Source organism: Ylistrum balloti, unplaced genomic scaffold (assembly GCF_031769215.1).
Source record: "Ylistrum balloti isolate Yb309-2 unplaced genomic scaffold, AGI_CSIRO_Ybal_v1 Utg369606, whole genome shotgun sequence".
NCBI lineage: Eukaryota > Metazoa > Mollusca > Bivalvia > Pectinida > Pectinidae > Ylistrum > Ylistrum balloti.
The window spans coordinates 393,256-673,550 of NW_026781884.1; the positions used below are offsets into that span (position 1 = coordinate 393,256).

Sequence of the window (280,295 nt, forward strand, 5' to 3'; positions counted from 1 at the left end):
ACCTCCTCCCCTTGGGGATATGTGAGACTCTGTGGCCATGAAATTCACAATTTTGGTAAAGTACCTTAAGATGCTTCCGTTTATGAAGAGTATTTGATTCTTCCAAATCTAGGTTTTGATAAGAAGATTTTTGAATTTTTAAGTCAATCAGGCCACCATCCTTCACTCATAATTCTAAACTATAGTAAAGTTTACCCCCTCCCCACAGGGAAATGTGAGACCCTGGGGACATGAAATTCACAATTTTAGTAAAGCACCTTAAGATTGGTATATAGGTGTATTCTGGTTATATTAAATACATATCTTTTGATGTCATTAGCTTTATGGAGTATGTTAAAAGATATTTTCAGATGACCCTTTACGACGCTTCTTGTCACTAGCTGACACTTTTTAGATAGACTGTTACCATGGCTTTGTTTCTTTGCTTACATAGCTGTCATAATGAGCTTGGTGTTATCTTTTTAACTGTTTCTCTAAAATCGTGACAGTGACATTTCAAACGTTGAATACCACTTACTTTTTTTAGACTAATTAATATCTTCCATGTCTTTCATTAATTGTTTCCCTTTAAGCCACGTCCACCAGAGACAATGTTACTTACTAGCTGGTAATGTAGCCATCATACCATGTTGATACCATTACCAATAATAGAACAGGTTAATCCTGTCTTCGTTAACTGATAGTATTAACTATTACATAGATGGAAAATATTACTCATCTGTCTTCAAAACATATAAGACCCTTGCAATTAAACATTGTCCTTGTTTCTAAGGAAAAAATTGATATGCTTATTCTGTCTTGACAGCATCGCGAAAAAATTCTAGTCATTTCGGTACTAAGTTGTTTTAGTACTTACAATAGTCATTTCAGTACTTACAAAATTGATTTCATCAGTCTTTCAATAACGGATTGGGCAATATCTAATAATGACAAAACACATGAAAAACCTGATTAAATACACAAATCAAAACATTTTAATCTGGTACCGAAACCCTTGAAAAAATGAGTTATATGAATTGGATAACAGTGAGAATGTTGGTGGTTTTCTTTGAAAATTGGACTTGGGGGATACAGATACAAATTCCAAGGAAATGGTAATATCAATTTTAATACTAGGCAAAATCCAAGATGGCTGCTAGTTGGCCATTTTGTTTTTCTGATCAGTCCCAAGATTAGATAGGCACAACTAGGGACCTAAAGGAACCTATATATGAAATTTCATCCAGTACTTTTTCAAGAAATAGGGATATTAAACTTTCAGAATCAACATCCAAGATGGCCACCTGTCAGTCATTTTGTTTTTCTGGTCAGTCCCAAAATTTGATGGGCATAACTAGAGACCAAAAGGAACCTATGTATTAAATTTGAGGAAGATAAATACCATAGTTCTCAAGAAATAGCAATAACAAACTTGCAGGGTTAAAATACAAGATGCCTTCTATCAGCCATTTTATCAAACCCAAAATCAAATGGGCACAAGGGACCAAGGGGAATCTACATATGAAATTTAAGAAAAGATCCTTTCAGTACTTCTCAAGAAATAGTGATAACAAAGATTATTTGTGGACTCGACAGTCTGCGGATGCAGAGCAATTTGAACAGCCCACCATCTAATTGTGGGCTGAAAATGCTTGAGTTGTAGGGTTTTGAAGCATTTGTTCCCTTCCTCTATTGGACCCCACCCCAAGAGCTTAAGAGTCTCTGTTTATACAAAATTTGCTCTGCTTCCCCCAAGAATGCTTCAGACCAAATCAGGACATTCCAGACATTCATAAAGAATACAAATAATTTTCTGTTATTTCCCTAAATTGAACTGGCCCATCTTGCCCCAAAAGGTCTATACCCATTGTTTATCAAAAATTAATTCCCCTCCACCCAAAAATACTTCAAACCAAATTTGGTCAAAATCCTACAGGAAGAGTGGGAATGTGAAAAATTGTCTCTAATTCACCTATTGAGCCAATCCTTCCCATCCCAGGGGTCAAGACACACAATTTATGCAAAATTCATTTCCCTTCATACAGCAAGGATTCAGATTAAATTTGGGAAAAACCGCATCATTCCTACAGGAGTAGGAATTTTAGGTCACTTGAGAGCAAGTGTCAAGTGACCTATTGCGATCACCATTGTCCTGCGTCGTGCGGTGTAAAACAATTTACAAATTTGACTCCTTCTCAATAACCAAAAGGCCAAAAGTACTGATATTGGGGCTGTAGCATGCTGAGATGAAGGGCTACCACGTTTGTTAATATGAATAACCTTGACCGACTTTCAACATCACAAACATTCACACTGATAACATCCAACTTCATAAATGATACACAGAGATAACACCCAACTTCATCAACCATACACAGTTATAACACTTCACTTCATGAACCAACCACAATGATGACATGCAACCTCATCATCAACTTTGACCCCGATGCATTTTTACATTTTATGCTTATTTATATAAGTTTTATCCCAGAAACCTATCAGTGAGGTATTCCGATTCTAGGACATTTGATTAACCTCAGTGACTTTAAACCTCTTTTCACAAACTTTGTTCAGCTTCATCACAGAAGCCTACCAGCAACATGATTTGAAGTCTTTTGATGATTGAGAATATATTTAAAGGGGGAAGAGGGGCATAAACTACTATAGAGTGAAGTGAGCTAAAGATCAAATGGCCCATCAAGTAAAGAGAGCTAAGAAGAAATATAAGGAAGAAAAAAATTCACAACACAATGCCTTGTCATCTTGACATCAAATTTTATTGTACAATTTATACTAATATATTAATTATTCATATTAATTTTGATGAGGTTCAAATTATGGAGCAAATTATAAAGTTGGACTTCAAATTTGACCTAGACTTTGGGCATACCGACACGTGTAACAAGCAAGTTCGGACAATCAAGGATACTGGTCTAGGCCGTGTCAGTGAACAGTATATTTCTAATAAGTGATTTTTTTCAATAAAAACAATAATTTTCTGTCTAGTGATAGTTTGAACCCTAGTTTGTTTAACATACATTTTGAATTGTTTGAAAATATCACAAGATTACACATCTTGCTATTGATAAAGGTGTGCAATACTTGCTCCATGTGGTCACTTTTCACATCATTGTTAAACACCGACACTGTCGGTAGCAGGCTGTTAATGATCATCGTAAGCAATTAATAGCATCAGATTATACACATACATGTCACTTAATTAGCAACAATGTGTAGTGTGATTAATTTCACATCTTGTCACATTATCATGCAGACGCCAGCTGACACAACTCGAGGCCCAATTCTGTATTACAAGCTAACTTAAGCAATCAGTAAATATATATGGACCATGGGATCTCTGCATGTGTTAACATTAATCCATAGTCATATTAACTTATGCCAATACACAAACAGAAACATGCTTTTTACGGGCTAGTTTCTTCATCACAGTATCCAAAGTTGTGATTTCTTAACAGTCGATTAACATTAATACGTCACATGAATTGTTTACAAAGATGAAATTTTATAAGAGACATACCCCACCCCACACACTGCTCAGACGCTTAATCATGATTTTGGGCAATGTCAACCCTGATGGTTCGAGCTCTACTTTATTTAATAATTTGGTATACTTCAAACTGGTTCAATAACATTTAATCAATTTTGTTTGAACTGGCTGAAAATTTACTGTACATCTCAAAAACAACCTATTTTATTTTGGACCAAATAGATCTAACTACATGACGCAACAAGCATGCTGATTATTGTTAAAGCAATGAATATTCTCTACCTGCCCCTAAAAAGCATTATACTTTAATCATTATAACAAAAAGTGCTGTTTGGTATTAATTTTGAAAAAAAAGAAAAGTATAAATTAGTTTGTAACTTATTTAAAATGAACAATACAATAAATGAGTTTGACAATCTGATTAATTTAATAACAGTTTGATCATTAATGTTTATAAATGTGTTGTGTCCACTTGTTCTATTTATGAGGTTTGATCAAAATCTGTAGGTGACCTTGACCTGACCCAACAACCCTGACACTCAAACTTGTTGAAGACATTTTATCACTTGTGTGAATAGTTTGATCAGAAGCCCTTCAAGGAATGAAGCAGAGACAATAAATTCCTAAAAATAGAACTTGACCTTGACCCAACAACCCTGAAACTGGAACTTACCCAAAATATAAAGTCACTCATAGTATATAATGCTTTTTTTCTCTATTCAGTTGGGCATGTGCAGTGCTGATGCTGAAAGTGAACGACATAGTAAATGTAATGTACAAAATGGAATTGGTTCAATTATACAGAGTCCCAACTGGTCAACTTGCTTCACTTCTAGAAACTGAACCCTCTCTAAACGGCCAAATATAAATATCTCATGCATGGTCAGTTTAGAGAAGTTCCACTGTAATTATATAATCTCAATATGGCAAAAAGTTACAATTAAAAAACTTTTAAAAACCTTGCCCAAAAAACTTTTAAAAAGTTGGGTTAGAAATCTGAGGTAAATGCTGGGAAATTGCATTAGGTCATGGCTACATGTAACAGCTGAGCTAAAGCAGATTTCAAAAGACTGTCCAGTTTAGGAAGTATGTATTCTGACAGGAAATGTTCTAAAGCATGTTAAATGTGAAGTTTTAATCAGATTTATTTTTCCACACAATTCTGAACTTAAAATCTCAATTCCAAATTGATATTAGACTATAGACCTACAAATCTGCACGGCCTATTTCAGTGATAAAGAACTAAAATATATATAATACTCTTATGTTTTATTTTTCAAGCTGGTAACGATAAAGCAAATATTGCATAAAAAGGCGGAATATATGTTGGTTTCAATACCTTCAGGTTCTGTATATCATCTGGGTGACTTAACATAACCTTTCTGACATTGTTTAGATGGCAGTATATGTAGTTCATTACAAAACAAAAAAATGACTGTAGTACTGTGAGTTATGTGAAAAAATTTAAACTAACATAGACAAATCAGTTGCACTACATGATCGCATTGAAAATATCATAATTGACATATAAATAAAAGCAACATGTTTAATAGCGGCATAAACTAGTATCTTTTTAATATTTTGTATTCTTGTAACCCCTGTCTATTTCCCATGTGAGGAAGACCTAGCTTGTACTTTTAATGAATCTTCTAGATCAAAGATGGCCATCTGTCAGCCATTTTGTTTTGCTGATCACTCCCAAAATCAAAATAGCACAACAAGGGACCATAGGGAAGCTACATTTGAAAAAAGATCCATCCAGTATTTTACAATGGCGACAAAAATTGTTTACAGATGGACGGACAAAAGATCACAGACATGGCAGTTTAAATAGTTCATGCCACCATTTGATGATGGTGGCTAAAAATAAGCAGAAATCTTTTATCTTCTTACTTTTTAAAAAGTCTTTTCCTCCAGAAGCATTGGATTGTCTTATAATGATGTACGCCCAACGTTAACAAGTGATGCATATTTAACATACTAAGGTCGCCCAATGTAAGTATGGTTGTATAATACTTATGTACATTGATAAATGATAAATTAAGAGTGATTCAACACTCCTAATGTAGAACTTTGCAGTAGTGTTTCCTGTTGGATCCATGTGGGATTCAATAGTGTTCCTTACTTTGATAACATAATTAATAAAAAAGGAAAACTCGAACAACGCGAAGACTTTTTGTGAAAATTGTCTACATGTTTCAGCCACTACCTGATGACGGCCGCATATATTATTACATATGTACATTGTATTTAGACATTTGACACTGATATAATTATGTCCTCCTATGCAGCTCAGTCAACATATATAGTTAGGTTCTCACATAAATGTACAGTAAAACTTTCACATACAGTCCAGTCCAAACATGAAGTCTTTGATACAGTGAAGTCCATACTTAAAGTTCAAACATACAGTGAAGTCTTCACATTCAGTGAATTCCACACGTTCAGGAAAATCCACACATACAGTTACCACATAAAGACCCTTTCTCACATAAAGTCCTTACTTACAGCAAAGTCTTTAAATAGAGTAAAATCCACTTAAACAGTTAAGTCAACACATACTGTAAAAAATCCACACATACAGAAAAGTCCTTACATACAGTCCAGTCTATACAAATATTTATCTGCTTATCATATGCAAATCCTCACACTTTAATTCTGAAACATTTTAAAGAAATTGACGATGCATAAATGTTCTGATATACACAAAATATCACTGTATAGTTATAAAATTTTGCAGGAAAATGTTTCACAGCTGTCACAGTTTAGGCTAGTGTTCATGAGTATTTAATTTCATGCTGTGTTCGGTATCAATTTATACAAGCCTAACAGACATTTGATTTTGTACACATTAATATATGTTGCTATATTTGAATAAATAAGGGATTTCAAACAAAACTGCATTAAAATAATCTCATTAGCATATAACATTATATATATTCTATTTTTTGATACATAATACTATTTTCATTGTATTTCATCTATTTGCAGTTGTAATCTCTTCAAAGAACTCATAATGTGGTTTCATAATTGTCAGGGGAGACAACTCCAAAGTATGGATCAACTATCTGACTTACTTCCCCTTCATCTAAATTACCGTCAAAGACTCTATTATCACATGATCCCCTCACTGTCAACTGACTGGGTTGTGTGGACTGCAGAACACGGTTCACAATATCTTGTCTCATCACTTTGACACTGGAGACATGTTTCTTTCTGTCTAAGGAACCTCCATCATCCACTGGTACAGAAGGCGGCAGAATTTTTGTGTCTGACATTATGGATGAATGGTCTTGTAATTGCCCATTTTCCAGTGCGTCTGGATGGTCTTTTTGTTTGCTGTCAAGAGTTTTCATCATTTCATCATTATAATCTTTCTCCCACACCAAAGGTAATTTCTTGCCAAAAATTCTAACAAAGCATCCTTGAGTTGTGGAGTTGTCATCACCCAAATCTTCCCCCTTTTCCAGGCTCTGATTTTGCTGCTTTTTGATGGCACTACCATCTGATGCTTCACCCTTAATGTCACTAAGTCCGTTTCTTGAATCATTTTTTATTTGTGTGTTCATGAGTGACTCTTCTGCTTTCTGATTTTCACTAACATCATGTGTTTCAGGAATCTCTTTTTTGTATGTAGATTTGCTATGGTCAGCATTGACATACGCTGTTTTCACGTAGAGGGTGTCACCCTGATCTTGATCTTTTGAAAGTTTAGCAGTTGTTTGTGTGATATTGCTCCTGTTTTCAAGGTGATCTTCATTCTCAAGCATTTCTTGTCGGAGATCTGTTTGAATATTCTGGTGGTGGCAATGTACCCATACTTCTACTTCATGTGATGGGTCATATTCTGCTGCCCTCTCTTGCAATTCATCATATGTATCAATGTTGTCCGATTCATCAAAAATAGTGCCAAAAATTGAGCTGTCTGCACTCCCGGCACCCTCTAATATGAAAACAAAACAACAACAAAAATAATGAAAACTTCATATTTGACATTTATGATTGTATTTTGCAAATTACAATCCAGGACCCAGCAAAACAATTCCTAGCTGATATATATGATGGAGACTATGGATCCAACCAAAAGAACAAACCAGAAAAATCTGACAAAAAAAACAATAAATAAAAAGATCAGAACAATTAGAAGCAAAAAATATATCCACCCATCCCTGCTGTTAATATGAATAACTAAGCATGCATATATATGTCAAATAGAATAGTTAATAGTTGAATGTAGATTGTCTCTGTTTTCATCACTGTAGATGTTTAAAACATGTAGGTATCAGTTGTATAGTTTTCTTTAGCAGCACAGAAAAGCTTACAAACATTAAATTTCATATTTCTGACCATTTATTTCCATAATTACAGAGAAAAATATCAATAAAGAAATGTATTCAATAACAACAGTACAACTAGGATACCAGAAATAGCAATAACCTTAGATATAGGCTGATTTGAACAGTCAATAAAAAAACTGATGGTGAGATTGTATGCATTTTTAAACTCAATTGATCAGATCTAGGAAGGTTTGAAGTTTTAGAATGTTGTATCTTTTTAACAAACCAATACTTTGAAACAAGAAATTGTAATTGCTCTTTCTTATAACTTCATTTTCATGTTATTAACAATTTTGAAAACCTGATGATTGTCTTCATGACGAATAGAAAATGAGGTTTGTAAGTTGGTACAATGTATGATTCTAAACTGGGATACTAACGATGTGTCTGTCTACAATTCTACTCACCTGTCTGAGTGTTGGTGAACATCAGTTGAGGTAGCTCTGGTGTCTGGAGTCTAATATTCCTGAAATTCCTGATCCGCTTGCGATACTTCCTCTGTTTGTGATATTGGAAGCCCTTATAAGCAGGAAACACTATGAAACTGGTTCCCACAAGAATGACTCCAGCAGCTACAAGTAAGCCACCCAAAAGGATGCCACCCAATACTTTAGCACCTGGAGAGCAAAATTCATATATATTTTGAAAATTAATATATCATACCAGATTTAATTGTTAAAATCAAACTTGAATTAAAACCATTTCAAACTGATCTAACATCAACTGAAGACTTTTCAAAGTTTTTATATAGCAGTTATTGCTGTACACAATTAGATTTAAAACATATTTATTGAATTACTTCCCCCAACAATACACTGCCTAGCCATGAACCAATACCAAAAGTATGAGACTCTAGTGACAAGTGTAACAGACAGATCTTGCACAAACTGTTTCTTTGATGTAGGTCAAAGGTTGAAATTTAGGTCAGAGTGGCCTACTTTTGATACAATGACACACTACTTAAACCCATACCCCAAAGATAAAGTTGCAGTGAGAAGTAGTGTAAGAAATACAGGCCAGAAAAGGTAATGGAAAGATGGATAGAAGGACAGACACAAGGCAAAACTACTGTTTCCCTGGTTCCTGGTTAGGGTATGATATAGGTAACAGGATCTTAGTGACATCATTGATGAGTAAACACACTACAATGCAAGACACAAACTGAAAATTTTCAAAAATCTATCCCTAATTTAAAGGTAGATTTTAAGGATGTCTCCCACTCTGCCTATAAGGATATGTTTCTCTGAGTCTGCTTAAGAGGATATGTATCTTTGAGTCTACCAATGAAGAAGTGTCTCTGACTCTGCCTTTCAGAATGTGTCTCTGTCTGCCTATAAGGATGTGTCTCTGAATCTGCCTATAAGGATGTATGTCCCAAAGTCTACCTATAAGGAAGTGTCTCTAAGTCTACCTATAAGAATGTAGGTTTCTAAATCTACCTATAAGAATGTATGTCTCTAAGTCTACCTATAAGAATGTATGTCTCTAAGTCTACCTATAAGAATGTATGTCTCTAAATCTACCTATAAGGATATGTCTCTAAATCTACCTATAAGGGTGTGTCTCTAAATCTACCTATAAGGATGTGTCTCTAAATCTACCTATAAGAAAGTGTCTCTAAGTTTACCTATAAGAATGTATGTCTCTAAGTCTACCTATAAGGATGTGTCTCTAGGTCTACCTATAAGGAAGTGTCTCTAAGGCTACCTATAAGGAAGTGTCTCTAAGTCTACCTATAAGGAAGTGTATCTAAGGCTACCTATAAGGAAGTGTCTCTAAGGCTACCTATAAGGAAGTGTCTCTAAATCTACCTATAAGAATGTGTCTCTAAGTCTACCTATAAGAATGTATGTCTCTAAATCTACCTATAAGGATGTGTCTCTAGGTCTACCTATAAGGAAGTGTCTCTAAGTCTACCTATAAGAATGTAGGTTTCTAAATCTACCTATAAGAATGTATGTCTCTAAGTCTACCTATAAGAATGTATGTCTCTAAATCTACCTATAAGGATATGTCTCTAAATCTACCTATAAGGATGTGTCTCTAAATCTACCTATAAGGATGTGTCTCTAAATCTACCTATAAGAAAGTGTCTCTAAGTTTACCTATAAGAATGTATGTCTCTAAGTCTACCTATAAGGATGTGTCTCTAGGTCTACCTATAAGGAAGTGTCTCTAAGGCTACCTATAAGGAAGTGTCTCTAAGTCTACCTATAAGGAAGTGTATCTAAGGCTACCTATAAGGAAGTGTCTCTAAGTTTACCTATAAGGAAGTGTCTCTAAATCTACCTATAAGAATGTGTCTCTAAGTCTACCTATAAGAATGTATGTCTCTAAATCTACCTATAAGGATGTGTCTCTAGGTCTACCTATAAGGAAGTGTCTCTAAGGCTACCTATAAGGAAGTGTCTTTGAGTCTACCTATAAGGAAGTGTCTCTAAGTTTACCTATAAGGAAGTGTCTCTAAATCTACCTATAAGGATGTGTCTCTAAGTCTACCTATAAGGATGTATGTCTCTAAATCTACCTATAAGGATGTGTCTCTAAGTTTACCTATAAGGATGTATGTCTCTAAATCTACCTATAAGGATGTGTCTATAGGTCTACCTATAAGGAAGTGTCTCTAAGGCTACCTATAAGGAAGTGTCTCTAAGTCTACCTATAAGGAAGTGTCTCTAAGTTTACCTATAAGGAAGTGTCTCTAAATCTACCTATAAGGATGTGTCTCTAAGTTTACCTATAAGGATGTATGTCTCTAAGTCTACCTATAAGGAAATGTCTCTAAGTCTACCTATAAGGATGTATGTCTCTAAGTCTACCTATAAGGATGTATGTCTCTAGGTCTACCTATAAGGAAGTGTCTCTAAGGCTACCTATAAGGAAGTGTCTCTAAGTCTACCTATAAGAATGTATGTCTCTAAACCTACCTATAAGGAAGTGTCTGTAAGTCTACCTATAAGGAAGTGTCTCTAAGTCTACCTATAAGGATGTATGTCTCTAAACCTACCTATAAGGAAGTGTCTGTAAGTCTACCTATAAGGATGTGTCACAGAGTCTACATAAAAGAACTCTTATGTTACAACCTACCAAGGACAGAGCCACGAATTAGCTTCCTGGCACATGGCCTATTAGGCATCAAATTATATTTGCATCCTAAAGGGCTGAACTTGCTGTGATGGTTCCCAATCAACCTGGTCACATCATTAGTTATAATGTATCGCTCTCCACACCTGTAGCAGAAGCTCGTTCCACACTGTTTACAAGTCATGTGATCACAGCCTCCATTACGCTGGATAAACACCTGTATAAAATGAAATATGATACAACACTGAATCATTCATACCTCTGCATGTGGTTGGCTATATTATCTAACTGCATGCCTTAAATAGAATTTGTTGACTTTCTACTGATCTGCATCAAGAGACCCAGCAGGTTTGAATTACTCATCTGGATATTTCAGCTTTCACTTCAAAAAAATTTGTTTGTAATTGTATTGAACATTGAGGCCCTATAGGTTCTATAAATGCTGTCGTTCCTGTAACATATGTCAAATAATCTTGATAACACAGTAAGAACACTTGAATTACAAACATAAATGGAAAAGTACACTGTGCATAGCATCAACTGTCATCCCTTGTCAAGTACATAACCACAATTAAAGTAAAAGAAATTACACTCAAAATTTTAATTTCCTATTTATAAATTACGTATAACAAACTTATTCCATTCCCAGGAGAAATGTGAGATCCTGAGGCCATCAAATTCATAATTTTGGCAAAGCAGCTTAAGATCCTTAAATCCATGAAAATAATTTGATTATACCATGTCTGGATCTTGAGAAGAAGAATTTTGAAATCGGAGTTAAATTGATTCCTTCTGACCCTTGTCATCATGATCAGCCCCGGAGTGTCAGCTGGGTTCAATATGTGTGTACCATCAAACCATCATCATATACTAATAATTACAACAAAGATTGAATTATTTATCAAGGAAATTAACCAAACAATGCTCAAGAAGATGGCAGCAATGAAATAGACATCAGACTGACAAAAAAAGAACAACACTGGAACAGGACAATGAAACATTATTTCATATAAGTTTCTTCTGAAACTTGAGAAGAACTCCAAAATATGTGTTGTTTGGGAAACCGTAATTGTGCAATCATTATACAAGTGGTTGTCTTGGCTGTATGTTGTACTTTTGAAAAAAGACTAAAAAAAATAATAACACACCGTTGGCTTCCCTTTTCTGAAAATCTCCATCAAATTTGAGCTCAATGACAAGCTCATTTACATATGATCAGGCATTAGAGTGGACCTTGAAATGACTGTCTAGGCCTGTCAACTATTTTCCTTTTCTTATCCAACAATCAAACAGGCATAGCTATGGACCAATTGCAAATGGAACCTACATATAACATTTGAGAAAGATCCGTCCCAATATTTCTCAAGAAATAGTGATAACAAAATTTCATGGTCAAAATCAACTAGGAACCAAGGAAAACCTAACTATAAGGAATTTGAAAAGATCCATCCAGTAATCAAGAAATTAAGCAACAACAAATAAACTTTCAATGTAAATATCCAAGTCAGCAGCCTGTCATCCACTTTCTTTTCTTTCCTTTTTATCAATCAGTCCCTTAAGACCAAGGGGAATCTACAGACATGTATGACATCTGAGAAATATCTATGTAGTACTTCTTGAGGAATAGTGATTGATAGACTTCCATAAACCACTTTATTGTTTTTATTCTGATCTCAAAATCATAAGAGGCAACTACAGACCATAAGAAAATTTGAAGTTTGAGAAAGATCCATCAAGCTCTTCTGGAAAAATACAGATAACAAGTTAAGAATAGTTTACAGACGACAGACGATGGGAGGCGGGCTCAAAAACATTTCTCCATAGTAAATTTTAATTTCAAATTGACCATGCACTATCATCACAAATTATGTTTTACATTGATCTATATATATGCACCTACCTTACATCGTGGACATTTTTGAGCATTCAGATCCTGTCCTCTTGTTTTTATCTTTGCCCATGATTTTAGAAGTTTGTCCCCTTTTAAGTACTCTTTACAAGTGATACCCTGATGTTCAGGAGCGTGGCAAGGGAAACACCACACAAGATCACATTTAAGGCAGGTCACATTTGTGCGAAGACTTTTAGCCCTCTTTTTTGCAGCCCTTTGCTCTTCTTTTGTCATATTGTAAATTGTGGAGCATTGAGGACAGGTTTTCACCATCGGATCCTGATTAGCATCTACAAGAAATTTGTAATATTTTTCCTTCATCTCTACAGATAATAGGGACAGGATTTCATTGCGATGGACCAGTGACTCACATTGCCCAATACACTGAATACTGACAGCACCGTTTTTCACTTTTTCTTCCACATAATTCTCCATGCATGTCTCACAGATAGGAATATCACAACATAACCGCTTTCTGACATTTGTTTTGTCAAAACAAACTTCACATTCTGTTGTAGGTAATAGACTTCCTCTTGGATATGGTGAAGATCGCAATCTTTCATCTCTCTCTGACTCCATGTGATTCAATTGTAAATCAAGATCTCGTACATATAGCCAGTCCTCGTCTGGCCAATATTCATCCTCGTTAAATTCCGTCAGATAATCCAGCTCTAGAGCTAAATGCACGTCCGGGATATTGACTTCGTTATCAAGGAATGCATTATCATCGAAAGGTCCGTCCATCAAATCTTCCATGTATACATCCCCATAGTCATTAAAGGAAGTACTTTCTGCACTCACATCCAAATCAATCGCTGAATCTACTGGTGATTTCCCCTCAGGCACCATTTCAGATTGATCTGAAATAGTGAACACAGTTGGTCTTACTGTGTATGGATGCATATGTTGCTTTTCAGCATTTGTGTCTTTCGGAATACTTCTCCCCACTTTATCAGACATCTCTGAAGAATTTGATACATGCAGTTCTAACTTAGAATCAACTTTGCTTATTCTGTCTCTCAATGATGATGTCTCCCTTCCAAAGAAACCACTGTTTCCATTCTTAAATCCAGTGGGGGGTCTCTCAGTGGGGGGTCTCTTGCTTACTTTGTAGTTTCTGTGATGTCTAGTCAATGGATTCTCTATTTCTGTAATTTCTCTGGGTTTATGTGCTGTTTGATCATACTGCTGCTTAAAAAATAAAAGATTCTCACTAGTACTGACATCAGCGATTTCTTTTTCCACATTTTTTATATCAGCAAGTGGAAGTTCTGTCACATTTGTGGCAGAAAGTCTAGACTGAGCGAGTAACTCTTTATACTGTAGCTCTTCACCATTGTGTAATTCATTCTGCAAATTTTCAGTGGATTTCTTTCTTTCAGGTTCACACTTGGTTAAAAGATCAGAATTCTTAATCACTGTCTTATCAGTCATTTTTCCTGTAAATGAAAAAGAAAACAAAAAACATTACATGTACAACATACACATAATTTCTGAAAAGCAGACATTTTATTGCTGGAAACAATATTGTTGTAATGTCCAATGGAAAGAAAAGTTTCATTTTGGATATTCAAAGCATGTTTGAACAATTTTCTTGAAGACAAATATGATATACATGTAATAGGACATTGAACTTATTTCAAGTCTTTTTCCATTCTTTTGTCTTTGTTCCTCTATATTCTCTCTTAATCATAATATGATATTTGAAAATTCCTTTTAAGGCATTGCAATAACAATCTTAAATTGCTTTATCCAAAATGGCCACATGTCATGAATTTTGTTTTTCTGATCAGTCCCAAAATCAAACGGCACCTGCATATGATATTTAAGAAACATCCAGCTCATACTTCTCTCAAGAAATGGCAATACAAAGAATTGTTAATTGCTAGACATTGGACAGTCAGATGATGTACCATGAAGGATTTGAATAACTTGAATAATAGCAGTAGTAGTAGTGTGAACAGTTATCAAATAATCAAAGCAGTTTGGAAGAACATATCAGATTCATTATTTATTCAAATCAGCCTCATTAGTCTTCATTGCAATTAAATGATAAAGTACACTTACCTACATGTTGTTCTCCACATACTGATCACTTGCAATACAGATTTGGGGCATCAGTTTGTGTCAGCTGGCATGCATATGAGGTGACAGCAGGACATGAAAGAAAAATTCATTCACAGATGTTGTAATTACCTGGTCTGTACATAATATTATGCGACAAGGAAGTTAAAACTGAAAACACTGCTCTCAAATGTAATCCTCATACACACATGTACTGTTGGTGAGGGAGGAAAATTCTCCGCAACTCAACCAATTTTAAAAATATCAACATGAAACTTGGTACAAGTGTTATAACCATGTCAACAATAATACATCTTTTGACATTGCTTACTAATAGTGTTTGAAGATGCAACATGATTACCCCTTGTAACTTGTATGAAATGATTGTCATTATTCATTCATTTTTCATGTATGAAATTGAAACTTTGTATATCAATGTATTACATTCATATTAAGTAAATATTTATTAATGTTACTAACTCCATTTAGTATCTAAAAATACAACTGAAAAAACGACATTATTTTTTTCTTTCGAGTATCAACATGAAATTGGGTAAATAGGTGTAGTGTGGTCATATTAAATACATATCTTTTGACGCCATTAACTTAACTGCGTATTTTAAAAGATATTTCCAGATGACCCTTTACGACGCTTGTTGTCACTTACTGGCGCTTTTTATATATAGACCGTTACCGTGATTTCCTTTCTTTGCTTAAACTACGTAGTACGAAGCTATCATACTGAGCTCGGTGTTATCTTTTTAACTGTTCCTCTAAAATCGTGACAGTGACATTTCAAATGTTGAATACCACTTACTTTTTTTAGGCTAATTAATGTCTTCCATGTCTTTCATTAATTGTTTCCCTTTAAGCCACGTCCACCAGAGACAATGTTACTTACTACTAGCTGGTAATGTAGCCATCATACCATGTTGATACCATTACCAAAAATAGAACAGGTTAATCCTTTCTTCGTAAACTGATAATATTAACTATTACACAGACGGAAAATATTACTCACCTGTCCTCTGAACATATAAGACCAGTGCTGTTGAGCATTGTACTTGTTTCTGAGGAAAACATCGACATGTTTATTCTCTCTCGACAACATTCGCGAAAAAATTCCCTCGGAATTCTTTAATACAATATCTATGGTAAATCTAGAGAAGCTCCGATGATACTTCAGTCACCAAGACGTTTTTTCTTGTACGAATCGATTCATCTCGTTAAAGGTTTAATAAAGAGAAAGACCATCCAAAGAGACCGCTGGAACGTGTGCTGCGGTTCACCCCAAAACACCCAAAAATATCTCAAAACACACAGTAAGAGCGAGATATATGCAAGAACAAAACAAATATGGCTCTTTATTAATATTTACTGAACTTGTAATCGTACATTGGGTGTTTGCCTATTGGCTTTTGGAAGGGAAATAACTCTAATAGGCATGTTGACATATTAACGTAATTACCATCAATTCTTCCGTAGATGTGTATTGTGTACATATGTTTATATAGAAACGAATAAGAAATAATTCAGTTGGTTGTATTTATCATCTATTTGGTACAGGGTAATCAAATTGCAATTCTAATGCAGGTATAATATGACTTTGTATTACAAGTTTACTTACTTTGTTTTTATAAACTAAAAAAATGGCGAATAAAATGTTCTCGCATGTATATATTCCAGTCAAAATAACCAATCCTGCATGGCTCCTACATGCAGAAATTGAGAGTGAAAATTATTTGGTGAAAAGTATACAATAAATTTACATCGTGTTGAGAAAAAAAACAAACATAAGTTATCAGTCTAGATTATCACGTGGAAACCGACTGCAAATAAAGAGTGATAAAAAATACATAATGACAATAATAAACTTTATTTATTGGGAATAGATAACCTGATAAAGTCAAAGGTTAATCTCCCCCCGGGCCCTCAAGGTTAGTAAAGTTTGTTAGGTATATAATCTACAGACATTGTAAAGTTAAATATGCCGCATAGTAAAGGGGTATACTGTACTTAAAACGTGAAATATGACCAAAAAAGCAAATTACATGCAATAATAATTAAAACTCAGAAAACACTAATTTCATGCTTATGACTGCTCATTAAGTTAAATGGCCAAAGCCTCGTGTATATAAATGCTAGCATAGCAAAGGTACAAAACTTGCCAGAATACATACTGATATAACATATTTTTAAAAGTACTCATGCATTAATACTCTTTGCTCTCTTTCTAAAAATACTTAATGATGGTGATGACCATACATCAATAGGAAGATGGTCCAGATTTCACAGTCGGACACAATAAGATTACTGGAATAAAATTTAGTTCTGTGCTTTGGGATGTACGAAAAATGCTGTTCTGTCTGGCACGTGACTCTAGAATGGACATTGTTAACAGGTTTAAAACGAGGGCATAAATAATCAGAAACAAGTCCATTTACACATTTTAAAGTCATTATTGATTTTCTTTACTGTATATATAGAAGGCAATAGGCATCCATTTAAACCGAGGAAACATGTCGTTTGATGAGATGTCAAATAGAGCATCTAAGTCGAGGTGTGCAGCACGTTTTGGGGATTTATATAGCTTTTTCATTATACTGCCCTCACAGCCACTCCAAACAGTACACCAATAAACAAAATGTGGAAGTACACAAGAATTAAAATATTTCTGTTTTTTCTGTCGGAGCAGCCCTAGACCATGGTTTATCTAATAAAGAATCAAGATGTTTAGAAAAAGACTGGTGGTGGTCTAGTGTTACACCAAGGATTTTCTCAGTATTATTCCCTTTACAATTTCCTCGTCATTAAACTTACACTCATTTCATCATTATCAAGATTACAAACTTCTGTTTTGTTGTTAGACTATACATGTTGTTTTGTATGCATTAACTACCATTATATTTTCAGTATTCCGCTCTTCTAAATTTTTCAATCACACTGAAGATTTTCTGTGACAATACTTACTGTCGTTCTAGATACAAACAACGTAGAATCATCTACATACATATCAGTTCTGGAAGCAGCTTTCAACGGCAAATCGTTAATGAAAGCAAGAAACATCAGAGATCCCAGTATAGAGCCCTGGGGTTCCCCAAGGGTAATTTTTCTGACCTCTGGTAGATTACCCGTTATACCTTTTTTATATCATCTAACACGTAAATAAGATGAAAACCAAATTTTCAGCATTGTTTGCGAGGTCGAATTTATTACCGTGATCAATTTCCTCTGCCCACGAATCAACAATCTTCAACAGAGCAATTTCACATGAATGATTTTCACGGAAACCGGGATGAAATGATTATTTAAATACTCATAGAGAAAAAACCCTGTATACAATAGGTTTTTGAAATGGTCTTACAATATTTATGATATGCGTGTTTCAGTCTAGATGACCATAGTGTATGGCTCCGACACGCGGAAACTGAAACTGACAATATCTATTTATCACTTTATTGGTTCAGAACTTGCCGTATTAAGTGATTAATTGGTGCAGCATGTAAACATATATACTGAGGCTCAGTTTACAGAATATGTAGTGTATTCTTTCGTGGTATATGGCGATGTGGGCGGACCCACGAACGCCAGCCGCCCCACGTTATGGTATAAGTGTCATGCGAGGGCTGGTAGAAGTGACCAATAAGGCTTATTTAAAATATATCCATGTAATTAAGAATATTGTAGAAAAGAATATAAAAGAAGTAATGTTATACTTGTGTTATTGTGTATATTATTGCTCAAATAGGGGATATATTGGCGGTTATGTTTTGTATCCCGGGTCTAACACAGTCAGTTACACTCGGCAGTTGAGAGCTTTTCTACTTCCGTTATACAGTACTTAAAAAGTCCTTTTGTCTATGGCTGCATATATGGTCCGGGGTGTCCCTATGATGTATGTAGGGTTTTTTTAATCATACATGCAAGTTTACTGTTATAAAAATGGAATTTTTCAAATAATATTGTGATAATTTGCGAAAACAAAAAAAGGAGGGAGGAATGAAACAGAAGTAAATTGACTGAGTAGCACGATTATACTTAATAATAAGTAAGAAATAATACAGGTACACTACCAGCGAGAGAGGTGAAGACTGAGAAAGAGTGGGGTTAATCAGAGAAGTAGAGATGACTTAATTTTTTTGATCGGTTTTAGAGAATACGAGTAACGGTTCTGGAAAGTGAGAAATAGAAATAAATTTGTCTCCAGCCACGAGAATAGTTTTCGAAAATGAAAATTCAAATAATCTTTCTTGATCCCCATATGTAAAAACGGTATAAGGTATTGGTGCCAGACAGTAATTTCCCTTTCAGTGTCCTGGCCGGTACTGGAAAAGTTGTCTCCCCTGGCCACCACATACTATACATTTATCAAACATGTGAAAAATGTTAAAACTAAATACAGTAATAAGTATTTGGTTTGTGAAACAAACAAAAAAAGTTAAAAACTGATCCATGACGTGTTAGTAGTTATTTTATGTATATCTTGAATAAAAATATTCATCAATTATTCTCTTCAGGAGAATCACTGACTTACAGATCTTATTAGTAAGATCACTGCCTCGAATGAAAAAAGAAATCCTTTAGCATGAATGTAGAACACAAGTCATTATTGTAACTCATTCTGTGAATTTTTTTATGTTCAGAAAAAAAGTCATTCAGAAATTATCAATTTCACTTGTAAGTATAATAGCTTTTTTTTAAACAATGAAGTTTATATAATTGAATCTAGTGTCTACCGCCGTTCACACGAGCGATGCACGAGATCTTGTCCGACCCACCATCTTACTCACTAACCCAGTGGTGTCAGGCCTGTTTTATACACTGTGGAAACCATCCTTGGACACCGGTCAGGAAGAGTGGTGGGGCCAATCTTGACCAAATATTTTCCGATCGTATAGTCCCAGTTGAGTCGCCTTTTTTTTTATTATAACAAGTCGATCCATATTTGATTTTCTGTTGGTGATACATTCCTGTCTGGCTTATTTTGACTTCGCTATCCATCAACAGTGATATTTGGTGTGTTATAATAAAAATCATTTAGGACCTTTATATATTCATAATCCCACTGAATTGTTTTCGTAATTAACCCTCAGAAAATTCCTATTAAAAAAATCTATAATTATCCTCCCTAGTTATCTGGGCTTTACAGAGACAATTCATAACGGTGTACATGTAAACCGGCACAGCAGAAACTCGATTATTTATAAGAAAAGAAAGAGGACGGGACTTGAGAAGGGGACACACATTTGTACCGTGCAATATGTCACGTCACTAAGTATCCGCTCCTCCTATACCTATGTAAGTGTAAATCTATCTGATCTACAATAAATGATAAATACGGTGTTGTCTACTACTTCACATGATAGAAGAGAGGATGAAGAATGAATAGTTTCGGCGACATTTGATAAAATGAAAATTTAAATAAAACTTATGAAGTAGGGGCGGGGACTGTGCACTGAGATTTCCTTGTCGTGTCAACACCTAGACTACATTTTAGTTTAAAAAGTGACCATCTATCAGGTCACAATTAGTTGTCACGACATGTCCCTTAGTTTCCCCTGTACCGGTTGGGTTCTGCTATAATAATCAAATATTGTATATACTTATATAGTTAATTACTGCAGAAGTTATATTTGGAGAATATTTGGAAAAATTGCCATCACTGTGTATGGAAATTATCACGTTTTAATAGATGGTGCTCGACGGTCTCTAGGATTTAAATGTCTCACAATAGCCATCATCATGTAGGTTCCTCTGAAATTCAGCCGGAGTTTATCTTAATCGCCTTAGGGTATAAGATGTTACAAGTTGTTTACAGTCTATGTTATTTTGTTACAGTTTCTTTTCAATTCAGATACACGTGTTTTCATTGATTTACCTATGTCAGGTTCGCTCCAAGGATTTTGCGAATAAACTGTAAGTTCAAATGTTTAAAGTATGTTAATAGTGTTTGAGGGGAAGTTTTGCCTCTCTCTGCTTTGTTGTTTCTCTGGTACGACATGGTTCGGCACCCAGGGCATCTTAACTTTATTATTGAGTATAAGCAATAAGTTTAAATTCTCGGAAACAAGCGGGTTCATAATAGGAAAGTGGGGGTTAACGGGGATAGCAGCGCGCTAAATGATGAAAAATGGCGATAGTTATCTGCCGCTGAAATACTTAAATCTGTAGTGTAAACATTATTGCCACAATTTCTACTGTCATAATTGATATAGGCCAATTAATGACGGTCCGAAACTGTTTCTTATATTCATACCTAAAATGACAAAAGCACAGCTACATGACTGAGTATTTGGATCTTTAGATCAATCAGTATATATATATGTGTGCGTGCTTTCTTGCGTGTGTGCGTGTGTGCTCGTGTGTCATTGTACAAAAGACACGCAAATGAATAGCACATTTAAATAATCCGGAGTATTATACTGCATCATACATCCTTCTATTTGTACGCCTGTAAAGGAATTTATAAACAAACTTGCAGGACCAATAATTTCGGACGCCGACACCTTTTTATTTATTTCTTAAAAGTATCATCAGTGAAATGACGGGAGAGTTCATTTGCTACAAGATAATACAACACGCGAAGGTGAATGATTTACTAGTATACAGCAGGAAACAGTTCTGATTGCTTGAAAATGTACTGCTCTCCAGATGTTAGTTCGCTTATAAACCATCAATAAAAAGCAATGGACATGGGAGAGGTGGTAGTTATTATTTAATTCTTAGAAAAATATATAGAAAAAAATCCTTAGAAACAGGCACAAAAGATCATGTAAGTGGGTATCCTCCAAATATCATAGTGTACTTAGGATATTCCTGAGCAATACAATATCACCACATCTCCGCGTCACAGCTTACACAACACTTCAAAGCAATTTCACAAAGCAAGAAGGTACAGACATCCTACATGTACAATAAGATCTAGATAAACTCCAGAAATGGTGAGATGTCTGGTTGCATAAATTTTATCTTACCAAATGTCAGGTCATTATATATAAGGAAAGCAAGAGCAGAAGGTATATGGCAGAGAAACAATTATTGAAAATATCGAAATTAGAAAAGACGTGTCGCATGATGAACAGTTGGATTTTATTACCCTTTGTTTAAATTCCACCAACAAAACAGACTCGATTCTTGGTGTCATTAGAAGATAGATCAGTAGAGGAATCGATATTGAAACAACTTTTGAGTGCTGTAGTCATAATGTTAACTTGAAAGCTGCAACATGCGCATGGAACCCGTAAAAGCTAAAAAAAATAAAATGAATGAAAACGTTTAAAGAAGAACATCCGAAAAACAAGAAAATACCAAAATATGAACATGATTATAATCCAAACTCAAATTCAATAAAATCCAGGGCAAAATCACGAAATATTTACACGGAGACGCCTAGGAGAATAAGACCAGGCGTATCGAAAGAGTAAACGTTCATCAACCACACCCACCGTGTAATTTTTTATCAATCCAAATAAGTAATGTCAGGTTTTCAAATGAGAACAAGGTATACAAACAACAAATCCATCAGGCAAAAACTAACGAGCCTCAGATTTATATCCCAAAATCTGAAGAATCTTCAGCGCATTAGCAACGTCGCGATGAAATAAAACTCCGGCACTTACTAGATGAGCACTATTTTAGTGAGTAATCGAAAGTCCATTTGCAAAAGTCATTTGCATTTTTTACTTCAAAGTGCTACCTGTCCGACATAAACTGACCAAATGATACCAATCTTCGGGTACATCGCCTTAAATAGGCAGGGAATAGTAGAGCTGAAAAAGGACACCCCTGCTGATTTTTTTCAATACAAGACTCACAACTTATCAATCAGTCCTCGTAACTTGTTTTTCTTTTGGGACTGGGTCATTGTGGGGCAGATCGAGACTCCTTTAGGTAGCTGGTGGAGATACCATTATTATATAGTATGAAAGAGAGTGGGAATGATATTGTTTATGTTTTTTTATACTTAGGTCCTCGTAGGGCCACGGTGACGAAGAGGGTTAAATGTCTGACCGTCTTTATCACTAGCCCTCTACTGAAAGGTCACACGTTCGATGGGAAGTCGCCAGGTACTGGCCGCAGGTCGGTGGTTTTTCTCCGGGAACTCATTGACTATCCTCTACAACCCTGGCATGTCCTTATTTGACACAAGCTGTGGATACTGAACGTAAAATAAATAAATAAAAAAAAAACAGAGGGTAGTCAATTGATTTCATTGTGATGATCGATATACGAAGAATTCTAAAAGAATTCAATGATCAGCGTGTCCTGCTAGTTTGAAGAATCATACATGCTAAACACCTTGGCATATTAGCCGTAGCTATTCTGGTCAAAACGGACAGTAGCCATTTTGTTGATGTAATGATAAGGTGCAAGAAGTACTATAAAAGTTTTTGAAAAAAATGATCTCGTGTAAAACAACTATGAAATACCAACATGTCAACATAGTCATAATCCAAACTCAAAGTCAATAAAACTAGGGCCAATTATTAACAAAACAAAGATTTACAGGAGACTTCTGAACAAGTACAAGGAGAATAAAAAAACGTCTTTTGCTTCTTTGATGACACCCGCCATGTAAACGGCGGGTGTCATCCAGGAATGCAATGTCACGTTCTCAAATGAGAACAAGGTATACAACAACGGAACCAACAGGCAAACTAACGAGCGTCAAATACGTCCATTTTCAAGTCACACAAAGAAATCGAATATTTCTCAATGAGATCACTATGGCGACCATAAAAAATTCCCCATAATTTTAATAACCCGTATCTTTTGAAACCCTTTGTTACGAGTTTGTCAGTCAGTTGAAGACTTCTTTCACGAAAATCGTGAAAATGGGAACAAGTCTTTTAATATCGAATCAGCTTCTACATGTGAACATGATAAAGGTTTGGGATACCAGGATGTTGCTATTCAGAAATGAAACATTCACAAATTGGATATTGAAATAATCATGCTGCCGTGTTGGTATATCACTTATAAAAGTTTCGAATTTTTCTATGAGTGTTTCATACTTTTGTAGAAACTGGAATTTTTCGAAAGAAAAGCCATTGGAAAACAACAGTATATAATGCTGTAATGAAATATGAAGAGTACAATCTAAAGGAACGTATGAAGTTTGATGATGATTTTACAAGGTTTAGAGAAATACATAACCAACCCAAACCTAGTATTTTATGGAAGTTAGCACTTCGATTTCCTCAATACAGAAAATATATACATTACATAATGAAAATAGTGGTAACCATTCGTAGCTTGACTACCATGGAATTATGTCACAAATGTGGGTTTCTATATCAAGACCCTATGACACATCTAGTGCTACAGTGTATTTATACTTCCGAGTTGAGGGACCAACTATGGTGCTGTATAATTAATACCACAGCACAGATATACTGTTTAGTGTTTATTTACACTCTCTCCCAGACCTTCAGTTATTACATATATTGATTGGAGGAAATGTAAACTATCAAATTAGTGCAGAAGAGCTGATTGAATTCAGGATAAAATCCTGTATTTGTGTGTTCAAGATGTGTAAACTATATTATAATTAATATATATAATGATAAGGATAACAAATAGTCCATGTACATTTTGTAGGAGTCATGTGACTTAACAATTCATTATAATTTACCTGATTTGTGTCAGAAAATTGTATTTTGAAACTCTTTGGGTATACCTTAAAATACCCCCTTTCGGTTAATTTGCACTTGATATGCCTACTCCTAAAGCATAAAGTGTGTATCTATGTTATTCATATTCTGTAATCATTTATATATGTATCGTACGCTTTGTATATATGTTCAACATTCTTCTGTAATCTTCATCTCTGGAGGCAATAAAGAGAATAATAAGTGTTTCATATCATTTATGAAAAAAAATCAAAGTAAAAAACGTCAAAGTAACAGTTGATAACAAGAAATAAAAAGAATTTGATATATATATTGGGTGCAAAACCTTCGAAGTGATTGCATAGAGAAAACGAAAAAAAAACGGTAACAAGGTTTTGTAAGAGTTCTTTCCCTTCCCTCACCTTCACTAACCTTGGAATCTTAACCATTGGTGGAGGAAAACGCTAGTAAGTTCCGAAAGAACGTTCCGGAATTTTCGACAACATAGATGTCGCTTCAGTCGATGGTTCTAGATCGTTAGCGAAGTGACTGGAAAGGCAAGGAAGGATTATAAGCGTATAAATATGGCAAGCCGTCAGATGTTTCCCAATCCTTACACGCCTCAACATCCAAGTAATAACGAGTTACCACCAGGTTGGGAAATGATTTTGGATAAGATGACAGGATGGCCATATTTTATTGACCACAACACGAGACAGACAACTTGGGAAGATCCCCGTATCCGAATGGTGAGTTCTGTCAAAAGTTTACTAACGTTTTCGTTTTAATTTGTTTCTTATGTTATATCAATCTGACTTATTGTTTTGGAGTTACTGGTTTATAATGATCTGTTATGCTTCTATACAAACTTCTATAGGATGTAAGCGAGTAATTGTTGTTTCAAAATCATTAAATCGGCAAGCATAAAAAAGTGACAACAGTTATCCAAAGTCGAAACCGGTTTAACACCTAAAAGCTCTATTTATAATCATAAGCGAGTACAAATATTATATGTGAACTTCTTGAAGCACAAATTACCATATATGGCCAGAATAAGGTATTTCTGACGGAATTGATCGTCTTCAGATAGCTGGTGTGAACCTATTCACCATTGAAATGAAAAAGTAATAGTAAATATATCTAAAGACAAAAACGCTAGACATAACACCGTTAAATGTCAAACGTCTGGAACATTAAGATGATGGTCAAGGCGGAGTAGACTGGATGTTAATGTTCGGACGATAAGGTCTGCACTTCATTCTGGTTCTTATATATTGATCATGCTAAATGCAGTTCTCAGATATTTATCATGCTAAATGGTTATGCTATTCTCAAATAGGTAACTTAGAACTTTGACATACTGTATTGATACCGAGAGGAGCTTGATTTTGAATATTTCTTAACTAAACTGTGATGGTATGGATCATAAAGTATCACCTTAACTCTGTGATGGTATATAGCACCTCCTGGTGATTGGTAAATTTAAAATAGATTTATTAAGATGAGAATACAATCATATTGTTTAGTTTCATGACTGGTAACATGGTAATAAATCTGTAAAGGTACAAGAATTGAAAGAACCCCAACTCCTTCAGCCAGGTATTTTACTAAATATTGTTTAAATTCGAATATGATCAGGATATTAATTAGGACCAATTCTGGACTGATGGAAATATATTAGATCAATAACAGATAATTCCTTTAAGCTTTCTTACTGAAATCTTTGCTTATTTGCTTGATTTTGTGTGATAAAGGCACTTGTTTGTGCTTCTCCCTAACAATATTATGTTTGTTGGTTTTTCCTTTTAATAAATTGCTCATTATCTCAAAGTGTTTTTGAAAATGAAAATTAAATTTAGTTGAATGTACTAGCAAAATGTAATTATTTACAATATTCCAGGGTCAAAGACAACAGCCACCATCGTTTGGAAGTAATTTACGTGAACTTCCAGTCAAGCATGAAAATAGTGGCATGCCACAGCAGTATCCACAAATGCCTCAACCCTATTCTCAGCAGCAGTATCCACAGCAACAGTATCCCCAGCAACCCTATTCACCACAGCAGCAACAGCCTTGGCAGAATCCTACTTCCTCTGTCAGTGATACCCACATGGTCAGTCCACCAAGGACAGCAACTCCTCCTAGAATAGGAACACCACCACGACATGGTGTGAACTTTCCCCAACAACAGGGAAGATCTTCCCCTGTTGTCAGAGAGATTCCTATCCATCATATTTCATCAACAGGGAACAGAGGACAGCAGCCTGAGGCCTCCACTCAAGGTCCAAACTCAGATTTAGGGGGCTATACAATATACACAGGAGTATCTGGGGGACCTCAACAGACCCCGGCTAGTACACAGGGCTACCAACAGGGGCCCAATAGCCAAGCGACTGGTCAGTATTCTCAACCTCACCAGCAACAACAGCCTTCAGTTGCTGCACAAACTGTCTTCCCGCCAAATCCACCTCAGAACTATCGACAAGAGCCTCAAAACTTTAGTACACCAAGGCCTCAACAGCCGTACCATCAACAACCTCAGCCAGGATATCAACCACCACAACAACCAGGATATCAACCACCACCACAACCATCATACCAGCAACCACCACAGCAGAGCTTCCCTCCACCACCTCAGAGTCAACCAGCACCCCCTCAGGGCTTTCCGCAACCCTCAGCTATGTCACATGGTATGCATGGTGACAGCCGGGGACCAGCAGAAAGGGTCATCCCTATACATCATCAAACTTCAAGTCAAGGTCAAGGCAACAATCAGGGTCAGGGTCAACAGCCACCTCATTATGAGGGCACACCTCACCCACGACAGCAGGTTCCCCATCCAGATTATCCGAACACTGTTCCATCTGCTCCTCCGTCCCAGTACCACTCGGAACCTTCAGTCAACCAGCAAAGCAGTGAGAGGAAAGGCACCCCAGATGAAGTCAATGGACAGGCAAATGGTCATAATAAACAAGAAAAACCAAAACCAAAGACTCCTATGGACACCATATCAGGTATTCTGTCAGAAGTTAGAGAGTATGAAGCAAAAGTGGCTAACTTTCAGGGTTTAAAAACTGATAAAGAATATAAATACCTTGAAGAGATGCTGACTCGTAATTTACTGAAGTTAGATAGCATTGAGTCAGGATCAAACAATGACATTCGCCAAGCACGAAAAAATGCTGTACGTGAAATCCAAGCCAGTTTGGATCAACTAGAACTGAAGGCTTTCTCTGCAGAACAAAGTGTGGACTCTAGTCAAGATAGTGCCTCAGAACAGTCAGGCAGTACCTCGGACAATAACAAGCAACAGAATATATCTCATATTTCTGTGTCAGGAGAGGATAAACCTGATCCCACCAAAGTCAAAGAAATGGTTTTAGACAGTGAAGTAAACTGCTAGCTGTGATAACTACTAGATTATTGGTATTTTGGTATTTAATAATGTTTCTAAAAGTTCTGTAGAATTGTTTGAATATATATAATATGTACTTGTTTCTTCAACTCATGTGAGCTTTAGGTAATTAAAAGAAAAATTAACAATTACCCTTTAGAAGCAATATTTACAAATTGTCAATTAAATTATGTGAAAAATTGAATTTGGGTACCGTGATGACCAACATTTTTTTATGTATATCTATTTGTCAGGTGTAACTTGTTATACAAAACATGTAACACAGTGAACACAATTTTCTGTGTTTTAACAAAATTTAGTTTAGAGAAAACATTTATTGATGTCATTGAAATAACAACCATTGAAGTTGATAGCGTGGAAAACATTTATTTACATTCTTGATTTCTGTCAAATCTTGTTTCATTCCTACTTAGTTTACCATATACATACTTTGTCTTCGAGTCTGTAGCGAAGATTGTGCATGTTTGTAATAATTAGCTACTTCGTTATATATCGGCATGATTAAATATGCGTCAATGGATTTGCAGTTTTGCAAATTGGGTGATGATAACATTTTAAAGAAGTTCAGAATATAAACACAAAATTTATTTATTGAAGAATTTCCATTTATGTTGCATTGTATGGCAGTTAAGATGTTTGGATAATAAAATTCATATTCATTTTGAGCTATTGTTGCTAAATTCCTGTAAGTCGATTTGTAAACAAACAATGAAGTATTTTAACTTATACATTTCCCAGTTAAATTTCAGTTACTTTAAAATCCCTTTTGGATGATTGTAGAAAAAATCTTGATGAGTGTAACATTATGTATGATATGATCTAATTTGTCTGTATGAAATTTCACTGGGTCAAACATATTTTTACAACATGTCTTTGGACTTATTTTGAGTGGTTTTTTTGGGGGGGGCCAAAAATGGGTAAGATTTTCAATTGAAATTATTTCATATTGAGGCCAAATTCCCAAAATTTGCAATATATTAATTAAGCAATTTCCTCACAATTCACTAATTTTCCTCCTATTGAGGCAGAGAAATGACAGGCATGATCTAGATCTGTTTAGTCTAAATTTTGTTTACATAATCGGTGTATGATACAACTATTGTCTTTGCTATGTTATACAGGAGAAGGATTGAGGAATGATCTAGAACAGTACTAAACAGTAATTTTGTAAGAATTTTCTGGTGAGTCTACATCACCGTTTGAAAAATTTTGGCAAGTCCAGACAAAAGGGATATTGTGGGTTCCTCAAATTTGAGCTAGTCTCACAGGCATGAACTTGGAATTCCAAAAATAACTGAATAAATTTCTGTTTGTGATAAGTGAAAAGATAAAAGTTGAATTTGAAACTTTATCAAAGTTTTACTCTTTAATTGGTGTAGCGTGCATTTGGGGAACATATCAGTTGGTTTTGCTGTAGATGAAAGTATAACTTCATCAACAGCCTGGCATACATGTTGGGGTTTGGCCATGAATATCTTCCTTATTTGTGACAGTTGTCACAAGAAGCAATGATCTAGTCACAATCTGACTCACTAAATAATATCTTGCTTCAAATATAGGTAAGGTACATTTTATAGATGAAATATAACACTTTATACATAGAAACATTTGTCTCCAAGTTTAATACAAATCTAGACCATGACAGGGTATGTGTTCATATTTGTGATCCTTATGAATGGAAAAACCAGTATTATTGTTTTTTTCATTTTATAAAATTGTTATCATTTCTGTTGGTTGTAAATATTTTTACCAAATAAAAGTTGTTTGCAGATGCTTTCATTATTAGGTTCAGTCTTTTATATTGTATTTGAAGTTTATTTTGAAGTGTGTTCAGTGATTTGTTAAACAAAGAAAAAGTGTTTTATGTGTTGGTGTGCTATATCAATTTTTTTGTCTTCATTTGAATGTGTAAAGCATAAATACAGCCAAACGAAGTGCAGTAATATAGGTACCTATATATAACTGATTTTTCCCTCCTGAAAATTGTTTAATCCTACCTGGTTTTAAACAAACATGGTTGATTCCTGTTTAAAAACTCATCATATACTTGTAATTACGACAGTCAATCTTTACAGTTTATTTTGATATATTTCTCATTGCCATCTTTCTGGATTTCTTGTCTATTTGAAATCTGAATCTGACCCAAGGAGGCAAGTCAGCAAAGATCAGAAGCAGTTTTCAAGCTATTTTTATTATTGTTTACCAACTTCGAGTGAAAGTAAAGAGTCATACATAGTGTTGTGTGTGATACTTTTCATGTTAATTGTTAAGAAGTCATTTAACTGAAAATAAGAAAAGCTTGAAGTTGGGAACAGCTATTAATTTAACATCTATAGATGGCTAGTTGGTTTGTGATATTGTTTGAGTCCAGAGGTTGATCTGAAGTGTTTTCCATTGACTGTCCCTCTCTTCTATCTTATACATGTACCTGCGGTCATGTCCTGTTACCATTATATTCTGTCCAAGTAAGATCATATAAGATTAGATCCTGTGCACAATAAATTTGATTTCCACATGGGTTAATTTCAATATATGTACTCAAGATAGGTCCCCTGATTGCTTTTTCTTAGCCATTCCTTCATGTATGTCCCTCCATATATTGCCTTGTTCTCTTACAAATAAAGTGTTTTGCAGGACAAATTAGTGTCAGTGTAACAAGGTGTTATTGTTTAATAACTGTAAATATATCTTTTATATTATATCCAAGATATGAAAAAAAACATGAAAGGCAGTGGATATTGTCCTGAAAAATGTTTGTAGTCAGAAAAGTTTAATCACTAGAAATCTGATGTAAAAAGAAAGTGCAGGACTTTAACCCACTGCCAGCCCCACCCCCAACATACAAAAAAATAGATAAATCTTGTGTCATGTGATAAATGATATTTCAGGGTTTAAGATTAGGAAGGTGAAAACTTTCTTTTGTAGAACTGATTATTCTGGTATGGTAACATTGTTTTATATTGTTACCAACACATGCTGTTTAGAAGAATTCTGTAATTTTGTAATTGTGCTTAGATTCATAACTACAACTCGGTTAGTGAAAAATTCTCTTGGTTAGTGGAAACTCATTTTAGTACAACTGGGTCAGTGAAAACCCCGTTTTGGTTGTGAAAAACTCATTTTACTACATCGTAAGATATACTACGAAACTTGTTTTTTCTCTTTGCACCTTGGATATTGGAAAACCTAAGGGCCAAATTTTATGTACACATGCATCAGCAGTACTACAAATATTGTCATTTTATCTGTAAATATTTATACCATCATGTGAGTTCTGGAATCAATCAAAGAAGATATCAAATTTGATGGATTAAAGGAGATAACAAATTGGATTTGATTAAAACCCAACCTCTGAATTAATTTCACATATTAGCAAAGTGTATTTTTTTAAACTTTATTAGTGTATGATGTTGTTTATGGGTGTTTTTGACAACACAGGTTCTATTTTCAGTAAAATTTTGTTACTAAAAGAAAAATACAAGTATAGGGCACAAATTGAAGGAGGGAGAGTATGTTAAGTAGAAGTATATAAATTATATGTGGCTACTGTTAAATACAATGTTTTAGAATTTTTTTAATATCAAATTTTGTCCTAGAACGAATCAATTTTTCATTGGTACATGAAAATTGTTTTACAAAGAAATTTTTGTTATCAGACGTTAAAGATTTCACTAAATGTCAAAAAAATATCAAAATCAGTGTTAATATATCTGAACCAATTGCATTTGAAAGAATATGTGTTATTGTATTGTTACAATTTATTGCAAATAAGTGTATTTAAAAGATGGAGAAGTACAAATTTTACTTTTTGAAATTCTAACTTTCTATCTTTATCACAAAATTCAAAGCATTTTTTTACAGAAAAGGCACCTGAAATGATAATGATGTACGTAGTAGATTGTTCTTAACATGTGAACATAGACAAGATAATATTTTGTACAGGACCAAACATTTCTGTTATTTCTATGTGTATGTTCATATTTTGCCTCTATAGCAACATAGGTGTTATTGTTATCATGGTATAAAGCTTTACTGTTAAGAAATTCTTGTCAGAATTTTTTTGTTTTGTCATACTTATAGACATATTGTAGATTCTACTGTTGATATGACAAAGGTGACGTTTTGACAATATCAGATACCCACTTGTTCCCTTTGGTTCATTTTTACACGCAATACTCCATTACTCCCTTGCAGCAATATGGCATGAGGGGAGATAACTATGTTAGGGATACAAAACAAAGGGAGGTAATTTCAGAATGATATAATGATGTGCATGTGGCATTGTGATTGATTAATGAGTGCAGATATTTGTCAAATGTGCTGTGGTTTTCTTCTGGAATGTGAAGATATTGTTTTTGAAAAGTAGTCTTAATGCATTGTTACAAAAAATCCAGATTGTTTTGGTAGACGTAGATTTAATTTGCTCTACTTTATAATGCTATGTATTAAACTTATTTATTAAAATGCTCTAACTTTTCATAATGAATCCGTCTTGTGTCTTTCCATCTTTGTCTATCAAATTATTTGAATCGACAGATACACATGATGAGATTTGTGTTATCAAATGCGTAGGATATGCCCCTCGACTTTAATTAATTGTCTTCGCCAAATTGTTCACTTAGGTTGGTCTTATTCTGGACTGTCATTATCTCTTTGCTCTTCACAGCCATAAATTCTAGGAATTCTTTACTAAAGACATCGAAATGAATATTTAGACAAAAGCTAAAGCTATAGTGACAGCATAAGATGATATATTTTTAACATCGGAACGGCAATCTTACTATCTATTAAACAGAAGTTTGATTTTACAGAGCGATGCTGCGTATTAAGACGTCGGTACCTCGAAACGCCGATGCATTTATGGTAGCTTTAAATGACAGGCTAGTAAGCAAACATACCAGTGTGCGAAATATGTTTGCCTGCAACATAACGTCATTGAAAGTATCATCAGTATCACGGAAAGAAAATTAAATGTACATGTTTTTACAAATTTGGCCATAGCACGTAATTTTGAAATGATAGTAGACTTATAATATTCTGTGCTGTCACGATAACATTTGTGCAGATATGAGCGTTATCTCGAACAAGTGCTGCTACTCCCGTACATTCCCATACAACCTCTCCCACTGTGTGTCAGCCTATTAGGTATACTTAACCACAGTGGCTTGTCGACGGCGCACATCGTATATTGTTGTGAATACTTCAAAGGCACCGACAGCTGATACAGTCTACCTGTACAAAGGTAAATAACACCAGCGGCTGTACAGGTCACTCCGGAAATACTACTTGTCATCAATTTTCTACATTCTGCATACATAAATGACAGGTACCTATAACCTGCAGGTAAAGATATTTAATAAAGGGACAATGTACCCATAATGCGGTAAAGATGTTTAATAAATGGACAATGTACCCATACCTCCGTAAAGATGTTTAATAAAGGGACAATGTACCCATAACTCCGTAAAGATGTTTGATAAATGGACAATGTACCCATAACTCCGTAAAGATGTTTGATAAAGGGACAATGTACCCATAACTCCGTAAAGATGTTTGATAAAGTTGCAATGTATCCATAACTCCGTAAAGATGTTTGATAAATGGACAATGTACCCATAACTCCGTAAAGATGTTTAATAAAGGGACAATGTACCCATAACTCCGTAAAGATGTTTAATAAAGGGACAATGTACCCATAACTCTGTAAAGATGTTTAATAAATGGACAATGTACCCATAACTCCGTAAAGATGTTTAATAAAGGGACAATGTACCCATAACTCCGTAAAGATGTGTAATAAAGGGACAATGTACCCATAACTCCGTAAAGATGTTTGATAAAGGGACAATGTACCCATAACTCCGTAAAGATGTTTGATAAAGGGACAATGTACCCATAACTCCGTAAAGATGTTTGATAAAGGGACAATGTACCCATAACTCTGTAAAGATGTTTGATAAAGGGACAATGTACCCATAACTCCGTAAAGATGTTTAATAAAGGGACAATGTACCCATAACTCTGTAAAGATGTTTAATAAATGGACAATGTACCCATAACTCCGTAAAGATGTTTAATAAAGGGACAATGTACCCATAACTCCGTAAAGATGTGTGATAAAGGGACAATGTACCCATAACTCCGTAAAGATGTTTGATAAAGGGACAATGTACCCATAACCCGGTAAAGACGTTATTTATGTAATTTATGTATGATGCTTTAGTATTCCTACTGTACATACCTCTCCCTTAAATACTCTAGGACTTATATATATGTGGAAAGTGATAAAGACCACCTTTGTGAAACATTAATATCTAATACTAAGCGATCGCGACCCGTGGAAGTTCGATATGGGACCATACCTGTATACGAAGTGAATGTCATTCGGGAAATTAAGGCGCTGTTTGCATGTAGAGAGAACATTGAAGCCTGTCTCATATATTCTATATATAATGAATACCTGTACATAAAACCTACTATGTATTACAATAACCTGTATATAACAAGTACCTGTATACAACGGTCAATGGTGTAGGTTAAAGTGTAATGCAATTCATAGCAAATTGCAGCTACCTGTATACAAGTATATATTTACAAATACCGTCCTTAGCGGTCACCTGTATATCACAAATACCGTCCATAGAGATCACTGTATATCACAAATAACGTCCATAGAGATCACCTGTATATCACAAATACCGTCCATAGCGGTCACTGTATATCACAAATACCGTCCATAGAGATCACAAATACCGTCCATAGAGATCACTGTATACCACAAATACCGTCCATAGAGATCACAAATACCGTCCATAGAGATCACTGTATATCACAAATACCGTCCACAGAGATCACTGTATATCACAAATACCGTCCATAGAGATCACTGTGTATCACAAATACCGTCCATACAGATCACTGTATATCACAAATACCGTCCATAGAGATCACCTGTACATCACAAATACCGTCCATAGAGATCACAAACACCGTCCATATAGATCACTGTATACCACAAATACCGTCCATAGCGACCACTGTATATCACAAATATCGTCCATAGAGATCACTGTATACCACAAATACCGTCCATAGCGATCACTATATATCACAAATACCGTCCATAGAGATCACTCGATATTACAAATACCTGTATACAAAGACCACAACAGAGGGATCCTATGTTAGGTTGTTTTTCCTTTTTTTCTTTGAGCTGGCATTTATAACAACGTTTTTATTACATGTAAAATAAAAGTCACGCGTTTTATAGGGATCGGTGGTATTGCTGAATATTGATGTACACGCATCATCAGAGACTAACCACGATACTGTAGAGTTGGTATGTAGCCAGTTTGGTCGCGGATCTGAAGTGTATGAAACCATACATTGGCCGTTTGTGGGATATTTTGATCGTAAAGTTGGCAAAGTAATGAGAGTTGAGGTTTTTACAGTACTCGGAGGATGTTTTACACGGAGGTCGATGTTGTAATCGGTACAATCCAGCACACAGAGCTAGCCCGTCACAACCTAGTCTTGTATGATTGATGTTTGAAATCCAGAATACAGACAATCGGTAAGAACTTGGCCAGCCCTCGTGGGTTTGTCTTTACTTTTAAACGAGGATTTGTTATCATAATATTAACTAACTCAGCTGTAGACAAGCCATTGTGGTCGGTCTGATCAACTGGAGAATCGCCGTCAAGTACCTTGATATAATTATGGGTCTGAGTAGTGCTTCATCCTTCTGAGCAAGATGTTTACGAATCTTTCTTTTCCTTTATGGAGAAGAAAACAAACGAAAACACTGTTGATAAATCTTGTACTGTAAAACTTATCTTTTTGCTTGCTTGTATTGCAGGGTGAAGGTGTGGTTAGATAATCACGCGTTCAACATGCCTCCATGAACTATTGATCCCACTTCCGATACAGACACAACACATAATATTAGCCAGACGTTTGACGCTCTGCACAAACAGGAACTGTTTGAGTTGAGAAGAACTTTGTTGTCTTTATATATATACGTTCTCTCTCTACTGAATACTGACACATCATCCAAATAGCTCTAGATGTTTTTTTCGAAAGACCTCCCGTATGTTGTTCAGTGATATAGCCACCACCAAGGTTACTACAAGGAGTCACCGTCTAAAATAACGCCAACAAACAATCTAATGACCGTGGAACTCGGACAGTTTAGAATACAATTACTATCAGCTACCTTTTCACAAAACAAGCTGAACTGGTTTCCAACTGAAAACTTGACGTATTGTTAATTTACCAATACATTTGAAAGAGACTGGACTTAAATTTTAGTGCAAAAGACACGACTTTATCTATCTCTACCCAACAGTGGGTAACAAGAGTCAAATTGGGCATGACGTTCGTTTCATAACATTAATTTTTCTAAGAACATATATATTGCTGCGTTTTTATCATAATTGCATATAAGACTAATTTGTTCGGTCAAAGAAGCATGACCAAGCTAAATCCTGGGATTTCAGCAAATGTTTAGTTAGCTTAACATCAATGGCTTAAACAAACTTGACAAGTTATTTTTATTGTAAACTTAAAAAATACCCCTAAAAACTTCTTTTTTTAACAATAAATGTTGAGGAATTTTTCAAATGTGAATCGATAACACTTAAAAATAAGTCCCGATGAGAGATCGATTTCCATTTGTCACCAAGTTCATAAGGCAATGCAAGTTCTTTTCGACATTGGCTGGTTAGTTTAATTCAAACATACTTCGAGAACATTATAAAGCACATTTACGATATGTTTAAATTGTAGCTAAATGCAATCTTGATAAATAAGACCAATACATGATGAGGTTGAGAGATATAAATCATTTACACGTGGGGCAGAACAGTGCACATATATCGTAAGATTATTGGGTGGGTCCGGAGTTACAGAGTAAACACGTTTGTCACAATTTATTTGAAGCTGGGAGTAGAAAGATTGCATTCCATTTACAAATTATTGTGACCTGACCAACAACATCGTATGTGACATCACAGAGGTCATAACGTGGCCCAATTCTCTGTTAATTGATAATAATCTCGAGTTTCGCTTAAGACGTATGACAGGTATTTATAAATAGAAACATCTAGTAATATCCATGTATACATGAATGAATGCGCGGTTATTATTCGTTGCAAAGGCGTGAAAATTTTCGACATAGGTCATTTCCTATTTTGATATGTTCTCCACAAAGTTTCTTTCTTTCTTTTACTACTCTCAGTGGTAATCATGGTATTAGTAGGGTATTTGACCAATTTTTAATTATTTGAGTGGGTTCATCGTCCCGTGAACAGCCAATGTCATTTCGAGTCGAGGTCTCTTTATAGAAGCTGCATTGACTCATCGAACACCATGCGGGAGGACCGTCACACTATACAAAACAATTGGGTATAATTTAGGTTGATCCTTGAGCTTGGCTTCCTTGGAAACACGCCACCGTGACTAGGGACCGAAATACGTGACTAGGGACCGAAATACGTGACTAGGGACCGAACTACGTGACTAGGGACCGAAATACGTGACTAGAGACCGAACTACGTGACTAGAGACCGAAATACGTGACTAGTGACCGAACTACGTGACCAGGGACCGAACTACGTGACCAGGGACCGAACCGTAGTTCATAATGTCCTAGTCTAATAACAAATGAGGATTAGGAGCTTAATTGGACAACCCAATTAAAATATACTGAGACCATTGGAAATAAAATACCTTTTCCTTCTTTCAATATTATCGCAATAATGCCCAAAGTCGGTGTGACGACAAATAAAAAAAATGTACAGATATATACTATTACAGGTTGACAACAGGTCGACGGTGTGATTACCGGAGTTTGCAGGTACCTTTAACGGGAACAGATCCAGGGAGGTACTACCATGGCTCTCTGAGACATCTTTCCCATAACATTATACTCTTTGGAACGTTGCATCGGGTAAAAGTATACAACGCATATTGGGTGTAGTTCTGATAGTTGAACGAAGACAAGTTGTTTGTCCATTTTATTTCATCAATATGCCAATAATTGGACATGAATTGATATGAATATTTACATTATGAAAATGTAAATTATGGTATGTTACCGCGCCACATTTTTTATCAGTCATGGAATGTAAACAAAATTACTCTTTACCCGTAAGCTATTTTCGTAACATAGTTGTAGAAAGTCAGCATAAAGTAAACACAGGTGTGTATATAAGGAAACTCGAAATTGGCCGCTCGCTATATTTATCTGGGATTTTCAGTTAATATCAGACAGTTTTGATTTACCTTTCACTAGCACCGAATTATGACAATCACATTTATCTTAAAATCTTTGTGTGACAAGTGTGACCTCTTTCGCTATAGAATATTCTAGAATGGATTCAGGGCGGGTCATTAACTTGACCAATTAATTATAATCGCTATGTGTAAGTGATCTAGAAAATTCTCTAGCCATCGTGACACGTGTAAGTAATGTGGTAAATGATCCACTATCGTGAAGGTATTTTTCTTGTGAAATAAGTTTTTTTTTACATCAATTATGAACTATAAATATTATTTTACTAATTAATCAAATAATTGATTAATTTTCACAACATTTATCATGAGAATATGAACTCAAACTCAAATTAGATGGAAGTAGGGCAAGACACGAACAGAATATCGTACACTTGTATTTAAACGTTCATACTGTAAACGAAATATTTGCACACCTTCCTGGAGAAGTACTGGAAGAATAAAGTTGACGATGAGAACATTGACGAAATTGACCTATTTATGACTTCTGTTATCGAACTATGTCAGTTCTGCATCTTCTCAGATATTTGACAGTGTTTTTCCTCCAAGATTTTTCACTGGGTTGTTTCAACTCGGCTTCTTCTTCATTTCGAAAAAGAAACAATAGACCTCAACATCCCTCCAAAACTCAGCATGGGGTTTGTATCTCTGAGTTTGATTTCAAACAGGATAACTTAGGAGCTTAAAGATGGCACATTTTTGGGATTTCATAAACACTGAATCAATATGCTATGGAAGTCTCTGAGGGACGACTGCCTGGACTTCCAGACAAAACATTAATGATAGCACAAGAAATAGACATCACTTACAGGTCAGCGGCGATACGATTTAACATTGAAAGATGATAAACTCCGAATTTCGTAAACAAACAAATGTCTGATATTTTGTTGGCTCACTAGATTTTTATTTCACTTTTTGATCATTTGATCTAAGGTTCGTCTTGGTTGTTCTTTTTCGTCCGTAAAATGAATAGAATCATATTCAACTAAAAAGAGACAGGTATTGGTGCCCACCATCGTTATTTCTTTTCCTGTGCCTTTTTACCTTGATAATGATGTTTAACCGTCAAATCCAAGATGGTCCCCTGTCGGCCATTTTATTTTTCAAATCAGTCCACAAATCGAAAGAGCACAAATAGGGACCAAAGGGAACCGCTATATGAAATTTCTGAAAAATCCATGCAGTACTTCTGAAGAAAACGAGATAATACACTGTAAGAGTTGTTAACGGATGGACGGACGGACGGATGGACGACGGACCACTGACGTACAGGATCTAAATAGCTCATCAACTGATGACGGTGGGCTAAAATAGAATCGTTTTATCAGAAATTCATTTCCCAGTTTTAGATTCCTCATTACTGGCGAAGTTGTCAAATATTGACCAATGTATTATGATGATAGATAACACCAAATAAAAAATCACGTTCTAGTTTTTTTATTTGTTTTTTTTTCGTCAATAGCGATGGGGTACAACTACTTAAATATAATATTGAAAATCAACACAATATTAAGAAGTTTATGTGAACAAATTTGCAATATAAACATGTACACTATAGTACGCATACTTAATACTTAATTCACAAAAGCAGTAAACAAGAATCAACATTTTAAAGTAACAGTGATAAAAAACATTTTTAAAGACTATTACTATAAAAACAGCTACCCTTCTTTACACTCAAATAACAATCATATACTCTCCTTACTATAGAGAACATGTTCTGCATGTAAAGGGACGTAACTCTACAGAAATGGTGTCTAAATATTTAGTTACCCATCCCCTTCCTCAATTTTAATGTCAGAGAAGGAGGAAGGGATTTATAAAGTGCAGTGAAAAAAAGAAATCATCAATATTACACATTTAGTTAAAAAATATCAACAATATACATTTTCCAGGCAGGATTTTACCCATTTTGATAAAAACAAATATTGTTGGATGTGGAAGAGTATTGAAGTAACATGTCCTTTATATCTCTGTTGAAAATAAACACAATTAATGTCTGTAAAAAATTCAAAGATTCTAAGGTGTATTGTTTTATCATTAAAAGTAATATATATCAATTAAAATATAAAACCAGAGCATTGAGTATTTTTTTATAATCCAAAATGCTTTTCTTGTCTCTAATAACACATATAGGTAGATAATATGTTAATTTCTTTTAACACTGCAGTGGCTGGAATGGTTGGGTACCTTTCAACAAAGAATGTCACCAAAAACTTCTCTCCTGATATCTATATGAAGGTATTTTTATGTCTGCTCGTGTCTTCCACAGAACAGTTTGGCAAGTTATTTACAAAAAATGTTCTAGACACATAATGCTGTTTTACAAATGTACAACACAAGACTATCCTTCATCACTGTCCTAGGATGTGCTACAGATCAATAAATAAATAACAGGTTTAATAAGTGAAAAAATTCCATTTGTTACTAAAGCTCTTCCATACAAAAAAAATCCATGTAGTGTTAAATGTATACTGAATTAGAACAAAATCCACACACAGGTAAAGTTGGGTTGTTTATACAAAAGGAATTGTAAAATTCAGATACAATGCTGAAATACAAACATAAGTCAATATCTGGTAATGACAAGAATGATACAAATTATAAAGCTATAGCCTCCACCATTCAAACTATTCCCTCACTTTTTCTCTCACAATAAACAATTTAAAAAAATAGTACTTAACTGAACACAGTTATGAGGGTTATTCCAAGAAGAAATATAGTGAATGTCCAACATCTGAACTTTGCTTTGATTTCTCACCATAACATTTTAAAATTGGTTTGTGATGACTATTACTGATAAAGCATATCTTTTTACCAACTTAATCAGGACAATGTTTTTATTTCAGCATGTACCTGTACAAAGGGATGGAATGTACACATTCAAACAATCCTAAAAGTCTAACTATTTTTGATAATTAAATTTTTTTTAAATAATCTTAAAACTAGATTCACACAAGACTTAGAAACTAGAAAAACAAACTATACTTCATATAGATACAATATATCATCTACTTGTAACAAAATTGAAATGACATATGACATATAGGAATTCTTTTCTTTATAATTCTTGGGATTATACCCTACAAAGCTTGTCTAATCAGTATTCTATATGGGACGTACTTAACTGGTCTTTTATCTAAGGTGGTCTCTGTGCAATAAAATGGTTAAAAAATAGGAAAATAAAGGCAATTGACTGTTCAAAGTTGCTGCAACAAATATGACCTTGAAATGGATGTTTTTACAGAGTTTATTGCCGACCAGTAGCTGGTAGTTACTCCACTGAACATCATGTAAGAGGCCTGCCATCTAAATTCACGGGGGTAAAGCATCTCGCTCAAGGAGACAACTAAGATAGCTCTGGCCATTCCTAATCTCTGCATACTGAGAACACAAACTGTCCTGCGAAGGAATTCAACCACAAAAAATCTTCAGCTGAGGATGCAAAGACCAATGCAGTACTGACTGAGAAATTGTGTCTCTATATGAAAGCAGTCTGGCAAACAGGTCAGAATTATCTTAACTACAGCTATTATCAGGCATGTACTTCCCAGTCTGCCTGTGGTTATAGTGTACTGCAGGTTTAATTATATTCATCTGATATTAAAACATATTTAACAGATAATGCTATATATATGTCCAATATTGAACCACACAAAGTACAATATCAAGTCACCAAACAGAAAAAAGAGTGAAAGACAAACTTACTGTACAAAAAGTCAGAGACAACCTTATTCAGTCAGAATATATGTACTTATATATATCCACACTTACAATAAATATATACAAACAATAAACAACTGCAGTATATATCATATTCCTGGAAATCCAAACATACATATCACATGACCACAGGAACATATTCAGTCTGCTATCAATATACAGTATATGTAACAGATGTTAAGTTCTCCACCAACCCATGAGTCAGGTAAATAAATCCGGTAAGCCAGTAAATTTATCTTTTTTACTGTAGAAATATCTATGTGATCAGGTATTATTCATTACAGATGTGAAATTAAAATCAAAATTTCATTGAAAAATCTACTGCACAAGCAAAATAATCTATCAAAAATGTGAAATTTCAAAAATTTTTGTAAGAGTGATTAAAATTTTAGAAGTAATTGAAAAAATATATACATATATGCATCTCAATCCCATCATATTCACATGTTATTTTGTCAGCCAGGAGTCTGTAGTGTAATTATTGGAGAAGTGTGTAGAAGTAAATTTGTGACCGTTAAGATCATTCGAAAGAATTTAACAGTTTCTGTGTATATGCAAGAGTCAGTCAGATTTTAAAACACAATGTGTTTTTGTGTTCATGTAATTAGACGTAAACACAGAATGCTGTAGCACAGTGATGTAAGGAGAGACAAATAATTCAATTAATGTTCAATGTCAACAAAACAATAAAAACATGTACACAAACACTGTTTGTCAAAACAAAGTCACAACACAAAAGCAAAGCGTGAGAGCAAAGAGTAGAACTTAAACATCAAATTAAACATTAAAATAAAGCACCATTAGGATTTTAGACATACTACAACAAAAAAAAAAAAAAAAAGAAAAAAGAATAATCAGGAAGAAAAATGCCTTCTACAGTAACAAGAATAAAAGACATTTATAGGATTTTTTTTTTCATTTCTCCCTAATTTTCCAGTCTGGATCCCTAAAATATTTGAATGAACAAAGAATTCAACACATTGTCTTGTCATTGAAAACAATCAGCTATTTATGTCAAGACTATCTTCAATTTCTTCAGATATTTCAGAAATTCAATCTTAAGTAAGTCATATTCAAGGTCTCTGCAAGATCCAACACAGATTTATAGGAATTCGAAGTTGTATGTTTTACATATTATTTCAAATTTGTTTCAGTTATAAGGATCATGACTGACTTATCAAAATATGTTCCAATCTTTATATACACATAGCTGTATCACAGTTTTAATTTCTCTTAAACAAAACACATCTAAGGACTATACAAGATGGCAACAGGAACTCTCATAAGATATAGTCATTGGATAGAACTAGACACAATCTACATTCACACTGCAATTAAAAAGTTTCCCTCTGAGCAACAAGAAGTGGAAAAGTAGTTTTTCATTATCACCGTCTCACAATATATAAGGTGGATCAACGCTTGTATTTTTTTAAGTGTAGCTATGTATAAAAATTACCAATAACAACTTAATTTATATCAATAAAATTTCTAGAGATGAAAATTATGTTAAAGTATAACATATTCTAACAAAAATTTATCTACCTAAGAAAATACTGTAATCAAAATTTACATATTTCAACAATTTGAATTCCATGGATTTCAAATCCTTGTTCATTATTGTAATCATATCAACATTACAATAACATAAGCTACATTATGCAGAATTTGTATTGCATTTCTAGATCACATTGAACAAACAGCAATTAACACTATATCACATGCCCACCAATTAAGCTTGCATATCTCTGTTATTGCAAGCAATAAATTTATCAATCTTCGTTAAAAACTTTAAAAAGCGCTGGATTATCAAATATTACTGTCATCTTGTATAAAATGCCCTTATTAATACAATTTGTTTCAAAAATAAACACTATTCCTGGTGTATGTTGTCTTGAAATGAAATATTCTCAGATTTGTTTCAGATATTGAAGAAATTTCATTCTGTGAACTTAATTAGAATATTATATAGTTCCCTATGTTGTTATCATTTACAGTCTCTGTATTATAACACTTACTACACAATCATTTATACACGTCATTCAGAGATAAACAGTACTATCGTCGACTCGTTTTCATCTTCACTATACAACATACAGCACTTAATAAATTAATAGGCTCACTGTATTTTTATATCCAAAGAAAAATCTGGTTCAAAAACTGTGTTTAAAGGTGATTATTTTGGTGGTTTTTCTGACTGAAATTTCGAACACAAATTAATTTCAATTTTTTTTCATGAAAAAATCATGACAATAAGCAAAAACAGTGACCAAATATATATATATGATTACACAATTCCTGTCATCCACATCTATTTTATGATATAAAAAGCATTAATGTTTTTTGACATTTGAAAAAAAAAAAAATGCTAGAAACTCGGCAAAGTCATCAAAATCATACAACAATATTTAGTTATATGTTAGAGACAAATGGTTTTGTAAATACTGAACAGGGACATGCACCTTATAAAGCAGCAATTCAGATCTTTGGTTAGGACCAATAGGTCACATGACATATCATCAAAACTTCAAGCTCTCTCACCACTTTCCTTTGTTTATCTATTCTCAATTTTTTTCTGATGTTCTCCCAGAAATATTCAATCAAGGAACTCAATATTGATTTTTTTTCTGATGTTCTCCCAGAAATATTCAATCAAGGAACTCAATATTGATTTTTTTTGTGATTTTGTCTTTCGTATATTTTCAGTTTTTCCATGATAACGTGTATCACAAATCCACCGAGAAGGATAATTTCATGTTTTGTTTATGCGTTGTCCTCGTCTTCCACCTCATCCACACCACAGGCCACGCCTTCTGTTACATAAGCCACCTCACGATGTTTGGCGAGAATCCTAAGCAATGGACGTAGTTTCAGCCACCATTGGTTCTTTGGAAGTCTTTGTCTAGAATATAAAAGGCAAAACAATTGAAAAAAAAGCAAGTGCCCATCATTGTATAATATTGGTTTCTTTATCAGTTCCATCCCTCCAAAATAAATTTTTTAAAAACTACCGACCATAGGGAACCTGTATGTCAAATTTGAAAATTAACGACTAAAAGTGTCCCAATCCAAGGTGGCTGCCTGTTCTGACCCCAAAGTATTCAACACACTGTCTTACCCAAACTTTAAGTATTCACTACTCCGTCTAAGCTGATACCCCAGTATCCAACATTCTGTTTTATCTAAACCCAGAGTATTCTATACTGTCTTTTTATCTGACACCAGAGTATCCATCATTCTGTTTTATCTGACCCTGGAGTATTCAGCATACTGTATAACTGAACCCACAGTATTGAACACACTGTCACACAAAAGTATTCAACATCCTGTCTTATCTGACTTATGAGTATTCAAACCCCTACCCTAGAGCATTCAATATCTTGTCTTATCTGATATTCATGTATGCTATACCTTAGCCAATCTGACCCCAGTATTCAACACCCTGTCTGACCTGACCTGTGAGCAATTTTGTAAAGACATTAAATGACAAAATTCTAGAATTCAATATATTGGTGTAAAAGATTTTTATGATTAAGAATTTGATTTCACGCACTCAAAGTTAGTTTCTGCCCGCAGTTCCTGAACAGGTGTAAATGTTAGATGGCGCTTAGTCATGCCAAGCAACACCGCAGAGTCTGGACTATTGCTCAACATTGTCCCTGTAACACAACAAAGTAAGAAATCAGTTTTAAAGATACTTCTCTCCTACTATTATGGGAAATGAAACTATTAACAAACAATATGTATCAAAAGGCAGTGAGGAAAAAATAAATAAAATTTCCAAAGTATTTCCAATTCAGATGAATAATTACATGGACAGGTAATGGGATACAAGATAGAACTTTAATTTTTGCCTCTGCTCTTAAAGTCAAATCAAAATTTTTCTTTCCACAAAATATCTAATCAGTCATTATAATACAAATCATGGCTCCAAGTCAAGCTTTTACAGACATGTTCACCACATCATTCACACAGTATTCTATGTGAAGTATGACACTATTTTATACCGAAATCTGGACCAGAGAATTTTGTGAATGCCACGGAACCTCAGATATTATATCCTGCTGACCATAATATATTTCCACTAACTGAATATTCCTTATATCAAGTAAGCAAGTTAAAACAAATACATTTATTATAAATGATACTATCTGACATGAAGTATCTGTTTTATAATAATACTATCTGACATAAAATATCTGTTATCATTTTCTGCTCACAATTGATTTCGTAAGCTCCAACCCCAGTCAAGTGTCTATATCTGATTGTGATGAAATGAAGGTTTATGAAGATAGCTCCAAACACTTACACAATATTAAACAATTTTCCTCTTCTTCATTCAGTTGAAGAGGAACTTTTATGGTCAAAACAGCTAAAAGAATAACTAATGTAGCACCAACATATTAAGCTGGAATTTGTCATGCTAAATCAAGAAGTCTCCAAATGGGAAAAAGTTGAGTCTTCAAAACACAATTCCGATTTAGATATTAAGTATTTCAGTACAATACAGGGATTATGCCATATTTCAATAAAACCGCCTTTATTTGCAAGTAAATGTACAACCTAGTATCTAGTATTGTTTATAATTACATACCATCTTCTTTAGTATTTTCTTCTATTTTTCCGATGATGTAGTCAAGAGCTTTGCTAGCCATCTTTGTTCCGTAGTTCCTGTCAAACGGTGTAGGTACTCCACCCTGCTGCATGTGACCTAACACATTCTTACGACAGGTAAAGGTGCCCTTACCCTCCTCAGAGAACAAATTATATACAAAGTCTGTCGAATAGTTGGCATTAGCGTTTTCATTCCTAAAAAAAATAAAATGAAGACAAAATAAAGTCAGGATGAGAGATCTCATTGAATTTATACATTGATAAGCAGTGTCTTATTTCAACAAAATCAGGAATAATCACTTTAAAAACATCTACTTTACCCAAAGACTCCTTAGGTCTTTCCAACCATGGTCTGTTTCCGCCTATTACTAATTTACTACTAATCAATTCTAAGGCTGGACCTGGAGTTCTAGGGTGGAATGGATGCTTTAATAGAATAGCCCTAAGCAAAACCTTGGACCAAGAGGTGGGATTGATGTTTTAATGGTCTTTGTGTGGGATAGATGTTTTACTGGAATAACCCTAAACAAAACCTTTGACCTTGAGGTGGAATGGATGTTTTACTGGAATAGCCCTAAGCAAAACCTGGAGGTGGGATAGATGTTTTACTGGAATAGCCCTAAGCAAAACCTTGGACCTTGAGGTGGGATAGATGTTTTACTGGAATAGCCCTAAACAAAACCTTGGACCTTGAGGTGGGATAGATGTTTTACTGGTATAGCCCTAAACAAAACCTGAGACCTTGAGGTGGGGCAGAGGTTTTACTGGTATAGCCCTAAATAAAACCTGGGACCTTGAGGTGGGGCAGAGGTTTTACTGGAATAGCCCTAAACAAAACCTGGGACCTTGAGGTGGGGCAGAGGTTTTACTGGTATAGCCCTAAACAAAACCTGGGACCTTGAGGTGGGGCAGAGGTTTTACTGGTATAGCCCTAAACAAAACCTGGGACCTAGAGGTGGGATAGATGTTTTACTGGAATAGCCCTAAACAAAACCTGGGACCTTGAGGTGGGATAGATGTTTTACTGGAATAGCCCTAAACAAAACCTGGGACCTTGAGGTGGGGCAGAGGTTTTACTGGTATAGCCCTAAACAAAACCTGGGACCTTGAGGTGGGGCAGAGGTTTTACTGGTATAGCCCTAAATAAAACCTGGGACCTTGAGGTGGGGCAGAGGTTTTACTGGAATAGCCCTAAACAAAACCTGGGACCTTGAGGTGGGATAGATGTTTTACTGGAATAGCCCTAAACAAAACCTGGGACCTTGAGGTGGGGCAGAGGTTTTACTGGTATAGCCCTAAACAAAACCTGGGACCTAGAGGTGGGATAGATGTTTTACTGGAATAGCCCTAAACAAAACCTGGGACCTTGAGGTGGGATAGATGTTTTACTGGAATAACCCTAAACAAAACCTTGGACCTTGAGGTGGGATAGATGTTTTACTGGAATAGCCCTAAACAAAACCTTGGACCTTGAGGTGGGATAGATGTTTTACTGGAATAGCCCTAAATAAAACCTGGGACCTTGAGGTGGGGCAGAGGTTTTACTGGTATAGCCCTAAACAAAACCTGAGACCTTGAGGTGGGGCAGAGGTTTTACTGGTATAGCCCTAAACAAAACCTGGGACCTTGAGGTGGGGCAGAGGTTTTACTGGTATAGTCCTAAACAAAACCTGGGACCTAGAGGTGGGATAGATGTTTTACTGGAATAGCCCTAAACAAAACCTGGGACCTTGAGGTGGGATAGATGTTTTACTGGAATAGCCCTAAACAAAACCTGGGACCTTGAGGTGGGGCAGAGGTTTTACTGGTATAGCCCTAAACAAAACCTGGGACCTAGAGGTGGGATAGATGTTTTACTGGAATAGCCCTAAACAAAACCCGTAGTCCTGTGTTGATATAGATGTTTTACTGGAATAGTCTTAAACAAAACCCGTAGTCCTGTGGGGATATAGAAGTTTTACTGGAATAGCCCTAAACAAAACCTGGGACCTAGAGGTGGGATAGATGTTTTACTGGTATAGCCCTAAACAAAACCTGGGACCTTGAGGTGGGGCAGAGGTTTTACTGGTATAGCCCTAAATAAAACCTGGGACCTTGAGGTGGGATAGATGTTTTAATGGAATAGCCCTAAGGTAAGATGTGAAAGGCTGATATCAGGATCATACCATCCTCACTTCATGTGTAGCTTAGTACACTGATCAAAACTGTACAAAAAATAATGGGTACAACATGGACTTAAATCTGGCCAAATCTGTGGTAGAGTGAGAGAAAAGTGTTTCTGAAGGAGTTTGATTTGAGCGGGTTGTTTCTATACTGTTGACTGGCTTCATCCAAACAACATTGGTGTTTTTGTTTAAATTACCTTAGAACGAGACCTCGTTGAACACCAGCATTGATTATCTTATCCTTCAAATGGTTTACATCATTCTGCAACAAAAGATAAATCACACTCTGAAATTGTACCGTGGAAAATGATATTCTTTACTATTACTTAAATTATTCAGTAAATATTTTGTTTTGCATCAGATTCTATTCTTTGTATATATTTAAACATTTAATAATGTTAATCATGGATTATACATTTCCTGTCTAGTAACCAATTGAAAACTACATGTCCTCTACCCTAAGAATTAAGATGTGAAGTCCTTCTATACTCTCTATCAGATCTGTCATGGTGAGGATACTCTTGACCTACCCTCAGATCTGTGGTGTGGAACCCATCTAGATTTACCATCCTAACTGTTTCCCTGACCTTAGATCTGTGATGTTGAGAGCCTCTCTAGACTTACTAATCAATCTGTTAGATCTAGCCTCAGATCTGTGGTGTGGAACCCATCTAGATTTACCATCAGGTCTGTCATAGTACTGCTTCCCTTGACCTAACCTTAGATCTGTGATGTTGAGAGCCTCTCTAGACTTACTATTCGATCTGTTAGATCTACCCTCAGATCTGTGGTGTGGAACCCCTCTAGATTTACCACCAGATCTGCCTTGGTGGAGTTCCCCTTGACCTACCCTCAGATCTGTGGTGTGGAGCCCCTCTAGATTTACCATCAGGTCTGTGGTGTGGAGCCCCTCTAGATATACCCTCAGATCTGTCCATTTGTGGAGCTTCACTTTACTAGACAGTAATGGAGCCCCTACAGACTTACCCTTAGGTCTGTTATATTAAATTTTTCCTCATAAATGTATGCAGCATCGGCACCTCCAGCCATGCCACTCATGGTTGCTAGGTAACCACAGTAGCCACCCATAGTTTCAACGACGAACAGACGTCTCTTCGTTCCAGTGGCGGACTGCTTAATTCTATCACATATCTGGAAAAGATTAAAACAAGGGTTCCATTTATAAGACATACAGCCTGACCTCTCTGATGGCTTTTGAAAACACCACAGGACAAACAAAGAAATCTTTTTAAATGAGACAAAGCTAACTTACATCAGCAATTTCATTTAAAGCTGTGTCTGCACCAAGACTGAAGTCTGTCCCTGGGACATTGTTACTGATCGTACAGGGGATTACTACAATAGGTATACAATACGCATCAAACTTGTCACGAGCCTCGGCCATCTGTAGAGCACTGTGGTAAGCCTGAAAAAGGAGCAGAAGGTTAGAAGTCATCGACCTTCATTGCTTGAAGGAAGGATATTTTGGGTCGAAATAAAGTCACCCAAAACATTGTATTGATGGTTATCATTTTCCATGTAATTATCAAGTTAGGATCAAATTATTTATCTCAACTAGGAAACTTGTCACAGGAGTAGTGTGTGAAAGGCAACAAATACATGTGGTAATTCATTACCATGAATCCAATGAAACTGTCGGGTATGTTTACTGCAGTACTGTAATCATTGTTTATCATCCTTGTGCTAATTCATGCAAATTAGCTTTTGCAAATATGTATCAGAGGATAAATTGCAGAAATAATTACATACAAAAGAAAGTTGGTTTACAAACTGCTTATAATGGTTTAGCCAATACATCTGTAGAGCCAAATGGTTCAATGTACATAGTTGAATTAACAGGGCTCTCGATCTGCCAGATTTGGTGCCAATATTCGGCCCCATTCCCAATGCAAAATAGTATCTTTTTTTCCCAATTTAGACCCGACATTTTCCCAATTCTAAGGAAAACACCATTATTTTTCCCAATTCTAAGGGCCCTGGGCCCCAATCCCAAAATGGGGTGTGAGAGCCCTGATTAATAACCTACCTCAAAGCCGCCGACAATCAGCAGTCCACTGATGTCATATTCCTTCAGTTTGGCTGCTATCTTATCCATCCCATACTTGCTAGCTACAATCCTGTAGTGGAAAAGCAACTTTATTTATACACTCAGTAATAAACCCATTCAATTTTAGTCTGGTGTCAATCCAAGAACTTAGTTTAAGGGGTGTAAAAGGAATACCATATCTACAAGACACTGATAAAAATAAAATCATTTCAAGTGAGGTGATATGATGCATGTACTTTCATAGCTTTCATGAAGAATGTGGAAGAAAAATGTCAGTCAAAACTCATACTGAATGGCCACATCGGTCTTACAATATACAGGAACTTATAACAAACTTTAAAATATTTCTGCCTTTTTTTTTACATTACACGATAGAATAATTAATTTTGTGTGGTTTTAATTTCCACTGATTTCACATGAACTTTTAATTCACGAATTAATATTTCTTCATACTTCTGGGTTTAGTGAATATTTAATTGATGAAATTAAGTGTAAACAAGATACATGTAGGATCTTGTTTTGAAAAAGCCACTATATTTGATTCCTATGACATTGTAGGGTTTTACAGTACAATTCATTGGAACCTTTAGACCATGCACTGACCACTTTAATGCATTTGATCCTCATATCTGTTCGGAGTTTTCATCATATATCTCAAAAAATGTCAATGGCACAGCAACATGTAACCGTAATAGAAAAAAAATCTCACTTCTTAGTACCCAGCAGTGAACCACCCCGGCCTGTCCAGCTCTGAACATCTGTCCAGGACAATGATTTCACCTGTAATAGGAAAAGTAGGAAAATATCATTTGTAAGAAAAGACTTTAAAATGACAAAATCATATTATTCAGTTTCATTTTTTCTTCATTTATGATCAAAAAGTTACAATATATGGACCGGAACAAAAATTTACCCTCATTTTACAAACTTTATGAAATGATTAAAAAAAATTATGGTTTTTAAAACACTGGATAATGACTTGTTTTGACAAGAACATTCTCATTTTTACTGTATTTACACCGTGATTATTGTAAAGAAATAAGTACCATGCAATACAATTGTTTCGTGATTAATATTTCTGTGTCCCTTCAGCATTAGTAACATGTTTTTATTGAAGTGTTCCCTCACCATACATATATATAGATTATAATAAAAAATATTTTATTAAATGATACAATTAATTTATATCTGTGTAAACCCCATTCAAAATAGACAGGTGTTGGCTTTTGACATTCAAGTTTTCCTATAAATCAAAGCTAATGTTTTTGGGGTTTTTTTTTTCATTATCAGGATGTTGTTACACACATTGTATAAATTTAAACTTCAACCTTTGGCAGTGTTTTTGTGGTATCTGATGGGGAAACCTCGGGTGACTTTTCAAAGAAGGTTTTCAGATGTATGCATATCTCTTCTTGTTAATAATTTTTTTTTATTATTGCAGGGTTTTCCATAAGAGTTGATCGCCGGCCAATTTGACCGGCTACTTTGATCATTTGGCTGCCTACACCAATCCAGTTCCGTAATAATGTTCCGTACACGACTACACGTACACGGCAGGCTAACCTCCTACTTTCACTACACAGCCTACTACTAACAAAATTATGGAAAACCCTGTATTGAATATAGAATATCTAGTTTTTCTTTATCAAGAGGGAAAATGCTTGGATAGAAAGAATGATTGAAATTCTCAACATGTAGTTTGTACCACTGGGCAAAACATTAGAAAAAGTCTCAAAAGATTACAATGTATCAAAAATTAAATCAAATTGCTTCGAGAAAACAAAATTTCCTGTCATTATTGAGTGGATCTCAGAACAAGAATGAAACACCGGGAAATAATCAAAGGGCAATAAATCTTCCAAAATACAAGCATAATTACAAATCATGGAAACATCTAAAGAGTTAAAAAATATTGAGATTATGACATTTTTGAAGGCCTAAAGGTCGGAGTACAAGCACTGACTTATAAGACTCTTCCGTGTATTTTCTCGAAAGAAATCAACGCATATAAATATGGTTCATCACAAAATTAAAGAATCGGTCAGGAAGACTGTAATGAAGCAGGGAGGAAGCTTTGTGTATATAATATGCCTGCAGAACCAGATTTGCAGCACCAGATCATCCACTGTTAAACTTATCTCCCGACATACCATAGCATAGTACTTGTTACTGCTGGCTCCTATTACCCTTGCTCTGACCATAGAGTTAGCCATCATATTTTCATCTGGTGTATTACTTAAAGCTTTATTTTTTTATTTTTCTTGAAAAGAACAATGCTAAACCAATATTCTTCATAGAGAACAAGCATGCAGCGGGACCTGAGAGAAACTGGTCACAATAAAAAACTGTAACAAGGTTTGGGGCATGTGGAAAAACAAAAGGCAACTGCAAAGGCACATCAGCAAAATCTTATCTTAACCATAGTATCATTTTCTGTGACAACTTCATGATGAAAATTTTGAATACTGAATATATATTTTATATCATCAATATTAATTATGTCTATAACCATATGAAATTACCAATTGTAGATTATTTCATACTGGAATTATAACCATAAAAATAAAAAATACTTAGCACTGCAAAAAAAATATTTTCAATGCAATTATCACAAATATCCATGTTGTCATTTCAAACTAGATTTTTTGAAAGCTTTTCATTCGCTCCTTCATGCTGAAATACTGGATTTACAATGGGAAAAGGGCCAGACTGTTCTGCAAGTAGTCTTTCCACAAAACACCACAGCAACAAATCTTTGGACAAGAACTCAGGAACCAGTTTAACGAATCAACACAACTCTGAACCAGGTTGTCTTTATTAGACATCACAGCTTACCCTTCTTTGCTTCTGATCATCCTTTTGAACAGAAAAAAATCCCCAACACAATTTAGTATTAATGATCAATTCAAAAAAATACGTTAACAGCTAAAATTATCAAAATCTTCAACAGATAACCTACAAAAATATATCATTCTATTACTGGTATCAATTACATAATTTCATGCCCTCATTTTCAATTCTTTCTTGGTGAGAATTAGATTGATACTGGTGATGTATAACATTTAGTTTTCAGTATGTTGAACAATAGCATGGAATGATGGAGGGGAAAAAGAGGAATGGAGGAGGGAATTGTGTCTATGTGTACAGGTATGACATATATGTCAGGGTGTGTATGAATGTTTATAAATCAATAAGCTATAATTCTATAATTTTTCTAAGAATCGGACAAATTTAACAAATAGTGTTCTTAATCACAGATTCTTTAAGATAAGAGTAAGTGAACAGAACATCAAACCTCTTTGTTGCAAAAAAAAAATAGAATTAAAACTGGATAATGTAAAGACTGATACACAATAACAGGCATGCTTACTATACTGGTATCTTTTATAATCTTCTACAGGAGAATTGCATGCTGGTAATATACATATGTACCAACTAGCCAAAGATAGAACAAAACTACCTGGTACTCCAAATTAATTTTCTTTCATCCCACTGATGAAACATTGCCACAGATATGTGAAGGGTTTTGTATCCAAACATGAAGAGTACTAACATATAATTTAGAATATTACCAGGCACACACAATTTTATCAACAAGAGCTTCTGCTGCTTCTGAATTTTTGGATAACCTTGGCCCAGTGTTCTGATTCAACAAATCTCTTTTTTAAAACAATGCCCAAAAATAAAACATATCAAAATCTGTTTGCATGTTTACTAAATGATGCTTCCCAGCTTTGAGTTTCAACAATCCATTCACGAACACCATATTAACCAGCAATTCAGAATTTGTCATTTAAATATATAATAATAAATAAAAACATAATCAATATATAAATATATCTAAATATAGAAGACATATTTAACACTCACTGGTAATATTACTTCACTATTACTCCTCCAGACCAGTAATAAGACTGTTTATGTCAAATAAACAGATTACATAATACCTCCTACTATAATTCAGAGGAAGGAATGGTAACTGATATATTGCTTTTAGCAGAAATTTATCTAAGGACAAATCTAAATACCAGAAGGAAGCAGACATTTGGTTGAAGCTCAAAGCATTCTCAATGCCTCAGAAAAAACTGATATAAAATGTTCATAAGAGATTGGACTCCATGTAATGAATATAATTTTTATGTTAATATGTGTACATATTTATTGTAGCTATTTTCTTGTTAATGATCTGTGTAACCTTCCATATTTAAATAAAGCAACATAATAAATTATTTTTTAAAATTATCATCATATCCTGGGTATGTGGTGACATAAAAATGAATCATGTGAATTACAAATGTAAGCAATATTTTGTGATTTAATTAAACCAGTGTGTTGACCAGATATACTTGAAAATGAACCCACAGAAATAACGTCAGTAAATTTTATATACAGAACACTGTGGAACCTTGTCAATCCAGAAACAGGTGGACTTTCAGAACTTTTGATATTCTTGAAAATAGCTTTAGCATTTTTAACATAAGAAATCTAATGCTGTAAGGCTTTTTATTTGCATTTTAAAATGATGAACTATTTGCTATAATTTGTTCTTTACAATGTCATCATCCAACTTCCTTCAAAGTTTGTTTGAGTATTGAGCAATTTTTCATTTATGGATATTTTTCAAAACTAATGCAGTTTATGCTGGCATGAGTACCCTTTCATGCAAAATTGATTTTGATAAAAATTCAGATTCACATTACCGGTATTTGCACAGTAACAGGTTCTGCACAAACAAGTTTCCACAGTAACTGTAATGGTCATGCTTCCCATCAGAACAACTACATAGTATACAGTAAGCTGTAATCTAAAGGAAGGGTCACTATTGTAGTAAAGTCACAACAAACATATCCTTTTATCATCCACAAACAGCATTTCTTGTAAACTTTAACAAGACTACACTAACAGTGTTCAAATTTAACTTTTTCCATCAAAAACAAAGAAAGAAAATGAAAGTATAAAACTGACACGATATAAGCAATCTTAGTTTGACTGTCATGGCTAACATATAATTTCTTTTATAAATAAATAATGTTTGAATGGAAATCCTGATAAACAATAAAGCAAAGGGAAATGGGATTTATTTCATTTTTTTTTTTTTTTTTTTTACTTTTGAATAATTTTCTATGAATCCAACAGCTTCAGACATAGATATGACATCAATATTCCATTTCTTTTTATGGTTTATATCCTGAAAAAATGGATTTCTAAAGTTTGTGAATACAAATGTACCACAGTACAATTTGCTACGATTTATCAATCCATGCTAATATTCACTTACAGAATAATTAGGTCACATTTGTTTGACTTTTTTTAATTGATATTTTTTGCTACAAATATCTGAGATCTCTATACAATTTACTGCGCCTGTTCATAAATAGACTAGATATGAAAATTGAAAATTTCTTCTTTTGTTTAAAAGTTTGACTTCAATGAGAATTTCTACCCAATGACAATATGTATCAGCTCCATGGGAAGTTTTTACCAAATGACAGTATGATTCACAGCTATTTGTGACAGAGGCAAAAGCCATGCCAAAATTCAGTTGAACTCAATTAAGTTATTGTACAGTTCTAAGCTTTCAGAATTCAAGAGAAATAACACTCAATGCTGGTATGGGAATGATAAAATGTTATCACCTACCGGCTCCACCACATGGGTCAACTGTAAAAAGTAAAAGTTTTACTACAAAATACCATCCCAATATTCTGTTGTATAGTAAATTATATCCACAGGGATTAAATTTCACTATATTCATGGTCATTAAATGTAGCACAAAATTCATTATCCAACAAACATTTCTGTATCAAATGAAATCCTAGGAAATATCTGTTATGTCTGTATACCTTGACTCCAGTTCAAACATATTTAATACATATTTAATACCCATGGACTAGCCAAAACGAAGACAACAGTGAAATATAAACCCCGTGAAGTTAAAAAACTATACAATATCTACAAGAAATCTCTGATATTGTGACTAAGTAAGATAGTTCTTTAAGTGTGCTGTCTAAGAAACACAATGTTCTGATTATATTATAGAGATTATATAAAAATGACTCTGACAGAATCTGAAGTTACAATAGGAAGAGTAGATCCTTGTTCTGTAAATTAACAATTTTGTTAATTGGCAATGTAGTTTAAATTATAACAATTTTAAAATCTACATTGTATAAAAAAGATCTAGTATTTGTAATAACTATGTTAATGCGATACAGCAAATTACAATCATTGTAAACAGTTTTTTAATGCTATTACATACACTGTAGTTAAATTATACAAGGGAGATCAAAGCCTTGTCGGAAGTTGTGCTGGGCTATTTCAAACCCTATTGCACAATAGAGGTCATGGGTGAAATATACATGCTTTAAATATAATGTTTAATATTGAATCATGCTGAAAAAGAAATACATTGAGGAAAAGCCTGTCACCATGGTTTACTAGAGGACTACTTGTATAAAAATGTTCCTTTTTGCACAAGGAAAAGCAAAATTGGATTGAGCGAAAAAAGTTCATGTATCATTGTTGTTCAGTTGTGTATATATAACCTTGTGAAAAACTTAACTTTTCCAGTACATCACCAAAATATGTACCTTGCATTTGTATCAGCATATTTGATATTTTGTTTTTAAATTCTGAGTTTAAAAGCTTTCTTTCTTTTTATATAGGAAAGTAAAAAATGGAATTATGGGAAGAACAAAAAAATTATGGTTAAAAAAAAAAAAAAAAAAAAGAAAAGAAAAAAAAATCTATATAAATTATTAAGTACTTTGAGCAATTCTTAATAAACAAAATATCAAAACCAGGATTATCCCACCTAAAAAATAAGAATTAGAAATTATGACTTGTCTTTCTATTTTGATTCCACCAGAAGAAGTGACTTTTATTAAATAGTTTATAAAAGAGATGATATGGATGGAACAAAAATATGTGTGTCTATTTTTGATATAATTTACATGACTGTCATTTTGATGTAGGGCAGTTGCAGAATTCTATTTCAAATGTATTTCTTCTTCTTCAGGACATTCAGGTTGAAAATTCAAAGTCATGTGATACTGATACAATGTAGAAAATTTTCACACTAACTCATAAATATCATTTTTATATTCACTTTTGGACAGGTACATAAAATATGGCTAATAAACTGAAGCAACAGCAGGGGTTTAAAAAGCATTGCATAAAAGTGTGGTACACATTTAAATTATCTTTGAGATCTGAAGCTGTTATAATAAATTGTTTGATTATTTTAGAAATTTATTAATTCAATTTTTTAAATATCTACAATGTTGGTTCAGGTTTTATGATATATCGACATTCTATTATTCATACTAGAAACACATATTTTTGTAGTACAGAACTTCATATTAATATAATAGAGATGTCTGTTTAAATATTATGTAATTTTCTTTAATTGAAAAGAATGAAGAAGTGATAGGTATAATAATGCCAGTTGATGCTGCTAGTAATGTTTAACTTACTCCTTCAGAGAAATCAAAGAAAACCTCATGTGGGTTTTTCTGAAATGATGAAATGACATTGCGGAAACAAGGTACATCTACATAGTGACGACAAAACATAATTGTTAATATCACTTTGTTATATAAAGTTCCTTCATTTATACTAGCATAAATGTCACAATCTCCTCCTGATTATCTCTTCCTCATGGCAAGTCAGTTAAATACCTATAAACTGGAATTTTTCTCCAAACTCTCCACAACAATTTTTCCCGCAGCAGATAATTATTTTAACATATATTGATACTAGACATTGTGTTTGATTCCTCCTACACAACATACCAGAATTTGTTGTTTACTCCTTTTAGGCAGCATATACTAGCATAGCCTTTGATAATGAAGTTTTACTGCATCAGATAAATAAGATACAATTTTTTTATAACATTGTCTAATTTTCACTATAAGAATGCATAGCAGATAAACTTACCAATGTAAAGTGAGAAAGAGTAAGATTGTGTCTTTTTAGCTTGTCTGTTCAGTAGTGAGAATTTAACTACAATGGCTAAAGTCAGATATTCTGGCTTGACACCTAATGACACAATTTGCACTAGGGCAAGAAACCTGACATACAGTATATCTATACATACTAGGACTCCACCCGACCCCACTCCTCCAACACACATACTGTTACACATAACACTGTCACCATGTCAGTATCATTTTTCTCTTGAATTACTTTGTAATCAATTCATGGCTTAAGGTCAATCATTCATTATGTACACATAAATTCTGTCTTGTTAATACAAGCCAATGTAAAAAAAGAAATCAAATTACACAAACACATGAGAAGTATCGAACACTTGTAGGATATTCTAATAGCAGAAATTAAAACTTTCACTAAACCACATAAAGTAACTGTTTATAGGCAATTAATTAAATTAAAAGCAATGCTTATAGGCAATTAATTAAATTAAAAGCAATTTACATGAAATTAACAACATGATTTTCACAGATTTTACCTTCAAAGCAAAACTTAAAGATCAAAATTGGAAATTTTTGCAGTAGCTCAAATTGTTTAGATTAGCAAGTTCTTTTTTCCTTTTTATTCCCTCTTTCATGATTTACCGGAAATGCTTTTTTTTCTGCCTATGAAGTTATGAAGTTTTCTCCTTTCTTTCTTTTTTCTCTCGAATTTTTTACCAATGTAGAGCAATGAACAGATGTTAAAAACAAACCCAAAATAAATATCTAAACTACAACATTTTCAAGTAGCAACACACGACAAACAATAAAGTTGTAGGAAACAAAAAGAAATTAACATGTTTATGGTGACTTACATCTCCATAGAGCAGTCCATCAAATGAGTCATGGATTCCCAGGACCTCGTAACCTTGGGTCAAAGCAAGACGCACAAAAGACCTCACCGCTGCATTAGCACCACATGCTGGAGCACCAATGTTCATTACAGCCAGTTTTTTTCCACTCTGTGATGAAAAATAAAGACTTATAGTTTGTAATTCTTAACTAAATGATATAGAAAAATGGTTAAAAAGGCCTCCTTAAAGGTTAAAAGTATTATGTAACTGAAAAGTACACAGGGTTTGAAATCTGGTATTTCTCAAAAAGTTGCTATGGAAAAGAAAATAGTCGAAACTTGTAAAAAGCTTTTGAAGCAATGTAATTGATTAGCTGCACAGTAGTACATTCATAAGGCATGGATATGTTAACGATAATTTCTACAGTAGTTCTGGAGTATTCAATTAAACTAAAGATATGTTACTGATCTACTAATACTTACAACACAATGTTTACCAGTGCTGTCACATGTACCCTTAGGTGGTCGCAGCTTACTTAGTTTCCTGTATGTTGCTAGATTATTTTGGAAACTCCTTAAATTTCAAGAAAAGTGATCATAGCACACCAGATAAAATTTCCAAATTCTTATAACTAAAACTAAAATACATTGTAAGTAATAATACATCAGTCAAAAAAAAACTATTTAAAATTCTTTATGTTTGTAATAATGTGTGTCAGACAGAGTTAAAAGGGAAAATCATGCAAGCATTTCAAAATATTGTTTTAATAGTAAACAATTATGGCTCATCCCAATTTAAAATCAAAATTTATATGAAATAAGTGGAAAATTTGAAATACAGACTAGCTTCAGAGTGGAACACTTTTGACAGTTATTACACTATTTCAGAGATATAAACTAATGAACGTTTGGACTTACTTTCCTCTTAGACGGACAGCTTCTTCAAAGTTTTTGGCATCCATAGCATTCTGTACTGCCTTGGTCTGAATGGAGAAATACAGTTATTGTTCCTTGTTGTAAATGTTTGGAACAGTATTATTTTAAAATAATAGTTATTCAGGTAAAACGCAAACATAAAATCATGCATATCATTAACTTGCTCAGTTGATGCATTATATTGAAACCTACCCTCTCTACACATTCCATTAGAGGAACTCGAACAGTCTGGTTACCATCCAGTGATACAACACAAGCTGGAGTGTCTGGGGTAGCGTCCATCAAGGCTAACACTGCCTCTGCTCCCATACGTGCACCCTACCAATAAATCATTAATTGTGTCAGTTATACTTACAACAGCAGCAATGTAATTTACGCAACAATGTTAGTACATAGAAATCATAGCCCTTTCACTCCAATTCAAGTGGACAATTTCCCTTTAATAGTGAAAATGACCGAGGTAAGTGTACAATTTTTTATTTCTAATTCCATTCCTCAAATTGTTTTTGCTTTTATTTACTACCCAGTCATGCACCCTTTTTCCTTTTTGTTCATCGAATTGCAACATGTTCCAAGTGCCTTACAAATTGATGAGTTCACATGTTTCAAGTAGAAATGCTACTTACCAGAATCCTGTCAAATGCAGTTGGTTTTCCACCTCTCTGGACATGTCCCAGTACTGTAATCCTTGTGTCATATTTCAGACGCTCTGTGATCAGCTGTAAACGTCAAAGACAATAATCACTTTAGCATTAGCTTAGAACCATTGTGACAGATTGACAATTAATGTACAATGTAACAGTATTTATTTAATTGTCAAAACTGTTGACACATTTTTTTTCCCCTCTCCAAACAAGTACATATATATAAGTATATTTTACTGTTAGCAGAGTCTCTTCCCCCTTCAGTCCAAACTGATGAAAATTACTTACATTTTTTTCCTCTTGTACATATATATAAGTATATTTTACTATACATAAACTTGACCTTGTTAGCAGAGTCTCTTCCCTCTTCAGTCCAAACTGATGAAAATTACTTACATTTTTCACCATGTCTGCTGTGATACTCTTTCCTTCCCGGTCTATGGCTCCTTCTGCCACCAATATGATGTTCAACCTTTGACCTAAAGCTCTCTCCTTTAAGACATAAACAGATTTAACTTTGCTGGTTATTCTATGAATCTAATAATCTTAACACAACATCTGGTAAATCAATATACAAAAGAATGCTACAATCAACAAATTATCCCTTTTTCAGATTGAAAATGTGATTTTCCAAGGAAATGTTGTCCATGCTATGGCTATGGCTGTAATACTTTAACATTGTGTAAGATAACAATATTAAGTAAAATTACAATAAATGAACTTACTGCAGACAGTTTATTACAAAGAGTATCCTCCCAGCCTCCCTCTGGTGGCCACTCCGGGATAAATACCCAGTCAGCTTCCGTGGCAAGGGCAGCCACTAAACCAAGGTATCTGTAATAAAGTCAATTCTTGTACATCTGTGGATCTATAGATAATCAAGGCTTAGAGTTCTATAGGACTGAAATGCTTATTATTATATTTGATTAATTAATCTCATACAAAACAAGCTTTCGACAGACAAGGCATTTCTAGCAATACTAATCCCCTTGTGATTCAACAGTGAGTGATGTGCTTGTGAAAATGGGCAAGTTTGAGAAGATTGGTCACAATCGCTCAAGGAATAATGCTATTATATTCAAGTGCTGACAATATATATTTTTTGTTCCAAAACATTTTTTCAAATTAGTAATAATGGCCTTGATTTAATCCTAGAACCATGAATTCCGAAGCCAACCGAGATAAAATTGTCCTTTATGAATATGTGAAGTTTGATCAGAATCTCTCAAGGAATGTGGCTGCTAGAGTGCCAACAAGGATTTTCTAAAAAAAAAAAAAATAACCATGCTCAAGAAGCCTGCAGTTCGAGGTAAATTGGTCCTCTATATATTTTTGAAGTTTGAATAAAATCATTTAAAGAATGAAGCTACCATAGAGCTAGGCAATGAGAAGTTTTACATAACCTACACACATTACGTACATGTTCATTACTATGATTAATACATTCAATATTAGATAACCATCAGTGTTAGATACTATACTTACCATCATCGTAGTCTACGTAAGATATTCTATCTGACACAATTACCCTTTGCAACATTCCACAACTTCTGATGCAAATATCCTACAATGGCTATAACTTCCCAAAATAAAAAAATCCTGCGATCTAAAACAGACATCCTCTGATGCCTGCACCAATAACATGGTAATGTTCAATGACCTCAGACCCAAACACACACCACTGGCTACACTTACCCACAGTCATTTCATAATCTAAGACCCAAATATATGCAAATGACTTCACTTACCCACAGTGACGTCCCATGACCTCTAATACAAATGCTCTCTGGTGACTGTGACAGAGAAAAAAATCATTTACATATAGTTTGCTTTGAAAAATTATGTAATTTCAAATGTAAGGAGAATTTTTTCTTAATGTAACTAAGGTTAGATATAGGAAATATTTAGTCATCTTTTTCATACAGTTTGGGAAAACATACTGACATTTTTACATCAATTTCTTTGGAAAACTAAAGCAACATGTATTTGACTGTGAAAAACGGCAACAGAATAAAAATTTTAGGGTGTTGTGTTAACACAGAAAATATAATTCTGTAAGGGTTGCTTGATATAACAGATTTAATTGTGTGGGTTTTAGGATCTGACAAAAACTCTATTGTATATATGCTTTGGTATTGAATATATTCTATTATATGGAATTTACTAACAGTTGACAGCTTAAGGTCATAAGCCCTAGCAGTTATATATTTGTACCTGGATGCTGTTGTTGCTATAGCATCTACTGCCTCTATAATCCGGTGGAGAGCAGAGTCTGTGCCGATGGTCATGTCAGTACCACAGAAGTCATTGTCTATAGAACCCACCATCCCTACGATGTTGAGATGGCTGCACTGCCTGTGGTGTTCAGGTGTTATCCTCTCTAAAAACAATGATTTACATCAAACTTATGATACTTGTGTTTCGTCTGAATAAACATAGCTGGCTTTTTATCATTACTAAGATCAAAACAAGAAGTACATGATCATGCACAAAGTATCAGACAGGAACTCAAAGTAAAACAGGAGTACAGGAATACTTAGAATAGACTAAGATAAAAAAGCTTCAGAGGAGATGAACTCTATATAAAATCACAAAAAATGAAAATTATTTGAAAGTACAGAGCGAGCTAAAGGCATGGTAACTGTGATTCAAGTTTCAAAATGTTTGGGTAAAGATATCAAAGTTGTAGAATTTTGAAATTCTTCAATTATATATAACAGTCATTGATCACATTTCACACTGTATTCACCCTATAATAAGTCCCAGAGCCAATACATTACCATATTTCAAACCCATGATCAGTACCTTAATATATCAATGATACTTGGTATTTAAATATCAATCTGATGTTAAAATTTTAGGTGAAATTAACGTATTGACATTATAAATCTCATCAATTTACATTATTTGAGTATGGATTTGAAATGCATAATTCTTTTCAGTCTGAACAACTAATGCATTAAAAATTGAAATAAAAAATAATACCAGCTTTCAACAGTTCATCCAAAAGACTTGACCACTCGATCCTGAAAAGGTTTGCACCAGTAAGGCTTCCATCTCCACCAATCACCACCAAGTTGGTAATGTTACACTTGACAAGATTTTCAGCAGCTTTCAGACGACCATCTCTTGAACGGAAATCTGCACAGCGGGCACTGCCAATCACAGTACCTCCCTGTGATAAGAAGAAAAATGGCCATAGTTACATTTCTACAGGACAACAGTCAAGAATGCTTGCATAAAAATCTTGAAGGGATCACAAACAGAATGAGTCTCTAATCAATAACAGCTACTGTAATTAGAAGAGGAAATTGTCAGTCACAAAAGCATCACAATTAGATTACATGATTTTCTTCTAAATATAATGCCCTTGTAGATCCAATGGTAGATATTTGGTTCTTAGGCCCTTTGCCTGAATACCAAAAGATATGCAAGGCAGTCGAGGGTTTGTTAGTTATAGGTTTTTGTCTCTGTTATGTAGAGTTCAGTCAAAACATGTGAAGAGGCTGGGTTCATCAATTTATTTCTTGCCCCGAAGAAGTCAAGTTGAGGGTAAAATCTGATGACACAAAAGTTAACTGCAGAACCAAGTCTTTTCGCCAGTTACGACTCTTCAATACCCAATTCTCTTTTAGTTTCTGAGTCTTATCAATATTAAAAAAATTGTCTATTCATAAATTGGGCATTGAATCATATCATCTGTTTCCTGCTTTCTAACTTAATCACCATCAACCACTTCAACTTAGCCTATATATACATATATATATCCTACAGTGATTTTAATGTCAGATATGAAACCGGACATATTGTAACATGGTTCTCATCTTTTACTATTCAAAATCAATATGCAGTCATTATCATGCACAAATACTTTCAATTATTACATAAAGAAAGAATTATCCACATACCAATGTGGAAAATAGGGAAAACTATACTCTCAATAATCATAACAAACAATTATATCTTTTACTCAATGTTTCAAATAAGGATTAAAACAGCTTGGGTGGCAAAATAATAAAGTGCTGGATGAACTATCATCAGTCAACATTCCATACATACCAACTGCATTATCCCTGAAGAACTTGCCCAGGTTGCTTCCTGTATATGGTCGCCACCATCCACCATTCCTTGATAACCCTTGAAAAATAAAGTTTACACAACATTTTGACTGGACCAGTAATTATCTATGAAAGCTGGGAATTGACAGTACTGTTAAATTGAAATTGGTTCAAAAACAATTTCATTCATTGTTTTTACATGACATATATACAATTTGTCCTGATTTAATAGCTGCTTAATTACTTCCCTGTGAAAGATGACTTAATAATCTAAGCAACAGTTTCAGAGAAAATTTCAATCAGATTATAAATAACAGGTAATATCTGTCAGCTTTGCATAAACATTGGACTCATACTTTCCCTGTGAGACTCTGTCAAATTTTAAGAATCCACTATAACTCTTCATAACCGGGCTCATCATTTTGAAAATGCACTAACCACAAAAAAAATCCTACAAAAAAAACTTACTTATAAGATGTTTGTCAAAAGCAATTTGGAACATATTTTATCAGAGAAAATGAAATAACAGGTGTACTTTAATTCATGTACATATATCTAATAAAAATATCCATAGTAAAATAACAGGCAGAAATTAAACAGGCCATGGGAAACACTTTTCAACATACTGCAGGGCAATGTCATCTAAAATAAACATCCTGATATATAAATGCCAACATCAATACCAGTCATATAGACACCTGGCAATATCTGAAAATGTCACTTGAGTCATCTGATCCAAGTCTGCTTCATATAACTGCAGGGTTCCTTTTCTGTTTCAACTGACATATACATGATATATGTATTTCATCAAACATATTATCATTAAAAACACAATTTTCAATGTCACATACCTCTCTGATATAGTAGACTTTGCATCCCAGATAAAATCCCATTCGCACTACAGCCCGAACAGCAGAGTTCATACCTATCAATGGAAAAATATTTCATTTTCAAAAGTGACAATTAGATCCTTTGATGAATCTTGAATGTTTATCATGTATGTATGTATATATATAATTAAATTGGTGAATATTCTAACTTTGAAGTTTGTTATATCATGGGAATGTATTTTACGTTAATTTAAAAAAAAAGAAGAATGAATGCATTTAAAACACAGGAAATCAATCAAATACTACTCTAGTCTATTTCATGTCATCTGCAAAAAATACATCTTTTTAGCTTCAAATTTTTGCTAAAAGGGATTTTTCATCTCATTTCGGGAAGAAAATTGATCCAAGATAAATGAAATTTTAAGTTTGACATACACAGGAAAACAATGATTGCGCAATCATGTTACAAAATGGCCTATCTGGCTGTCGTATCGAAGTTTTGACAATGTTGAAAAATAACAACACTTTGTTGGCTACATTCCCTTCATATTCCGATCAATTTTAGCTCAATGGCACCAGTGGAACTAGAGGAGAAGTTTAAAATACGTTTTTTAAGATGGTGGCCATGACGGTCATCTTGGATTTCAATCATACGGGAAAATAACAACACTAGGTCAGGACCATCTCTGGATCATTTCATGGAAGTTTGAGCTCAATCCCACTGGTGGAACTTGAGAAGAAGTTTGAAAAGTCAAAAGTTTACAGATGGACGAAGCACAATGACTATTGGTCATCATGACCCTTCCAGTCAGTTGACCTAATAATTCCAAATGGGATGGGGCTTATTTTCAGTCTAATAGGCCAAATAATAAAATACCCAAAATAATGTTTGACATCATTAACCTTCATTCATGGCTACCGAAATGTAAAGCATAGAGACTGATATTGAAATATAATATAATGTAAATTGTACTTAATATTTATTTCTTTGTCCAGATTTACATAGATCTATTATTACTGTGTTTCAGCAAATGAGAAATGATAGGAAAGTGAAAAGACATCCAAGGTTCTATTATTCTTCAAGCTCCTATATATACATCCTTTCATGCACTTGATATAATCAACAGCACAAAGTCTGTATTAATTGCATGGAACAGTCCATCACCTTTCTCAAGCAAAGCAGCCTTCCTGTTGTTTTAGGGATTTTCCCATTTAGTGAGATGACAGAACGATAGCCAGTATTTATGGTGGGACAATGAATTCAAGCAATATCATGTACACAAGTTTTTTTACTTCAAAACTTGTTAAGTGTCATCTTTTTAACTCATTCAACTGGACAGATAAACCCAAACTCATATGTAGAACTTTGTCTCAAAATATTATCATAATCAATATGGTGTAACCAAATATAGATAATGGACCTCACCTGAGGCCAGTGTCCAGCCTTCAACAGATATTATGTGTTAACTTTGTGCAAATGAAGAGACAAATTGATTAATGAGTTACAGGTCAAATTATTACAAATACTCGTGCAGTATTACTTTCCAAAGGTCAGAAAAAATATATTACATAGAATCCCACATGCCATGGCCTTGCATTGTTAAGATTTATTCAAATTATTGGTTAATGACATTTATGCAACCTCATTACTCATATTGGAGTTATGATTTTATAATAATGACATTTGCAAACATTACATCAATCATACATTTCAATATTTATAAATTGTAGATCTCGTACGTGACACCCTACATGTAAAAAAACATCTTTATTACGTTATGTCCGTGACCTCTTGACCCTCAATGATCACAAGTGACGGGATGTCCTTGGTCTATATATAAATATATATAAGATGAAGGGTAAGAAGGTACCTACAGTACCTGAACGTCGTGCATTTGACCGTTTGTTATGATTTATGACACTTATCACACATGACACGTGCAAATTATAAATAAACAAACCCTGGGAGTCACCACCACTGGTGAAGACACCGATGGCTTTCCCTGCTCCACTTCCGCACGTTAACTCCTGCCCTTCTCTTCCCGGTAACGCCATGACGCTATCTTGTCTGCCTCTACCCTGCTGAAGCGGTGGGGGCTGCTTAGACTCGCTACTAGTTCTACTATCCATTTTTGGAAATTAAGCACCTCCCACAAATATATGCATCGGCTGCTTCGAAAGGTGACCTTCCAATCGACCTTGACAATGTCTCGGGAAATCCCGCTAAGTCTGAGATTTACGAAACCTTAGCGGAAATATGCGGAAATTAACGAAGTAAGCGGAAGCTTTAATGCGTAGGAAAATATTACAGTATTTCTTCTTTTATGTATTTGGAGTTTTATTTCTTCATTAATGTAATTAGACTAATTACAATAAGTATTTAGAGCTATCTGGTGTCAAATATATGATTTTAACTGTGTGTTGAAAAATAAAATTCGATGTTAATTGACAGACTATTTTTAAAGTTCGGAACATCACCCGGGTAAAACAGCCCTCTTCCTTTTTCCAACAACGTGAAACTGCAACCATGAGGTGCGAGATAGGTTCTTAAAATTTGCCCCTTTTATAAGTTTATTAATCACAGTTTTCAATGAAAAGTAGACGACTTAACAATAAATACACATGTTACCCTTCAACGAACGTTTTACTGTGATGTCGCAAGTGTAAATGTGAATAATTCGTTAATTTTGTCATTGATTGAACCAACATGGCTGACTACAACACATGGGAAAGTTCGTTGATAAAGATCCGTGTTCGTTATATTAATAGAAGGCGAACAGTAGCAGTTTTCTTGTTTAGTCGCAGAACTTAATGAAAATAAAAGTGGTGTGCAAGTTTCTAATCGGAATCTGCCAACGACATGCGTGTACCGGCATTGCTAGGGATAAACCAGTGTAGCCTGTAGGTCTATGGCTGTACTGTAGGTTATGCTACAGAAGTCGGACGTTCTGTCAATACGAATATAATCGCTTAAATAGTTCGATTATTGTATATATATATACTAAATATATTTCTGTGTGTGTTAATACTTGTGGATATGTCCACAGGAACGGACGATCTAGATGTGAAATGAAGTTATTATACCAGTAAAATAGCAGGAATCGTATTTAAAAAACATTATTCCTGCTATTTTAGTTGTATAGTAGGTATATTTCGCATATAGAAGGTCTCATTTGCTTGGTATGTCTAAAATGGGAATACAGGTTCAGGCAGCTAACACAGCAACGTCGTAGTATGAAGTACATATGTCCAATTTTATACCCACTCTCACTACTTTCAAAGTAGACCAAAAAATTCTATCTCCAAAAATGATAACTTCATTGTGCTTTTTACATATGTTTTGCTGTTATTACATATTCTCTGATTATGCTCATTTTAATGTTCAGAAAATTGGTAGAAAGTGCACCTAACATAGATGCAACAAATGAAATATTTCTACAACATACCCCATAAATCTCTGGTTTATTTCAAAGTAAAACAAGTTTGTTTGCTTCACTAACCATATCAGACCTTATGGCTTGTTGGACAGCTATTCCAGTGTATTTTTTTTCTCTTTCTGCATCAAGTTAAAAAAAATGCTAAGTTGAAATGGAGACAATGAAATGGCTATTTAACAAGCAATAAGGGCGGATAAAGCTAGCAACTCCGTGTTGCATCTTGCAGTACTTTAAAGCTAAGATTTATATCAAGATCATATTTTCTTTACAGTACCCTCAGGTTGCAGAAAAGGCTGGCCTCAGCCGTACTGAAATGCGGCAAAAATAAAGTTTGGCTCGATCCCAATGAAACTAATGAAATAGCCAACGCAAATTCACGTATGTATTAAAGTGCATCTGTTAAGTGCTTATTTATTTATTCTGACATTCTATTGAATTAATGATATATGTCTGAACTCTGTCCCTGTAAAAATTGAGGGAAATAAGTGACCCATGCTTGGGTCAGTATTTAAATACTAATTGTGGAAAGAAATCATGCATGCAAATTGCACATTATTTGAAATGTCTGGTCTTTATCTACAATATTTTGAAATAGGACCTGTTTTATAATGCCAATATGTTCATTAAACATACAATATCCCCACTGTACTCTGTTTAAGGTTTGTGTTTGTTGTTCAGACAATCATGTACAGTTTTGCTCTCTCTCTTCCACTTTTCTTTTGTACTATTTGTACAAATAATGGAGCCGTATATCGATATTATGACTAGGTGATAGGAAACAAGTCAAATATCCCCATTGCTTTAAAATTGAAATTGTGAAATGTAGATGATTGAAAAGTTGAAAAAATATATCATAAATATCTATTGGCCAATAAGATTCAGAGATATTTGAGTTTCAATGTTGTATACTTACCTCTTATCAGTTTACCAAAGTTATCAAGTGTTATATGTTTGCTAATGATTTTTGTTTGGACTTTATCAATAGGTCAAAACATCAGGAAGCTGATCAAGGATGGTCTAATCATTCGCAAACCTGTGGCTGTTCACTCGCGTGCACGCGTAAGGAAGAATGCCATTGCCCGCAGGAAGGGGCGTCACATGGGGCATGGAAAGAGGAAGGGTACATTGAATGCCCGTATGCCTACCAAAATCTTATGGATCAGGCGAATGAGGGTCCTCAGAAGGCTGTTGAAACGCTACAGAGAAGCTAAGAAAATTGACAAGCATTTGTAAGTTGAATATGAAATGGGTCTATGGTGTTATGCACATAGGAAGAAAAAAGGAATGGTAACGTTTACAATGATTTGAAATTTAAAGAAAGGAAAATGAAATAATTTCTGATATTTTGTACATTTGATACTCAGTTAGATGATGTCTGCTATGGTATTTGAGTTGGAAATAGCAAAACAAAACGCCAGAGTAGACTGCAACAGCATAGGTTTGATATTCAATTTATCACGACAAGCCTCCTGATCAGGAGAGGTCGAAGATATAGCCTTTGCGCAAACAATGGCATAAGTATATTGTAAACATTAAATGATTCTTCATACTTGTCAATGATTGAGACATCAAGAAATCTTAACTAATTTAATTGATCAATATCAGGAATGCATCTTACTTCAGCTTAAGAAATTCCTGAATTATACACAACTTAAATGTGGCATTCTATTATAAGTAATATAACATGTCAAGAAACAATGACTTTAGTAAGTGCTTTAGCATGAATCAAGAAAGATTTCATTTTCAAATTACAAATCAGACGTGCAGAATTGTTCTCTTACACAAATTTTATCGGGGCTTTTAACTAGATCAGATAATAAATCACAAATTTTAATTAGATTCAAGGAGTGGCTATGAAGAAATCAGTTTGAATGCTTTACATTATCTGTTAGGTGATCACAGAAGTAACTTTGCATTTCATTTTCAGGTATCATGAACTTTACATGAAATGCAAAGGAAATGGCTTCAAGAACAAGCGTGTGTTGATGGAGCACATCCACAAGAGGAAAGCAGAGAAGGCTAGGACTAAGTTACTCAGGTAAGGATGATAGAAAGTTGCAACAGTTGAAAAAATATCTATGTACTTGCCAGCAAACTAGTGTTTACAATTTTAAAAGGTGCCCATTTCAAACCAGGAATTTATTTTACCAATTTTCTGTCTCAAGTTACCTGGTGTTTATGCTGAATTCCCAGCATTTGCTTTCTGTGGTCGAAAATTTCATGGCAATTTGGTTAACTTTTGTCATCATTTTTCCTCCTATTCCTCCCATAGTAAAACTCCAAGCTTGTGTTAATATTTCAAAATGAAAAAATAATAAAGTAGAACAAATTTAATTCTCAATATTGTTCCCAAATATAGTATAAGATGAGTTTATTTTTTTCTAAATTTCACTTTTGATAGCCAGTTACAGGTTTTATCAGTACTTGAAACTAAAATATGTTTTGAGATAATTTCTTGCTCATTCAAATCTGTGTAGCAATCGTGAAAAATATAATTTCCTGTTTAACATCTATATTATTTCCAAAAGACTAGCAGTGAGTGAGTTCCTATTTTCATGAAATATTTGGTCATGTTAACATGCTTAAAATATTGCATTATTATTCCAGTGACCAAGCCGAGGCTAGAAGACAGAGAGTCAAGGAGGCCCGTAAACGCCGTGAAGAACGCATCAAGCAGAAGAAGGAAGAGATGCTTAAGTCTTACTCCACAGAGGATGAGACAAAACGATAGACATTTTATCTTTTCCATCTCGTGTCACATTCATTGTTGTTGCATTGATCACAATAAAGGTGGATGTGGAATTTTGTCCGTTGTTGTTTATGTGACTTAATGAAACAAGTTTTTGTAAGGAATTTTTGCACTAAATTTTGCATTAAAATTTGAGAGCAATTGGAATGGAGTTAGTGCTGGATGTTTTGTTGCCTATTAAGCTTGTTCAGCATTTTTGGCGTGTATGTATCAGAGGTCATTATTTATTTCATTGCCTCTGTTTAGATTTGAACCAGGGACCATTGTCTGTCTAGTGAAGTAGTACATCAAGCAGTATATTACGGCTAGTATTTACCATGGTTACATGAAGTTAGAGCAAATTTTTGTTTTCCATTAAATACATGTATACCACTGACAGCAGCAATTTATTTCCGAGTCCTGGAATGAGTAAAAGCTCGACTAGAATAGCCCTTAAAAGTTCATGGAATAGGGGTGCCATCTTCAAGCTCCGGCTACAGACTTGTAAACATCATTGGGAGAACGAAATTATTTTTGAGTTAAGGCGAACAGAAGGCTGGGCCCCGAAATGTTGCTCCTGAAATATTGGGGAAGACTCAGATTTAGGGTACTGTAAAAATATTGGTAACACTTTAATTACAGTTACCTTCTGCTCACCAAAACTATCAACTTCATGGAAAACAGCTTTTAAAACTAACCCTTTTCCCTGCTGAATTTTTTTGTAGTCGGATGACCGTTAAGACCTGTGGGCCTCTCGTTTAAAGAAAACATTTCACTGAAGTCACGTTCGCCCGGGGAGAATGTGATTTCTACTTGATCCGCCAACAGGACCAATTTGATGGTATGCAAACGGTTATCAACTACGTATACACAGGAATCTTGGTTAAGTCTAGACGTTTGTGTTGAGTGTTAGAGATCTACATTTGTAATAGGTCGGAATGTACAGCTAGCAAAATGACGAAAACGACAATGAATAGTTTCTGTTATTCGGCACGGCTCGAAATCTCAAATAGTTTCCACTACATATATTCAGGTACAACAAAATATCTGTGCACTGTATAAGAACATATGCTATCGATTTGTAAACAAACATTTGATGAGGTAACTACATATGATGGGGACACTAGTGCCAATCAAGCTGGAACTTCACTACCTTGACTACGGGAAAATACGTTTGCAATAGGCTGTAAGCACAATTGGATATATTCTTTAAAGAACGAAACACAAGTCTATTCCTTGATCATTATGCCAAATCCATATTTTATTATTTACATGATGGGTAGTTGTTGTACCTGCAGATAAAGCATCCAATCATTTTCTGCAAACATTACATTCCTTGTATCACTGAGGTGATCGTGCGATGGATAGGACTTTTCAAGATGGCGGACCAACGTAACACCGGAAGGTAAGCTCTGTGTACTACAAGATCAAGGCCTGCTTCGTCAGAAGGAAATCGTACCTACACATCCAAGCTTTTCAAATCAGAATCACTGACTATTCCTGCTTCAGTATTATAGTAATTTAGATTGTCGTTTAATGATAAGGATACGGACCTTCCTCGTTTATATTGTGCTTTGAAACATCACAAGAATCCACATAAACTGCGTTTGGTTGCTGGCTCGTCTAGCTGTTCAACCAAATCGATGTCGTCACTTCTTCCTTCCTTCCTTAATACGATCAAATAATGATTACAGTCATAATGTGACACTGGAATAAATCGTAAGTGGATTTTGAAGAATGAAAAAAAAAACTTTCGATCAGTCTCCAACACTCTCGTCCAATACGAAAATCTTCTATAACGTAAAACAAAAAAACTGTTTCTGGTTTCCCTACAGTCCTTTCATTTTGTGATTACCGGTACTATTTTCCCCCTACAATTTGGCAAAAAAGTGGCTCAATAACCTGCGAGATGACACTTAATGTTTTGTTTGCTGGCGATCCCATCCAAGGTTGTGTACATTTATGTATTAGACTAGTCTGACCAGTGATCGAACACTTCCATTTATTTCATATTCTGAAATAATCGAAGAAAAAATATCTTACTTAAAAGAACGATATTGTATTAAAAGTGGATTTGACATATTTTACAAAATTCAGGACAAAACAAATTATTGGTCCACGTTTCTTCTCATCGAAACGCATGCTGTTCCGCGATTTCGATGCAATAATAAATTAATTTTCTCGTTTTTTCACCACGATATCGACCATGAAATTAGTCTTTTGTGTTTTTTAGAAGAGGTCCGAATATCGTTTTATATATATATATAGAACGACACCTCAGCAACAAGGTACATATTTAATAATTCTAATGGGGTGTTTGGGCATAGGTTCGGCGACTTCCTTCGATATCCGCCATTACACCAGTGGCGTTTATCTCTCCTAAGATTATACAACACTAATTTAAGTAATTGACAAATGTTCACATCAAAGCAAGCTATGTTTTGTGACGGAGCACCGGTCACGTGAGCCTACTTGTACTGTATATTACCTCTATCTGTCTGTCTGTCTGTCTGTCTGTCTATCGGCACATGATAGTACAGGGGGAAACGATAATTGAACAGCTGTCATGACAATTTGTGACAGTCATCCTAATAAACATCTCATTATACATACATGTAATACTTCTACACACCTGACGTATGGGAACATGAGTTATTTATACACACCTGACGTATGGGTACCTGGATGCGAAATATACCGAATCATGTTTTATGAAATATGTAGGTTCAAACAAAAGATTACACGGAGAATGAAAAAATCAAAATGATCGAATTCTTGGTTGACAATGCCTTAGCCAAGTTTGTGAAGCGTTAAGGATCAATCCCTCTCATGACTGACTTATTTTTATTTTCACGGTTGACTAAATAGAGGAAGTTAAACCAGGTCACAAAGACCACACGAGATCCTTTTCACTGTCAGATATACTGATGATTATTGGCTATGTCTGTCGTATATACTCACCAGAATTGGATCACGAAAAAACCCTCACAAGACATGGTTTCAAGGGATGCAGGTTGATTAAAATTATTGAGAAGTTTTATTGTCATCATATTGATCTTATTGACAAATATTCTATTTCTTTGTGTGATAACAGGTTGGACGTGTTTGATGATCGGTAGTTTGACTTGGGTTCTGTTGGGATTACTAGGAATAACCAAGACTTACATGACGGGTGTCGCAGAATACGCTCACCCTTCCGGAACACATGGTCGTACTCTTGCACTTGGTTGGTATTCTAGTATTTGTTGGATTGGTATCAGAACTTGTAAACCTACATTGTTTTGGCCGACACTCAAACCAAAACGAGAGAGAGGGGGTGTTAAGAAAAGAAGAAGTTATATTATTAAGTTGTCAATTAAGGTACCATTTTCTTACCTGTTTTCGAGATCTTTCTTCTCTTCATCTTATATCACAGTCTATCCTATAAATAACTTCTATATATTTTACTATTTATTCGATCCATTTGACTAAATATTTGTGGAAATGAAAAAAACAAACAAACAAACAAACAACACAATTTTTCTGCCATTAATGGAAATTAGTGGTTTATATTACATAAATTGTTGGCCAATAACAAAATAAGTCACGAGTTTCTCCTAATTACAACTACAGAATCCACAACAATATTTACATAATTCATTCATGTTCACATATCTTCTTTCAAAGAAACCGTTATATATGATTTTTTACCGATAGGAACTTTTCCATGTTTTTAACTCCAGCAGAATGGCTTACGGTTTCCATTATGAAGTGCCAGACCAGGATGCAGGAGGCTGGATGCTAAGGCCAGTAACACTGTCGACTTCTTGTAAACCTCGAACCCGCGACCTAGAGATGGAGGGCCAATGACGGTCAACAGTCTTAACCTCTCAGCCGCCGCGATCCGCTTTGTTGAAGGTATATATTATGTTTTGTATTGAAAATATTGATAAACACCAGTTTGATATACATAAATTGACCTTTAAATCCAGATAGAACTAATATACATTATAAATCTAATTCCACTCTAATGCGAAGACCACATTTTTCTCTTTTTTGATAATGTTTATCCTCATCTGCAAAAGAAAACCACAACCATATTTTATATTATATAGATGCTATTAAGATATAATACATTCAATTGTGATGGATTTTTTGCTTTCAACATGCAACTGATACGTGAATTCAAGCAAGATTCTGTTGACATTTTGTACCATGTTTCGTATATATGGAAAAGGAAAAGACGGCCTTGACCCTAACAGTCATCTGAGAATAGAAGGACGAGCAGATCACAGAAAAAAAGGATTTATGCTGGATTTTAGTAAAAAATGAAAACAAGATTTGGTCAGGATAGTTTCATGCACGTTTGATATCATTGACACTCCTTAATAATGTTCCTCTATTGGGGATCCGCCCCGAAGTCACTATGGGTCAAATCCACTTTCTGGATGTTATGAATGGAGTCACAACTCCAATGTGTTCCAAACCAAGTTTGTTTGAAAGCTATCCAGGCGTTAAGAAGGAGTAGCGTTTTAAAGCAAAATATTGTCTAATTTCCCCTTTTGGGGCCTCGTCCCTAAGTCCTTAGGAATCAAATCAACTTTCTGAATTTACGAAATGATTCCCCACGCCCTATGTTGTTTCAGACCAAATTTGATTGAAATTCGCCGAGAGGTTAGGCAGAATTAGTGTTTTAAAGGAAAAGTTTACGGACGGCGGACGACGACCTACGAAGCACGATAACAATAGGTCATCTTGACCCATCGGGTTAGATGACATAAAAAAATAACGTATGAAAATGGAAGGTTCCGAATGAATCGGCACGGGATTCTAAATGTCTGATTTGCAGGTGCCATGAATGTTGAGGTAAACATGAAATGAAATTCAAACCATTTGCATAATAAAGAATCTGCTTGTAAAACAACCATGGTCCCGTATAAATGATGAAATTACCTTATTCGTCGTCAAACATTGCATCGCCAACTATTACGATGGTCTTGAACGCGTTGGTAACCACTCTTTGAATAAACTTTCCAGAAAGTCTAGCAAATCTCTTTACAACGTTATCTGATTTCTCGCATTCTCTTAATGAATCACTTATCGCTTGGTAAGGAGCTGCCGCCAGACCCCACATGGCCGCAACTGGTACCCATATTGGAGCCGTAATCAATGTAAACAATTTACGGATGCCACGTTTTACCTTCTTTTCAGACATCCTTGGGTTTCGTGGCGTCGGTATTGACATTCTACCAAGCTACTCCAAGCTAACTAGAAATGATCGCAATACTATACTATTTTTAGTAATACTTCCTGGTAAATCCGTAATGATTGTCAGAAATTCATTTAAATGATATGACGTAATTCCTTGTGTTTGTAATTCCACGGTGTCTATTCTCATGCAGTCTTGATAGAACAAATATAGTTTTATGTCTATTATTACTTAATAAGCGCTGTATATAGACGGACGGACTGACTGAAATATTTAGGATGTAAATTCGTCTTTTGCATTAGATTTAATGATATTATTATTGTGACTGTTCTGATTATTGTTGTCTTTAGAATCCTGCTCTCCTATATTTGTCAGCAGCGCGAAGGTCTTACGTTGGGAGGTGTATCCTTGAAGAACCGTGATCGGGCAGGTAACAAACCACATTGTAACATTTCACATTCATACCGGAAATTGAATCAGGGACGCTTACTTGAAAGGCGAGTGCATTACAACTGCGCCTCCCTACAGTCTCATCTGTGTGATTATAACGATCCCCACAGCCTCATCTGTGTTATTATAACGATCCCCACAGCCTCATCTGTGTGATTATAACGATCCCTACAGTCTCATCTGTGTGATTATAACGATCCCCACAGTCTCATCTGTGTGATTATAACGATCCCCACGGCCTCATCTGTGTGATTATAACGATCCCCACAGCCTCATCTGTGTGATTATAACAATCCCCACAGCCTCATCTGTGTGATTATAACGATCCCCACAGTCTCATCTGTGTGATTATAACGATCCCCACGGCCTCATCTGTGTGATTATATAAATCCCCACAGCCTCATCTGTGTTATTATAACGATCCCCACAGCCTCATCTGTGTGATTATATAAATCCCCACAGCCTCATCTGTGTGATTATAACAATCCCCACAGTCTCATCTGTGTGATTATAACGATCCCTACAGCCTCATCTGTGTGATTATAACGATCCCCACAGCCTCATCTGTGTGATTATAACGATCCCCACGGCCTCATCTGTGTGACTATAACGATCCCTACAGCCTCATCTGTGTGATTATAACGATCCCCACAGCCTCATCTGTGTGATTATAACGATCCCCACAGCCTCATCTGTGTGATTATAACGATCCCCACAGCCTCATCTGTGTGATTATAACGATCCCACAGCCTCATCTGTGTGATTATATAAATCCCCACAGCCTCGTCTGTGTGATTATAACAATCCCCACAGTCTCATCTGTGTGATTATATTAATCCCCACAGCCTCATCTGTGTGATTATAACGATCCCCACAGCCTCATCTGTGTGATTATATAAATCCCCACAGCCTCGTCTGTGTGATTATAACAATCCCCACGGCCTCATCTGTGTGATTATAACAATCCCCACAGCCTCATCTGTGTGATTATAACAATCCCCACAGCCTCATCTGTGTGATTATATAAATCCCCACAGCCTCATCTGTGTGATTATAACGATCCCCACAGTCTCATCTGTGTGATTATAACGATCCCCACAGTCTCATCTGTGTGATTATAACGATCCCCACGGCCTCATCTGTGTGATTATAACGATCCCCACGGCCTCATCTGTGTGATTATAACGATCCCCACGGCCTCATCTGTGTGATTATAACGATCCCCACGGCCTCATCTGTGTGATTATAACGATCCCCACGGCCTCAGCTGTGTGATTATAACGATCCCCACGGCCTCATCTGTGTGATTATAACGATCCCCACGGCCTCATCTGTGTGATTATAACGATCCCCACGGTCTCATCTGTGTGATTATAACGATCCCCACAGTCTCATCTGTGTGATTATAACGATCCCCACAGCCTCATATGTGTGATTATAACGATCCCCACAGCCTCATCTGTGTGATTATAACGATCCCCACAGCCTCATCTTTGTGATTATAACGATCCCCACAGCCTCATCTGTGTGATTATATTAATCCCCACAGCCTCATCTGTGTGATTATAACGATCCCCACAGCCTCATCTGTGTGATTATAACAATCCCCACAGCCTCGTCTGTGTGATTATAACGATCCCCACAGCCTCATCTGTGTGATTATATAAATCCCCACAGCCTCGTCTGTGTGATTATAACGATCCCCACAGCCTCATCTGTGTGATTATATAAATCCCCACAGCCTCATCTGTGTGATTATAACGATCCCCACAGCCTCATCTGTGTGATTATATAAATCCCCACGGCCTCATCTGTGTGATTATAACAATCCCCACAGCCTCATCTGTGTGATTATAACAATCCCCACGGCCTCATCTGTGTGATTATAACAATCCCCACAGCCTCATCTGTGTGATTATAACAATCCCCACAGCCTCATCTGTGTGATTAGAACAATCCCCACAGCCTCATCTGTGTGATTATAACAATCCCCACGGCCTCATCTGTGTGATTATAACGATCCCCACGGCCTCATCTGTGTGATTATAACAATCCCCACGGCCTCATCTGTGTGATTATAACGATCCCCACAGCCTCATCTGTGTGATTATAACAATCGATCTGGTGATCATTTTACGATGGTTTGGTGAAGTTGACATCATTATATGGCTAAACTATATCAGTTGTAAAATCACTAATTTTCGTGAGGGATTTGTTTTCGTTGATTTCGAGGGTACCGTTAATCCAAGAATCCACGAACTGTTAAAAGAAGTAGGTTTATAGAGTTATATTGATCCACGAAAAAGGAACTGAAAAAAGGAGAAAAAATGGGCCCGTGAAAATTTAGCAGTTTATAAAATGTATAGAAAGTTGCTATGCTATTTTGTGTACAATCCTTTGACATTGCATGTAGTAGGTACTTCTGATGGACGGTTTTCCATAAAGTGCATAACAATAATCCAATATTGAAAGTAATGAACTTTATTGAATTATGAAGTTTGTGAACTTGACCTTTATTCTGACGAATTCAATTTTTTTTCAATCATCTCTTAGATTTCAACATTGAAGTTCCCACCATCACTGTCGAGTCCTTTTAAGCAGTCACTATTAACTGACTTAACCAAAAGTGTTGTCTTGATAATCACATTGATGTTGGATAAGACATTAATTTATGTCATATATGAATCATGTTTTGTCCATTGTCTTGGAAGTATGTTCTCTTCGCATAATTGAAATATTCATATGACAGAATGAACATATGTTACATTCAGAATCATCTCAGTTTTCAAATAGACTGAAAACTCAACTGAAAACGTGATTAACAATGGCTGCTACGAGGGTTTATAAGTTTCAGCTGGGACGTATCCAAATTGGTTTCATTCATTGCACATATGATACAATAAAATGTCGCCTTGCTCCCAAACCTTTGTCCCCAGACTTCTAGCAGATACATTGCCAAAGCCTTCTCACTCTGACGTCGATGGAGTTCCATTGCTTTCTGAATGTCGAGATAATCAACCTCGAGATCCAGGAAAAACACGAGAAAACTGGATCCTACTATTCCAGCGATCACCGCCAGATCATCACTTGTAGGGGAGCTGGACAGATCGATACCAGGAACGACAGTTGTATCTGTAGATGGGAGAATGATATAAATGATAAATTTTTAATTCATTGAGTATTGATATCTTGATAAAGAAGTGATGATGCGGCTATCAGTTAGATTGTAATGAGTGATGTGTTTCTTATCTATATTTGTTTATTTTCGTTTTGTGGGTTTGTGATTTCAGAACAGAATAAAGATTGAAAAAGAAACCGTTCCTCTCAATCAGTGGCAGTGATCAAAAGAATATTTTGTTAATAATGGATTCCATGTGTGGTATGTTAGATCAATATGTTGCTGACGGGAATGATAAACTTGATACTAGCAATCCCATGTTCTTCGGTTCTTAAAAGGATTTTGCAACGAGATGCGTGCTAGACAAATTGTTTTTTCAAAACTCTAAAGCTTCATGAAGTTGCTTGTTTATAAAGACACTTAAGTGAAGTATGAGTTTCAAATTAGTCGTTGTATTGATAGTGCTCAATGTTCTAAGAAAAATGATAAATAAAATAAATATTTTCGTGAACACTTGATTTCGTTGTTAAAGCTCAATAAATATCATTTTAACATCTTAAACTGTAAATAAATATTTTACAGCTTTTTCGACATATGAATTCGTGGATTTTATCATATTGTAAAGGAAGTTTCAACGTCTTAATGGGTCCTTTTTAAATATGAAAACGTGAGGAAGCAAAAGGCCATATAAATACCGATATCTTTCACCGTTGTATCACCAGTCCAGACCGGATCTAGAAGCATCTCCTCGTATGGAATGCAATTCATTTTCATCGCTTCCACAATTTTCTTAAGGGAAGCAGCATCTTTCTGCATAGCTCTCCAACGTAGAAGTACTTTCGTTAGCTGTGAGCGGAGGTCAAGATTTTTGTGCTGGTATCGTTCCTGTGTTTAAAGTATAATTGATTAATAATCCTTATTAAGTCGAAATATTACTTTAGATTATAACAGTAATAATCTATCCTGTATTATTGCATAAATTAATTCCTTATAGTGTCAGGGGAGGAGAGATTGAGGACGGCGAGAGGAGGGGTTGGCAAACATACGTCAATAACAACCATGTTATAAATCAATATTGACTTAAAAGATTTAAGAAAAGAAATTAATAAAATTAAAAAAACCTGATCATTCTTTATCAGCTCCATTGTATTGTTATCACACTTCTTACACACAGATTCGCTAAAATGTTAAGTTTACCATATCATTTCGTTCCGATATATGCCTTTTAATTATTTCTTTAACTGTATTCCAAACATGATGAAAATTTTCTTTCTCCCAATCATTAATTAAATAGATAAGCAAACCCGGGGTCCTTACCTTCTCCACGACCGTGGCTTCTAATCCAAGGGAGGCAAACACAACAGCATAGCTATTTCCAATATGTTTCGCTACATGACTCAGCCGCCTTGGACTAAGTTCGAAATCTTGTCGCTGTTTCAACACTGCATGAAGTGTTTAACAAGATATATGCCTGAGTATAATGGTTATTTCCGTTTTTATTTGAATGATTTATGATCGTCATCAGTCCTTATAAGGACATTACATATTATTTGTGATCGTTTAGCGCACGATCCAGCATAATACCCGATCCAGATTGAAAATGTATGGCATGATTTGTATCAAAGCACAGTTGTCGAAATTAATGTAAAACCATAAATTTCCGTGTGCCGTGTGTTTTTGTTGGTTTCGTGGGTATAAGTCTATGAAGTCAATTGCCAGCGGTTTCAAGTTTGCAAATTGACATGAATTTTTAATTGTAGCGAATAATCCACGAAATCAAGTATCAAGAAACAACACGTTTTTGGGAAAAAAGCCATGAAATTTCACCGCTACGGAAAGATATATTTATACAATATGCATTTACATTTTATTTGTTCATGCTGGTTTTACATTTCCCCCCGCATAAGCGAGACATTGGAAATACACTATGCAGTAAAGATTGTTTTGTTACAACGGTTTGTCTACAAACCTTATTCAACTTACCATCCATGTTGACGTCCGACTTCTGAAAAGACATTAAGTTAACGCGAATTGAATATACAAACAAACCATTCTACAGATCTATGTACTAGAATGTATAGGATATTTTCAATTTAGATCAATTTTTCTTCTCCATTTCTTTTCGAAATCTTGTTAAACTTAATAGAATTAGATAGGAAGTATAGAAAGAAAATATTTATTAATACTAAACTCTTCCTCATGCTACGCCACTGTTTTTCCGCGTATTGATTACACTTGATTCAAATTGGGAAATAAAATGTTACAAATATATCCCCGAACGTTCTGATTACTGACAACTTTTCTCTATAATGTTTATCACTATCTTCGGATATGGAACTTTGAATTATATTCACGTGTAAACAAATAAGTGAACAATGATCATGAGGTAAAGTAAGCATCATAAATTTTATGTTTTTCTTCTTTAACATGAGTTTGACAATGGAACAAATACGTACTGAAAATACGAAACATTGTTGTATGTTATAGGATTATATTTGTCTTTCATCATTTACCTGTTGGATTTTCCCAAACCAAATGGCCACGTCCTGAGATGGATCTTGATGAGGAGAAACTGTCTTCGGATTCATTAATCCTTCATCACTGACTTGCAAGAAGATTTCCCGTGAACCATCCTCATAAAGAAGGTGACATTCATATTTCGATCGATCATCTAAAAGGTCTTCCAACGCTTCCCGAATGATGCCCCCGATCCCGGCATATATTACGGAATCTTGACATGAAAACAGAGCCACTTTGACTGTCGAATTGTTGGACTGCAAGGCAAATGTGACTCCAGGATTCACAATAAAACCGCCAATATATCTATACAGCAATCTCTTCTGAGAAACAGGGTCAGAAAGTACCTCAAACCTATTAATGCACATCGTCAAAAGTTTGTCACGAACCGCAGATGGGATGAAGTGTTCCTTTGAAATAAAGCACAAGGTTGAAATCTTATTCATCTCGTTCAGACCTGATACCATAAGCTGATCATTCACAGGTGGAAGCATGGAAGTCAGAACGTAGCAGCTTGTCTTGTTCTTCGTCTTTTCCGGAAGAGGTTCAGCTATCAAGAACAGGCGAGATATAGCTGTCATGAAACTCCTTTTCGTTTTTGTTGTTTCTCCTTTCGTTTCACATTCCATAAAGCTTTCTACAAACTCTGGAGATACGTATGGCTGTTGGACCTTTAAGAGTTCGACTACTCGATTCACCAGCCACTTTGTATCCACCACAATGGGATCGTGTGATGTGATGGACGACAGCTTATTGCATATCAGGATAGATTTCTTCTGACACATAAATCTTCAAGTGAATAAATATTCAATTATTAACAATAACTGAAGCCAATTTAAATAAATAAATAAATAACATCCAGAAGCAAACCACGTTTAAAGAACAGACCTAAAGGAGATTGCAAAATAATAGTAAATGAAATATATAATATATATTAGAGCCAAACCTGAGAAAGTCCTTCACTTGGTCATCATTATGTATGGGGACTGCCATTTCTTTTGCAACTGTACATAGGTCTCCAAATGTCATCACTCTGTGACCACTGGCATTATAGCGGAAGACCTCTCGCTCAAGAGCTAACCATCTAGCAAGGATATCCTGTTGGCATTTTTGTTCGCGCATGGCTGCATTCACAATTGTTTGCCATATCCTGTCTCTTACTCCTTGCAATAAATCAAGGTTGTTCACAAGGAACATCCCATGCACGTGTTCACGCACAAATTTCCCAAGTTCAGAATGTTCTCTGAGATGTTCCCAAATTTCTGTCTGCATTGATTTGTATTTCGTTGACTGGGACGGAAAAACAACAACAAAAGAAACTTAAACGAGGTTCATCTTTCAATACAAAGTTAGAATTCGAACTTTATTGTACAGCGGTTTTGCCCTTCTAGGACTCGTCAGTGAGGCAAAGGCCTAAATTTTACAACCTAGGAGGCGACTTAGAATAAAGATGGGGAGGTGCACTAATCCCATACTTCAGTCAATGTCATGATTTTCATATAAACATTATGACTGTCGTTGTCACCCATAAGTCTGCTATACAATGTCATACTTTTCCTTACATACATTTGACAATGTCATAAGAACTGTACGTCCGCCCTACAATGTCATACATTTAAATGTAGACACCCAACAATGTCATACTTACCTTGCTTCCGCCCGACAATGTCAACCTACGGCAATGTTGAAATTCGTAAACTCACCAAACAGTTTCATATCACCCAGCACGGCAATGTCATAACAATAAGTGAACTAACCAGGCAATGTTTGCCCCTCACATCATCCCAACAATATTCTTGTGCACCTGTCTAACCGTTCAACCTTTAAATCTCCCTAAACAAATAAATTTGTCCAGAAAAGTAGATTAACCTTTAACATACTCAACGATGGCTGAAAGTGATATCCTCTTACCGAATCCGGAACACGGTCAAGGTTAGTTCCCACTAATATAATAGCCGGTTGAGATTTGCTCTTGTCGTAAAGGGAAATGTACCGTAGTCGAGTGTAAACATCGTCTGAAATAAAGAAACTAAAATAAAAAATCTAAAATAAAGGATCGATTAGTTATAAAGACTTAGTGATACTGAAAACTGAAAGATGTATCGATAACTGAATCCATATGTATCTTTCTGTGATGATGATGATGATGGTGGTTGGATGGCACAATGGTAGGTTGCATCTAGCCGTCGGGGTTCGATTCCTAAACGAGCGCGCTTCCTTCCGTGCCAACAATCGTGATTAATATAAGACTGAAAAACTTGTTTCGCAATTGCTTTGGAAACAAATGAAATGTCATTTTTTGTTGTTGTTGTTTGTGTGAAATAATATAACGTTTAATATATCGTTGTAATAGTTGAAAATATATGCAATTGCACACGTGGAACAACCTTCATTTACTGTGTGGAGTTGTTTCGAATAAAATATTCCAACATTCAACAATAATTTAACAGGCAGGCAGGTAGATACATGTAAATGAAAAGATGGGAATATACCATAGAAACACTGAAGTGGTTTGTAGATCAATATTGCTATGGTGCTTACCCAGCATCTGGACCAGCTGTGGGTAGGATTGTAATGAAAACACTAGGATATAAACACCGTGACTTGTCATAAACAAGTGCTGAATATTCTCGTACACCTCATCGCCAGAAAAGTCCAATATTGACAAAATCGCTTTCTCGCTTGAGCTTGATCCTGAAGGAAAGAAAGTGTAGCATTTTTAGACGACTGTTTTCTTTAAAACAATTGCTAAAATTTTGCTCAAAGTGTTAAAAGGATCAATTATGCAGGAAGATTATGGAAACGCCGTGTTTTTTTTTCTATTGGTTTTATTTTCTATATATGTATACTTTTGCGATTTCATTCTTTATTCGAAAAAAGGTTAATTGGTCGAAATTGTGAATCGTTACTTTATATGAAGTGATTATAAATAAACTGCTTAGAATATTACAAATACCTCGTTTCGACATAACACCTTCCTTCCTAGTTCCAGCCGACGTAGACAGGTGTCGCTTTAGCCAGGTGCTCTCACTTCTTGAAGGTTCTGAAACTTTACATTACATGTTTAAGATGCAAACACGATATCAGGAAAACAATCTAATGTAATAAATATGAAAAGATAAGGTGATACAAATACATATGTAAGATGTTTTCAACACGACAATACCGGCATGTGAACAAAATCTTGATTAACTCAATAAATATTCTTTTGTTTTCTTGTGATTGAACCGCTTTGTTAATTGATGAATACAGTATAAGTATCTATTAGGTTCCTAGTGGTTGTATAAAATAATTAGGTTCATAAATAGGTTAAGTAAAACATAGTTTGTTCCATGTTTGCCAATAAAATTTATTGAAATTTAATTTTCGATGTGGATGGAAATCAACTGCGAGCTCGTAAAAGTTCCCAGGTAAACAACTATTTCATTTACTCTGTATGACTAAAATCTGGACTCTCAAACATTTTTGTTTTTATTACAGCTTACCTTGCATCTTCTTGAGTACACTGTCCACAAACTGCTGCAAGCCTATGGCATATTCTGATTCCTCTCCATTGTCAGTTTTACTGTCATCCATTAAGTCGATCGTGAATCTCCTGTGAAACATCTGAATGCCTTTAGTTGGAATTTGACCATTTTTCTTGACTTTCAATTCCATCATAGACTGTAACAGGGAGGTTTTCCCTACACCCTTGGTACCTGTTACGATTATCTGGATGTTGATGAGAGTGACTTGCCCTTCCTCTAGGATTCTGTCATACGTAACTGTGAAATCATCACCAAGGTGGCCAAATTTTCTCATGTAGTTAACAATGTATTCGTTTGGGAGGATCTTGATATCTCTCGGCAATCCTTCAAATGATAATAAAATGTAAGGCTAAACTAATCTTATTTGATCTAGTGTACAGTATCCGAGGAAACATTAACAGAAAGGTATCTTTTGCCCTCATGTTGAACCTCATTTTCACCCAATATTTAAACAGTATTACCCAAACTGAAAACGAATTGATTGATAATTACGTGAGAGTTTATAATTGAGCATGACTTCTATAACATGTACTTATCATGACATTCTAAATAGTTATGGTAGTGTATGTATTTAATGAATAAATTATGTTTAGTGGATTATGGCAGCAACGACCTGCACGGTAATGCACATGGAGGTTTGGTCCAAGTCTGTCAATATCTGTCTCTGATGGTATACATGTGTATATATGCTGTGTTTAATGTACTAGTACATGTTATTGTATGTGTGTAAATGTTAATGAGGTGTGTGATTATTTTCATCCTGAGTTGCTTCCCCTTAACCTTTTCTAATCTCACCTTTTTGTATCAATATTGTCTAAAACATGTCATACAATTGGTTATTGCTCTCTCATTGTTTATTTCACATTGATGGCGATCATTTATAAAGGCTTTGCCGATTATTTAAACAAAATTTGTCGATAAAAGTTCAAGAAATAAAAAAAAAACACTTTTAAATACAATAAATACATATTTCAGCTTAATAAATCTTCCAAATTTATTTTCACCCAATCGGCAGAAGTACAGAAAAATGGGTAAACAGCAATATTTCTTCGTATCTAACTAACTATTTAAAGTATGTATACAACGTCATATTAGTCTTACTACGTCATTAATACCGTTCTGATGACGTTTCCTCCAATGCAGAAATTCTTTGGCATCATTGTCCACGAGATCCTTACAGGTACCGCATTTATTTTCCATGTTAGGATTTCCGCCTATGGTCAGCAATGATTCAAGTGTTCGAAGTTCAACAGGATGTTGTATACAACACAGGTGAAGCGGTGACCATCCTTTATTGTCGACCTTGTTGACCAAATGATGCACTTCCGGTCGACTGATAAGTATTTGTTGTAACGTTGGAAACTTGCCCTGTTTGACAAGGAAGTGTAGAGCGTTCTGTCCTTTCTTGTCTGTACCCGCAATATCAGCTCCTCGACTAACCCATTTGTTATAGTCCTCTAAGTTCCCATCGTATGTCGCTTTCAGCATATGTCTTGTAGCTCTTGAAGATTCAGACATGTTGGCCTCCTGTGTAGATATAAGTTCAAGACGACATCTATGTGTTATTTTAAACTGCCATGTGTTCTTCAGCCAAACATTGTTGGTTGTGCAATGATTTCATCAAACACTTAAAAAAACTACCTGTAAAGACAGAATTACTGACGATAACACCTACAGGCTACTCATCATATAGTGAAGAGGTAGTAAACTAGTCAGGATAAAAATCAGTCTTATTCGAACAGAAACGTTATGGCATGACGTGTCCAAAATTGCTCCACCTGTGTTACTTATTCAGTTAAGAACTCGTTAGTGTTACTTAGTTGAAACCTTGGAGACGACTGCTGCAAGTCCAAATCAATCGAAAAATATTAAAAACCAGACAAGGAGATGCATTTGCTTCAAGTAATTTCTTAATATTTAATATTGATAGAATGAATGGTAGCAGCTATTTGCCGGGTCGTGCTGTACGTGGTTTACAGTACAGTAGACACATACATCAATAAAACACATACGGGTCTCCACAGAAAAGTTAGATATACATTGTAGTATTAAATCACACCTGTCTGTAGGTCTTGTAAGGGATAAATGGGTGGGACAAACCGGAAGTAGACTATTGATTTTCTTTAAGAATATCTTTACCTGTCAAAGGTTATCGATCGCACAACTTATCAAACTAAGGTACATTTTTTCACAATCCTGCTGATATTATTGCACCGTGACGATAACCAATTACTATCGATAAAATTGATTCTGCCTTTTTAATTCTGTTGCCAGAAATTACAACAATGTTTTTATTCAGAAAATTATCTTATTAAACATAACACTATGATAATAAAAAGCTACATTTTGAGACTGTAAACTCCAGACCTGTGAAACTTTTTAAGGTCGATGGATGTGACAAACTGTGTGGTATCATTTTTCCAGACTTTTTGTGAAGTGACATTTGTTTAGCAGATAACCAAGAAATATGTGTCTGTTACGTTCTATAAACTTCACTGACAATGAAATATTTTGAATCATTTGAGCGTTTTCCCTCTTATGCAGAAACAAATTCACTGAAAAAATGGAATATTTTCGTTTAACTAAATACCGAACAGTGCCTTAGAAAGTCAAGTAAATATATTTCTGTGATAATTTTATCTAGATATCTCAAATATCTACGGTTTTGTTTTTAGTTTATTATTTACATTGTTGGTTTCCCTTACCTTGTTTGTCTACTTCATTCTATACAGTATAGCTTTCCTGGTACCACCGACATGTACACATGAGTTCTCCATTGCTTGGTAGCTTGTTGTGTTACGTTTCTTTGTTACCTGAGAGTATGACCCTTCGCTAACATTGATTTATAGGTACATGTACCATATACAAATTTGTTATCTCGAGGAGCTCAACGTTTTATCGTTAAATCTAAACGACTGATTTACATACGGTGTTTTATTCTTTGTGTGTACATTAATATCTAGATGTTGATATTAGAGATGGATATATGTAAATTCTTTCCTTATCAGGAAATAAGGAAAGATGTTTTTAATGGCACGAAATAACTAGAAGGGATGAAAAGTACTTATTTAAGAGATGTCATTATAATAGTAAGAATATTTGTTCTATTTTTGTTGATCAATAGTCGACTTTATAGATTCTATGGTATTTTCTCAGACAACTGTCACTTCTGACACAAGATGGCATGATGCATAGGAGAAAAAATAAAAATGTGTTTATAAACATATAAAATATTTACACAAATAGAAAAGATCAGGAAGAATAAGACTAGTTGTTCTTGAAGGGTAAACGTATGCTGGTTCGCCGACGAAACACGCCACGTAAATGACAAATGGAAACAATGTCAGGTTCTCAAAATGCGAACAATTAAACCACGAGGAAAACTACATCACACAAATGTTTATAATTCAATGTCGTGAAAAGAAATAGAATATGTTCCAATAAGATCATGATCATCATAAAAAAATGTTGTCATTCACAAGACTAAAAAGCCTCAAAGAGATAGAGGTAGATAAAGAAAACCCACCCCCAAAACACACATACACACACACACACACGCACGCACGCACGCACGCACGCACACACACACACACACACACACACACGATACTCTCTGTACAATTCTATTTAGTTTTGGTTCCTTAAAATGACATTCTTCATGCAAACGGTAGCCATATGTTACACTGTTATTTGTAATTTGTTTCCTTAAAGAGTATCATAATTATTGATGTGCCTACCGGTTGTGAATTTATCATTGATAAATATATCATACATATTATGTGTAGAATTTACACATTTTGTAATTTCAAAAACTTCTTGGTACTTTGACAGTCATCATGCTTTTTTTTTCTTATATATTTTTTATTTTTTTTTATATATATCTTTATTTTCAACTGCTCTATTGGTTTGTTCAATAACATTTGATTTTTGCATTCTCAATGCCTGTCATTTCTTTTATTACACATTTCAAATTGCTACAAAAGATAGTTGTGCACAACATTTTCAACTTTATGTCAAACATTGTTGCGTTTCATCCATACTAAGCATGTGGAATAAGAAATATTGTCTCAGTCCCGAACACTGTCTAATTTTGTGAATTTTGGTGAGTTTTATCCCTGTTATGATAGATATATCTTGTTTTGTTTTCTGGAGTTGGATTTTTCTTTTACCATTTTCACTCTCTTTAGCTCTGGCGCTAATGGGTAATCGGAATGCGCTTCGTGGAATTCAAGCGGAAACTCCAGATACTATAAATCTACCTCTAGCACGTAACCGAGGTATCTACTTTTGAAAAAAACTGTCAGATTCCTCTACATTTTTTTGCGAAAATCTTCCAAGGGTAACGATTCTATCACCGATGTTAATACAGATTATTACAATATGTATATATAATGAGCGGGTTTGGTTTTGGCGTTTTAAGTATTTATGAAATGTTAGCTTATCCTGCTGCGAACATCGCCCAAAAGATACATGTCATGATTTTAAGTGATGCGCGTTAGTTTGTCTTTTGGTTTTGTTGATATATACCTTGTTCTCGTTTGTAAACGTGCCATTACTTACTTGGATCGGCTAGGGTTTATAAAACGGTTATCGTCGATGAAGCAAAAGACGCTTACACTTTCGGAGAACCTGGTTCTATTCTGCTTGTACTTTTTAGGAGTCTTCATGAAGATCTTTCTGTTTTGCATACGTTGCCCTATTTTTATTGAATTTGATTTTGCTTATTTCCTTTTATTTTTTTTTATAGATATAGTCATTTTCAACATAAGAACCTGATATGTGAGACTGTAAAATCATTCTTTAAATGAGAGTTGTTTTTCACTTTTCTTTTACTTACAAATGCATTAATCACAAATGTAATGCCCCTTTTATATTTCGACCGGACCATCCCTATATTTTATCTATTGAACTGAAACCCTCTGTTGAAAAACAAAAATACAAATTATTATTTAATGTGTATTTGTCTAAATATGATGACTCTAACAGGTCTTGATATTTTATTCATTCTCTGGGTAGTGAAGGTGTCCTTGGACAAGACACTTGACTATACTTACCATTCAGCTATGCGACAGGCTTTCCGTATGTTGTTTAATGAGGCAGTCACCAACTACTAAAGGAAGACCATGCCTTGAAATAGACAAATGATGCTGGATAAAGTATGATGTTGCTGGTTGCGATATAAGTACAACACGGATATATTTTTCACGGTTAAGTAACTGATGAACCCATAGGTTTTTAAAAATGTACAAGCTGTTTTAAAAAAATATGTTTGAGGTATATCTGTTCCAGTTTTTGTTCATTTTCAACAAATAGCCTGTGTGACAATCATAATCTGTGTGTGATATTTATCATTCATAACAAATGTGTGTATGACAATAGTATAGAAAAATACCTAATATTAGCATTTTGATATTTATTTAATAGGTAGTAAACTATTACACACATATCAACCAAATAACTCAACTCCTGTTTACCACTGTAAGGAGCGCTAGCTGTCCATCATTGTCATATGTTTGTAAACGTGACATCACTTACTTGAATTGCCACAGATTTTTCATGGCAGGCTCGAAGAAGACGCTACCCTCTACGAAACACCTGGTCTTTTTCTCTGTGTACGTTGCGATCTGTGTAAATCTTTCTTTTCTTTATATTTTGTCCTTGTTTTATCAAATAAGGATTCCGTTCACAGTGTTTCCTTTATATTCTGTTTTTATTATTCTTATCCATATTATATGTTTCCTTTATCAGCAAAGATGAAATTCACAATCGTAAAGGTTTTCGTTTAAAAAGTAAAGATAGGCTTGTCTTTGGAATAAATATATTGTATAAGGATATAAAGTCTAACTTAATGACGTCGAAAAAAACATGTTAAGGAAAATACCGACAAAACATATTATAATCTATAAATAGATAAGTATATAATAAAAAATGCGCAATTGAAACACAAAGCAAGACGTTTTCTTTCCCATGAATAAATTGTACATTCAGCTCCGCTTCGTACACCTGTACTGTCCATTGATAGCCTAATCGATTCACTCTTTTCATCTTTAACCAATGCTTTATTCTCCTATGTTAAAAACATTACCACACGATCTGTTCTAAATATAGAACTTGGGTAAATTTCACAGTAATTGCTGTTTATTTCAAGAGGAACCACTTAAATAATTGAACTCGAGAAGCTATACGGCATGTGGACAAACGAATAATAAATAATATAAGTTATGTAACAGCTACAAGGTTACGACCAAAGGCAGAGACTGGTGGTCCACTAAGGAATAAAACAACTGCGAGGTTAGGGTGTATGATACAGTATAAAATACACTCTTGGACGGACATCATATCAGTCACAAGGTTATGGCCAAATTTTGATTACTCATATTCGAAACTATATATATTTTTTTGCCTTTAGCTGTTGAATTATCTCTCAACAGTTTTCTAAGTTCCTTTTATCTTTATAAAACGAATTTCTTCGAAAAACAAAGCTAATTATATTGTTCAAAACATCGTTATAACATTTCTGGTCATAAAGCTAATTTACATTTGGGATTTATTTTCGTTGAATTCGTGATATCTCTGGAACCGCAAAATTATATGTCCAGAAATAAGACAAATGTTGACATGAAATATAATTGTTTTGTGAGCGAGATTTATTCATGAAATCAAGTGCCAACAATAACGGGGTGCTTTTTTTTCTTTGAAAACCATGAAATTTGAGCCCGATGAAAACATATGAATAAACAGTTCGTAAAACATGTTATAATCATGGTTGTTTCTGATCCAATGCCCATGTTTGACCAGTATTTTGTTATTTACCATGGGACTCTGATATATAAGGGATTAGGACTTTAATCATTTTTTTCCAATCATAAAAAGCACCTGCACTATATCAATGAAGTATATTCAGGTTTAAACCTGGTTTTAAATGTTAAGTCAATTTCTGATGTTGGATATACAAACAAATACAATATCTATATTCATTCATAAATAAACATCAATGGTAGTCTCCACACTCAATATAATCAATATTGACCTTTGACCCTGGATGTGGCCTCATTTGCCTGCTATTTCTTTGCTATCTACATCTTTAGGACTCACTAACATGAAATATGAAAGCTGTTTTAGTTTAGTATTTAAGAAGAGTTTTACAAATCTACGTTAACCATATAAATCTATGTTGACCTTTGACCCCCTTAGCACTGCCAAGGCCCTGGGATCAAATTTTAACAGATCTTTCTGGAACTAATTTAAAGAAAAAGGAGATGCCAGACAGCTGATGGACAACAGATGTTACACTACAGCATAAACTTACCATAGGTCTCCAGATTGGGTGGGCTATAAACAAACAACTGTCCTTATTTTAAAATGTATTTTTAATGACAACATAATACAAATCATGTAGCTTCCAAACGTAATGTACATACTTTTGCATAATAACAGAATGTATACGGTGATTCTGATGAGTATTTCATATAACAATACATAAATATGTAGCCATGCCACTTCATCATCAAAATCAAGATTACATTGAATCAACCGAGCTGTATCCAGTTATACTAGTTAAACACTATGGAAAGAACATTTGCAAAAATACAAGCAAAGCAGTTATCAGGGACTACTCCAGCAAGGGAAATAACTCTCTTCACTTTAAAGAAACAAAAGCAAAATTGGATTTTTTTTTCTCCATTTTAGGTAAGCAATATGGCACTGAATTTTTTTTTAAAATAAAGTGTCGTGGCAAGTTGCCTGCAATTTTTCCGAGAGTAAATTGGGTTCACATTCATGCTTTCGTTTTTCATACTGCTATGTGTATTCAGATAAATTCTGAGTCAGGAAGGTTCCGCGAATCCGAACTCAATCAACACATCCTCAATACAAATATCTATGTTCTCATCAGAAGTGTCCACAAGTGAAAGGGAGACAACTCTCTTGTCATCAATCCCTCTTACTAGTCCAACCAAGTTTCTGCCCTCTGTCAGCTCCTTCATTTTGAAGATTGCTCCCTCGGTCCAGAACCCAGTATGTTTGGCTGGACGAATTGCTACAATACACCATCAATTGTCAATTGTACAACAATATATCAACAGATTCTTATATTCAATAATTTTTTTTTGCAGGAAGAGATACAATTTAAGATGGGTAATTACATTAGTTCAAAACATGCTATGGTGCCTTAAAGACAGCTGTTCCTTGAAGAATACCATTAAAAGGCAAAGGAGGGTAATTGCACCTTCCATCGTCCTTGATGAAAAAGTCCTAATCCTTTTTTTTTGTCCTGTGAGATCTTTCAATCCGCTATAGTACAACATCCATGGAGATAGTTTCAAAGATCAAAATTGAAAATTAGCCTCAAATTTAAATACAACTACCATAATAACCAAAGGAATTTTACATCTGACAGTGAGTTGATAAAATATTGTATACGCAAGAATTTATTTTGGAGCTAAATTGTGCAAATTAAAAGCAGATAATGGATAACCTACTATCAAGTTTAGCTTTGAATGCCTGGAAGGGTAGTGACCAGAACTTCAGAGGAAGGGGTAGTAGTTCACTGGTATCCACAACATTGAACTCTCCCAGGTCTGGGAAGTACACCGAAAACAGTTCTGGCCCCACAGCTTGACGAACCATTGTGCGATACCAACATTCTTCCTGCTGGCCAGCATATAGATGTCCAAGCTTCACTTCCTCCTCAGACAGCCTCTATAACATACCATGATAGCCAAAATTGTACATAAACTTTAAATGCTGCATCTCTCTGTGATATGCATTGACCGAAAAGTGTCATTTAAAATATTTGAGAAATCAAATTCCAGAACTTTCTGACATTAAATTCAAGGACTTTTCAGGAACAGCAATTTGTTCAGTTCATGGCTTAAGATATATAAATTCAATCTATGGCAAATCTTAAGAGATTTCAGTTTTGTTTTTGTTATTTTTATTTCTGAATATGATTTCAGTAAGAGCAATGCAACATGAGTTTTATTACTAAAGTAACAATATGATCAAATGTCAGTATACTAATCTTAATAGTTCTAAAAAAAATTATTGCATGGTGCATTCAGTTAATATGAAGAATTTGTAGAAAGTAATGTGATGAAATGTTAATGAAAAAAAAAAAATAAACAACTTGTTTCACCTTTGACTTTACTCAAACAGAATTCAGAAAGCCTCCTAAAGTGAAAATTTTATCAATTTTTACCTGCTGTGATTGTGTTTCTGACATGTAGTCGTTCAACTCCTGATGAAGTCTCTGTATGTCAGACATAGTGTCAAAAGGCGTTATCTGAAAATAAAAAAATGAAAGGTGTCACAAAACAGTCACTGTAATGTATCCTGTCACTGGATAATGTCTTTGACACACAGGATATGTCTCTAATGAAATGCGTTTATGTATCATATACCTGACTTTCTGAATAATGGGATACCAATTGGGTTATGCTTGGCACTATATCATGTGGATTATTTATATTTAGTCATTAAAGACCACAAAAAACTTAAATATGTTTACAGTGAATCAAAATCATGGAAAATGAATGTTATTGCTGTATTGGTAACAATGAAATTAAAATTTGTGGACATCCCAGGGCTCTCGATCTGCCAGATTTGGGGCCGAACCCCAATGCAAAATACTATCTTTTTTTCCCTATTTAGACCCCAAGTTTTCCCAATTCTAAGGAAAACACCATTATTTTTCCCAATTCTAAGGGCCCCGGGCCCCAGTCCCAAAATGGGGTGTGAGAGCCCTGCATCCACAAAACATAAACTCCATGAAATCAACCAATGTACAGTATCTCATATATAATTGTGTAACAATTCCATGTTTTGTTTAGAAAAGATATTAAGTAAAGGTCAAGAAAATATAAATGAATTCAACAAAAACCACTTTGTTAATTTTTTGTTGGAATTGTTAATACTAAACTCAAGCATTAGTGGGAAATTGTGTAAACAATTAAAACATAACAAAAAAACTAAAAAAAAAAATCTCGTTTTATCTGCTCCAGTTGTAGATGTGTTCCTGTGGCAAAGGAATAAGCAGCTGAAACTTTTAAGGCCAAAGAAAAAAATATCTGTTTCATGTTTCCTTAATATTCTTTGTAAGTAAACAGAGTACCAATATTACAGTTTTATGATCATGATAGCCTAAACTGTTGACTCTTTTGTCCCATCTATGTCACATAGTGCAGCTAAGGGAATAAGTTACATCTTTCTGGCTTAAGGTATTCATGACTCACTTTGGTAGTTGAGCATTGATGTGTGAAGATCAAAATTTCAATCCCATATAGGAAGCAGCCTTTTTCATATTTTTTATTGTTAATTTTTCTTTCCAATTTCATGTGCTCATTTCCAAATACAATGTATTTGATAACAATATGTAAAACTAATCCATAGATGTGATTTACATGGACAAATCTTTAGAAAAAACCTTACAAATGCTCCAGGATAGTGACACAGCTTATAATAGATATGGTACTGTTCCTTTAAACTATGTTTGTTAAATTTTCCAGGTATCAACAGAAGACACAGTAGAAACCTATAGATAAAAGACTGGAGTAGCAAGAAACACATTTCATTTTCAAGTTGGCCTTGTTTTTTAAATAAGTACACATCAAAACAGAACAAAATTCAACACAAGAACTGAACAGAATGAATCCATCTCCATACATCTTATATCCTGGAATCGACTGAATGAATGTATAAATTCTGAAATGTTGTCATGCATCTCCGGTGCCTTCACACACTTCTCATGTTCTATTGTGTATACTGCCATTCTGGAGTGATTACTTTATCAGTATTAACAAGATGGTTTCCAGGAAATCTGAACAACTTAATGCAATGTTTAGATTATTTCCTAATAACTAGTGATGGGAAAATAATTTGATATAATCAATTATTAGATGGTTAAACCTCATTTGATGTGATGAATAATTGTATTTATTAACAATCGATCATTGGTACCTCAATATTTTCTTCCCTTTTAACGAAAACAAAATTCATATTGATATGCACAATAAAGACGCCAATTGTCAATGATATACATTCTTATGCAAATTCTAGGTGAGTGAGGTATTTATGGTTTAAGTTATCAGAAAAGAAAACATCACTGCAACAGTGAATTCATTCACTTTTTATGAATATTGAACACACAGCCAATTAATTATGTAATCAATTAACAACACTGAATAATCTATCCAACTTTAACTGATAATTGATTATGGATCTTAACTAATTTCCCATCACTACTAATAATCAATTTCCAGTGTTTCAAAGCCTGTTATCTGACATTATAATCCTGTAGATGTGAAGACAGATGTATGGAGATGTTGATACTGTCCCAGCTGTTACTCACACACGAGTCTGACAGGGGCGGTTGATAAGTAAACACCACCTGGACACAACCAATCAACTTTGAATTTTCTCATTACACCTTGATTTAGCAATGTACCATCCATACATGCCTATAACCCTAATATGCAAATTCTAAAATTATTTTTCAAAATCTAAAATTATTTTTCAAAATCTAAAAAACTCCCATGAAAACCCTAATATCCATCTTTTCTTTCCATGAAATAAGGTTTTTCTAAACTAAAGACATTAAAAAATATTAATATGTCAGATATTACACAGAAAATCTCATCTGTCTCAATCAACCACATCATTATAAACATCAACATCTGAATAAAACATGGGGTTGATCAAACATAAAACATGCATCAAATCCAGTCAACAAATTAACCTTCTTTAGTTAGAATCTGTAGTATCATCAGTATCTTCATTTTTGAAGTTTGGTTGATGTGGGACTTCGTGTAACTAGAATGCTGTAATTTTCATTGACGTTCCCCTTAATCATTCATGGGAAAAATGTTTTACTAGAATACCATGAGACAAAACCTAGAGTCCTGGGGTGGGATAGATGTTTTACTGGAATACCACGAGACAAAACCTAGAGTCCTGGGGTGGGATAGATGTTTTACTGGCCTGGGGTGGGATAAATGTTTTACTGGAATACCATGAGACAAAACCTAGAGTCCTGGGGTGGGATAGATGTTTTACTGGCCTGGGGTGGGATAGATGTTTTACTGGCCTGGGGTGGGATAGATGTTTTACTGGCCTGGGGTGGGATAAATGTTTTACTGGAATACCACGAGACAAAACCTAGAGTCCTGGGGTGGGATAGATGTTTTACTGGCCTGGGGTGGGATAGATGTTTTACTGGAATACCATGAGAAAAAACCTAGAGTCCTGGGGTGGGATAGATGTTTTACTGGCCTGGGGTGGGATAGATGTTTTACTGGAATACTATGAGACAAAACCTAGAGTCCTGGGGTGGGATAGATGTTTTACTGGAATACCATGAGACAAAACCTAGAGTCCTGGGGTGGGATAGATGTTTTACTGGAATACTATGAGACAAAACCTAGAGTCCTGGGGTGGGATAGATGTTTTACTGGAATACCATGAGACAAAACCTAGAGTCCTGGGGTGGGATAGATGTTTTACTGGCCTGGGGTGGGATAGATGTTTTACTGGAATACCATGAGACAAAACCTAGAGTCCTGGGGTGGGATAGATGTTTTACTGGCCTGGGATGGGATAGATGTTTTACTGGAATACTATGAGACAAAACCTAGAGTCCTGGGGTGGGATAGATGTTTTACTGGAATACCATGAGACAAAACCTAGAGTCCTGGGGTGGGATAGATGTTTTACTGGAATACTATGAGACAAAACCTAGAGTCCTGGGGTGGGATAGATGTTTTACTGGAATACCATGAGACAAAACCTAGAGTCCTGGGGTGGGATAGATGTTTTACTGGAATACCATGAGACAAAACCTAGAGTCCTGGGGTGGGATAGATGTTTTACTGGCCTGGGGTGGGATAGATGTTTTACTGGCCTGGGGTGGGATAGATGTTTTACTGGCCTGGGGTGGGATAGATGTTTTACTGGAATACCACGAGACAAAACCTAGAGTCCTGGGGTGGGATAGATGTTTTACTGGAATACCATGAGACAAAACCTAGAGTCCTGGGGTGGGATAGATGTTTTACTGGCCTGGGGTGGGATAGATGTTTTACTGGAATACCATGAGACAAAACCTAGAGTCCTGGGGTGGGATAGATGTTTTACTGGCCTGGGGTGGGATAGATGTTTTACTGGAATACCATGAGACAAAACCTAGAGTCCTGGGGTGGGATAAATGTTTAACTGGCCTGGGGTGGGATAGATGTTTTACTGGAATCTATACAAACCTGGAGTCCTGGGGTGGGATAGATGTTTTACTGGAATACCATGAGACAAAACCTAGAGTCCTGGGGTGGGATAGATGTTTTACTGGCCTGGGATGGGATAGATGTTTTACTGGAATACTATGAGACAAAACCTAGAGTCCTGGGGTGGGATAGATGTTTTACTGGAATACCATGAGACAAAACCTAGAGTCCTGGGGTGGGATAGATGTTTTACTGGAATACTATGGGACAAAACCTAGAGTCCTGGGGTTAGATGTTTTACTGGAATACCATGAGACAAAACCTAGAGTCCTGGGGTGGGATAGATGTTTTACTGGAATACCATGAGACAAAACCTAGAGTCCTGGGGTGGGATAGATGTTTTACTGGAATACCTGAGACAAAACCTAGAGTCCTGGGGTGGGATAGATGTTTTGAGACAAAACCTAGAGTCCTGGGGTGGGATAGATGTTTTACTGGAATACCATGAGACAAAACCTAGTGTCCTGGGGTGGGATAGATGTTTTACTGGAATACCTATGAGACAAAACCTAGAGTCCTGGGGTGGGACTGGCCTGGGGTGGGATAGATGTTTTACTGGCCTGGGGTGGGATAGATGTTTTACTGGAATACCACGAGACAAAACCTAGAGTCCTGGGGTGGGATAGATGTTTTACTGGCCTGGGATGGGATAGATGTTTTACTGGCCTGGGGTGGGATAGATGTTTTACTGGCCTGGGGTGGGGACTGGCCTGGGGTGGGATAGATGTTTACTGGCCTGGGGTGGGACAAAACTGGCCTGGGGTGGGATAGATGTTTTGGCCTGGGGTGGGATAGATGTTTTACTGGAATACTATGAGACAAAACCTACCACTGAGACAAAACCTAGAGTCCTGGGGTGGGATGTTTTACTGGATGTTTTAGTCCTGGCCTGGGGTGGGATAGATGTTTTACTGGCCTGGGGTGATGTTTTACTGGAATACCTGACAAAACCTAGGAGTTTTACTGGCCTGGATAGATGTTTTACTGGGATAGATGTTTTACTGGCCTGGTTTTACTGGCCTGGGATAGATGTTACTGGCCTGGGGTGGGAATGTTTACTGGCCTGGGGTGGGATAGAAACTGGCCTGGGGTGGGATAGATGTTTTACTGGCCTGGGGTGGGATAGATGTTTTACTGGCCTGGGGTGGGATAGATGTTTTACTGGAATACCACGAGACAAAACCTAGAGCCCTGGGGTGGGATAGATGTTTTACTGGCCTGGGGTGGGATAGATGTTTTACTGGCCTGGGGTGGGATAGATGTTTTACTGGCCTGGGGTGGGATAGATGTTTAACTGGCCTGGGGTGGGATAGATGTTTTACTGGCCTGGGGTGGGATAGATGTTTTACTGGCCTGGGGTGGGATAGATGTTTTACTGGCCTGGGGTGGGATAGATGTTTTACTGGAATACCATGAGACAAAAAATCCTGGGGTGGGATAAATGTTTAACTGGCCTGGGGTGGGATAGATGTTTTACTGGAATACCATGAGACAAAACCTAGAGTCCTGGGGTGGGATAAATGTTTAACTGGAATACCACGAGAGGTGGGATAAATGTTTTACTGGAATACCATGAGACAAAATCTAGAGTCCTGGGGTGGGATAAATGTTTTACTGGAATACCATGAGACAAAATCTAGAGTCCTGGGGTGGGATAGATGTTTTACAGGGATAGCCCTAATGAATACCACTTATCACAAGTACAAGCATCTAAAATCAAACATTGATGATAAAGAACATCATTATTCAAAAAGAAGATTTTCACACACTAGCTGTTTACAGAAGAAAAACACTTACAACAAAGTTTGCTGGATCAAACACTAATCCGACATGAATATCACAGAACTGTCCATTTTGAGGAAGAGTGTGACGCGGTGGTACTTTTCGACGATGGTAGGCCTCTTTGTCCCAAAGGTCTTCATCTGAGCCCTTAGCTGCTTGTTTTCCTGTCCCCCATGTGTACAAACTGCTAGGCTGTGCCTTTTCTACTAAGATGTCTCCACCTGACATACTGGTAACGTCATCAGTAACCACAATCTCCTCACCCATTACATTCCCACCCCCTGAAGCATTAGCATCGTCAGAAACAACTATCACAGACTTTTCATCAGCTGTTTTCTCAGTCACAGAAACACATTCAAAATCTTTGATTTCCACAGAATTCTGGTTTATATCTTCTGATTTTTCATCACTGATTTCTTCTCCTATCTCCTCCTCACTCTCTTCTGTCTCCCAAGAATCTGAAGATTTCTGCCTAACAAGGAGCTTGTCTTTGACTGATGCAGGGGTTTCAGATCGCACATTTGTAGAAGCGTATTGTTGGGCAGGTGTGAGCTTTTGTCCAACATACTCATTACCAGCTTTTTGTCCAGTTTCAAGTTTAGTGGCTAGGGTTGCATGATAACTAGACTCCGGTGACAGATGATGAGAATCTGGTTTCTCCTCTGGTCTGTTAGGAGAAGTCACACCATCAGAGGCGTCCGATAGAGAAGAAACACTACTACTCTTAGTGTCTACAGATTTATTTGAGAGTGAAGAATCAAGTGGGCGGTCTGCTGTGTCTGAGGGGCGGTCAAGCAGATTGGCTACACTACCCAAGGGGGAAGAATGACTCGTCAACAGTGAAGTCGCTGATGCTTCTTTGTAAGTCTTGGCGATCAGTTCATTGATGTTAACATCTTCCTGGCCGAAGGTGTCGAACAGTATCACAGATAGACATTCTTCCCTGAAAGGAAGAAAAGTTTGTTACAGAAACATAATACAGATTATCAAACAACCAGTTTACATATTAAGAGGGGGAAAAACCAGTGTGTTTTGAGGCAAATTATGGCTATATAATTGCAAATATCTGTTTTTCTGTGTTTCACTGTCTTAGCTACGACCAGTTATAGAAGTATTTGTATGAATAATGATACATTATTACATTATTTCAAAACACAGTAGTGTTAGAACCATTCCAACTCATACAGACTCACACAAGCAAACATATCTTAATCAAATGCTGATTCGTCTTCTGGAGTTAGGCAAAGCCAATTAAGGTCTTATCATTTTTGTGAAGGTGTTTGTTTTCAGCATTGGAGACTTGTAAGTTTACATCAAGATGGAAAAGGAAGTGAAAGACTTGATGAAGGCCATACTGCATAAGTTCAGCAACCTCCTGCACTAAGCAACAAACAACTCACCAGTCAGCTGGTTGATTCGACTAAAATTTACTTGTTTACTTTTCTTAAGCTTGTACTCGTACTGAATTTTTGATAGAAGTTGCAAACTTGTATCTAAAATGTTCCTATATTTTAAATCAATGCTATGATTTTTTTAATCTTGGTAAATGCATGTTTCCATTGTTTTAAATTTATCTTATGACGTTCACTCTAAGTATGTTTGCTTCTCTTATGTTGCGTTGTACATAATAATTGATTTCAAACAAAATGTACAATGCAATTAAAGTTAATTATACCTTATACAGTCTTAAGCAGTCTTCAATGAAACAGTGATGAATCAATAAGATACCGACTAACATATATGACCTTTACTCACCCCTCCTTTGAAAGGTTAGAACAAAATGACTATAATCACTATTCAAAATTCCCTTTTTATCAGGTTCTTACCTTTGTTAGTTAGTTTGTTTCATTTCTTCCTTACCTACTAACGACCTCTGCCACACAGGTTTTTCCAAGTGCAAAGTCAAACAGTGATTCCAACACAGTGATGTTTTCCGATACTTCTTCCAGGCCATACAGGGACACTTCTATAGCCTGGAACAAAGCCACGTACATGTCTTATCATGTCATTTTTTCTGCTTTGTTGAGTTACCGGGTGTGGTGAAGATTTTTTTTGTGGAGTTATTGGGTGTGATGAAGATTTGATTTGTGGAGTTACCGGGTGTGGTAAAGATTTGATTTGTGGAGTTACCGGGTGTGCTGAAGATTTGATTTGTGGAGTTACCGGGTGTGATGAAGATTTGATTTGTGGAGTTACCGGGTGTGGTAAAGATTTGATTTGTGGAGTTACCGGGTGTGCTGAAGATTTGATTTGTGGAGTTACCGGGTGTGGTGAAGATTTGATTTGTGGAGTTACCGGGTGTGGTGAAGATTTGATTTGTGGAGTTACCGGGTGTGGTAAAGATTTGATTTGTGGAGTTACCGGGTGTGGTAAAGATTTGATTTGTGGAGTTACCGGGTGTGCTGAAGATTTGATTTGTGGAGTTACCGGGTGTGGTGAGGATTTGATTTGTGGAGTTACCGGGTTGATTTGTGGAGTTACCGGGTGTGGTAAAGATTTGATTTGTGGAGTTACCGGGTGTGGTAAAGATTTGATTTTTGGAGTTACCGGGTGTGGTAAAGATTTGATTTGTGGAGTTACCTGGTGTGGTAAAGATTTGATTTGTGGAGTTACCGGGTGTGGTGAAGATTTGATTTGTGGAGTTACCGGGTGTGGTGAAGATTTGATTTGTGGAGTTACCGGGTGTGGTGAAGATTTGATTTGTGGAGTTACCGGGTGTGGTGAAGATTTGATTTGTGGAGTTACTGGGTGTGGTGAAGATTTGATTTGTGGAGTTACTGGGTGTGGTGAAGATTTGTGGAGTTACCGGGTGTGGTAAAGATTTGATTTGTGGAGTTACTGGGTGTGGTGAAGATTTGATTTGTGGAGTTACCGGGTGTGGTGAAGATTTGATTTGTGGAGTTACTGGGTGTGAAGATTTGATTTGTGGAGTTACCTGGTGTGGTGAAGATTTGATTTGTGGAGTTACCGGGTGTGGTGAAGATTTGATTTGTGGAGTTACCGGGTGTGGTAAAGATTTGATTTGTGGAGTTACTGGGTGTGGTAAAGATTTGATTTGTGGAGTTACTGGGTGTGGTGAAGATTTGATTTGTGGAGTTACTGGGTGTGGTGAAGATTTGATTTGTGGAGTTACTGGGTGTGGTGAAGATTTGATTTGTGGAGTTACTGGGTGTGGTGAAGATTTGATTTGTGGAGTTACCGGGTGTGGTGAAGATTTGATTTGTGGAGTTACCTGGTAGAGTAAAGATTTGTTTTGTGTAGTTACCTGGTAGGGTAAAGACTTATTGAGTTCAGGGTCCAGGAGTCGCAGTTGATCTGGAATCAACATATCAGTATCTCCATGGTCCAGGAAATGGCACTTGATCTACAAGATAAACTTACGTTAGTAAGGTGTATCCCCTTACTTGAGTGAAAACCATTTTTCTGTGAATTCATGCAAAGTAAAGTGTTAGAGCTGAAAGGACTATTTATAGTTACGTAAATGATTGTTAGTATCACATATTGATAAACCAAAATTTGATATGGATACAATAATAAACAAGAGTACTGCAAAGCGGAACAAAATACGCCCGTGAATATCCAAAACAGCAAAGGGGCATAACTCTTATTCAAATCATCTAATCAAAACCCCGTTCAGGAAAACACAATTTCATATCATGGTGATTAAGCCTACCAAGTTTCATAAAGATCGGCTGAAAAATGTAGGAGGAGATCTCCGGACAAATAAAAGTTCATGACGGATGCCAAACGCCGGACAGCGCCATACCATAATACGTCCGTCTTTCGACGGGCATATAAAAATTCAATGATATCTTTTTCTTCCCCCCCACCCCCCAACTGACACAATTTTTTTTTAAATTTCTTTTCTATGGTCATGTTTGGTGGTAAAAAGTGTTAACACAAAACAACTTTGGAGACATGACTAAGCATCATTTAATAACTATATTGTAATCATAAAAGACTGCAATATATTTATCATTTTTCCAAGACGCTGCTGAGTTACTACATGCAGGTTTCTTTCTTATATACTCAATTTTTCTTAAACTTCCTCTTTCTAATAACAGCAAAGACATGAAAATATTACTTTTTGAAAGATATTTCCATGCCATTTTTATTTATCACTGTAAAAAGTTCATAAAATTGGGAATTTTTCAATGCTACAAAAAGAATCAACAAGATTCATTAATTTTTGTTCAGGATTAATTTTCTTTGATTTCCTGGGTACTATTAAACCGCAAAGTGTTAAAATTAGAAGTGCATTTACCGAGCTATATGAATTCATCAAATAAAGTTTTAAAGGAAAACGTAACAGTTTTGGAAAAGTATGATCAAATTTTATCTTTTATTATTTTTGTGTTTTGTGTAGTTTGTTATTGTTAAATTTGAAAAAAAAACTTTGCTTCAGATTCTAGGAAAATCCATGTAGTCCTAGACCACAGAAAACCTTCATTAATCTAAAACAACAGAAAGAATGTTGGGACAAGATCTTTTAAGGGGAAGATTGTGTCCATTCTAAATACAAAAAAAAAAAAGATGATACTGTGTTCATTCTAAACGTGAAAACTATAACATGTATATCTCACAATTATCTACTATTCACATGTGGCAGATTCTGCTGTTACCTTACTCACCTTTCTACCCTCATTCTCAAGAACACGAACACGATGGAAAAGACCATCTACATAGGCAACAAAAACACACCCCTCTTCAATGGAACCATCCTCTGGTGCAGCATGGAAAGCTACTTCCAGTTTGGTTTCTAGTTCATCCAACTTCTCCTGTTTAATTAACAAAAAATTAAGTTCTCAAATTCTCTTCTCAGAATAAAACAAAAAATCATGGTTATCAGTGCATAAAATATTGGACAATCTTGTGAAAATCTATCCATGCCAAAAACATTTTTAAAATGGAAAATATTGTTTAACAAACATGTTTCCTTACCCTTGTAAAATGAATGCTACTTTTGCAGTAGATTTCCTGTTTATGGCCAAGTTCTGGTTTTAACAAAAACATGTACTTACGCTGAAATTGTCTCCCACAAGTCGCAATATTACAGAGTCTGTACTGGAGTTGACAAAAGATACATAAACATCCAACTGGCTGGTTTCTGGGATCATAATATCATCTGAAATAATCATCATCAAAAATACTAAAATTTGACCTTGAATTATCAAAATAGGCCATTGCTTCAAAAGTTGACACATTTATTGCTAACATGAAGTTATCAAGCATATTGCTGTTGTAATTTTCCAAAAATCCCTTAAAGAAAAATCGTTCACCAAATAGCTCTATGAAGATATATACACATTCACTGAAAAACAAAGATATATGAGTGATGACCAAGATTTCTTTCAACAGTATATTTTTATGGACCTCTCTAATTGGTCTTGAGGTGAAAGGTCACTTCAGATGGACCAATCAGTGAGCCAGTAATGTATTATCCCACACAATACAGGACACGGGCTTCCAACATTTTAAGTTGAATGTAATAAACATCCAAATGCGAACACTACAGGACTGCAATACTTAAGAAACTGTACATTAACATCCTGTGGCAGTTAAATTTCTTTGAAGATACCACAAGTTTCAGTCAGCTACTGCCATACAAGGCGTTTTCAAATTTCAGGTATGACCTAAGGTCTCTTCCTACTTAGCAAAATCAGGCAGGGTCGAAAGGTAAAATGTACAAAAAATCATCAATCAATCTCCCCTAAAAAAGCCATTACTAAAGCTCAGTTTCCAAAAGAAACATTTCTGTTTACCTTAGCATACGGATGTCTGAAGAACACTCTTAGAAACATTTGATGATAAACAAAACTAGTTACTAATGTTCTATACAAGGTTCAGCCTGGTCAGTGGTAACTCATCTGTGTCCTTGGTTCAGCCTGGTGAGTGTCTGAGACTGGTAACTCAACTGTGTCCTTGGTTCAGCCTGGTCAGTGTCTGAGACTGGTAACTCAACTGTGTCCTTGGTTCAGCCTGGTCAGTGTCTGAGACTGGTAACTCAACTGTGTCCTTGGTTCAGCCTGGTGAGTGTCCGAGACTGGTAACTCAACTGTGTCCTTGGTTCAGCCTGGTGAGTGTCTGAGACTGGTAACTCAACTGTGTCCTTGGTTCAGCCTGGTCAGTGTCTGAGACTGGTAACTCAACTGTGTCCTTGGTTCAGCCTGGTCAGTGTCTGAGACTGGTAACTCACCTGTGTGCAGCATTAAGTTAGAGCCTGGTCAAAGTAGGTAGGGGCCCAGACACTTACCTGGTTCCTTGCTAGTTTAAGCCAAGTAGGTGTAAGGGCCCGGACACTTACCTGGTTCCTTGCTAGTTTCAGCCTAGTAAGTGTAGGGGCCCGGACACTTACCTGGTTCCATGCTAGTTTAAGCCTAGTTAGTGTAGGGAACTGAAAACTTACCTGGTTCCATGCTAGGTTCAGCCTGGTCAATGCTGGCCAACACTCCTGACTCTATCATCATCTGATTAATGCTGACTGTCTTGTCTGGATCAGAGTAGAACAATTCCACTTCACAAACTCCATCCTCTGCAAAACCATAGTCACCAGAATAAGGCAAGTACTGATAACAGATTTTTTTTATATAACATCATGATTTTTTTGTTTTAGAAACAAATTTTGCTACTAAGCTTGGACTGAAGGCAACAAAACTTCCATCTACTACATGTATATAACATTATAGGTGGTTGTGTGGTGAGTGGTAACAAACTCAATTGTCAATTAGGGTGATCAAAGTTTGGTTTCCTCAGCAGATGTGAAGAAGTATGAAGACTTCTGGCCCACCATGAGGGTTTTTTGTGTGGGAACTCCAATAATTTGACTCCTCCCTAACTTCCACCCAGTCCAAAAGAGTGATTAATAAAAGTCAGAAAAAGAGGCCAAAGCACCTTACCAGCCATCTGATTATAAAAACCTGTATATATGATATAACAACAGGAACAGTCACCAAATGCTTAAAACAGTTCAATATATCTAAGCAGTAAAGGCAAAAATCATTCCTCATTCATTTCGGTTTCAGCTCACTGGTGCCAGTGGAATCGAGAAGTAGTTTTAAAAGTGTGTTTTTCAAGTTTGCAGCCATGATGGTCATATTGGATTTTGGACCAACCTCAAAACTTCTTTCATAAATGTTGTTGAATAAATCAAGTTTATTGTTTAAAGAGAACAAACCCTTGGCTGGTAGACAAGAGAATTTACAGTAAACAAGGAAATAGCGATATCAGTCATCTGCCAAATTCATTATATGTTCCCTAGTGTGCAAGATACTTTTCCATACTTCCTCTGAATGGCTTGTGACAACAAGGCATTTTTCCTACCCTCTGATTAAACAGAAAGTAAATACAGGTCAGTAAATGAAATGGAAAGAACAAATTCTGAAGAGAATGCTTTCAAGTTTTGGACTCTCTATCGTTGGTCTGATGTGTAAGCTGAACATTCGGAGATCATTTTTTTAACTCTCGGAGATCGCTTTTGACTGAATTTTGGATGAGCACATTATGCAAGTAGAAGCAATTTTTACCATTTTCAGCTCCAAAAAGTAGCAGCACACATTACGTATATGCGCACATTACATGGATTGTTTTGGTATTTACCTTTGAATCCATGTGTCACGGCAACAAGAGCCTCTTCCCGAGTTAGCTCAAGGAACTTCTGCTGAGACTCTGCAGACCAGTCTTCACCCTGTGATAATACATCATTACAGAGAGATATAAAGGAATGTTAAAAGACGGACAACAAGCAGATTACAGTCAACATTCTGTATTGTACTTGTAAGGGTGTGACACCAGGTACACTACAACATACAGCCTGCATTGTACTTGTAAGGGTGTGACACCAGGTACACAACATTCTACAGCCTGTATTGTACATGTAAGGGTGTGACAACAGGTACACTATAGTATACAGCCTGTATTTAACTTGTATGGGTGAGACACCAGGTACACTACAACATACAGCCTGTATTGTACTTGTAAGAGTGTGACACCAGGTACACTACAATATACAGCCTGTATTGTACTTGTAAGGGTGTGACACTAGGTACACTACAACATACAGCCTGTATTGTACTTGTAAGGGTGTGACACCAGTTACACAACATTCTACAGCCTGTATTGTACATGTAAGAGTGTGACAACAGGTACACTATAGTATACATCCTGTATTTTACTTGTATGGGTGAGACACCAGGTATACTACAGTACACAGCCTGTATTTTACTTGTAAGGGTGTGACACCAGGTACACTACAACATACAGCCTGTATTGTACTTGTAAGGGTGTGACACCAATTAGACTACAGTATACAGACTGTATTGTACTTGTAAGGGTGTGACACCAATTAGACTACAGTACACAGCCTGTATTGTACTTGTAAGGGTGTGACACCGGGTACACTACAACATACAGCCTGTATTGTACTTGTAAGGGCGTGACACCAATTAGACTACAGTATACAGCCTGTATTTTTCTTGTAAGGGTGTGACACCAGGTACACTACAACATACAGCCTGTATTGTACTTGTAAGGGTGTGACACCAGGTACACTACAATATACAACCTGTATTGTACTTGTAAGGGTGTGACACCAGGTACACTACAGCATACAGCCTGTATTGTACTTATAAGGGTGTGACACCAGGTACACTACAACATAGAGCCTGTATTGTACTTGTAAGGGTGTGACACCAGGTACACTACAACATACAGCCTGTATTGTACTTGTAAGGGTGTGACACCAATTAGACTACAGTATACAGCCTGTATTGTACTTGTAAGGGTGTGACACCAGGTACACTACAACATACAGCCTGTATTTTACTTGTAAGGGTGTGACACCAGGTACACTACAACATACAGCCTGTATTGTACTTGTAAGGGCGTGACACCAATTAGACTACAGTATACAGCCTGTATTGTACTTGTAAGGGTGTGACACCAGGTACACTACAACATACAGCCTGTATTGTACTTGTAAGGGTGTGACACCAATTAGACTACAGTACACAGCCTGTATTGTACTTGTAAGGGTGTGACACCAGGTACACTACAACATACAGCCTGCATTGTACTTGTATGGGTGTGACACCAGGTATACTACAGTACACAGCCTGTATTGTACTTGTAAGGGTGTGACACCAATTAGACTACAGTATACCCCCTGTATTGTACTTGTAAGGGTGTGACACCAGGTACACTACAGTATACAGCCTGCATTGTACCTTTAAGGGTTTGACTCCATGTAGACAACAGTATACAGCTTGGACTGGGAAGGAGGCTGACTTCTCACAGAGCCACTGCATTGAGCTGGGGAAACATTCTTCAGTGTTACCAAAATCAACATACAGCACTTCAACACCACACTGGAACATACAATTAGGAATCATCAGGTAACATATATATACTCTCAAATATCAACATTTAAATTCTTGGTTGTAATTCTGTATGCATAAAATTTCCATTTAACTTAATGTAACAAGTGCCCATAATTAAGATCTCTTCTCAACATTTTTGATCCAATGTGAAAGTGTGAAAGTGAAAGTTAATCTGTTGCTGGTAAACTGAAAGATAAACAGTTACACTCACTCCAATTTCATCCTTGGCAAGAACCTCTGCCCTGCTCCAGCTTCCATCAGTACTGTACATGGATGCACAGAATTGACCTGGGGACAGCTCTTGCCTTGTAGGTTTTGCCTTCTACAACAATCAGGTGTTCATCTGTTGATTTGATCAAGCTAGAATACATTCAAACTATTCCTTATAAATGTTCAACAATGTTATACTATATAAAAAAAACCTTTTGGTTTAACAACCAGACCAATAACGTAGAACTTGTCAATGGCATATTCTACTCTGGCAAGGATATTATGTCTGCACTTTACCTGGTCAGGGACCAAGACAGTCAAACATATTTAAACTTATCTTAAAATTGACATGGAAAGCTAGAAGATGGCCTTTCAGAGACGCAATATTAATATTGTTGGAGACCTAGGGGGTTTTAAGACTTAAGTTATTAAAATGTTGGAGACTTAGAGAGTTGAAAGACTCATTTTGTTAGAGGCCTTGGGAATTGTAAGACTTACCTTGTTAGAGGCCTGGGGAGTTGTAATAAGTTACCTTGATAGAGACCTGGGGAGTTGTAAGACTTATCTTGTTAGAGGCCTGGGGAGTTGTAAGACTTAGCTTGTTAGAGGCCTGGGGAGTTGTAAAACTATATTTGTAAGAGACCTGGGGAGTTGTAAGACTTACCTTGTTAGAGACCTGGGGAGTTGTAAGACTTACCTTGTTAGAGATCTGGGGAGTTGTAAGACTTACCTTGTTAGAGACCTGTGGAGTTGTAAGACTTACCTTGTTAGAGACCTGGGGTGTTGTAAAACTTACCTTGTTAGAGACCTGGAGAGTTGTAAGACTTAGCTTGTTACAGACCTGGGAAGTTGTCAGACTTACCTTGTTAGAGGCCTGGGGAGTTGTAAGACTTAGCTTGTTAGAGACCTGGGGAGTTGTAAGACTTAGCTTGTTAGAGGCCTTGGGAGTTGTAAGACTTACCTTGTTAGAGGCCTGGGGAGTTGTAAGACTTAGCTTGTTAGAGGCCTTGGGAGTTGTAAGACTTACCTTGTTAGAGGCCTGGGGAGTTGTAATAAGTTACCTTGATAGAGACCTGGGGAGTTGTAAGACTTACCTTGTTAGAGGCCTGGGGAGTTGTAAGACTTAGCTTGATAGAGGCCTGGGGAGTTGTAAAACTATATTTGTAAGAGACCTGGGGAGTTGTAAGACTTACCTTGTTAGAGACCTGGGGAGTTGTAAGACTTACCTTGATAGAGACCTGGGGAGTTGTAAAACTATATTTGTTAGAGGCCTGGAGTTGTAAGACCTACCTTGTTAAGAGACCAGGGGAGTTGTAAGACTTACCTTGTTAGAGACCTAGGGAGTTGTAAGACTTACCTTGTTAGAGGCCTGGAGTTGTAAGACCTACCTTGTTAAGAGACCTGGGGAGTTGTAAGACTTACCTTGTTAGAGACCTAGGGAGTTGTAAGACTAACCTTGTTAGAGACCTTGGGAGTTGAAAACTAACCTTGTCGGAGGCCTGAAGAGAGAGAAGTGTGGATATCTCATCTATAGGCGAATCCTCTCTCTGTACACAGAAGTAGCCGCAGTTGTGGAAAAATGTCACATACACAGTCACCTTCTCCCTACAATGAGCAACATCAGTATTAGTACCCAGCCACACCACATGGACAATATATTCCTGCTGTACACAACCACACAACATGGTCAATATATTCCTGATGTACACAACCACACAACATGGACAGTACATTCCTGATGTACACAACCACACAACATGGACAATATATTCCTGATGCACACAACCACACAACATGGTCAATATATTCCTGATGTACACAACATGGACAATATATTCCTGATATACCCAACTGCACAACATGGACAATATATTCCTGATGCACACAACCACACAACATGGACAATATATTCCTGATGTACCCAACCACACAACATGGTCAATATATTCCTGATGTACACAACATGGTCAGTATATTCCTGATGTACACAACCACACAACATGGTCAGTATATTCCTGATGTACACAACCACACAACGTGGTCAGTATATTCCTGATGTACACAACCACACAACGTGGTCAGTATATTCCTGATGTACACAACCACACAACATGGTCAGTATATTCCTGATGTACACAACCACACAACATGGTCAATATATTCCTGATGTACACAACATGGTCAGTATATTCCTGATGTACACAACCACACAACATGGTCAGTATATTCCTGATGTACACAACCACACAACATGGTCAATATATTCCTGATGTACACAACCATACAACATGGACAATATATTCCTGATGTACACAACATGGTCAATATATTCCTGATGTACACAACCACACAACATGGTCAATATATTCCTGATGTACACAACCACACAACATGGACAATATATTCCTGATGTACACAACATGGTCAATATATTCCTGATGCACACAACCACACAACATGGTCAATATATTCCTGATGCACACAACCACACAACATGGACAATATATTCCTGATGTACACAACCACACAACATGGACAATATATTCCTGATGTACACAACCACACAACATGGTCAATATATTCCTGATGTACACAACCACACAACATGGTCAATATATTCCTGATGTACACAACCACACAACATGGTCAGTATATTCCTGATGTTCACAACCACACAACATGGACAATATATTCCTGATGTACACAACATGGTCAATATATTCCTGATGTACACAACCACACAACATGGTCAATATATTCCTGATGTACACAACCACACAACATGGTCAATACATTCCTGATGTACACAACCACACAACATGGTCAATACATTCCTGATGTACACAACCACACAACATGGACAATATATTCCTGATGTACACAACCACACAACATGGTCAATATATTCCTGATGTACACAACCACACAACATGGTCAATACATTCCTGATGTACACAACCACACAACATGGTCAATACATTCCTGATGTACACAACCACACAACATGGTCAATATATTCCTGATGTACACAACCACACAACATGGACAATATATTCCTGATGTACACAACCACACAACATGGTCAATATATTCCTGATGTACACAACCACACAACATGGTCAATATATTCCTGATGTACACAACCACACAACATGGTCAATATATTCCTGATATACACAACCACACAACATGGTCAATATATTCCTGATGTACACAACCACACAACATGGTCAATACATTCCTGATGTACACAACCACACAACATGGACAATATATTCCTGAAACACCCAACCACACAACATGGACAATATATTCCTGATGTACACAACCACACAACATGGTCAATATATCCTGATGTACACAACCACACAACATGGTCAATTTATTCCTGATGTACACAACATGTTCAATATATTCCTGTTGTACACAACCACACAACATGGTCAATATATTCCAGATGCACATAACCACACAACATGGTCAATATATTCCTGAAGTATGCCATCATTCTTATCTCCAAAGCCAATGTTTTATATATCTACAATGTCACATGAACAGATCCATGTAAAATGGCTACCCGACAAGATATACAATCACACTGAGAATTCCTAATGCAATACATGTCCCCTACCAGTCCCTTAAAGCTAATACACTGTAATAATTTATAAAGATGGAACTGTTTGGTGTTAATTTGGCAAAAAAGGAAAGACCACAATTAGTTTGTAACTGATTTTAATGTAAGAATGCATATAAGTAAGTATGACAAACTGAGGAACTGCCAAAAAGTTACATCACCAATATCTAATACTATGCTACAGTAAGTGTGAGAGGTCAAAATCCTGCAAATAATGAAACCACTTGCACATTGAAAATTATTTTCTAAGAAAACATCTTGACCTTGACCTAATAACTCAGACTTTTAATGCTTAAAAATTGTTTAAAGTTTGATTAAAATCCCATTAATAAGTGTGGCCATAAGAACTCTACCAATTACTAATAAAAAGTCACAATGATCTTGACTCCACAATCCTGTTTTTAATCCTGTGCGGTTTGATCCTAATCCCATAAGGAAGGAAGCCACCAGACCATAGACACCAATTTTCTTAGAATAATAATTGTGACCTTGACCTTGACCAACAATCCTGAATCTCAAACTTGTTTTTAATAGTGTGAGGTTTTATCCTAATCCCATAAGGAAGGAAGCCATCAGACCATAGACAACAAATTTTCTTAAAATAATAATTGTGACCTTGACCTTGACCCAACAAAACTGAAACTTAAACTTGTCGAAGATGTTTTGATGTGTGTGGAAGTTTGTTGAGAATCCTACAACACAATAAATAAAAACATAACACAACCCTACATGATACTCTATAATTAGATATTTCCTTGGGGATCATATTTATTATCTATTCATGGGATAATTATGAAATGGTCAACTTCCTCATCATACACTGAGAGAAACCTTTTCTTGAAAAAAATCAGTTCTAGGAATTTGAGTGGAAACCATAAAACAATTTCAGACCCAATAAATAGCAGCTATACAGTAATCATGAAAGACACATTAATAAGCTGTATACTTACTCTAGTGGTAGAGGTTCTCCCTTTGGAATTTTGAGATCCTACAATGAGAAAAGTAATGAATTCTTATCTATGATTAAATTGACAGAAAAAAGTAATACCCTTTACAAAAGTATACATAATACATTGTGTAAAAAGTGTACAGCATTTTCCTTGAAAATAATTCTATCTAAAACGACATTATTCTGGTGAGTTTTATCAAGCAGCAATAGCAGAGTTATATGTTCTCAACCATTACTTTGATATGTCTTAACTTTAGATCAGAAGTTATCTGCCCTTTTCCCTAACAATGAGATACCAGGTGTTCCTGACCAAATTCAATGATATAAGCTGGTCTTTATCTTAACAACAGAAGAGTTATCTGCCCTCATTTAGTGATAATTATTGTTGTTTACCTTAACGGATGAGTTCTCTGCCTTTTGCCGTGACTCTGTAATAGTAGCTGGTGTGGGAGGTAATGGGCTTTGGTAGGTTTTGCGTGGGACTACCGGAGAAGTTTGAGTCGTTTCTCTGGGAATTGACTTGTGGGTTTGGCTGACGGGTTTGGTACCTCCTTGACTTGTCCCTGACACAGGTGTGATGATTTCATTGTCAGGGACAGCACTCCTTTAAGATATAATACCACAATCAAACATTTTCATTTCAAAGCTGACATTTAGAACTTTCAGACAACAGCTCCAGTATATCATAAATACAGGAAAAATTAATGATTCACATGGATATCAACTTCACTGATACCTCTGCTGAAACGATGGGATTACAACAAAGTGTTATAAACATGGAGAAGTACTTTCTAATAGAATTACAATAATCTGCCCCGAGTCTTATCAGTTATGTAATTTATCTCACCACTTGGGTTCTGTGTTAGCTTTGTTGAACTAGTTCAATAATATGACAGGAAATTTACAAACAACAGACAGAAAATATCACCTTAAACATATAATATGAGATCAGGAAATTCATTGACAATGTGTGGGGTCCCATTCTGGTAGTGGATTTATCTTTGCCTGTGTTTCATATTTCCTTTTTGTATACATAAATGTCAGTTAATTCAAATGATGCCTGGAAACAGAGACATGAAGTATTTTCCAGTACAATACTTTAAAAGAGTTTCAGAACTTACTCCTGTATGGTGGCTATATCATTCCACTGTTTGATAAGGCTGAAGAGGTGATCGGGTGGATCCTCCTTAAACTGCTCCTTGTAGAGCTCCATCAGGCGTTTCTTCCACAGACCATTTGCTTTGTTGCACAGCAACTACAACAGAGTTACAATTTCATAGATAGATATCAGGATTACATGGGATATACAAGGATGAAGTCTATTATCAGTAGAATCCTTGTCAAGGACAATGTCTCTTGTTAAAAGTCCTCCTGCTGCCCAGAACACCATCTTTTACTTAAGAATCAACTCTTCAGGACACAGTCATTTATCAACAGATCCCCTGCCCAGGACAAAATCTTTACTAGTGAATCCCCTGACCAAGACATAGTCTTTACTCGTGAATCCCCTGACCAGGACACAGTCTTTACTAGTGAATCCCCTGACCAGGACACAGTCTTTACTAGTGAATCCCCTGACCAGGACATTAACTAGTGAATCCCCTGACCAGGACACAGTCTTTACTAGTAAATCCCCTGACCAGGACACAGTCTTTACTAGTGAATCCCCTGACCAGGACACAGTCTTTACTAGTGAATCCCCTGACCAGGACAAAGTGTTTACTAGTGAATCCCCTGACCAGGACATAGTCTTTACTAGTGAATCCCCTGACCAGGACATTGTCTTTACTCATGAATACCCTGCCCAGAACATAGTCTTTACTAGTGAATCCCGTGACCAGGACACAGTCTTTACTAGTGAATCCCGTGACCAGGACACAGTCTTTACTAGTGAATCCCCTGACCAGGACACAGTCTTTACTAGTGAATCCCCTGACCAGGACACAGTCTTTACTAGTGAATCCCCTGACCAGGACACAGTCTTTACTAGTGAATCCCCTGACCAGGACACAGTCTTTACTAGTGAATCCACTGACCAGGGCATAATCTTTACTAGTGAATCCCCTGACCAGGACATAGTCTTTACTAGTGAATCCCCTGACCAGGACACAGTCTTTACTAGTGAATCCACTGACCAGGGCATAATCTTTACTAGTGAATCCCCTGACCAGGGCATAATCTTTACTAGTGAATCCCCTGACCAGGACATAGTCTTTACTAGTGAATCCCCTGACCAGGACACAGTCTTTACTAGTGAATCCCCTGACCAGGACACAGTCTTTACTAGTGAATCCCCTGACCAGGACACAGTCTTTACTAGTGAATCCCCTGACCAGGACACAGTCTTTACTAGTGAATCCCCTGACCAGGGCACAGTCTTTACTAGTGAATCCCCTGACCAGGACACAGTCTTTACTAGTGAATCCCCTGACCAGGACATAGTTTTTGCAAAAATATTAGCTTGGAGAATTAAGAGTAGTATTGGATGAAAGGTACTGCAGTAGTGTGTTCTACAAAGGGAAAACAACAGGAATATAACTGGGAGTTTTTTTTAATAGAGAAAGGCAATGTTTTCTACATGAAAAGGTTGGAAGAATGTCTGTAGGGAAAGAGGCAATGTTTTTTACATGCAAAGGTTGGAAGAATGTTTGTAGGGAAAGAGGCAATGTTTTTTACATGAAAAGGTTGGAAGAATGTCTGTAGGGAAATAGGCAATGTTTTTTTACATGCAAAGGTTGGAAGAATGTTTGTAGGGAAAGAGGCAATGCTTTTTACATGCAAAGGTTGGAAGAATGTTTGTAGGGAAAGAGGCAATGTTTTTTACATTGAAAGGTGGGGATAGAGCTTATAAGGATTGAGGCAATAATTTCTGGTGTGGAAAGGTCTGGAGAAATGCAATGTGTTTTATATAGAAAGGATACGGGAGTGAGATAGTGTGTTCTATAGGGAAAGGTCTGGAGAAATGCAATGTGTTTTATATAGAAAGGATACGGGAGTGAGATAGTGTGTTCTATAGGGAAAGGTCTGGAGAAATGCAATGTGTTTTATATAGAAAGGATACGGGAGTGAGATAGTGTGTTCTATAGGGAAAGGTCTGGAGAAATGCAATGTGTTTTATATAGAAAGGATACCGGAGTGAGATAGTGTGTTCTATAGGGAAAGGTCTGGAGAAATGCAATGTGTTTTATATAGAAAGGATACGGGAGTGAGATAGTGTGTTCTATAGGGAAAGGTCTGGAGAAATGCAATGTGTTTTATATAGAAAGGATACGGGAGTGAGACAGTATGTTCTATAGGGAAAGGTCTGGAGAAATGCAATGCGTTTTATATAGAAAGGATACGGGAGTGAGACAGTGTGTTCTATAGGGAAAGGTCTGGAGAAATGCAATGCGTTTTATATAGAAAGGATACGGGAGTGAGATAGTGTGTTCTATAGGGAAAGGTCTGGAGAAATGCAATGCGTTTTATATAGAAAGGATACGGGAGTGAGATAGTGTGTTCTATAGGGAAAGGTCTGGAGAAATGCAATGTGTTTTATATAGAAAGGATACCGGAGTGAGATAGTGTGTTCTATAGGGAAAGGTCTGGAGAAATGCAATGTGTTTTATATAGAAAGGATACGGGAGTGAGATAGTGTGTTCTATAGGGAAAGGTCTGGAGAAATGCAATGTGTTTTATATAGAAAGGATACGGGAGTGAGACAGTATGTTCTATAGGGAAAGGTCTGGAGAAATGCAATGCGTTTTATATAGAAAGGATACGGGAGTGAGATAGTGTGTTCTATAGGGAAAGGTCTGGAGAAATGCAATGCGTTTTATATAGAAAGGATACGGGAGTGAGATAGTGTGTTCTATAGGGAAAGGTCTGGAGAAATGCAATGCGTTTTATATAGAAAGGATACGGGAGTGAGATAGTGTGTTCTATAGGGAAAGGTCTGGAGAAATGCAATGTGTTTTATATAGAAAGGATACCGGAGTGAGATAGTGTGTTCTATAGGGAAAGGTCTGGAGAAATGCAATGTGTTTTATATAGAAAGGATACCGGAGTGAGACAGTGTGTTCTATAGGGAAAGGTCTGGAGAAATGCAATGCGTTTTATATAGAAAGGATACGGGAGTGAGACAGTGTGTTCTATAGGGAAAGGTCTGGAGAAATGCAATGCGTTTTATATAGAAAGGATACGGGAGTGAGATAGTGTGTTCTATAGGGAAAGGTCTGGAGAAATGCAATGTGTTTTATATAGAAAGGATACGGGAGTGAGATAGTGTGTTCTATAGGGAAAGGTCTGGAGAAATGCAATGTGTTTTATATAGAAAGGATACGGGAGTGAGATAGTGTGTTCTATAGGGAAAGGTCTGGAGAAATGCAATGTGTTTTATATAGAAAGGATACGGGAGTGAGACAGTATGTTCTATAGGGAAAGGTCTGGAGAAATGCAATGTGTTTTATATAGAAAGGATACGGGAGTGAGATAGTGTGTTCTATAGGGAAAGGTCTGGAGAAATGCAATGTGTTTTATATAGAAAGGATACGGGAGTGAGATAGTGTGTTCTATAGGGAAAGGTCTGGAGAAATGCAATGTGTTTTATATAGAAAGGATACGGGAGTGAGACAGTGTGTTCTATAGGGAAAGGTCTGGAGAAATGCAATGCGTTTTATATAGAAAGGATACGGGAGTGAGACAATGTGTTCTATAGGGAAAGGTCTGGAGAAATGCAATGCGTTTTATATAGAAAGGATACGGGAGTGAGACAGTGTGTTCTATAGGGAAAGGTCTGGAGAAATGCAATGTGTTTTATACAGAAAGGATACGGGAGTGAGACAGTGTATTCTATAGGGAAAGGTCTGGAGAAATGCAATGCGTTTTATATAGAAAGGATACTGGAGTGAGATAGTGTGTTCTATAGGGAAAGGTTGCACCAGTATTTGTTCAAGGAAAAGCAAATAAACATAATAGTAATTCTATTTCTCAACAACAGTAATTAGCATTTAACAAAGGAAAACGCTTTCTTCAATTAATTTCGGTTTTATAAAGCTGGTAACAGATTTAATTTCTGTACAGCATGTCAAACCTTGAGTATAGATCAAGCTAGTGAACCAATATTCTTGTGGTGTATGTATGTTTTTCTATTTGTGAGCTTTCTTTGTCAATATGCAATGAAACAGGTAATTCATATATTCAATACATTCAAGTTACTGTGAATAAATACAACAATATTTATAGTAAGTGAAACCAAGCCATTCTCATAGTGAAGGTGATCTACAATTCAAATATTTAAATGTCCTTATCTTGGCCAGCTATAACACACCAGCTTAAGAACACAGTTTGGAAAAATATTCTATTTCAAATAAACCTTACCTAACTGTTTCCTACAAGGGGAAAAACAAAACAAAAAAGAAAGAAAATTTGAATTTCAAATTCTAAAATCATTTTATTTTTGACAAATGCATTAATATTTATACCTCCACACACTTTACATCAGATGTCATTTTTAAATGACATTAAGCTGGTAAAGCTAGACATTTTGCTGACATGGCAGTGAAAATGTCAGTGATCAATACATAACATAAAGGACTATTCTTTTCAAAAGTTTTGTCAACTTAAAAAAATTGAAAAATTCAGATATATTATATCTTAAACCTCAGGAAATATTAGAAATTTTGATATTTGGACAATCTTAAACTGATATTTTTTAAAACAATGTTTGAATTCTAACATTTGATCCTAGCACCAAATTGTAATTTCATCTAAAATTTATTAAGAGGAAATTTATCACAATGTTGGTGAATAGCCATTCTCTATGGATTACAGCAGCCATTGTGTTCACATAGAAAGCAAAATTAATATTGATAAAAGAATCAAAGGGAGGTCATAAATGAGTACCTGTGTACAGGTAGACTATGTCTGTAGTACTGTTGGCAGTACACACTCTAGATGTGTGTACACTATGTCTGTAGTACTGTTGGCAGTACACACTCTAGATGTGTGTACACTATGTCTGTAGTACTGTTGGCAGTACACACTCTAGATGTGTGTACACTCTAACACCACTGTGTACAGGTAGACTATGTCTATAGTACTGTTGGCAGTACACACTCTAGATGTGTGTACACTCTAACACCACTGTGTACAGGTAGACTATGTCTGTAGTACTGTTGGCAGTACACACTCTAGATGTGTGTACACTCTAACACCACTGTGTACAGGTAGACTATGTCTGTAGTACTGTTGGCAGTACACACTCTAGATGTGTGTACACTCTAACACCACTGTGTACAGGTAGACTATGTCTGTAGTACTGTTGGCAGTACACACTCTAGATGTGTGTACACTATGTCTGTAGTACTGTTGGCAGTACACACTCTAGATGTGTGTACACTCTAACACCACTGTGTACAGGTAGACTATGTCTGTAGTACTGTTGGCAGTACACACTCTAGATGTGTGTACACTCTAACACCACTGTGTACAGGTAGACTATGTCTGTAGTACTGTTGGCAGTACACACTCTAGATGTGTGTACACTCTAACACCACTGTGTACAGGTAGACTATGTCTGTAGTACTGTTGGCAGTACACACTCTAGATGTGTGTACACTCTAACACCACTGTGTACAGGTAGACTATGTCTGTAGTACTGTTGGCAGTACACACTCTAGATGTGTCTACACCCTTACATTGCTGGGCAACACCCTAACAGATTTTAAATAGATGATTATCCTTTATAGAAATTCTAAACAGAAAATTACACATCAAATTGTCATTATTTTTACACTGTGTGGCTATCTAACATTACCACTGTATTTGTTACAAATAATCTTATATCAATAGAATTTTATGTGTTGAGAACATTGTAATTATTTTAACCCTTGTAATTAGCTAATGATTGTGTTTAGTAAAACTATATCATTTATAACTTGCTGAGAAAACCTGACCTGTGCCTAGCTGCTACACAGCTTATTACCAATGAATTGTAGTGGGGCTGTCAACAACAGTAATTCTGTATGCCAGTATATTGAGATATTGTATTATAATACAAAGGTTACACAGAGTTCTAGAGATTTTTCCCTCTACAAACAAACAGCCATAATTACAATATCATAATTTATTCAGTACAGAACAAAACACTTGGTAAATTAAGCTCCATTAACCTTATTAATGACCCAATATATTTATATATGTCTTAAGGTGCTTGTGCCTTTTCAACAAGAGAATATCACAAAAAACTAAATCTTCATCTTTATTGAATAATTTTTTATCGCACGAATTGTTTTAATGAGAACAAGAAACAATTTTGCCAGAATAGTGAAATCCCCTAAGAAAGAAACTGCAAATTGAAAAAACAGCACTGAATCTAGCCCTTTAAAATATCTACTTATCTTATAGCACTGTCTCCTTGAAGATAGAGGTTAATTCACTGATAACAATGGTTTTAAATGGTACCACCAACCAGAGCACAAATGAAGAAATTACAAAATTATACCTAAATGTACTACATACTTAGGAAATAAATTGAAAACCTCATTAATAATCCATTTAAAATCTGAAGTTTCAGTTAAATTCACATTAACAAATTGATGGTTATGATAATGATGTTTACGGAGTCAATCCATATCAATAACCCCCATAAAGGGCTTTAAACCAATTTTTCCTCCTGTGCATGTATGTACCTATATATTACAAAAGTATAAAATATTGCTATACCTGAATTCCGAATGCATTGTTAGCCTGCCTATAGAAAAACAAAATAACTTAAAATCAAAACTAGTGATCTACAAATATTCTGAAGATTTAAACATTTTTTTATTTCTACTTTAATTAATCTTGGTAGTTATAAATCCTAGGAATAGAATTTTGATTTCATACATTAAAATTTTTCAGAGGTTAATGTCAAGTTCCTTCTTGATCTAACTTAAGGACAATCTAACAATGCTTGGATGATTGATTACTTCCAACCTGTTTACCTATATGTACCTGTATATGAAATACCTTTTCAGGTGTGGTGGATCTACCTGAGTGGAAGGTCTGTCAGGTAAGGTATATACATATAAGTCTGTACACTCTCTCTGACAAGTAGATGTTGCATGTAACTTCTCATTATGATAACGGAATGTGAATGTTGACGACGTGATTTTTTTCATCCTGGTTGGAAATTTGTACCTCAGTGATTACAGGTAAGCCTATCATTGTTTCACACCTGTAATTTATTGGCTCCTGCACGTACTGATATCTAAATATACACATTAGAAGTATAAGAACAAAAAACTGTACAAGCAAGTAACATGAGCAAACAACACACACACAAACAAATGCGGTATTGTTTGTTTCATTCAGGTGAGCCTCTCATTTTATTTCTGTTCAACACTTGGTGTATGGGTTGTTTATCCAAGACTAAGTTACATAATAGAAAAATACAGTTGTGAAATGTAAAAAAAACAACCGCCTTTAATGTCATTCAGACGTACAAGGAATGAATAGCACCTCTGGTTAGCCCATTGTCAGAATTATAGAAGTGTATAGGTTGTTCTGCTGCACTGCCAAGATCACAAAATTTAATAGAAATAGCGTAACAAAGATCAGCTGTATCATCCATAAATGACATTGCTACTTTAAGGTCTAGGGGCTGTGGTAGCTCAGTCAGTTAGATCATTGTTCTTTGGAACTTTAGGCAAAGATCTATAGTGCAGGGGCTGACACTTTCAACCCATCGCAGTTTGTGTTTCTAGGGAATCTTAAAAATGAACTGGTCTGTGTATTCATGGTTGTATCCTTGGACAAGACACTTAACCCCAATTTCTGTTGATGACATGCAATGGACCTCCGGCATGTTGTTCAGTGAGGTAGCCATCAGCCTCTACTAGGAGACCATATCTCAAAATGGTCATGGCTGTTAACAGAGCAATTAAACCCAACAAACAAAACCTGATATCTATCAAAGAGAAGGAGATATATGATGGAAAATTACATAATTCTTCAAAGGCCCCATCATCTGTTAACCAATCAATTTTTCAAAGATACCAGTATTAAATTCTACAAACTTACAAACCTAGAATATTTCACAGCAATACATTTTCATATATCTTAGTCATTGTTTATTATGTAATGAAGTTAACATGTCTGTATCGATAAATTGTTCTGATATGTGAACATCTCAAAAATAAATCTATTGGTCCCTTGGTCTTTAGCCACTTACTGTCATCACAAGACCTGTAGTTAATCAAGAGACAAAGCCTACAAAGTATGAACAAAACTTCTCCACGACCATGATGAACAAAACTTTTACACGACCCTGATTCACGGCCTATCATATGCATAGCTAAGGACATCTCTGCATTGGTACAAATGCTTTAAAATGCTTCAGTTTTGGGCTGACTTGGGTTCATAAGGTTTTTCATTTGTCAATCTTATAGATTTAAAACGAAATCTGCCTACAGAATACAGGCACACTAAACTTTAATATACTTGATATACAAATTATCAAGAAGTGTACTCAAATTGATCTAACTGACTGTAAGTATTAAGTAGAGATCACAGGGATTTGTCACAAATTGCTAACCCCAAATTTCTTAGGAAAATATTCCACAGTAGTTCATTATATGACCATCTCTTGTCCCAATTTTGGCGGTATAAAGGGGTGGTGATACAACAGGGTTTCAGTATGACAGCTGATAGTATAACTGAAGTGTAGTAAAACACACTGAATATGTACATCTTAAACAAAGACTGAATATAACGCAGACTGACATAAACCTTTATCTTGAAAATTTATGCCAAGTCCCTGTGATAGAGCTGTTAACACTAAGAGATGTCTAGAATCTCTTGGCTATGCATCCTATCTATCTGGACAAACAGACGGTACAAATACCTAGGACAGTTTATTGCCCATCACTGTGTTTACAACATCTCAGTGACAAATGTCGAGATACCTTTATTGGCTTCTGCAATTAAATCTCTGTGTACTTTTACCTGGTGAGTGACATTGCTTCAATCCACGCTGTTCAAATATCTTATATACTATTAAACAGCCAGCTTACTGAACAGAAAAAAGGGCACATGATGTACACCTGTCAAAAAGGCACTGTGAGAACTTAGTCTCCAAACCATTTATTGCCAGAAGAATAATACATCTTTCATATACATCTACTTCACAAAGTTGTCTTTTAGTTTAATTCACTTCTACATTTTCTATCATATGGGTATGCTAGTATATTTTAATTCCAAAAGATATCATTTGAGTTTGTTAGTTTTTTTCAGATATACAAGCTATCATTTGAGTTTGTTAGTTTTTTCAGATATACAAGCTATCATTTGAGTTTGTTAGTTTTTTCAGATATACAAGCTATCTTTTGAGTTTATTAGTTTTTTCAGATATACAAGCTATCATTTGAGTTTGTTAGTTTTTTCAGATATACAAGCTATCATTTGAGTTTGTTAGTTTTTTTAAGATATACAAGCTATCTTTTGAGTTTATTAGTTTTTTAAGATATACAAGCTATCATTTGAGTTTGTTAGTTTTTTCAGATATACAAGCTATCATTTGAGTTTGTTAGTTTTTTCAGATATACAAGCTATCATTTGAGTTTGTTAGTTTATTCCAATTACATATTGCTGTTACATGGTTATATTAATTAGATAAAGTCAATCATCAGACAAGATATTATAAGGGTATGCCACATTTAATTTCAACCACACAGATGTTCTGTAAAAGATTTCTACCCTTTCCTGCTCAGATCACAATTAGTTTGCCTGGTAAATTTAACTGAAAAAATCATTCTTGTGCTTATCTGAACCAGATCAGTGTCTTCCTGACATATCTATTTTTTAATGACATGTTCTGGTAATATATACAATAACTTTCGAGAGGTAATTTGTAAATTGACAACAGTTTTTGAAAACCATACCCTTTAATAAACATGAGACCTTATCAATACCTGTTTAAAATTTTCTTTTCCCATACCGTAGAATGTGAGAAAACAATATTATGCACAGTAAAATCATATTTTTTGTGGGACTCAATTTCTGTGGTTTGTCCAAAATACATGATTTTGTGGACACTTAATTTTGTGGATAAATATAGCCCAATACCTCCACTTACAATTATTTTTACAAATAAATAAATAAGTGGGGAAAACCCCTAAGAACCAACATCCACTTACACTTATTTTTACAATTCATGGGCGAAAGATTTCTAGAACTTATAGTACCTACAAAATTAATGACAATAAATTTTCTAACTTAAATTAATGATTTTACTATGATTTGAAATTAAAGGAAATTATTTGTCAACGAAAATGTGTCAAATGTCATCCATGATTTGGGGCTAAGGAAGGAGACAAGAAAGCATATATTGAATATTAGAGAATTTTACAAAAAAGTTTAGTGGTACATCTTCGTTTATTCTTTAACAGGCTTCTGTCCTCATGATGTAGACAAAAACACCCAATATGTCTGATGTACATCAGAATGACGATAATTCTCATCCCAATTCCAATTCATCAAGCCTCAGAGAGACATCAGACCAATCTGCCAACAACCAGATTCACACATCAGAGCAAGTCCCCACCCAAGGGGATGGTACTGAGCCAGAAGGGGCTTATGGTTCCAACACCCTCAAGGACTTTACCCAGGAGGACGAGTTAAGCGATGTAACCTTACTTATAGAGGGGAGAGAACTCCATGTGCATCGCCAATACCTTGCTGAATGGTCTCCAGTATGGAGGAGAATGTTTTTAGGTGGATTTCTAGAGCAGCATGCTCGTCAGATACCACTTCCAGGCAAACGTATCACAGAAGTCACCGAACTGCTCCACTGTATTTATTCTTCACAGAAACCCATATCAGGTAACAAGAATGTCTGTTCCTGTCTATACATAGCCATAGCTGGTCTCACAGAATATAATAGGCTTGTATCAATATATTTTCATCACCAACTACATCAATCTGTACTTATCTGTACAAATAACAAAAGCACTTGTCTATTCCATCCTCAGGTATAAACATTACATAAAGTGTTCTCCCTAAGATTTAAAGCAGGAGGCAGATTGACAAATCTAACTGGCAGGGGGCCTCTGGAAGATTAATATTGATGTTTTTTTAGAATAAAATCACAGCTTCAGATGACAAACTGAAAGTTCAGAAGCATTAATTTTTTTCTTTGTGGTGATGGAAGAATTTACTGAAACATTTACAATAACAGACTACATAAACATCTCCAATAAAACCAGATATGGTAAGGTTTGCATGGCAATAGTGTTTTTGATTGTGTCTCTGTGTATCAGTGACAAGCAAGCATTCTCAAATAAATTGATATTTTATACCATTAGATTGCTTTCCACAGATAAAAAAAACAACAAATTGTTGTTTCGCCTTACGGAGGTAAGCTGCACTTCCTCATGGTGTTGTTTATTCATAAATTGGGATTGATCAGACGCTTTCGAACACTGCACAAAAAGGTTGTTTCATTAAAGCGTTGTTGTAATTTGACTACAGACTAAACTGAATTGATAAAGGACTTTCAAACACTGCACAAACAAAGCCGTTATTCAAGCATTGTCCTAAGCTTGACTACATGCTAAAATCAATCACAACACATGTAACTTTGACATTCACATGTTATAATCACACGATTATGTAACTTACGGTAACCGTTCGACAGACAACGAATTTAATCTGGGAAATATGTTTTTTTCCTTCAACTTGATGAATTTTAACTGGCAAATTTGGCGTTTTAGGAGGTCAAATTGTTCGGCTGCCGGCTCTTTGGGAACACACTGTATATATTTTATATTTTGTTTTGTTTTTGATTTTATTTTGAGAAAGAGGGGTTCTACATGTTGGCATTTTTTAATTCTGCTAAAAAAGACCCATCCGTTTTGCATAAAGCTTGATGTAGGTGAAACGATACCAAATCCCGTCACTGTAACTACATCAAATCTATCTTGCATGTATGTACACAGGTAATAAAAATCATCCATTCTAACCAGTGTTAATTTTTCCCTTCAAAGCTACGAAAAATTATGTTTATGAAACAAATTCATTTTTAGTCAATCAAACTGAGTGAACAGAGTTTTCTACAATCCAAAATGAATTTGTTTTGTGCATTGCTTCTTTCATCATTCAAATTATTTGTCAAACCCTTGACCTTCCTTTACTGAGCCACAATAATAGCAAGAGTCAAGGTCCATGGATCATGGAGCTGAAGGTTTACCAACAAGCAACATCAGCCTAGTCATTCATGTTTAATTTAATGCAAAGACATAATTATATTTTCTATGAGGCTCAATTTTTGTATTTTAAATTAAGTGTTTTGTAGACATCTGATTTTATTTATTGACATTACTATAAAGATCAAGACTCACTTATAGAACACTTGTCGTTCAAATTATATTGAAAAAAAAATGTTTAAAATTTTGAATACTTGATTCTTTTGGGAACATATGAACTCATAGATTAACAATACTAGGAAATCAAACAACCAACCAATGAATAATTAAGGACCTGACAGTATTTACTTAATACAGTGTATTTTTCAGAAAAACAAGTTACCCATTTCCTTTTCTCTGTGGATGATTTTCCCTTACAAATGAATTATTATCTCCCCTGTTTCAGATGAGAATGTGAGATTCTTGTTGGAACTTGCCGAGGAGTACCAGATAGATAGGATCAAACACCGCTGTGAAAAATTTCTCCTCACACAACAAAGCAACCTTGAGGCACTTTACCTTGCCCAAAAGTTTCAGCTACGGACATTGTACCGTCGCTGTGTCAATTTCTCAAAGACAAAATCTGTAAGTGACCTTGAGCGTAACCCTTACTACACTAAACTTAATGCAGACACGAAAGTAGATGTTCTAAAAGCCAAGACAGATATGTTGAATGATCATGCCAACAGTCTGGCAAATCGAGAGACATCACTGAGTCGTAGATGCGACCTGCTGACAATGGAGCGTGACAATATGAAAGCGAGTCTACAAGCGATTCACGGCATCTGGGCTGTGCCCAACAAACGGTGTTACAAGCATGTCACAAACAAAGATTTTAACTTCTCCTGTCTGGACTGTAATGAGAACATGTACCGAGAGATCCGTGCCCTGTGTGGGAGAGGTCAACATCTTAGACGCTATTTTCCTCCTAAATAAGTCATACCAGTACCTGTTATGTGATTGTGTTACTTTATAATGTACTAGTTGTAGCAGACTGATGTTCAGTTGTGTTTTCGCACAGAATAGAGAAAAATTTTGTAACTTTCCATACAACTTAAAGAACTGACATCTGATCTAAGACAATTTTCAATCCAAAATTGTCTATCTTTTAAAAAGAACTTTGTGGAATACATCCACACTTAGTGGTATACTGTTATAATTTATTGTTTGTTTGCTGGGGTTATTGTCCACAGTGTAATTTTTAGGGGTGGGGCCTCCTTGTAGTAACTGGTGGGCACCTTACTGAACAAATCATGCAAAGCCTGTTCCATGTCATCAAGAGCAAATAGGGTCAAGTGTCTTTACTAAGGACATAATTATGACAAATCTAGCCCATTTCTCAGCTTATTATGAAACACAAACCTCCATGGGTAGTGAGCATCGAAAAAGAGAACCAAGGATTTCCACCTGAGCTTACATAAGCCAACATGTTAACTGACTGTACTATCATGGTCCTCTACACCTCAGAGAAGCACAATGTGAAGATCAAGATCAATACCATGTACTCCAAGGAATCATAGGGCCACTGTCCATCCTGGAATCATGGCTTTGAGAACATAACACCAAAATTGTATGGTGCTATGACATGTAAATTTAATATTACACTAATATTGTAATATACTTAGTATTCCGTATATATCTAGATCACTTGAGTGGTATAATAAATCACACATCAGATAATTCTTTTGTTTTTTTATCATTATCCTATCACTATTGCCACTGACTCAGACACCCGTCAATAAACAAAACATATGCAATGTTGCTACTGTACCAACATGTAGACTAATTACTGTTGTACCAATATGTAGACTAATTACTGCTGTATCAGTATGTAGACTAATTACTGCTGTATCAGTGTTGTGTAGACTAATTACTGCTGTATCAGTGTGTAGACTAATTACTGCTGTATCAGTGTGTAGACTAATTACTGCTGTATCAGTGTGTAGACTAATTACTGCTGTATCAGTGTGTAGACTAATTACTGCTGTATCAGTGTGTAGACTAATTACTGCGGTATCAGTGTGTAGACTAATTACTGCTGTATCAGTATGTAGACTAATTACTGCTGTATCCGTATGTAGACTAATTACTGCTGTATCAGTGTGTAGACTAATTACTGCTGTATCAGTATGTGGACTAATTACTGCTGTATCAGTATGTAGACTAATTACTGCTGTATCAGTATGTGGACTAATTACTGCTGTATCAGTATGTAGACTAATTACTGCTGTATCAGTGTGTAGACTAATTACTGCTGTATCAGTATGTAGACTAATTACTGCTGTATCAGTATGTAGACTAATTACTGCTGTATCAGTGTGTAGACTAATTACTGCTGTATCAGTATGTGGACTAATTACTGCTGTATCAGTATGTAGACTAATTACTGCTGTATCAGTATGTAGACTTATTACTGCTGTATCAGTATGTGGACTAATTACTGCTGTATCAGTATGTAGACTAATTACTGCTATATCAGTATGTTCACTTATTACTGATCTGTATGTAGACTAATTATTGCTGTACCAGTATGTAGACTAATTACTGCTGTATCAGTATGTAGACTAATTACTGCTGTATCAGTGTGTAGACTAATTACTGCTGTATCAGTATGTTCACTAATTACTGCTGTATCAGTATGTAGACTAATTACTGCTGTATCAGTATGGAGACTAATTACTGCTGTATCAGTGTGTAGACTAATTACTATTGTATCAGTATGTAGACTAATTACTTCTGTATCAGTATGTAGACTAATTACTGCTGTATCAGTATGTTCACTAATTACTGCTGTATCAGTATGTAGACTAATTACTGCTGTATCAGTATGTAGACTAATTACTATTGTATCAGTATGTAGACTAATTACTGCTGTACCAGTATGTAGACTAATTACTGCTGTATCAGTATGTAGACTAATTACTGCTGTATCAGTATGTAGACTAATTACTGCTGTATCAGTATGTAGACTAATTACTGCTGTATCAGTATGTAGACTAATTACTATTGTATCAGTGTGTAGACTAATTACTGCTGTATCAGTATGTAGACTAATTACTGCTGTACCAGTATGTAGACTAATTACTGCTGTATCAGTATGTGGACTAATTACTGCTGTATCAGTATGTGGAATAATTACTGCTGTATCAGTATGTAGACTAATTACTGCTGTATCAGTATGTTCACTAATTACTGATCTGTATGTAGACTAATTATTGCTGTATCAGTATGTAGACTAATTACTGCTGTATCAGTGTGTAGACTAATTACTGCTGTATCAGTATGTAGACTAATTACTGCTGTATCAGTGTGTAGACTTATTACTGCTGTATCAGTGTGTAGACTAATTACTGCTGTATCAGTGTGTAGACTAATTACTGCTGTATCAGTATGTAGACTAATTACTGCTGTACCAATATGTAGACTAATTACTGCTGTATCAGTATGTAGACTAATTACTGCTGTATCAGTATGTAGACTAATTACTGCTGTATCAGTGTGTAGACTAATTACTATTGTATCAGTGTGTAGACTAATTACTGCTGTACCAATATGTAGACTAATTACTGCTGTATCAGTATGTTCACTAATTACTGCTGTATCAGTATGTAGACTAATTACTATTGTATCAGTGTGTAGACTAATTACTGCTGTATCAGTATGTAGACTAATTACTATTGTATCAGTATGTAGACTAATTACTGCTGTATCAGTATGTAGACTACTTACTGCTGTACCAGTATGTAGACTAATTACTGCTGTATCAGTGTGTAGACTAATTACTGCTGTATCAGTGTGTAGACTAATTACTGCTGTATCAGTGTGTAGACTAATTACTGCTGTATCAGTGTGTAGACTAATTACTGCTGTATCAGTGTGTAGACTAATTACTGCGGTATCAGTATGTAGACTAATTACTGCTGTATCAGTATATAGACTAATTACTGCTGTATCAGTGTGTAGACTAATTACTGCTGTATCAGTATGTAGACTAATTACTGCTGTATCAGTGTGTAGACTAATTACTATTGTATCAGTATGTAGACTAATTACTGCTGTACCAATATGTAGACTAATTACTGCTGTATCAGTATGTAGGCTAATTACTGCTGTATCAGTATATAGACTAATTACTGCTGTATCAGTATGTAGACTAATTACTGCTGTATCAGTATGTGGACTAATTACTGCTGTATCAGTATGTAGACTAATTACTGCTGTATCAGTGTGTAGACTAATTACTGCTGTATCAGTATGTAGACTAATTACTGCTATATCAGTGTGTAGACTAATTACTGCTGTATCAGTATGTAGACTAATTACTGCTGTATCAGTATGCAGACTAATTACTTCTGTATCAGTATGTTCACTAATTACTGCTGTATCAGTATGTAGATTAATTACTGCTGTATCAGTATGTAGACTAATTACTGCTGTATCAGTATGTAGACTAATTACTGCTGTACCAGTATGCAGTGTAATTATTTGTCATTTAAAGTTAACAATGGACCAACAAAAGGTTGATGGGCAGATTGAAGGACAATGATTGCCACATCATAGCATAAGCCAAGGTAATAGTGGTTCTAATTCTGTGGCAGTATGAGGCAGGAACACTTGACAGGGTAAGAAATAAGGACATATTTTTTACCATATGCAATTTCTGTAATATTTCTAAGCTGCATGTCATAATCATTTTCAGGTTATGTACCACATCATGGCCTGTCTTAAGGCTTTGTTATGAAGACACTTACCTCTTTGACACGAGACTTGAGGACAGACTCAGAAACGGATCTACGATCGGTTGGACTGCTATCCCTCTCTACAAATAAAAATAGTGAATAAACCTACTTACAATGAGTAACTGGAAACATTATGTTATCTTAACTCACTTGATCTCCTCTATCCCCAAAATGTCATGTAACAGTCAAACAGACACTTACAAATCAAACAAAAAGTGTCAAATCACTGCTGCAGACAACTTTACCTAAATCAATCAAAACAAAGTGCCAGAATTTGATATAACATCTTTATAAACAAGTTGCTTGTCCATGTATGCTGATTCGTTGGCACTTTAAATGTAATATTTCAAATCTGAACATCCCTCGTCCAACTGATCAAATCAATTAACAAAAACATGTCAGTAAGCGCTTAAAGTGTTGAATCTAAAAGCTATTTTACTTTTGTCTAAGTTATTAGAGAATGACTTACTTTTGTTGGTATCTAAGTCTAAACACACCTTCCTAGCCACAGCATAAGTTGCCTCCTCCGGGGTTGCAAAGGCATCTGCAAGAAATGCATAAATAAAATACTAATGAATCAATATAGAAAAACATGTATTACTTCAATTCATGAATATGCTTAATACTGTCTTGAAAGACTTTGTCTGCTCATGGTACAATGTTACACTACAAAATATCTATAAGATCCTTTGAAGCCAGAGTACTTGATCAAACATGCAGTGTTTTTCTACCTTAATTTCAAAATATGCTGCACCTTAGTTAATTGAAAGTTACATACAATTAATTCTTTTGAAGAAGGTACTCTTAATTTTGTTCATCTTCAGGGAACAATCCATAGTTTGGCTACAAGAAACTGTCTGCTTTTGGATGTAAAGCTAGGCATGAATACTCCTACTTTCATGCATTTAGGTATCATTATTATATAAATCTGAAGAAGTAGTCAAATGTGACCTTTGACCCTTTAATCTTGACTGTTATCACCCTAACATCACTTCAAAAGGAAAGTTTATTATTATTATTACAATCGTAACAGCCCGTCAACACATGAAAGGTCAATAGGGCCATCAACTGGTTCCTTAAAAGGAAAGAGCCAACGTCAGGTGTAAATAAGTGAGTAATGAGTGGGGTACTGCCCTGTAAGTATGAATAGCTAAAGGTATGCCCGGTGATTAAATAAAGACGTAACAGTACGCATTAAGAGGTAATCATAACAATACTCACATATTACTAGTGAGTGGGCTTTTAATCTAGTAGACAGATTAAACATCCACTAATTAGTTAAATGTGAGTATGTTGTGATTAACTTCCTCTTTGTATACAAAGGTTTAAAGCTAGAAGTTATAATAACAGGAACCAAAATTTGTTGACTTTCGTATATGTTTATTCTTGCTATTAAAGTCAGTATACTGCAAACAAAAGAAACTTACCCTCACTGCCATAAACTTTGCCTCTGAAGGTGAGTGAGCTGACATAGCCTTGTGAACCACCAATCTTCACTGGTATGGTGTTAAATTCCACTGCAAGTGAGGTTACATCAAAGTTTTGAAGGGCATACTTCTCCAGCCTTTCGTAGAACTGGCGTCCATTGAGCACTGTTAAACACAAACCAGTTTAACATGAGTTGTATAAGCTGTCTTTATTCTTATTTCACTGTGATTAAAACTCCATCCATGTATTCCCTAGCTGATCTTGCTACCAAGAAAATTTTTTTTTCTATACCTTGAATATTCAGGGAACTCAAGCAGTCTTTTCTAACTATATCTGCCAAATTATGAAATCATTTGGGTGATTCATTTTGTTGATTTCAAAGGAATTCTTAATTTGAAATAAAATGTCCATGAACTTACATAATGAGTCATAGAACACTGATTGAGTTATAATTATCCAAGAAGACAAAGTCCATGAATATTAAACTCCATGAAAATATGATTTTACAGTGCAGTTGAAACTTGTTCTCTCAAAATTCAAGGGATTGTGGAAAATATTTCGACTTATCTGAAGTTCGACTCAAACAAAGTGTATAAATAAGGTTGACGATATCAGTTTCCTAACATTGATTACGGTTGAACAAAGTAGGGCTACAACAGCAAGCAAACAGCATAGTTTAATCTGTTTTTTTAAATGGCAGTAATAAATAGATTTATTTCTACTTTCTCCTTTTATTGTTTATTCATCCAAACAACGAAACATGCAATAACAACTCCATTCAAATACATTTATGCTCGAGTCATTCCGTCCCGCACACACCTACAATACCCTTACTGACCATGCACATATACATCACATATTTGACGGAATGACAATAAACGAAATTAAAATTTGCTTTTGATAAGCTACTAGAAACTTGAACCCTTGTGTTATGAGTTTGTCGGTCAGTTGATGACTTTTTACAGGAAAATCAAGATAATGGAAACTAGCCCTTGAATTGAATCAGCTGTGACATGTAAACACTATAGGTTGGTGATGCAGGAATATTGCTTTCCAGAAATGGAAAATTCACAATAGGGAAAATAAAATAAATCATCACAATTAACATTGGAGGAAAGCCATACTTCATTAGCATGATTCTTTGCTTCATTTCAAGGATATCTATGTCTATGTACTGAATAATAGGTCTACCATGACCATGCCTCAACTTAAAGCCAATAAAAACACAAACCTGTGTCAAATTCTGTTTTCTCCAGGCGATGAGGTGGTGCCTTTTTCACTGGTGTCTCTGTACAAGAAAGCAAGGATTAGACGAAATCAAATCCTGTTCCACTGCAGATGAATTAGTTTGATATTTCATGGCAAATGAGTGCTGAAAACAGCTTCTTCCAATATCATCATACATGAACATACTACAATGAAATATGCTCTAAACTGTGAAATTAAACCATTTTCTATTCAACTTTTTGATAACTGGCTGCTGTGTTTTCACTTTTGTCGCCTTACAGAAAGGTTAACTTGTAAATACACCCTTAATATAATTACTTTTTCTCTCTCATATGCAACAAAAGACATTGAACCCATCCTCCATCTATACCCAATATTGTGGTAGCTCTAAGTGAAACCATATATTGGTGTCTCTTTCCTTTGAATGATCCCTGGGGTCACTGTGATAAGTGCTTTATTCTATCATTATCCAATGATGCCTTGGTTTTTCTTTGATCATTTTCTGGTGATAAATCCCATATCATGCGATATTTTAAATATCACAGATGTGATATCTAAAATATCGCATGGGTCCCTCTGATTGATACACATCTCATTAAGGAGGTGGTGCCCATTTCAAAGTGGGCGAGACAGATAAGTAAACATCGACTTAACACTTGACACCAATCAGCTCCTAATAGTTCTAGCTCCACCCCTTGGCATGTGGATGAGAAAACCTTGGCGGTCATTGGATAAAACAGATACATAATTGACACTCGTAATGTATCGGACTTGTGTGATATATACTTGTGCCCATTATGTCTCTATCACATACTTACTCTCACACTGTAATAAGTGGTTACCAAAACTGTATAAATTCCTGTAGAGATATTTCTTTGTATACATAGTTCAAAATAAAATTAAACAAAAATATTTTGTCATCATACATTGACAAGAGATCCCAGACGGATCTTGGCATCCACCATTGTTTGATCTTTATATGCTATTTGAAAGTTGGATCTTTTCCCTTCTTTTCTCATCTCTTCTCTGTTTTGCTCTCTTAATGATAAAACATTTGAACATTCCTTTGCAGAAATAAATGAAAATCATTACCTTCCAAATCCAAAATGGCCACCTGGAAGCCATTTTGTTTTTTAAGGGATCATACATATGAAATTTGAGAGATGACCATTCAGTACTTCTTCAGAAAAAGCAATAACAATCTTTACTAGGCAAAATCCAAGATGGCTGTCTGTTGGCCATTTTGTTTTTCTGATCAGTCCTAAACTCAAATAGGCACAACTAGGGACCAAAGGGAACCTACATATGAAATCAAAGAAAGATCCATGAGAACTTGTCAAAAAAAAGCGATAACAATCTTTTGAAGTCAAAATCCAAGATGGCCGCCTGTCAGCCATTTTGTTTTTCTTATCACACCCCCCCCCAAAATCAAAGGGGCACAACTAGGGACCAGGGGGAACCTACATATCAAATTTAAGAAAGAACAATAAAATATTTCTCAAGAAATAGCAATAACAAACTTTCAAAATCAAAATCCATGATGGCTGTCTTTTGGCCATTTTGTTTTTCGAATCAGTTCCAATATTACATGGGCAAAACTAGAAACCAAGGGGAACCTAAATATAAAATTTGAGAGAGATCCATTCAGTACTTCTCAAGATAGTGATAACAAAAATTGTTTACGGATGGATGGACGAACGGAGGCACTATTCTAAACCTCCTGTAGACTGTAGATAGGAAAACAACCTTACTTAGTAATGCTGGTCGACTTGTCTCTGCCCGCTGCAGTTTCCGGAATCGTGGGGGAACATCAAACCGTGATCCAAAAGGCAATCGCTCTTCCTATAAACAAGATACGTAATGCTGATGTATGAGGATCAAATATTCATAAAGTATTTAGACTTGTTATGAATTACTGAGGTCTTCTGTTATGAAATATAACAGTATGACAAGGCAAAGTTAGGCAAATGTTTTTAGTAATGTAAATAGTCTATGCCATCCCGGGACTCCAGGTTTTGTTTAAGGATAAACACTATTCCAGTAAAACATATATTCCACCCAAGAACATCAGGCTGTGCTTAAGTTACCATCCACAGGATTGAATTGATAATTAGATTATAATTAAAAGGCAGGACAGTTTACTGGAGTAGCACTGAGATTGTGTGAGGTCATGTTTTTCGGATAGTAAATAATCAACACAATAAATCTGTACTTCGGGGTCATTGAGCCAGACTGCTCAACTGCACCTTGCTTCTTTATGACTGATATCTACATCATGCTTCAATATCCTAGTTTAAATGCAGGCAGATTAATGCTCTGGACACAAAATTTTGACAAATATAACTCTGGAATTAAGGTGTTGCAGGCCCTGGATTTGGTACACAGCACATTGTTTTAGTATGACATACAGCAGCTTTCATTATCCTAGCTTACCTGAGTGTAAAGCTATGCTCCTGAGAAGAAATTTTTAAAAAAAGGGCAATCATTCTGTAATAGAGATGTCAAGAGCCCTGAATTTGGTACACTGCGCATTGTCTTAGCATGATCAATGTATCAACCAAGTTTCATCATTATAGTTTAAATGCAAGCAAAATTTATGCCCAAGACACAACTTTTTTTATAAAAGACATTAACTCTGTAATTAAGGGGTCAATGACATGAACACTACCACTTCAGTACAGATGATATTCTATTAATAGTAACAGTGACTTAGACAGAGACCCTGGAACCAAATATCAAGAAACATGTTAAGTTAGTAGAAAATTCCAGACATTATATACACCAGTTAACGATAAACTATTTACATTTCTTTCCGAATTAGCCTCACTCAAAGCCTTGCTCAATGTCTTGTGTCCAATCCTGTCAAAAGTGACAGAGCGTTGTTTGTTGGTCTGGTTTGGGGTGTCCGACAGCCGCACCTGTAGACCACTGTAGGACTGATTCGGTGGCGAGTAGAGCGGTGATCTATGTGATGGCTTTGGATAACTGTTGGACCGTGAGTGGTATTGAGTATTTCGATACTGATTTGGAGGGTGAGAATTTCCATGATACAATGGTCGTGGCACAGAGGTCTGAGGGGCAGGTTTTCTTTTCAAGGGCTAAAACACAAAATTTAATGTAGTATTTCAGGATTTTAGGTCAATTAAGCTACCTAGTAAACTTGTCCATCATGGAAAATATTCAGAATAATTTCAAGACAAGATTTAGCATAATTAGTTATTTTGAAAATCGTAACATTACTTTTACAGTACAATATTCATACACACAAAACAAAGATTTTCCAGTGACTGTATTTATCATTGAGCATACTCTTAATGACTTCTCTTGGAAAATAGAAACTATGGTTGGTTCAAAAAAGATAAATCCCAAGTAGTTATTATGATGGATTTGAGAAAAGTATTGGTGAGAAACACTTCAAAAATTTGTGACTTTTCATAAAATGATTCTTGAATTTATCTTAAAACATCACTTACTGTGAGTTTGCGTTTTTTCTTTGCATTCCGCTGTTTAGACACCATGTTTTGAATGTGAGCGGTCTGTTGGCTGGCCTTGGCATGATAAGTTGTCTCCCCTTGATTGTTTCTTAAATAAATCAAATATAAAAAGAAATATTCATGTAGCCACTTTCAGTATAAATATTGTACAACATACATTATCATGAAGCTAGAAATTAAAAAAATTCCAGTTGTGATTCAATAGAAAATTTGGCAAAGACAAAGATCAATAATTTTTTCATTGTTATATTAAAGAACCATGGTTTCCAAATTTATGATAGTGAAATCCATACATCAGCAAAGAGGGGCATTATCCTTCACAACCAGCTGCTAATAATTAATAAAGTCCCAACTGAATAAACTAACAAACAGTGAATTTTGTATTTCTCACTATTTGTTTCCTTGATAACAGAAACAAGAGATCCCAGAGGGATCTTGGCGCCCACCATTGTTTGATCTTTATATGCTCTTTGAAAGTTGTTTATTTTCCCTTCTTTTCTCTTTTCTTCTCTGTTTTCACTCTTAATGATAAGCGATGAGACATTTGAACATTCCTTTGCAGAAATAGCAATGTTAGCAAAGATCCATCCAGTGCATCTCAAGAAATAGTGATAACTAAAATTATCAACAGATGGACAATGGACAGACTACAGATCATGGACGTAGAGCGATGATGGTGGGCTAATTTTTTTTTTTAAATACACAATGTTTAGTAGAACAATTATCAAATTGTTCCCCACAAAATCACCGCTGATGACAGATGACACTGCATGAGGCAGGTGAGCTCATAAAATTTGGTATTAATTTTCAACATCAAAATCAGTTCAGTACAAAAAGTTGTTATGAGTAGATTTTGGAATACATTGCAGTTTCTGATAACACTATACTTACTTGCGTATATGAACCACATCTGGAATACTGAAAATGAAATCGTCAAGATTGCTATATCCAAGCTTCCTGAAGGGCAGAGGTTCACCAGTCATTTCTCGATAATCTCCTGGAAAGTAAAATATGATTATACAATAAAATAGAGCAAATTCTACCATCACTTAAAGTTTATCTGCATCAATGACCTTTAATTAGGTACATTAGCACTTAAAAGTTGTTCCCATGGGAGGACCCTTTTTCCAAGAAAGATTTTCTACATTGAAAGTTTTGAGGACAACACATATCAGAAATGTCAGGTTTAGTAAGAATAAAATGGAGTTATGTTCCTGAATGGCAAAGGTAATTGTGACGCGGAAATTACGAGTTTACAAATTCAGAGAAATTACATTCACAGGAGTGAAACACCTAACACAAAATGTGCCTCAAAGCTGTATTGGATTGATGACAATATTTTATATCTGTCTAACAAAGACCTTATCCACTGACTGAGTAGCAATGTTTACACATACTCTGGAGGATATGAGCTGGCACGCCTTCCTTACAGCTCATCAGCACGGCCCTCAGCATGCTCTTGACACTGGCTATATCATCCATCCTGGTGCAAGGCCTTACAGCACAATCAGCACAGCGTTACGTTTCTTTTGATGTTCAGGTATAACACTTGACAATTCCTTCGATGTCCTCCTCCACAACCAAAATTATTTATCTTAGCTGTACTCTGAAATACAATAACATATTTTATTGTAGATCTGCTTAACCCAGGATGCTTCTTAACTCTGCATAATTTTTCATCATGGGTTCCTTTTTTTTAATCATTATTAATTTGGTCCACTCTTAAAGTGTACCCTTAATGTATTGCTATATCAAGCTATTCAAAATAGTTGATACCATACAACTCTGTTTCCAAGATGTTGTGATTTATCTGAAATGTGCTCAACAGTGATCCTCTGGATATGGTTATCCCACATCTGTGACATCACCAGGTCAATCCTGTTCTTATATTCAGAATGACACAAAAGCCCTTTTACTTACCAACTACCATTTGATTTCAAAATCACTTTCATCTTTTTTATTTTTATATAATAATGATTCAAATGAAAATTGTAAGTACCTACTTCACATGTTGCCAATTAAGATCAGTAATTAAGCTGTGAAAAGTCTGTAATACATTTAGGACATGACTGCTATGTAGTTAGAGTTTTGCTTCTGGTGATACTTAAGACCTTAAGATATAGTATAACACAGCCTCCTTTCCTTATAAATAAATATCATCATTTGATTACTAGTTCCATTTCAGCGATAGAGCATCTGAGGTTAGCACAGTTGCTGGGACCAACACAGAATCCATGTAGAAAATAATATTTTGACTCTAATTAGGTTTCATGTTGTAGAGTGGACAATATTATAATTCTCTGTTATATTTTGTGCTGGCTGGGCTAAGATGAGGCCATTATTAACATGTTACTAGGGTCTGACCAGGTCTCTAATATTACATGTACAGGTCACCTCATAGTCACAATAGTAGTGCCAGCTAGCTTGTCATTTCCTTCCAGTCTACCTGTATATATAGCTAGTGAAATAGCAAGAATTCATCTAGAAAAATTTTACTATAAAAAAAACAAAAGAGTAAGGGGCTTGACAAAGTGAAAATAGCACTTATGCAGAGCCTCAGATTTGCATCAAATTTGTGAGTTACTTTAAGAAATACAAAATAAAGGTAACATTAACAGTGTTGTTGAAAGGACAATTTCATTATACTGATCAACAAAAAAACTAGTTCATCAAATATATCGATTGTAAACATTTTCAACTCAACCATCTGCCAGATGACCAAGTTTGTCCTTGTTTTGGATTTCCTTTAGAGTGAAGTCACATACTTGTATAGGTAATTCTCCCCTTTTTTAATTGATGTTTTTACCCAATAAAAATTTCATTCTATATTTAGTTGTAGACATCTGCATTGTAAATGCTCAAAGTAAACAAAATGGTCAATGTAATGTACACAGCAGAATCTGAATTAATTATCTATCTGGGTCTGTTTGTTGACTTCAGCAAACAGTTACTGAACCCTGTCTCAACAAGCCAAATCCAAATCAAATGTATTTTTGTATATGTTGAAAGTATAGGTCACCTTAATAGCATGAGCTTGCAAAAGAAGTGTCATTTTTCATTACTCCTTCCTATTACAATTTTGATGTTTTGACCACCCCAAGGGTAGATGCTGTTGTCAAGCAGTAGAGTGTCCAGCTAGATATTGAAGGGTTTTCACTTCGAACCCATTGAGGCATGGTGTTTTTCATTATTCTTTCCCATTACAGAACATCACAACACACAAGTCTCAGTGTGCACTTGATAATAAATACATTTCCATATAGAGAACAATTATGACATGTGTTATTGTGATAGAACTGCAGAGTTTGGAATCTGTTATATATAATTATAGAAAATATCACATCTTTGCAGCTGGTTTAAAACATCCTTCAGCATGTGCCAGTACAGCACGTGTGCAGCTGTTCAACTAGACCGGGAACCATAAAATGAAAGAGAACAGTTCAACAATGAATTTCAATATAAATATTAGAAAGATGTGTTAATTTGCGTGAAATATTCAATTAATTGTGTTTTCTGTAGAGAAATAAGTCGACATATTTCATTTCATCAACGAACAACCTCGTGCCGAGGAAGAAAGAAACGACTACATGAGCGCGACTGTCCCTTTTGCAGTTCTGAAGTATATCCTTGTGAAAAACTCACGTATTTTTACTATCGTGTATTCTATACCAACCTATGCCAATTACTTCAAGGAAGTTTAAACGTTCCGTGTATTTTTCTTCCCGTCTGCTTACTTTCTTTTTCTGGGAATCGCAACTGCGAAGAGTTAGAGCAAGGCCGACAACTCTTCATGGAAAATATGTATGTCACACAAAGTAAAATCGCATGGAAGATGCAGATTAATATCTCAAACAATAGCATTCTGTAACATTTTCCCATAGTTTCAGTTGGAAGAGAAAGTGATTGGATAAATTGACGAATCATGTGTGTATATGTTTTTTATCATAAAGAAAGGTAATGGAATTTCATGTATAATTAGTTTTAATAATTCTAATAGTTTTAATATTAATCAATGACAGTTAATAATTCAGTTTGTCGAGAAGTGGTATAAAAATAATGTATTTCAAGCCCATTTGACCTTGAAACTAGATCAGCGTAATTAATTCTAACAAACTTGGTATTCCTTTATCCCAGTATGCTACTGGCCTAATAGTAAAAAAAAGAACTTGTTTAAAATTGAAATCTTTGGTATCATGCCACACGTGAAAATCATTACAGTGGACATCTTTGTTATTAAGAAGAAGTTGTTGATGATGGTTTGATGGGTGCCGGACGCCGCACCATGATGTAACTTGCGCTTTGACAAGTAAGCACGAAACTGGATAAGGGGACGGAAGATACGGATATGTTGCACAAAAACTGGTTTTATACATTCAAATCTCAGTTTCTAAAATAGTAGATATTCTCTAAAACGGTAACTTCTTGTTGAAAGTATTTAGCTTCAAACCCGCATCAATTTCCGTGAATGTGACACCGTCTTCTGGTTTCCATCCCAAAACAATTCCATTGTTAACCATCCCATATGGTCATCTCACTCCAGAGGAGAGGAAACATTCTTGGCAAATCAAATAGTAAAATTTTAATTCTTTAACTCATACAAACATAATAAGTAGAGTTTACGTTTTAGTAGAACAGAAGTTAAATTCCAGCTATTCGGAAGCTAATCTGGAAGCACTTGCGCTCTTCGGGACTTCAAAGCGCCATTCTGGTAGTTAGCGAAAGCAACATAGCGCCTTCTTCACTTGTCGCATGATTTAAGGCAATAGAAAGATGCTTTTTTCGCTAAGTTTACATTAAAATGACGTATTCTGCATATCTTTAATAGTTTGTTTTAACAGCACGTCGACAACCAATGCTATTTAGGCACCCTTCGTTGCGAGCTACTAAGGAACTTTCCAGACAGACAAAAAGAATGAAACTCCACTACCCGAAGAGATGAAAAGAGCGTGATTATGACATACTATCTCTGACTCGAACTTCATGAAATATAATTTCATGAATTGCTTAATTGTGCTGTTCATTGGTAGACGTTTCAGAGAGTGTTTTTTCTAGAATTACCACTACAACGAAGATGGACCTCCAGAATTTTAAAGCCTAGTACCATCATCTTCAGACTTCCTACAACTAGAGACGGGTTTACATCCTATCTATTAACCTTTAAAACTTCTGAACCTTTTATTTTTATCAAAATTCCCCAATGTACATTTCTTGGCAGAAATGAACTTACGAATCCAAGTTCAGAGTGGGACACTAGAAAATAGCGATACATTGTGCACTTCCATGTTAGAGCCATGGCTGTTTGTTTTTAGGAGAGAATATTTTCTTTAGCAAAGAAAAAGGTCTCGTGAAGAGGGTAGGTAGTCAGTTTGTACTGTTTTCTCTTGTTTCAAAGACTCTTTTTTCAAATATTACTTACTTTTAAACACACTGCCTCCATCCAAACTCGGCACTGAAAGGTTTCTCATTTGCATGTACTGTGTGAGCCATTGGCATTCTAAAAAAAAATATGCCAGCTCTTTATGCGTTTGGCAAGTACTGACGAGGCTTACGTTTGCGCCTTTGGGGTCCAAACTAGTGCATCCATATTTTGTCTCCAATAATTTACTCAGAATATGTTGTTGAGTTACAAATGCCATATTTTTGGAAGATTTTAACATACAAAAATTAGCCCTTTGGTTCAGACGTCAGATCTGAAATGTCAACCTAACTGCTCTCTCGGGAACAGCGAAAGAACCATCCTTCACAACCAATGTTTCCACAGCAGCAACGCCATTTCTTTATGCTGAAACAACTGGCCTGCCTGTGTGCTTCCATGTCCATAACACAGCTCTCAACGAGACAACAGAAGTGTCATGGTAAACACATCCAGGTTTAGTCCAGGGTGTCAGATTTATTTCCGAGCTTCATTTCATCATTCAGAGTTATGTCTTCGGTAAGGAGTAATTATTCATCATGGTAACTTGCTAAATTCTTATTGGGATGAGCTATTACATAATTAAATACAATGCGTGTGTCAAGGTCACATGCTTTCTTATTGTCTTTTAGTATGAGAGCTGTGTAATGACATAACTTATTAATTGATTTTCTTAGTAGTAAGAAAGCATATGGTATTGGTGCATTGCACATTTGACATGAAGCATGAATATAGATTACTGATTTTGCAAACTGTTTCATAATATGCTTCAGAAAGAATTGTGATATGGAACAAATTCATATATTTGCAGTTTCCCTTGCATCACAAACCTTGCTGCAGCACCAATCAGATTTATAATATTTCAGTATTAAAAAAAATTGTCACCATCATAAATAAAAAACACAAAAAAAAAAAAAAAAAACAAAAACAAACAAAAAATTATAAGTTAGATTTTATTTACATCATCATATAAACATATCCTTAACATAATAGTCAAAGTCAGCCAAATGTTTGTAACACCAGTACAGCAGAGGACTGAGCTGATAAACGTTTTACTGATCTACATTATTTGTAGCATGCTATGTGTCTTATGGTTAACATTCAGCAATAATCCCATAACTGGCAATGAGTCAGCACATATATATTGAACTATTCAGTAAAACAATAAAGCAGTGCTTTTTCATTGTTCTGTAATAAGCCCATCCTCTGATTTTGTTACATGTTGGCCATCAAATGCAGAATGCTTATGGTAAGTATGATTCAGTGAACAAACACCCTACACCACCATTAAAAACTTCTGACTAGGACTTCATCATAAAAAATACATCAAACAATCAGTAAACATTTTATCAAAATGGAGGTTTTAAGGAGATTCAATAAAATAATACTTCAATAACAGAAGAAAAAACTGACATGATAAAAAGTAGTCTAGTATTCTATCTAGGTTTTATTAGTTCACATGCAAGTAAAAAAAAAATAGGTTAGTATCAATAACAGACAGCTTCACTTTTTCCTGGTAATAAGCCCATCCATATCTATCAATATTTCTTGGAACAAATATTTACTCATCACTATGTAATAAGCTCCCTGGGCTTATTTCAGGATAAGGACACCTTTTTTTATAAAAATCTCCCAATGTACCCTCCTTGACTTTATATGACATGTCTATTGCATCACAGGATATCTTTAAAAAAAAAAACTAGAAAATCTTTCCATCGTCAATGCATCATAGTCATGTATCCACAAGTTTATTTCGGCTACATCATAATCGTAACCAAATTCAGTCAGCTTAATATCTCTCGTTCTAGTCACTCTGTTACATGAGAAACCTCAGATATAGAATTTACAACATGGCATATTAATTGAAAATCACATTTTTATGACATGTAACAGGCATAGTTTTCTATGTCAAATTCATAATGACTTGTTACATTATACATTATACAATGGCATGGATTTTATAACCATGTCTGTGATCATTCTAATATAATGCTAGTGATAATGTTGTCAATGACAGTATCGGTTCAATATCTAGTCACCCCAATGACCATGGTTTTTTTACAGTCTTGGTCTGGGTCACAGGAATGAAAGTGGTGTCATTCTATACAAAACTTTTTTTTTTTTTTTAAATCTGGTGCTTTTCATATTAAGATTGTGAAATGTACGAGTATTTATCATTTTGTATTCAAATATGATGAGTACTCTGATCAATGCGAATTTCACAAAGGTGGCCATGTTACTCCCAGGTTAAATATATTATACCTGGTCAAAAGTAATGCTGGATATTTGAGACTGAATGGCCCAAGGGGACTGATATTATAGTTTAAAATCTCAAAAGCTCATCATACAAGCATTTCCAATAGGAACACACTAGGAAGAAGAAAGAGATTTATCGTCCTAAGATAACTGAATTTGTCCAGAAATCTATTTTTTATCAACATTGACAGTGCTATTTGCCTTTTGAGAAATTCTCACTTGGAAATTGTAAGGAAACCTCTATGATGGCTGAAGGAGTGCTGCCAATATTGCCATCTTTACTGTTTTCTATTTACATAAAGTTTAAAAAAATGTACCTGAAAAAAAAACATTTTTTTTTACAAAAATCATTTTCAGAAGGAAATCAATACATTAATACTGAGTTTTGCCAGCCCTCAGGAACTGAGCTTATCACAAGAAACATTGATTCGCGGGAGATGAAGGAGAGTTGTTGCCAAAGTAATCCCAGTACATGTTGACTGTAAAATGATGATACTAAGTAACTAAGTATGCTATCACAGTTAGGTTTGTATGACTATCATCCAATCATGTCGCAGGAAACTTTCATACATGGCGCATTACAAATTCTATTCAGGCTTTCCCTTCTGTCTCCTCTTCGTCTTCTCGTATTGCTTCTTCTACGTAGTCTTTGTTCTCGTCAAGCCATTTGTCCAATGTTTTTGTGCGAGAATTAAGTTTCTTTGTTAATTTTATATCCCGTATACATGTTGAATCCTTGTAAAACTCAAACATGGCTGCAAGATCCTTAGCTCCAGCAAATTTGAAGTTCTCATAATCTCGAATCTTCATCTAAAATAACAATGTTTATAATTTTAAATCCAAGAGCATTTTCTATTTGAAGTTTTAGGTAGTATATATATCAAAGTGGCCAAATATTAAAAGAGTTAATTGGATACGGGCATTAAACAATAATATAAGAAATGAAATTATGCAAAAGGCACATGGGGCTTGTGTTTCTTACCTGTTGCTTTTAATGGTAGGAAAAAAATATTTCTTATATGTAAGTAAATATTCTTAAATTTTCAGACATCTTTGACATTAATATAATTCAACAGATTTTCACCTTAATGAAGTTAAGACCCCATGCCAGTTAATTCTTTAGTACACCAAGGTATATGCTGAAGTTTAACATTGACCAAGATCTGCTTTGCTTTGTGGGAGTGGGTTCCAGAGTTTCTGCTAGTTTCCATTAAGAATAGTCACCAAATTAAAGGTAGATATTTTAAAAGATAAGTGATATATCAACAAAATAATTATAAGCTTAACAATAAGCCCATCCATATGTATAACTGTTCATTAAAATATCAAACCAATTGCATTGTCCCCGTAATAAGCCCACCCCGACAATGAGTCAGCACTAATATTGTTAGTTCACCTGGCTTATCCCAGAATAAATTTGGTAGTATTGTATATAAAATTATTGCTACATTTCAGTATAAATGGCAGCGAGGTTACATACTTTTGGATCCTTGAATTTCATACTGTCAAAGTGTTTGTTGAATACGTCCACCATACTAGACATGGTGAGTCGATCTGCACATAGTCCCAATGTCTTTCCGTAATAAAGTCTAGGCTTACAGAGTATGTCGTAAACACAATCACCTACATCCTCCACCGCCATACAGTCAAGTGTACCATCCTCCATTGGTAGGGCTGCAGCCAATCAAAAACAAGCATTGAAATATTAAGTTCAGAATTTTTTGATGGAGTAAACTATACATGATCAATGAAATCACCAATAGAAAGACAATCTCTCAGGGGGAACACATCAATAAATAACCGAAAACTTACCTGGAACTTGTTGCGATTGATACCTGTCTTCTATAGTAAGACAATATATATTATATAAACAGATATAGTTTTGCAAAACTTTATCTTCGTCTGTCTTAAATTTAAAATGAGAACCTGTTTCTCAAGTTGTATTTCAGTTGATTTGAATGTCTTGAGTTGAGACCTGCAACTAAGTTAGGAATAACTGTAATATCTCTTTGGACCTATCTTTACTGCAAATACAAATATTTTAATAGTGTTGTTATCTTATCACCATTCTCCCACCACTGCACCATGAAGTAATACAGCAAAGTTTTAAGAACCGCTAAACTGGGTAAAGAAACAGTGTTTACCAATATTCAAGTCAATGTGACCTTGACCTTTGGTTCTTTCTCTAATACATTCATCTAGGTTAATAATAGTGTGATTTGCATACTTGCAATAATTGTTATGTAAGCACTATACAGGCACTGCAATTAGCACTATCATATGTTGAGATCATTACTTAGAATACTAAAAGTGATTAACTAGGTTCACTGTCAAATAGATATGTTGACAGCGATGTTAATTCCTGTTTTCAATATTTCTAAAGATAAAAGCCATTATTTTCAGCACTGATATATGCTGTTTCTCCCAATTATCCCTCTGTGGAAAATACATACCTAATGCATACACTCCATACTTTAATTTGTATGGCTTGAAGACAGTGTAGAAATTTTCAAACCAGAATGGTAGGCGGAGAATTGTGTAGTTAAGACCTGCAAAACAAACAGATTATGAGTAACAGTACTGGCAAGTTAGTTACCATAATAACCCTATTGGTAACAAGATGTCTACCATAGCAACCAATCGTAACCATTAGTGACTTTGGTAACCACAGGTTACCAAGATTGTAGACCTTCGGACACCTGTAGAATGATTAATTCAAGCCCTAATGTTCTATTTTTATATGCATTTATTTAAAGTGTCTTAAACATGAATACAATGCCAGAAAAATAATTTCCAGGCAGGGGAGACAATTCAAAAACTGAACATTATAAACGTTGTCAAGAAATGAATATTTCAACTCTCGAAAACCTAATGGCTTTGAATTTTTGTTCATTTAAAAACATATCTGCCTTTAGCAGTAGATGCATATGATAAAAATCATTTTAGTATTTGTAGTGTACAGCTCACATTCCCAATACCAAACACGTCCATTTTAAACCTTGTACAAACATAAAACCGACTGTTAATTAAGGGAACATGTAAAACAGGAAAAAAAGTGAATCAGTGACATAAATACAAAAAAAACCTGTGACAGTCAAATGACAAATACATAAAATGTGACTAAGACACACAGCATGCTTGAGTATAAACTTATTACTTTACACACCAGTAATAATTGTCACACACATGCTGGAGATATATGCATGTACACAGGAATCATTTTTTTTTTTTCCAAGATAAGTTTGCTGGATGTTTAATAATGCATAAAAAACTACAAAGGTCAAGTACATTGATGGAAGTCTATGGTATTATGAGGATGTACCCACATATTTAAAATTCCAACAGTTTTTGTGACGAAACAATTCAATTTCCTTAATTATCTGAAGTATAAATTAAGGTAACGGTGACCTAATTTTGATATATTCATTAAATACATACCAACATACTTAGACATCCAATGACTTTACATGTATATGTTACCAATAAAATGCACGAAAAAAACTGTAGCATAAACTTAGGGGAGTCAACACTGTTACTTAATGGTCATTCTGTGAGTTCCGGGTATCCCTTGCTTGGATTCCTCTCAGGTCACACATATTATGTACAACATAATGAAAAGTGCCCACATTTTATGTCCTTCAGGAGATCATTTTTGTATATTATCGCCCTGATGAAGCCCAAAGTTCTGGGCGAAACGTGTCAATTGTTAAAATCAACAAGAACCAACTTATCCCAAGCTTGTTATGATCGATTGTATCACTAAGAAAAACATAGTTGACAGTTATTTCTTATTTTTAACACTGAGTTCATTTTGTTTATTCTGTAAATAAACAATTTCTTTGAGTTTCACTAATTAACTTTTGGGTTTTGAGAAACTCCCTTTTCTATCAAACATTTGTATGAAACAATATTGATTTTCCTTGTTTAGGTCACTAGACTTGCTGATCATACAGTCCAAGGACAAAAAACTAGAATGATGCAGTTTATCTGTGTCTGTCTCTCTTGTACAATACTTCAATATGAAACACATGTGAAACATTTTTTATTTTCCTGAAAATTAAATTTTGAGGTCTTTCAGAAAATTGCTATTTTAGGAACACTTGATATGGTGGATATATGAAAAAGTACTCCAAAAATCAACAAAATTAAAAAATTATGCCAATTAACTCGAAGTGGGCATTGGGATTATTATATAAGATTTCAGGATTTCTGCAGGACTGAAATATTATGTGTTGGCATATGATCAAATAATTAATGAATAAACATTCTAAAATCTCTTTTTTATCATTTTTACATCAAGTCTTAATTTAGGTCACCTTCACAGCTTTACAAAGGTCACAAAGTTTACAAATAAGGAACCAGACACAAGACCAGAATGAGTGGATTATAAGCTAAACCAAAATTTCAAACCGATCCCTCAATCAATTAATAACACAAGTACCAGTCTGTTTAAAATATGATTCATGTTCAAAATCAAAATCATTGATGTTTTGAAGCAGTTTCACTTCTTTTTTTTTATTTTATAAATCAATTTGGCGATGGACTGGGGAGGGAAAAGGAATGGCAGAGTGGTTCTGATGACAAGACACTGACACAACTGATCTGGATTATCAGTGCCCCGAGGAGGGGGATGTATAGGGGTGGGATAGGAGCAGGGGGAAAGGAGTTACAATGGGAAGTATGGGGAAGGGGCAGGGGAAGAAGGTAAGGAGTGGCAATGGGAGGTAAAGGGGTGGGGCAGGGGCATGGGACACGAAGGTGTGGGGGGAGGTGAAGCATACAACTGGAGGTGTAGGAGGTGGGGGCTGAAACATACAACTAGAGGTGTGAGGGACCTGAAACATATAACTAGAGGTGTGGGGGGAGGTGAAAAATACAACTAGAGGTGTGGGGAGCTGAAACATATAACTAGAGGTGTGAGGGACCTGAAACATACAACTAGAGGTGTGGGGGGAGCTGAAAATACAACTAGAGGTGTGGGGGAGCTGAAAAATACAACTAGAGGTGTAGCGGGGGGGGGGGGGGGGGGGGGGGGGGGGGGGGAGCTGAAACATACAACTAGAGGTGTAGCGGGGGGGGGGGGGGGGGGGGGGGGGGAGCTGAAACATACAACTAGAGGTGTGGGGGGAGGTGAAAAATACAACTAGAGGTGTGGGGGAGCTGAAAAATACAACTGGAGGTGTAGGGGGAGCTGAAAATACAACTAGAGGTGTGGGGGAGCTGAAAAATACAACTAGAGGTGTAGCGGGGGGGAGCTGAAACATACAACTAGAGGTGTGGGGGGAGGTGAAAAATACAACTAGAGGTGTGGGGGAGCTGAAAAATACAACTGGAGGTGTAGGGGGAGCTGAAAATACAACTAGAGGTGTGGGGGAGCTGAAAAATACAACTAGAGGTGTGGGGAACTGAAACATACAACTAGAGGTGTGGGGGGGGGGGAGCTGAAAAATACAACTAGAGGTGTGGGGGGGCTGAAAAATACAACTAGAGGTCTAGCGGGGGGGAGCTGAAACATACAACTAGAGGTGTGGGGAGTTGAAACATACAACTAGAGGTGTGGGGAGCTGAAACATACAACTAGAGGTGTGGGGAGCTGAAACATACAACTAGAGGTGTGGGGGAGCTGAAAAATACAACTAGAGGTGTAGCGGGGGGGGAGCTGAAAAATACAACTAGAGGTGTGGGGGGGGGGGGGGAGCTGAAACATACAACTAGAAATGTGGGGGGGGGGAGCTGAAACATTCAATTATAGGTGTAGGGGGAGCTGAAACATACAACTAGTGGTGGGAACACAGCACATCCAATACCAGTTCAATAAACAGAATGACACATGCATTAAAACACTGTTAGACCAGTCCCCAAGCACCTACTTACCAATGCTTTTTTCTGAAATTCGGACAACACTATGTCAGTACAATAGGACTTTGGGGGATTTCAGTCTTATTTGAACAACACTTCACAGTATGATAGGACTTTGGGGGATTTCAGTCTTATTTGAACAACAGTATGTCAGAACGATAGGACTTTGGGGGATTTCAGTCTTATTTGGACAACATTTTACAGTATCTTTTGAGAAATTTCAAAAGTTTTGTAATAATTTCATTTCTTTCAAAGAGCTACAGCAATGAGAACATTTCTTAGGGGTCAATACTGTGCATGTATTAATAAATTATACATCAATAAATTGATTGTTTCCTTGTCAAGGCATGTACCTCCTCTTGTCTCTCAAAATTATACTAGTATCATAAAATATTTATACATTTATAAGACCATGCATCAACACAGAAGTGTTTATTTGGGCCGATAAATCAGGTTAAGTAAACTGTCAAAATATTACAGATAAGTACCTTTCAATTTTTAGAAAATTCATGACTTTGACAAATCCACTAAATGAACACATCTAGATACTACTTGATATATTTGATAATTTTTCATTTAGACAAAATATAATTGTTATTATTTCATCAAATCTTTGACGACAAAAAGTTACGATCAAAACACCAGAACCCAAAACCATAACAGTCAATTTAGGAACAAATAAGATTAACTTTTATAATCTGAAGACTGATTAGAAACCACATTCCAAAATCTTTATTGTAGCCTTTTAAAAACCTAAAAAAAACATTAATTAAAAAATCCAAGTCAACAAAAAGATGATCTTGTTAATCAGACAATTTGTTATTCATGGGCAGGACACAAAAAAAAAAATAAAAAATCAGTACATATACCATTATCAATGGTTACCGTGGAAACACATAATTAATGGACAGATATTAATTAATGTAAACAAGTGTATGTTTTATCATACAAAAAACACATTTGTGAATATATGTGTTGTGTTTAGTTACCATAGAAACAAATACAATTTTAATGTATTTATCATTGCTTTGTTATACAACCATCCTTTTTCTGCCTGTCAAATCTTAAACAGTATCTTATTTTAGAAACTCTGCTACAACAAATCCTTATATTGTATATAGGCCCAGGATCTGAATGTAGCCTGGAATATCTGGAATGATTTCTCATCTAAATCGACAGCTATTGGGGAATAGAAATGTGTCTTCATCTGTCATCCATTTCAAAAACACCTATGAATTATGGGTAATACTGATGCTTAGGAATGGCTATGTTGGATTAATTTCACACTTCATAAGTATATACCGTATTATCTCCTTACATAGATTCGGGGATGTGTGATGTTTAGCATTCAAATTATCTATTTATCATTAGTTTGGGAAAATGTATACATCCACACAGTAAAGTTTACAGATTTAGAAATAATTAAGAAATTGCTAAAAAAAAAAAAAAAACGAAAGAAAGTCTTTGATTATTGAGGGTTTGTTTTTTTGTTTTTTTTTTGTTACCTCCAAAAAGCCATTTGACCGTTCTTTGCATAATGAATGGTTTTTTTTGTCTTCTTTTGATTTTAAAATGTGTGAAAAATGCATTTATATGTTTATTTGGTTAGTTGTTTGTAAATCATTTTTTTCTGTTTAATTGAATAAGAAGGTCGATACTGAGAGAAAGCAATGAGTCATTATCCAGAACATTTGATAAAATAATATGTTTTGGGGGAAATAAAACTTGATGTCAGTTATAACTTACAAACATATATTGTTAAGAAATACCATAATTCAATTATATGCATACTGTTGCCTCTATTATGTTCAAATTTCATGTCTTCTTAGGTAAAAGAAAATACCTTTGAATTCTTTTTTCTTATCTTAATACAGTATTACAGTCTTATTACCAAATAAAGTAAATGATTTGTAATTATTCAGGCAAATTTTATTTTTAAAATAACAACGTTGTTCATAAAAATATTGCTTGTTTTCCAAATGAATGAACTAAAATAAGTATACATTATAGATAAAAAAGTAATGTAGTTACACATGTAACAATTTGAAAGCAGATATGTAAACAAGCCTCTCAGTAAAAGAAGCAATATACTGTGGTTCAAGCTGTGAGCTTCCTTGACTTTTTGGAAGGGTTAGTGCAAGTGTACTTGTAAGTTATGGTTAAAGCAGAATTTTTTTCCCAAGAGTTATTATTTTGACTACTCAAAAAATAACACAAACATACAATCTTCTTTAGACCCTGAATTTGAATTAATTATACACATATGGTTGCCATGGGATTGGATGTGTTGCTATGGTGTGCATATCTACTTGGTTACCATGACAACCATGACATCACCGATATACTGCTATATATGTTCTGTGAGGTCAGACATTATAAAACACTGCTGATATGTACCAAGTGCATACAGTTCAAGCTTGTGATGACATCACAAACACACCAATACCTAGTCATGATTAAAGTGCTGTTTCCATGACAACGACTCAAATATAATATCTATCCATTACATATATCATTACTAATAAGTTAATGCACCAAAACTGAAAATTTCAAATGTAGTTTTTGTTTTTTTCCATCAAACAAAAATAAGAGTATCCCCGACCACACGTTGGTGAATGAGCTAAGTCTTGAATGCTATAAATGAAGTGTATTTTTACAGTAGCATATGCCTTAGTTATCGTCCCTTGTCAGTGTGGCAAATTTTTACATTGTACTAAAAAAACTTAAGATTTTAAATAAAGAAATGATATATGATTAGGATTTATTCTGATGATCTGGAGGAGGTTTGACCGACTTCCTAACGCACTGTGAGAACAATTCTTCAATAAGGAGATGCTATGATTATGACTAGGAATTTCACTTATGGTATTGATGTGTTAAGTGAGACAGAAAGCACTCTACATAAATGATAACCTTCGCCGTTTGTCGACGCCGGCGAGCCGCCTACAAAATAAAGATATGACATCACAGTTAATGCAGATGAAGACTTCACTTCACACAATGGTGTCAAGTAAAACATTACAAGTGCTGGCAGTGGAGCCTCCTTACTGACAAAAACAGAATCTGGACTACATCGTAAGAAACAGTATATCGTAATACACCAATGCATGTTGGGTAATAGCATATTTTTTTTTAAATAGTCCTCCTACAAGCCTACACCATATAGTACAACAAACTGTGAAAAGTAAATTTTCTGGTTCATTTAGCTCCAAACTATTGTGGTAGCATATTTTTCATGCTGTTCAATCTATGATATAAACCATAATGAGTTATCTCCCCTGTTCTAACTACCTCTACATATATTTTGATAAAGTATAAGTTTAGATAGTACTTGTACTTCGGATTGTTTTCTTGTAAAAATATATACTGTAAAATTATCAATTTTTGTGGGTTTTCCTTTTCATTAATTTACCCTTAATCCATAAATTCATGTGTCCACAAGGTAGTAAACAATTGAAAAATACATCTTTTTTTGTGTGAAGTGATTTGCATGATTCTTATAATCTACAAAATCATCTGCCCATGAAATAATATTTTCTGGAAGAAAACACAAAATTTGTGACCCATAAAAAGTTTTAATTTTACAGTATCTATTTCTGCTTTCTTTAGCAAAAGTCTCTTCAGGTCCTTTTAGTTGTATTGATACACATTAGCAACACTTAGAAATGAAGTAAGTTTCCTATTACTATGAGGAAATATATCAGCATAGATCGTAATGGTCTAGCTCTTTCATCTTTGTACAAGAATCCAAAATTTTCCACCACAAAAAAAACTACTTTCACAGTATACTAAAATGCCAAGGGAAGTAAATCTGATTAATCTGCAAAATAACAATCTAAAGAAATCGAGAAAACACATTACTCACTCCGAGCATTGGACTGGTTACTGTCTAATTAAGCAGTCTAATCTACAGCAAGTCATAACTTCATTTTCAACAACATTACTAGACACTCCAGCAAACTGAGAAAGGTTTCTAGGGAAGATTTTAATGTGTTCAGATACTAAAATTGCACACTATTGGACTTTTACTTACGGAAATTCCAGAACTGGATTTTTCCCCACAAAAATCCAATTTTTAAGAAAAAGGTAAAATGTTTGTCAATGAGGAGCCAGTAAGGCAGAAATTGTCTTCCTCATCAGACATTTAGGGAATAAAATATTAATTAAGAACTGCTTGTCTGCAAAAATCTATATGCTAATTTTTCACAGTGTAATTATGGTGGCAGTAAGATTTTACTGTACAATATAATAAAATAAAGTAAAAACTAATAATGAGTTTCTAATAGTACAATGATTCTGTAAAACAGGTTATTTTTGTGTTCCTAAATTTTTCCAGTTTTGACTCAAAATTCTGAAAAATACATTTATACAAATTATATTTTCACAATCAATGCATGTGGTGGAAGTAATTTTTTAAGGTTATTGTTTTACACCACATCAGTCTATATTGACCTAGATTCTACTCTGACCTAGATTCTACATTGACCTAGATTCTACACTGACCTAGACTGTACATTGACCTAGATTCCATATTGATCATCTATTTCTGTACCAATATCCAGAAAAAGAAAACAAAATAATACTGACATTATCTACAAACATTAATCTAAATGTGGGTTTGTACGACCCTGCATTGCAACAAATACAAAAGCTGTAATAATTTCTATAGAAAGTGAATCTGTTTATGTCATGTTGGAAATATACAGAAGTAAAGGCTTACACATGGGAGGTTTTGTATGTATCACAACAACAAAGTAGGTATTCTACATAACAAGCACAATGGTAAACACAGATATCATATAAAAGTCACTGAACCAGATTACGGCACCCATGAATGCACACACGATCCGACTGAACCATGCTCAACCAAACACAGACACCTTACACTTAAATCCATAATCATAATTTTGCCTATTTTGTTTCCAGTTTGATTTACATAGTTTATCCTGTAATAAGCCAAGGGAGCCAACATACAATGGAGTAGGTGCAGTAAGGGCCATTTTTTAAATTATTTTCTTTAAAATGTACTTGATCAAAAATCACTGAAATGGTCAAATGCCACGAATAAGGTACTTTGGTTGTCACGCATGTCACCATATCGCAGAATGCTTTGAAACTGGGCATATAATGATCCAAACATGGCACCAAAATAATGAAAATTAGAGTTGGGGCCAAAAATTGACCTTGCTACACCTACTCTTTTGAAGTTAGTGGTGGAGCCAACACATTGATTCAAGACAATGAAATAACATTTATTTTTAATTCTTCTCAACAACAATAGTTAAAATGAGAGAGCTTATCCAGGCATCGGCTTATTGATGGATAAATACATTTTCATTGATGTTCCTTCACTTGCTGAACAAATTAAAATCTAACAAATAAATAAAGCACCACTAGTAAAGGAATCCTTGACAAAGATACTCTAAAGGGAGAAATGCTTTCATTATTTTTTCTGTTAAACAGGGATCTGAGAGTTTGATACAGTGTCAGTGAAAATGGAGTCTCAGACCCTGCCTGGTCTGTCTCAAAGGTTATTAGACTAAGGAGTCTCAGACCCTGCATGGCCTGTCCTGAAGGTTATTAGACAATGGAATTTCTGGCCCTGCATGGCCTGTCCTGAAGGTTATTAGACAATGGAATTTCTGACCCTGTCTGGTCTGCCCCAAAGGTTATTAGACTGTTTCGGGGAGTAAGATCAATATTTGGTACAAATGACACCCATCTATGTTTTACATATGGAGATAAATTTACATCATAAAGATTTGTAATATCTTATGAAATATTGACCCGAATGTCAAAAAATGTCCTTAACATATCAAAATAGGTCCATATTCATGTAAACTGTAACAAATACTCAAGTCCCTGTGTTAAACCAGTAATAATGTGTCTCAGTGTGCAGGGGATGGATGATTGGTTGAGCATGGTAATATACAATGAAATAAAATTCTCCATCGTGTACATGTCATTGATCTGTATAACACATACATATGACTTTACCTTGTCCATCCTCAGTGTCTGTTCATTGTAAACAAAGTAAAATTGTCAATAAACAAACCTAACACTATGTTGCAGAAAATTATGAATTGAAACTTTAAAGAATTAAAATGAATGTTTAAAATCAGAGCAATTCAGATGTTGCCATTAATGTTTTAAGTAAAAACAGAATTGAATTAAAGTGGAACTGGTTTTAAAAATAAAAGATACTTGAAATCAATTTCTTTTACAAAAACGTAGATTGCTTCATCAGCATGGGAAGAAACTGTATCATGTACAAATCTATATTACTGTCCATGGTCAGAAAACACAGGTTGTGGAGTATGTAACATTTTAAAATGATGACACTTCATTACGTTTAATTTTACAATGATTATATATGTGACTTAAGTAAAAACAATCTATTTTTGGAATTTACAGCATCCTATATTTTAACAAGCAGCAAATCCACTGCATTTCTCAGCTCATTAATGCATATTTCCTAAAGCAGTTTTGTTATCTCTGTTAGATTTACTTACCAACTTCCCGGATATATTCTTCTATAGAAAACTTGGAGTCAAGATGATTGCAATCTCGTCCAATTAATTTTTTGACATTTTCGGAACCATTGAAGATGATATGTGACACTCCACAACTGACTGCTGCATCAATAGCATTTAGGCCCTGCAACAGAGAAATAATCGGGCATAATTATAAAAGCTAATCTGTCATATTTACAGTGTAATTACACTCAATGTTCATTAAAGAACTAATGTTGCCTGAAGGCACACGAATGTGAGCACTGGCGTCTTCTGGCAAATGGTTTTAGTTAGTGAATTTTTATGAAAATGATTTGAAATATTGAACAGTCATCAGATATCTTATTTTCAGTTGATGTGTTCTACTCCACGTGACCTTGACCTTTCATCCATGAACATAAAGAAAACTGGCAACATCTAAAATTAGAAGTAATTGTCTGCTTACTGAGAAGAGATACCACCAGCAAACCTCACATGTCTCACAGACGAAAAAGTGTGACAAAACACTTACCTGTACAATCTCTTTTTGTTTGTTCTTCTCCTCCCAGAAGTGGGTGGTGAGAAACATGGCATCTGCATTGACCAGAGCTTTCTCAAGTGATTTGGTGTCATCAAGATTAGCATTCACTATCACAGCACCTACACATAAATATGTATCATAGCATCAGTAATTTGTATTGATAAAGTAGCACAACAACAGTGCCACCCATTTTGGTAGCGAAACACAACATCAGCACAAACTAACAATAGTGCCACCTTCTTCTGGGAAATGAAACAAAACAATAGCGCCACCTATGTCATGTGAAAGGAAGGATACAATAGTGCCACCTATGTCATGGTAAAGGAAGGATACAATAGCGCCACCTATGTCATGGTAAAGGAAGGATACAATAGTGCCACCTATGTCATGGTAAAGGAAGGATATGATAGAGCCACCTATGTCATGTGAAAGGAAGGATACAATAGCGCCACCTATGTCATGGTAAAGGAAGGATAAAATAGCGCCTCCTATGTCATAGTAAAGGAAGGGTATGATAACGCCACCTATGTCATGGTAAAAGAAGGATACGATAGCGCCATCTATGTCATGGTAAAGGAAGGATATGATGGCGCCACCTATGTCATGGAAAAGGAAGGAAACAATAGCGCCACCTATGTCATGGCAAAGGAAGGAGACAACAGCGCCCCTTATGTCATGGTAAAGGAAGGATATGATAGCGCCACCTATGTCATGGAAAAGGAAGAAAACAATAGCGCCACCTATGTCATGGAAAAGGAAGGAGACAACAGCGCCACCTATGTCATGGAAAAGGAAGGAGACAATAGCGCCTCCTATGTCATGGTAACAGAAGGAGACAATAGCGCCCCCTATGTCATGGTAAAGGAAGGATACAATAGCGCCACCTATGTCATAGTAAAGGAAGGATACAATAGCGCCACCTATGTCATGGCAAACGAAGGAGACAATGTCATATGTAAAGGAAGGAGACAATAGCGCCCCCTATGTCATGGTAAAGGAAGGATACAATAGCGCCACCTATGTCTTGGTAATGGAAGGATGCAATAGCGCCACATATGTCATGGTAAAGGAAGGATAAAATAGCACCACCTATGTCATGGTAAATGAAGGATACAATAGCGCCCCCTATGTCATAGTAAAGGAAGGATATGATAGCGCCACCCATGTCATGGTAAAGGAAGGATACAATAGCGACACCTATGTCATGGTAAATGAAGGATACAATAGCGCCACCTATGTCATAGTAAAGGAAGGATATGATGGTGTCACCTATGTCATGGAAAAGGAAGGATACAATAGCGCCTCCTATGTCATAGTAAAGGAAGGAAACCATAGCGCCACTTATGTCATGGTAAATGAAGGATACAATAGCGCCACCTATGTCATAGTAAAGGAAGGATATGATAGAGCCACCTATATCATGGTAAAGGAAGGATAAAATAGCGCCACCTATGTCATGGTAAAGGAAGGATACAATAGCGCCACCTATGTCTTGGTAATGGAAGGATGCAATAGCGCCACATATGTCATGGTAAAGGAAGGATAAAATAGCGCCACCTATGTCATGGTAAAGGAAGGATACAATAGCGCCACCTATGTCATAGTAAAGGAAGGATATGATAGCGCCACCTATGTCATGGTAAAGGAAGGATACAATAGCGCCACCTATGTCATGGTAAAGGAAGGATACAATAGCACCACATGTATCAAGAAACTTTATCAACATGTATTGCATAAGAATGCAAAATTAATTTACATTGTGGTGACCTGACACATACACACAAGCCATCTAATAAGTGTTTACTTCAGTTGACACAAACTTTAAGCTGCAATGTCAAGCAATGAAGGTAAAGAATGAAAGAAATATCAAATGTATGTTATTTTTCTTGCAGCCTCTATAAGTCTATATTTCCAGATGCACGGACGGTTTATTTAAATGTATATCAAGTAATTTGACTTTATCTGTGATGATGCCCTACAGTTACTGTCAAATCTAATATTAAGTTTACAGTCAAATTTCATTATCTCAAAAACTCACAAACCCCCATTTCTGTCGAAGACTTTATTCTGTCCCTGTCACATATCTTCTCTCTTTATCTTTATCAAAATAACTTGAAAACTAAGATAACTTCAACGTTCTTCATGATCCCATGAAAATTGAGATAACAAATTTTGAATGCACATGAAAATATTAAAATGGTACTTGTACCTTTCCAATTAAAACATGTATATGTTGTACGAAATGTTTTAGATGCAAACTTACCTCAAACTTTCAGTGTTACACAACATTGAAGCAGACCTCACAAAATGAAGTTTACATATCAAAATCAATTTCTCTGTATCTTAGTCCATATAACACAAACAGACCTGATTCTGGGACAAAACTGGGTTGTGTCCCCTTAGTTACCCTCAGCTTGTCCCAGTGGAACGGCCATGGTTAAAATCAAGTTAACATGCAGTATAACATTGAGGGCTAGAGGGTAGGTGAATTTATTTAGGAATGCCAGGTGATTAAAGAGTTAAGGAGTCAAAGTTATGTCACACCCCACGATTAAATGTTAGGACTTTCGGATAGCGGTTAGGACAGGTTTTGTCAAAATTAAAAGTTAGTCAGTTTGGATGAGAGTTTTATAAAACATGGAAAAAATAACTAAACTCATGTATTTTTAAAGTTTCAGAGATGAATACATGTACAAAATGGCTGATAACAGGAAATATGATCAAAGAAAAATGATAAAGATATAATTTCATAGTAATTATTATCATTATTTTTTTGTATCAATTGTTTAGATTTGACAATAAAGTAGTCGTTGCAGCATTTGAAATCTCATCACATTATACCTTAGTCTGTAAACTAACTGTTTTTCGGGTGCAATTTATTTTCATGATTGAAACCAATTAGCTAGAAATTACTGGTCACGAATGTAGAAAGAAAAAATAAACAATTACAGTATTATAATATACTAAACATTATAGATTTAGTCTGTTGCATAAAACTGAATTGCTGCAAATACGTTTCCAGGTAGAAATCAAGCAGCTATGAAAGAAAGCTGGTTTATGAAATTCTAAACAGAGTACAACTCTATATTGGGAAACATTTACCTAAGTTTTTTTTTTCCATATAAAAAAATTGTCTCTCCCACTGTTAAATTCTTCTCAAAAGCACTACCGGTATATCATTTATCTGAAATTCACTCAAAACTTTTACTTCCATCTCATTTTCACCTAACGAAACTGAAAGTTGAAGTGCAACAAAAGTTTCCATATATACAGTATACAAATACATTAATCCACTGTAAATTTGTGAGGCAAACATGTAAACTTAAGCTGAACTTACAGCAAAAAGGAAAAAGCATTTGTTGATATTTTTTTATCAAGTACTGTAAGAAAGTATTGACTTATTGTTGAACAAGTACATGTAGTAACAGGGAAAATAGTACCAAAATGATAAGTAAACATGTTTAACTGGGCAGTGATTAGTTCTAGACGAAAAAAGGTTGTCAGGGGAGGGGGATAAAAACGTGTTCTGCGAGTTACACTATATTCATCGAAATATGTTATGAATCAGTCCGAGAGGCATGCTGATTAAACCCAGAACAGGAATGATATCTACACCTCCCCTAAACATGCTGTTTGTTGGGTTACACCCTTGGTAAATACAGGATTTTCTGGGCATGCATGTTTTACTGATAATGATGATATAAGAGCTTACCATAGGTACCTGAACAATGAAAAACATATGATGATTCATAAATAATGATATATACATAATCACTTCCACAGGCTTTATCATCACTCATCTAGTCACCTGGATATCTATTTTTATGAATTTCTGATGTATTTAAGCTCCAGACCTGGAAATGAAAAATTATTGAAGACCAATCACTTCACAAAATTCTACGTCAAGACTGTGACAAAATTCCCCTAAGGTCTACCTCAACATTATGAGTTTAAGTAATTACTTACACATACAGAAGTTAATAAGTATTTGATTAACAACCATAAAACTAATAGACTCTATCATCTCTACATGTGACTGATGGAGATTTCTCAATACAAGGTAAATATCCTTCATGTCTATTGTAAGGCTTTGCTGAGAGACAAACTTTCAGAATATTATCAAGCCATTTGAAGTAACTGTCCAGATCACACACAGGTGATTGATAATTTTCCCCTATAATTTTGACTGTAAGATATTTAAAATTGGTATGGATAACTTTGACACCATCTATCATAAATGGCTCATGAAATGTATGTCAAAAATTAATCAAGCTATTTGAGGTAACTCTGTCCAGATCACACACAGATGATTGATAATTTTCCTTTACCTGTGATGTGTGGGACAATAAACTGTCTAACCCCACATGCTAGTAGTATATGAAAAATATAATGACAGACACTAACATTTGGGTAGCAGTTACAACTTTTTTCATTGATATACAGAAATTTCATCATTTGTTCTAGCCCTTTGCTCTAACTAGTTATCTTATAAACACCATGAATCTCTCACCCTATAAAGGGAGCATTGGAAATTCAAACTCACCCTGTAATCTTGTATCCGTTTATCATCTATAGGCTTTAAATGTAAATAGCAGTTCACAAAATGATAGTTTATCACCTTTTCCAAGCATAAAAATGGTAAAATATCCTGCAGATTATCTTTGTTACTCAAAGGAAAGTGTTCAAAATAGGTTATCACATTTGACCTTGACCCTTGTGACCTCAAAATTGAAGGTCATTCAATTTAGCATATCATAGTCTTTCCTTCTAACACATTGCTCCAAAAATATTTCACCCTGATCTATTTGTTAAAATGATTTCGTCTTTTGATCTCCAACTATTCCTTCCATATACAGAGTTGTCTGCTCTTGAGAGCAGATATTGATTTTTTAAGTTATTTGTTTGTGAGAAGACACGTAATTTTCTCACACGAACTAGTGACATAACCTTCAATACCTTCTTACAAAGAACACATACCACTGCATTCCAAAAAGACAGAGCAGGTTGTCATCTGATTTATCTCAACATACTGCTGCCCAACGGTTGTGACACTGGACTTATTAGGATTTATTACCATACGTGATGGACGCAGGCTTGCTAGCCTCTTTGTCCATATCAATATTTAACAATTCATGAAAAAATTGTTAATATATTACTTCTGGTGCTATTCCGTGAATTCTTTAAACGCTAACATTTTGATTAAATTTATAATGTTCATCAAATAAAATTTTGAACTATCTGACTGTAGTAGCATTTATAACGTGCTGAGGCCAGCTGTTCCACAAATTTACAGTTCGTTGAGTAAAGAAATGTTTTATAATGCCTAATCGCGAATGATTTTATACAGTTTTTGAGAATGCCCTCTTGTTATGGTTGTGGTACACATCTCAAATAAATTTTCAGTAGCTGTCTTATCATATATATTGTTCATATTTATCATGTCTCCTCTCATCCTTCGATGTTCTAGAGTCGGAAGTTCCAGTCTCTCCAGGCGTTCTTTATAAGATAAATTCTTGAACCCAGGTATTAACTTTGTAGCTCCCCTTTGGACGTTTTCAATAATATCAATGTCCTTGGCATTGCTTAAATCAGACTTTTGCTTAAATCAGAAAAACCCTGTGAATTTATTACCTAAAAAGATTGGCTGATGTTATTCAACTGAACAAAACTCAAAATAGTCATCCTATAATTGTCACCGCTTTATATTCCATCTTGGTTACTGACAATAAAATGTTGAACACTTCAAGTCCATTATTAATTTACTATATACAAAACTTTACCTCAAGATTATACTGACAGTGCAACATCTGATTCCAGTAATCTTGGAACGAAGGCAGCTTCAAAGTCGTTTACTATCTGTTGATCTCACGTGAAATGTCTTTCTTTGAAAAAAACCTGATGGCAATTTCTCACTTAACGATATAACAAAAAGCCCAACCTGTATTGTGAAGATGCTCTTTGGTATTATAAATATTGGCCCCAGACGAACGGACGCCTTGCCAGAGCAATACACTCAAGTAGATGAGATAAACTTAAATGGATGATCAAGGACTTTGATATGTATCTTTATCGAAGTCCGTGAGATGTGCAAGTCAGACCATAAGAACGCATTTTAAATAACACGAATATCACGTCATTCAACAATGTACAATATCAAACAAACTCCGGAAACAAACATAATATTACGGTATACGATTAGGGTGGAAACAATTTAATGGTGAAATACCGAATGCAACACACAGAAAATGATGAAAATCATATTCTACAAGCAAAAATACATACAGTTTATCTAAAACCGCTTTGTACTGCGGTACATTCTACAATCTTACCAAGTTCCGCCAACTCCCGCGCTTTGTCGCTATTTGTTTTCCGCGTCACACATCTAACTCGGAATTTGAAGGGGTCGCTCAACAGAGCACGTGCGACAGAACCCCCAAGTAAACCAGTAGCTCCAAAAACCACAACGGTTTTGGGCTCGTCAAAGGAGTCCATGCTGGATCCACACCCCATCCTGTGGACAAAAAAAATCATATTTTGAAACAACGGAAAACATGTGACGTCATCAACAGTTATGCTATAATTTTGCGCGATATTTGAGTTTTGCCGACTCAAATGATTACTTGGGTCGTCGGGTGGCACAGTACTAATACGCTCGCCTTTCACCTAGACATCCGTGACTTGAATCCCCGAACGGCCGTGAAAAGGTATGGTGTCACCCTCACGACCAAGTAAGTTTTCTCCGGAACGCTGGTTCCTCCACCATACGACCAAAGTGGTAATTAAGAGTTATGATATTTGTTTTGCAATTGATGTTAAATAAAGTAAGGAAAAGTTAGTAAAGCAACGTTGAGAGAGAAAGCCGTTGTGCCCCATAAATATGATGTACTGATGAAACATTTCTGGCGGGAAAAATGAACAAATAATAGTATTGATACATGTATCGGATAGCGGGTAGCCAACTTGATTAAAAATCTGAAAAAGAAGAGTTCCAATATATTTGATATTATCCTTTTAGTACTTTTTATTATTATCATTATTATTCATGATTGCCTCTCCATACAATTCACCTACACAAGATATGAAGTGTTTGCGAAATGAACAGAAATTTCTAAAGCGTTTTTAAATTATCATAACAACATATACATGTTTTAATACACAATTCTGTTTGCAATACAAACCTTCTGTCGAAATTACGAGAGCAATTACTTCCCCACAACAAACACCCAGCATGTTCCATGTCGGAATGCGTAAACAGAATTTGGGAACAGATGGGAACGTCAATTTAAGTGATCCAGTTGTTCAAGTATGGAGGAACACTCGTGCCAAGAGTTCGTTCAAGATTGTACGAAACTTTCTGATAAACGGTACATGATGAATATGTAAATATAACTAAAACACCGCACTAGACCACGAAGAAATGTGGACACAAAAAAAAACATGTTAAAAACTCACTGTTTTCGTGTGAGTGACTCACGACTTTGTGATTTATCGTATGTTGGAAACTGGCTACTTTCGCGTGAGAGACTAGCTTCGATGTAACTTCAGGAAAACTCACGACTTTTTCGTGTGTAACACTCACATAAGAATCTCACCAGCATGGTTTTATGTGACTAATACTAAAAAATCGGAACTTTTGCATGATAGACTTTGAAAGTTGTCATCAGCCATCGTGACAAACTCTCTACTCTGTAATTCCATTCTGATTTCCAAGAGTTACTTCCCTTAGTTTCATTCTTCCAGTTGGTGTAGTGATAAGTTTGACAGTCGGTGGGGGCCGAGAATTTGTAAATCCTGTTTTGCCGAGGTATTCGCCAACACTTAACCTTTAACCTTTGTTTTATGTAAAAGTGCTGGCTTTACCTTTTATGAACATAGAGGAGAGATTTTGGTGTTAGTTTTTAAGACATGGATGGCCCTGTAGCACTACCTTAACTTTATATAAAAGTTTCACTGCGGGATCGTTTCCTTTAAAGTCGTTTTTATGACGCATTAGGAGATGGGCCAATTTCAACACAATAGAAGGGTTGACCCTTCTGACCCCGTCCTGTGTAACTGAAGTAACTTTATGCTGATCCAGTTCTCTACGCTGTAGACCATCCCTCCATTACAGAGGATTATCGCACGTTATGTCCTACGCTATCTACATTACCTCCCCCTCAAACTTATCTATAGTAACCGGAAGTGCGTCTCCTTCCCAGGAACATAACACTCGGTGGATCGGTTACCAGTTGGTGAAATATAATGTTCTATCTAATTCTTTTGACTGTTTGGCTTTCATTTTGACTTTACTTGATTCGAAAAGATCGAAATACTCGGCTTATAGTGGGGTGAAATAACGTACCAAGGTATTTAATCAATCATCTTATTCAACCAGATGTTTGATAATGTACCACGTGGTTTACATTACCTCCTATACATTAGTTCAATTGAATGCATTTTGTATACACTTTTGAAATGTCACTGTCCCATTTAAAATACATTTGCATTGAGATCTTTTTTTTTTTTATTTGCAATTATTGTTGTATGTTTTTGTCAACTCGTGTTTTAAAGCCTTTTTAATAAAAAGGAAAATAAATATCAGCCGTTTCTGAGAGTCTCACAATGATGATAATATCTGGATATATAGGAATAAGTCAACAAGACGAAACGATGATATGATGCAGGAATTCTTTCCAATAGCAAGGGTTCAAGGTCAGATTTCCAAGAAATTTACCAAGAGAGACGCCAGTCAATAAGAAAGGTCATCAATGTTGAAAAAAGGTCAGTAGGTCAAATTAGGTTTCTTCAAGACAGTAATTATAGTAAATAATTGAAACAATTTATCCAAGGATATAAAAAAACAAAAACTGAAAGACATTGTCGTTGGAGGACTAAAATGAGTTTCGTGTACGATGGTCGAGGGAGGACCATTTAACATTATATTTAATTGACATAACACATAATTAAGGGGGTGGGGATTCAAAATGAAAAGTGAATTGCTATTCATTTGAAACTTCATCGAAAGTTCGACAACAACGCGATGGGTTTCCCGACAACATCAATTGTGTGTTATATGTACAAATATACGTAATCAAATTTAAGACTTCGTTCTTAACCTTGCACATGTTGAATTCTGCAAAATTCAGTTAATTCATGCTATGTCAATATTTATTCGATAACTACTGCTAAATTGAATTCGTGTATCGACGGAGCGGACATAAACAGTGTCAGTTGAAATTGGTTGAATTTCCGTTTAAACCTCCGTCGAAAAAAGGTTTTTGATTAGTATTTGTATATTTACTGTGTAAATATGATGACGATGAAAATTAAATATTTTCTACTGATAAGATAAAACTGTTTATACGATATCTATAATGTGGTAACGAGAAAACTTATGTAGAAAAATGAAAATTCTTCGTCACGGTCAACATCAAATTCGGAGCAATATTATAACATATTTGATACTCTTTTGTACTTTTCTCAGTAATGATGTTCGAAACTTCTGTCGTGAGATCCTCACTACGGGAAACTGTAAAATAGCTCATACAGGGAGAATAAGAACTGGGGTAGTATCGGTACCACCGTAAAGAGCACTTCGTCGCCACCATCTTGAATGTACCATCCGGACCACCTATACGAGTGAACAATATGGACAAGTAAACCATGTCAAGAAGAGGTTGACCCACGTGCATTAAAGTCGTATGTAATCACAGCTGATCAAGGGGATTACAGGTGGATTTTTTTTACTGTTGTGGATCAGTGACTATAAATTCTACACAGGTGTGATTTGTAAATAGGTCTGCTACAGGTCGCCAGCTAGTACACTGTGTATTCTATATACAAGTATTAATTGTAGTGCCCTCTACGGATAATGGTCAATGAAGATAAAAAATCGTGCTATGTTCTTTAATATTTCCAATCATATTTTCGCACACGCACTCACTCCATAGCATAGATTCAGCTGAATCACATGAACCAGAGACATAGTACGTTGATATTTATCAACTCTAATGGAATAAATATCGACCAACAACCATTAACGTATATAACATGTCCCTGGTTCTCAACTTACATGTGTGTGTTCAGTTTTGACGACAGTAGTTCCCTGAATTAGATATACTCTGTGTCTTCCATTCTTATCAACTGTCGTTCGTTTTAAAACATCCTCGATTAGCGATCTCAGATTGATACACGTTGGACCATCTTGGCACGCGAACATCGGGTTCTAGAGGTTCAAACGTGTGTCTTAAAAACGTTGTGCAATTCATATACATGTACATGTTTCGTCTTTCCCTTATCGTGGTCCTTACCAGTGCTTAATGAAACGAGTGTCCTAAATCATACCGGCTGAATTGTGTCACGTTTATTAATTAAATAATGAAGACGTATTTTTAAGATATCACAGATGATGGAAATAAACAAAATACAGATTACACACACTCCACATGGTGAAAAATGTCGTCATTGCTAACAGTACGCCTTCCCTACCCCCGGGACAACTATTCGATAGGTAAGGCCACCCAGTACAGGTGACCGCGGGGGGTCGGACATGGTGAACTTACCTGGTGTTAGCTGTGGTCCTCCATCCCCGGCCCACGAGAAATGAATGCTAATATTACACACCACCTTTTCTTCTACAGACGACATATACTCGTGGCCATTGGTCTTACAACAGAATTTTACACAGAAGAACACTACTGTTTACAAACGTTGTCATCCGCTCCACTGATTGATTACTCGGATCTCTCTAGGGTCTACACTTGTTCTATTGTGTCTCCGGTCAATGCTATCGTGCTGTTTCTGTTATCTGTTTATTTGCTGGTGGTGATATTTTAGTTGAAATTATGACACATAGTTTGATTATTCATAATTAATGATTGACTTATCTTCTACATATATCAGTTTCAGGTCAATTTGTATGTATACCTGGTTGCTATGGTCGTTGCTACTGTAATCAGTCGACCTATTGTTAATTACACGCTTAGATAACACGAACAGGTAAGCGTACAAGGGAGACAACTCCATGCGCATTAAAACGTTTTTATACATGACGCTCACGCTGATACAGCGGGTTACCGACGATGGTACATGACATAGTTTAAAAGGCATGTTAGTTATATGTTTCAACCCGGCCTATTGTTAACCGCAAGTTAGGTAGAACAGAGATCGCGAATACATATTCAGAACCCTACAGGCTAAGAATTATTATTGTATGGAACGCCGTTTGAACAAGTATTCGCAAATACTTTGAATTGAATCATCATCTACGATATAACCAGGGACGTGACGTCCCTGATATAACATAGAATATTATTTCTTCTATCAAATTTGAATTTCATCGGCTCTATAGTTTGATTTCTTTATCGCCTTGTCGACAACCATGATCACTTTGAGGCGAGTTCTCGTTTAATTATCGACTGGTGGCAATTTCACTGAACAGTATGCGGGAGGTCATTTACGTGTCATCCAGAGCACAAGACGGCCTGTTTCTTGACAAGTTCCTGTCTGAGATGTAAAGTCTTCTTTCCAAAAGCATTAACATGTATCAAAGAATGGAGTGCATTTGTCACTGGTATGTTGTCCGTCAGTTAGTTCTATTAAGTTTTCCCGAACACCTGTTTACCATTATTTGCACGATGAAATGATGTGGAAAAGTGGAGGTTTGCTTGCAATTACACACGACTCGGTACAAATGACATTAACAAGATGATAAGAATGCAAGCCTTGTCGTCCTGGCCTTGTGTTAAGCGTAATACAAAAAAAATATAAATTAATAATTATTAAGAGATTTTAGTTTTCAATGCCAAAGTAATCCGGAGCCAGAATTTTCCAGTTTTATGAGTCATAAACAATAACTACAGGGTTGAGAAAAAACACGTCGTGTCGCTGTGTAAAAAGATCCCGATCAATGCTATTACGGATTAGGGAATTTCCATTGTCAGTATTACAACTGTGATCCGTAAAGTCTCCACGTGAAGTTTAACAATAAATAAGTATAAAGTGGCCGTATTTAAAAACCTTGGCAATTTTACTAAAAACAAGAACCAAATCCAACTTGTTTATGTTGAGCCACGGGAAACAACACATACTTACGTTGAGGTTATAGTAAATATATCGGTGAACTCCGGGTTGTCGTCGTACATTCCCTTTGTCCCGGAACGTTTTGATTGCCCACTCGGCCCGGGGATCACAGAAGTTCCCTGGGGGCCGGGTGGGGAGTGACTATCGAGGACCGTGCCAATCTTGTTAATTCAATTACTGTATTCCGCTGGGGTCGGGATTCTTGCCAAGTGGTACGTCCTAAACTTTCTGAGGTAGCTCCGTAAATAGACGTGTAGCAATTAAAAACATCGTATTAATTTTCTCAGATTTCTTACTAAATTACACACGTGCTGAGTACACCATATTTTCCGAAATCTATTTGAGAGTATTTTATATCACCGGAAGTCTAATGACCGACAGCTACATGTATGTACTGTAGTCCTTGTGGAACGTTTTGAAAAGTTCATGTACGGAAATTAAAGACTTTACAAATGGCCCCGCATGTCACTAACCATTGACTCGCGGTACCATATGCTATTCAGCAAAGGGACATGTTAGTTTATAAATGTATATTACTCATGTCATTCTATATAAAACGTTGTATTTAAATAACCAATATATACATACGTTTTATGTCCCTGTGTCACACAATATTTGTCGTGTATACATACCCCAGGCACCCATGCATTCCCTTTGTAATTTTCATGTATTATTTTGTATTGTGTACTGTTACAATGCTTGCCTGCTATCAAGATTAATTCATACACATTTCATGTATTTTGATTTTAATTAAGGAGCATGTGCTACTGGAGTGAATCATGAAATTCCTCAGTGGCTTGGCAAAGGAGATAGAGGGTTTGTCAATCTTTCCATGGTATCCTTACATCTCCTCACTCCGTGGGGTAAGGATCACTCACGAGAAATTCGCGCCAAGTCGTACACATCCCTGGGGTAAGGATTACTCACGAGAAATTCGTGCCAAGTCGTACACATCCATGGGGTAAGGATCACTCACAAGAAATTCGCGCCAAGTCGTACACATCCCTGGGGTAAGGATCACTCACGAGAAACGAGAAATTCGTGCCAAGTCGTACACATCCATGGGGTAAGGATCACTCACAAGAAATTCGCGCCAAGTCGTACACATCCCTGGGGTAAGGATCACTCACGAGAAACGAGAAATTCGTGCCAAGTCGTACACATCCATGGGGTAAGGATCACTCACAAGAAATTCGCGCCAAGTCGTACACATCCCTGGGGTAAGGATTACTCACGAGAAACGAGAAATTCGTGCCAAGTCGTACACATCCCTGGGGTAAGGATCACTCACGAGAAATTCGCGCCAAGTCGTACACATCCCTGGGGTAAGGATCACTCACGATCTATGATCATCGTATCTGAACGTGCATTGGAGAAATACCTATCCAAATGCCAACGAGATAATACAAACGTATGTCATTTTGATAAAGCCGACTAACTTTCAAAAATTCGGATCGATTTAAGAGAAAAATCATCTCTGGACAAGATTAAAACGCCAAGCCAACCTCGTAACCTCGTAACCTCGTAAAGAATAAAAACAAATAAATAACTCTTACAAAAATATGTCGAATCGAAATGGCATCCAGGAAAATAAATTTCATGCTGTAACAATGAAAATTTTTAATCCTATTCAGCTGATGAACTGGGGGAGATTTCCGAACAAGATTATATTAGAATGGGAGACAATATAAGAGATAGATAAAGCTTTCAAACCCAGTCCAATGCCGTCCAGGAGTGCAGTTCCATGTTATGACGAGAGAATGGTTTCTAAGAAGTTGAAAACGACGGACGGACAACGTCATACATCGAGTCAAACTTTTGATCTAAGTATGCAGTTCAGTACAAATCTGATGGATGTTGAGAAACTGTTTCTTGTCTTCTTGATAGATACATGTTAGGAACAAAAAATTCTATTTTAAAAAATGTCATTCCATGATTGGTTTCCGGACATATCGCCAGGCTATTTATTTCATTGTGATGCCTTCGCGACATTCATCAAATGGCAGGTACAAATGATTTTTATTTCAAATAATGCGACGTATTAATATTATTAGCGAAGGGTTGGTGTTCAAATGTTACCAGGTATCATTAGCTCACCTCGCCCACCCGTCCTGCGTCAATGTTTCCCTTTACTCTCCTGCTTCATAACCAAGACAAGAGTCAGGGAATTTATTTGATAGGTAGGTTCCCAGCATGAAACCCGACAATGTTTGCGAAGAGAAGTGACTATTACCCACACTGAAGGTCACCTTAGTCAAATACATAACCTTCTTGTAACAAACAAAACATTTCGCTAATGCCTGTAGGTTTCCGAGAGGAAGCCCGATCTAGTTTGGGACAAGTTATCTTAATTCATAATCAATGTCACAGAGGCTACACTTGTTATAACCTTCAGGTGATTTCTCCTGCTTGTAAGTGATCAATGTCACAGAGGCTACACCTGTTATAATCTTCAAGTGATTTCTCCTGCTTGTAAGTGATCAATGTCACCGAGGCTACACCTATTATAACCTTCAGGTGATTTCTCCTGCTTGTAAGTGATCAATATTACAGAGGCTACACCTATTATAACCTTCAGGTGATTTCTCCTGCTTGTAAGTGATCAATGTCACAGAGGCTACACCTATTATAACCTTCAGGTGATTTCTCCTGCTTGTAAGTGATCAATGTCACAGAGGCTACACTTGTTATAACCTTCAGGTGATTTCTCCTGCTTGTAAGTGATCAATGTCACCGAGGCTTCACCTGTTATAACCTTCAGGTGATTTCTCCTGCTTGTAAGTGATCAATGTCACAGAGGCTACACTTGTTATAACCTTCAGGTGAGTTCTCCTGCTTGTAAGTGATCAATGTCACAGAGGCTACACCTGTTATAACCTTCAGGTGATTTCTCCTGCTTGTAAGTGATCAATATTACAGAGGCTACACCTGTTATAACCTTCAGGTGATTTCTCCTGCTTGTAAGTGATCAATATTACAGAGGCTACACCTGTTATAACCTTCAGGTGATTTCTCCTGCTTGTAAGTGATCAATGTCACAGAGGCTACACCTGTTATAACCTTCAGGTGATTTCTCCTGCTTGTAAGTGATCAATGTCACAGAGGCTACACCTGTTATAACCTTCAGGTGATTTCTCCTGCTTGTAAGTGATCAATGTCACAAAGGCTACACCTGTTATAATCTTCAGGTGATTTCTCCTGCTTGTAAGTGATCAATGTCACAGAGGCTACACCTATTATAATCTTCAAGCGATTTCTCCTGCTTGTAAGTGATCAATATTACAGAGGCTACACCTGTTATAACCTTCAGGTGATTTCTCCTGCTTGTAAGTGATCAATGTCACAGAGGCTACACCTGTTACAACCTTCAGGTGATTTCTCCTGCTTGTAAGTGATCAATGTCACAGAGGCTACACCTGTTACAACCTTCAGGTGATTTCTCCTGCTTGTAAGTGATCAATGTCACAGAGGCTACACCTATTATAAACTTCAAGAGGCTACACCTATTATAACCTTCAGGTGATTTCTCCTGCTTGTAAGTGATCAATGTCACAGAGGCTACACCTGTTATAATCTTCAAGCGATTTCTCCTGCTTGTAAGTGATCAATATTACAGAGGCTACACCTGTTATAACCTTCAGGTGATTTCTCCTGCTTGTAAGTGATCAATGTCACAGAGGCTACACCTGTTACAACCTTCAGGTGATTTCTCCTGCTTGTAAGTGATCAATGTCACAGAGGCTACACCTGTTACAACCTTCAGGTGATTTCTCCTGCTTGTAAGTGATCAATGTCACAGAGGCTACACCTGTTATAACCTTCAGGTGATTTCTCCTGCTTGTAAGTGATCAATGTCACAGAGGCTACACCTGTTATAACCTTCAGGTGATTTCTCCTGCTTGTAAGTGATCAATGTCACAGAGGCTTCACCTGTTATAATCTTCAAGCGATTTCTCCTGCTTGTAAGTGATCAATGTCACAGTGGCTACACCTGTTATAACCTTCAGGTGATTTCTCCTGCTTGTAAGTGATCACTATTTTAGAGGCTACACCTGTTATAACCTTCAGGTGATTTCTCCTGCTTGTAAGTGATCAATGTCACAGAGGCTACACCTGTTATAACCTTCAGGTGATTTCTCCTGCTTGTAAGTGATCAATATTACAGAGGCTACACCTGTTATAACCTTCAGGTGATTTCTCCTGCTTGTAAGTGATCAATATTACAGAGGCTACACCTGTTATAACCTTCAGGTGATTTCTCCTGCTTGTAAGTGATCAATATCACAGAGGCTACACCTGTTATAACCTTCAGGTGATTTCTCCTGCTTGTAAGTGATCAATATTACAGAGGCTACACCTGTTATAACCTTCAGGTGATTTCTCCTGCTTGTAAGTGATCAATATTACAGAGGCTACACCTGTTATAACCTTCAGGTGATTTCTCCTGCTTGTAAGTGATCAATATTACAGAGGCTACACTTGTTATAACCTTCAGGTGATTTCTCCTGCTTGTAAGTGATCAGTGGAATACCCCTATATAACAGAGTTGTTCTACCAGATGAAAACAAGAGGTCCGAGGGGCCTCCATCGCTCATCTTGCTAACTAACCTATTCAGTCATTTAACAATGAATTTCAAAATTTGTCAAAATCTGCTTAGTCATTCATAACTAGAAGTGATTGTAGAAAAAGTTGATAAAAGACAAAACTCACTTGATCCTTGGGCCTGGTGAGCTAAAAAAGTGATGTGAAGAGTTTTCAAGAACACTGCATCAATAATAACAAAACGGTTAGATATAGAATTTATTTATAATTTATTATTGTCTTAAAAATCATCAAATAGCACTCCATATTCCGACAAAAGGTCCATGAGGCCTGCAACACCCAGAAATCTTGTAATATGGTTTGCTCTGTCAGAACCTACAAGCCCTAGACTAAACCCTCATGTAACTCTAAAACTTCATCATCAGCCTCTTCCAACACCAACACCATCGTTGCCTACTCCCTATTAATTTGCTAGGTTTATCGCCAGTCAACAGCTGGGGTCATCTTGAGGCTGGGTTTCTTTGTAGTGGCTGGTATCTACCTCATTAAACAACTTGGAGGGGGCTGGTCATGTGCCATCCAGTGCAACTCGGGTAAACTGACCTAGAATACAACCACAACAGCACAGAGTGGTCCATTTCTTGCATTCATAAGAAACACAAACTACCATGGGTAGGAGCAATGAACCAAGCACTTGGGATCTTCACATGTGGTGACATACCCCACACCCTGAGCTATCTGGACATCTACGACCATGGTTAGAATGATAATGGAAGTTAACTTACTCCAATCATACCATCATGCAACGTATAATGATAACAAAACATCATAATAATACTTCAAATGTAACACGGAAGTAAGCAATCCTTGGGTTATAAGATTTCTTGGCTGGTATAAAAGTGAAAAGAAAGCCTGGCTAGTAGATTTTCAGCAAAAATTTGTTGGGGACTTTGTGTTCTAAATTGTACACTTCCTCTGTACCACACCTGACATCAAAGATAACATCAATTTGGATTCAGATGTGACTGCAGTAGACTGTATCTCTAAATTTTTGTGAACAACTAAAAAATAGAGCCAACGTCAGTTCTAAGTTTGAGGGTTGATTAGTGGGGTACTTCGTGTTGGGTATGGATACCAAGAGGTATGCAGGGCGATGAAGTAAAATATTAAAATTAATAAAGGTAGAATTCAACCACAACATAACCAAGCGTTACCAATTAGTGGTTAATTTATTATGGTCGACTAGTTTGGGTATGTTGTGATTGAATTCTACCTTTATTAATTCTAAATTTTTGTGAAATACAAATGGTGAAAATTAACATGTGCAGGTTTTGATGATAAAATAACTTTTACTATGTTTTAATAATAAATCATTCCTGTCCAGCATCACACAATTATACACAAGATTCATACAAAACCGTTCAGTGGATCACTAATCACCCTGTATACAACGAACAATATTTTATCAACCTTGGACATCGATTTCTCTCCGTAAATGAGTAGGTAAACATGATCACAATGATATTATATGGGCATCACATCAGTTGGCGAGACTCCATCTACGATAGATGGAGTCATGTAATGGAGAAACCCAAAATAGACAGATCAACCAATCAAAAAGGAATGTGCTTAGAACTTCAATAGCCAGACATGCACACCAAAAAAACTATACATTATCATGATTTTTGTTATACAATCGGTGTTAACAAGTTACCAAGGATTTCAATGGGAGTGTTAGTCAGTTTATTAACAGGAATTGACAGGCAACTCGCTTCCTTCCACTAGCAGTAAATATCACCTCAGTGACTTACACGGTACAAATCCATGTCAATGATCCAAAATTATAAATATTTCAGTCCTCTGGAGGTAAAAAAATCAGAAATGGTAAGAAAAATTAGGAAAATATTTTGCAGACTGGTTATAAAGAAATGAAAGATAGCAAAACAGAGATGCATTATATGCACTAGTGACTATTCTGAATATGGTAAGGGGTTATTTTGCTGCCTATTGATAATGTGAAGGTCAACAGAGGTTAACAAAACATTCAGGGTAAGCCATGAAACTGACCACATTCCAACTCATCTCGGATTTGTGTCTGATTTACTTCTTATTTATCATAGTTATTTGCTATAAACATTACTATCCTCAGATGGCACAGCTGTAACACACTCGCCTTTCACTAAGACATCCGGGGTCAGAGGGCGCAGCTGTAACACTCGTCTTTCACCAAGACATCGATGGTCAGGTGATGCAGTTGTAAAAACCAAGTTTTTCACCAAGACATCCGGGGTCAGAGGGCGCAGTTGTAACAAACTCGCCTTTCACCAAGACATCTGGGTTTTGATTAATGGAACGCACATAAAAAGGTAAGGGGTCACCTGCCTGACATGGATTTGCCCACAGGAAGACACCTTTCATATCCGGGCCAATAAGAGTGATTATTTTCAGCTGGATAACTTGTTCTGCCATTGTTGTAAGATAAATGGTCTACATAATTAACGCTTAATTTGCAAAAATAACTCGCACATGAAAATCAAATGATTTTAATCTGTGGTGGGACGATCCATTTACAGTAACCATCTTCAATATTAGCAGTTTTTTGGGACTACAAAATAATTTTGCATCAATAATTGTTATTTTCACTTTTTAGGCAAGTAACATGATTTGATATTTCATTCACATACAGTCCTGACACATCACCATTTGCATGCTTATTTTCCATTCTTCAATAATTTTCTTTTGAATTTCAATCACACAAATTTCTCAGTTTAAGAACTTACTTCCTTGACCTAAGTTAGGCAAACACACCAGTGTCCACAGTTTTGTAAATACTCTTGTGTGCTGACCATTCATGAACAATTCAAAGCACTAATTAATGCCTGCATGCACAAGATACCGATCAGAGATGGACTGTAGAATTATTATGACTGCTATGTTTCATGAAACCAGCGTCCTATATCATTTTCTTGCACCAGGATCTATGCCAAGGTCATTCTCAACCATTTTCTCTGCAACAGTGGTATTACCAATAAACGAATTGTCTGAGAGATTGAATGGTCTGAATCCTACTTCAGCTCAAGCTACAACTGTTCCATGGTGTAAACTTCCATAGAATTCCCTGTAAGACTTTCCACAGATCTATACAAATGTTGTTTCCTGCTAGGATCGCTTCTTGCTGGTCTTTCCCTTGCCTTTACCCTTGGTAGATGGTTCTTGAGTTTTCTCTTTGCTGGCAGCGGGCTTCTTTTTAGTTTGCTGTAAACAGGTGAAGAAATAGTTACCATAAATGTGCTGTAAACAGGTGAAGAAATAGTTACCATAAATGTGCTGTAAACAGGTGAAGAAATAGTTACCATAAATGTGCTGTAAACAGGTGAAGAAATAGTTACCATAAATGTGCTGTTATAAGCCTAAACTCTACCAGTGTAGGAAGGTAAACTGATAATAAATCAACGATACAGAATTCACTGACATTTCTACTGAACTGTAGTTGATAAGGTGGGTCTTCTTCACAACTAATTGTTGCTTTAAGTCCTATCAACAGCCAGAGTCATTTAAAGACCTACCAGATTTGGGAGGTGAAGAATGCCCCACGTAGGTCTTACTCCTACAACCCAGAGGTAGAGGGCTATTGATAGACAGTCAGATGCCTGAAACACTCGGCCACCATGGCTTATTCACAGAACAGTCTTATTTTCAAATATTCACATATCCCTATTGATGTTCCATTACATCAGTGCTAGACAGTGACTGTAATGATGTGTTTATAACTGCAACTGGTACTGCTGCATTGTGAAATCCTAATGCTCTTACCGGCTGTTCCCAAATCTGAATTTACTTTATCCTAAAAGATCTTTTTATCACCATATACCTAATTAATATTGGTCAAACTGTTGTAATTTAAATATGAATTATAAAAGTATTTTCTGAGTGTAATTATGGTTATTATTATTGTAAGATACAATCACAATCAGAAAAAACTGAATGCATGAAGAGATGATTACAATTTTCTCTACTTGACACCAGAAATACTGAATGATACTACAAATCTGATAGCCTGAGATTCACAAAAACAAATATTGAGCCAGAGTTTCACAAAAACAACTATCAGGTTGCTTTGATTCCAATATTTTAGTCATAATACTTCTGATGTCTATGGTAAACAAATCGTTATAAACACCATTATATTTGAACAGGATACAGTGTTACATTGACAAAATTAACGGTCGATTGCAAATGTTTTGTTGGTATTTTTAAACACCAAAATCTGTCCATGGTGTTTAAGCTACTGTGACGGTAAAAATGTACGTTACAGGTTCATTCTGTAAAACAAAACTGATCTTTACCTATAATTGGTTTTACAATTTGTTGCAAATGGATGTTTCTTCACAGCACACAGTTGTTTATTTATGGAGGGATTTTTACCACACATTCATTTTATTTTGGATGCAGCACCCCCCCACCCCTCAGAGACATCACAAAACAGAATCAATGATATAGACCATACCTTTATCATTGTGTCTTTTTGCAGATCGTCTTTGTCATCATTTTCATCATCTTCACTTTCCTCCAACATGGCTCCATTGCCTTCCTCATCATCACCATCAGGTCCAGCCAAAGCCCCACCACTACCAACGCCACCTCGCTTCTTCTTAGTGAGGACCCCAGTGGAGTAGGGTGTCAAGTGTACTCCTTTATTGTATGTTCTTGTGAAGGCTGACTTTGTCTGTTAAGAAACACTTTCACTGTAAGTATTGTTAATAATCTCTTTCTTTCTTTGCTAGGTAAATAATATATCAGCGTAAAACAAAACAAAAAACAGTTTTGCAGTCATTAAGTTTGATTTAATATTGCTATCAACAGCTATAGTAAGTTCTTTCATAATCTTTCGTGGCAACACTTAACAAAATTTAGAAAATTCCTTAGAGCAAGTTAAAAAGCCTAACTCCTTCACATTTTTAACTTATTTTTTCATTAACACTTAAACCAGGAAGCTTGGTTCAGGTCCTGCAATTCAATAAGTAATGTAGAGAAACACACAGAAAATGTATATCCTCCATGAAAAATGGTTGAGATCATTATAAATATTCCTCTACCTTGGTGGAAAGATGTTTGAGCGGATCATCACTGTTGGGCCATTTTGATATCTCCAGGATGTTATCATAATCTTCCTTAATAATGTCATATTCTTCCATTAGACTTATCACTTCTGGTACACCCTCACTCTCACGTGTCACAAGGGGAAGAGTCAGAGAGTGGCGCATGTAAGGGAGGTAATCCATATTGAGACTTCGTTTGTCACCTGAGATTCTGAAGCAAAAATAATCAAGTAATGAGGAATAATCATGCACTTGCAAACCAAACAAAAATAACTTTAATTTCAGCCAAAAGAATACCAGTATCAATCATGATTTCATAAATGCCATATGCAGTTATTCTTACAAATTTCTTTCATTGGTTCTGTCAACAAATGGGACTTTCACTTTAGTACTGGGAGAGACACTTTGCCAAACAGCAATTTTTCAAAACAGAAATCAACTGAAAGTTATATTGTCCAACCTACTCTTAACTAGCTAGTTTTATATATTATATTCACATTAGATAATCCTTGTGATTACATTTTTCAGACAATATTTTACTTCTTTCTTTGTGTAATGATAATGTTAGAGCTGTCTTGGTAACACCTACCTAAGCCTCATGTGAGTGCGGGTCTCCTGAAGAATCCTGTCTGTTTTACCACGTGATGAGTTCTGCCCGAGCCATGTTGGGAAGGACACCATTTGAGGAAAGCTGCCACGCATGAATTCTCCTGGGATCACACTAGAGTACATAGCCTGTCAACAAACACACAAGACAATTTTTTATCATGGAATTCTACATCAATGTCAAGTACAACCTTATACAGTTGAAACTCCTCGAAATTCCGTTTGAGTCGATATAATAATATTCAAGTCCAGTTTTTTTTCCTTTTTTATCTTTGTAATTTTAGTTTGGATGACTCGAATTTCATTGAGTCGAAATTTTGGGTGAGTCGAAGCGATTTTTCAGTCTCTTCAATCGAAAAGCAAGGGAAAAGTCATTTGTTGTCTCAAAATTAATTTTTGTGAAAACATCGGCACGTCTTCTGACAAAATCAGCAAATATATACACAAAGTAGAAAGTCACCTGTGTGTAACACATGGCTAACTTAAGCGTATCGGTGGTCCATCATACACACAACAATTGGTCTCTGGAGATTAATTATGAGTTTAATTATTCAATTAAAGTTTGGCTTCTTAATTGGTGTCCCCATCCTGTAGCAGTGACTTATCTGTTCATTAAAGAAGTAGCATGTTTACACCAAACAGGACAACATTTAGATTGGTTGCGAGCATCTTCAGGAACAATCAAACAAAACGAAACCGTCAAACCAGTATTAACTTTTTGACAAAATCTGATCCCCACAATTCCGAGAAAAACAAATATTAATCTTGTTTACTTAAGGCAGTCCACGCGAAATGCTGCTGGTCCGTTGACATGTCTGGTAAAATTTGCGTCAGTCAGGTAAAGATTTGCACAAGTCCGGACTGAACGTCCGGTACAGATTTTCTACTTAATCGCCTCCCGACCTTTATTAAATAAGCGTTAATTTTAAACAAGTGTTTAAGCGTGCTTGTGATCGTGACTTGGTATCCAAAAATGTTGCGATTTATTGAAGGTGCAGTGCCTGGTAGGCAATAAAACCTCAAATAACGGAGACAGAAAGAGCGATATAGAAGCCTGAAGCTAGCAGGAAGTACGAGTACAAACGAGCTCCTCACAAAATAAGTAAAAATTGGAAAGAAAATCGACAAAGGTTAGAGTTAGATATGGAGTGGAACACTAAGTTATAGAGATGTATCTGTTTTCATTTTAATAGATATTGCACGTCTTAATCAATGATTAAAATTACAAGGAATTAAATCTACATGTCTTTTCTCATCTTTTAATAATAAATATAATAATTTGCACCGAGACGTTTTTGGTCTGGTAAAATTTTAACTTTACCAGACCGGAATGTCTGGTGAAAGTGAGTCCGGTCCGGTAAACTTTTGCCCTTCACCAGACCGAATGTCCTGTAAAAAATATTACATTTCGCGTGGACTGTTAATGACTGTGATAGGGAACTTTGCAAGATTTATTGTTTGGACAATGAAGTGCCAAAAGTATTTTTCATTAATTGAGTTGATATCTGTATATGATTTGTAAAGCCTAGTAATCGTACAATGTTTTAACAGTTAAACATTTCCTAGCATGTTATTCATCTGCTTATTTATTCGTATTAAAGACATAACTATATGATCTGTATCTTTATACATAGTTTCTTGCAGCGTATCAAAAACGTGTGGGATGGAACAACGCGAGTATGAATGTTTTTGAATGGAGATGTTATTACAGGTTTTGGTGTTTGGATGAATAAATAAAAAAAAGGAGAAAAAACATATTAAACTACACTTCCTGCATGCTATTGTAGCCCTACTTCGTTCAACCATAATCAATGTTAGGAAACTGATATCGTTAACCTTATTTATACACTTCATTTGAGTCAAACTTTGGATAAGTCTAAATATTTTCCACAGTCCCTTAAATTTCGAGATAACGAGTTTCGGCTGTATCTCTAACATGGTCCATACTAAGGTAACTTACATTATTTTGGATGAAACCTGACATTTTGTTAAAGACATTTCTCATTTTATTTGAGGAGAGTCTCCAAATAACCAATATAATGACTCTATAGTAGAGACTGATATCTTTAATGCTGCATGTCGTTGCACCAAACAACTCCTACATCCATCAAATGACCTAATTGAGAGAGGGTCAAATTTAAGCTATATGACCTCGGCCATATTCAAGATCAAATGACCTTAATACACTTTTGCTTTAATGATAACATATCACTTTGACCATGATCCATCGTTGTCAAGTGATCTCGGTTTAACTGCGACATCCTGTTATGGATAGGAAAGTTCAGACTACGTGACCATGATCCATCGGTGTCAGTTTAACTGTGACATCCAGTTATGGATAGGAAAGTTCAGACTACGTGACCTTGATCCATCGGTGTCAGTTTAACTGCGACATCCAGTTATGGATAGGAAAGTTCAGACCACGTGACCATGATCCATCGGTGTCAAGTGATCTCGGTTGAACTGCGACATCCAGTAATGGATAGGAAAGTTCAGACCACGTGACCATGATCCATCGTTGTCAAGTGATCTTGGTTTAACTGTGACATCCAGTTATGGATAGGAAAGTTCAGACCACGTGACCATGATCCATCGTTGTCAAGTGATCTCGGTTTAACTGTGACATCCAGTTATGGATAGGAAAGTTCAGACCACTTGACCATGATATATCGTTGTCAAGTGATCTCGGTTTAACTGCGACATCCAGTTATGGATAGGAAAGTTCAGACTATGTGACCTTGATCAATCTGTGTTCAAGCATCATATATCATCTGGACATACAGGTGTCAGACCATCTGACCTTAGTTTATCTGTGTTAAGGCATCATCTATCACCTTAACAAACAGTTATGGATAGAAAATTTAGATCAAGAGACGACCTTGGATCATCAACAAATCACCTTGATAGTTGATTCATAGTTGTGATTAGAACTTAAATTGCTTATATTGGCCGAACGGCACAGCACATGACCTTGAAATGAAGACACGGTGACTGTTAAGACCAACAGTGATAAGACAATACAAAAGACCTTGATGTTTAGATGTTTCGCTGTAAAAACTTAAGGCACTGTGGTAGTTTAGACCTTACAATAACTTAAGGCACCGACATAACCCTGACATATACCTGTTGGGTCAGTTTAGTCCATGGCTATGATCACTATATCAAAGGAATATTTTTTCTTCTTTTCTAATCTGTTTGGCTACAAAGTCATAGCTTTCTGAAAAAGATTTGAGGAATGCTTACTAATTGTGTGTTTACAGTACCTGAGTTGGAAGGAGGTTCCAGGCCATGCGTGAGCGGATGGCTTTGTCAACTAAATCCCCGTCAGAGATACTGTGGGCAGTGCGTGCCAGGAGAGATAGATGCTTTGCTGCATTTCCTCTGCAACAAACAACATTTTAACTTTAATCAAATCTGAAGCGTAATGAACTTACTAGACTGTCAAAATTTACCTTCAAATCTGGATTTTTTTAAGTTGTGGTCTATTCATTCAGAAGTTTTGACAACAATGACCTTGAATATGTCAAGGTCATTTGTGTTTGCAAACTTTTAAAATATTTTAGCAAACCATCACTGGAGGTTACTGGCTACTTCACACATCATGGCTCTGTAGTGATTTTTTATTATTTGAATCTCTCAATTCACTATGAAGACACAACATTTTGATACCAGGTCGTACAATCTAGACCAATGATGTTTTCTTATATCAGTTGAACATTTAAACAAATCAACAAGGTAATTTTCTTTTCAAAAATTTTGTAGTGATTAGTGCCAGAAATTAACTGGCTTACTAAACTAAACTAGATCATTTGAACAAATGTGATCCCTCAATTTTTCTTCATGAAATTTGTAATAACATCTAAAATTTTCTGATTAGATTTATTAGTCGTCTATTTCAGGAAAAACATGTGATTTAAACTGCAATCATGAAGATACAAATTTGATTTGCTGAATACCTACCTTGCAGCATACGGCACAACATTAATGTAATTCTCCTGCACAAACAATGGACCAAAACTATAATCGTGAAAAAACAAGTCCGATTTGTCAATCAAAGTCATGTTTGCTGTTTCTTCTCCTCCCACAAATACCTTCCTACACACATCGAAAGGTCCCTGAAAATAAACATCATGCTGATCAATAAAGCAGCCAAAGAGAAGTTAAGAATTTTTATTGTGTCACATGATTTGGCTTTGAAAAGATGTGTACTCATTACTTCTGAGACAAAACTGAAGTCTTGCTTGCAGAAACTATAGTTAACATCCTGAAATAACCATATCAGAACTTGACCTGCATATTATCCCCATACAAACCATTTGGAGGGGTTATTGTATTCTGCCTATACCTATGTACATACTTTCTTGTCAATGTTCTGAAACCTTTACCTTTCAACAAAGTTTCACAAAACTATGATACATGGGTTTACTATAGCAGAATCTAGGACAAGGTAGCATTCCATCACCTGCACTACCATATATCAAAAGTTATTGCCCTTAGTTTGTTTCACTTGGATTTTTTTGTAAGTGCTCCCAAAAGCTTATTTCTGCACAGAATTTCATAAAACTTAATCAAGGGTTTACTGAGCCCATATCTATGAGTTCACATTTTTTAACTTGAGCCCATTTCTTTCAAGAGTTATTGTCCTTAGTTTATTTCACTCTATTAATTTGTCAGCACTCTCTTTCTATGACATAGGTCAAAAGTAAGGATAGGTCAGAGTGACCAAGGTAAGAGATTTTCATAGTCATTTCTACAGAGTTGCAATACATATAGCTGGATTTATTCCCAGATAATGTTGTTTGTTGAGGTGGGTCAAGAATATTTCTTTGTTAATGACTGGTCCTTACCATTTTCATGTCTTTACGAGCTCTACTAGAATCTTCTTTGGCCTGTTCATATGTTAGCGATTTGTTGCCAGCAGTCCACATGGACATGTTGTGTATGACCTGACGTACGTCATGATTGGCTGCCAAGATGATCTCGTTAAGAGCTGGGGGTGGAATCTTCAATCCCTCTTTGAAAGCTATGGACATCATAGCAGCCTAGAAGATTTTACAAAGGACAAACAAGTGAACAGTCCTGCTTAACAAAAATTTAGAGCCACTTGTCTGCTGAAAGCTGAACGTTATAATTGCAGATGTAAAGGCTGTTAACTAGATAAATACATAGTAGTCCAAATAAATCAAATGACATCATTCAGCTGTTTCATTCTTCAAGGACTTGTAAGGCATGATGCTGTGAGGCTAAAGTGTTGAAACCTCCACACCAACTGAAGATGATCCTTGTTGGATGACGAACATATCAGAAACCAAATTGGTAGGTGCACTAACCCAAAAATTCAAAACTTAATAAATTTCAGTACTGAAATATCTATAATTTTTTTTATCAAAATATGTACTTGTACCATATAACAAATCACCATATCTAATCCAGGTCACTCTGGTTCTGAAGTATTCTAACATATTACAGTGAAACTGAGCTTTCACTCTGATCTTTGTTTACTATAAACTTTCTTTCTGCAGCTCCTTTTTCCACTATTTCCATCTCAAAATATAGTTATGACAATTAACTGTCACAAAACGGACCATATACCTGTATACAATACCATAACCATCACAATACTTGTTAAAGTAAATCACATATGAAACATTGGCCTAAATGATTTAACCTCTATTTCATACTCTATCCTATATGAGCTGACTTTCATAGTCAGATCTGAATGAACAGTCCTTGACCTCTGAGCTGATCTGGATCATTCACACTGGGGTTCAGAGGAACCGTTTCTCACATTTCAGAAACTATTTTTGACTCCTCAGAAATCTGTTTAGTTAAGCTAACCTGGCCAGTTCACACTGGAGCTAGTTGGACTCTTTTGTACACATCATAAACTCTTTTTGACTTTTTCAGACTAATGTTTGGTTGAGCTAACAGAGTCTTTTCACACTGGAGCCTAATTATCAGGTTAACACTTTTCAACATTTCAGAAACTATTTTTGACCTTTTTTCAGATTAATATTGGGTTGAGATGAGAGAGCACTTTCACACTGGAGCCTATTGAACTCTTTTAGATTTCAGAAACTATTTTTGACTTTGAAGACCAATGCTGGGTTGAGCTTACACAGCCCTTTCACATTGGGGCCTAGATGAACTCATCATTTCAGATTAAAGTTTTGCCTTTGAAAGACAGAGAACCAGTATAGATGAACTAAATTGGTAATATTACAGTATAAAGTCTACAGAAGACACTTACATTATCAACATTGGCCCCACTTCACCACCCTAAACGTCCTTCAAATCTTATTTCCAAGAAATACTAACCTTTATTTGTTCTACACGAGGCCGCTGGAAGCGAAGGTCAAAGCAGTAGTTGGAGAGTGTTCTCATCTTCTGGTGGTTTCTGTCGTTACACATACAAATGACAGGAATTCTGCTTCCCTTGATGAGACTGACTAGTTCCTAGTAAACACAGCAGTAAATTCAGTTGTCAAATTACAACCAAACAGCAATGATCTTGTATAGATAATAATTAGGGATAAAAGCTACAGAAAGTTGCTAAATTGCCATTAGATGGTCAGTGTCTTTAGAAAGTAAGCTCAGTTTTCGTGAATGTTAAGAAAGACAGAAGAAGGGAGCACCTGTTGTCTTTCTGTCTCTCTCCAAAAAACAAACTTAAATAGCTGAATATACATTAAGACACGCAAGATTTATTTATTTCATCAAGACATTTTGTCCTTGAAGTGTGTTTACGTCACAGCTTCAAGTATTGACCTGGGTCTGATGAAAACAAATTATTGCTTTACTTAAACATCTTTTCTGTTACATAACCAAACACAAACTTCCAATTATGCATCTAAACAGGACATTATCCCAACCAAGAGATTCACTTACCTGTAAACCCCCACGATCCTCATTTCCAGCCATACCATCAACCTCGTCCATCAACAAGCAATGTTTCTGTCCACGTGACTTTGAACGGCCAGGCCCTTTTATCAAACGAAATAAAAAAATGGTTACCCCTGGTATTATGGAAATATCTCAAAACTACAAAAATAGCTGCAAAACTTCAATTCCTTGGAAATTAGATTTTATAACTTTGATTCCACATCACGATACAAAAAACCCTTACCCATGTAATCTACGAGTGTCTCGTTGCCTAAAGCCTCTGCAACATCATGTTGCAGACTTTTCTTTGAACGGGTGTCAGAAGCATTTAATTCGACAAAGGAGAAGCCAGCCTCCTGAAACCATGAAGAAATGTATATACATTAAATCTGATCCTGTTATCGCACAAACAAAAATAGCTCAATATCATACTTTTGTCTTTTGTCAAGGAATTTACCTCAAAAGAATCATTTTTTTGTTTTGTTAATTCTTCATTTTGTTTTCAAGATTTCAAATTTTGGAAAACTTTAATTCTGTCAAATTTATTGTAAAAAGGGACTTAAATAGAATGCTTTTGTAGAAAATGATGAAGGTCAAATTGTCAGAATATTAATTTCAGTGGATTTCCCACTTATTATCAAGTCATGAATATGTATATTCACGAACTTGACTATTTCAATAGCTTGGATATTAATATCTAACTGGTACCTGGAAGCTATTTATCCATAAAATCACAAGTACAGGATCTAGTGACAATGAAAAACCACGAAACATAGCCCAATGAGAATATAGGACTTCGAAGATCTTAATTTCATGTCAATCTTTACTATATGTAACATGCTGTATAAAAGTCAAAAGTGTAGTTGAAATTATCCCATTTTATTTCCTTATAACAGACATTTTTCAAGAAATGGAGTCCATTTTCTGAGGTATTCTGACTATTATCAAAGATGATATTACTTTTGTTTTGTCAAAACCAAGAATAACACTAATACCTACCTTACACACAAGTGTTGCTGTAGTAGTCTTTCCAATTCCTGGCGGTCCTGACAACAATGCCGCTTTCATCCCAGCGCCATCATCTTTCCCAAAAAATTTTCCTAAAAAAAAAGAGAGAACCAACAATTAAATGCAAGATCAGGTTATGTATGATATCTTCCTTTGTTAAGCATTCATACCATTGCAGCAACTTAATCAGCAATATTTTTATTTCTTCTAAAGTAAATAACTTCTCATAATATTGATAAATATCTGCTACAATATGTAATATTTGTAAAGCATCCCCATTTCCACTATGACAGATCATTCACATAGGAATTTTTTTCACTGGTGTGGTTAGGCAATGTTTGCCTCATTTTGGGAAGAAAATGTTGAAGAGAAAACTCAAATTTTGGAAATTTGGCTTAAATCTAAAATAACTCCACCTGAATGGAACCCATTATCAGCTTCTAAAATCTCTAACAATAGGGTTGTGTAGGTCCATGAACCCAACATGCCCAGTGAAGATTGTGGACGGACGGACGCCGTTCGTGATCACAATACCCCACACCCTTTCGGGCTGTGGGGGTAAAAAGGCTTGTTTATGCATCTAAGATGGTTTTTCTACAGTCAATTGGTTTTCCTTAAAGTAACTAATGTAAAAGAATGTTCGTTTGTCTCTGAAACATGATTTATCATATTCATTTTTTGGGTTTATCACCCTGTAAACAGCAAGGGTATCATTTTGAGGTAGGGTCTCCTTGCAATAGCTTGTGACTGCCACATTGAACAACATAAAAGAGGCCTGTCACATGCCATCCAGAGCAATTAGTTTAAAGACACTAAGGACACATCCACATCAGTAAAGATCGGTCCGTTTTCCCAGCTTCCTGAGAAACATCAAACCACATATCTCGGATATTTTGTTGATCAACGCTCTAACAAGCTAAGCTACGGGGGTTTATTAGAATAAGATGCTAACAGACTCAACAATCTTGGTAATTACAATTTATTTTTGTCGGTTCAAACAATGTGTTAATATATTATAACAAGTTACTATTATAATGAAGGGATTTCTGTAGTCCCTTAGGATGTTTTCTGTTGTGTTACATAATCATTCCCTCTGTTTATAAATAGACATCTATCTTGTCCTTTTTTCTTTCTTTATTTTTTTGCATGATTGCAAAGTTTGACCAGTTTGACAAATGTTGTTTGGTTAAGAAGTAAGGACAGCCCTACTGATCGTAACATTGCTTACTAACAAGCCTGGATAAAGCCTTTTTAGTCTTGCAATATCATCTGCAGGTCTACTCCAATTTATTCCTAAAATGTCACATTTTAAAATGTTGACAATCTTTTTTACATAAATGAATGTGGCCTTATGGGATGAAATAGAAATAGAACTCAAGTAGAGGGATTAAGAAAACTTTGTGTATACCCTGTGGTTTGGTTCCCGCAGCCTCATTTTTGTGCCAGTTGGTCAGCCAATGGAGAAGCTTCTTGGCATTGCTCTTGTCCCCTTGTTGTGCAATCAACTGCTTCAGTCCAACAGGCTTGTACTTATCAACCCACATCAACACTGGCTCATCTGTTTTCCTTTCTTCTTTCTTCTTCTCAGGCGAACTCACTGATGGACTGGATGTAGAAGCTCTTCGTTCAAACTCTGCAAGTTTACTAACCGACTTGGCTTTTTGCAAAGGTGTTTTAGACTTCTCCTTCGAAAACAAGAAACAAATATCTATCTTCACATAGAAAAAGCAATTGCTAGATTTTTTTTTGTGTGTAGAGAGGGGTTCTTATAATCATATTATCAATATACTTTTGATGTTATTACTATGCAATAAGGCTGACGTATGCTGTTTCATCCATTGCTATAAATCTGAATACAGTAAGCAATCTTATTATTCAAACTGACATGTTCCACCCATAACATATTATGTTAAAGTATGATTGCATTAATTTTAGTTTCTGTATGTTGTTTATTAAGCAGTTGTCAATATTTTGTATGCACAAATTGTACTAATTTGCCAAACCAGGAGTGTTAACATTGGACTGCACTAGATTAAGTAAGCTTACAGCAGACAGGAACTGCTGGTACACAGGCTAGAGGAACTGTGTTTAAAGTCTAAGGATATGTTTCATTTCCTAATCAGGCAAAGAGGAAAGTTATTGTGATCTTAAACAGTTTGTGATATTCCATTGTCTGAAGAAGCAACCATTTTCAAATTTTACTAGAACTGTCATCTTCAGGAAATACCCCCCAAAGATGCAGGGACTTTACATATCAATTATCTTAGTTTTGGTCCCAACGTCCTTAACATTTTCTGTATATATGGTTGTCATGGCCATGAAACATACAGTGATATTTGGCATCCCCTAATACCCCTATACTATAGTATACCAGATTCGGCCAGAATCAGATAATATCTCAATTTTGGCTGATCAAAGGCCAGGATTGTGATAGTAATGGTTCCTAAAAATACCAAATGTATCCTACACTTGGTTTTAATTAGTCAAATAATAAAATATGTTGAATGACCAAGGAGTAATGGCTATTTATAGTAAAATCTGTTTAAAGTTACCAGTTACCATGGCTACTAAAACATCTATATATGGTCCTTTATATTGATATGAAGTTTCATTGAGATCAGTTCAATGATTAAGAGGATTTCTCCAGGAAATATTTGCAGACAAGAGACTTTCTGATATCCAGACAGGGTGATTCCAAGTATCCCCATCAACTCCACATCCCCTACTTTATTGGAGAGGATGTAATTAGTCCTAGAAATAACATTCTCTCAAAGAGACTCCGAAAAGATTTTTAATACACATACTTAATAACTTGCAGATCATGAAATGGGTCAAAGTGACCTTCCTAAGGTATGAGAGTCTCCATTAAAAGATGTTTAACTCAGTCAGCAAGCATGAAATGATTTTCTCAGTGCAGCAATAAAACCCCTGTGTAATATGAGACCTCAGTTCTTACCTTAGCAGTTTCTTTTTCTGCTTGGATCTCATATTTAGATTTCTTGCCTGGCTTGGTTTTGATGAGATTCAGAAAGCCATCTTCATCCAGAATAATGGTCCCAAATCCTCGTGCCTAGTAACAAGTCAAAAACAAATATATGATTGTTACATAAACTTAATATTGATATAGAAATTCATGACATACCTGAAATTCCTTGGACACTACCTATATTTTTCATCTCACTGACAAAAGTTAGTGTTCCAACGACAAGAATGGTAAACCTCTGGTCAGTCCGAATAGGCAAGTACAATTAGATTGAAAACATGATTTTTTCAACAAAAACCAACAAAAATTACTGTTTAGAGATAGTTCAAACCCTTTCTAGTCTCGTTTCACTTTCAATTTGTTCAAAAACGAGACATAACAGATAACTAATCGCAGCATGTGGTCACTATTCACATCAATGTTAAACCCTGTGGGCAGCAGACTGTAAATGACCATCAAAAGCAAAAGTGATAACACAAAATTATACCCATACAAGTCATTAATTAGCATCGATGAAGTGTGATTTCTTTCACATCTTGCCATAACACTGTGCTCCTGCCAGCTGACACAACTTGAGGCTTTGTACTACAAGCAATCGGTGCATACAGACCAAAGGATGTTAGCATGTGTATTGTCAAAGAGCAACTGTGTTTCACTTCATATTTCCACACGATATTCATATCGAGACTAGCCCTATCTATTACGTCAAATAAATAATTGTAGGAGCCATAGATTTTAGGAAACACTAATCTGAAATCAAAAGTCTTAATTGACATTCATTCTGATATGCCAACAGTAATTTCTGCCAATACACAAGCAGAATTTTGCTTGTTTGAGGCTACATTTAACATGGTTTCTTTCGAGCGATATCCAATGTGATGAAGAATGAAACAAAACCTGTGATTCTTAACAGTTGATTAACATGTGTTGTAGTCCAATAAGTGTTTCAAATGATAATCATTCCATGATCAACATTTTTTCAGAAAATGTCATTACTGACTGGTAGTTTCCTACCTTGCAAGGATGCTTTTAAACACTTTTTCGTGATTTCAGGCAAATCAACTCTGATAGTTCAAATTCTAATTTATTTTCACAAGCATAATTTTGTATCATGCTGACAGATTCAACAATATTTATTTAATTTTGTTTGTACCAAACAAGGTTCATCGTATGTGAATGAAATTGATAGCACAGACAGTTTCCCCCAAGTTGAATTAAACATTTTAAGGTTTATCAAATGGAAAGTTATTACTTAATAAATTTAGGATGATATTTTACTTCTGAAACATGACTTTCTCATAGTGACAAGAAGGAATCAAATTTTCCTTCATTTACCTTCTGGAGCTTACTCTCTCCACTGTCACGTCCAGCAACTAGGTAGTTTGTTTTCTTGCTAACCGAGCCTGTCACCTTGCCACCATATTTTTCCACCATTTGTTTCAAATCATCACGCTCAAACGATTCAGACACACCGGTCAAAACAAAGGTCAGACCTTCCAAACAATTCTCCGCACCCTACAGGAGTCAAAGTGCAAGATGAAATATTAACAATAAACAAAGTGGTTTCCTGATCCATAAAGTTCAAAGTTCACATACAACAAAAAAGGAGGCAAATTTCAAACTAATTCAATAGTTATGAAGTGCTCAACAGATTTTCAGCCAAATAAAGGACAACTTACAATATGACACAGGAAGACAGTACATGCAGCAGTTTATTTCTGACTTAGGTTAGGTATGTACTCTTTGACTACTTAACCTGATCTATAATCTTATGTCTCACCTCTGGAATTTCCTTTGCACCCAATGACCTTGGTCCTTCTCTCGTCAGATAAGACCGATAGGATGTCTTACTTGCCAATTCAGGAACATCGGGAGACTAAAGATATGAATTATAGGTTAAATGTTTTGAATTGCCTGCTTTAAGCTATTTAATAATACACTTAATAGAGCAAGCATTATGATAATTTATTTTAACGTATGGTCTTGATACACTAACTGCTGAAACCACTTTCATGTATTAAAAGTTGACCTATAAACAACAAATAACAACAATAGAATTTTACAGAAGTATGTCCGATGGAATGAAATATCTCAACAAGGGGGTAAGAGTTTGGCTTGTCAACAACCACGAGGGTTACCGAGAGATGACCAGTCAACCACCTACAACAGGACTGAGATATCCCTGTTCATGGACCAGACCCAGGTTTGATTTTTCTCTCATAGTCTCTGATTATATATAATATATGAGTTGTTGTGAAATATATAGGTCACATAATCATCAATGTGGAACATGTGTGAAATAGATGTCATCCATTTGCGAGATAATTACGCTACATAACATGATGACATGATCCAGTGTAATTAAGACAACCCCTGTGAGCCATCTTTTCCATCGAAGGAGAAGAAAGTTGATTTTTCACAATTCGTGTTTCATGTGGGATAATACTTATCTTAATTTAAGAAGAAAAGATAAATCCATCCAGATTCACTGACAAAAAGTATAATTATCTCGACTCATTTACTCATCAAGAAACCCATCTGGATATACTGACAAGGCAAAACCACTTAAACTTGTTGACAGGAGAAAATTCTAGCTAGATTCAATAACCAATCCCTTTGAATTCATTAAGAAAAGATTATATATTTCTCAGTCAACACAAAATAAAGAATGTTATCCTTGTATTTCATTTATTTTCTAAAGTACAGACCAAACTATTAAACTGATATTGATATAATGTGATGTCGATTTTAAAACCTACCGTTTTGGCACTACCAGACTTTGGAGGGCTTGTTGTTCCTGGTTTCCCTGGAGACACTTTCGGGGTATCAGCTTTCTCACTCTTAAATGGAGATATCTTCTTAGGACTAACATCCTTTTTAGGTGATGTTAGCTTCTTAGGGGACAATTTTTCAGGACTGGCTTTTTTTGAAAACTGTAATAAAATTGATCAACAATCCTGATATTAATTTCTATACCTACACCAAAATTATAAGGGTGATGATCAAGGCACACAATATCAAATAGATGTTCTTTTATAACAACCAGTTAGTTAAATTATGTATTATATTCTGATGACTAAACCAGTACTGTAATAGGAAAGACAAATGAAAAATACCCTACACCAAGGGGAGTTCAAACCAGTGACCCTTTCGTTCTCTAGTCAGACACTCTGCCACTCAACTAAAGGGAAATTCCCACTAGCTGAGGCTAGTAAGGCGACCTGTACACTCTATTTCTCTACTCTTCTCCATCATTCGCAAAGCCTTCAACTCTGCAGACAACGACAACCCAGGTTTGACATCCCCAAGGTAGCATCTCAATTTCCCATAGCTTCTACCCTTTGAGTGGTAAACAACACTAAATTTGTGATACGATGGATAATGAAAAATGCCCTACCACTGCCGGAGTTTGATGTAGCAACTCTGAAGTCTCTCGCCAGACATTCTACTGCTAAACTGAAGGGAAATTCTTACTAGGCTAGTAAGGAGACTTATCCTTCCAATTTCTAAAGTACAGTTGCCTTCATCATATAAACAATCAGTGTAAAGCACTTGTATTGAGGTATTATGCCATATATAGTGTGTAAATGGTAGAATGAAGTCACATGACTTTCAGCTCTGGTATAACCTTATGTACAATCAGGTGGAAAGTGCGAGGAGATGGTGACAAGATTACAATGAAAACTGACTGTACTTGTTAGACAGACTGAATCACATTCAAACCAGGCATCTATATTTAAACTCTGGATCTCATAATGCTTAGCGCCCAGCACATGAATTGATGAAAACATTTTGGTGAGAAGTGATATCAGCGGAGTATCTCTAATGTATACAAACAACTAGTGTCTGTTTTTCTGCCTTTGCATATGAAAAAATGAACTGTCCAATCCATGATAAAATACTGAATCCAACTAACAGTGTCACTGCTCTCTCAATTCGGTGCATTCATCTTTTTGTTAATGGAGTCTCGTTTTTGATACACGTTATTGTTCTAAATAAAGCTTGAGATCATGTTATTTCTAGCAAAGTATTCTCCTGGTCAAGCTGGACGTTTGGTCATCCAATACCATTAAGAAAAAAGATGTGGGAAGATTGAGACTTCACCTTTATTTTACTAGGCGAGTGGTGACCACATTTTAAAGCCAGTTGCCAACAAAAGAAGCCTGTTTTTCATCAACTCTGAACCAGCTTTTTGAAAAAATATATAAAATGATATTACAAGATGTTTATTTTTGCTTCCTGTTTTCGTATCAACCCATTTGTTTCAAATCTTTGTGAGAACACTGAAGAACATAAAGCTTCATTTTTTTAACCTCCGGCTGCAGTTGTTCAAAAGGTTTGTTGGAGATAACCAATGGTTAGTGAAAATTTAGAAACCTGAAAGCTTGGAGATAACCGAGATAACCAGTGGTAAGTGAAAATTTACAAACCTGAAAGCTTGGAGATAACCAGTGGTTTGTGAAAATTTACGAACCTGAAAGCTTGGAGATAACCAGTGGTTAGTGAAAATTTACAAACTTGAAAGCTGAATTAAATCAGAAACATTGTTGTCAGGTTGACATATTTGAAGTTAGTTTTGCCTTCAATATTCTGGTTTTTTCAGTGGCAATAATTTTAATTTTTCACTACTCACTGCTTTACTCTCACCTTGAATGACTGGGAAGTTGGAACTATTCAGACAAAACATCTTTCCCAGGACTGCAAGTTTTGTTTAGAGAACCAACATAGTTCTATGATTAACGTAGAAGAGTTATTTTCAAGTGGCATATAGAAGTTGTGTAACAAGACGAGGTAATCAACACAGTCCAACCAATAATAACTTACTTTAAAATTATATGTTTTTGTGGGACTCAAATTTTTTGGATTTCTAAAAAAAAAAATGTTTTTGTTGGCACTTTTAGTGGATAAGTCTTGTTAAAAAATCACTAGTGCTATATGACTTACTAGAAATTCATGGATTTAAAGTACCTGCAAATACAACAATAAATCACAAACGAATAAAGAATGAATAAACAGTATTTTCCCGGCTTTATTGTAAGGTGTAGGATACGAAACCTAAATGACTAAATACCTGTTTCGACTCTGGTGTTTCTGGGACAAGAGTCTTCGCTTCTTCCTTCACTTTTTTTACAGCAGTTGCCTTGGAGTGTTCCTTTGCTTTAGCAGCCAGCTTGCTGGAAAGGTTCCCTGAAACCAAAAATATCCACTACAATATCAGAACTACTGTCCACTGTTTCTGACAAAATTTTCATTCTGATACTGACCAGTCTGAATGATTGAAGAGCTTTTTGTTGGAACTCTCATTGATATATTTTAAACTCAGAAAACACCAGAAAATTCCTGTGCTTGAACAGGCTGTTACTGATAATCATTTGATGTACATGTATTATGTCATTAGATCATATTTTAAGTTAATACCTTGCTCCAGTCATTTGAATTCAGATTTGAAATTATATGCTGCTTTACTGTGTTATTAGCACAAGCTACTGTTTACAATTACGTTTAATTAAATATCTCACTTGTCCTCCTTCATTAGTATGGTTGTTTTTAAACTCTTAGGCAGAATCGAAAATAAACTGCCATTTATATCTTTCCCCCCTTCCCAACCCCTCCTTCCCCTAAAAAAACCCATGAAATGAAAATTTAAGCATTTTTACCCAAAAATTGTCTTTCTTTTCCAAAGGAGGGAGATAAAAACTTGTCTGATATATCTCAAAGTATATGTTTCAGTATGACTATTAACAGAATCTGAAGTGAATCATTTTTCCAAATCTCAAGCCCCAAAATTAAACAAAAAGAGTTCCCCCCCCCCCCCAAAAAAAAAAAAAAAAAAATCAATGTATGTAATCTATTAAGTGGGTTCAGATTATATAAAACTGGTTTAGTAAGTGGAAACTTTTAAGTTAAGATTTTCAGCATCCCTTATTTTCAGAGATGCAGGACCTTAAAAAGATATCTTGTAAACAATGGATATATTAAGGTGTCTGGTTTGCATTTTAATCATTTACCAAGTTTGATCAATTTTGACTTTGCTTTTTACCAGAGCTGAATGGCACTGCCCACAAAAAAGCAACACTGACATCTTGCTTCTATTTTTAATGAAGAAAAACAATAGTGTATTTCATAACATCCTCAAAAAAATAAATTCCTTTTTGTAAACCTGAAAAATTGAAAATTTTTGATAACAGTCTGAGTTATCTCCCTTGTGAATGATACACAGGAGACAGGTTGGACAAAAAATCTATCACTAGGTTGGACATGAGATGTTCTTCTCTTATGAATGAGAATTTTACAGACTGAAAATTGTAGCCAGACTGAAAATTGTAGCCAAACTAGAAGTTGGAGTGACATGAATGCCACCACCATCAACCAAGGAGAAGCTGATAGTGTTAAAGGCTTTGTAAACAAATGTACTCCAGACATGCGAAATGATAGTCCAGCCAACAGGATCTATGGTAAGGAGACTAAATCAAAATAGAAGTTCCATTCATTTTTTCCCTTTCGATTCCCATTCTAGGCTCGCAGAAACAAATCAGAACTTACATATTATAATTATACAACGACCAACCAAATTACAGATCTACATCTGTATGTTTTCATAAAGAATAAATAGACAGAATAAAAAATATGAGGATATGAAGGAAAGGACAATGATAGTGGGGGCAGATAAAGAAAATCTCTCAACAGATACACACCTGATGGACTGGCGGACTTGTGAGGGGAAGTCGAACTAGACACACGTGGCTGAAATATTACATATAAACACATGTTACTGTAAGTGCAAAACACCAACAACTATTACTGTCATTATGTTTACAGGTTTTTTTCACATTTAAAGACATCATCATAAGAAGAATTCCAGTTAACACTGTCCCAACATAGTCTCTTTTCTATGTATTACCATATTTCTCTTTGACAAGTGATAAAAACTTGCTATGGGCTCCTGATAAAATATCAGAATGTTTTGATGATGTCATTACAAATTATCTTCCTGAATAATACATACATCTATCATTGCTGATATAATACATTTTAAATATACATTAAATTCTTTTGCATTTCTTAAGACAAATTAACAGATATCTAGTTACAAAAAAAATCCATTAACGGTTATCAGACATAAAATACAAGATTTCAAATTTTGGACTTGAGAAGAAGTTGAAATGTGTTTTCAAGATGGCAGCCAGGTTGGATTTCGGACCAACCCGAAATTAACAAACTTTGGTCAGAATCATGTCACTATCATTTCAGGTAAGTTTCAGCTCAATGAGACATATAGAACTTGAGCAGAAGTTGAAAATGTTTATGACGGACGACAGACAAAAGGCGATCGCAATAGGTCATCTGACCGCAGGGTCAGATGACCTAATAATAATCCTTCATGACTAGAAAATTTCAAAATTCAAACACACAAGAAACAAAACTTTGCATAGAAACAGTGTGTGTACTCACCTTTTTACTTGGTTGCACATTGTCCAGTTGTGCAAGAGTCTTTTCAAAATCATCATCATCATGAACCTCTTCATCTTCATCCTTTAAAAAGACAAAAAGGCTTTAATCCAACCAAAAACCTAAGTCAAAGAGAGGCTGCTCATTTCATCCTATATCTTGAAAACACTGTAAATAATCTTGTCTTGTTCCCAAAAAAGAAGGCTTTCTCTTGTGTTATACATCAATCTGCTGAACTCAGCTACTTAAGTTTCCAAATAACCTTTTCATATATACAACATCCAACTGAATCAAATTCTTGTTTCTGTTAGTATATCATCTTGTGCCTAAAATAAGCTTTCACTTGAACTTTTCACCTACCAGCTTTCGTTTGGATACCACAGTTTTTCTGTCGGAGCGCTGTACAGTTTTACTGCCAAAGAAGTCCGACACATTCACTGGAGTTTTTGTCTCAGATTTCTTTATTTCCGTCTTGGACTTGACTTTTTGTGGACTTGGTGTCTTCAGAAATGAATCTAAGGAGGACTTTTTAACTGGTTCCTCATCTAAAATAAATCATTTGGATACCTTGTTAACAGAAAAGGCCCGAACAACCAAAATAAATGGTGCAGTGTTATTGTTAAGAACATTTAAAGCAAGTATAATGATAAAAAACACTACAAGAAAACGATACAAAACGTTCTATTTTCCAATAGTATGTTACAAAACTAAGACTTCCTGTTAATTACTCAAATCAAAAGTCACTGCAACCATTTTTTATTGATATCTAAAAAAATGTACACAGTTCAAATTTTCACATTAATGATGTTGATGATCAACCAATTCTTCTATGATAAAATTTCAGTTTTAACTGATTCTTTAGAGAGTTATTTTAGAGATGGCACACATTTTTCTATTCTGCTACAAGATTTTCTCTGTGGTGAAGACTTTAGTAAGTTTGAAGGAATCATGACATTAACTATTTAATTGTGAAACACCTGGACTGGTTCCGTCAATCCGTAATGACCTGACCACTAATAATAATGCAACCATCTAGTTTCCTTTCAAGTGTTTTACAATTTCCCTGTCACAGAAGTAACGAAGCTGAAGACTTAATTCTTATAATTGGCAAATGGAAACTCGCACCTTACATGCATGTGTAAGACAGCACTAACAATGTTTTGAGAATGAACATAAACAAAAAGGGAGAAAGAAATAGGCTTGGCTGAATGCTGATGGCCAGCATCCAATTGAATTTTGGATGTCTTATGTCGTGTCAAAACTTCAGACAGTTTAAGACTTAAAATTGTTTCATTATCCCGAAGCCTGGTCTTGTTGTTAGTTGCTGCCACCTTCCTGTCACAGAAATAATAAGTCGTTTCTTCACCTGTACCGAGCACAGACTCACCTGAATCTTCCATAAATACAATTCCAGCCTTCTTTTTGTCATTCTGGCTCCTAGCTGATTTCCTTGGAATAGGTTCTTCATCAGAGTCTGCCATTAAATCAGATAGGTCAACATTTATTTAATACAACACAAAAGGTTTTAAAATGTTAATGAACAAGGTCTAACAAGGACTAATTTAGTTAATACAGGTGTCACATTACAACATTTCAACCACAGCTTTTCCCCACACATTTGGGAAAGGGCCTTTTCATCTCATTTTGGGAAGAAAATCAATCGATCCATTGGAAGGACACTTTAAGGAGTAAAATACGCATTCTGGTAATTCCGCCATATAATGAAATAATATAGCCGATATTCCGCCACACAGAGCTCCCCCGAAAAGCCCTATAAATACAGTCAGCTTATCGACCATGCTAGAAAAATTTGTAAAATCTTCAAACATGAATATGAGTTATTTAAGTTTTGTTTGGTACAATGTATTTCATTACCGGAGGTACATAGTGCAACTTCTGTCTGGTACACCATTATGTTGTGTGTGCTGTTAAAATGTACCAGATTATCTGATGTACATAAGGAGACTTCTTATTGGTACTTCATTGTCTACTGAAGCTTTTACACACCTGATTCAATTATTTGTGCCTTTTTGCCTGATTTCTTGTGACCAGAAATGGTGTCCTTTTTCCCTTCCTCACTACTGGCCTGCAAGTAAGAACAAGAATATTTTTATTCTTAATCTAAAATGTATATTCTACAATTTGTCACAAAACACTTTTCCATTTGAACACAGGACTTGTACCTGTCAAGAACAAGTATCAGGAAAGGTGTGAATTTATGGAATGCATATCTCCTCACTTCCAGTTCACATTTTTTTGTGCGTGTTTGTTTGCAAAAGTACTATCTTGATAATTACATTAAAAAAGGGTTTTTTTTTCATAAAAAAAAAAGAAAAAAAGAAATCCCAGGCAATCTTGGCATCCACCATTGAAGTTTTTTTTTCTCCTTGAAAGTTGGATCTTTTCCTTTCTTTTCTCTACTCTGATTTTGCTCTTAATGATAAGAAATTTGAACATTCCTTGCAGAAATAGTGATGATATTTTTAACCTACCAAATGTAAAATGGTGGCCAGGAAGCCATTTTCTTCCTTCTGATTAGTCCCAAAATTAAACAGGCACAAGTAGAGACCAATGGGGAACATACTTATGAAATTTGAGAGAGATCCATCAGTGCTTCTCAAGAAATATGGATATCAGTCTTTACCAGTGGAAAACCAAGAAGGCTGTCTGTCGACCATTTTCTTTTACTGATCAGTGTCAACATCAAACAGGCACAAGTGTTCAAGGGAAACATACATGTGACATTTGAGGAATATCTATGCTGTAGTTCTCAATAGCAATAACATACTTTCTTTGACACTGACCTTTCCATATACCAACAATTTCATTGACCTTTACCTATAATAACCATGACATTGACCTTATATATACTAACAGTGATATTGACCTTTACCTATACTAACAATGACATTGACCTTTACCTATACTAACAGTGACATTGACCTTTAAATATACTAATAGTGACATTGACCTTTACATATACTAACAGTGACATTGACCTTTACATATAATAAGTGATATTGACCTTTACATATACCAACAGTGACATTGACCATTATCTATGCTAACAGTGACATTGACCTTTATCTATACCAACAGTGACATTGACCTTTACCTATAATAACAGTGACATTGACCTTTACCTATAATAACAGTGACATTGACCTTTACCTATAATAACAGTGACATTGACCTTTACCTATAATAACAGTGACATTGACCATTACATATACTAACAATGACATTGACCTTTACATTCAGAGTGACATTGATCTTTACCAACACTTCAAGATTACCAACACTTCAAGAAAAAGCAAAGATGGCCACCTGTTATCAATTTTGGTTCACTGATGTGACTCAATACCATAAATACTTTTGAAGAAATAACGATAACAAAGCACAGTTGACAGATTCTAAGATAGCTGCCTTACGACCATCTTGTTTCACTAATCAAAGTTTCCTGTCTGCCATTTTCTTTATCTGATCAGTCCCAAAATTTGATGGGCACAACTAGAGACCATGAAGAATCCACAAATGAAAAAACATAAAGATCCATCCAGTACTTTTCAAGAAATAGCGATGAAAACATTGTTTACAGATGCACAACGGATGTTGAGCGATTTGAAAATTCAGATAATAAGTGTAATTAAGCTTGAAGTATTTGTAATATTACAAATAAAATATCTCCAGAGTAATAAAATATTGATAGATCATATTTTACCTGGCGCTTTCTTTTCTTGGAGCTTTCCTTCGTCTCCTGTTTTTCATATTTCTTTCCAGATAAATTTCCATTAACATCCTCTTCATCACTGTCTAAAATAATAACCTTCTTTGCCTTTGATCCACTATCTTTGCTCCCTTTTATATCTGAACTTTTTCCCTTTTTATCATTATCCTTCCCTTTCTCTGTTGACTTGCATTCATCTTTTCCATTTTTTTCATTCTGATCTTTTTTAGAACTTTTAACAGACTTTCCTTTCACATTTAACTTCGGATTTTCAGGCTTTTCGGTTTTATTGCTGCTATTAGTTTTCTTCACATTACTACAGGAAAAAAAGCTCCGAATATCCTGAAAAAAAAAATCGAAATCAACAACATTCAAAAGCAATATGTATATTCGCCAGCAAAGATTTAATATTGAAGACAGTTAAATCATACTACTGAAATATTTATGCATCCTCAACATTATGGAAACCTGATCAAAATCGATACAATTGATCAACTAATTCGAACACAGAAAAGTGATAAGCATTCCGTAGTCCTCTATTCTACATAAACACACAGTATATTATCTTATTTTGGTGCAATTTTAACACAGAATCTTTCGGCAAACTAGCTCAACGATGAGTTGAGCAAGATTCTTGTACTTTCAGTATCAAATGCACAAAGGTAATATAACTACTGAAATAAGGATGTTTACATCAAAAATAAAATATTCACACAAAGTTTTTACACTCTTAAGCTGTTTATGGTTGTCTGATGGAGCAAGAACTTATTTCAGTTAATATTCTTTCATTTTAAGTCAATTCCAGATCAATATGAAATAGTCATTAGAACATCAGATCAATTTTGACGAATTCAACCTTTGTTCAACCAATCAAGCTAAAGAGATGTTTTCTTACCAGGCATTACATCAAAGCTAGCAGTCTAAATTGGTGTATGTACTGGCATTGAACTATTTCACCAATGCCCTGGAAAATTTAAGTTTTCCACTTCTTCTAAAGTGCTCGCCTTCAACATATGGAAGATTATGGCAAAGTCTTGAACTGATGCATAAGTGTTTGTGAGTGTGGTGAGTGTGCATGGTACTTCTCGGAAATAGTCCAAGGACCAGAATACCGTTATGCCTTACAAATACGATGAACTGAAGCAGAGTTCAGGTGTATATGAAGAGGGACATTTCATTTATGTGTGGTCTACACCTACTTTTAAGTAGATGACAATATCGACACAAAAATGGCAAACGGTTTATTCTGCTAATATAGGAGGGAAAAGCAGAAAGCGTCCATTAATTAGCTTGATCTTAGTGTTATATCAACATTACAACAGTAAGCATTTTTTCCCTTGGGGGGGGGAAGGGGGGGCTGAACGTTTGTGTAGTTTTTGCGTGCGCTGAAAGAAGGTCAAGACACCGGGAAAGTAACGACAATTTTAAGATATCTCTGCCATTTATATTTGGAAATGCTGTAGAAGTTACATCTAGCAGTGTGTGCTGAATCTAACGTTACCTTTTTGTGCAATGACAACACATTTCGTCCACACGACTCACGAGACTGACTACACTAGGACCGAAAAAATATATTTCTTTCGTGAAGTCCAGCCTCACAAATAACCAAATTAAACAAAAAGGAATGAATTTTCTATGAAATGTACAAACCATGGCAACACACAAATGACATGTCCGTAGTTAGTTTAAGATTCCAAGTGTTTACACTTTCGTCCGGTCCCCCTTTCGCGCCAAATACGACAACACGCATGTGTGTGACCTTATATTTGACCCAAGGGAGAAATCATTTAGCGATACTCTTGCACAAGTCAAAAGTTCTACGCAGATGCACGTAGGCCAATGACAATGAGCGCTTAGCTTGTTTTTTCCCCATCCCATATGTAATATGACTATGTGTAATATTGTTGATTACATAATGTATGTTGAGCAAGCTATTTGTTTTATCTGAAGAAAGCCGTAATTAGTTATGTTATTCATATTTGAAAACTCCACTTTAACGTTCTTCTTGTTTATGAATAAACCTTTGATTGAGTGATTGATTCACATTTTGCTGGAAATATATATTTTTCAATCTTTCTTGTTTCCAGAGGTAAAAAGCAATATAATGACATGTTTGTTTACATGGTACGGTAGGAATCATAGTGCTTACGTATGGACAAACATTGGTTGCTTTCATTTTCTATAACGGCTCATTACGGATCTATATCTAGGTCCGTAGACCCATGACAGCCATTTTAGTTGAATTTTTGTTACCCATATATGTGATTCCCATTCAGTTGAAGTGCATCGCCATGATAAAAGTGTAAAGCTACAGATGGTTCTATGTATACCAACACGGTAATCTGTGCTTTGACGCAGTATTGTTTGTACATTCCGTACGTTTCAGGAATCACGCTACCTTACTGCAGTGGTCACTTCATACAGATCTATAGTTTGATCTACACTTGTTCTATTAACATTCATCAAAACCTTGCCATTCAGGTGAACACTGCATACATCACGTGATCATATTTTTTAAACCTCGCTGCTTAAAAAAACTTCTTCATATACTTCAGACTTTAAATTTGGCAACTTTTAAATTCTTCCTTGCTAAGTAATTTTCCATTATAGAATGATTTATTTATATTTCATCTCTCTCAGCATTTACCAGGAACGTAAAAATAGTATTTTGAATAAAATGATATTACAATTAAGTACAGTTTTTCTTTAACCGGATATTTCTTCAAATAGCACACTCAATTCTCAATGAAAAATTATTATCTAAAGCATTCTTATTTTTATCCGAATCTTTTAAACATTGACTGTACCACATCACAATCAAAGATTGATGGGGTGCGTCTCATCTTCTATACCACACAAAGAACAACTAACTTGTGCCCAATCCATTTACAATTTTGTTGAATATAATTTAAACTAAGAACAAAGTTTGTCATCCATTATGTCAGGCAACAATACGAGTTCAAACGTAAGATGATCCGACGAACTAGTGTAATGTGCTGAAACCACTGTACCGTAGAATCTAACGCAATTTTTATTAAAGATTTTAAATATAATATTATAATATAAATTATCATTTTTTTCTGTTTTAGGAATAGCTGAACATCGTCAGGTGTGTGTGTCTATGTGTGTGTGTATATATATAAAAAATTTGAATATAATATTATAATATAAATTATCATTTTTTACATCATGTGATTTCCAGTGTTTTAACTTTTTCTGTATATATATGTGTGTGTGTGTGTGTGTGTGTGTGTGTGTGTGTGTGTGTGTGTGTGTGTGTGTGTGTGTGTGTGTGTGTGTGTGTGTGAAAATGGGAGATAACTCCTGTATATTATTTTGATTTAGAAACTTTTAACATATTCCACTGAACCTTAAGGACATAATTATGTTTTCAATAGTCAACCAATTTTTAAATCTACCTAAATTGAGACATGAACCAGTAGTCCCACCTATGTCTTCCAAGCTTCTTACTACTTTGTCAGTCCAAGTCAGTGTAAAAACTACCTTTCTTTGGAATGTTCATGTTATCATTATACCAAATGGGGATACAAAAGTAATTCCCCTTTTCTCTGTTGAGATGGATTTTGTCAGTTTCTTCCATCAGTTAAACACATTCTTCCAGAATACATTGTTACTTTTTACAAAGGGTTACATAGTATTCTGAACCCAAAGTAGGTGTATTTGTTCTAGTGTTCTACACATAAAGAACTTTAAACTTATATACCCAAATTTGCTCATCATTGTCAATTCATGTATTGGTTGATTAGAACAGTTCTTTTAATTCAATCCCTCTTACCATTCCATACAAAAATGATGGAGGTGCTCGTCACTTTGTCGTTCTGTTTTCAACTGATTCAGTTGTGTGAAAATAAGGAACGGGAGGATTTTTCATACTACTGTTATCTTCTCTCAAGATGTCTTCCGTGTAAGCATCTTCAGCTTTCATAATCTAGGTATATACTTACACAAGGTCCTCAAAACGAGAACATTGTCAGTATCTATGAAACTAACAAGCATACTAGCGTTTCAAAACAGGTAAATTCTACGTCTTTAGCTGGGATAAAACGCTCTTTACATATGGTAGGAAAATGGATTACCCGAAGAAATCTAACAAAAAGGGGCAGGTGATCCCATACCTGTTAATGTCCGATTGGAGAATCGAACCCCTGTCGTCTTAATTCGGTGAAAAGTGTGCGCACTTAACACTCTTCCATCTGTTTAAGTTATTACTATTTGAATATTAATGTCCAAATCATAATACTGAAACGAATATTTTTAAGATAGATGTGAGTTCCGACTTCTAATGTCACTGGGGTCAGTTCAAGTATAAAATAAAATGACAAAGTAAAACCAACAGTGACTTTATATCTATGTCATGGTGCCCTTATCACCAATAGTATATATGACGTCAGACCAAGTTGTAATTTGCTCATGGAGCTTAACCAAATTACACGATATCTTATTCACTAAGTCATATACATATACCTAACTTAGTAAATTATATAACTCATTTGATAGATTAGGCGATTTTGTTTGTTTGTTTGGGTTTTTTTGGCAGAAAAGAGTCGATAAATATGGATTTTTTTCTTTCTTTTGGCACCGACTTCTTGTGTACCTGAAGATGGTTATAGGACGGGAATGCCCATGTGCCAGGTATCTATAAGTGTCGCAATTGAGTATTATCAGATGTTTCAGATCATGATGAATATCAAAACCTGTGAGAACATCTATGCAGCCTGATTTTTTAAATATAAAAAAAAATCTGATAGTCTTTCCTGTACTATCATGTGCCGAGCATCTTTTGACAGATGGACAGGCAAATTTCTATTTATAGCCCCTTCCTCCTCCAGTGGGAGGTGGAGGATGAAAAATTATGACAAACATAAAAAAAAAACTATAAGAAAATTTATCAATATCTGTCAAAACAAGGCATATTTATCACATTCAGGAAAGATACATCAGATGATGGCGATAATGATTGATGTCTCTTGATAATGCATTGCGAAAGATGATGATGATGATGATGATGATGATGATGATGATGATGATGATATGTTGCGTACAATTTATATATATTATTTATGATGATGATGATTATTAAAATGTGAATAGAGTGAAAATGATATTAGGCCCTTAAATATTGTGGTGTGTCTGTGTATTGGTGTGTGTGAAGGCGTGTGTGTGTACTCCGACCATGTGTGAGTGTGGCGTTGGCTTGGATGTGAGTGAAATATTTTTGTTTTGAAAAATCGTCGAAAAATATTATGAATTAAAGATACGTCAGACAGGTATACCTGTCCGGATCTGTATCATCTGTGAGTGATGTGTTTCGTTCCATCCATGATGTCTTATGTGCTGGCAGTCACGTTACGTAACAGTACCAGTGTTAGGAAACATTTATTTATTTATTTATTTATTTTATATTTATTTATTTATTATTTATTTATTTAATTTATATAATAACAAACGATAGTCTTATGAACAATAAGATATCTTGTTTCATTTGGTCAAATAGTCAAGCACTTGATCGACATTGCTTCACGAATAATGACAACTTGGTAGGTGACCAATTAGTGTCACTTGCACACAATCTCGGCATGTGTGACAACTCAAGACAGAGAGGCATGGTTCCCACAGCAGGTGTGTTAATTAAGTTCGAAATTGTGTTTAATCAATGGCGGTCAGGGAGGGGGCAGGACAAAGTGACAATTTTCAGTGGAATGTGTCATTATTGCTGATATAGTTATCAAGCCTTAGCAGGACTGGAAAAAGCATACAATGACGAAAAAAAAACACAAAATATTCTGATATCGAAAGTTATTGAACGGTGATATAAGTATCATAAAAATTATAAAGATAAAATTATCGTCCGTTATCGTAATCCAGTTATACTGGGGGATAACTAGTTCCTAGTCATTCATTTGACAGAAATTGTATTTAAAAATTTCAAAAAGTATGTATAAATTTAGCTAACTCCCTTCTCATTTTAACGTTATTTCAGGAATGGTATTAAATTTGCTCTTAACAATGTTTGGTTTCTACGTTCTTTCTCAATTCTATCTTTCAGAATATGTAAATCATGTCTTTCCAAGTAATCGTGTACGTGTGTGTCTTGTGGTCCGCATAGTGACATGGACTTGGGTGTCTTCATCTGTGATGTTAATATCAAAGTTATGTATGTTAAAACTCTAGATATAATATATATATTTTCATATATACAGATATACATTTAAAGTAACCTGAGACCTAGGTAACACGGGATTCGAATATATACGTGTAAGTCTCTGTTCTGATAATAATTAACAAAACAAAACCAGAACATTTACTGTAACCACTGAAATACGTGTTGTAAAGCTTTATTCTTTGTGGTTAGGGGATGGAGGGATTGGATATTATGTTCAGGACAGTAGCAGCATCAGATGAGACACAATATGGTTTTGTTCCTTGTAGCAGCAAATACTTAGTCTGCTTTTTGTTTTAAATTATATATAGCATATTTCTAACTTAAATTCAATTGGCAAATTTTAACAAAGATGGTCTTATTTTTTATCATTTATAATCATCGATGTAATGTGCCCTAACTCCATTGTCATAAAATAAACAAATACAAGAATATTTATATAGTGGTATATGTTATAATACAAACATGTGCTCTGTACGACAATCAAACGTATAAAAACAAGATATGGAAAAAAAATAAGAATTAGAATTACAATTTCGATTATATTATTAGTTTTGTCATCTTTTAAATTTGAATATTGGTAATAAGAAAATTCATTATAAGGATATGATGATGATGCTGATGATGATGATGATGATGATGATTATGATGATGATGAAGGTTAGTGATGGCAGTGATGATGTGCATATAATTTCCATGCGTGAATATGAGGATGGTTGATGTTTTCTGTATATCATATGTACATATTAAAAAATATCGGGGGATGTAAAATTACTTGGAAAAGAGAGAGAAAAGTGTCTTCCCTCCCATTCACACAATACGAGACACATGATAACTAAAGCTATCAATGCTTGCTGAGGAGTGCTTTATAGAGTCACCGAATACTCCCTATTACACATGCGCAACGACGACCAAGAAAATGGCGGACGAATTGAATAGGTAAGATATTCAAATTTACTCTACATCTATTGCTGTCCGTTTTAACTGTTTTTGTACAGAAAAGTTAAAGACCCAGATTCACTCGTTCCATATTTATGAATCAAGACTAGCTTTGGTAGGTATATCGTTACAGAAAGGTAAAGCGCAAGTGTTTTTGGCCTTTGACATTCGCACAACGTTACATTGCCTATGCATGTCCGAAGATGTCTCAAAATTTGAATATCTTCAATTAGGTTTCAATCTTGGTCACTGTGTTGACTTCAAATGCGATCGCCTTTATTTAATTGCTGATTCGTAGGGGAATGTGTTTAATATTTTTGTTTGTTGACCATTTATTTACCTTGCGACTGACCATATACCGGTCTAATCGTGTATGTTTATCTCGGACGCGTTCTGTGTAAACAAACACCTTCATCGGTCGACTTTATGTTGGATGTCGAAGCAAAGTTATTTCTATCGAAAGTTTTGTTGTAATGTTATTGATCTGATTCTGAATTAGAAACGAATTATATGAGAACCTGAGTAGCTTTCTTTTATTTTGAAATGGAACTTGTCATTCATGTACCGTTCGAGGCCGAGCTTGGTGATTTCATTTTTGTCTTAATGCCTTACACCGTGTGGGTCAAAAGTATCATTGAATGAATAAATAGGATGTTTCAGAAGATTGACTTGAGAGGAATGTCGGAAAAAGTGTAGCAGAGTACCCTGTTTATGGTATTGAAAACCTAATGGTGATACACGCTTAAAGGAGGGGGGCAGAACACGGGAACTGACTTAACCGTACCATAAAAGAAAAAAAATGGAATGGTGTTTAAAATAAATCAAATTACTGGTGAGATAGAATATTGTAACTAAAAATGTGAAAGTATACTCTTCAATGTGTTTCTCGTAAATAACCTTAGCGATTATTTACATTTTCTATTATTAATGTCAATATAGCAGTAGTTTTTTCAATTTTCTGTATACATTTAATCATTTAAAGATAATGAAGTTAAAATTTTGTTATAAAAGAATCACTTTCAGTAAAATGAAAAAAATCTAAATTTTACTTTATTTTCCCTCCATCTCTAGCTTGATTTTTCATTTCAATATATTCTACTTACTCAGGTAATCCCCCTTTCTTCCTCCATATGTGTTTGTGATTCCTCCAAAGCCTTATTTGATATATGGAACATTTTCAAACCTGGAACCTCTAGTTAGAGATGCAAGAGGAGGTATTAAAGTACCTGCTAGCCAATGTAATATGAGAGATTCCAGGGGATAATTTGGAAAAATCTTTTGTTTTCTTTTTTTTATGTGAAAAAATTGCAATAGCTTGAATATATATAGATATGTTTAACTAATAAATACAATCACCTGAAGATGACTACTAGGCCTAACACCAAACTACCATGTTGATTTTATCTTTTTGATTATATATAGAGATTAGGCTAGTGGAAATGTACACCTTTAATAAGGGGATTTTAGCTGTAGAAAAAATGCAGGTTACAAACTTATAGCCAATATGTGCATCACGGAGATGATGGACTAGCAATCATTGTTTCATTTTTTTGTACTAAAAGGCTATTAAATCAGAGGCAAACTGTTGAGAATACATTTGTCAGAAAAAATAATTGATAATAAATTCTGGACTTTCCTTCATTGTTTTCAAAAGCATTATTCCTCAGTCCATATTTCCTCTCAAGAGAAGGGAAAAATGTAAATCATTGTTGCTTACATGTACAAAAGTTGTTGGAATGTAATTAGCAGAATTTCTAGATAATCACATAGTTAAATAATGTAAACATGCTGCTCATACTTACACAATGAAGTGGCAAGATGTGCTTATTTAAATTAGGTGACGTTTTTTGCTGAATTGAAATAGATGTAAAATTTGTAGGATTTGTTAAATTACCAAATGATGTAAGCTGAGTTTTATTATCAGATAAGTTAATTAGTCAGATGAAACTCAATACACATGATGAATTTGTATACATGTCACTCATGATCACAGCCGTGTTAACTTTTTTCTGAAGGGGAAATAGTTAAATATGTTTACCACATGTATGTGACTTTGACAGATTTCTCAGTCCTCATTATTTATAATGCTTATTGGGAAGTAAAGAATTAAGGAAGGCTTACTGCTGTGATCCTGACTTAATTGACCCTGGTCAGACTTGCAGAGGTAACTCAGGTCAGGTTGAGTATTTAGAATGACCAGTGCCAGTCTAACAGATTGATTGACCCACATAGATGGTAAATCACAAACATGGAAATACACAAGCATTCAAATTGTATGTATCTGTACCTCTTTCCTTGTGAGCATGCAGTTTAATGAGGTAAGTATATGTGTAAACTATCACACTATATAATACAAAATAAAGTGTTTTTAATGTTATCTTTGGTGTGCATGTCTTTGCATGCAATCCATAATGTAGTATTGTCACAAAGTGTTAATAAGAAATAAAAAATTCTATGTATGTTGGCTGTTTAGTGTATAATGGTGGTTCTGTTCTTGAGATGAACATGCATATATGGACAAGTTTTATTGGTGATATTTTAAGAAATAATGATTCAAAATTCAATTTTTTTCTTTTGAAAGAAATTGGAAAATTTGTGATTTTGAATCCATAGAAAACTAGTTTGCTGACAGGGCATATAGTTTGACATTTTTTGTTGGGAATACAACATCATATTACTAATGAAGTTGATTTGAAAAAAAATAAATCACAAAAGAAGTTTAAAATATTTCTTAAGGTAGGAACTAATTATTGATTTATCAATTAAGTAGGAAGTGATCTCATATATTCATAATTATGTTTTCTCACCTCTTTTAGTTGTCTATTTTTTATTATTGATTATAATTACCTGTAGGATTTTTCACCTGATGATTGCACTTATCTATATTTTCTCACCTGATGATAGCTAGTTATGCCTGAAGTAAGAAATTGCTGGTTCATTAGGACTTCATTAGATGTTCATTAGATTCACCTGCCTGACCCATCATATACAGCCTGCAGATATTGTGTAATGCTGATCACCGATTGGTCAGTCCTTTGGTCATTCACACCAAGGATGATAACAATTATTGTATAAAAGGTAAAAAGCATACATTTGTAAACAGTGATAAGTGATAGGGAGTTGAGGTGACATTGGCAATTCTGCAATGTAAGTACATAGTCAGGGCTAATGTTTCAAAGATCAAAAGTTTTGTAATATACTAGGATTTGACAAACATACTAGAGCCAAGATGTACTATTCTGTATTTAAATTTATAATTCTTTTTTTGAAAAGAAAAATATTTGAGAACAGAAGCTAAGTATATAATGTACCTATATTAATTGTTATAATTAAATGTTCTTTTTGACAGCTGATACTGTTTTCTCCCATAAATGAGTAGACAGAAATGTGAAAGTGCTGATATATAGAAATCATATGAATCATATAGAAATAATTATTGAACTCATTAATTATTTGTTTTGTGAAACAAGAAAGATATTGATCAGTGTTTGCAGCTGAACATTACACATATTAATTTATAAAGTATTGTTAAAAATGAATAATTTTACTGATTGAAAATATTGTTTTGTGAAAATGTTAAAAAAAAATTAGGTGATTTTTTTACTGTGTTTGAGGACCTCATAAAAGATTTTGAAAACCATATTCACTATATAGTATTGAAATCTAAAGCAGATTCTGTTAACTCTCTCTAAAAAGGATCAGATTATACAGGTTTGAGTGGCTCCCTTGATATGCATGTATTGTTATCAGCATGTAAAACTACATGGGTTTTGTTAATTGAATTTAAACTTCTCTGTATGTAGAAAAAGTAATTCATGAAAATATTGAATATTAGGGCGACCATGGTGAGGTGTTAAGTCGGAAGCTTAAGTTTGACAGTGGTAATGACTCTAAGCTAACGACATCCTAATTCAAAGTAATTGATCTGTGACGTTTAAATGTCCCAGTCACAATAGATCAGCCGCTACTATACAGACCTGTCAACACTTCATGACCCAGCTGAGTCAGCACTAAACAATCCTGTTCATATAACCGTACCAAAAAGCATATACATCGCATGAGTATATATACATTATTTAACGCTCTAGATTAATGCAAATGAAATTCAAAATTTTAGTGAACACCTATGCTAGAAATGGAAAGTATGTATAATAAGTGTAGTGGACCATATATTCAAGCCTTTTTTTTTACACATATATATATGGAGTGAATGTTATGCTGGATAACTTATTTTAAATTAGTAGGTCATGAAATATAGTTTTGTATTAAGCCATCAAATTTGAGGAACCATTTAGATTCTTATGATGTACAACTTGTATATCCGAAGGTATTCATTCCTATTTTCAAACTCAGAAAATTAAATAAAGTTTTTTGTGTATCATATTTTTTTATAATGAAATAATTCGTTTTTGTTTTCCTGTAGTATGGACAAGATTTTGCTGACAAAGTTAGTAGTTATACTGGTATAGAAATGAATCACTCAGGCTTATAGGTTTAGATTTAAAACCCCTGGGTTATTAAGTATGGAGATATATGTATTTATTCGATATAAATGCTAAAACATGCAGTGACTTACCTGTCAATATTTTTTAAGTATATTACCTCATATTTCTGTATAGTTAGATCATTGTTGTACTTCTTGTCATGCTTAATGATGTAATATTTCCTGTACAGAACTGATCCACCTGATTGTCCTTACTTCTATATAACCAGGAGTTAAAGCTATTATGGAGTAGATCTTGTTATTGTCACCATCATTAACTTATGGAGTGGTATTTGGACATGTGATTGTAGAAGAACCTGTTATAGCAATTGGTACATGTTGTTGTAGGGATTAGAGTGTGTGATTACAAGGGAGGGTGTGTGTACACTGTGATAGGGTCATTAGGGTGGGGAGAAAGTTTGTACAGGACCCAAGGGTAGGGAGAATGTTTGTACAGGACCCCATGGTAGAGAGAATGTTTGTATAGGACCCTGTGCTGAGGAGAGTGTCTCTATGATGGAAAGTTGTGTGTGGTTATGTTAGTCTCAGTCTATTGGTTGTGAGGTATACCTTTCCATATGGTCACCTTGCCATTGTGTACACACAGTATGACACTATGAGGTTACAGGTGACATGCTGTACACAGTGTACATGCTGTGTAGAGTCCTCAGCTTACACTGTACAGAGGTACCTGTCAGGGCTGAAGAGAATGAGGAGGAGAATGATAGGAGTAGACATTCATGAAATTAGTATATATACAGGGCCCTGTGAACTACCTGTATCTGTCCTTACAGTGGAAGTCTTCATACACAAATCTTCCTTCACTTGTATCTGTACCACTGACACACTTTAAGGATTTTATTGCTTGTTTTAGGTTTGGAAATTGTGACTTTTCACCGATCGTGGCGTGTGGTCGGTACGGAAGACGAAGTTTGCCCACAGAGACAGGGGATAACATAGAAATTAACTTCCCTCGTCTTCAGAGCTCTACGCCAAACATACTACCAGCTGTGAGTATACTTGTATAGCAATCCCTTGTTTTGTATCTTTTTCCTAATATTTTGTCTTAGTAGACACTTGTGTTGGTCAAACAACCATCTACCATGTTGATATCAATTGGATTATAAATATGTAATCACTTCTGGAATTCAATTCTGAAAATTTTAACAGCATATTTATTTATATAGATCTTGATAAAAGAATACACGCTAATCTTAATGTTGTATGAAATAATTTCTAAATGTGTATACTTCATAGATGATTGCATCTTTTTTATTTCATCATATAACATAGATTTTGTTTTTTAATTTCAGAAAAAGTTCAGTTCTTTGGCTAATCATCATATCCATAGTAACAATAATATAAACACAAAGCTGGGATTTGGACGGCCATCAGTATTTGGCAGTCCTTCATTTCCTTCGCCACTGGACCGTATAAGGCCAGGGTGGCGAGATCGTGCGAGACAGCTAGGAATCGACACCGAGCGAGAGGCATCATTTGAGGTGAACCAGAGCTTTCCCAAATCCACCAAGAGTCGTCTTTGTCTGGACGATACCCTCGCCAAGCCCAAGTCCAGACCGATGAAGTACTTCAGTAAGTTAGCCCCAGGCCTTACCCCAGAGTCTGTGGGTAGACCCTCACCAAAGTATCTGAAGCCTAGCATCAAATTCTTCAGTAAGTCTCTGTTACTTGTGTGATAATGCAAACTTGGAGGATTTTCTTTGTGAAGAAAACAAGTTTACATTGTTACACAATTGTTTTTTAAAGATTAGAATATCATCAAATCTGCTAATATGGAAACCTGTCTTTTTCACATATTTTTATCATTGTTATGTGACACTGACAAAAATTAAGCTATTTCCTTTGTGTTTTTTTAATGGTGAAGTAAACCAACTGGTTTGGCAGATTAACTACTTCATTACAAGTTTATGCAGTCAGTGTTCAACATTTGTATTTTTTTCAAAAGTAATTAAATTTTTTATTGTATCTTTTAAAACACAAAAATTGTCAGTGAAAGCTTAATCATAAGGAGACGCCCTGTTTATAGAGAACATCTTTGAATGACAAGAGATGGCCTTTCTGAACAGGAATAACTGAAACTAAAAAATGAAAAAGTTATACAGTGAGCCAAAGATCGTGTTAATTTTGTTTATTGAGTGTTGAAAATAAATTCTGATTTTTGTTTTTTTTTTTAGACAACATCCTCAGTGATGTCAGTTTTAGTCCAGGGTCGAATAACAAAGGGTCATTCAGTGCAGATCCCATGAATGTGTCGAACACCAGTGACAACTGGGTGTTTTATAACTCTGTCAGCAATGGACACAGTGGCACCACATATCCCTCAACAGTACGCAACCCTAACAAGGCCATTTGTACCATTGATGCTAAAACATCCGAGGTAAGTAACCATGATGAAAAGGATTTTTTTTTCTTTCTTTCGCATTGTTGATGTTTTCAATATTTGTTTTCATGGAATGTCACAATTCAAAATCTTACTTTTAAAAAGTTTTCTTACTTGGGAAACTAGATGGATGAAGAACTTAACTGAAAATATTACTCAAATTTGAGACAATAAATTTTTATAGATCTTCAAAAATATTCTTTCAACAATACCAGTACATAAAGAATATTCAAATGAAATACCAACCAAAGCAACTTAGCTTTAAGTGGTGGATTTAAGAACAATGCATTTAGTCTTTTATTTTTTATACATTAGAGAAGATATAACCTTTAATCTTGTTTTTTTTAATGGTTATTTTTTTTTGTGAATGGTGCATCTTAATCATGGTTTTATGGTATGTTTCCGTGTGTTGTTTATGACATTCAAACATAATGACCTTTGTGTACTTGCAGATACTGGTAGCCAATGAGATTGCTTGTGAATTATTTGGGTATGAGAGGGAAGATTTCATTGGGCGACAATTGAAGGACATGATAAAGCTGAAGCCCAAAGAGCAAGCAACAATAATGGAAACCCATTTGGATGAAGTGACTGGTGAAGTTGTCAGTCTCTCAGGCAAGGTGGTAAGTGACGAGTAGTGCATATATTTTTAATTGTAAATATTACCACATCCTTAGTTTATTTTATATCAAGTTGATAGATTCCCTGTTCCTTATAGATTTACAGGAAAGTAGAATGAGTTTTGTTTTCTGTAACATTTCATTAACGAGACTAAATACTGATTTGTAGGTTGATGCTGTAGACAGTAATGGTATTGTGCTGCCAATCTCTGTATGGGTAAGAAAACTAGGACAGGAACCTCGCTGTCTAGTTGTCATGGAGCCGGTTCATCGTACTGTTGCCATGGTTACCTTCAACTCAGAAGGCGTTATATTGTCCTGTGATGACCAACTGGCTTATCTCCATGGTTACATGTCTGCAGAGGATGTAGAGGGACTTGACATCCGAGATCTTATACCGTCTTTCACACTTCCTTGTCCAGGGAAACCCCTCTCTAAGGTAAAAAGGACAGATGTATTGCATAACTAAGATCACTTCCTCTTAATTTTTGGTAAAAACAATTATGAATCAAATGGTGAAATATGACTCATAAAACAGTTTTAATGTGATGTAAACCTGTTTGAAGGGAGGTCACTCATTAATTGCATTTAAAATGATCTTCTGTACACCATTATATATCATAGACAAATAGAGAAAATGCTGCATTCTCCTAACTGTAAAGTTCAGTTGATAAAATCAGATGTGTTTTTATTTTTTTCCTCATTTGTGAATGACCTTTCAAGAAATTCAGATTAAGAAATGTAGTTGTTGTGTAAATTTTTTATGCTAGATTGCTGGTATTAGGAGTTAAAAATATTGTCATAATTTTTGTTATGTTAATTTAAAGGAGGTGAGGAAACAACAAGCTACAGGTCGTACCAGGGAAGGAAGTTCATTCCCTCTGAGCATGTTTGTCAAACTGAGTGCTGAGGTGGAGAGGGACAATGAGATTGAGTCTCGTCCAGACCATGGTAAGCTTTCCTCCTAATGTTAAGTTTTTATTGTTTTCAAAAACATTGTATGTAGAAAAGTGAAAATCAGAACAAAGACAAAATGTAATGTTACAGTAAAAATGATCTGAAAGAAATAAGACTTATCTCCCTTTTGTTCACTGGCTTACTTATTTCCCTTCCAGAGGATGATGGTGTGTACCTGGGGATTGTCTGGGTGTTTTCTGGGATCAGTGGACTGATCACACTTTTACCCTCTGGTAAAATCCACACGATCAACGATAACTTTGCACTACTACTGTTTGGCTACTCCAAGGCTCAACTCATTGGCAAGGTAGGTAACACAACATGCTACCATTTCTAAGCATTTGTTTACTCTGTGATTTTGTTTTTTGTTTTTTCGGTTTTCTTGACTGATGAAATGATATTTTGACAATGAGATACATACAACTACAAGATAAAAGGAAAGATGAGACACATATCTGAATTAAGTGATAAGACAGTGATTAGTAAATCTAACAGCCTGTAAAATGTTTTGTTTCAAGGATATTACTGAGCTGATCCCAAATTTTGGTGATATAATGTCTGCAGAGAATAGTCTTTACATCCCAGACCACAGTGATGTCACATCAGGAGGAGACAACTCATGTTCTCCTCGTGAACTAAACTTTGACAAACCTCATGGTAAGTCTTATTATAGTATAAGAGTTCTTCTGTCACTGGTGAGAGTCAGCTTTTCTTTGTCAACACCTGAACTGAACAGTCTATGTAACTCAGTTTTTCACTAAATACTGATTATATTTATTTAAAATCTTCTATATGTCTGTCATTCCCTGATTTGTTACCAATTATATGATCTTAAGTCACTCTAAGTCTCCATCAACTCTGCAATTATCACTTACAGCCTTATATCCAGGCCATAATGTCAGGTATCTTTGTCTCTTTTTCTTACTACTGACTAATTCTTTTGTCACTTTTAAAAATTATTGCAAGTGGAATTTATTAGTTTTAAAAATGACCATAATGATTTTATTACAGACAGCAGTGATGATCAGGGTATTGGAAGCAGTATTGGTTCAAGTCAGACTCAAGGCACCAAGCTGGATATTCGTCTGGATGCTTTGTCAACTCTTCAGCCTGGAGTGACCTCTACCCCTAACAAACCCTCACCCACCAACCCTCTCACTGACGACACCTACTTCAGGTATATACTTCTTGGTATATATATTCAGCCTTAATTTTGTTATTAAAAAATTCACTATGACAATTTGGTAAAGAATATGATAATGTTTATGAAATAATGACAATGTGATTATTGTGACATAAAAAAAAAGTCTTTCAAAAGACGAAATACAAAAAAAAAAAAAATTCAGAAACATTTTATCGTTTTCCTTGCACTTTGTAATCTGTGTTGAGATTACTACTTCAGTTTCCCATTGCTTGGCCTTCAGTGATTGTTATATAACAGATTCCTATTATAAATAAATCTACCGTCAAACTGTGTGATTAGGTAGAGTTACTCTTTCACTAAGATACATCAGGGAACATGTTTAGACAATAGATCAAACAAGTGATGTTGCAATGATGATGTGTTTTTTTTTTCATTGCAGGCGTGCTATGGAAAAAGAGAATTTACTAAGGAAGTGTTCTCCGCTCCAAAACGGCATGACTCCACCCTCACTTGTTACCAAACTGGACCTGACAGATGTCAGTGATGAGGAAGATGTGCCAGAGAATAAAGTTACTTCAAATAGCAATACTGAAGAAACAGACAGTACTAAGATGGATTACAATTCCAGGGACATAACTCAGAATATCAGGCCACATGAACACGGCCTCAACAGTACCATGCCAACAGACCATCTGATGTCAAACAGACGAGATGCAGGACAACAGATAAGTCGTTTGCCAAGGGACATTTTTGATATCGGGAGGCAAGATATGATATTCCGAAATGAGAGCAACTATTCTGATGAGTATGACTCTGTATCAAGTTGTGAGAACTCCACAGAGCTGAGCAGTACAGCTGAACTGTTGAGTGCAAGAGTGGGTGCCTTGGACTTGTCTGGTAGGGACCACAGTGGTGCATCTAGTGGAGATAGCGTTGTGTCTGACCAGCTTAACGTGTCGAATGCCGGCAATACGGCGGACATCTGCAATAATGTATGTGAATCTGATAGTGCTATTGACAATAACAACTCTGTGAACAAAAGTGCCAATTTAAGTGAGAATGACATTGAATGTGATTCTAAGATTAGTTGTGACTCTGATTATATACCCAAGAGTTCGCCAGTAATATCGGAAAACAGTACCAGTCCTGAGTGTTCACCAGAGACAGAGCGACCGCTGGCGAGGGATCTTCTGTCCCCTTTGCCTCGATTCCCGGTACTGGAAAGTTCACGAGGTACAGGTAACACACCAGATCTGCATGCAGAAGATTCTAGTAGTTTCCGACATTACAATGAGTATTCCTCTCTAAATCTCACAGACTCTAATGTTTCTAATGACACCTTCACATCCTCTGAGGAAGACGATTTGGTTGAGGAAGAGGAAGAAGAAAAAGATAACAGTCCTGTAAAACGATTACATGACAAGAGTAGAGCAACAAGTGACAATAAATTGATCATACCAGAAGGAAGCTATGCTGGTGTGTTTCAGCACCATGACGGCTCTGACATAGGTAAAGTTTACAATTTCTGTTTAGATGGAAATATTTTGATGATGAAGTTTGATTTCAGTGAAGGTTATTAATAAATTTACATGTTTTGATTTTCTTAATTATCAATTTAATCTGATTGTTTGAAGTCACAATAAATGTAATATATCTATCTAATAAAGATCTGCATTAGACCTTTTCATTCTTATACATTTTGTATTAGAATATTACATAATTCTTAATAGAATTCTGTATTGTGAGCAAACTCTGAAGGTAAAATATTGTTGTTTTTGTTTTTTGTAGGTATAATATTCCAGGTGAAGTGTGTACAGATGGAAGGGGGAGAGCATGTGTATTGTCTGTGGGTGTCACGAGATCCCGGGGACCACCCAGACCCATTACACTCCTACACCAACCTCACACTGGCGTCCAGCTTCAACAGTACTATGGACCAATCAGGTGGAGAGGTGAGTTCAAGTGACATTGAGATTGATGATTGAGTATTAGCTAAGTAGGTTTTACTTTAATCAAAGGGCAATTGGGCAGACACTTAAATCAAATTGCTAATGGGAATATAAGATTATACAATCTAACACTTTTAGCAGGGGAGTTCAAAAATTCTTTTTATCAGAGAAGTAAAATTTTGACATGTTAACACTTTAAAGTTTTGTTTTCAGTGTCTCGCCAACTCCAGACTAGAGGATAGAGAAGAGGAAGAAGATGAGGGAGAAGAGGAAGAGGAGGATGTAAGTGACCAGCAGGAAGATGAGGCAGATGGAATGGAGTACAATCTATCTTCGGGGCGGGGATTGTATGAAATCAAATACGAGACACTTTCCTCTATAGGCAAGGGAGCATTTGGCTTCGTGAAACTAGCTTGTCGTCGAACAGACAATACGCAAGCTGTAGTTAAGTTTATTAAGAAGAAGAAGGTGCTGAAAGAGTGTTGGACAGTGGACAGGAAGTGGGGCAAAATTCCTCTCGAGGTCAGCCTCCTCACAAAACTTGACCATCCAAATATTGTACGGGTAAGTGTACTGACTGCTCCTACCAAGGCTATAAGGACAGCTGAAAGATAAATAAATTTTAAGGTATCAGTACATGTGTTCAAAAATCTTGTGTTAGAGATTGATATTCAGTTTTGTCAGATCAGTAGCTTTATCAATACCCATATCATTCTTACAGTGTCATGTAGGTTTTCATCAGTGCTGTACATGTAAAAATAACATTTTATTTCAGAAAATCTCTTTCTTTTGTGAACTTATGATACCATGATAAGAATAATCAAAACAAAAGATCCTGTTGAGCAGTATTTAAGACCATGTGACGACTGCAAAATTTGCAACCAGAAGTTTTTAATTATATTTTACTTTCATAACTACAGGTGGTGGATGTGTTTGAGAATGAGGACTTCATACAGATGGTCATGGAGAAGCACGGAAGTGGTATGGACCTTTTTGAGTTCATTGATCGTAGTCCTCTGATGGACGAGAGCCTGGCCAGCTACATCTTTAGACAGGTTAGTGGTACCATGTTTATTGTCAATGACTCATTAACTCATCATACTTAGATAAACAAACATATTGTTTTTTGTAGAATTGTTATTTTTACTCATGAAATTTTTTTTCTTTCAATTTGGCTGTGCTGCCATCATAATAGGAATTGTGATACCTGTGTTAATGATTGTGATATTCTAGGAAGGAGTATTCATAAATCATTATTATGTCAGATTCGTTTGAAACCAAAAACAAATGGAGAATCAAAAGTATGCTGCTTTGCTGTGTTAATGTATTCATTGTATTCATGTTTTATTCCTACAGATGGTGTCCGCTGTAGCCTACCTCCACAGCCATCAAATTCTGCACAGAGACATCAAGGATGAAAACATTATCCTGGACGAGCACTTCGGTATCAAGCTGATAGACTTTGGTGCAGCAGCCTACCTCAGTAAAGACAAACTATTTGGCACATTCTGTGGCACGTTGGAGTACTGCAGCCCTGAAGTCCTCATGGGTAACAAGTAAGTTCTCTTGTCTTTTAAACATTTTGGTATTGATTTTCAAAAAAAAAATTTTTCTTTTATATATTTTAAAATATTTGAAAATAAAAAAATTCCAACTTTTTTCCATTAAGGACTGAACACTCCTACAGTAAAGAATAGAAAACTTCAATGCTGTTCTTCCTTTGGCCTCGGGGCTTTCACAGAGTTTTAGTAAAATTCTCATTGGAACTCTGTTATGTGTATATGAGGATGTAGCTGTACATGTTCTGTAATGATTGTTGAATGTTACAGGTACCGTGGACCGGAGCTGGAGATGTGGTCCCTGGGTGTGACACTTTATACCTTAGTGTTTGGGGAAAACCCATTCTTTGATGTCGACGAGACTATTCAGTGTATCCTCAAGCCGCCATTTTCTGTTTCTAATGGTAAGTATTAGCTTCCATGCCTTCTCTGTCAGATTAAGATGTATCAGTTAAAAATGTTCATAAATAAAGATACTTGAAATGTGTTTTCTGACAAATTTCACTTAATGTTATATTGTTCATAGTGAAAATAAAATGTAAATTTTTCTCCAGTTAAGATATTTCAGTTTGATTATGATGCAAAAATGAAAAAAAAAAGTTTTTTGTTGTAAGGGCTATTCCATTGGAACATCTTCTTGACTTCAGGCCTCCAAAAGACTTATTTTAATGATTTGATTTACTATCTAATACTTCTGAGAAATAAATCGGATACAATAATAAAATAGTTTTGGATATTGTAATGAGATCCTGGGTGATTTCAGGAATCATTTTGGTAATTGTTGTAATATTTCTTGTTACAAATGTTTCTTATTACAAAAATTGACAAACGTTTTAGATAATTAATGTAATATTTCTTGTTACAAATGTTTTTTATTACAAGTATTGATAAACATATTTTTTACTTACAGCTCTCATGTACCTTCTGATGTGGCTACTTCATCCCGAACCACTGAAACGTGCCAAGATCACAGATTTAGAGAATGACAAGTGGATTAACCAACCCATGGACATCACTCAGTACAAATGGATTGAAGTCTTGCCTAACTCAGGTATGTTTTACATAACAGTTGTTGAGTGAGCTCTTGCCTAACTCTGGTACATTTTACGTGACATTTGTTGAGTGAGCTCTTGCCTAACTCTGGTACATTTTACGTTACAGTTGTTGAGTGAGGTCTTGCCTAACTCTAGTACATTTTACGTTACATTTTTTGAGTGAGCTCTTGCCTAACTCCGGTACATTTTATGTTACATTTGTTGAGTGAGGTCTTGCCTACATATTTTCCAGCAAGAACCAATGTCAGAATTTCATTGATCTTGGACTAAAATCCTAAACATTTAAATGATATTCATATATCAACTGTTGAAGACCTATCCACAATACATACACATTCAGTTGATTTAACAGAATTTTTCTGTTATTTATTAATTTTTTTCTGATGGTTAGACTGTCAATATCGTACAATCTTCATGATAAGAACATCTTTACATCAGGTTTTATATTTAAATTAAGAGAAGATGCTAAATCGATATGCATTCAAACCATGACTTTAGAAATAGAAGTTGTATATATTCCTGTAAATTCGTCATTTAGACAAATGACAAGAGAATTAAGGTTGATGAACTGTGTTGATTTTTTATCTATGTTTGACCTTTATGTAGAGCATGACTAACTTTGCATACAATTCACTTATTAAAAATGTATTCGTTTGCTCTTGCAGAATTCCACGGAAACACTGCCGCTGACAATAGGATAGACTCTCCTGATTCAAAGGCTGATCAGCAAAGATGGTCAAAGACAAATGGAGTTTACGGCTCTCACTGACCACTCCTGATCCGAACTCCAGAAGACACATATAGTACTATAAACTGCCAATTGATATTATCATACCTGGACTGACTCAGTGTATGTTTGTACATTGCTGTAGATATCGCTGTACATTTGTATATGTCTGTATATATGATTATTTATACTTTTATAAGTAAGGTATAGAGTTCTATAGGATACTGGATGGTGGTGCTGTCCACTGTATAACTATCGTGACCGCTGGATTTTATGTCGCAGGTTGTGCACAGCCATTAACAAGTTATACTCTTCTGCTAGTCATATATGCAATATTTAGATTTTTCAATCAACAGCATTAATCTGCGTCTGTATTCTGTGGTGTGGATGTGTGTATGATGTCTGGGTGTTTGTGGTTTGTGAGATGTCAGGAGAAACGTCAAAACATGTGATATGAACAGAATCTGTTGTGAGAAGAGAAGTGTTTACAATTGAGAGTGTGACTGAACTTGACCAATGACCATGCAATACAATATAAGGTTCTTTAGGTCAGGAACAAGATCTATACTCATTTTATATCTAACAGTATCATGACAGTATAACTTAATAAAACATAGGTTTTATCAAAACTGAATCAATTGTTGTGTTATTGTTTTCAACCCTGAATTATTCGGATGACCTATTGCTATCTGCTGACCGTTAAATTTTCCTTTAAAACACTACTGTGTAATGCCTGGACGGATTTCAACCAAATTTGGCCTAAACATCATTTAGGATGGGGAATTATTTCTTAAATTCAGAAAATTGATTCAACTCAGAGGGACCTGGGATGGGGCCCCAAAAGTTAGACAATACTTTGCTTCAAAATCTACTCTTCCTTAATGCTTGAATGGATTTCATTCAAATTTCATCTGAAACATCTGTAGAGGTGGGCATTTAATTCTTAATGCATGAATGGATTTCAACCAAATGTGGTCTAAAACATTATTGAGGACAGAAAATCATTTCATTAATTCAGAAAGTTGATTCAGGTCCTAGGGAGCTTGGGTCAGAGCTCCAAAAGGTGAAGTTAGTAAATATTTTGCTTCAAAGTGTGGGTATATTTTAACCAAATTTGATCTGAAATATTTTTGTAAAAGGTGGGTTATCATTTCATGAATTCATTAATTTGATTTGGCCGCTATGGATCTTGGTGCGGAGCCTCAAATGGGAAAGTTAGTAAGTATTTCTGCTTCAAAACGCTATTCTTCCTTAATGCTTGAATGGGTTTTAGGGTTCAGGGGAAAGAAATGGAAAGATCCTTTTTCGCAAATTTTGTACATGTATATGTCTGTTTTTCTTGGTCCCTAGTGTTTTATGTTCAGTTTTTGGTACAATAAAAAAAGTAAACAAAACAGTTTCCAAAAATTACATGTATCTTGGTGCTAGGGGGTGTCATTTATGTTAAAGCGTTAAGATGGCCCTGTGGTCAGTACATTTTAAATACATTTAAACTGATCAAGTTTTGATGGGAATGTTCAAGGACTTCTTTTCATTATGATTATGAAGTCATTTTGGTACTAAAAGCATGATAGAATGTTTGACAAGGCACAATGTGAAGGTTTTTTTTTTTATTAAATGCATTCTAAACTTCTCAAGCTCTATGTGTAGATGTTATTCAACTCTACAAAGAATCGTTCCAGGGCGGCCATCTTGGGAAAAAAAACTTTTTCATAAGTTCCACTAATGACAATTATCTAGGACCTTGTGGAACTGATCCTGAAATATACATTCTGTTAGGTTTGAATCCAAAACGTTCACCATGACATGATAGCAGAGAGTTAATTTTAGAGAAAAGAATACATTTTAAACTACATCATCATCCTTATAGAACAAATATGTGCCCAGAAAGGCCGCCCACTTTAACACATGATATATTCCTTTCAACATATATACTACAGAACATAGATCCCTGTTCTGAGATACATGTTGAGGCATTAGTGCATCTTATTTGGAAATGTATGAAAATTAAATCTGAATTTCCAAAAAAATTAAATGTGAAAACCTTTCCCATTTGCCTTGTCTTTCAGTGACCAGCTGTTATTCAAATCTCCATATCGACCATTATAATTAATTCTATACTTAATAAATTTGTCACGATATCTACATTAAAATAATCAGCTTAGAATTTAGATCTGGTTACTACAATATTCAAAAACATTCTTAATGTAATGAGACTCACAAGGTGGAGTTATATTTTAATCCAGACATGGACAAAGGGAGTTAATTCATTTCAAATTGCTGACTGAAGGGCCCAACAGAGGGACTTTTTTCTTGTTAACCCGCCATCATCAGGGCTGTTCAAATCAGCATTCGGTCTGTGGTCTCTCATCTCTCCATCAACATCTTTATTGCTATTTTTTAGAGGAACTGGGAGGATTTTTTTTCAAACGGAATATCTATGGTACCTTGTTGTGCCAATTTCATTTTGAGACTGTGAAACAAAATGGCTGACAGGCGACCACCTTAGAATTTGACTGTTGAAGTTTGTTATCCTCCCTAGTTCTTGAGAAGTGCTTGAAGTGCCTCTCACACTTCATTTATATTATCCCTAGTTTTGCATTCTTGATTTTGAGACTTTGATTAGTGAAACAAGATGGCCGTAAGGCAGCCATCTTGGAATCTGTCAATTGCGCTTTGTTGTCGTTATAACTTCAACAGTATTAATTGGATTGAGTCTCATCAGTGAACCAAAATTGACGACAGGTGGCCATCTTGAATTTTGACAGTTTATAATTGCTATTTCTTGAGAAGTATAGGTAAAGATCACTGTTAGTATATGTAAAGGTCAATGTCATTGTTAGTATAGATAAAGGTCAATGTCACTATTGGTATAGATAAATGTCAATGTCATTGTTAGTATAGATAAAGGTCAATGTCACTGTTAGTATATGTAAAGGTCACTGTCATTGTTAGTATAGATAAAGGTCAATGTCACTGTTAGTATATGTAAAGGTCAATGTCACTGTTAGTATAGATAAAGGTCAATGTCACTGTTAGTATATGTAAAGGTCAATGTCACTGTTGGTATAGATAAAGGTCAATGTCACTATTGGTATAGATAAATGTCAATGTCACTATTGGTATAGATAAATGTCAATGTCATTGTTAGTATAGATAAAGGTCAATGTCACTGTTAGTATATGTAAAGGCCAATGTCATTGTTAGTATAGATAAAGGTCAATGTCACTGTTAGTATATGTAAAGGTCAATGTCACTGTTAGTATAGATAAAGGTCAATGTCACTGTTAGTATATGTAAAGGTCAATGTCACTGTTGGTATAGATAAAGGTCAATGTCACTATTGGTATAGATAAATGTCAATGTCACTGTTAGTATAGATAAAGGTCAATGTCACTGTTAGTATATGTAAAGGTCAATGTCACTGTTGGTATAGATAAAGGTCAATGTCACTGATAGTATAGATAAAGGTCAATGTCACTATTAGTATAGATAATGGTCAATGTCACTGTTAGTATAGGTAAAGGTCAATGTCACTGTTGGTATAGATAAAGGTCAATGTCACTGTTAGTATAGGTAAAGGTCAATGTCACTGTTGGTATAGATAAAGTTCAATGTCACTGTTAGTATAGGTAAAGGTCAATGTCACTGTTAGTATAGATAAAGGTCAATGTCACTGTTAGTATAGATAAAGGTCAATGTCACTGTTAGTATAGGTAAAGGTCAATGTCACTGTTAGTATAGATAAAGGTCAATGTCACTGTTGGTATAGATAAAGGTCAATGTCACTGTTAGTATAGGTAAAGGTCAATGTCACTGTTAGTATAGGTAAAGGTCAATGTCACTGTTAGTATAGATAAAGGTCAATGTCACTATTGGTATAGATAAAAGTCAATGTCACTGTTAGTATAGATAAAGGTCAATGTCATTGTAAGTATCGGTAACGCTCTGCTTTTTCTCGGCAATGGAACAATACCCAAACCCTTTCTCGCATGGGTAAGACACTGTCAAAGGCGACATTAGAAAAAAGGTTGGTAAGAAATAAGAGAACATATTAGATTCCACATATTCGCCTCTTACGATAATGCAATGTAATGATACAATTTTTACATACGGCCCACCTGCTGGGTAATTTTGACAGTTTCAGTTTGATTGTTTGAATGCGGAGTCCCATCCATCCATTGTCAGGACTTGCGTGGTCGCGAGGTGGAATGCGGGTAAAATCAAAAGAATTTTTTGTTTTTCTGCGAAAGCTTATTCGCCGCTTCCAATTAAATGTAGTTCGACGTGCTAATACTGCATTCACTCTTCCTGCAATTACACGCCTAGGAACTACGTCACAAGAACGGTTTACGTCACAAAACAAAAATGGCTGAAAGGGAGTGCGTTTCGTGGGAATATAATGTTCAGTCAGCGCATTTAGAAGATACGAGTGGTGAACTTAATCTCTCATCAAATGTACCGCGCACTTAGTGTTAACCAGAAAAAAATACTGAATGTGCTTCCCATAGCTGTAATACATTCGTAACTTCATGGTTTTAGGCATAAAAACACACTCAATATTTGTATGAAAGTACAATAGTTTTATCACAGAAAACGCCGCCTCAGAATCTGTCGTATTTATATACATGAATAAGATGTTGTATGTGAACCAGAGACTAGGATTGGTATTTTAAGCGCAAAATCATTAGATTATTAGTTTTATTCTTTAGAACGTTGAATTTTGAGAGTGGAACGTCTGAAGTGTCGCCAAGGTTCGAGGCCATTCGCATAAATTTTTGTAAAAAGCCATTTTCGTTTTGACGTAAACTATTCCCGTGACAAAATTTCCTAATCGTGAATCAGATTTTAAGATATCAGAGCAAACCAATACACAAACATTCACGAAAAAAGTTAGTTTTACTCACCAAATATATTTCGGGAAATGGACTAGCATAGGTCAGTAAAGTAACCATAACTCCGATCGACGTCACAGTATGTTTTGTAAATCTGTCCATTCGGTAGAATTTATTTTAAGGTATGTTTAAAATCCAGACAATAGACCATTTATTTCTCCTTTATGTGAAGTTTTACATCATTAGTGAAATCATTGCATGAGTTATAGCCCTTGATATGGATCTATAGTTGTTAAATTCCTGTCGAAGTAAACCCCCTGAGTGAGTTATCGGATTTGCATTATTCAAATGCCAGATAAATTGGTATTGAATGACATTCGCAGAGTCATCCTATATAATTTTCTTCAATGCGGGGGCGCAATGGTTTGCTCAGTACGTTTTCTCTATATTTTGTTGCAGTTTTTACCCGATTTTACCTTATTTGAAAAAAAGAATATTTGTTCTTGATTACTTTATCGCAACAAAGAATATATATCTGTGTGCAGTAAAGTATATTTTGTCTGGGCGCGGTCGTCCCCATATAAACAACACGAAATTTTGGTGACTAGAGCATGGGTCGGCTTCAGGCAATGACAGTACAACAGCGTGATGACTATAATTGATATATGGATGTAGATAATAAAACCATTTTTCTACTATACATATCAATTTTTCCGACAGCCACAGTTGCAAGCATATCGTGTCAATGTCAGCCATTACAAAATCTCACGGATTTGTCGGAAACCACGAAGTAAACTTTATCGAGATAGGTGGTCATTTTCAAAATGGGCTTAAAACTGTGGTTGTCAGATAGAATAAGCTGATAGATTTATTTAACGACAGTCAATGGTTTTGACATTTACATGTGTCAGTTGAGAAATGTTTTAACTTTCCATCGATATATTATTCATAGGCATCGCGGCTTTGTTATATGAAACAAGTCATGACTGACATGAATGAAGCGTTTGAGAGATCATGTCAACACCTGCCGGGAAAGAAAAACCAGAATTTTTCTCGTGTAAACATTGGATTTAAGAATTAGAGAATTCAGCTGTAAAACCCTTATTATGAAGTTTAACATGAAATCGACAGCAAACAAACGGCAGCTTAACCAGTAACAACAACAAACATTTATGATTGTTGCATTTTTTTCTTAGAATTTATTATCAAAATATAACAATACATATCTCCCCGATAAAAGATCAAGAAGTTACTGAAAATTGGTATAGCGTATTTTGTCCCAGATTTGAAAAAAAAAAAATCACAATTATATCGACCTCGGTGTGTCCATTTTCGCTGATTTGCCAAAAGAAATAAAATCTCATTTTTAAAATTATTGAACGTCCTGTTTTGGAAAACTATTTCAAAATATGAATTGAATAACTAATGTATGATAAGCGTCCATCTGAATCAGATCATAGGGTAATATTCCTCAATCGGAGATTCATCAAAGTCTGATCGCTTGTTCCAGCTTCCTCGTTTTGCACCCTTGCATCTGTAAAAAAAGTGATGTCATAAAGTATTGGCGATTCTGGATCCTGTTCTATTGATTATGAGTTTTTTTAGTTTTGTTTTCTGTCTCACTCTCAATAAATGAAAAATTCGAGTGAAGAAGTGCGTGAGAAATTTACGAGAACTGATTCGTACTACATGAACAAAAAAATAATCTTTTGGTTACGAGTTACATTATCTCGTTATTACGACTTAAGTTTTCTCGTTATTATAACTTGTATTTGGTAACTTGTTAAAACGACATAAGGTAACTCGTAATAACGAGAAAATTTTAATTTCTGGTACTAATCGGCATTTGTAGAAATTAGCTCCAATCTGAATTCTGATTCTAAAACCATGTGCCGGTCAAACTATTCCGGCATAGTGTACAAACTAATCAAACAAAGGAAGGAAACATACGGAATGGAGTTACTTCAAACATAGAAGATTTATCTTAAAGAAATTCAGTTACACAACAACAATTCTCCGCTGAACACGAAGAAAATATTGTTGAAACAATTCTAATTTTTGTCAAATATAGATTTTTTTTGTAATTTATCTAACAAGGTTACGTCTTCTAACAAAATACGTTCAAGAATTGATTGTGTATTCAGAAACTGACTGTCTACAACTCACATAATAGAAATAATTCAACGCTGATAAATATTCTTATTCATGACACGGCATTGTATTGGTCAATGAAATAATTTTATATTTTAAGTGACGTCAATGTCTGTTTGACTCCGAAACGTCAGGAGCTATCGCATCTAATTTTGAATGTTACAAATCTAGAGAAACGTAGTCCAAATTGGTACAGTTAATCACAAAAACAGTACAGAATTATCTTGCTTTTTCTTTTTAAAATCTGTACGAGTTAGCATTGGGATACGCCCACTGTATTGTTCAGAATAGCCGCGCTTTTTCGTGACGCGTCGCCAGAAGACACATCAAATTTTAAGAGAGAGAGAGAGAGAGAGAGAGAGAGAGAGAGAGAGAGAGAGAGAGAGAGAGAGAGAGAGAGAGAGAGAGAGAGAGAGAGAGAGAGAGAGAGAGAGAGAGAGAGAGAGAGAGAGAGAGAGAGAGAGAGAGAGAGAGAGAGAGAGAGAGAGAGAGAGAGAGAGAGAGAGAGAGAGAGAGAGAGAGAGAGAGAGAGAGAGAGAGAGAGAGAGAGAGAGAGAGAGAGAGAGAGAGAGAGAGAGAGAGAGAGAGAGAGAGAGAGAGAGAGAGAGAGAGAGAGAGAGAGAGAGAGAGAGAGAGAGAGAGAGAGAGAGAGAGAGAGAGAGAGAGAGAGAGAGAGAGAGAGAGAGAGAGAGAGAGAGAGAGAGAGAGAGAGAGAGAGAGAGAGAGAGAGAGAGAGAGAGAGAGAGAGAGAGAGAGAGAGAGAGAGAGAGAGAGAGAGAGAGAGAGAGAGAGAGAGAGAGAGAGAGAGAGAGAGAGAGAGAGAGAGAGAGAGAGAGAGAGAGAGAGAGAGAGAGAGAGAGAGAGAGAGAGAGAGAGAGAGAGAGAGAGAGAGAGAGAGAGAGAGAGAGAGAGAGAGAGAGAGAGAGAGAGAGAGAGAGAGAGAGAGAGAGAGAGAGAGAGAGAGAGAGAGAGAGAGAGAGAGAGAGAGAGAGAGAGAGAGAGAGAGAGAGAGAGAGAGAGAGAGAGAGAGAGAGAGAGAGAGAGAGAGAGAGAGAGAGAGAGAGAGAGAGAGAGAGAGAGAGAGAGAGAGAGAGAGAGAGAGAGAGAGAGAGAGAGAGAGAGAGAGAGAGAGAGAGAGAGAGAGAGAGAGAGAGAGAGAGAGAGAGAGAGAGAGAGAGAGAGAGAGAGAGAGAGAGAGAGAGAGAGAGAGAGAGAGAGAGAGAGAGAGAGAGAGAGAGAGAGAGAGAGAGAGAGAGAGAGAGAGAGAGAGAGAGAGAGAGAGAGAGAGAGAGAGAGAGAGAGAGAGAGAGAGAGAGAGAGAGAGAGAGAGAGAGAGAGAGAGAGAGAGAGAGAGAGAAATTTTAAGAGAGAGAGAGAGAGAGAGAGAGAGAGAGACACACACACAGATATATATATATATATATAATGATTTCATTGATAGAAATCTTATCAACAAGGAACACGAAAATCAATCTGATCTTTCGAAACGTGATCTCAGGTATTGGCGCAGGTGTGAAGTAGAGACGAGACGAAAATTAATTAATTACAGGTGAGTTATATTTAGCCCGCTCAACCACATACGTTAAATTGATGGACCAATTAATTTCATCCACGGAAATAGCATTTGTATGCGTTATAAACGAGCTATAATGTCTGTGGGGCTATGGTTATAGTCGTTCGACCATTAAAAACCTCTTCATCTTTAATCCTACAGATGCCAGCGTAAAGTGTATGTATTTTTCAGGAAATCTAGATTAAGGGTGTCGTTAGTATTAAACCTGAAAAATTAAGCTTTAGAAAGACTATGGAATCTACGTGTTTTTTTATTTTGAATTCAGCTCAGGTTCGAACGCAATATTTTTTGTTTCCGATAGAAGGTTTTCATAATATCTAAACGTTCAAACCGTTAAAACACGTGATGATGAGTTGGACACAATCGAAGGCCACTGATATATCACAAAATTCATCAAACATGTCTTCCTTCCAGAAAGTTGTAAAACAAAATTCCATAAGCTTATAAATATTTCTGTTATCTGGAACGAACTCCTGGCAGTTTTTTTTTTTTTTTTTTTTGTAAAAAGTGCGGTTTAAAAATAAACTATTCGGTCCTACTGCTCCTTGACAGGATTATATTCTTTAATCGGAAAGAGAAATTTTCTACCTATTCAAGAATATTTGACCATCCTCCATATGCCCAGATAATCAACAGAAATGGGTATTTAGGAACTAAGAAAAAAGACCTCAATATAGACTTTGACCGTTTTTAAAAGTGAGGAGCAAATTTGGCGTTAAATATATGATAATTACTGACTGTGTATATCTATTAATAACTGATGCACGAGTCATTCTGAACTCCCCAAGTTCACGTGCAGAAAATCTAAAAAAATGTTTGAGTTTCGTTATAACGCTATCTCCATTTTCCTCTTTGTTGGACAATCATGTTACCTTGCATTTTTGACGCCACATCCGGGTGCGCATGACCCGAGAAACTTGTCACAACATCCGGTTCCTGTCGTCCGTTTACACATAATTAAGTCTCTCAAACACATAAAATAGCAACTTCTCGCAGATGTGGTTGACATGGACGCCATGAAAACTATAAGTGCAAGTACAGTGCAGAATGTCTTCATCTGAAACAACAGAATATAAATCTTGAATCCTCAGTGTAAACATAATATAATGATATGATCGATTTAAAAAAAAAAAAAAACGAAAAAATATACATAATAATAACAATAGATAAAATCGAGAAAAACATTGTCACTTTATCTAAACCTCTTGCACCCTGCTAAATCCATCACAATGATTTCGCTCAAATGATTATTATGAAATTTCTATATTAATTTTTGTGGTTATCTATATATTGTCTAACCTGACGCCTGTCTATTTAGACTTCCAGATTATTATGACTAATTTTAGACATATTTCCTTGTGTAATATGTAATTGTTTTAAAGTAAAAAGTGGCGCCTCACAAACAATTAAATTCCATTTACACGAAGAAAAAAAAACACAATAAAACATGAAAAAATTTAAAGATTATTTCAGTTCTTGATTAAAAAATCCACCAAGAAATCATGTACCTGATTTATAAGAATTATGAAATTTATTTAATTATGGTACTTGTGCACCTCCCCATCCAGGTTTTGACTTTTTTTTCTTTCAATCTCTTGGTATTTCCTCAGTCGCTACCTAGGCTACAAACTTTAGACCCTTAGCATCACTGACGACTGCTAGAAGGACGAAACAGCTGTATGATACAGCGTAATGCATTGTTTTGTATAAAAGGTGATATTCACTTTTGTGTCATTTGTACAATCTTCTCCTCTGACATACGACTTACGCCTGGTGTAAAATCATCTCTTATGATAAAGAAATTAATATCTGGACGGTCATTGATTCCTTTAGCAGAGGAACGCTGTACAGGATTTTCGAAAGCCAACAATTTAATCCGAATCAATGATTGTTCTGGTAAGACAGCACATTATTGAAATAACTTAATAGTTCCACGGAGGCGACGCTTTCTTCTCGTATGTGGGGGAGTATCAGGAAGGATTGGTTTCATCTATCTGGACAAATTTTTTTAATATCAATAACAGAATTAATCAAATCAGTTATCGGCACAGCTGCGCACTTTCGTGTTTTTGGCAGGTGTTGGTTCCTATTTAATATCAATAGTTGATGTCTTATCCTTGTGGGCGGTCATCCTGCTTCATTTCACCAGTTTTTCCAAATGACAATGTACATGGAGGTAAGATAAACAGGTAACTGAGTTCAGCATGGCTATGCTTCGGGTTTCGTATTTTCCTGTCCATGGAACGTTAATATTTGCTTTCCCCTCATTGTCGGATTTATGACAATTACGAAATTTATTGCATTGTGGGGCTGCTGCACCTCCCCATCTAGATTTTGACTTTCGCACACTTCTGATTTTCCTCACTCACCTCATTAATTCATTGTTTGGTTCCTTAAATTATTAAAAGCTGCTAATCACTAATGTGTGACTTTCGTACAATTTTCAACACTGTTATTGTGGGTGACCTACACGGCCGACATTAACGTGTAGAATCTCAATATTCGCGCCTGTAAAACTCTCTTTTTACCTTCTTTCATTTTGTCGATTTTATGTGCATTTAAATATCTCTTGGAGGCGGAAATAAAGATTGACGATATGGTTACGTTTCTGCTGATGTCATGGTAATAACACCCACACGGCGCGAACAACATTGCAATATTCCAAGATTGTATTATTTATGTTAAAAATATAGTATTTATATGCGCTTCTTGTTACCTATTATAAATCTGGTGTTTTGTGTTGTGAATATTGTTGTAATATAATTTATATTGTACACTTATATTTGATATTTTAAATCGTGTAACTCACAAGATTTAGAATTGAAACACAAGATTTAGAATATACAAGTTTTACAATATCAATTATATACAATGACACTCTGGTTTTTCTACTGGTATTTTAGAGTACGATCATTTATCCCTTAATGTCTTCTTGTAAACTTTTTCTCCATTTTATGGCTGTGTGACAGCAACAACAGGTAATAAAAATGAATCAAACATACATAACTGTTTCATATTTCAGTAGAAGTTAAGCCACACTATCTAGTGGTTCTGTATGGTGTATTTCAGTCGTAGTTAAGCCACACTATCTAGTGGTTCAGTGTGGTGTATTTCAGTCGTAGTTAAACCACACTATCTAGTGGTTCTGTGTGGTGTATTTCAGTTGTAGTTAAACCACACTATCTAGTGGTTCTGTGTGGTGTATTTCAGTCGTAGTTAAACCACACTATCTAGTGGTTCTGTGTGGTGTATTTCAGTTGTTTAGTTAAACCACACTATCTAGTGGTTCTGTATGGTGTATTTCAGTCGTAGTTAAACCACACTATCTAGTGGTTCTGTGTGGTGTATTTCAGTCAAAGTTAAACCACACTATCTAGTGGTTCTGTGTGGTGTATTTCTGTTGTATAGTTAAACCACACTATCTAGTGGTTCTGTGTGGTGTATTTCAGTCGTAGTTAAACCACACTATCTAGTGGTTCTGTGTGGTGTATTTCAGTCAAAGTTAAACCACACTATCTAGTGGTTCTGTGTGGTGTATTTCTGTTGTATAGTTAAACCACACTATCTAGTGGTTCTGTGTGGTGTATTTCAGTCAAAGTTAAACCACACTATCTAGTGGTTCTGTGTGGTGTATTTCAGTCAAAGTTAAACCACACTATCTAGTGGTTCTGTGTGGTGTATTTCAGTCGTAGTTAAACCACACTATCTAGTGGTTCTGTGTGGTGTATATATGTCGTAGTCAAACCACACTATCTAGTGGTTCTGTATGGTGTATTTCAGTCGTAGTTAAACCACACTATCTAGTGGTTCTGTATGGTGTATTTCAGTCGTAGTTAAACCACACTATCTAGTGGTTCTGTGGTGTATATAAGTCGTAGTCAAACCACACTATCTAGTGGTTCTGTATGGTGTAATTCAGTCGTAGTTAAACCACACTATCTAGTTGTTCTGTGTGGTGTATTTCAGTTGTAGTTAAACCACACTATCTAGTGGTTCTGTGTGGTGTATTTCAGTCGTAGTTAAACCACACTATCTAGTGGTTCTGTGTGGTGTATTTCAGTCGTAGTTAAACCACACTATCTAGTGGTTCTGTGTGGTGTATTTCAGTCATAGTTAAACCACACTATCTAGTGGTTCTGTGTGGTGTATTTCAGTTGTATAGTTAAACCACACTATCTAGTGGTTCCGTGTGGTGTATTTCAGTTGTATAGTTAAACCACACTATCTAGTGGTTCTGTATGGTGTATATAATTCGTAGTTAAACCACACTATCTAGTGGTTCCGTGTGGTGTATTTCAGTTGTATAGTTAAACCACACTATCTAGTGGTTCTGTGTGGTGTATTTCTGTTGTATAGTTAAACCACACTATCTAGTGGTTCTGTATGGTGTATTTCAGTTGTATAGTTAAACCACACTATCTAGTGGTTCTGTATGGTGTATATAAGTCGTAGTTAAACCACACTATCTAGTGGTTCTGTGTGGTGTATTTCAGTCAAAGTTAAACCACACTATCTAGTGGTTCTGTGTGGTGTATTTCAGTCGTAGTTAAACCACACTATCTAGTGGTTCTGTGTGGTGTATTTCAGTCGAAGTTAAACCACACTATCTAGTGGTTCTGTGTGATGAAGTTAAGGCCTGTCTGATACGTGCGTTCTTGTTTTGCTCTGTTCTGTTGGTTGCGGAACGGCTTTTTCGTCGCAATGTTTTCATTGCTGAGGTACCACGACTTAAAGTGTTTGTTCTTCCTTCTTGTTTTGAAAGATACTATTTTTGATTCGGCTGTCATGACGTAAGATCTTACTATTTTTATTGGATTTATCGCCTCATGAACAGCCAGGATGATTTTGAGGCTGGGGTTCCTTGTAGTAGCTGGTGGCTACCTCAATGAACAACATATGGGAGGTCTGTAGCAGTATCCCTAATAAACCAATAACAGTCAAGAGTCTTACACCATGCACAACCATGGCAGCTCATACTGATCGGTTTCCCCGTTTTCTAAAAGATACCAATCATTACAGATAGTGAACGTTGAATCTTCACTAGAGATAACGTAGGGCAATGTTTTACTGGTAGAGTGTTGTGGTCCCTTGTTCTGGAATTCTTAAAGGTCGAAAGCAGCTTGTGAGTTATAGATCTGACTTCCACACTGAACATCTCAGTCACTTGTCCTTTTATGCCACTTTTTTCTTACTAAAATTAAAAGATGACTTTTACCGAACTGCACAACAGTCAAAGTTCTTCACGGTCCTGTGATATTTTAAACTTGGTTCTTTGTGAAGGAATATAATCTCGTTAAAAAGGCAACTGACCACTGATGAAGAACCCCTTTCTGTTTCGGTGGTCAGATTCTGATGGCACAACAACTTTTTAAATTAGTGAATTTTTTATCTTCTATCAACATTTGGAAAAGATTTGAATTTTCCAACATTGCTCATCTTTCATGATAAACTTCAAATTTTGCGATGTAGTGATATCATCTATGAGAATTTTTACTCCCGGTTCGGTCTTGTAACCAAAAACATATCCTGTGACTTTGTCAGTGATCAGCAATATTCGTTCTTTTATTTTCTTACATTACTTAAATATTAACACATTTTCAAATAACATCTCGACTAAATATATACATGTTATCTACTGCATAGTTTAATTTCGTCAAAGTTTTGCGGTTGTCCCGTTTCGCGAATATTAAACTTTGTGCTTGTATATGAACCAGTGTCCATGCATACAGACACAACGGATAATATATGATATTCATTCACTGTAGAAGTGTTAGCTGGGTATTTAATTTAACGTTATTTTTACTGACCGCGAAAATATCGAAGATAAATCCCCCGTGAATATCACCAACTGTGCAGTATTTGTTTGAATCTCCTTTAGGAATCAGGTAACATACATTCACGACCATGACTGTGACATTCTTTTGGAAATGTATACAAAATTTCGCTAAAACAGTCGCATAATGTGCCTTGTCTTCCTCACTCCATATTTTTTTTATGTTTTACATCCAGACGTTTTATACAGTTGAATTTTACTCCAGTTTTATAGAAATAAATGTTAAATTAACAAGAAGATAACTATACTTTAGGGATCAATACACCATGTTGCAAGACCATATAACAAGCCTTATGTCATTATCACAGACAACAATATAAGATACAGACATCTTTTACAATAGTGTAAAGGTCCTACTGGTATAATTCCGCTTTGAGAAAACGATACAAAGATATCAAAGTGCCACCGTTTGTCATTTTGACGATGTATGAGGTATGTTATAAAAATACGAAATCTTCTGTAGGAGTCGCCTCATAGGCTTCATAATTCAGACCTTAAGCATCATTGACGAGTCCTAGAAGGACGAAACAGCTGAACGTTGCAGTTTCTAACTCTTTATCTATATCAAAAGTGTTTATTTGCTAGCTCGTCATGCCGTTGAATCAAAAGCTTTGCCTAAACTACTCACTTCCAATCTTAGTACTATCAAGTTACAGTCTTAATGTAATACTGTTTACTAAAGAAGCGGAATTAATAGTAGGTGTATTTTAATAATTAAATGATAATATCATTATTAGTATTATATTAATCGCTCTTGTTGACCCGGATGGAAGCGCGCATGGGATCTTAACTGTCGGAAGAAACCGGAGAACCCAGGGAAAACCGATGTAGTCGGGCAGACCCGATACCTTTTCACACCCATTCAGGGAATCGAGCCCTGGACTAGGTGAAAGACGACCACCCTCATCTTTGAAAGTGTATTTTAAAGATCTCCATAGAGCTTTTGACCAATCTTCAACTACCTCTTCTATGAACATTAACACTTTTTATTCTGTACATCACCATTCTAAACTGATAGAGAATGTCTTCGTTCTCTTTTTTTTCACTCCAAGAAAGGTTAATGTCGGTACAAATATATTAGTGAGAACTATACTGAAGCGTATTTCGTGAAAAATGCGTCCAAATCAGAGAAGAAATATGCCCAGAATAAAATCATAAAAATGATCGAGTGTCTAGTTGACAAAAAGTTCGTCAATGTAATGGCAAGATCGGCCAACAAACTATTGACATACCTATAGGAAGTAATTGTGCCCTGTGTGGACATATTTTTGTTTTAGTAAGAGGCTGAATTTATCGAAGAGCTCTTCAAACAGGTCGCAAAGACCTTGCAAAATCGTTTATTTTTACTCTCAGGTATACTGATAATGTCTTGTTTTTAAATAACAAGAGACTGATTGACTACGTTCATCGCATAAACACACCAGAATTAGAAATCAAGGATACGACAGACTCTTCTACATCAGCCATATATCACGATCTTTCTGTACAACGAAAACAACATGGACAGCTTTCCATGAAGCTTTATGATAAACGTTATAATTTCAATTTCCCTGACGTGAATTTTCGCTTTCTGGATAGCAACATACCTGCATCCCTTACTTATGGTGAGTACATGTCGCAGTTAAATCGAAATTCAAGGATCGGACCCAATTATCACAATTTTCGTGCAAGAAGTAAGTCGTCAACTGACGACCAAACTCGTAACACAGGGTTTCTAAACATGCATGTTGATGAAAAATATTGGAAGTTTTACGGTCGTCATAGCAATCTATCTTTGATAGAATTTCTTTTTTGCGATATGAAACTGGACTTGTTTGACGCTAATTAGTTTGACTGTTGGTTTCATTGTTTATACTTTGTTCACATTTGACAACGTGACATTATATACTTGGATTGACCAAATTTTACATGGCGGGTGTCGTCGATGTAACAGAAGACGCTTACTCTTCCGGAACACCTGTTCGTATTCTTCTGAGACCTATTCAAGAGTTGCTGAATAAATATTTCTTTTGTTCATATTTTGTCCAAGTTTTAGTAAATTTGATTTTGGATTTGGATTGCGTTGACATGTTGGTATTTTCTTCTTTTTGTATTGAAAGACGCTTTTTACTTGTGTGTCTCTTGCACAATCTTTCAATTGGTATGGGCTTTCCTTTTCCTTTATTGATACCACAAACTTATTCATTTTAACAACTGTGTCCTATACTGTTACAGATTCCTGATAAGGGAAGCAGCAAGATATTCGTAAAACAGAGCAGCCCCATGTCCATAAGAGCTCTTTTCCATACAAAAATAAAAAAATAAAAAAGTGTAACCAGATAATTACATAAATATCTCGTTCTATGTGTGAGGTTCTATGTATCTGAAGTTTTCAAGTATGGAAAGCCCTGAGGGAAATCTTATATCGAAACCAAGATTGGAACGTGAATCAATTCCAGTATATAAATGCTTCTAATTTTCAATATAATGCTTACATTAGCAATCATTAACAGAATGACCAGGTCGATTAAAGTTAACCCTTGATTTTTCCCCGATACGACCTACAGAGGATACCAAGTATTTTGTTAAAATGAGATGCATTTATGGTATTTCAGTATTTTAATTTTATTCCATGCTTTATTTCCAATAAATTCACTCATATAAGCGAACCATGCAACATCATTAAAACGCATCCTTAATATCCTGGTAACCCTCATGTTTCCGAAGTCACTGGAAATATTTTAATATGTTTTGTGGTTTATATTGCGCCAAACAGATAAATAAAAAAAGTTTAATTAAACCTGGGCCATAAAAAATGAACGATGAATCGAACAGGTTGGAACGCGTCTCTGTAGTTCATACAAGAAGGTTAACGGCTTTGTTTTGATTCGCAGATTTACGTTTCAAAAATATACAAGCTGTATATAACATTCCCGCATTTCTCACATAATTGATGACTTCAATACAAAAATCCAATATTATCAACATATGAAGCTGTTATAGAGAAAGAGTTGACATAATCGAATCCCTCAAATAAATTTCAAAACGAAACCGGAACGACATAAGAACGCCATGATACTCGCTATTGTTATAATCTGCTAGGTGCCACCTCTCAGCAAATAATTTCTGGCATTTTTGTCATCCGATACCGTGCATAATTTAGTAACATACGAATTCCACTGTTCCATACCTTTAATAAACTGCTTTTAATGCTAATTAGTCAAAACCTTTTGTCATAGATAGCCGCTAACCACTACAAATGGCAAAATCAACATTAACATGTCATAAACAATAAAATGTCAACAAAATTTCTCATCAGAACTAAAATTCTATGAAACGATACCAATTGTGAACAGAAGGAGATTTAGATGTAGACACGTGAAAAAGGTGCTATACGAACAATACCAGGTGGTCCGAAAGAGTAAGCGTCTTCTGCTTCCTCGACGACACACCATGGTAATGTCTGTCAATCCATGTCAGCAATTATGTCATGTTATCAAATAAGTACGGAATTCACGGAAGTAGCAGATTTGCAAATCGTGAAAGGAAATGGAATATTTCCAAAATATATGACGACGATCATAAATATCTCAAAATCCTGTCTGATGAATTTATCTGTCACCTTTCGGCATCATTCAGGGAAACCGTGATATTGGTAGCATGCTCACCAATGTTGAACGATATTTAAGCACCGAAGGTTTGGGAAGCAGGGATGGCACTACTTTTAATGGAAAATATAGATTATGGAAAATTAAACAATCTCGCTTTATCATACAGCTTGGTTTAAAGTTGTTTCTGTTAGTTTTTTGAAAAAGAAGGATGAAAAATATCCTATTAGCTATTCTTTTTATATGTTTTCGTGGGCATCGATGCTGTTTAATTGTCTATAAATAGCTCTGAACAGTGGAACTTCTCCAAACCGACCATGCATGGGACATGAATGTTTGGCCAGTTTCGGGAGGGTACGGTCTGTAGAAGCGAAGCAGGTTGACCGGTCCGGATATAATTGATTCCGCCAGAGTCTGTACATTACATTAGCCATTCTATACACTAAATAGTTCGGTAAAGTGAATGTGGCGCGATGTACCCATCCGGTCGGACGGTCTGAATATATTTGATGGATAGGTGTTTTAGCCGATCTGTGTAAAAACTTATCCCTTAAAACAACACTTCATCGGTGTTTCAATTGTGTGTGTGTGTGTGTGTGTGTGTGTGTGTGTGTGTGTGTGTGTTTTAAAATAAGCTCATTTCATTAAAATCAAAATTTAGATGCAAGACTGTGACTTTCTAATTCTGCTTGAGTACATAATTTCACGTTTTCTGTATCCGTTTTTCTTTCCGGCGAAACGATGGAATCTTTCGATATGGTTTCATTTTGTCCTTGGAGATAAATACATGTTATGTTTATTATAATCCTCCCGATCAGGTTAGGCATAATGTTCTCATGCTCAGGATTCGGGTCTGATCCTCGTCAAAAAGAGAAGTTTGATTGCTAGGTGTGAATAGCATGTGTAATAATTTCATGTCATGCTATGATTCCAAAGATATGCGTGTGTGGTAACTGTATCAAATGTAAAGCAGACATTAAATTAGGTGTAAAACAATGTCATTCACGGGGACACCAATCTAACACGAGCTAACAGTCAAGCGCTCCCCTGAATCATTTCTGAGTTAACGTTTGACATGTGACATCCGGGCCTTGATAAACATGCACCATTAAGCAAATGGTGGCCTGTACGCGAAATAGATATGCACGAGAGCTGATCACGCTGTAAGTTGTTGATATATCTCTCTCACGTGACACGTATGATCAGGCAGTGATGTCTTGTCACTCTAGAAGCTTTAAACTCAAAAGTGCATCGGAGTCTGCACCTGCCAGCCTGGTTACCTTAACAACAACCTACGGAATAGCCGTCAATTGATGTTTTCCATTTATCATGTATAAAATGTGCAGATTTCTTTGAAATCAGTGTCACAGATTAATTAATGATGTCCTGAGGCGAGAGTCTAGTTCATAGAATTTCCAATAAGTTTCATTGACCTAACAATTCGGTGGACAAGAAATTCACTACCGGTGACTTAACTGAAGTAGCTGTTAAGCACAAACCTACACTAGTCTTTAATTTGCAGTAGATTTGTGCCTATATATGTGTAAGTTTGTGAGGGTTTCATGAGGTACGAGACAGCTTTCTGTCAATTTAATGTGTTTTCATTCGAATTTGTCGACAAACCTGATTATCACGGCACAGTATATGCTTTTTACATGAGCGATGAGACTCCAAGAATATAAAGTGCTTTCACTTCCACCCCCGGGTCTTGTAATGTGACGGCTTCAGACACAGGTACTTACATATGTATACCGAAATATTTAAAACGTGTCACGTGACTAGAGTTAATTAGATATCTGGTCTAGATAAGTGCGAGTTAGCAAGGAACTGTTACCAAATATAAACGCATGCCACATTGGAGATTAAAAACAGTATATAACAATTCAAATTATACTTCTAGTAAAAAATGAATAATGATTATACCGCAGTGACAAATAACTGTTAACAATAACATGACAACAGCGACATGGTATGTAGTAGATTGATGTTGTTACTGAACCAGAGATGGTTTTTTAAAAGATTGTACGAAAGACACACTAATAAATCGTACTTTCCAGGTGTTTTGGTTGGTGAAGGAGTCCTAAAATCTAAACAATGTATATTGCTGTCAATTAAAAATATCTATAAGGAAAAACTATTTAAGTATTTGGAATACATGCTATAATAGAGATCACTGAGAAATCCAAGCAGAGAATGTATTTGATACAGAGGACAACTTCTAAGTTCTGTATAGAAAGGTTAGGCTATGCTGTTGTCGCTACTTCTACAAACAATAATAATGATAAACGGGTTGCCCCACGTAGGCCGCATGAATCCATGCGACGTCTACAAACAGAGATGGAGGGCTAGTGATAAAGGCGCTCAGAGACCATACTAACCTGGCAAATACCACCCCCATTTGTCAGTAGTGTATTCGTCCTAAAATCTAAACAATGTATATTGCTGTCAATTAAAAATATCTATAAGGAAAACATTTTTAAGTATTTGGAATACATGCTATAATAGGGATCACTGAGAAGTCCAAGCAGAGAATGTATTTGATACAGAGGACAACACCTAAGTTCTGTATAGAAAGGTTAGCTGTTGTCGCTACTTCTACAAACAATAATAATGATAAACGGGTTGGAAAGGCTAGGCCATGCTGTTGTCGTTACGTCTACAAACAATAATGATTATAAACGGGTTGGAAAGGCTAGGCCATGCTGTTGTCGTTACGTCTACAAACAATAATGATTATAAACGGGTTGGATAGGCTAGGCTATGCTGTTGTCGCTACTTCTACAAGCAATATTGATTATAAACGGGTTTGATAGGCTAGGCTAGGCTGTTGTCGCTACTTCTACAAACAAGAATAATTATAAACAGGTTGGAAAGGCTAGGGCATAAAGTAGCGGTTATTGTGTGATAATAACAATGTAAACAAAAGAAATAATTATGTTATAAATATTAACCATTTTTTATAATGCTGGTAGATGCTTGAGTGGTTTGCCGTAACCTACATGCCACATTTTAATTCATTCGAATAGTGGCACGATCACAATGTGCACATGCTCTTTTGAAATATCAGAAACATGTAAAGTTTAAACTTGATCAAAATAGGAGGGAGGAGCACCTCCAAGGCTAGATTTTGACACTTCGGATTTTCACCAGGTGCTTCCTAGGTTTTAACATTTAGGCCCTTAACATCACTGACAAATCCAAGGTGGATGAAACACAGATGTATGATGCAGTTTAATTCATTATTTAGCTTTACTGTATCTGATTCTCAACTTGTTTTGAAATGTGCTATTCACTTGTGTGAATGTTCTTTACATTAGTAAGAATCACTCTAACCGAACAGGTCTGATTCTTCATGTTTTTAAGGTAGCAGTACACAGTGTCTCGGTGTGGCCATGGGTGATTTTTTTGTTCATTAGATTACCCCATTATAACGGTTTTAATTGAAATTAAGAAAGTAAATCCTTGCTTAAATTGGTCCTGTCCTGTTAAAGTGGACAATTTGTTAGATTTAATTAACACATTGCGTCAGATTATATATTCTTTACGTTTTTACTATGTATTTCTAGTCATATACAGGGCTTTCCTTATGTTCAAAGAGTTGTCTGATCTGTTTCATGGTTTAAATGAAGATTGTACTGTAACTGTCTTAGATAAGCACTACAACAGTTATAGACAATTATGTAAGTAGAGATTCTTACAACTGTTTACATTCACAACAGTTTAATGCTAAGAAAGGTAATTTCACCAAACCTCTGGCTTTATAAATCTCATTTTAAATAGAAACAAGTCAAAGAAGTAAGATTCTGTTTATCACATTACTATGATACTTTTGCAAACGACTGCGAAAACATGTAAACAAAATTTCATAGAACTGAGTCAGAATCTACATTGGCGATATTTTCACGCAACATCTCTTTCATTGTTAACGCAATATTGCATAAGAGGTTATGAAGCTAAACCGTCACAATGGTAGCCTTCAGCTAACTACAGCTCTGCTCGGACATACTATCTGTGTATCGTTATACATGGGATCTTAATTTTATTTCATGTTATATTTTATTTAAACGAATCATTAGAAGTGTAAGGCTATTAAAATAAAACTTCTAGACGAATTTCAAAAGATCTCATAGGAAATGAAATCAGGTTTAGGATACCTTTTCTTATATCAGTCAAAACAATTATATTTCGATAGATTACTGTTTATAGGATATTGCTCATGTCAGATCTAAAAAAATTAAGCTTGAATAAAAACACGACATACGGCAAAAATCTGAAGGCTTACCAACCTGATATTTTTTACTGTGGATAACATCCAGCAGATAAGCATGAATGACGTGTAAGTTTGTAAGATGTAGTATATCTATAATAAATATAGATAATATTTCAAATCAACCTTCTCATCCCTTTTTCCACCAAAGTCCACCCTATGACCTTCTCATCTCTATGTCCACCAAAGTCTACCTATTGACCTTCTCATCCCTTTGTCCGCCAAAGTCCACCTATTGACCTTCTCATCCCTTTGTCCACCAAAGTCCACCCTATGACTTTCTCATCCCTATGTCCACCAAAGTCTACCTATTGACCTTCTCATCCCTTTGTCCGCCAAAGTCTACCTATTGACCTTCTCATCCCTATGTCCGCCAAAGCCTACCTATTAACCTTCTCATCCCTATGTTCACCAAAGTCTACTTATTAATCTTCTCATCCCTATGTTCACCAAAGCCTACCTATTAACCTTCTCATCCCTATGTTCACCAAAGTCTACCTATTGACCTTCTCATCCCTATGTCCGCCAAAGTCTACCTATTGACCTTCTCATCCCTATGTCCACCAAAGTCTACCTATTGACCTTCTCATCCCTATGTCCGCCAAAGCCTACCTATTAACCTTCTCATCCCTATGTTCACCAAAGTCTACCCATTAACCTTCTCATCTCTATGTTCGCCAAAGCCTACCTATTATCCTTCTCATCCCTATGTTCGCCAATCCCTATGTCCGCCAAAGTCTACCTATTGACCTTCTCATCCCTATGTCCGCCAAAGTCCACCTATTGACCTTCTAATCCCTATGTTCGCCAAAGCCTACCTATTATCCTTCTCATCCCTATGTCCGCCAAATGCTTCTTTCGCATGTGTGATATATTGTTTACATGTCTGTGAAGATTGTATTATTTAAAATTTGGTGATACCGCTTTGGTTTCCTTTCTGAAGATAGAAATTACTATAAATACTTCTCGATAGCAACTACGAAATCATCCAATTTGTTAAAATTACGGAATTTTTGCAGAATAAGACTATGTCATGTATATCACGGATAATTTTGTCCTATTTTGAATTTCTTAGAAATGAACGCTTTAGGTACCAGTCCTCACGTGCGAGTCCTAGATGGATGAAACAGCTGTATGACGCAGTTTAACATATACATGTAGTTTTGCCCTACTGTGTGTAGTTCAAAATCTGTATTGAAAAATTGAGTTTTGAAATTGAAACTGACCATACTGCCATGTCTCAGCAGCAAGTCTATAAAAACAACACCGATAACTAAATCATCAACGCTGTTTAAAAGTGACAAACGACAACATAGTTGGTGTATAGAGTATCATATATTTTATCACGTGCACAACCAAATGTTTGACCTAATTGACCCTGAATGACATTTTTGTATTGATGCGCTGTTGTCATCTTTTGCGTTCATTCATTATTCATTTCTAACCCTAACCCTTGTGATATTGTTTTCACAGCCCCGCTAGATTTACATTCGCAATATCGGTAATGCGTATGACAGACTCATAACACGGCACTGACAGGGATATGTAAAATTCAGAGACACAACACTTACGAATGGTCTAAAACGACATTTAATGTTTCTGTTGACTGTCAGTAACTCCTTGTTCTCATAAACTCAATTTCGAAATTCCGTTTCAAGATAAAAGAAAACCCACAACTACTTACTAATTAAGATTTGACGCAATTAATGACTAAATAGATTTCAACAGAAATGTCATCATATCTGTAATTAAACATTTCGATATTTTCCTGAAAATCTTCATTAACGGATTTTCCATTTTGTTAAGTGGCCCTATGTCTGGCACTTGTTCCTATCTCTGATTCTTCATCGCTTACTTTCTCTACATTGCATATTAATTTGAAATCAATTAAGGTATACAATTTCTATGCTATTTTATTATAGTTTTTCTTTGTTGACGTAACGTGCGGAGATAATATTTAATTTCACCAAGTTAAATTTTAATAATTTCATTTTCTAATAGCTGTCATTAATCTATCAATGTCTGTGATTTGCTCACTAAGCGTGTGAATTGTCCTGTCACTGTACATGCCAAAATCTAAAGCGCTGAACTGATGTACCAAGAGACCAGGAAATGTCATTTGTCTGTAAGCTCATTTGACTAAATACATCAGCTATTCATACTGTGTTGTGAAAAAACCTCGAAAGGAGAAAATTGATGACTCTTTATATTTTATTGATGAGGAAGTGTTCATCCAAGTTATTACTGTAACGTGCATATTTAATGTTCTTCTGGGATTTTCAACTGTTTAAAACCCATTTGAACACCATTTACCTCGTTAAGTGATTGGACCTGTGGTAATTTCTATTTGTTTTCGACCAGTTGTCAATTTGATTATAGGTTTTGTATGTATGGTATATTATCATTGTTAATAAACAAATGTATACTGGACTATGTATTAGCCCAGGAGTGCCCGAAATAGCGTCTTTGTCACGTGGCAGTCATTAGACATGTGTTATTGCCATTTATCCTCTAACATGAAGCGAGGCCAAAGGCAATACCAATATGTTACACTTACCCAGCAGAAAAACAACACATATCACTGACGGACGCTCTTATAGTGTCATCGCACTGGAATATCATAACCTGTATAGAGTATCATGACACAATATCCAATCACATCAAACTATACTCAAGACATTTGTTTGAAATCAGAACCCAAAGTGAGGTAGTGTCAGAATGGGCTTTAGATGGGAAAAAATGTTCGATTTCAATAAAAGTTCCTCCTTTTACGACCACACTCTTTCTGCAGTGAATTTAGTTTAGTAGACGTTCTCGGGTGTTTAAGAGTTGACTTGATGTGGACAACAACGAATGAATTCTGTAACTGGTAATTTGGTGTAATTTTTTTTCTTTGTCGTGGCTATCGCCTAGTTGACAGACAGATTTATTTTAAGGGTTTCCTTGTAGTAGCTGGTGGCTACCTCACTGAACAACATATGAAAGGCCCGTCGCATACCGTCAAGTTTAACCAGGGTTAAGTTCCTTCTTGAAGGACACAATTATCAGCGTCCTGAGTAACAGAAACTTCCATAGAGAGCGTCGAACGACATACCTCGTGTCTTTACCTGAGGTTACGCCGGCAAACACTCTAACCATGTAATGTCTTTCGCAATGCATAATTGTATAATGACTTAAATAATATAATAAAAAGTAATATTATGAAAAATGCGAAGTGATGAATGATGACAAAATCAGGATTTTCTACCGCAATTTACATGTTACTTCATGTAAAACTCACTTCAGTCACATACTCAAACAGTACAATGTTAATGAACTGTTCAATAAACGATTTAAAATTCTTCAAAATCGATTATATGGCTTCAATAGGATTTTCTTCCAAACTTACAAACTCAAGTCCCAATTGAGAATAGTTTTTGCAGATTTTTGCTGATTATTTTTCGCATTTCGTAATGTAAATTCATATTAAAAAGATGTGAAGAAAAACCAAAACTGGTTGAACTTGAATGAATCTGTTCCTTGGACAAGTATATTTCAACCTGAGAGATAAGCTGGTCAGCACGAGGCTTTCTATGTTTATTTTCCGTTTTCTCACATATCAAAAAGCAGCAAATTGAAAGTTGGTATGAAACAAATTTAATCGAGCCATCAGCAATATTTCGTGTATTCTGCATCGAAATTGATGACGTTGTAAACTTGTGACATGGTTAGTGTGCATAAAGTGATGACGTTACCCCATTGTGAGTAGCCTCATAGCGCGTTTTAGTAGTATTTTCCCTACCTAGTGAACAGACAGATCTATCTTCGCCCTGCCATTAATCGGAATGCATCTGTGAAGTTTGAGAGAAAACAAGGTCATGATCCATTAATATCACATTAAGATATGTCAATGACTGTAATTTTACAATAAAATCATGGTATCCCAATCAAACTATCTGATCACCTCTTCATGCAAGAGAGTTATTTAATAGTCCAAGATAAAGACACATTTCGGAGTCGTAAACTTTGATCGGTAACATTAGGAAGATTTTTAATTAGAGAGGTAAAATGCAGATAATTAGTAAAATCATTAATTTGCTTGGAAGTTTATTTTTTTCATTGAAATATATGTATTGTTAAACCACGAAATTTTATATCCAAAAAGTGATAAACACTGAACAATTGAAATGAAGTTCAGCTTCAATGAACTCCGAGAGGATGTTTCATCCAAATAATCAAGTGCCATCCATATAGTTATTTTGGGATATATGATTTTACGATACGTGTAAATGGTTATGAAAGAGACAGTCATGTTACAGTTTTGACAACAATTCTACAAAATGTCATTCGTTATCATATTCAATTTGTCTAATTCCTTTTATAGACGTTGCATCGGTGTCTCCACTCCAGAAAAAAACTATAAAGACAAAAACCTGATACCGAAATGTCACTATTTAATGACAGGTCTGTTAGACGATATCAATATTGTATGGGTGACAGATCTGTATCATCACCGTAAAGTTAACTCAACGATCGGCAAAATCGCCCTTAATGTCGTTTTAAAATTTTATCAGTTTAACTCAATCTAAAATCTTTATTTCACGCGGGTCCTTCCTTTCTGATCTTTTTTTTCTGAAATTTAAAACACTTCAATAATGCATTAGAAATAATTCTCAATAACTTAAGCATTTAATTTTGATTTTTTTCGGCGCCTATCCCTTCCATTTTATGGAAATGGTAGATCTTACATGGCAACGTTGTTGATTTATGATCAGAGCTGAAACTGTTGTTTGTGTTTTTCTGATAGTGTAGAAGTTATCCAACTCTAGACATAAGTGTAAGATAATAAATAACAAATGGATAAACAAAGTCATGCGTACTTACATCGAAGCAATATGGCGGCGTTATCGTCTTTTGTTAATCAGCTACACATGCTTGTTGATATGTGTGATTTTGTGAAGCTTGGTAATATTACATATTATCTATGTGAATGAGTGAAGGAGTATTGTGTAAAGATTTGGCAAGTGGTACTGGTACTACTTGTAACAATGTACTGTATGATGAAAAATTCCGTTCGCGGGTACGAAACCTTCCCGATTGCCGCATCACATCGTGTTTGAGGCGACTGACCTCCGTGAAACAGAGCGTATTATGTTAAACTGTTAAAATTAAAATATATATATATTAACTTTATTCATTTTACAACAATTGTTTTCCAACTCATACTAATCACTCTTGTTGGAAAACCCACATGGTCGGGCAGGTGACGCCCATACCTTTTCACATCCATTCCGGGAATCGAACCTCGGGCGGCTAGGTGATAGGCGAGTGCGTTACCACTGCGCCACCCGACCTGTAACAACATGTATTATCCATACCTTAATTTGCGGTGATTAGCTTTCACATTTTTTTCTATCTATTTTGTGAAAGTATATTAAAGTGTAATGAATCTGATCTGAATATGATTATAGTCTTGAAATCTCTGTTCAGTCTAGTTTTATAAATACAGCCATTAGCATGAGTCTGTCGCTATAATTAAATTATTATCTTCTAATTTTCATGGTAGTGTAAAATCATATATTTCCGTGGGGCTAAATTTTCGTATTTTTTATTTTGTTTATTTCACGGAGACTTCTTTTTAAGGATAAATGTCGCTAATAGATATAATTTTAACAGTGATGAGTACCAACGGAATAGATGAAAAGTATTTCCTCACGAAAATCAATGATTTAACAGTAAGATGAATAATTACGTTGATTTTTGAAAAAAAAAAACGATTTTCCAGACATTGATTTGTTTTAAAACGGAAGAACACAGTCACGTGGACTGATATCAGAACAGCTTCATTTTTTATCGTTTTCAATTTATGGTTTGTATCACCTTCGTACACTGAACGAACCTATTCGAATCATAAGGACGCTAATCGCTGTCTGTGTTTTTAAGGGTACGCCAATCTCGTTAAGACATATCTAATTTCGGCGTTAAATTTAGATGCAGCTAAACAATTCTATCACAACTGAAGGACGTTCAATTGAAGCCCGTATCATGTGTAAGGTGTGTTCCACAGGTCTTAAACTCGGTTAGATCAAGAAATTAAAACATATTGCGGGCGGAATTTATTTATCTATTTACGGACATGTTGTTCGTGCCCAGAGCATGGAACTATAAAGCAAGTTTAACGGCGTTTTCATAAAAGTGAAGAGTAACGTAATTCATCAGGATTTTTTTTATAGTTTGAGTAGTTTCTTTTAAACTAAATGTACGTTTTATTCCATTTCCTCATGGTATATACAGAGAAAAAATGAGGTATGGGATTTTTTATTACAACATAACCAGACCGAAGAAAATAGGGCAAAAATATCATTAAAAGAAATTCTCAGAAATTCCTGAAGAAACATCAAATGTTTCAGGAGGGTAAGCGTATTTTGCTTCAACACCCGCCGTGTAAATATTGGCCAATCAAAGTGATTGATACCATTTTCTCAAATAAGAACAAAGTTAACGACACAGGAATACTTTGAAAATAGTTTGTCTTGATATAGATACATAGAACAACCGGAAGCATATCGAGTATATTCATCTTTATAATCAAAAGACATTAATTAGTTTTCCTTTCCGTACGTCTTCTCTCTTAAAATAAAATTTGAAAATACAGCACAAGTCGATACGAATGATGCGACGGAACTTGCAACCTTAATACATTGACCGCATTAGAGCCAGACCAATTCTGCCGTGTATTCGACCAGTATTAAAAGGAAAGTCGATATTTTTTTTATCAATTTCCCCCTTAATGCCTCCTGGGAGTTCATTCAGATGAAACCTCCTCTAACTCCCTGTTTTCCTCTTCCTGGTCACGATGGATTGGTACCTTAGACAAGGTGATGGACACTTTAGACCGTAAATGTACTACAATTGAATTGATTTCATGCTAATTGAAAGCGATAAGCATAACAAATTATTGTGATTTATAAGTAACATCAATAAAAATATTCCAAAATTGTACTTATTATAGTTTCAAGTGACTGACAGGCATAAAAGCAGCTTAACTACACCAAAATATTTATTGTGTATGACATCTGATGATGCGCGAAGAGAAATGAGTGATATCTCACCTTCTCTCAATGTTAGTATAAAAAGAAGGATTGTAAAGTATTCGTCTCATTTTTATATTTTCGTTTTAAAACAGTGTGTAGTAAGATGTGACTTAATATGAAAACGATTATCATAATCCAATTGAAGTATACTTTAAGTTAAGCAGTAACGTAAGCCTACTATAATCAGTATATACATCTCAAGAAATTTCGAAAATTTTATTATACGTTTCGTACATCAGAATAATCACTAAACTGGCTCCCTTGATTTTGATATATATGTGTAAGTGCAAACTATTGTTTAAACTGCATCTAGCGCTTCCGTTTCATCATATCGATATCTATATCATACTTCCTTTATGGTACGTGGTCCGCTTGCCTGACCTCGCAATATCATAACCGTAAACTCAACACTAAATGATAGATAGCGTAAACGGTCAACGAGGGACTTTTAGGCGTTAAAACAAACGATACTCAGTCAAATGCTCCGCAGTCGTGTTAATGTCACTTCATTAAGCAAAAATGGGTTTCCGAAATCATGAAATATTAAATATCTTTGTCAAACAAAACAGATCGTTGACCACGTTTTCAGAAATTTACTTTGCGATATCTAGAGTCTGTGTCGTAATATGTTGTAAATCTAGGTCAATCCAAGAAGTTAATGTCACGTTCCCATTAAGCGTACCAACGAACGGAAAACAAGCCAAACTTAACATCATGCCGACTGTTAAACTTCCCATAATTTTCATCTGTCTGCATCTCTTGAAACCTGAGTTGTGAGTTTGTCTTTCAATGGGGGATGCATCGTATATCGAATCAACTGCGACATGTAAACACCATTAATTGGGAACGTTGCTGCCCATAAATGGAAATTTCACAATTAAAATAGACACTCTAATCATACAGCTCGGCGGAAAGCGATCCCTGTTTGTGTCGTTGTGGGTACATACAATGAATATTGTCGATAAACATCTTGTTATTTAAAGACAAGACGGTCATCAATATATCTGGAAGTGAAATTCAAGGACTTCACAAAATGTTTACGACCTCTCTTCATAACCCCTTCGATAAATTAGCCTCGAATGACAACAAAAACAGGCCAGCCAAGAGAGCAGCAATGTAAATGCTTAGTATAATAATAGTGTCTATTTCTAAATTGACGAATATCAATTACCTCGTTTATTGGCAGGAGCGCTCTGAACCTCGTTCTGAGTTTCTTACTTCGGGGTTACTAGTATTCCGTTACGTGTGCGGAGTCTTGTCTTGGTATTTCCTCTCTGTTTGTCCTGTAGAAAATAAAATCATTCAAATGACAATATATGTACCAACAACACATGTTTGTTTCAATGCTCAACAAATTTCTCAACAGGTGCATGAAAATCCTGTCATCTATTATTAACAATGTTAATGAAATGGTCTGCATTGATGGTCTACATTACTATTTTAAGTGTTTACACTCCTTGATCCGGTGTCCTTGAAGTACTTCAAAACAACAAAGATAATACTGGTATGTAAACAGAATCTTAATTCAAACTTACTTCAGTGAATTTAAAACAAAATCTGAGACAAGAAAGATGTACAAGGAAACCTTCCAAAAATGAAAACGGGATAGGACTAGTCGTTCCGAAAGGATAAGCGTCTTCCTCTTCAATGACAACACTCATCTACTAGCCAAATTTTATTAACCTTAATCTGATGACAAAACTACCTATCAAACTGTTTATCAGTAAAATGATATATTGGGCTGCGGTTGGTGAGTTGATATAAAATGGAACGATGGAACAAGCGAACAAGATAAGGAAAAAAAAAAAAAAAAAAAAACAAAGCAAAATTCACATGAAGTAGATTCTGGCATCAGAAAGCCCTATCTTAAACTGCTTTGAGGTTATAAATATTTTGTTGAATATGATGGAAGAATCATAAAACTTGATGATAGTCCACACGTGTAGTGTAGCGTTCTTGTTAATTAATGTATGTGTGATACGTACACAGGGTGTTCATATTCATATTTTGCTAAATACAAAACATGAAATTTTACTAAAATATGATAATTTTACTAATATTGATTTGATATCTATTAAATGATGTATTATGTTTCACTCGTCCTTTTGTCAGTAATGATGTCAAATAAGAGCATTATTTTGACGTTATGCATGAAATCATGCTTCTAGTATACACAATAAAGTTATAAAACACGAAAGGATATTGACGGAGTATGGTTCACATCGTTCCTTTATGCTGATTTGAAAAAAGTAATCGCATTTCGAATTGAAATTCGCATTTGCGTTATGAAATATCTTGCTTTCAAGTAACCTAACAAAAAGACATTTCTCATAGCAGTACTCTTGGCGCAATGATTTTGTCACAGGAAGTCGGAAATAGACATTTTCAGGAAGTTTAAGTTCAAAAATGGCTTGTTGTCCACCCTTAAAAAAAATTGTTATCGCTGATTTTTTGAGATGTCAAAAATGAACCTTTGTCAAATTGTATTTATTGGTTTGCTACTGTTCATCTTATATTTTGACAGTAAAAATATGATATTCTGTTTCTTGAAAGTAATTGATGGATATGTAAACATTTAAGTTCTCTAGAGATGGCCATTTCATTTAATGACTAGTCAGAAACACAAATGGTTTACGGGGCGTTATCTTGAACTCTGACATTTAAAGACTGTTATTGTCATTTCTTGATAAGCACTAAACGGATTTTTCAAAGTTATATGTATAGGTTACACTTGACTTTTAGTGGTGCCCACTAATTTAGAGGAGGGTCAGAGGAAGACAATAGCGGACAGGTATGAATCAGAAAAAAGTGCTTGTTCTATAAGAATGCATAGCTTACAGATATAACTAATTTTAAGGTAACTGTCATTTATATACGTATTAAGGACGCTGTATTGACAGAGATATATCAGAACGGACTGGTTCTACTACAGCATTGTAATAACTTCGATGATATTTACAATGAGATGCTATTGCCAATACCTACTTGGCAACACGAGTTTCCCTACACTAAGACCAAAATCGTCTTACTGCCTGCACTAAAGTATATGTTGATGTATCTTGGTAATGTTTTATGTTTGTTGTTTCGGTTTTCATACTTTACACAGATGAAAATGGCCAGTAACAAAGTAACAGAGTGCAAACTGACATCGAAATCACTTAACCTCGGCGGGATTGGCGCTTAAGATGTTGGACGTCAAATTTATAGATAATTTGGAGTATTAATCGACACTTGTATCTACTTACTGGTAATTTTACTTAACTGTTTGTTAAAAAGTCAGATTTTTAATCAACAATGATATCGATCTACATGTCTTTATGGAATGTAGGTTTTGGTTATTTAATGATGTAATTCAAAACAACATTAATTATATTGCAGTTTCGTTTCGTATGAAAATTAACAGAGAAAGAAAAAAGGGTGTTTACTGTTGGAATGATTTGTCATTATATAAACATAGACTTTAATGTATTAATATTTTTTATTTATGTCAACAATTGGGCTCAGATTATATAAATTATTCTTATTGGCAAGGATGGAAGCACGTGAAGGCATCTTATCATTGAAGGAATTTGGAATACCTGCAAAAACCCCGCGTTGTCGGCCAGGTTAGTCACATACATAGAGTTTCGAAAAATCGAACTCCGGTCGCATAGGTGAAAGGTAAGTACGTTACCACGGCAGCACCCAGCCACCATGTTCTTATGCACTGACTGATGATATGGATTATTTTTCGAAGCATTTAGCCATTCCTATGTATTGTCTGTGTTGAACTGTATTTGAAATTTCAATTTACGATGCAATTGAGCACGAATCTACCTACAATGAGTATAACAGGAAGTATGTTGAATCTGGAAACACTAAAATGATAATGAAGCTCTCACAACTGTGATATTAACATTCTGTTGATATATCAACAATGAAGACAAAATCTGTGTTTTTGGGCAAGGATTCACTATTTTCTAATACAAACGTAGTTTTCTTTTTTAAGTGACTGGCTGAAACTGGTTAATGAATGATATGGTATTCTTAATGAGGGCAACTTCTACTTCTAAGATTTTCATTTACATTACAAGCAACACTTATTAGAATCTTTTCAACAAAATGAAAAATATTATGATGAACGTATAATATAACGAAGTTAAAGACGTACGGGGACCTTCTAAAACTGTGCAGAAGTGGATAACGTTAATCAGATAAATACAACCAGGTGTCTGATAAATTCTACACTTATCTTTTATCGTCCATTATATTTAAACGTGAAATAAAATTTGGCTTAATCGACAAGGGACTTATTATGCTTTGTTTTACTGTTGAAATCCATCGGGAAAATTTACATTAATGTATATTCCTGTTACAGAGATCTGTAATAAAAGTAATTTATATCAACATAGATATATAAAAAAAGTTAGTGAAATACATGTTGATTGAAGAGGTAACACGATTTGACAAAGAGAACTTACCTGTAAAACCTATGGTGGTTTGTCACTGGCACTAACGCCCTTAGCCTCCTCGGGTACAGTTGCTGATCTGTGGGAACGTCAGCTACTTCAGAGCGCCTTTATATGTGAGATATCGTCATTGGCAGCAGCCAATATACGTGGTAGAAAAGTTACGCGGCAAGCACGCGCTCTTTCGAGAAAAGGGCGGAACATAATCATTAAAGCTGGTGTAGGGGCACCTGCTACATTATTCGATGACGTCAGGTCGAATCAAACTTCAAAAATGAATATTGGATTTACACATTCAAGAGATCTTTCGGCCTTTGGTCACTACTTATGATAGATATTGCTTTTAGAACCATACTTAAGGCTAGTAATAGCAAAACCTGAAAAAATCACCCAAGAGAATTAGTGATGTATGGTAATGTGAGAAAGAAACAATAATGTGTGGTGTAACATTCACGGGAAAGAAGCGTTGGCAGAGATCCATTTGGTTTGGAGGTTGGATATACATGTGTATAAAATACAGCTATCAAAATGTTTCCATTTATGACACTGGAGTCATAATGACTACAGCGGCCATTCACACATCCAGTCATTTTTCGTTTTAAGAAAACTGTATCTAGCTGGCTACTTTTCAATGTTTTTAGAATTTAAAGAGAAATTATCTCCGGATAAACATTAGTTTATTTTTCTTCCCGACACATTATTTGATCTAAGAATATGCTTTTTAAACGGTATGAAAATTGAAGTGAGTAGCTGTTATGGTACACAATACATTAGTAGTAAAGTGTTCACATCATTTATTATAGAAGAAACCTCCAAAACCAAGACGCCAACAGTCGAAGGAAAATAAACGAATCATAAAGAAGGGATAAAAGAAACCAAATCAAAACAAGGAAAAAATATAACTTTGCTGTTACTGAAACACTGATATTTTTGATAGGTAATGCAAAACATATCATGAGTCAACGAAACAGCAAACTACAATACTTGAAAAATATACGACATATGATATTTCAGAAAATGAAGCGTTTGAAGTCTCATGTTCTAAAGCTGAGAACAATGAAATATTCAAACAATCGATTTACACAGATATTTTACTCTGAATGAAATGGTTCAACACAGATGTAATAATTGAATTCAGTGTTGTATTATTAATATGAAACATAAACATGACTTGATTTATTAAATTTGGTTTTTAAGAGTTACATTAAACGATGTCAATATCATTAGTTTCTCGCTCATAATAACTTTGTTATATTTCTAGGTCTTGTTTCGACACAAATACGATACTCTTTAACAAATTGGACACTGAACAATGAAAGTTATTCAGGGATTTTCGCCGTAAGATTTCTGCTGACTCGTTATCACAATGATGCCTTATCACAATATAACGCCTCCTGAATGACATCACATCCAGCCTAACCACCCCTGCACACTTAAATCTTAAAGACATATTACATATATGTTCACGTGTAATTCTATATACAAACACACAAGTGATGGTGCCTTTTAACACAAATTTAGAGTTAGATACAGTAGAGCTAAATAATGAATTCAACTGCATCATACAGCAGTTCCGTCCTCCTAGGACTCGTAAGTGATGCAACATCATTTGTGAAACTATATCAAATCGGTTTATTAGCTGAAATTTTGTTAAGGAGTTTGACCGCGCAACGATAATCTACGGAAAAGCATGAAAGATCAACATGAACATTTTATGCTAAAACTTGAAATATTCTCATTTGCATTGATAACCATTTTGTTGACAAATCAGAACTGTCACGGCAAATTTTCTACAAATGATTTATCAGTCAACAAAAACAATTTTAAATTGAAAATTCTAAGGTAAATGTTACTTCTATCACAAAAAACATGTATCTTTGAATTATACAAAATTTTTATAAACACTACATTGTTCACGTTAAGTAACGTGCCATTTTTCGACGAAATCAAAACGTGTCATTTCCTTCAACCCTTGGTATTCATCGCAGAAACTGTGAAATCACTTGCATATTGTTGTAATAAGTCATATATGGACATCTTTCCGCCAGACTGTATATTAAGTATGATGATTTCAATCTCCCTATTGTTAATTTTACATTTCTGGATAGCAACAACCCTGCATCCCCAAACATGTTTTCGTGTAAGAAGTTTTCAACTGACGGAGATGCAGGTTGATGAAAGTTATGGGGAAGGTTTACGGTCATCATCGTAATCTTATCCATAGTTTGCGTGTTAGTTCCATTGTTGTATACCTTGTTCTCATATGAGAACTTGAATTTACTTATTTCATTTTACTTTATCATATCCTAGTTATTTTTTTAGTGATAGACTTTATAGCAAGAAACGGGATTTGTCTCGTATCCTAATTACAGTTTAAGGCATTTTTCTCAAATCGAATTACAAATATTGGTATTAATATTCTAGTTATATATTAATCATAAATATTAGTACTTATTTCGCATTCTTAGTGGTACTGTCTCATATTTTAGTTACAAGTATTGGTATTTATTTCATATCTTTGTTGAAAATATTCATATTTATTTCCTATCCTAAATGTAATATTTTTATATCGTATCTTAGCAAAAAATGATGTTATATATCTCGAATCCTAGTTACAAATATCGGCTTTGATCTCCAATCCTAGTTAAAAATACTTGTATTTATCTCGAATCCGTGTTACAAATAATGTTATATATCTCGAATCTTAGTTAAAATATTAGTTTTTATCGCGTTTCCTAGTTACAAATAGTAATATCCATCTCGTGTCCTAGTAACAATATTGCTCTTTTCCTGCTAACAAATATATCTATTTTATCATATTTACCAAACCAGATATTTATATCGAATTCTAGTTATACATTTTGGTCTTTATCTCGTATCTTAGTTATAAGAAATTGTTCAATTCCCGAAGCGGACGTGAAGATTTTGATCACCTGCCCGACCACGTGGGTTTCCCCGGGTACTCCTGTTTCCTCCCACATTAATACCATTCGCATGCTTCCACCCACACCAACGAGAGTGATTGATATAAGCTTGGAGCTTGTTTCGCAATTGTTGTAAAATTAATAAAGTTTAAGTTTATATTTTAAAATAATGTTAAAATTAAAGGTGTTTATCTCATATTCTCGTCATATTATGCCATGCCAAGCAGTGACGGAGTATTTCTGGGCTCTCTATAAGCTCACATTGTTGAAGGTTTGATACTTACTGAGAAAGCCATCATAAAACATATTGTTATGGAGGTGTAGCGAGCTTGTTAGTAATATTCGACCTCACTATTAAAGTGTTACTGTCAGCAGTCAGCATTCAAAGGCTAAATGAATTCAGCAATTTAATTCTAACTCGGATCTATTCGAATCCATCAAATCGAAAATATTAAACCGAGAAGCCTAATAAAACATCTATTGAAATTTAATCTCTCTTATTGACAGTTGTTTTCCTCTTGTGAAATTGTGGCGTATTGCAAAGATTTTAATGATAAGATAAATCACCTTCCAAGATGAACTTATTGATTTTTTACAATAAAATCATTTTATTGAAAAAAAATCCTTTATCAATTTAATAACAGCAGTATCTCAAATCTTGAATCTCAAAACAAAAGCATATTTGTGGTGTCCTGTCAACTGCCTTTAACTCATATTTGGAGGATTCAGCTAAATCTTCTCTTGGTTATCTTTGGAGTTTAGCTTGAAGGTTTGATAAGATTATTGATGACATGGTAAAGATGAGTCTTTAAACGATCAAAATAATGAGTTATACAAGGCTATATTCGGAAAAATACGTTTAAGGCCAACATGGGACTGAAATTTCACTGTTAGCAATCTTGATGATATTTGTCTTCTAATTATACAAAACACACACAAGACCTCGTGAAGAACGCCCTTCCATACAAATTTATAAATAGATCCAAAAAATGATTAAGTTACAGATGTTCCATCTAGGATTAGTCACTAACGCTGAAGGACTAAAGTACCAAAGTAAACCAAATATGGTCGAAAGAAAGGTAAGATTCTAGATAAAGAAGTACATAAGCCCAATTTTTTAATAAATTTTGCAATTTTCTTATATATCATCATACAAAAAAGAACGTCGAGTACTTGTATGTTTTGTGAACCATGCCACTATTCAAATGAATTAAAACATGACATCCAGGTTATGGCAGACCGCAAGGATTAGGAGTCCACCAGCAGTGTCTACCACCTGGATGATCCAAAAGACACGCAAGTGGATAGAACCATATGATACAGATTTAGAATTAAATACAGAAGAGCTAAAACCTATTGTATCTTACAACTGTCTCATCATTTTAGAATAACAGGTTATATTCTCTGGTAAGTTTCAAACATCTGGTTTATAGATAGGTTTTTATGGTGATATTTACACCAATGTGATACTTTCACAAAAGTGGGGGTGCATTAACCTCGAAATTCAATCTATTCATAAAAATCTCAAGTAGATATGTAATAATGTGAACTGATTCCAACGCGACCGAGAGCCCTGCATGTGTAATGTGAATTTGAAATATTAGCATTTAAGCGTAATGTGTTATAAGTAACAATATTATTCTGGAGAGTTTACTTATAAGTTGAGTTTATCTAGGAAAAGATTAAGTATTTTTCTTAGGGCCTCAATATGTGTCAAGCCATGATCAGTAGCTAAATTAACTCATTTTGTACAACCATAATTTCAAGAACATTTTAAAATGACCGTCAATCTATGACACTAGTTCGTTAACCGTCATTCATTTAACACATTTTTGAATTTGTACACTCCTTTTTTAATATATACTTTTTAATACATGAGATCCATTCAATAAGGTATTGTCAACACATAAATCAGTTTTTAATACTGTTAAAAATTTGCTTTATATTAAATCAAATGTAACCATTCAACATAATGGCCGTCTGTGTTTGCCTCATTTTTACATTCCGATCCCACCAGTTTGACGATGTCTTGTTATAAAATTGATTTTTTTCAAACCCCAGTTATGTCTGATTATGAACCAATTACTTTCCCCTCCAATCCAGAAAAAAAATCTTGTTGTTTTCAAAATGGAAGTTGGTGACACTTGATGGAGTAAAATGGCGTGACATTTCACCATGAGAGAAGTTCATATGTTGCAGTTGAATTCATTATTTAGATGTACTCCGTCTGACTCGAAATTGATATCGAAAGGTGTTATTTACTTATACAATCTTCGAAATTGTAGATGGTAGACAGCACCACATTTTAATTATTCGTTAATTCAATATTCTGAATCGTACTACTTGCAGGTTACGGCAAACCTCGGGGACCAGCATTGTCTACCACCTGCAATCTGAATGATTGTATAAAGGACACACAGGTATACAGACCCTATGTATTAGTTAAGCTTGTTAAATTATTTAAACATTTTCATATATTTTTTTTTAATTTTTACATTAAGAAACTTGTTTATAGGTCAGTGCACGTTTTAATCAATTGATAGGGTGGAGGTTTACAGTCTGTTCTGAGAAGTTTCAGCGAGCCAGTTGTCCACGGCAGATCACATTTACAATTTTATTGTTGGATTCTGTTTTCAATCACTTCTAATTTCTACATGTAATCCAATATCATTTATCAAAATCGGCCATTTCCGTTAAAAATTTCTTTGTGTGATATTATATTCTTATGACAATGGTGTTTATGGCACACGTTGTTGAAATAGCAGAAGCAAAACGTATCTTAAAAATAATTGGTAAACACATTATCCTGAAAAATAACATCCTCAATATGCTTGGTAAGCACAAAATATATAAGGCAATGCCTTCAGATCAGGTACAGATGAAATTTTTAGTAAGAATTTCTATAGCTTATTGGCATTTAGTATTAACTGTTGGACGGAAACACATATTTACTTATTATGTAGGTGTATAACATTGCTGACAGTTACTATTAATATATCATCATTTTGATAAGGTAACTATTTTCATTGATGATTTCATTTACCTTTTATATTGATTTCTGTTGATATATATATATTTGGTTACTTTAAATAAATAAGCGTGGTGATTGGTTCCTCAATTTGTGACTTCACTCCTTTATCTCATATTCTAAATGTGTTTGCCTGTTGATACAAATACATTTATGTTTAAAAAGTAATGTGCCTAGTTAGTTTATACATATTTTGTAACTTAAAATTGATTAGAGGAGGTAATGCGGAAGATTAACTAGCAATGAAGGATTTTTTTAATACGGGAGACATGAAAAATATAATGAATTTGATGTCTCGGAAGATTTAGACTCTTCTGCGTCATCGATGACACCCGCCATTCCAAGCGATTAATGCCACGTTCACAAAAACATGAACCGGAGAAGGTCACATTTGACACATTGAAATATAATACTCCTAATGGAATACTTCTGACGTCCATGACGCTGTATTATACTCTTTAATGAAAAGACATACACATCTGTTGTCCGATCGATCATAGAAACTGTGATACTGGAAATATGCGTCTGAATTACAAATCAGTGATATATCATAAGCTTCAGAAGAAGGAAAGTTACTATATAGACCTTCAAATAAAATAATCACAATAGATGATATGGCTACACGAATCACATTTATATTGCTTTACGTTTGTTTTTTTTAAATTTTAATCAGCCAAACTCGTTCATTTTACACCAAAGTTTCGTGATTATCAGTTATAATGATTTCATGGTGTCTGATCACGGCCATCTCGTGTTGTCGTATTGTTATGTTGTCATGCGGTCACCTTGTCACTATGTCGTGTTTCCAAAATAATCCATTCACCGAAACCCTGATGATTCTTGCAATTTGTTCGTGTAGATTACGAGTATGACGAAACAATGGGACGATATACTCACTGTAAGGCTGTTTACTGCCTGTGCCATTAGACTAAAGCGGGCCGCCAAACCAGTTTTACTTCCGAGACGTTGTATACAAATGTAGTGCAAAATGAAATTTCATGTCAGTTTGTGAATATTTTCTCTAGACATATCTTTAACAGATATGTACATATCCTTTTTTAGCATTGTTGTGCAATATTTGTTTTTATTGGAGGGACTTTATTTTGGCATCATATTCGTGTCTGCTGGTGTGGCAGGACACATTACGTGATGAGGCTCGAGTAGTGATATTTTGGCTCTTTCCCTCCAATTTTGAAGGATATTGTCATTCGAGTGAAATTATCTTTCTTCAATTGGGTCACGAGGAACTTTCCACATAACAGTAGGTACGTCTTGAGTAGATCTACAAAATGTTTTAAGTACCGCACCATTTGCAAAGTTTTATAATGTTTTTTTTTTACCTTTGGAAGAACATATCTTTGTACCGGTGTTTTTCCTTTGTTAATATGACGTTTTGATTATGATAGGGAGATTTCTACATCTCAATCCTAGTGAAAGAGAAGGAAATGTCATATCGTAAGATGAGGATACACCTGTCCAGGGTTAGAGTAGGATATATCATATCGTAAGATGAGGATACACCTGTCCAGGGTTAGAGTAGGATATATCATATCGTAATATGTAGATACACCTGTCTAGGGTTAGAGCAGTGCATATCATATCGTAAGATGTGGATACGCATGTCTAGGGTTAGAGAATAACATTACCCGATCATCGTGCATTTTGTTGTCTTTTTTATACAAGTGTATAATATATAGCCAATCAGAAGGAGCTGTTAAAGGTAGGAAAATAGTGTATTTGGTTAAAACAAATTTCCCGTAAAACGAAAGCAAAATTTAAACAAACGAAATATTTCATATTAAGTCTCCTGAAACAATCAAAAGCAGAATAAAAGCAAGTATTATTTTAGCATTAATTAAATCAAAAATGCTGTCCAGCCGCTTTTTAAATGACTAAAATCAACTAAATGGGTACAACTCTACAGTAAAATAGGTATCGCCATATTATCTGTATGTTCTTTTAACATGTTCTATGATAAACAGTTTGTACATATGATTCTAATTATTTTTATTACATATATCTAAAAAACAAAAACTGCCAAAACTTGGTGAAATCCAAAAGTTAAAATTTTGATAAGCGTTCAATGTAGTTTCAACGTCCTCGAGCCGACATTTCAACAGTTTTACGACCTGACCATGAAACTGTACATTCATTTTAAAATGATAATTTATCTATCACCTGATACCTAAGGTCGAACGATAAAGGTGTTTCAATTTTTAAACAAGACACGATAACGATGTAACCGACAAGTGAAAATGAACCCCTTGATTGATTTTATTTGGTACAAATATCCTTTAACAGAACAGAATGAATTAAACTGTATCATACCACTGTTTCGTCCTTCTTGAACTCGTTTGTGACTTTAATTACCAGAAGGCAACAGAAGAAAATCTAAAATTGGTCGATATGATTATTAAAAACGAAATGGGAAAGCCCACTGACCCCAGAATTCTGAGAGTCTGATTAAAAACCTACCTATAATTATATGTTTTTGGGAAGCACTGGACATTTTTGACAGTTTGATGGCACATTGTTGACAATCATTGATCTTGAGCAATCGAGAAGGACTTGCACAATTAGGTACTACATTTCATCGTGAACGATTCATACAGTCAATCCAAACAGACCACCTTTTCACAAAGAACACCTGTCCTTAAACACCACTTTTTTTTATCCCTTTGTAAGACAAGTCAAAGAAACTGAACCTCTATTAAAAGATAACTTGTGTAAAAAGGCCACCTTTCTCTGCCCCATTGAGTGAACCTCGGTAGGTTGGTTTGACTATATATACAGAGAATACACGGTCAGTGTCTGAAAATATAAGATGTATTTTGGATGAAGAAAGACAAAAGTGGCTCTCTGGAGACTCGGCATTTTTGTCTTTCTGTCCTAGCCAAAATGCAGCTTATATCTTAAGATATTGATCTTGTATTCTATTTATTTAGCAGCACTGATTGAAAATCTATCAATAAAAACTTCAACAGATTTGTTGGTATATCTTTGTTTACCTGTAGTTGACGTTACGCTGAATTTTGCCGGATGTCGAAACCACAGTTAATTGCCCCGCAAAAAAATAAAGTTCCAAACTTCAACGAATATGACATCAATTTTATGAATTTTCGTAAATATCCTTGTTCATTCCAACATATAAAATCTCATATTCAAACAGCTATTTTTATTGTTTAACGTAATTTTTAAGTAATTTCAGAAAGTAATTATGTCGAACTAACACACGTGCTAAAATACAGTTGTTTTCCGTCACTGAAAAATACAGCAGCAATATATGTGTCAAGTTAATTGGCCGCGCCAGATGCAGGATAAATGAATATACATATTAAATGATGTTAGTCGAGAGTCGTGTTAATATTCAGTATTTGCCGAATATATCATTAGATTAGTTTTTGAATTAAACTCAACAAAAGTATTCAGAATTGCGTTTTCGTCAGTCGTATGATTTGGTTTGAAAAATCTATTTGTTATGCACGGCCAAAGCATCAGGTTTGCAAAAGAGACGTCAGTTCAACTGAAAACCGGACTTAAATTATCTTGTGTAGGTTTTTAAAGGTGTGACTATACTCGCAAACTTGTCATTATCTGTTAAATGTTTGCTTTTCGTTATATTCAGGATTACTGACTGGTGGGTTGGAAAACGGCGGTGTTGTTGTTATTGATAGTATAACACTATGAAGATAAGCCAGCGCTGGATAATTTAATGGAATTTGAAATTACACAGTTGTAGTAATGAGATTAAGTCTCAGAGAGGTTAAAGTCAGCCGCCCATGTTTAAAAAAACCACCGGGATATCGATTATTGTAATTTGACCCGGAAACAGTAAAGCAGCGTAACAAAATACATCAAATACGAAAACACATCTGTAAGCAAGAAATCAGGTATAATAAGACAGTTGTGTACGGTTTATGAAAAAGGCTATGTTATATTGATTAAAACGGACCCTTAAATTCGCACTACAAACAGTTATGTATAAGGTAATAGCAATATGTCTTTTAGATATGTTTTAAAATTTCAACTAAAGCTAGATAACACTACTAATACTATAAATTTAACTACTGGTGTGCCCCAGGAAAATAACCGCAGGAGTGTTCTCAAATGAGAATACTGAATTAAATTTAGGCATCATATAGATATCAAACCACCCCCCTTGAAATGTGGTTCCCGCGGTATATTCCAGCAGGGGTACATGTAAGTGAATGACTACCTGGCCCACAATTGTCCCTCTATCATAAATTGCCCTACATAAATAAGGCCAACCCCCATTTCCTGACAACTACAAGTATTGGCTTACAACCACAACATAATATTAAAAAACAAAACATCCCGATGACGGGACGAAATTGCGTAGTACTAGAAAATAAATAGAAGTAGAGAGATTACCAACTTAAATCTCTTACCAGTAGATTCCACTAACAAAATCCTACATAGCGAACGATTGGTTCCGACCGGAATAGGCAACCAATCAAAAGTCTGTTAACATAAAAAAACCGCTTCCGCCAACATGGTGACGAAATAGGACAACAAACAGGGTACAGAGTCCTCTGTAACAAAATGCTGGAGTTTTGAGCTTCCATAATGACACAGTATTACGAAATGGAACCTAGTGGTAACAAACTATCATAGCTAGCACAGTGTCACCGTATGCAAAAGTGCATATAAGTATAAATCTCATAAGTAATCCGACTCCGCTAAAGTAGTGTACGAGATGGTGAGGGGGTCAACCAACTTTTTTGGCTAAACTGAAATCCTATGTGAGCTGAGGTAGAAAATAGTGTTACGAGATAGTAAAGAGATTGTGGAACAAAAAAGTACACAAGATGGCAACATTATCATAAGGCTTCGCTTTATTTAACATTTGGTCAAAGATGTTTCTTTTAAAAGTAATATTAAATATTCTGGGAAACTGCTAGATAATTGTCTCATTCATTATCACTTTCATTTTCATAAAAAAATGTATTTTATCCTTATTTTGAACTCTGATACTTGAAGCACGATTCTTGATTGCAACGAAAGCATTCACTTATTGCATTGTCAAAACGGATACATTTTATGGGAGAGCAAGAGAGCTGCTAATGTCCACGGTACTATTGCAAACACTTTGCGCCAGTCGCTAACACATTATCAGGTATCGTCACCAAATGTGTTCTTCTTCCTTTGGGAAAACTCCATCAAATGACTGTGTGAATAACGTTGTTAAACTTGTCACTTCTACCGACACGTTACAAGTTCGCAATGTGATTCTCGTGGAGCGACGAGAATCTCGTGGGACACGTGACCAGACACAATCGCTATTGGCAAATAGTTATAGTTGCAGTATGGAATCAATATGAACGGGGAAAACATAAATATATAATCAGTTTTCTTTTTGAATTTCTGTTTTGCCTTAGATTCTATACACACAAATCAACATAATCATATACATTTGTTGAAGTTTACATGTTTACAAAAACGTTGGTTTATATTTTTGAATGGTATTTTCAATATCACTACTAGCGTGTTGGACGTATCCACACAATAATGAATTAGTGGAATCCAAGATATTTGCATTGAATTCGAGATGACAAATACTGACATTACATCCCAGAACTAAATCGATACCATGTTATCAAATTTTGACTTTCTTGTGTGTTGAAGTCTAAAATTTGTCAAAATTCTATTAACATTGATAATTTAAGTAAGCTTGTTTAATTGAAGAGATAATATGGAACTCGTTCAACTTAGAGTCATCAAAATAAAATACCGGCATGCTCATTAAAAACTCCCAGAATTTTATTTAGTGAAACGTTGGCGAAATGTTAACAAAACAAGGATTTACACGGAAGCATCTGAAAAAGTAGAATAAGACCACGTGGTGTGAAAAGGTAAGTGTGTTATAGATGACAACCCTCGTCAGAGATAGAAACATTCTTAAATTATAATTGTTTAAAACTGGCCGCACTATTGTGTAAAATATTTCTCAACGATGTCTTGCGACAACAGCACTTACCAATATTCCCCTTCAATCAGCATACACCTTTACAAACGCTAAATTGTTGTTTCAACTATCGACATCTTAACGGAAGTCATAATATTGAGAACAAGAATAAAGAAACAGTATATAGAAATAACTGCGACAAGTAAAAAATGGAAGTTTAAGAAGCACGATTATAACTATCAAGAAATGGCATATTCGCAATTTTGAAATATAAACCATAAGGATCATCATACGACAATAAAATAAAGATATATTTCTGTTAATTGTGTTGTATGTTGAGAGGGGCAACTCAAGTTACCGTCTATTTGTCTGTAGTATCTTATAAAACTTTTCTGTGAGATAAATTTATTCCACAATTTTCTTTAAAGTTTATGACAAGCAACAGATTAAAATCTTAATAAGCTAATTTATCATATGGGAGACTTTTATGCTCGTTGGAGTTAGCGTTCAACGTTCAGAATGTCTGACCGATGTTTTTTTTTTATCTTTAAAGTGAATTAATTCATTATATCATTACTCAGATCCTCTTATATTAATAGGTTGATTATGTATCAAACGAGATCGAGGGTATCCATTAGATTTATCTGTAATAATGATTACTGGCATTGTGCGCAGTTTCCGGTATATTACTACAAGTTGGCGTTAGACTAACAACCGCATGGTGCAGGCAGGTCGATGATTAACACGATTCATTTTGGAATTACGGAAAAATAGGAGTGGTCCTGATAGAATTAAGTGCAAAGCTCTGCATCAATAGATTTGGAAGATGGAGTCTTCTCAATGTTTGTCGGCAATCCGTGAATGTTGAAAAAGTCAATTTTAAAAAATTGATATGAATAGAAATTAACGGTGCAATGAAAAAGAAAAAAGAGTATTTTACAATAGTTATCAAAAATATCCGTATTATTATGAGAAATATATTTTTTCACTGTAAAGCCATGTTCAAGATGCATGTTTCAACTTAATTGAAATCTTAACATGTTCTTTTTAAAAGTGTATTGTGACATCAAAGAACTCATTCTTAAATCAAGTTGGCCCGTTAATCTATATTTCTAAACGTTAAAGAAGGACTTTTTTTCTTGAATAGTTTTGATTGAACTAGACATGGAAAACACGAAATTATTATCACCAAAATTGTCGCCGCCCAATACGGTTTTATATCTAAAAAACGGGAGAAAATCAAACTACATTTTTCGTGTTTTTGCATTAAAAAAAAGAATTATAATGATAGGTAACCAAGTCTAATTAAAAACAATATGAAGAAATAAACACATTCGGTGACCGAAGAATTAGCCACTGTCAGTGATGTTAGTATCAGGATAGTCAGTAAATAGCACCTTCAATACGAATTTGGAATCAAAGTAGAGCCAATTATGGCATTAAATTGCACCATACAGCTTCTTCGTCCTCCTAGGTCTCGTCAGTGATGCTAACAGTCTAAATGTTGAAATTTTTGAGACGGTTGAAGAAAATCCAGTGATCGAAAAAGCTGTGCCATTTAACAAACTTCATTGTGTCAAAGATTCAAAATCTCAAAAGGTCAATAATTTGGTCATTGGTCTTGTAATATATTCCAGAAATAGACTTTATGAATTTCCACTGAGGGAAACCAAAATTAATAAATGTGAAAATCAAGACGGAGAGGTGCACTAGTCCCATATCTAAATAAATTTTGTAATGTTCGTATATCAGAAAATTTCCAAAAGAACGTCAAGTAGATGTTATACCTCCTACAGCATAAACATCATTGTTGAAGATTACTGTTCAGCAAAGTTGTCCGTTTGTATGTATCAACACAGTTCTAATCGTGAGTGACACCGATGTTTGAAACCCTCTGTAGTAGCCTGTTAGGGTCATCAAAAAGTCACGTGTGGGTGTCTTTAAGAAGAATACTACCGATGTGCTATGTGGGCGTGTCTAGCCGAGGTCAGAACATCAATGTTGCTTTGTCTGTAGCGGGTATCTCGGATCTCTAATAAAACAAATACTGTTGTAAACTGTTTCCCCAGAGATCGACCATATCAGATTTCAAACACTGTTTTTCTCCGCCATATTGAACTCCTGTATCAGAATTGTGCTGTCAAATATCTTTTGAATCGCTGAGTAACCAATTGTACCTTGATTTATTGTAGTTAACACTTGTATTTAACCGAATTAAAAGTAATCCCGTTCCTACAAACTTTCAAAAGATTTAAATGAAATTAAAACCCGTGTCCATGTACTTTCGCAGCTAGAAAAAAGTTGGTAATGGTGTAGTGTTTCTATATATATCTACATTGGTAAATAAAGAAATAACAACTAGTCAATAGATTCAGAATTCAAACTCATTCCCGATAAAACAAAGACAATCAAAAGCTTTAAACGGAAACAATAAACAAAAAGAAGACGAATGAGAGTGTACAGGAAGCGTCATCAATATGTGTATTTTTGTCAGTCCATTTTTGTGAGTTATGTCAGGTTCCCAAATGAGAACAAGGTTAACAACAAATAGCATCGTTCAACTTCATATCAAGTAGAAACAAAATATTTGCCATTAAGGAGAACATTTGGACGGACATTTTCCATATTTTCATCAATCTGCATCTGTTAAAGGACCTTTTCTGAGTTTGCCTGTCAGTTGTCGTCACCTTGCATGGAAGCCATTGTTTTGGGAGATAAATTTTGAATATCGAATGAATTGTGACTTGTAAACACCATAGGTTTAGAAATCACGAATGTTACTATCTAAAATAGCAAAATTCACACCAGGATCATCAACCTAAACACTGCCTATCTCTGACTCGTTATATGAATTGTTTACGACCCACTGTGGTTTATATTACATGGTTAGTAAAACTAATATCGATGGGAAGGACACAGATTTTGATAGCACTGTGGATATACCTCATGGGGTATAACAAATTTGTTCTCATCCGATATTTGCCTACAAAGAACATTTCATACCATTAAAGGTCACGTGGAATTTTACTTACCACATTTATACCATATAAGGTCAATAAAAAATTTATATTTATCTCTTAAGGAATTTTACTGACCATTCATATACTAAATCAGGACATTAACATATTCGTTCAAACGCTATATAAGGTCACTTACAATTTGTACTCGCTGAAGATGAAATTTACTAACCATGGTTACACCATATAAGGTCACTTACAATTTGTACTCGCTTAAGATGAAATTTACTAACCATGATTACACCATATAAGGTCACTTACAATTTGTACTCGCTTAAGATGAAATTTACTAACCATGATTACACCATATAAGGTCACTTACAATTTGTACTCGCTTAAGATGAAATTTACTAACCATGATTACACCATATAAGGTCACTTACAATTTGTACTCGCTTAAGATGAAATTTACTAACCATGGTTACACCATATAAGGTCACTTACAATTTGTACTCGCTTAAGATGAAATTTACTAACCATGGTTACACCATATAAGGTCACTTACAATTTGTACTCGCTTAAGATGAAATTTACTAACCATGGTTACACCATATAAGGTCACTTACAATTTGTACTCGCTTAAGATGAAATTTACTAACCATGATTACACCATATAAGGTCACTTACAATTTGTACGCGCCTTAGATGAAATTTACTAACCATGATTACACCATATAAGGTCATTAACAAACATGATCACAAATATATTTCACCGACAACCAGTTTTAACAACACATATTGGATCTGAAATGAGTATTCATTTTAAATGAGATTTTATGAAAGTTGTCTTGTAGGCTTTTTTCGTGTGTGTCTTGACGAACCAACGTTAAAGCTTCGAGGGAGTCATTTCGCTGTGGCGTAACGTCATTGTCAATGTGATGACGTCACAATTGATTTGTGAGAGAAGCAGCTAATGAAAAACGTCCCAAAGTATACTACACCAGTGACATATACGCACAAATATTACATGGGCATATCCACTGAATAATAGATGGACTATGCGATATCGGCAAGGAAACCTGAATGTAAAGATACTTAAAAGCAAATTCAAATTGCCTTGAAATGCTGACCTGATTCCAGAAACACTATGTATTTGTTCCCTTCGCCTTTATCTGTTTTGACCTACTTCAATCCCGCATTGTCATACACAACTAAAAAAACTAAAAAAAAACCCCCAAAAACAAAGAAAAAAAACACCATTACGTCAACATAATCATAATTCAATCTCAAATTAAAAGAAAAACTACAGCAAAATATGAACAAAAGAGCTAGTTACTGGGAGATCCCCGGAAAAAATAAGAATAAGACCAGGTGTTCCGAAGGAGTAAGCGCATTCTGGTTCACCGACGACACCTGCTATATAAAGCTTGGTCAATCCATGTAAATTATGTCATCCTCTCAAATCAGAACAAAATATGCAATAACAGAACCAACAGGCAAACTAACGAGCGTCAAACACATCTAGCTCTATATCGCACAAAGAATAGAATATCTTTCAAAGAGATCATTATAACGTCCGTAAACTTCCTCGTACTTTTCACCATCCTGTATCTTTTGAAACACTATTTTACGAGTAAGTCCGTCAGTTTCCTCATGTTCTCAAGTTCTATGTGAATATAGTCCGCTAGAATCGCTATTAAACTCCCCATGACCGAATTGTCCCCAACTGATTCTTTTTTTTTGTTGCCATCATCTTCCAAACGTTAAAAGTAACTAAATCAGGAACGTTCCATCTTGTTTTAGGCAGCGATTTCAAAGACGTCGTTTAAAAATCGCCCGATTTTTGCATTACAAAAACACAAAAAGACAGTTCACTTTGTTTCGAAGTTAGACTTGTGATTTCCGCTATCTGAATAACGATACGCTGGCCATGAACTGTAGCGTGTCGATGGGGGAGGATCGAAAATTAAAATTTTTGTTTAACTGAGATTGACAGAGTCCAGTGCCTCAAACAGGAATTCCGGTACCTTTTATAGAAATCTGATATTTGATTAAGTTATATTTTACAGTAAGTTGGTGAATTATACAACAACGCTTTGTAAAAGTCAGACAACACATCAGCATATATCACTGACATATCACGTGACTTTATTCTCGCCCACCACGATACATACATGGACATGTAAGTGACATATCACTCCTTCACACGACATCTAACGTCAATCCTCATCAACCACAATCAATTAGAGCACTCCTATCTTATTTCAAACTAAATGGGGTGTAAAATCTCGCTCGTGATAGAAAAAACTAATTCACTATGATATGTATCCCCCATTTGTCTATCTGGTCATTGCTGTCACGTGATGCTAGTGATGCAATGTCGCCGAGACTTGGGGAAGTGAGAAAAGAAAGTGATTGATCAGTTTGTTTATATTGTAAAGTATAAAAGGATAATATACGAAAAACTACGTCATAATAAAATTACATCGTTTGAACCAAGTTCACATTGGAATGTCACTTTTGACTATAATTAAGTTTGACGCATCATACTTATTTACAGATTAACCCTAGTTGTTTGTTTATCTAGTATTGATTAACAATACAATGCACTATCGGTATACAGCGGTTTAATATTGAGAATATTTATTGCAGTGATTGGACAAAGACATACAATTAGTAGCATATTTTAATACAAATTTGGAATTAGTTACTGTAGAACTTAATTATGAATTAAACTGCATCTTCAAAAAATCTTTTTCAAAAATCAAAACATTTAAACTAAATTTCAATAAAACGAGGGCAAAAAATGAACAAAAGCAAGATTTACACGGAGACTCCTGAAAAGTACAGGGAGAATAAAACACGTTTGTGACATCATCCATTGTTCTTTTTGTACTTTAACCGAGCATGTTACCTGTTACTGTTCTATATTGATTTTATTGGCCATTCACTTATCGGATAGCTCAAGGTAACTCGAGATTTTTCGGTCTCTCTATTGTCCTAATATGGATACAGTCCAGAACACATAATTAATGAACGCATAACTTCCAGTTTCTTCTAAGTACAGAAAATTTGTAGAATGTCACCTGATACAGAATGCACCAAGAAAAGAATACACATGTATAAAAAATAATTATTAAGAAGAAGGTGACAGTTTCCAAAACTTCCAAAAAGATACACTTCCTGTATTCATGTTGAGCTATCTAGTGTCTGTGGTTTTAGAATTTTCATCTTTTACACAAAATATTTTCAATGTTTTAAAGATGATGGAACTGCAGTTGTACTTCCTGATGTGAATCAAACCACACTTTGGTTCATTCAGCATACTTTTACGTATTCCATGCTTGGGTGATGAATGAGACATTTCCCATCAGTATTAATCCAATATATAGCACACACTTATATTTTCCGAGTGAAGGAACTCTGGTTTCTGTGTGAACAACATACTGTTATGTAATTAAATCACTCATTTCGAGAATGTGTGTAAAGAAGCTTATTGCAGTAATACATGTGTGGATATCAGTTGATTTAAGAACACCTTTCAGTTAAGAAGTTCATCCCCTTTTGTCACATTTTGACCATATTCTAACTCATTGTTTCGTTGATAATCTGTTGTTGCACCAATAAAACATCACTTAAAAGACTATTTGTATTATTCAATTCCATTAGTTGAAAAACATAGACTGGGAAGGATTGTCCTGCTACACTGTTAGACAACCTAGTGAAAATACGTTCACATTAGTGAACTAAACAAGTCCAAGGAATTCTCTGTGTGCTACATCATATCAATGTTATTCATCACAAATAGCACAGCTAAATGTAATAACACTTTAGATATGCTGTTACATTTGGCTGTGATTAGCAACGTTGATGTGGTTGATTAAACGGAGGTAGAGCCATCGTGAAAGTTTCAAAAGGAAAGAAATGGTAAACTGCACAACGATGAATTTTAGGCTATTGTGAGGTTCATGTTTAAAGTTAGAGATAAACCTCAGACTGTACGCTATGTGAGAGAGGAAAGATCTCGACCCTGACGGGTTTCGGTCTGTCTCACATATATTGTCCAGTTTGAGGCTTATCTCCATAATATAGGAGACCGAATATCGTAGAGACGTTATCAGGACAGGTAGCAAAAGCTTTCCAAATAAAGATTGTACAAAAGACACACAAGTGAACATCACCTTATAATGATTTATTGTTAAATACAGTAGAGTCAAGCAATGAATTAAACTGTATCATAAAGCTGTTTCGTCCTTCTAGGACTTGTCAGTGATGCTACATCATACAGTTGTTTCGTCCTTTTAGGACTTGTCAGTTATGCTACATCATACAGTTGTTTCGTCCTTCTAGGACTCGCCAGTGAGGACCTAAATTTTGTAGCCTACGAGGCTACTGTGGAAGATCGGAAGCTCGTAATTTTTATGTATCTGAAATTTAGAACTGCGTCAAGTACATGTGTATATTCTGAACCGTGTCACTATTCGAATGAATATTGACAAAAAG

The 280,295-nt window shown here is 35.4% G+C and overlaps 10 protein-coding genes across 12 annotated transcripts; 4 read left to right on the forward strand and 6 right to left on the reverse strand.

The window, feature by feature from the left end:
- Positions 1-2,748: 2,748 nt before the first annotated feature.
- On the reverse strand, positions 2,749-15,963 carry LOC132546604 (uncharacterized). The gene is made up of 6 exons (XM_060210330.1): positions 15,885-15,963; positions 14,867-14,930; positions 12,809-14,238; positions 10,912-11,125; positions 8,232-8,441; positions 2,749-7,430 (listed from the first exon to the last, which is right to left on the reverse strand). The coding sequence occupies exons 3-6, from the start codon at positions 14,231-14,233 to the stop codon at positions 6,499-6,501; spliced, it is 2,781 nt and encodes a 926-aa protein (XP_060066313.1). The 5' UTR covers positions 14,234-14,238; positions 14,867-14,930; positions 15,885-15,963; the 3' UTR covers positions 2,749-6,498.
- Positions 15,964-25,003: 9,040 nt separating this feature from the next.
- On the forward strand, positions 25,004-32,375 carry LOC132546584 (BAG family molecular chaperone regulator 3-like). Its single transcript, XM_060210308.1, has 2 exons — positions 25,004-25,223; positions 26,375-32,375. The coding sequence occupies exons 1-2, from the start codon at positions 25,059-25,061 to the stop codon at positions 27,875-27,877; spliced, it is 1,668 nt and encodes a 555-aa protein (XP_060066291.1). The 5' UTR covers positions 25,004-25,058; the 3' UTR covers positions 27,878-32,375.
- A 7,228-nt stretch (positions 32,376-39,603) lies between these two features.
- Positions 39,604-68,143, reverse strand: LOC132546560 (ATP-dependent 6-phosphofructokinase-like). Of its 3 annotated transcripts, XM_060210281.1 has the most exons (24): positions 67,945-68,143; positions 66,005-66,078; positions 65,155-65,232; positions 64,081-64,270; positions 63,310-63,475; positions 62,844-62,888; positions 61,821-61,929; positions 61,492-61,587; positions 61,078-61,170; positions 60,644-60,769; positions 60,434-60,498; positions 59,999-60,089; positions 59,538-59,684; positions 58,225-58,263; positions 56,390-56,410; positions 53,585-53,605; positions 51,459-51,529; positions 50,729-50,819; positions 49,955-50,107; positions 49,669-49,833; positions 48,879-48,943; positions 46,497-46,711; positions 45,456-45,561; positions 39,604-44,804 (listed from the first exon to the last, which is right to left on the reverse strand). In XM_060210281.1, exons 1-24 carry the CDS (start codon positions 68,111-68,113, stop codon positions 44,666-44,668), a joined length of 2,535 nt encoding a protein of 844 aa, XP_060066264.1. In that variant the 5' UTR covers positions 68,114-68,143; the 3' UTR covers positions 39,604-44,665. The 3 variants fall into 3 exon arrangements, with proteins under 3 accessions (XP_060066264.1, XP_060066272.1, XP_060066279.1); XM_060210289.1 differs by lacking the exon at positions 56,390-56,410; XM_060210296.1 differs by lacking the exons at positions 56,390-56,410; positions 58,225-58,263.
- Positions 68,144-68,471: 328 nt separating this feature from the next.
- On the forward strand, positions 68,472-72,222 carry LOC132546592 (large ribosomal subunit protein eL19-like). The gene is made up of 5 exons (XM_060210320.1): positions 68,472-68,515; positions 69,692-69,798; positions 70,406-70,649; positions 71,348-71,458; positions 72,028-72,222. Exons 1-5 carry the CDS (start codon positions 68,511-68,513, stop codon positions 72,149-72,151), a joined length of 591 nt encoding a protein of 196 aa, XP_060066303.1. The 5' UTR covers positions 68,472-68,510; the 3' UTR covers positions 72,152-72,222.
- Positions 72,223-80,604: 8,382 nt separating this feature from the next.
- Positions 80,605-88,466, reverse strand: LOC132546413 (uncharacterized). The gene is given in 10 exon segments (XM_060210129.1): positions 80,605-80,918; positions 81,600-81,789; positions 82,222-82,346; positions 83,375-84,210; positions 84,368-84,711; positions 85,333-85,436; positions 85,963-86,115; positions 86,378-86,464; positions 86,907-87,272; positions 88,064-88,466. Coding segments are annotated over 10 exon segments (2,922 nt in total).
- Positions 88,467-94,300: 5,834 nt separating this feature from the next.
- Positions 94,301-143,998, reverse strand: LOC132546518 (tudor domain-containing protein 7B-like). The gene is made up of 26 exons (XM_060210239.1): positions 143,932-143,998; positions 141,656-141,864; positions 141,150-141,255; positions 140,238-140,346; positions 139,569-139,862; positions 138,516-138,606; positions 136,769-136,825; positions 135,537-135,701; positions 134,579-134,653; positions 134,122-134,189; positions 117,290-117,423; positions 116,562-116,772; positions 116,170-116,207; positions 113,073-113,190; positions 111,587-111,697; positions 111,223-111,363; positions 109,598-109,685; positions 108,408-108,533; positions 107,023-107,126; positions 106,633-106,779; positions 105,267-105,365; positions 103,862-103,974; positions 102,017-102,944; positions 96,148-96,231; positions 95,429-95,648; positions 94,301-94,986 (listed from the first exon to the last, which is right to left on the reverse strand). Exons 2-26 carry the CDS (start codon positions 141,738-141,740, stop codon positions 94,775-94,777), a joined length of 3,924 nt encoding a protein of 1,307 aa, XP_060066222.1. The 5' UTR covers positions 141,741-141,864; positions 143,932-143,998; the 3' UTR covers positions 94,301-94,774.
- On the forward strand, positions 127,613-130,306 carry LOC132546529 (BTB and MATH domain-containing protein 38-like). The gene is made up of 2 exons (XM_060210251.1): positions 127,613-128,009; positions 129,777-130,306. The coding sequence occupies exons 1-2, from the start codon at positions 127,613-127,615 to the stop codon at positions 130,304-130,306; spliced, it is 927 nt and encodes a 308-aa protein (XP_060066234.1).
- A 4,520-nt stretch (positions 143,999-148,518) lies between the features above and the next one.
- Positions 148,519-172,940, reverse strand: LOC132546425 (nmrA-like family domain-containing protein 1). Its single transcript, XM_060210140.1, has 8 exons — positions 172,891-172,940; positions 167,148-167,329; positions 160,810-160,937; positions 160,299-160,443; positions 159,784-159,801; positions 150,381-150,476; positions 149,408-149,601; positions 148,519-148,737 (listed from the first exon to the last, which is right to left on the reverse strand). Exons 1-8 carry the CDS (start codon positions 172,938-172,940, stop codon positions 148,519-148,521), a joined length of 1,032 nt encoding a protein of 343 aa, XP_060066123.1.
- A 4,733-nt stretch (positions 172,941-177,673) lies between these two features.
- LOC132546539 (replication factor C subunit 1-like) lies at positions 177,674-206,912 on the reverse strand. Its single transcript, XM_060210262.1, has 24 exons — positions 206,826-206,912; positions 205,170-205,517; positions 203,456-203,534; positions 202,836-202,922; positions 201,809-201,993; positions 201,452-201,532; positions 200,695-200,743; positions 199,071-199,186; positions 196,759-196,932; positions 195,780-195,875; positions 195,335-195,514; positions 193,973-194,086; positions 192,425-192,701; positions 191,008-191,108; positions 190,253-190,364; positions 190,015-190,109; positions 189,445-189,582; positions 187,974-188,168; positions 187,087-187,241; positions 186,390-186,507; positions 183,110-183,255; positions 182,518-182,731; positions 181,929-182,147; positions 177,674-180,676 (listed from the first exon to the last, which is right to left on the reverse strand). Exons 1-24 carry the CDS (start codon positions 206,826-206,828, stop codon positions 180,581-180,583), a joined length of 3,378 nt encoding a protein of 1,125 aa, XP_060066245.1. The 5' UTR covers positions 206,829-206,912; the 3' UTR covers positions 177,674-180,580.
- A 5,291-nt stretch (positions 206,913-212,203) lies between these two features.
- On the forward strand, positions 212,204-227,276 carry LOC132546436 (PAS domain-containing serine/threonine-protein kinase-like). The gene is made up of 18 exons (XM_060210151.1): positions 212,204-212,295; positions 217,653-217,788; positions 218,092-218,371; positions 218,974-219,176; positions 219,632-219,802; positions 219,969-220,238; positions 220,627-220,750; positions 220,915-221,063; positions 221,275-221,413; positions 221,768-221,933; positions 222,340-223,409; positions 223,689-223,852; positions 224,063-224,413; positions 224,770-224,904; positions 225,206-225,405; positions 225,679-225,812; positions 226,319-226,459; positions 227,129-227,276. Exons 1-18 carry the CDS (start codon positions 212,204-212,206, stop codon positions 227,230-227,232), a joined length of 4,029 nt encoding a protein of 1,342 aa, XP_060066134.1. The 3' UTR covers positions 227,233-227,276.
- Positions 227,277-280,295: the final 53,019 nt, after the last annotated feature.

Coding starts and splice junctions, on each gene's coding strand:
- LOC132546604 (XM_060210330.1), bottom strand. CDS start 14,233: ATGACTGATAAGACAGTGATTAAGAATTCTGATCTTTTAACCAAGTGT. Junction 8,442..10,911: donor AATTCGTGGCTCTGTCCTTG/GTAGGTTGTAAC, acceptor TTTGCTCTCCAG/GTGCTAAAGTATTGGGTGGC. Junction 7,431..8,231: donor GTTCACCAACACTCAGACAG/GTGAGTAGAATT, acceptor TTTTCATATTAG/AGGGTGCCGGGAGTGCAGAC.
- LOC132546584 (XM_060210308.1), top strand. CDS start 25,059: ATGGCAAGCCGTCAGATGTTTCCCAATCCTTACACGCCTCAACATCCA. Junction 25,224..26,374: donor AAGATCCCCGTATCCGAATG/GTGAGTTCTGTC, acceptor ACAATATTCCAG/GGTCAAAGACAACAGCCACC.
- LOC132546560 (XM_060210281.1), bottom strand. CDS start 68,113: ATGGATAGTAGAACTAGTAGCGAGTCTAAGCAGCCCCCACCGCTTCAG. Junction 61,171..61,491: donor CAGCAGACATGGTGAAAAAT/GTAAGTAATTTT, acceptor TGACGTTTACAG/CTGATCACAGAGCGTCTGAA. Junction 51,530..53,584: donor ATGATCAGAAGCAAAGAAGG/GTAAGCTGTGAT, acceptor TTCCTATTACAG/GTGAAATCATTGTCCTGGAC.
- LOC132546592 (XM_060210320.1), top strand. Junction 69,799..70,405: donor AATAGCCAACGCAAATTCAC/GTATGTATTAAA, acceptor CTTTATCAATAG/GTCAAAACATCAGGAAGCTG. Junction 70,650..71,347: donor AAGAAAATTGACAAGCATTT/GTAAGTTGAATA, acceptor TTTCATTTTCAG/GTATCATGAACTTTACATGA.
- LOC132546529 (XM_060210251.1), top strand. CDS start 127,613: ATGTCTGATGTACATCAGAATGACGATAATTCTCATCCCAATTCCAAT. Junction 128,010..129,776: donor TTCACAGAAACCCATATCAG/GTAACAAGAATG, acceptor CCCCTGTTTCAG/ATGAGAATGTGAGATTCTTG.
- LOC132546518 (XM_060210239.1), bottom strand. CDS start 141,740: ATGGATGATATAGCCAGTGTCAAGAGCATGCTGAGGGCCGTGCTGATG. Junction 117,424..134,121: donor TCAAGTCTCGTGTCAAAGAG/GTAAGTGTCTTC, acceptor ACTCTGTTGTAG/TTGCTGTGCAACAAAGCAAA. Junction 95,649..96,147: donor CAGAAACACAATCACAGCAG/GTAAAAATTGAT, acceptor GGTATGTTATAG/AGGCTGTCTGAGGAGGAAGT.
- LOC132546425 (XM_060210140.1), bottom strand. CDS start 172,940: ATGTACGACGACAACCCGGAGTTCACCGATATATTTACTATAACCTCA. Junction 167,330..172,890: donor ATATTTACTATAACCTCAAC/GTAAGTATGTGT, acceptor TTTTGTCCACAG/GATGGGGTGTGGATCCAGCA. Junction 160,938..167,147: donor GCGGGAGTTGGCGGAACTTG/GTAAGATTGTAG, acceptor ATTTATGTGTAG/GTGCTGTGATAGTGAATGCT.
- LOC132546539 (XM_060210262.1), bottom strand. Junction 191,109..192,424: donor TGCGGGAACCAAACCACAGG/GTATACACAAAG, acceptor CTTTTTTTTTAG/GAAAATTTTTTGGGAAAGAT. Junction 183,256..186,389: donor GGAACCTCCTTCCAACTCAG/GTACTGTAAACA, acceptor GTTTGTTGACAG/GCTATGTACTCTAGTGTGAT.
- LOC132546436 (XM_060210151.1), top strand. CDS start 212,204: ATGCTTGCTGAGGAGTGCTTTATAGAGTCACCGAATACTCCCTATTAC. Junction 221,064..221,274: donor AGGCTCAACTCATTGGCAAG/GTAGGTAACACA, acceptor TTTTGTTTCAAG/GATATTACTGAGCTGATCCC. Junction 226,460..227,128: donor TGAAGTCTTGCCTAACTCAG/GTATGTTTTACA, acceptor TTGCTCTTGCAG/AATTCCACGGAAACACTGCC.